Source organism: Falco cherrug, chromosome 6 (assembly GCF_023634085.1).
Source record: "Falco cherrug isolate bFalChe1 chromosome 6, bFalChe1.pri, whole genome shotgun sequence".
Classification (NCBI taxonomy): Eukaryota; Metazoa; Chordata; class Aves; order Falconiformes; family Falconidae; genus Falco; species Falco cherrug.
This window is the reverse complement of record NC_073702.1, coordinates 18,194,092-18,477,294: the sequence shown is the minus strand read 5'-3', so window position 1 is coordinate 18,477,294 and position 283,203 is coordinate 18,194,092. Positions and strand designations below refer to the sequence as shown.

At 39.0% G+C, this 283,203-nt stretch overlaps 3 protein-coding genes across 3 annotated transcripts; 2 read left to right on the top strand and 1 right to left on the bottom strand.

Moving 5' to 3' along the window:
- The first annotated feature begins 86,695 nt into the window (after positions 1 to 86,695).
- Positions 86,696 to 121,512, top strand: HCRTR2 (hypocretin receptor 2). The gene is made up of 8 exons (XM_027809155.2): positions 86,696 to 87,183; positions 102,113 to 102,291; positions 103,780 to 104,023; positions 111,259 to 111,374; positions 116,399 to 116,619; positions 118,005 to 118,126; positions 119,173 to 119,373; positions 121,029 to 121,512. The coding sequence occupies exons 1-8, from the start codon at positions 86,955 to 86,957 to the stop codon at positions 121,220 to 121,222; spliced, it is 1,506 nt and encodes a 501-aa protein (XP_027664956.2). The 5' UTR covers positions 86,696 to 86,954; the 3' UTR covers positions 121,223 to 121,512.
- A 5,232-nt stretch (positions 121,513 to 126,744) lies between these two features.
- GFRAL (GDNF family receptor alpha like) lies at positions 126,745 to 153,746 on the top strand. Its single transcript, XM_055714398.1, is given in 12 exon segments — positions 126,745 to 126,766; positions 130,123 to 130,257; positions 137,040 to 137,116; positions 137,119 to 137,194; positions 138,752 to 139,180; positions 139,892 to 139,948; positions 140,666 to 140,993; positions 143,035 to 143,294; positions 146,112 to 146,210; positions 152,606 to 152,687; positions 153,660 to 153,673; positions 153,676 to 153,746. Coding segments are annotated over 12 exon segments (1,650 nt in total).
- A 4,102-nt stretch (positions 153,747 to 157,848) lies between these two features.
- HMGCLL1 (3-hydroxymethyl-3-methylglutaryl-CoA lyase like 1) lies at positions 157,849 to 245,817 on the bottom strand. The gene is made up of 9 exons (XM_055714706.1): positions 245,572 to 245,817; positions 219,959 to 220,036; positions 218,854 to 218,961; positions 213,793 to 213,888; positions 211,846 to 211,994; positions 198,687 to 198,750; positions 194,076 to 194,264; positions 167,376 to 167,501; positions 157,849 to 163,059 (listed from the first exon to the last, which is right to left on the bottom strand). The coding sequence occupies exons 1-9, from the start codon at positions 245,686 to 245,688 to the stop codon at positions 162,946 to 162,948; spliced, it is 1,041 nt and encodes a 346-aa protein (XP_055570681.1). The 5' UTR covers positions 245,689 to 245,817; the 3' UTR covers positions 157,849 to 162,945.
- Positions 245,818 to 283,203: the final 37,386 nt, after the last annotated feature.

Below are 283,203 nucleotides of genomic sequence, written 5' to 3'. Positions count from 1 at the left end.
GTTTTAATCCCTTTAACCTCCTTGCTGAGAATGCTCCCTCCCCACACACCCCAGTCTGTATTTAAAAGCAATTCTTATATATGTAACACTTCAAAAAGTGGTCAGGTCCTATTTCTGAAAAGCCAGGGATATATAGGGGGTTACATTCCCAAATCAATTATTTTTGTATCTTGAAAATCATTAGAAGCAAACAATCATTTAAGTTGGAAAAGACTGTTAAGATCATCCAGCACTCAATGTCTTCCTTATAGTGAGGTGCCCAAAACTGAACACAGGATTTGAAGTGCGGCCTCACCAGTGCCAAGTACAGGGGGATGATCACTGCCCTTGTCCTGCTGCTGGCCACACTGTTTGTGATACAAACCAGGGTGCACTTGGCCTTCTTGGCCACCTGGGCACAGTGCTGGTTCATGCTCACCTAGCTGTTGACCAACACCCCCATGTTTTTTTCCCCCAGGCAGCTTTCCAGCCACTCTTCCCCAAGATTGTAGCGTTGCATGGGGTTGTTGTGACCCAGGTGCAAGACCTGGCACTTCTTGTTGAACCTCATACAACTGGCCTCACTCCATCAATCCAGCCAGTCCAGATGCCTCTGCAGACCCTTCCTACCCTCAAGCAGATGAACACTCCCTCTCTCCCCAACATAGTGTCATCTGCAAACTTACTGAGGGTGCACTTGATCACTTCATCCACACCACTGATAAAGATATTAAACAGAACTGGCCCCAGTACTGCACCTTGGGGAACATCACTTGTGACTGGCCAACAACTGGACTGAATTCCATTCACCAGCACTTCATGGGCTCAGCCATCCAGCCAGTGTTTTACCCAGCAAACAGTATGCCCATCCAAGCCATTAGCAGCCAGTTTCTCCAGGAGAACGCTGTGGGAAACTGTGTCAAAGGCTTTACTAAAGTCTAGGTAGGCAACATCCACAGTCTTTCCCTCATCCACTAAAGTGGGTCACCTTGAAATACAAGGAGGTCAGGTTAGTCAAGCAGGACCTGCCTTTCCTAAACCCATGCTGACTGGGCCTTATCTGCCGGTTGTCCTGTACGTGCCACATGACAGCACTCAGGATGATCTGCTCCGTAACCTTCCCCAGCACTGAGTTCAGGCCGACAGGCCTGTAGTTCCCTGGATCCCCCTTCTGGCCCCTCTTGTCAATGGACATCACGCTGGCTAACTGCCACTCAGCTGGGACCTCCCCGGTCAGCCAGGACGGCTGATGAATGATCGCAAGTGGCTCGGTGAACACGTCCGCCAGCTCCCTCGGTACCCTTGGGTGGATCCCATCCAGCCCCACGGACTTGTGTGTGTCTAAGTGGTGTAGCAGGTTTCGGACCATCTCCCCTTGGATTATGGGGGCTTCATTCTGTTCCCTGTCCCTGTCTTCCAGCTCAGGGGGCTGGGTACCTGGGGGACAACTGGTCTTGCTATTAGAGACTGAGGCAAAGAAGGCATTAAGTACCTCAACCTTTTCCTTGTCCTTTGTTTCTATGTTTCCCCTGCATCCAATAAAGGATGGAGAGTCTCCTTAGCCCTCCTGCTGTTGCCAATGTATTTCTAGAAACATTTTTTCTTGTCTTTTACAGTGGTAGCCAGATTAAATTCTAGTTGGGCTTTGGCCCTTCTAATTTTAGCCCTGCATAACCTCATGGCGTCTTTGTAGTCCTGAGTTGCCTTCACCTTCTTCCAAAGGTCATCAGCTCTCCTTTTGTCCATATATATCTTTGTGTATTTTTAAAAAATATCTGTATATTGCTGGAAGAGAATCTGGTTTACTGAAAATGACTGGACAACCCTTGAGAAGAAGCTGCTGTGAAGACTATTCATCTTTGTCCCATCACATGTGTTACTTCAACTAAATATTCACTGGATAAGGGCAAAAGGTAGCTGGAGGGAAAGGATTCATTACTGATGAAAGGCCCATGGCGTATGTTTATTTTGATAGTGTTGCTTCCGTATGTAAATACAGCTGGGAAAAAATTGCTTCTTTTCTCTCCAAAACAGACATTTATGACAGTTGAAGTAGAAATATTTCAAAGACAAAACGCCAGTGGCAATATTTTATTGTGCTTGAGAAATGAATGCAACTCATTTATTAGCATTCAAACACAGGACTCTTACATGCCTGTTGCACATCTGTTCTTGCCTCATTTAACAACCAACATGCTCAGAATTCAGACTGATTGTGTACAGCTTCCCAAGCTCTTGAACAACACTGAAACTGATCCAACAAGGCATTAAACACATGCTTAGCTTTTTAAACGAGGCAGTCCCAGGATAAAGCATAACAGCAGGCATATGTGTTTTGTTAGATTTTCGTGTAAAAATAATCTCATTGTAGTCCTAGCTCATGTACTTTGGGAAACTGTTGACTTGACAATTTCATTGTTTTCTTTGGGTCATGTCTGATTTTGACCACACCACATTTAGGCATTGTGTCTCATATGTTTCTGTCAAATGTCATACATGCTGGTGTTAATACGTCATTATCGTGGTTTCAGAGTTTAGAGCAGACTTTCTTAGTGCAGGGTCTGTGGATCCCTGGTGATCCATAAGATTTCAAAAGGGGACATGGAAGTGGAGAATTCAAAGTACTGAAAAAACAACCAAGCCAAACAAAAAAGCATTTGCACATATTTCCACATACAGCAAAGGAAGCAAGTAAAACCAGAAGATAAAGTCATAAGTGAACATTCATAATGTGCTTTTTACCAGTTGAAAGCGAAAGCTGGAACACCAGTGCTGCAGCAAAAATAATAATCAGGTGCTGTTTGATTAAAAAAAAAAAAGCTGAGAAACACTGACCTAGACAATGCAAAAGAAGCATGAGAGGTGCTACAAACACACAAGACCCAGAAGGGATATATCTGGGTAGTTTGGAGTGGCAGGGCAGGGGCTAGAATTCCATCAATTTGGTTTCAATACTGACAGATGTAAAAGACTGTGCTGGTTTCATTTAAAATTCTTACTTGATGTGTAAATCCTTTTTTTTTTTTTTTTTTTTTTTTTTTAAGACTGAGTTCCTGGCTTGCGTAGCAGCTATGTTTTGGATATACTGTGTGTGTACAGATACAAACCAAAACTGTCTTGAAATAATTTATTACTTTTATTTTTTACCAAATAAAATGTTTCTTTTAAAGCTCAGCTCACTCCTGTGTTCTTGTTTTCACTGGCTCATACTGTTATTAACATTTCTCATTTCAAAATTTAGAACACCTTTTTTCAAAATGCTGACATCAGGTATGTTGAGTGAAATGTTGTAAATTGAGGTCTCAAAGCTGCTTTGTGGCTGCATCAATGTTTGCAGAACTGCTGCACCTTCTACAGGACCAAGGATCCACTCAAACAACAGAGAAAGGACCAAAGCCAGTATCACTTGATTGTAAAATTTCTGGAATAAAATATAGGTAGAAATAAGCTGGACCAAAAATTAAACAGGGTATGGTCAGCTGTGTTAGCATCCCATGTTTTCTTTCAGAGCCTTGTATCACTTTCTTGTGCTGACATTTTGGATTTGTTTGCCTTCCTGTTAATTCTGCCTTGCTAGCTATACCAGGTTCAACAGTCTTCTCTTTTTCCTCCTTCCATCTCCAGCTTAATTTCTTATTTACATGAAACATCCTTCAGAAATCTGTTTGCCTACCTCTTGCCTTGCAACTGCTATTGAAAAATCACTTCTACCACATTGCCTATGAGAATTAACTTCAGACAACACCATGCATGAGTGCGTGCTAATACTGAATGGCTCATGAGAAATTGATTTTGAGTCCTGAATATTTGCTCAGGGCCTTTGAAAACCCAGTAGGAAACCCAGTAGTGTTTCTGAACAGCTTATGGTCTATATTTAGACTCAATGGAGGAAGGAAATGAAAAGGAAGAGAGGAAGTGAAAAGTGCAAAAGACAGAGGTTATACAGCTGTGAGGTGGTTACTCAGTTACCACATACAAAACCTTTGATGGTTGGGGTTGTGGCAGTGTGTATGCAGGCACACATGCATGTACCTGCATGCATAATACCAAGGCTCCTACTTGTACAGGAACTTTTACTTACATATTAATACATGTAAAATTAACCTTCGTTAATTGAGGTCAAGCCTTTTTGCAGTTCCCACACAGAAAAGTCATTGTAGTTCCCGTCTCTTCTCTATTCATTAGTTTTCCTCACTTAGGTCTAACCTGAACTTACCCTGCCAGCCACTCTGTCTGCAGCGTTTCAGCATCGGTAGGTAACTATTAAAAAAAAACATGGACCTTTTCATTTTCTCGTCGTTTCAGTTGGATAGAGTAGGAAGCTATACCTATAGCCAAATGAGGACAAGACTGATGACTGTATGGGTTGGGGATTTCTGAAAGTACTTCCATGCCATTCATTACTGAAAGTCAAGATGTACCACTTTTTGACAAAACATTGTTAAAAACTAAAATAATTAGAATTACGGCAGAATTACGTGAATCTCCAAGAATTCCTCATAGCTAAGCTAGACCTGTCATCCCCTTTCAGCAGATGTGAAGCCCTAGGCTCACATGCCAGAGTAGCTGTGAGTGCAGACCTCAAGGCAGTGAAACTGGACATCATTTTACCTCTGTCCAGTTCCACTGCCTTGAATTTACCAATAATATGAGTGACTTGGAGACTCCATTTCTAGGTGTGTAATCTGGGTCTTGCCAAGTACAAGCACGCCCTAACAAAAATCTTGCTTCTATTAAGTGCCTGTAAAATTGTCACTTTCAATGTTGCAGATCTTTGTATATAATAAACAGCTTTTCCCTATGTATCTGAAAAATTACCAACTTTCACGCTGTATTTGAAGCACCCAGCTATTTTTTATCCAGTAGTGGGGGGCTATATTGTGATAGATTGTCAATAAGTAGTCCACACGCAGAAAATTAACTATAATTCTGTGTAATAAACTCAGTTTCAAACCCATCAACCAAGGTCTTTACAATTGTTCTGTTCTACTCACTCCTCAAAGTAAAAAAAAAACCCTCAGTGCTTTCTAAGGTGGGACAAACAGCTGGCGCTTACAGTTTGTTGAAGGCTGGAGGTGCCTGCATCCAAGCGATGCAGAGGACTCAGTCTTTAAGTGGACAAGTCAATGAGGCAGCCGGGGCTTGGGGCCAGGATGCTCTCAGAAACTCCTCATGATGGTTTCCCTACTTAAAAGCATTACAGTGATCAATATAGGCCATAGGGAAGCAAGTTGTTGCCATATCCTTGTTCTCCATACTGATAAGCCTGTCAGCCAGAGAAGTGCTGTAAAGGTGTTGTGCACAGCTCAAGGTCCATATCCTCTGCTCCTCCTCTTCTGAGCAGCGCAAGGGTTTGGGGAAAAACACACAAGAGCTGGAGGAAAAGAAATCTAGGGAGATCAGAAGCAAATTCTGAAGCAAATTCATAATGTTGATGGGAATATTCTGGAGAAATGTCACTGTACACAATCTCTTTTCAGCCAAGTAACTCACAGCAGAGCCTCTCTGCTGTTGTCCAAGGGATCATGCCATCATACTTTGATGCTTCAAGTGATCGGGCAGAGGCAGGATCACAAACAACACATCTAAAAGAGTGTCCTCACTTGCTGGGAAGATGCAAGGTGCAAGAGAGAAGCGTGCCTCCCTCTGCAGATTTCAAGAATGAATGTCCCACAAACTAGAGTTTTTTAAACTTAATTTCCTTATACTTTTGTCATACACGGTGTGTAGACTTAGAGCAATAAAAACTGCTCAAACAATAAACTATTGAATCTGTAGAAGATTATAAACAGAATGAAATTTTTGCCTGCAGCATTTTTGTCCTTTTTTTCCCAGCCACTCCACAGACATGGCCAGAGAACAAAAACAAATGGAAATGAGAGTAATCCAGAGGGCACCTTTGACCCTCATATACATGTTCATACTTTTTCTTCTATTGGTGCTTCTGCACTACACAGTGGTTTTAGCTCTCTGCTGAAAACCTGTGGGCTCAAGTGGCACCTCTTACACTGGTCTTCAAACCCACTTTTCACAGACTAGTGTTTAACCCACTGTTTATCACATTATTACATTCACTCCTTTGCAGGATTTTTAAAAGATAATATATACTGAAATATATTTTTCCTGAGGAGTATCACTTGTTACAGTGATAGTATTTTGAAGGTTATATATATTCATATATACATACCCACACACACTTACTTTCCAGCTTGGTCAGCTCTAAAGACATCAAATATATTCAACAATGATCTACAATTCAAAAAAGATTACTTTCTCAGTAGATTAAAACATACAGTCTATAATCTTCAGGTTAATATGGAATATTTTATTCAGTTCACAAGCCAATAATTTGTTTGAATTATTTTCAGATCAATTATTTATAACAAAGTTAATCTCATAACCTTGAGAGTTTAATAGTAAATGAAGTTGATAGTTGACAGGTTGAATTCAATCAACATTTATTTCATTTGCATTTCCTTGAGCAAGCACTATTAAACCTCTCCACAAAGAGCGAGCGCTACCCTAGGATATACACTGCATGGTCTGGCACACATCTGTTTGTACTGACCTAGTAGCAACAGAAAGAAATAAACAACAGCAGATATAAACCTCTCATGCTCAGTTTTGAAGCAAAATGTTAAAAATCATGGCAGCGATTTGGAAATTGAAACCCAAGTGATAGTTTTTTTGGGGGGGAGGGGGATAAGCACTGTATCTGGACTTACTCCTTACATTTTGCAGACAAGCGTAGCTTGAAAAAACTCAAGCTCAACTCTTACAGATTTTTAAGGGACAAAGATAAATACTTTTAAAAATCTGTAAAGCCTGAAAATTACTTGTGTCATTTTGGAAAGAATGCCTTCAGTCACATACTGAGAGACCAGGGATTCACACCCAAGTCTGCACTTCAGAGGGGGCACCCTTCCAGAGAATAACTTACTGAATTTTGGTTACATGGATAAAATTTAGAGAGCTTATTTTCAAAAGAACATCAGAAATTCATTGGTATCTTTAAATGGCACATTTTAGAAAGTCTGATTAATAAACAAATTAAATAAAATAAATAAACATGTAAATTAGAACAGAAATAATGTATGTTTCTTTTTTGTAAAAAAAAAAAAAATCTTAATTTTTCATTCCCCAAGACCAAACACTTTTTATTAATTAATAAATCTTCTTCCTTTTAATTTTAAATAACTCCTTTCATTACCATGACTGCCTTGGGTTCCAAAATTATAGAAACAAAAAAGACATGACTCTGCCAATTTTAGCTACCTTAAGTCTCAAATATATCACTAAGCATACTTTAGCATGTTCCTTCACAAGTAATTGAATACTTTTTTATTCTTAGTTGTGAAGCAAGAGCCATTATGCCCTTGAACTCTTTAGAATTTTTTTTTTTTTAATGTGAGAGGAAATGTGGGTCAAAGCATTTATATTATAATGTTTGCATGCACATCTAGAAATCTCTTAATTAAATGGGAGAAAGAATCAGAGAAGAGAAAGACATATTAGTCTATCCACCTGCCCATGGCAGCCAAAATGTACATTGTCATGTTTTCATTCCCTGCCAGCAGCAAGGCAAATTTGCAGCCCTTTGGAGTGACAAACAAAATAAGGTAACAACTAAAAATATGGTGAAGCCCAGGCTAGCATTTCGGACAGAGCATCATGCTTACCTACATCTTTAATCTTTAAATGTGAATCTCAGAAAATGCCAAAAGCTACAACCCTCTGTTACTTACATGAGCAGAGAGCAGAGTGTGCCCATGCCAAGCACCACCGAGGCAAGGCAGAGGCTGTGCCAGCACGGTGCCCAGTGCGCACTGGAGGGGGGGACCTCACCTGGTGTTTTTAGTGCTTCCCAGCAACTGGATGAACCCTGGTCCAAACACTCTGTAGGTATCCCCTATCCTCCCTGTAATTGTTTCCATTTCTTATATTTTAAGTGTGGAGTTCAAATCTAGAGGTAGAAGACCTGCATCCTGTTCTAGCTCATGCATTGTCAGATGAAATAGTTAGAAAACCCAGTCCCAAAATCTTTTATCTTGATGTTGGTGAATGACCACATCAGGCCTCAGTGAGATTTCTGTTGTTGGCAAGTGGGCTGCTTGAGAAACTGAAACACCTTGCTGATGATCATAAAAAGGGGATAAGCAAATGAGTCTCCACCCACCAATATTTTTTAAGTCCCTTTTCAGGTAGGAGATCTCTTGAGGCAGGTAGAAGTGCTGAAGAGGCCAGAGAAGGAACCAGTGGCTTTGGAAAACGTGAAGCGACATAAAACATTAAGAAATAGGAATCTGACCTCATGAGCACAGTGAGTTAATAGCTTTGTCCATGTAATCATTTCTGAGAAGTCTTAAGCAGGTCTGGTCTATGGTGTTTCTCGTCTGATAAAAATTTCATGCATACAATCATGATAAAAGACCTGGTCTTCAGTTTTCCCTCATTCCCAAAAGGAATTTCTTCTCTCCCCGCACTGCTACCTATGCATTTGTGGGTACGGTGTAGCACCAGTGTCACTACTTAATGACATCTCGGAGAAATGTGCAATTTTGCAGTTATAATGAGATTGCTAAAGTATCTGAAGTGCCATAGCTCACAGCCTGCTCAGGTATTACTGTCCTTTATGGCTGGCAAAAGTACAGACACAGAAAAGATGACAAAACACATCTAAGCCATCCACAGTTTCTGAGGTTCAGTATCAGTGTATTGATTTGACAGCAGTTTTCATGTGATATGTGACTGTATCCCATGATATTTGTATATAGATAATGTTTATAGTATTAAATAAACAATACATCAATATTTAATATTTATTTGTTTGACCTGGCAAGGTAGTCAAATGCCTCAGAATAAAAGGTATAATAAACAGCCCTGGTTTTGCAGATTGTTCCTTACTGACCTTCAAAAGTAAGGACAGAGTGGTTTTTGAGGTTTGCTTTAGCTAGTAATCAATGATATGAAATGATACTTAGGAAACATATAATTAAGTTACTTTCAGTATGGTGATGGTGCAGGCATAAAAGGATGATCACCAGAAGAAAGAGTATAGAAAAGAGGATGTGACGACAGAGTTTTTCAAACATCTTTTTGGTGGTTTGTTTGGTTTTTTTTCATGTACATGATGCATATTCCCTGTATAGATTAAAAACTACAGATGAATCATAAGATAAAAGTAGTGTGAATGAATGGATTTTGCTTGCTATAAAATACAGTTAATAATGTATTCATTACTTCCAGCTAATACTAGAGCCCACAGCTGCTACATTTAAATAACACTGAGGCAATTTTCATGCTGATTTACACCCAAGAGAGGGCAGTTCCAAGTCCTGATTTTCAGGATGGGCAGTATTTTTAAATGAAGGACCGGAGTAGCACTTGGGAGATTAAGATTCAGTAGTTCATCCACAGGTTTCTTATGCAGCCAGCTAAGACTTGATTTCTAAACAAGCCACACAACTGCATTTTTGTATCTTTCATTTGTCCTCCAAGGTAAAATAAAGAAGCAGAGCTGGATGCAACAATCAAAAGGCAGGATTCCTTCTTCCCCTGATTAAATTTCTCAATCAACAGGCACCTCTTTTTTTGTCCTTATCTGTTTTGCTACCTGATTGTTCATCTTCAACAGTGGTGCTCCTACAGGAGTAATCCCGAGGAGCTGCTGGTTCTCCCTTAGCTTCATGCAAACCATCTGCATCAAACGGGGACACATGCAGACCAGGTATAGATGGACCAGCCAGGTACCTTGAATCCAATAAACGGAGGGAAGCTTAACTGAGAAACTCTAAAGGCAGAGATGTGAGAGCAATGATGATTCTCTCTCTGCCAGCAAGATCCGGACCCCTTAGGTGTGACCAAAAGCAGAATTTAAATGGTCAGAAAACCATAATACTGACAGCTGACCGGACTCCAGTGACTTCCCAGTCAGACAAAAACGAGGCTGGCTTTTGAGGCTTAAACATTTGGATTCATGTGAATAAAATGGGTGTTGTGCTGGTGGTACATCAGCTGATCTGGTTTCTCATTCATTTTGCTCTTCCCGTACATAGTCATCCCACTGCAAAAAGAAAAGAAAAAAACACCCATTTCCATTTACCTCTCTGGGCCTTGCCAGGGACAAGTTGCAATACTTCCCTGTGCCCGCTCTACAGCCTGCTGCTGCAGCCTCATTTCCTTTCTGTCTAGCCGGTAAGAAATTCTAAATTGTTCCTTAATGTATCTATTTTTTCATGTTCTCAGTAATATGCATTATAACCTTCAGGACAGAGGACTTCTCCTGCTTCATCATTTGGCTGAACTACTTCTGTAACTTATTTGAATTGGTCTAAATTTATAGGCTTGTGAAAAAGACAAGAACAACTGTGCTGTGTAAATCTCCTTTAACATCAATCACTAATTTGAAGCACTTGCAGCAGTGCAGCTCTGAATAAAGATCTTGGGGTTTTTTTTATATTTTAACTAAGAAGGTTTGTACTTACTTGTTCAGTTTCAATGATGCTCTTAGTGTATTTAATTTTCCTATAAGAAATCTACCATGGCAATAAAAGGGTAATTCTTTATTTATTTCTCTTCTTTTAAAGCAATATTGCTTAATATTTATAGGATTAATTCCACTCTGGTATTTGATTTTTTTTTCCCCTCACAGTTTTCTGCCAAGATGGGAAAATGAGCTGACAGATGCTAGAGATCCACGTGGCTGCTTCTCCTCGTGGCACTGAGAGCAAAGTAAATGCCATGCTGTAGGGAGGAGGCAGGCTGCTGGTGCTCCTTATGGAAGTGAGCAGGGTGACAGGGGCTCCTGGACAAACCACACAGAAAGTATGGTGGAAGATATACACACCTTCTACAGAAGCAGGATGGGTTTCACCATACTCATTTATCAGCCAGGTGTTCTCTTGCCAGCCACAGACAGAGGCAGATTCCTCTGTGGAATAGCTACCAGGTGGGCCAAATTCAAGGTAACCTTGTTAACAACTGATGAAGAGACTGAGATCAGAGCAGTGAGGAGGGCTGAGCTGTGCCTGGGTGCAGGTATCTCCCTGGAAGACATGGCACACGGGTTAGGGCTGGTAACTCCCCCTGGGGACCTGGCACCTCCAGCTCCTGGAAGCCACAGCTCTTCTTGCTAACGTTTGCACAAAAGATGTAAAATTAATCACCAAGACTCTGCTGGTAGTCTCAATGTTTTAAGGAGTTTTTTGTTGAGCCATGCTGGGGGAGTGGCTGCACTAATTGAACAAGTGATTGAAATACCTGCTGCAAGCCAGAGGCTAAGCTTGGCTAGGCAAGGATGTGCTGCATGCCCTTGCGAAAAGCTGAGCTGGCACCGATAAATGCAACCATCACTCTGGAGCTTATTTCAAAACCAGACACTTTGCTTTCTTTTTCCTTCTTTGTAACAAATTTCTTTTGGTTGCAGATCTGCATATTGTACCCAGGGTCACTGAAGCAGTAAAAGGCTGGGGATACATTTTAAGGCAATCGGTAAGAAATCCTTCAGAACAGAGATTTTTTTTTTAAACTGCTAAGCACCCCTCTGATTACAACAGAGGACTTTAAAGCACTTTGAACTGAGTGGCTATATGGGATCAGCAATACTCAAAAACAAACTGGTTTTGGCTTCTGTTTATCAGTTTTACTATTTGTCCATTTTTGTTGTTTATCATGCTATTAAACTATTCTGATGCACCTATATCTTTATCAATACATCATTGCATAAGTGAATCTTCTTAACTTGCATCTTGGCAATTTAAAAAAAAAAATAAAATCTAATCATTCCTTAAAGAAAACAAATATCATAACTGGACTGAATATGAACTGTCAAGACTGTAGCTAGTCAGGAATTTTTAGCTGAAAATGTTTTGGGAGGAGACACCCATACCCTGGCAATGATTTTTTTATTATTTCATTTCTCGTTTTCATTTTGCTCCTCTGGGGTTATCTATTTCTGTGAATTTCTCAGTTTGAAAAGTTTTAGAAAAATTTTCTGAAGTAGCTTGACCACTGTGTTCAGTCATCCTGGAAGTGGAGATATTCCAGACCATCAAGTTCAAAACGAACACTAGCTTTCAAATAAGACTGCATGTACAAGACAGTAAATATAAACAACAGTCAAACATCATTGACTGGAATGGCTTGGTAAGTATAATTTTGAAACTTCTTTTACTAGAAAGATTTCACCTTTTGTTTGGTTTTGAACTGAAATCTACTCCTAAATATCAAGAAAACAGAGATGGAAAACAGGTTTCCTTCCCAGCTCTGGTATCATTGTTCTGTTGAACAGATTAAAGACACAAAGTAGTTGTTAACCGTGCAGATTAATGAAGGAAGATTTAGTGCGTTACTGTCAGACCTTCCTTGTTTTTGCTTTCCAAAGGAGAATGGTGTTACTGCTTGTTAGTAGATACACAGCAACATGTGTGACCTAAGAAGGACAAAAGACAAAGGACGTAAGCTGAAATAAAAGAGGTTCAGACTAGACTTAAGGAGAAACTTTTACTCCAAGACAACAGCCCAGCTGCAGAGCAGGTTGCCCAGAGAGGTTGTGCCATCTACATCCTTGGAGGTTTTTAAGACCCACCTTAAGCCCTCAGCAACCTGGCCTGACACCATAACTGACCCTGCTTTGGGCAGGAGGTTGGACTGGGGACCTCCTGAGGTCACTTCCAGCCTGAATTATGCTGTGATCCTCGTTGGAATTCTAAAGGAGCTGCCTTTCCACATGCCTAGCAGGACTTGGGCCTGTCTTCTGTGATCCCACCTCTCTTCCACTGCACTGTGATTTTGGGCACTTTCCAACAGCTGGCTGCTGCATAGCCTGCCAGCATACTTGTGGCTCTGCTGAAGCTTGAGGAGTTGCACTTTTGAGCAGCAGCCCAGTGCGGCGTGTCCCATTCCCAGCCCTGCATACAACGCCCAGCCGCGGGCATGTCCCCAGCATGGGGCACAGGAGGCAGAACGGCATTATGCAGGTAGGAGAGGGGGAAACCTCAGTTCTCCCCTTCCGGCATGAAGCCTGAAGCTGTACCTGCTCCTGCATTTGGAGCTATCGCTATTCTTCTCACGCGACAATCTGTCTTCCTTAAAAAAGTATCCTCAAGGGATGCACAGTATTTATTTATGCTAACTTTTGGGTTTAATGTGCAAGCTGCGTTGTGCATTTTTCAACTTTGTTTTATCTTCTGCAGACTGTGTCTATGTAAGCCAACTCTGTGGCTACAAAGTTTGCTCTGAGATCTTATTTTGACAGATTTAATGTTTCCTGATTTAATTTAGCATCATTCAGCCTGTGTCTATGAACTGCTGTTGCTCCACAGAACATCAAAGGTGTTCCACAAAATTACTCCAGACCACTCCCCCACCCCCCAAAAAAACCCAAACCCTCTTATTCAGTCAGGCACAAAATCAAAATGAAGCAAAATGAGGGAAATCAAATAATAAATGAGTATTTAAAGTTTACACTGTTCTGAGTGGGAAATTAATAGCATTGTGCTGGAACTGCATGAGATAGTCCTTCCTTTTTTCTCTCCAAATAGTACATGGTCCTTTAATTAAATGTTAGTTGACACATCAGTTAAATTAAATTAATTTAGATTTAGTTTTAGATGCTCTGAAAGGCTTTTCGCACCTTATTGATATTCCAGCCACAACACAATACCAATTTGGGCAGTTAAAATTTCTAAGCATTGCTTTTTTCAAAAGTGTAGCTTGCTAATGCCGACTATGCTAATAATGAGATTTTTCATGAGTTTGTGAGGTAATGGATAAAACTTTCAAAAAGTTCCTTTAATTGTATCACTAATGTTTCTGTAATTGCTGCTGCAACACTGCAGCTGGATTAAACTTTTTTCTGAAATAGAAGGAAATGATTGCTTGCTTTCCACTCTGTATTAAGAATATTCTGTGGAATGATGTCTTAGAATAAGTTTCAGGGGGTGCAAGGGATATGTTGTGTACTTATTCCAAAGAATATTTTTGCTCTCAGCTAGAGTTATATCAGTCACGGACAATTCACAGCTATCCCCAGATGCAGTCCCTGCAGATGAGCAATTTCTCCTAAACCTGGTTCACTCTGCTACTACTCCTGAGCACCTCAGGATGCTTCCTTCACCCCTCAGAGCCGGGCAAGTCAGGGTCTGCCGTGCTCACAAGGTGGAGGTCATGAGCAGTTAAGAACATTTTTCTTTATGAAACAAACCAGCAGGCACTGACTGCCTGAAAGCAGTCAGTACTACAGTCTTGGAGGGAGACTGTTGTGTTAGTGTATGGTGTTAGCTGGGAGCAGGTCAGCTGGCCGGGTTCCTGCATGCAATCCCCAGCCCATCCATCCCTGTGTTCCAGCCTCTCCCTTTGCTTCCTCTATCTGTTTTAATCACGTCATGTCTTTGAAATCACTTCAAAGGTCTGCTGTTAAAAATTAATACCCAGTAGATGATGCAGCCTGTTGTTTTAGGCAGGGAAACTGCCACAAGTAAGGGTCCTGCTCATGTGTGGATGGTTCACTCAACAACTGGCTACATTTCCCTGCATCTCTGTGTCTCCTGTGTAGTTAATCCTTCATAACCTCTTACAAACAGCATGCAGGAAAGAAAACAACTAGTAAACACAAAGTATTTTATGATACTTAAATGTGCAGCTACTGTTCGAAGTTTGCTAGGCATTGTTTGGGAATATTGCGTATTAATGATGATCACGGTATCTGGAGGAAACTGCGTTTTCTCCCACTTGTTTTACATCTGAACAAACCCACTGACCTTCGCAGGGATATTCTTGCATTTCAGTGATATGAGATCAGACAAAAGTCTCATGTGTATTTATCCCTTTCAGAAAATTTGCTGTACCATTGTGTGAGTCAGGATCACCTGCACTGAAGTCATTACTCGCAGCCATAATCCATAAATATTCTTCTATTGCTGTTAATGTTGTTACTTTGTGTGAAGTTGTAGTTAGTTAATACCCATGACTAAAATCCTACGATTAAAATCCTACTCAGTATTTTCTAGGTATAGCTGTCAAATATGTAGTGGTGACATCATTTTATAGGACTAAAGCTGAGAAGCCTTAGGCTGTCAGCCGGTGAGTTTGACCAATATCTTCAAGGACTCAATAGGGCAAACTGTAGGCCTTAGACAGATGTTTTGTCCCAGGTAATTGGCTACAAATGGTGAAAAAAAGGATTCCCTCTGTGTCCCTTCCTCTTGTGGCATTACTTGCTTCTGTTTCAATTTGATTACCTTCTAGTATGGATGTTTGGGGAGGGAGCAAGGACCAGAGCTCCACTGAACTAGCCTTTAGTTCATATGTTCCTTTTTGATTTACAGCCAACCCAGTTACTCTCTTGTTTTCTTCTCAGTTGTGAATATTTCAACCCTGGAGAAAATACTACGCGTTGTGTGCTGTGAATCTTCGTTTTAACACTCTGGGAAATTTTATGTGCTCTGTAATGGCACCTTTTTGTTTCTGAATGCAGATTTGGTACATGCTGTTAAATTTTCAGCTTTAATCTTTTTTATAAAGTGCTGCACTGATTTGCATTGAATCACAGTACTGCTCATAAAAAACACCTGGTTCAGATCTCAACTACAAATGTCAGTAAAATCTAATCAATAACTAATTTGCAAGATAAACTGTTAAGGAAATGTGAACTATATCAAAGCAGAATTGATCAATTCTTCTCTAAAATTTCTTCTCTGAATCTATCCTGAAATGACATAGGACATGACCTATGATATTCGTGTCAGAAAGTGGGACCTGGAGCTCTGCTTAGTGCAAAAGGAGATTTTGCAGTTTAGCTCTAAGGAGGGGGAAAATTTGCTGTACAAAAGAACAAGACCATAGTAATGGCACTGACACAGCCACAGGGAAAGTTTGCTTGTACAACAACAACAAAAAAAATCATAAAAAGGGGTTTAATGGGAATTACATTTTTTATTCATCTACTCTGAAATTTCTTAGATTGGCCTCAGATGTGGTGTACCCCATATGGACTATTAAGTCTGTAAGTCAAGGCTCTTGTTTATGTGTATGGTTATCCATTTAAGGATACTCCCTGTTGACTCACCTGAAAGTGCAGCTTACAAAATATCAGAAAGGCTCATATTCATTGGAGCAATGTGAACATGCAGAATTTCTCTGGCGTGGTTGTCTTGCATGCTGCACACCTGCCTAATAACAAAGGAGTGGAAGTAATTCAGGGATGAATGCATTCAAAACCTGCATCTCCATGGAAACAGATGTAAGATTAGGGTAGCATGAAGACAGGCTTTCAATTAAGTCATCAGGTATGAAATCTGACCTAAGCTACCTCTTTGCAATGCTTCTCAGGCATGTTTATTACTGCAGAGGGAGGAAGTGCTATTCCTTGGCATATATGTGTCTCCCGCTACCTGCAGGACTGCTCTGCTAAAGAAGGGAGTTTAATTTCTGAGGTCACAGGGAAACACATATTCTGTCATGAAGATTAAAAGTTTTAGTGCCTACCAAAGATCTTGAGCTTAGCAGATGCTGTTTTCTTGACTGGTTTCATCCTGAGTTTTGCCTCAGAAAGGAATGTGCAAATATCATTCTTAATTAGAATTAACTAGCTCCCAAACTGTATTATTCATGCAGGTTGTACTCTAAGTAGTAAACAAAATCTGAGACAGATTTCCCCTGTCTGGCATGATAGCTCATTCCAGCTTTGCCAATGCAAGGAGAGAGAGAGAGAGCATACAAGAGCAAGACTTCTGAAACAATGCAGATAGAACCCAAACGGTTCTTCATTTTTATTTATTGCCATAAGCCCATAAAACTCAAACCAACATGTGTCATGAAGGCAACACAAAGAAAGCAGCCATAACAGTTCTTGTCTTACCAATAACACAATCAAATTTGACTTTTTAAGTCTCTGAAATGGTGAATACTGTGGGAGAAGGAAGACTACTTACCATTATACAACTTGTTTGTTAAGCTATTTTTCAGATAATGTAAACGAGCAAGCTAACATGAAAAAAAAATCAGCTAACATGAAAAAAAATCTTAATATATTATTCTCCTGTAATAAAATTCACTTTGTCCAGATATAAAAATTGTGGGGGTCAACAAAGGAAGGGTGGGAAGAGATGCGCAACATGTAATAACAGTCCTGCCACTCCAATGTGAGCATGTGTTTTCAGCTTTATATATCTTGTCCTTCTTTATCTGAAGCCCTTGAAAGCGAAGACTGACTCTGCTTTTCTTGTGCTAGACAACCATGATTATGACTGTGAAGAGCTGGTTTTGTGTAGCTGCTGGCAGAAAAGTTGCTGACTTTGCCTGTGCTTGACCCATGTATTTACAAAGGGGATTATTTGATACGTGATGGGGTGCCAAATGTTCTCAGCTTCTCACTTTCCAGAGACCTCTGGATTTGAATCAGTCTCTGTACCTACCTGTGAATTTGTGTGCAAAAAACTGTGGGAGGTCAGGCAATATTAGATGGAAAAAGGCTGAATCCTGGCTTATCTGGGTGTTTAAACATATCCTTTATCTCTGTGTGTCTCTTTTTGTCTATGGTCTAACTCTGACTCCCCAGATACTACCACAGTCAAAAGAGATAACTGAAGTCTTTTACAGCAAAGTCCTAAACTCTTTTTTCTTGTTTTGTTATATTATACTTGTCCCAGGTAAGCTCCTTCTTTGACCATTCTTGAATACTTCCTTTCTTCCAGAAAGATAGCTGGGAAGTGAATCAAAATGCGCTTTCAATAGAAAATAGCTAGAGTTTAATTTGATTACTACCTCAGACAAGGTCCTTTCTATAATACAGTATGCTAACAGATGCATTCAAATAGCATGCCATCAACTTTAGGAGCATTCTAGGTAAAAGCAAGTAATGCTTTTAATAGCTTTTTGTATTAGACTGATTAGATTTTTGTAGATAAAATAACACAGTTGCTAGTCCTAGGAGGTATACTTTGAAACAGAAGCCAATTCTTAGGGTACTTAATGAAGAATGAGTGCCCTTTTGCATAGCCTGTCGTAAGCAAAATGGTCAAATGCAAAAACTACTGTGAAAAAGGATGTCCTTGTCATCCTAAAATAAACTGAAGGAACTGAGTGCAAATTCAAGCTTATCGTGGACTCAGAGGCTAAGGTAAACTTGGGAAATTAATGGCCACATTGGAAAGAACTTTTCTCACATTATTGAATCATAGAACTGTATAACGGTTTTGGTTGGAAGGGACCTTTCAAAGATCATCTAGTTCAACCTCCCTGGCGTGGACAGGGACATCTTTCACTAGATCAGGTTACTCAAAGCCCTGAGCAGGTAACATGTATCAAATGCCTTTATCTGGACTTGTGTCCTTCAGTACCCTTAAGGCCATGTCTTTGCGCAAGCACCACTTTCAAACACGTCAGAAATAGTTGCCTTCCTCCTCCTGAAAAACATTTTAGGAAAAATAAAAAAATACAATTTACCGAGCATTTAGAGATTGTAGCATTTGTACTCACTGTAAAGTTCATAATCCTGGATCTCAAGTCAGTCTTTAGAGTCCTAGATCAATACCCTCAGGAGCCAAATCTTTGATCATAACAACAGCATTAACAGTTCCTAAACAATTATTCTCTTATTCTAAAAACAGTCATTAAAACTTACAATTAATCATACAGAAAAGGAGAGAAAAATCAATTAATACTTTTCAGATATGAAGTACTAATGACTTCATTTTAATTATTTCCATTTGACCAGTGCCAGAATTTTCCTAAGGAAAAGCTGCTGCCATATGATGATTTTAGAGAGTGTTGTAGATAGTTTTATATATATATACATATATATATGTGTGTGTGTGTATATCTATATCTATATGTGTGTGTATATCTATATCTATATATAATATTTTTCAGATAGATGAAAATAAATTAATTGATGTGCCCTGTAGGTGTTTTTATTGTGAACTTTTGTTCTCCAGAGTTAAAGCAAATTAATATACACAGGTAGATAGATAGATATGTGCTATTATTTGTACGATGGGCAGAAAAAAAGGAAACACCGATTCTTAACAGAAACTGAAGAGAAAAAATAGAAGATGCATTGAAATAACAAGTGCTCTTTTACTCTAGTCTGGAGATCAGTTTTCAGAATCAGAACAAGGTAACTGTCACCTGATGGGTTTGAAGGATGGTTCATGCCTTCCTGACATCAACTTCATTCCCACAAAAGAAAAGATGTGAATTCTCTTCAAACTAGTAATTTGGATTCATGTGGCAGTTTCCACAAAGACTAAAGGTCTGAAGATCTGCATTTTGCAAAGTCAGATGCTCACTGATGCAGAAAAGATACATGTTCCAAGGTGGTAAGTGGCTTACTTCATTTACCTACCTATTTTCTCTCACCAGTAATGCAGTAATGAGACGGTCCCTTTAAGTCAATACACACCAGTGAAATTCATCAAAAAATATTTTAATTCCTCTGCCATACCAGAGGAAAATTATAGCACAAAATAAAAAATAATCTCTCTTTAAAAGTATCAAGGTGTTTCATCTGTCTAGCATGTGACTACTTCTTGTGATCTGTCTTAAAGATATCTTGACGATGAGCATTTGGTTACGACACGTGCCATTTGGGTCTGTTATTGGAATGAGCATATAGTGTACTAGTTCTGTGTTGTAACACTGCCCTGTCCTATGAATTGCCTAGCAATGAAGGGCTTTTGATGTTGTTGTTGACTCCTGAATGTTTTGCTCAATTCATCTTATGTTAGGTTGGTGTTTTGTGGCCTAGAGATTGGAGATAGCTTGCAGGTCCTTTTCGTAATCATAGTGATCAAAATCATAGTGATCGCTGTAGTCTACTACTATATTTTCCATTACATATGTTCCAAAATCTAATGGCTACATTGGGCAATATATAGGAATAAGATTCTTCCTCAATAATAGATCAAAATGGGAGAATGACGTATCATCTTGTATGATAACAGAATATAATTTTTTTTGTGAAAAAATATATACATGTACTAGTTCTCTTGAATACAATTTTTTACAGTTTCCTACATGACATAGGTATGAGAAAGTCTGTCCCAGTAATTCTTGAAGAAAACATACAACTATTTTGAAAATGGAAGTTCTATTCTGAAAGCAAGTTAGGTGTCTGCTTGTGCAAGCTAGCAATGACTGAGCCCGCTCCAGAACTAGAAGAATGACAGATGCAGAAAGGCAATATGCACCAGCCTTACTGAAACATCTTTATTAGCTGGGGTGCAGTGTGGAGCAAATGTGGCTATAGTAGTTTTTGAGACGTAATTGATATATGCCTGCTGCACTACATAGCAAACACTTAGGGTTAATCTGGGATTTTTTATGTATTATATTCACTTAAACACTTATGAAAATGTTACCGCTTGAGCTGGGTCACCACTGTATTTATTGTGTAGCACTTGGTTCATCTCATATCCGTACCTCTGAAACCATTGTCTTCCATCACAATGAAGAAGATGAACTTTTGTTCACATCCATGTTTTTTTCCCATATCAGGGTCAGGTCTCAGACCTTTGTGTCCTATTTGGACTTCCTTGTGTTTTTTTCTCTGTCTGTATGTGGGCAGCATGGTTCCTGTTTTGTGTGCTGCATAGGGCATAATCACGTCAGAGGAGTCAGTGCTTGTAAAACTGAATTAAGTAAGGTGGTGTGGCTGCAGGTAGGTTCCCATCAGCCCTGTCACAGTGGCACTTCCAGCCTCTTCCTTCCTGCAATCTGTGTACCTCCCTCCAGGATCCAGTCTTTCTACATCTTTTCCTTCCTTTATCTGATTGCAGTCTGCATCATTGTCTTACTTCCTGGGGTCAAATCTAACGAGAATTAGTCACACCATGGGAACCTGAATGATGCCAATAAGCTTCATGTACCGTTCAGTATGCTGATCTACAGCATGGCTTGGACTACTGATGCTGCTAGGGAGTCCAGGGGGGTCACAAGTTGTTTTGTGATTCCTGTTTGGTACTACATCCATTTGAATATCCTGGCATGTGCTGTGACTCATCAGCTCATATGCTGAACTTCAGCACGCTACACCTTGTAAAATCTGCTGTCAATACCTTATCACAGTTCTTGCTGGTGTGATTTAGCTGTCAGAGGCTGGTAATTGTGACCATGTTGTTCTTGACCTTAAAATTGTAGGGGTTTGTCACAACCTTTTCTAAAAATGGGCTGTGATTTCTCAAGTCTGAAAAGTTTTCTGCTTTGGGTAACGAAAGCATTCTCCGCGTACTTTGCACTTTTGCCTGTATGGGCATTCATGACAAAATACATGACGATTGTCTTTTTTTTCAGGCATAATGTCTCTAGGCATGAAATATGCATCCATTAAATTTTGTCACCTTTTAAATCTGCTAGTATTAGTCTGGATCCTCTTAAAGACACACTCTTCCACCCATATTGCACTGCTTTGCTGACAGAAGAAAGTACTTCATGTGATGCTTATTTCTCAGGTTCTGGCCAGCACTAGAGTTTGAACTATTTTACCGTTTGTAGTATCCCATCTTTGTTGGGTTGCCTGAAACTGCTCATCAGAGATGGAAATACAGTGCGGTGTATTATAAGTTAGTGTCTTTCACAGTGTCTTATAAGGTACTGAAGTTAGGCCCATATTCACTTCCTTGTATTCAGCGAAGGTTACTCAAGATTTCTTCTTTTCTCTTTTAGTTGTTTGTCATGAAGTTTCTGTCATCCTTGTGAACTGATGGAACTGTCCTATTCCAAAAAGCAGTCATGAGCAGATCTTCTGTCGGAGCAGAACTCCACTCTGTGCCTGTGACAGTTAGAATATCCCTCTTTAACTAAAAATAAACACAAAACCCCCCAAAAATTGGAGGGACCAAAAAAATCAGAAAATATTTTTGAGTTCACCTAAAACTTTTATTATTATTTTCATTGGATACAATATAGTTATTTTGTCTCCTAGTCCTGGATTGTTTTCACTTTTGACCTCATGATTTTCTTCTGCATTTTACCAGCATCATAGTTTTGACCACAGTTTTAATCTTTCCCTGCTAATTCTCTTTAACATGTAAAGGCAAAGCTCACTTTTTCTCAACAAACTCTCCTAGAAGCAGGGTTAAGGTACCTCAAAAAATAACCAAGCCTCTTATTACCAAGTTTTTATTCTTGTTTTTTAATGTGAATACCAGACTGATCAATGCTGCAGCACATCTCCTCTCTCCTCATTCTTGGTTTTAGTCTTAAAAGCTAAGACAAAACAGCCACCCAATTATCTCTCTGTGGTCTCTCTCATCAATCATTTTTAGCACTGTTACAGTCTTCTGAGCATCATTCTGAAGACTGTAAAGTTATTATTTACTTTTTAAAACCTTAATTTTCTGATGTCCATCCTCCTTGGGCATATCTGTGTTCCAGAGTGATTTCTATCACATAAAATCGTGCAACTTGTTTTTCTGCAAACCCAGCATTCCCCATGGTCTCAGTCCCTGCATGCTGTCTATTTGCTTCTCATACTTGTCCAGCTTCCCCATGGATCACACTTTCTTTCTTCTTTGCAGGTCACGCTAAACTGAGTGCTACCTAACAGCTAGTCAATGGCACAGGAGGAATCCCTTTTCCTATGAAAACAAGTGTTTTATTTAGATGTCAGTTTTCCCCAGCTTCAGTTCAAGTAACAGTCATAAAGAAAAGCCTCTGAACACCTTCTTACTGAAGGCATTCCATTTCACAGAGGCTGCAGTAATCCCAAAGCCAGTCAGCTCTGTATCCATGGGCCATCATGACTGGATGGTTCCATGATCCCAGGCATCAGTTTCGTGCTTGTTCCCTTCTATCATCAATTGACATGCAAATTCTGTCAGAAAGTAATTGCAGTTTAATTAACCGTCATTTTCAGCTGTGTTCAGCTATAGATTAGACTATAGGCTTGGTTTCTCAGCTAAGCCTTCAACCTGCCTTGACACTCCCTCTTCCAAGTGCAAACTAGTTCCATGGCAGCTCTGTCAAAGCACAGGGACAAAGTCTCTCTTTACATAAATTGTTTGAATTCCAGTGAATGCTATGCGCTAGTTCCATCCTAAGCCTTCAGGCACATGTTTTTCTGTAAACATACCCAAATTAAATTAAAATAAAACATCTGGGCATACATAAGCATAGATCCTTTGAAGGACAAGTGATGTAAGCATTAGGGTACACCTCAGAAGAGTTTTTCTCAGCTCTGTCACCAGGTCTACCAGATAGTATGAACTGCATTTGCTGTGTTTGAGAAGCTGGTCGAGGCTTCAGTAGTGATTTTGCCATAGGAAGATGACAAGATATGGCCGGCGTTGATCCGCTTTAAAGGCTTATGTAATGCTTCTTATTGCAGCCTGCTTTATACTGTGTCCCATGCCAAAACACAGGCAACACAGTTACAAAGCACTAACACGTTTTATAGGGCATGGGATATTTCCATCTTTGATAAGTAACTTTTCAGAGGACTCCACAGTCCATAAACTAGAAAGCTGTTAGAGAATTTTTCTGTTAATCAGGATTGCGTGTTTGCAATACTTGGGCACGCTCGGAGGAGGAAATACATTGATATAGTGAGAGGGAGCCTGAATTTCATGTGATTCCATTTTGTGGTATAATATCACTCAGTTAGGAGGTCTGGAGTTGATGTATGACTCTTAAAGGGAAATTCTATGATTTATGGCCTCGGGTTCCAGATACCAACCCAGTCTGGATTTAAAACATATTTATTAACTTATGAAACATACCGTGTAGAGTACATTGCTTCAAATGAGCAGGCATGTCGAGGCATGTATGCCTATAGAACAAGCTGTACTGTATCAAAACAGTATCACACTGTCACTCCAACTTCACACAAGGAAATTCAAGGAGGGATTATGCCCTTAGCTAAAAATCTCATTTAATGCCTATATGAAGGTATGGACCAGATTCTAAAGGTAGTTAGGACTCAAAAAACATTAAAACAAAGTATTTTTCATTGATTTCCAGGTTCAGAGTATGATACAGGATAAATATCAATGGTAGTCCAGAATTCTATTATTTCAAACCTGTTCAGAAGATTTTATCTTGTGAAAACTTGGTATAAGCTTGTGTGTAGTAACAACATGACCATGCATGTCCATTTCTAAAGCGGGAGCATGATTTCCCAATACTTTTGTTTCCACAACATATGATTAGCATCACAACATAAATACCTGATTTTCAATATCAAGTAGTAATTTTAAAGGTTTCATTCCCCTAAGGCATATGGATTCTGTTACAGATAAGAGGAAAGAACCTGGCAGGGAAGAAGGATAGGGTAAACAAAGACCCTTGGCTTTAAAGATAATAAATAAAATAAAAAAAAGATTGCATTTGCAGTCCCACCAGGAAGTAGAGTTGCTGGTTACACAGATTTGTCTACATATTCATTTATAGATGGCTTGTCCAACATGGTCTACTCATTACCAAGTGAATATACTACATTTGCATATTCACATTAATATATTTCCACTCTGTTCTGCTGCATTAAACTGATCTCTGTAGATTAGTTCAAGTGTGTTGCAGGTTATTCCTATCACAGAGTTAAAAATCCCTACAGACTTGAATTAAAATATATTTCAGTGCATAGTTTTTATGGATAATTATTGCTTAATTCAAAGAAGTGAGGAAAGTCCACATCACATGCATAGAACACACTGTGCAGATCCATAGTGGAAAAGAAGCACACCAATAAGGAAGTCATTGTAGGATCAGTGTCATAGATTATTATATGCGGCAACATAAGGAAGCAAACATAAATTAAATAATTAAAACCCATCTCAAGCAGCAAATTAAATAATTAAAAACCATCAAAAGATATTGGATTAAATTAATGCCATTAAAATCACAAGCAATGCAGACAGGCCAGATGCCAGACATAAAGATCCAGCAGCGCCTGTTTGGGCGCACTTCAGATCTCTTGGCTTCTGTCTATGCTTTTGGACTCATGAAACACAGTAGCACAGAGGAAAGGACCTTACCTGTTCTGCAGTGCCCCTGCTTTGTCAACTTGCTGTAGCAGTTTCACTCACTGCCTTATCTTCCAGCCAGCCAGCATCTTTTTCCCAGATGCTAGTTGATGCTGGCCTGCAGCTGGTGCACTGGCCACCAGCCACTCCTTTGTCCTCTTTCTCTTCTTAAACTGTGAAAAATTCTCTTTTAGGTATGATGTTATTATGATTTTAATGTTCTTAGACCCTGATCACATTTGTTGTTTTTTGTCTTTTGGTACAGTGTGAAGAGATTTTGGTTCTTTCCTTTCCACTTTCACCCTGTGGTTGTTTTGATAGGTCTCCTCCATTTTTTAGTTCTGTCCACTCACCCCAAACCACTGGCATGCAGAGTGCACTGAATACTGATGTTTGTCACAAATGAGGCTGTGAAAATTAAATTACTTAGCAACTTAGTATACTTTTTGGTATTGAATTGCATAGACAGATAGACTTATATATGTGCTTATGTCTTAACTGAAGTTTCACCAGAACCCTGAAAGATAAATGCCCTTTTCTTAACCTTCCAAGAAACAGAAAAAAAAATAAAAATATATATATATATATATGAATGGCATTATTGCATTTGTTCTTGTGGGGGTTTTGGGTTTGGTGGTGTTTGGGGTTTTTTTGCTAGGTTTTGTTAGATTGTGGTTTTTGTTTGCAAGTAAATAAAGCTGCAAGATTTGCTTTGGTTTTGTGTCTACATTCAGCTCATAATGGTCTCTTGTTTTGTAGGTTTCATTTTCAGATTCCTCGCTTTCAACAGCGTGGTGTCTCTTCCTTTAGAACACCGAAAATGTCTCATCTAGACTATATGTTCAGTCTCTCTCCTGGGGCCAAAAGTCCTTTATCTATCGTTTATGAGGACTAGCGGGAAGAAAACTGAACATTTACCACCCAGAAAGCTGAACTGGATACCTGGCAGTGCCTGCTGAAGCATATATCTAGTGAGAAGCAGTGCCTGGCTGCAAAGAAGTAAAAAAAAGGTCTGTTAATTTTAGACTTATTTACGCTCAGAAAACATCATCCATGGAGAATGGAGACCAAACTTTTTTATTATTATTCCATAAAATGTGTTCTTAAAATGTGTCTAAAATTGCAGGTAATACTAATAATGAAATGCAAGAGAAGGCAATGATGTTTGGCATGTTACTTGCTTTCCCCCATGCCACAAGCCAAGACAGAACAGATAAGTGCTTTAGCTCCATCTAGGAGGCAGAAAGACTATTACTGCACCTGCCTAAAACCAGACTCCACAGGTTTTTCTCATTTATGAACTGCATTTTAAAGGCTCTAATGAATTAGTCTTGTTGTATCTCCCTGAGTCAGACTGCCATTTCTACCATCATTTTTGTGGATGAAATTCTTCAACGCAGGGAGCACAATTTTGCCCAGCATCACAGCAGCTAAGTTTACATAGCTACGTTAACTTGACTAGGTCAGTTAACATGAATGGACCTAATAGAAAATAATATATCATTTAGACCAAATGAATTAACCCCTGAAAAGGGGAAAATTAATTCTAATTACATTATCGAAGGGGAAAGACCCATTTTAATGGAAACTGAGAATAAAACATAAGAAGTAAATTTGGCCCTGAATGGCTCATTCAAGGTCACATGGAAAGTCAGGCAGATGGAGTGAGCCCCTGTAACACCTTCTCTCACTTTACCCAGCAGGCAGTCCTCTCCTTCCCAGTTAATAATAGTCGGTCACGCTGGAGGCTGGGATGAAGAAAAACCTAGAGCAAATTCTATCCTACAAAGAGATTATATTTTCCATTTTCATTAAGTTTATTTTAGCTCTGTAATGTCAGGATCCCAGCACACACACACAAAACCCAAGACACTTCTATTCTGACATTTGTACCAGATCAATGTTGAATTGCTATTTTATAAAGGAATGGTAGGTTTTTACCTGCCTGTTGTAGTAATCAGGTTGGAACATTAATGTCTTCTGACCATCAACATCCTGTTTTCATTCTTTGCACAGCAGTTTATCAATCTAGTCAGTGTCTCATGAAGTCATGGTTGTTGATCTCCCACTTCTATGGCAGTCTTCCTGCTTGCTTCTTCATACACAGTTTCTACCTACAGATACTGACTGCTCCTTATACAACTGACTGATTGTTCATCTTTCATCCTTTTTTTCTGCTTAGCAAAGACTTCATTTTAAAAAAGACCACAAAGCATCTCCAGTTCCTTTCACATATCGGTGAGCTAATCCAAATTACAGAATGTTTTTCTGCAAACCTGGGAACATGTCTGCAGTCTTCCGATGTCTTAATAAAATGTAATACACAACTTCTGACATTAAACTCAAAGGCAGAAAGAGGAATGTTACCACCTGCTGCCCAGTGCATTTTGTACCACAGTTCAGTTAAGCCTATCTAATTTATTATCATTCTTCATCTCTTCTCCCAGATAACAAGTGATAGGACAGGAGGGAACGGACTCAAGTTATGCCAGGGGAGGTTTAGTTCGGATATTAGAAAAAAAAAATTCACTGAAAGGGCAACCAAGCATTGGAACAGGCTGCCCAGGGAGGTGGTGGAATCGCCATCCCTGGAAGTGTTTAAAAAATACATAGATGTGGAGCTTAAGGACATCTTTACTGGAGGACTTGACTATGCTATGTTAATGGTTGGACTTGATGACCTTAAAGGTCTTTCCCAACCTAAATGATTTTAAGATTCTATGGTTCTGTGATTCAAATCATGCCTTCTGTATATACACAGTCAAAAGGTAATCCCCAATTTAAAAAGGGATTTAAGGACCTGTCTGATTTCGAGAACTGGTAGTCTTCTTGCTTTTCCTTTTCTTGTGGTTACAGTTATACTTTAAGCATCCTGTTGCCCTGATGCCACAATGTTTTGGAAGCTCTGCAGAAACTTTGCTGAACTTTCATTTGTTAGATCTTGCAGCTGCAGAGTACTTCCAGTACACCTGAGTATGCTCCTTGATAGCTTTACTCAGCTACCAATTACTTCACTGAATTTGGTGGAGATACCTATGACCAGCAAAGGTGTCAGAATCACCAGAACTGGTATCTCAATTTCTGACCTCGTCTCTGTCTCATGACCATATCAAGGCTCCACGCCATTACTTTATTTTGATAATGACTTCTTTTCACCACTATGTAGAAATAAGAACAAGTTAAATGTCTTGCATGACTAAAAGCAACATTTGGACATAAGAGATAACAACATTAATCTAAAGTAATTGCACTGATTTCCTTGAAGCTCTTCCAGATTTTACAGTGACACAGCTGAGATAACAGTACAAGCATAAATACCTCTGGGGGAGCAAAAGTACGTTGGATAATAGACCTTTAATACCATTCTTCTGTGTAGACTTCAGAAGATAAAAGAAGATTAAACAGTAGGCATCTAGGGAACAATGACTGAATATAGAAGTTCATATTCTAGAGATTGTGGTTGCTTTGAATGCAATATATGCAGGACATGGCTGATAGTCCCTATACACTGCCCGGATACAATGCACTTGGATTCCTCAGGCTTCAGCATTGTTCTTTGGAGCAGCCAAAGTGCATTCAGAAACTTCAGAGGACTCTAATCACTGAATTTATATGGAGCATGAAGGTTTAAAGATCCTGTAGGGTTTAGATCAAACATCTTTTCTAGACTCTCTGAGTGTGACTTACTCATTATTTGTTGTCTGCTGGTTAAACTCTTCAGTATAAAACATATACAAAAACATTTTAGTATCACTATTTTTTAACAAGAACTCTACAGCTTTGCAGAATGAAAGCACCCTGCTAAAATATATGGTTAAGTTGTGTTTTCATTCACAAATGTGCAGAAAACACAATATAAGCACATAGTTAAATGTCTTCTTGCTGTAACCATTAAAGTTTATCTCAATGTTTCCACAATAAGACCTCTTCACAGCAATTTATAACAAAAGCTGGAAGTACTGCTTTGGTACACTATTACAAAATATGCCATTAGAAAAGGAACATGAGGGATTTAAATAGTTTTCTTGGTTTACATGTCAAATATTTGATTTATTCACAAGAAACAGTAAGTAGGGGCCTTGATTTAAAATTATCAGCCCACCAGTATCTGGAAAATAGAAATGGTTTGTTATTAAAAATGTGACTGTATAACTTTGTTGTCTTCCCTCATTTGCTTTTTTCTTCAAGACTGGTACAAATACAAAAAGTTTTTGTTGGGTTTTGAATTACATGCTACAGAGGGTGATATTTTTACAAGTTACATTATACACTTTTAGTATCAGTATCCTTACAGGTAGACAAAAGACTAAGATGCTGTTATATTTTGAGTAAATAGCCACCTTTTTTATTCCTCAAAATTGCCATTTTACTTGTTTGTTCAGGAGATTAGATCTATCTGTATCAATACAGCTCTCATACTTTTCCACAAAGGAGAGAGTTACGGAAAATTAGTCAAGGTCAAATGACATATTCTAGCCAGATTAATCCTACAGTTAAATATGTGCAGATGTATTTAAATAGTAAAAGCCTGATAACTTTTAATTGATATTTAGTGACTTTTTTCCTTTAGGCAGAAAATCTTGCAAAATTTTACATTTCCATTTCCAAAGGATCATCCTTTGACTTGCAATGTTTGCTTTAAAAATGCATGATGTAGCCAGTAAGGATACCAAATTGATAAACAGAGATATTAAGAACGGACAAATCATAATAAAGTCAAGGGCACCGGAGACATTGCTGGGAAATAATTTTTCCAGTGATGCCATGACCTTTAAGTCATGCAGAAGGATCTTGCATCTATTTGCTCAAAACAATCCAGTTTACTGGGACAGAATTACCAAGTATAAAGATTTCTTCTGTGGGTTACGGTAATTTTAAAACCATAGTTATATCTGTTACATTTACGCAAAATCATCTTATTTTGGAACATTTGCATAAATATATCTTTTTCCATCTGGAATTTTTTTAAGGATACATTCCAATCATTGTTTGACACAGTGTGTGCTAAGATTTAGTTGTCGCCATCATACGACTCTGAAATCTTTAGTGAAAATTTTCAGCAAAATATTTGAAGAAACAGATTTCATTCAAAGTGGTTTTGAGAGCCCTAGACAGATGGTTAAATAGATAATCTTTCCCAAAAGTCAATTTTTTTCACTTAGTTGCATGCAGTCATGATTTCCATGATCTCTGTTTTCATTCCCATACAAGATCCCAGGATATTTCCCACAGGGAAAGGTAGCTGAAACTCATTTCAGTGTTTGTCAGTATTCATGCACAGAAGTGAGTTGATTTCAAGAGAACATTTCTAGTCAGAGCATTCATCTTTTTTCTTACTTTTACTGGAGAAATGCTGGGCCATATTCTGTCTCCTCTGTGACAGCTACAGTGGAAAATTAGAAGTAGGAGCTATTTGCTCTTCATCTTCTTCTAATCATTAGGGATCAGCTATCTGAGCATTAGAGAATCTGAAGCCTGTTAGCAATTTTTAAACATAAGAGGAATACAGACAGGGAGAACAGAAAGGGTGACTGCACCAGCCCATCTGTCTCTGCATCACATCATCACCAGTGGCCATCAGCAGATGCCTGGTGTACAAGGACATCAGGATGCTCTTTGAACTTCCAGCAAACTGCAGCCTCAGAGTTTCTTTATCAAGAGGTGGATGTGCATTTAATAAACCTTCACTGAATCTTTTCTTCCTTGGCCATAACTGATACCCTTTTTTTAGCTATATGAAATTCAGCATTCACATCTTTTCATCACTTTCACACAGGGACTTTCAGAGCTTACACCCACACTGATAAGAACTACATTCTTGGGGGTGGGTGGGAACGGGGGAGGGAGTGAGGGGCTTAGCCACCTTCTGGTTTTATTCAATAGCCCATATTATTCTGTTGGAAGACATGGTGAACAATTTTTAATTTTTTTTAATTTTTTTGATCTCTCATATGAGTCAGGTTCTTCGACCTAATCCTCCTTCCTCCCAGTCATCTCTGCTGGCCTCTATGGCCTGGTGTGGGTGAGCTAAAAAGCAGCTTTCAGGTGACAAAAGCAAATGCAGCGGCAATAAAGAGGTATCCATTGCTGGAGTTGGAGGAGTACAGAAACCTTTATAATGCCAGAAGAGTTAAAGGGATGGGAAACAAGTTGCAACACCTCTCTGCTCCAGTTGGTAGTTGGGGAAGGATGATAAGAAAACAGATGCTGCACCTTTTGGAGGAACAGTTTCCCATTCCACACTCATTCTGTGTTGTGGGCTGATTGTATTTGCCAGCTGTTGTTTTTATATAATAACAGTCAACTTAATTTTAAAAGATGCTATTTATTATATTATTAATATCCCTAGCTGTTATCCCCTTTTCTGTCTTTACTTTTACTCATTTACTTCAGCTAACACCCTATGAAGTCAAGAACTAATCTCCAAAATTAATGCTTATTCATATCTCATTTGGTCGTATGTTTTCTGTGCTCTGAAAATTGGCAGTTTAAAGAAACTGGTGTACTGAGTCAGTATTGCCCGCAGCAAAGTACCGTATGACTTCATGTAAACATTAACTTAAAAACCACTGATCCTAAATGGTAAATAGCAACAATATTCTACCTGGTGGGTATTCTAGATTAAATGTTAATTGCTACTCTAAGAACTAATAGTTGCTCGTTCCACACTGATCTGAACATATGTAGCTTACTTTGTAAGTGGTAACATCAGATTTAATGAACTGAAAATCTTGCAAATTATTTTAAGGATCTAAGAAAAAATTTATTTCTTATGGATTTTGACATTTTCCACACTGTGCAAAAGTTTCCCCCTCTTTTCAAAGAAAGGCTTCCCTTATTTTTTAAGGGGTTTTAGCAGAGGAGAAAAGAACATGGCCTAAAGTTTCTTATGTTTCCATGTTCCTTTGGCACCCAGCCACTAGTGAAACAGATGATGGTGATCATGCTTCTGTCTCCACAGCTGAGGTGTGAATGTGAAGTTTCCATAGTTCACAGACAGGATGTAATTTACCCTCATAAAAGAAAGGTTTCTTAACAGACCTAGCTAAGTTAGGGCCAGGAAATACAAAGGCTGGACAAGTTTCTTAATTTTTAATTAAATATTCCATCACAATGGTGTAAAGTGCCAAAACCAATTTGTTTCTCAAACTGACTGAATAACTTCTACAGTTCCTGGTTATTTGTTTATCATCCCATCTCCACAATTCATTACCTGGACATACTGGGTTTTTTCTGATGTATCTGACTATAATTTCTTGGTCCTAGGGGCTTTTTTCCCTATAATTCTCTGACCTTATAAATGAGCAAATTTAAACATGACACATATATGGTGAGATAGGAACTACCCATTCCTCTATCAGAAAACCTATTGGTAGTTGGTAAGTGTCACTGTTTTTGTTGAAAATACATCTCAAACATCTCTAATAAAACCTGCTGTTAATAGAAAATTTCTAATACACCTGCAGATGACTAAATATTCTTCATGGAAGTACTGGTAGACAAATAAAAGACGTAAATCTCTTGTTCTGGTCTTCTGAGTAGTTTGTTTGTTTTTTTGTGTTTTTTTTTCCCTAAAATAGCAGTGTTTTTTCCTTGAATAGAAGTGTCTATATTATGTAGTTATGCCAGAATAAACATTCCCATTAGAGAAGACACCACTGTAAACCCACTTACATTTCCCAGTAATGGTATAGTTCCTTCTTTGCTAAATGGGTTGCTTTAGTTGTCTCTAGAGAGAGTCCAAGACTCAGCTTGTTTTAAGTATTGTTGGTAAGGGCTTTTACTTTGTGCTTTTTTTTTTACTTTCTTCTTTCTTTCGTTCTTCTAATCCCCATTACTTTTCTGTATCTGCCATCTAATTTCTTGAGAGCAGCTGGGTGGGACACTGGGTAGTCTTAACTACGGGGCAAAGATGGAGTCAGGCCTACACTTACTGCCTGCTGTGCATGACTTCATCTGTTGTCAGGTTGTTCTCATCTTTTGTCCTGAAACAGGAGTGTAGTATCCAGACTGATTTTGTCAGTGACACTTATTGCAAAACTCCTTGCGATTTGCCATTGTCTGTGGATACGATGCCTGTTAAATCCTTTCCTTCCTCTTATTCAGCCTCTTCAGGACTGCATGCAATGCCTACACGTTTCTGAAAACTAAGCTCTAACTCACATTCTCAAAGTACGTGTGTTATATTTGGAGTTTTCACTTGGAACAGATTGCCCAAAGAGGTCGTTCAGTCTCCATCCCTGGAGATTTTCAAGACCTGACTGGAATAAGACCTTGAGCAATGTGGTCAGAACCCATAACCAACCCTGCAGGACGTGGGACTATGGACTCCTGAGATCTCTTCAGGCTGAGTGACTCTACATTGTTCTACTCCATCACCTCTATTTATTCTATAAGCTTCTGAAGCCCTCTAACACATAAAATAAAACATGGGATATATCCCACCTAAGACACATTTATCTATTTCACTTGGTCTTAATTTTTCTGCTGAAATCAGGTAACTGTATAATTCATCTAGCCATGTCAGCTAATAGCAAATAGTCTGGTGTACAGCATGGGCTTCTTATCAACTACAGAGTTTTCATAACATTTTTTGGAAGCACGACTGAGTTCAAGACTCCCATTTAGGTGTGTAAGTGTGCCATATGTGTTGAAGTTTTGATTACAGACAAAGGAGTGAGTTAGTTGACCAAGCATTATAGGCAGGATCCAGCTGCCTCTGTGCAGTCCCCTAGTGCTGGTTCGTGGGATGTGGAAGATAGCTACTGAGGGACACAGATTGCATGGGAGGGTTGCATCCTTCTGGAGAGACAACTGGAAACCAGATATTATACCACAGACCAACTGAAATGATGCTTGACATCAATGTCTAGGCAACTGAATTTCATTGTGGGTCTTTGCTGAAAGATGATCTGAATTACTTTCCCTGCACCAATATCAAGAATAGCTCCATCAACTGTAATTAGAAATGAGATACTTGATGTGCTTATAGACAACTATACTTTACCCTTTTTCTGCTCATTTAGGCATGCACTTACTCAGACATCCCAGACCTCCAGTTTCCCAGCAATTATTTTATTTATAAAGCAACTGAACTGAAATGATATTTCATTTCTTGGTTTTGATATGGCAGCATGGCCTCTATTCTTATGAAATCCCTATCAGCCTTCTGCTTCTTTTTCTTGTTTCTGAGCTTCATCTACTATTGAAAATTGGTGTATTGGCATATTACTTTACCAATTAGGCTCTTAAGCTATTTCTCATGTGGTTTATGATGTTATATTACTACACAAGCACTCACAGAATGGAAGACTAAGGCAAAAAGGACAGCTGGGTAGCACTAAAAATATGTTCACACCACATATTCCCCTTCTAATAAGCTTGCCATCCAGCATCACATCCAGAAACCCCTTCACTAGGAACCTTGACTAGCAGATTGCTAATGGAGTCAATAATGTCCCCCTAGCACAGCCACAATGTGCTGAGGGCTGGTGGAAAGCTTATGTCTGGAAAACCAGAAAACATTTATTAGTTCAGAAAAGAGGAGAGAGAACTGGATTTGGAAATTACATTTTGTGACAATAGTCTGCTCTTTAAATTATTGCTAATTATCCCCTTTTATTGTTGTCAGGTCTTAGCAATCATTAAAGTCTTAATTCTAACTCTCCCTTTCACAGCCACAGTAGGGGTATTTTCAGTTGACTGCCAACAGTCAGTGATGAGAAACTCCAGAAAGCATTTGGCTGGTGTAGAGAAGGAAAGGATGCTTGTTTTTAACGTACAGCCTGAGCGGTTACTTTTTGGACATGTATGCAGTGGGAGGTAAGTGAGAGCTTCTCAAGCTGAAAAGTCCTTTTGTCCAAAGACTAATGCAAATGACAGTGATAAAAGGAAATTCAAAACAAGCTTATAATACCCCAAAACCGAGAGTGTTCAAAACAGGCTGAAATTAGCCCCCTGCAGAGCTAGCACTAGCAGTGTGTGTAGCTAGAAGATGGCACTTGTCTTGCTCTGGTAGCTCCAGAGCAACTGGCCCATGTTGTGTTCCTGGCCAAGATCGGGGTATAGGGCATGACAGGACACATACTGAGGACTCTGACCCAGTCTGATGTGTCATGTCATTATACTGGGGCAGCTCAGCACAAAGAAACTCAAGTGTTGTCATGGGACTACACGGTGGCCTGCGCAGGCTCACTCTGAACACTGACTGCAGGATTGCTCCCAGGAGATGGATCAATGGCTGGCTTTTAAAATGAAATTCAATATCTCTGTGAGAGCTTAACATTCCCCCACCTCTTCTGATGAACTGTTCCAATGTTTAATTTTCATCCTCAGGGAAGTGGCCTGGCTTCAACTTTGAGCAGCTGTGCTATCTCATGCTCTTTTCTGTAGGACTGAAAAACGTCTCTATCTCCCACACTGGGTGAGTGCCCATTACTTGTTATGGACAAGTGACCTCCTAGCTTCTCTCTGGCTAGCTTGATAGAATGTGCTTTTCAAGCTCTACATCACAAGGCTCCCTTTTTTTTCCCTGAATCTGCCCTCTTTTAAGACTGTCCTTTGAACCTCTGGCAAGCATTGAAGTGTAAGTATATAGCAGTCACTCTGTGCTGGTCAGGCATGTGCTAAGTCTTTGTTGCTGGCCCTGAACTAGCTGTTATGTTACTTAGAAGTGATGCTCTATTTCACCCTTTTTACCATATCTAAATGTTAGAAACACGTGAGCAGTTGTCTTTCAGATTTTTTTCCCATTTTCAAAGATTAATTCCTAATGTATCAACTCATTAAATTGTATGATGTTCACAGAGCCTTCTGGCTGCTTTCATTAATGGCCGTTAGTGTAATGTGTCTGGGTTACGTGATGTCATGACCTGAAACTGTTTCATCCTTCCAGAACTTTTGCTATTCATAGAACATAAATAAATAATATTTTTTTTTCTACATATAAATGTAAAGTCTTCTATACTTCGGATGTAGCACTGTGCTACAGACTTCCTTTTCCCTTTTTTTTTAAAAGCTTCCTTTTGCCACATTACCTACTGGGATTTGTTTTCTTTAATGGGCATTCTCAACCCCTTTTTTATCTCTATATTAGTAAATGAAGTATCGTGGTAAAAGGAACAGGCATGGCAGCTCCACTGCCTAAACTATTTAGTTGTTGTAATTGTATGTGGCAGCCTCCACCAGCCAATACTGCCCCCAGCACTTCCCAAGGACAGTTTGGGATTTTGTCCAGTCCAGACCTCCTCAGAGGTCTAAAGCTTTTAACAGATGTCATGCATGTGTTGCCCTTTAAATCTCAAAACTGTTTAATTTGCTGGTTTAGAGATATGTTCCAATATGTAAACCATTTCCCATTTTTTTTGATGTGGATATTAAATGCAACATTAGAAGTGATGAATATTTTGGTAAGAACTTAACTTCTTAAAGTTAATACAGATATTACCAGTCCAATGACATGAAAAGTTCACAGGAGATGAAAAAATACCAGATAACAAATATGTGTCCGTCACACTGAGATCACCAAAGCTGTGGTCTGTTCTCTTCTATACTTCATGGAGAGAGGTGACAGTCTCATTTTAATCTTAGTATATGGGTAGTATGACTGTAACGCAACTTTACAATCACTGCAACCTCCAGATCTTTTTCAGCAGGCTGCTATACTTTCAGCTACTTCCCAACCTGTTATTATTATTATTATAGGATTATTCTTCCCCAGGAGAACTTTGCAATTCTTTTTGCTGAACATCATAAGGCTTCTCTTGGCTCAGTCCTAAAGCTTCTCAGCTTCCCTCTGGATTAAAGCCCTACAGTTCAGACCTCCACCCAGGCCCCATAATTTATCACCACCTGCTAACCTACCCACAATCATGTTGATTAAGCAAGGTTTGCAGCTAGTAAATTCAGGCTGCCTGTTCCTCATTACCTTCTTCTCTTTCAAGTAACTGGAAATGGATTGCAAGGACATGTGCTCCAAGGTCTTTCCAGGGACTGAGGTGAGGCTGATCAGGTTCCCAAAGTGTTTCCTACTTCTCATGAAATCAAGCAGAATGTTAGACTTTTTCCAGCTGACAGGGAATTCCTGCAGTTGTCATCTACTTTCTGCAGATGATAGCCCACCTCCCCACAACAGCATGCTACTTCAGCACCCTTGAATGAACCTCATGCAGCTCCATGGATGTCACTACTACCAGCTTCTCCAAGTAGCCCTTAATCTGTTGCTTCCCCCACTTCTAGTTTTGCCTCTCTGTGTCAGCGTGTTTGCAGGTGACACCAAGCTGAGTGATGTGGTTGACACACCCGAGGGATGGGATACCATCCAGAGGGGCCTGGAAAAACTCAGAAAATGGGTCCATGTGAACCTCATGAGGTTCAACAAGGCCAAGTGCAAGGTCCAGCTCCTGGGTTGGAGTAACCCCCAGTATCAATACTGACTGGAGAATGAAGGGATTGAGTGAAGCCCTGTGGAGAAGGACTTGGGGTACTGGTAGATGAAAAGCTGGACATGATCCAGTAATGTGTGCTTGCAGCCCAGAAGGCCAACTGTATCCTTGGCTGCATCAAAAGTGTGACCAGCAGGTCAAGGGAGGTGATTCTGCCCCTCGTCTCTGCTCTTCTGAGACCTCCAGTGGAGTACTGGGTCCAGCTCTGGGGTCCTCAGCACAGGAAAGACATGGACCTCTTGAAGCAGGTCCAGAGGAGGGTCACAAAAATGATCAGAGGGATGGAGCACCTCTCCTATGAAGAAAAGATGAAAAAGTGGGGTAGTTCAACCTGGAGACCTTATTGCAGCCTTTCAGTAATTAAAGGGGGATTATAAGAAAGACGGGGACAAACTTTTGTTCCTGTTGTGTTAGGGCGAAGGGTACTGGTTTTATACTAAAAGAAGGTAGATTTAGACTAAATATAAGGAAGAAGTGTTTTACAATGAGAGTGGTGAAACACTGGCACAGGCTGCCCAGGGAGGTGGTAGATGCCCCATCCCTGGAAAAATTCAAAGTCAGGTTGGATGGGGCTCTCAGCAACCTGATCTAGTTGAAAAAGTCCCTTCTCACTGCAGGGGGGATTGACCTTTAACACTTCCCTTCCAACCCAAACTATTCTATGATCTCAGGCTGTACATGAGAGGGGCTGGAAGCCCATTTTGACTGTGAAGATGGACAAAAAATGTATTGAGTATTTTAGACTTTTCTGTATCATTCATTACTAGATCTTCTTCCTCATCCAAAAAGGTGCCATATTTTCCCTGAATCTCCATTTATTACTAGCACATGTGGAATCCTTTCTTCTTATCCTTTATGTAGCTAGCTAGCTTTATATGTAATGAAGTTTGACCTTGCTTTTGTCCTTAAATGTCTTAGTTATGCTTTTATGACCCTCCTTTTATGTCTGTCCTTGTTTTCACTTCTTGTATGTCCTCTGGGGCTATATCCAGTCTGTACTCTTACTCATGAAGGGTGAAAGATGAATGTTTGGTCATCTCAGTGAAGGTTGTTGGGCCCTAGAAACAGATTAGATAGAACCATCTCTAGTAATCTCCAAATTATACATACTTTTTGTGCCTTGAACAGCTGTAGGTGAGGACAAAAGGGCTTCTTTCCATTAAGACTGGATTTGTGAAAACTAATTTCTTTGGCCCTTCTGGAATTGGTGCAGACACCCAAGAAAGCAATCAGTACAGAAGATTATGTGCCCCTTCTCTGAAGAAAGCTATCAAGAGGCTGGACATCCAGGGGAAGTATGGCATGGTAATAGAAAAATTAAGACTAGATTTCCAAAAACCTTCCAATGTAGCAGTGGTGATTGTGATATCAAATATGATCTCTTCCACCATATAATCTAATTTTGTCTATGGTTTTAACCATATCATTCCACCTGTGTGACTGACTTTCCAAATATCAGCAATTCCAGCCACGATGTTTGTTTTCTTTATCACTGAAGGCCCATATACAATTGAAACCATATTCTGTTGTCATACATTTTCTGCTTTCTTATTCACTTTAAGATTTTTGTGGCTATCTTAGTGTATTTTGTAGCTGATGTATTGTCCTGGTTTCAGTTGGGGTAGATTTATTTTTTCGTTGTAGTATTGGTGCAGTGCTGTGGTTTGGATTTGGTGTGAGAACAATGTTGATAACACACAGATGGTTTTGGTTGTTACTGGATAATATTTATACTAAGTCAATACTTCTCAGGCCCTGCCAGCAAGAAGGCTGGATGGGCACAATGAATTGAGAGGGGACAGAGCCAGGACAGCTGGCTCAAACTAGCCAAAGGGATGTGCCATACCATAGAACATTATGTTAAGTATATAAATGGGGAAAATTGGGTGGGGGCCTGCTGATTGCAGCTTGGGGACTGGCTGGGCTTTGATCAGCAGGTGGAGAGCTGTTGTATTGTGCATCACTTGGGTTTTCTTTCCCTTCCTTTTGGATTTTATTCCTCTTTCCTTCTCCCTCCTTTTAATTTCAGTTGTTGTTCTTATCATTACTATTATTGGGGTTTATGTTATTTTAATTAAATTTTTAAATTGGTCTTATCTCAACCCTCAAATTTTACCTTTTTCCCCAATTCTCCTCCCTATCCCTTGGGATGGGGATGGGGAGTGAGTCAGCAGCTGCATGGTACTTAGTTGCTGGCTGGGGTTAAATCGTGGCATGTATTTAGCAGGACCTAACAAAAAATCAGCTTCTCTGTGAGCAAATGCCATCAGATAGGAAAAGGAAAGGAATGTCAAAAAGTACATAATGTCCTGTTTTTAATACCTCTCTGAATTAGTTTGGTGGAGGAAGAACAGCAATTTCTCTACCGATTAATTTCTAGTCAATGGAAGTGGATTGCCATCAGTGCTTTCACACAAGGCCAACACAATGTTAAGTGCTATGGTGGTTGTATGTTGCAACATTGTTCATAAAAGGAAAATAGCTTTTCAGTTGACCACAGCACTCATAAGTGGAAAACAAGGTCTTCAAGCTTGTTTTCATCCTTTCTTGCCAAAACGATACCTCCCTCCTTGCCAAGGACAAAAAAAGTGGTCCACTCCCTGACCTGCTTTCAGTGGCTCAGTCCTCTGCAGGCATTTTCCAGAAAAACAAAACAAAAGGAAAGTTAAATCCACAGTGAAGGGGATAATATAATCAGTCTCCCTTTGAAGAACTACCTAATGGTCACAGAACATGTCCAATATATATGGCATCTGGATTTTACTCCTTCTCAGTGAAAGTGAACTAAACTTGCATCCTGAGCTCCCAGCAGAGTATTCTACCAGAATATGAAGTGGGTTATCCCCAGTCATCCTTTATAGCCAAGTATTTGTGGAAAAAAACCCTTCTTCAGAAGGGGAAATGAAACTCATTTGTGGAACTCTCTTCTTATGACTATTGTAATGACTACCTGAAGTAATTTCAGTAACACTTAGTGTTTCAGCACAGCCTGAAAATTAAAGGCTTCTAACAGAAGAGAGTGACAGTGATACATCCCAAAATCAAGCTTAAGGACACTTCCACAGGAATTCCTTGGGGGGAGGTAAGTTATGGTAGGTTCAAACAGACTTAAGCAGAAGAAGAAACTAAACAAAAGGTCTTCCACCTTATGAAAGAGTGTTCCAAACACTGAGCTGCTGCATTAAAGAAAACCTTACTACCTTATCCTCTGATGATTTTGTTTTCTGTATCTAGAAACAAGAACCGTATAGTACGTTCAACTCAAATTTGTAAACGCTTTCAGAATGTCTTTTTAATAACTTTAACTGTAAAATCACAGAATTATAGAATCACTGAGCTGGGAAGAAACCTCTGGAGTCATCTAGTCCTGCTCAAAGGAGGGTCAGCTAGAGCAAGTCATCAGGTCTGTATCGAGTCAGGTTTTGAGCTACCTCTCTGGGAAACCTGTGCCAGTGTTTCACCATCCTTGCAGTGAAAAAAGGTGGGGTTTTTTCTTTGTTTAAGTGGAATATCCTGTATTTAAATTTGTGCTCACTGCTTCTTGTCCTTTCACTAAATACTACTGAAAAAAGCCTGGCTCCCTCTTCTTTACACTCTCCTATCAAGTTTTTATATATCCCATCACATTGATGAGAGTCACCTTCTCACCCAGCCTTCTATTCTCCAGGCTAAATAATCCCTGCTCTCAGCCTCTCCTTGTATGTGAGATGTTCCAGTTCCTTAACCATCTTCATGGTTCTGAACTGGACCTGTTCCAATCTGCCCAAGTCTCTCTTGTTCTAGAGAGCCCAGGACTGGGCACAGTACTTCAGGTGTGGCTTCACCAGAGCTGAGTAGCGGGGCAGGATGCCCTCCCTCAACCTGCTGACAATGCTTTTCCCAATGAAGCCTGGAATACCATTGGCCTTCTTTGCCACAAGGGCATATTGTTAGGTCATGGTCAATTTATTGTCCCCCAAGACCCCCAGGGCCTTCTCTACAAAGCTACTTTCCTGACAGCTGGACTCCAGCCCTTGCTGTTTCACCAGCTTGCAGGTCTCTCCTGCCTCTGTTCCTGTGTCTTCTCTTTTACTTTGGTGTCTCTCCTGCCCTGGCATTTCTCTTGTGTTGCCTAGTAGTCACTGCCCTTTCTTAAATATGTTTTACCAGAGGCAACATAAACTAATCTGATTGGTTCTGGTTTTGGCACATGGTGAGTCTGCTTCTTCTGTTGCCCAGCTGGTTGGAACCAGCTGACTAGCACAGGGCAGTCCTTGACCTCCTCCTACACTTGCCACCCCTGGAGCCCCTCCCCACATACAAAACCCCTGCCAATTATGTTCAGTACACTCCCCAAGAGCAGGACTCAGCATATCCCCTTGTTGAAACTCATAAGGTTCCCATCAGCCCATTTCTCCAGCCTGACCAGGTCCTTCTGCGTAACAGCACAACCCTCCAGTGTATCAGCTACTCCTCCCAGTTTTCTATCGTTTGCCAACTTGATGAGGGAGCGCTCTGTCCCATCATCCAGGTCACTGATGACAGCATTGAACAATACTGGCCCTGGCATCAACTGCTAGGGTACACTACCAGCAACTGGCCTCCAGCCAGTAGTGCTGCTGATCACTGCTGACTTTAAGCCTGAGTTCATTTCATTTATGTAGCCCAAATTCCACCACTTTGTTGAGGAGGATGTTATGGGAGGCAGTGTCAAAAATCTCAAAACCAAAATAAATGACATCCACAGCTCTTCCCTCAGCTACTGAGCTAGTAGTTTCATTGTAGGTGGCTACCAGGTTTGTCAGGCATGACCTCGACGTTGTAAATCCATGCTGACTAGACTTAACCGGCTTCTTGTCCTTCATATGTTTGAAAATGCCTGCTCTGTCAGCTTCCCAAGGAACTGAGGTGAGGCGGCCCAACCTGTAGTTTCCCAGACCTTCCTTCTTGTCCTTTTTGAAGATAGGAGTGACATTTGCTTCCTTCCAGTCCTCAGGATCTTCTCCCATTTTGACCTTTCAAAGGCAATTGGGAGTGCTCTTATAATAACATTGATCAGCTTCCAAGTGCTCATGAATGCATCACATCAGGCCCCATAGGCTTCTGTATGTCCAGTTTGTTTAAATATTCCCTAACCAGATCCTCCTCCTCCATCGGTAAGTCTTCCTTGCTCCATATTTCCCTACTGGCCTGGGGTACTTGAAGGCCTGCCTTATCACTAGAGATTGATACATTCAGTAGTCTTGATCAGGTTCAGCTCACCAGTTTCATGTGTCTCCAGCCTGATTTTCTAGAGTGCTAAGAACAGGCAGCTCAAGAAGTTTTAAACTACAGTTTGAATACTTACCCATTTTCTCACTCTACAGGTAGACATCCAAAATTCAGTAATCTTTCTCAAAAGTGCTAAAATTCCTGCCTACTGTTCTCAATTAAACAACATCTCATATGCTTCCAGGACCATGGTACTTTGCATCCCATCCTGTAGTGCTCAATAGCTGTGCTGATGAACATCAGCCATCAGAGAACATCTTTACAAACACATCCTTGCTTTACTTGTCACCTAACAGCCCTTGCATATCAAAAATATACTCTACACCTGTGCATCTGTAATTACTGATAAATGATAGAATTCTATAAAGGAACAAGTAACAAAAAAGCAAACAAGATTAATATATTTATTACAAGATCAGCTCTTGACAACTGGGTGTACCAGTTCACCCTACATCAATAGGCTGCATTCACAAAAGGATACAGCTTGAAGGTGATCGTTGTATTCTGTACAGCTCCTCTCACTTGGGTGTTGAGGATTCTCTATAGAGAAAATCTAGAATGTGTCCCTAAATGAGATGCTTAAGGTTTAGTAGGATGAAAGTGGGACCTTGACTTCCATTTTTTAAGTACTATAGTATTAGGTGGCCCAGGACACTGAGAAAGGTAGCCATCCCGACAACTGGATTTATTTTTTTTCCTGGTGTGTTCTGTCTTGACAACTGGAAAAAAGTTCTCTGAAATTAAAATAGAAGTGAACAAGAAAGAGAAAACAGTATGTTTCATTGTGAACATTTAATCTATGTAATAATTTCTTGCAGCAAAATATTAATAAACCCAGAAGCAGCAGTGTATGAATCTTATAAAATCTAGGAACATTCCTTTTTCTATCCTATTTTGGTGATAATTTCTTACTATAACTCCTCAGCAGACGCTGTACTGAAGAAATATTTATTTTTTTATTAAACAGGTATTTTGGAATTTAAGTCCAACATGATGTTAATTAAAGGCTGACATTTCCATTTTCCATAAAACCTTTTTGTAATTAGATCTGTTGTAGAAATAATTACTTTTTCTTTTTACTTACGTATATGAAACTGTATAATTATTTCTAAATATAAAAATTATGTGGACTAATGTTTCTTGGAAAGGTTAAGCACTTTATTCCAAAAGTAATTCTGAATACAGGTAAGTTATAGAGTACTTTAATATTGATCCTTATTTCTCAAACTACTTCCAAAAGGGAGGGTAATTATTTCTTATGGAGTAAAAGAAGATTTAATGATCAAAAATTTGTCTTACAAAATTGACTGTGGTTATTGTTAAGGGTTGTTGGTAGTGGCCACCACCTCCAGCAGCCCTGGTCCAGGGCTTCCTCCTGCGCAACTGCTGGAGCCCAGCCTGGTGCCCCAGAGACCTGGGGTCTCTGCCCAGGCTGGTGGATGTGCCTGCCCCTTTCCCTTTTGCAGGTTCACCCAGTAGGGAAGGCGAGCACGTGTCCCAGATACACAGGACACACAGAGGACATGGGCATGGCCAACTGCGCAGAGAGGGCTGTGCCTTCAACAGCACCTACGTCTAGGGCTCACATCAGAGATAAGAACAGCGAGCCCTGTTCCCTCCTCCCCTTGCGCTGTCAGGCTCCGAAGGTCACTAGTGCGGACACACACACGTTGCTCTCCAGGCTCACAAGCACGTGCACAGTCGCAGATCCCATGAGTACCAGCACAGCCCCTCCAACCATTTGACAGTCCTGTGAGGACCCCAGACCCACTGATTCAACTCATGGGTCCCCCATTTGCCAGCTGGTCTAGCTCAGTGCTTGCTGCAAAAAGACATGCACTCACACACTTGTTGCACAGGCACCACACACCTGCCCGTCTCTGCAGACTCTCTACCTGCCTGATACTCTTGCTCTGACCCAGGGCCTTCTGTGTGCTGGCGAGTCCAGTTTGGAGTTTGCTGTGAATGACAGAAGCACGCCCCACGCATACCTGGTTTGGGGTGATACGGACACTGTCCCCCTCACCCCAGCTGGCACCAGGCACACAGGCTGCGAGCCACAGTCCTGCTCCAGCCGCCCGTGCTGAGCCGCTCACTCGCCTCCCTCACGCCAGCCCCCAGCAGCTGGCACTCAGACCTCGCAGCAGTCACACACATGGGACAGGGGGTGAGATCATGCGGAGAGCTAGTTGAGCAAAGATGTAATAAGAAGACAGGACAGACTGTGATCATCAGGTACAGGGCTCCATCAGACAAGTGTGTTGACTGGCCTTATTTCATATGCAACCAGCCCCTTTTATACTCCTTTCTGTCATTTCCCCGCTTAACTCCTCCCTGCCCCCCCTTCCCCTGCACATTCCTTCATCAGTGTGCATAGCTCCATCGACCCCCTCTCCATCATCCTCTACCCTCAGGTCTGCAATGTCTGGGTTTGCTTGCAGCTTCTTATAGCCCACTAACTACCGTGATTGATCAGGTTTGTTTCTTGTCCTTGTCTCCATTATTTTTGTCTATCAGGTTTGTGCCTTTGTATGTTCTTGTTTATGGCTTCCTTCTTTTTCTTTTTTTGCATTGAAATTGTCCTTGACCATACACTCTTAAAGTAGCAGATGCTCTGTCCTTCCACATGCCCTTGGAATTCATTCCATGGGTTAGCTGGACTACATGTCTATTCCCTGCAGGCTTCAAAAGGAAAGAGTCCAGAACACTGAGTCAGAGTTTAACTCTGCCACAAGGTATGATATTAATCATAAAAGCTAAATATGTATTTCATCTATTACTGACAAGTATTGTTGGTGCTTACAGACATGAAAGGAAGCCCTGGACTTGAAGAACATAAGGTAATTAGAAAAAATTAGAAAAAAATTTAAAAAGAATAGCTTCATTGAAGTGGGGTTAATCTTTCTAGGGACATTCTATCCCCAGTGAATGAAGAAGTGCCTCCAGAAGGCTATTCAGACTTAGACTTAGCTCCCCTAGAGGAAATCCTCTCTTTTTCTGGAGAAGGAGCTTTGTAAGATTAACCTTGTAAGAGACATTGTCAACAGTACCAGGCCAGTGTCAGTAACTTTTGGCAAAAAAAGCTGTTTATTCCTCCTCCATGCTCTCCACTAGTATGCCATGCCATACCCTGAGGGCTGCAGGTCTGCATATGAAGGGGCAAACCACAAAGAAGGTGAGAAAGAAGAAAACTGTGGGTAGAGAAAGGAAATGAAAAGGAAGTGAGACTATTCCAAGTATCAAAAGTCCAGTATTTGAAGTATCAAAACCCAGAACTAAACAGCACCATGGACCTAATCTGGGTTCTGGGAGTGCCCGTGTGGACTGATTTTGGACTGTGCATCATAACATAGCCCTAGGTAGAGCCTTCATGGACAGATACTTCCACATCCGTCAGTCTCCTTGGCCCGGTTTCTCTCCTAAGGGAGGCAGGATTATAGCACACTGATGCATGCTTCAGTTCTGATCAGCAGAGACACAACTTGAAAGTAATCTCAGGCTTCCCCATTTACACATACCCTGACTCAATCTCAGAAGGAACCTTCCTCTTCACAGGTGGGTAATTAAAGTGACTAATTTAATGTAGTTTCCCAAACTGCAGTCAGACAGCATGAAAGTTGCCCTTCATTGCCTAATTAAAAAAAAAAAAAAGCATTTCTTATTTGCCACCTTTTGAAGCAGATGATGTGTTTTAATTATGTGTTCATATTCAACAAACTCATGATTACACAGTATTTGCTCTCATTCAGTCCTGAGGTCTTGAAATAATTCACATCTCTGATGATATTTAGTGGATTAAAACACAGGTTAAAATGAACTGCTGGTTGAGCTACAGAAGTTACGCTTGGCTATATCTGTTGCTGTTAAGAAATCTTAGTGAAAAAATCAATTGTACCTCCTTCTATATTTGATGATAAAGGTTCTAATATAAAGCAAAGAAAGTTGCTTGTTTTAAAGTAATGCTTCATTTTTCATACTAGCCATTCATTCTCACAAGCAATAACTGTTATACATTTAAACTACGCACCTTTTTCGGAAGCAGCATTGAAATATATGTGTCTACAGTCAAAATTGAAGTCCAAAACATTGCTCAGAGTACCCAGACCTGATAGTGCCTGAGCTTACTAGAGCCTCTGTCACTTTGGCTATGAAATTCTCAGTGTCTAGTTTGTTTGGTTTAGGGCATGCTGTAAGTTTTGTCAATCTTAGACACTCAGTGTCATCTTTTCATGAGGATCCATCCAGAAAAAGTGAATGAAAGCTTATATCCAGTGAGGGACCCCATATGACAGACAGTTAAAGAATGCTCCTTAACACTGTCGGCAGAATCCATGTCCTCCAATAATAAATTTCCTAACATTTTCATTTAAATTTGGACTGAGGAATTGTTTTTACTCACCAAAGAATGGGGAGATCTTGCCCTCTTTAGCATGAAAGTTTCTAACGCTGAGCTTCTTCTTGCCAGGGTATTGTTCTAGAGAAGGATTTTGCTCTCCTGCACTAAAGCTGGGCCACTGTGCCAAAATAACTCAATCTGAGTGTATGAGTCAACAGATGAGCAGATGAGATAATTAGAGGAGCGTGATGATATAGCGTACTGCTTCAGGTCATGTAAGGTATGGAAACCATGCCCTTTACTCCAATAGCGGGCACCATCACCACCATCCATGCAGCCCTTTTGAAGAATGAATATGGACAACTCATCTGAAGAGAAGAGTCTAGACTCTGTGGCTCCTCAGTAGACAATGGATCAATCTGCATCGGTGCATTCATTTGTACTGAGAATGCGCATTGCAAAAGAATCTCTGAAGCTTCCTCATTGACTGTGCTTTGATTCACGTCATGCACACACAAACTGAATTTACTGTGGGTGGAACTGAACCGGGAATTGTGCTGCTGGTATGCTCCAAGCACTAGTGAGCATCCAGGCACAGGGACCAAGGCATTGTACTCCTAGGGAAAGCCCTCTGAAACATTTATCATGTGAATGTCAGATCCTCAGCACCATTTTCCTTGATTAATTTGGCTCTTAGCAGACTTCCCGTCTTGCTAATGTAGGCAAATCCAAAATTATTTCTGTCTTGATTGTCAAAATTTCAAGAGGGGTATGTTTTCATTTCCATGAGTTTCTTCTTGGGTAGCTTTAGGCACCTTGTCAATTTGAGTGTGGTTTTTGATCAGCTATCCTGAGGCCTACACATGGGGTGTTGAATTTCACGTGATGGACTTAACATGTAAGAGCTGAAGTTGACAAGGAAGTTTTGGACAAATAATAGGTCCGAGATCTCAATTCATAACCCCTTAGAATGTATTTCTCCATTTTCTAGATAGATATGAATTTCTAGATTTGTTTTTCTAGTTGAACTCAGTAGCGCTGGAGGACTCACTTAAACGTTATTCTAAATAATTTATACATCTGATGCATACATACAGAAAACTTCTGTAAATTGTAATCTGTGAGTTAATTTGCTAATAAATAAGACAACAAATCAGTTGACTGGAGACATTAACAACTCTACATAAAATTCAGTCTGTTACATTTGGGTTTTTAGTTACCATATTTGAAGAAAAGTTCATGCAAACAACAAAAGATTGAGGTTTTGATTGAATGTCAGAGTGAGTTCAGTGTATTTTTATCAGAGCCTCTGCAATGATTCATCCACCTGCTGGTTCATTGCTTTCTTGTTCATATATGCTGTCAGAGGTGTTGCTTCTCCCTTGTGTTTGTTTTGTTGTTAAACCAAAAGCGATGACCAAAATACTCATTTCTTTAATTTTCTTAGTCCTATTCTGTTAATGGGCCATGACTTCAGTAAATCTAATTCCTAAATATCCATAATTTAACATAGATTTCTTTTTAATTATTAAATATTTACAGCAAAAGCATACAAATTTTCTATGCCAATTTCCATTGATTAGTAATGGGTCAATTTTGAGTAAAAATTTAAAAGTTACCTTTTAGACAATGGGATTATTTTCTCTTTTTGTTACATAAATCTGATCTGTAAAACTCACAAATGAAATTATTGTTGTCCTCTCCTATCTGCTAGTACACTGGATCAATAAACCTTCATAAAATAAGAACTGACCCCTAAAGAATTCTCTCTGAAGGAAGTAAATTCTTTTTTTCTTTCTTTGCATGTGTTCCTTCTCTATTTTAATTATAAACTTCTATCATCAGGAAATGTCCCCACAGCTATATCTATCTATGCCTCTCTGTGTGTGTAAATATATATAAAACAAATCTGTTTATGGTGTATCACCTACACCTGCTGCGCAATTGTTTGTTTAAACACCAAGCGTCTAAAGTTTAATGTCATTTTACCACTACAAAGTCTTAACATGTGTAGATCTTTGGAATTATGCTGGATACAGACTATTGTAAAACAAATATCTTAAAAGTCAGATTTAACAGAGTTTCCAAGGTTTGGTAGCTGTAATACAATGCAGTTCTGTTCAAACAGGAGACAGACATGGGCTGGAAGGAGACTTGCAGAATTTAGCAGTGGATATTTCAGAGTTCTGCAGCCTCCTTTAAGCCACTATTAACTATCAGATCATTCTTGCTGACGGGACAAACTGCCTACAAATAGTAGGTTAATCCTCAACCCTTAAAAACTCAGTCTTTCAAGTTTTCTTTGACTAAAAATACCTCAAGTCAGTATTACTCAACTTTTCTGACTTACAGATATTTTAAACTTTTAAAAATATAAATACTTAAGTTTTCTTGAGATTTCTGATTTTAGTATTGATTCTTTTCCTTTTTCCTTATACATATCACAGCAGTAAATCTAATACAATATATTTGAAGAATAGTGTATTTTTTTAATTGATTTTTATATTAAATTAAAGTAGTGCTCAGAGTTTTGCAGTTGCTAAGCTTGTAAACATGTAAGGATGTGGTAGTTGCTTTCTACTGTTTTATGCTGTAATGCACATCTACATGTATTAAACTGAGATCTGAGTTTCAGTCTCTGAATTCATTGATTATCTAGTAATCTGTACAATCCAAATTCAATATTTTAAATGACAAATGTGTTCTTTGATTTCTCAGCATTAAAATCTGAACAGATACAGTTCTGTAATGTAGATACAAAATATAGAAAACACTGTATTACTGATGGAATTTCGACAATTTAACACACTTCTACAACTTGTAAAAAAGCAACAGTTATATTTTGTAATAAAACTGTATCACATATTCATTAGTACACAACAGCTACTGTCTAAGTTATTAGCCCATAACAGTAACTTAAAAATAGCTCTATAATGAAAGAAAAAGACCCAGAGCATTAGCCCACAGCAATGGAAGAAAACTATTTAAACACCATAATGATAGATGTTCCTAAGATGACAAATTTAAAAACTATCATACTATTAAGCTATTTAAAGTGGTGTATGAAAAAGTACAATTATTAAAGAAGGAAAGAAGAACAACAACTTGCAGTTAAACTGAATTTTGAGATTAAAAATATTTTAAAAGTCTGATAAAATCTGTCTGATAACACCAGTTGAAAGACACAAGCAAAATCTAAACTATAAAATATGCTATTCCCTGTAAGCTTCTACAATTAAACATGTTTTTCAGGTCTGCCAAAAAATCCGTTCCTGATGAATTTACTGAAATCTAGGAGCCATGTGAACAGAGGCTCAGCAAATCGCTAAGTCACCTAAGACAATGAAACCAACTCCCTGCCTGCATGATTCAGAACAAGTGAGCCCACCCCACCCCCACCCTTCTAAAATATGTTATCCCAGAGGTGTTGCCACTATTGCTGACGGGCTCAGCCTTGGGCAGTGGCAGGTCCATCTTGGAGTCAGCTGGCATTGGCTTTATTTGACACAGGGGAAGCTTCTTGCAGCTTCTCATGGAAGCCACCTCTGGTGGCCCACCCCTTGCCACCACCCCCCTACCAAAACCTTCCCACGCAAACCTTATACACACACAAAAGAAAATATGCGGTGTCATATTCTCCCAGTTTAATAGCAGTCCATACTCAGACAAAACACTTAACAGTCAGTATGTCTTGTATGGAAGTCACCTGTGAATATGGGGCAAGATCAGCCACTCATGCCTTGCAGTCACGAGAGCTGAAGTAGGTTCTTCACAGATTATAAGCTCCATAGGAAAATAACCCTTGATTTTCCATTTTTTCACTGAAGAGTCATCACATTTTAAATTGCATAGCCAAAGAAATAGAGGAAAATTTGGATGGGCAGTTGTAGAGGAATGAAGCTGGGTTAATTAGCACTGATAATATACAGCTGTGGGCTGGCTTCAGGGGCCGTGGGTTGGCCGATGTAGATAAGGTGCAGGTGTGGCTGGTTAAGTGAAGTGGTTGAGAGCCAATGAAGAGGGAGCTGCTGAGGAAGAAGTGGAGGGAGGAAGAAGCTAGAGACGAGAGAGAGTGTGCCCTGGATGAGATGAGGAGAAGGCAGCAGAGGGACTGTATGAAGAGCGTGCTGGTATGAGATGGTAAAAGACCTTGTTGCAGCTGGCTAGTTTGGGGAGTGCTGTGACAGGCATCCTGCCATGTTGTCATAACTGCAAGGACAATTCTGGACAATGAAGGCATAAGTTGCATCCATTACCCTTGGGGCAAGGAGTGTAATTCACAGCAGCACAGAATCACACTACTGCTGAGGTTGGGATGGACCTCTGGAATTCATCTAGTCCCACCCTGTGCCCAAAGCAGGGTCAGCTAGAGCAGGTCACCCAGGAACATGTCCAATCAGGCTTTTAATGTCTCTAAGAATGGAGACCTCTCTGGGCAACCTGTTCCTGCGTTTGATGATTATCACATTAAAAGGTATTAGCAAAAGCGGTTTTAATATGAGGAAAAAGTGCAACTTAAAGTTTGATGGCAAGGTTCACTCTATTACTTGCTACATGGATGAAACATACAAAGGAAAATGGAGTTAGAATTGAGCTAGCATGATTTACACAGAGACTGAAGGCACAAAAGGGTAAGGGAGACCCTCCTGTTAAGTCATGAGGTGCAAAGTGGATCCCTTGCTTTCTAAACTCCTGATGGAGCCTAGGTGCGGCTAGGTCAGCCTCAGACATCAGCAATGGATTATGACTGGAATTATCTATATTAATTTTATGATAATTAATATTGAGTATCAATTTCATTCATATTCATTCAACATGCTATCATTCACTTACTGAGGATCTGTTGCAGGTAAGGTGTTTTTCCATCTTGGGTAAGGAAAGATCTCAAACCTTGAGAGGCATCTGTGCTCAAGGAGGGAGTCGCCTGGCCTGGAGTGCTGGCCAGCTGCAATTCAGGAGGAGCTCAAATTGTACTCATCCAAAGATCTGCCATTTGTAAAAGGTCTCTCTGCCTTAAGGATCAACCTTGAGAACACTTGAGAAGTGTCCCAGCTCAAGGGAGATCACCGCCATGCTGCCTAGCAGGAGGAGCTCAAAGAAGGCTCACTTAAGCTGTCATATTTATGGAATAAAGTGGTTGTCTCATAGTCAAATTGCATACAGTGGGAAAGGTATGCATGAGACTTTTTGTACCCATGACTTTCTTTGTTCCTTGATAAATGAGTTTTGGAAAAGCCACCCTCTATTCGTGCATTAACCAACCATATGATCAGTGTTCCAAGCTTGTATGCACCGGTGCTCACTGGGTCAACTGCTCCTTTGTGGGTTTCCTAGAGGAGTTCTTAGCCTGGCTGTGGTTCAGGCCTTTACCTCCTGTGGACCCTGTACCAAATTACTGCTGGTTTGCTTAAGGGGTCGACTGCATGTGTCACACTCCAACTGGTGACTACAGTCAATCCACTTTATTGGCTCATAGAGTGGTAGTACAGCTACCTCTTGCAGATCCAAGCCCAAATAAGAGATCCAAGTCTTTTCCAAACTAAGTTCCTGCTCTTGGGAGAAAACCTGGGGTGCGACCCTCTTCCTTCTTTCAAAAGATGTGTTTTGTTCACCCTTACTTGGGAAAAGGTGGAGCCTCCTTTTTCTAACATCAGGGGAAAATCACGCAAATTTAATATGCTAAATGCATATGCAATGCTTAAATATGCTCAGTTTAAGGTTTTAATTCAAGTAGAATTTGCATTTGCTTCAGCATGGAATTAATTTTGAAGCCTGTATAGAGGAGGTACCTTGACACAGCTCATACCTTCTTGTCCACTTTTGTACCATTGACTTCAATGTATCATCTTCTGTCTTTATCGAACTCATCTTTCCCTGATATCCCATTTTCCCAAACATCTTTGTCTTTTGCCACTGCAAAAGTGAGGATATGACACTACTGGTTCCCAGTGTAAGAGACATTGAAGTCCACTAAGTACCTGTGTGGTGCAAAGTTCCAGTGCCCTGGAACCCACGAGGACAGAAATACTTCCTATAGGGTCCTAAGTCTGACTGCATTCCCAGTTCTCTGCCATAACATTTGTAGTCCTAGTGAAACAACCAATGCAAGGGCACCTCAATATTTTGTCAGGAGTTTTAAAAGGTTATACTTTCCTTTGTGGAGGAAGAAAATCCCTTACCAGGGTATTTTAAATGGGGATGTAGACATCATCGTTAAAATTCTCCAGATTAATATGGGCAAACTGGTTTAAACACTGGTGGATGCAACAAAAGAGAGGCAATTTATATTGCTTGTGCATATGGAATTCTCATCTAATTTGGAAATATTGTTCTAATTCTTAATTTAAATTGGAGAACAAGTTTTGACCGGAAGTATTTGACCAGTCCTGTCACTGAAAGACAGAGCTGTTCCACAACAGTCTAGGAATACTGAGGTGTACTAATTGATCAGTATTGTGGAACCAGTATTTTGGTCATTGTAACACAGCTAATGTGCTTTATAAAACTTTCCTGTGCCAATGATGAGCTTGAGGGGTAGGGGGTGGGAGGTGGAAGATGTTCTGAAAGCTAACAAGGGTCCCAAAGGCTTCCAAATACAGCATCCACAAATTCCTTTCTGTACCCTAGAATATGAGCTGATGTTGCCAGTGTTCAGGGTGTCTCTCATAAGGATATACATTTACTCTTCGACTCATCACAAGAATGCATGTTTACACCTCCACAGTATACATTTTCTTCAGTGTATTTTCACATTAGTCTACCAAACTGTGCTTACCTACCAAGAGACAATATGGCTAGCTTGTCAAGGAGTAGTATGGGTCTTTATTATTCTAGGGAAGCCTTGAATAAGTACAGTACATAGAAAATGTAAATATGAACATGCCTTTGTTGAAATATCAGGTCTAAAGCTGGTCTTGATGATAACTTTGTCACAAGATGACGGAGAGAGAAAGATACATGGAAAAAGTTGTGTGCTCTCTGCAGTTTTGTCAGTTATGTTATATTGGATTTTTGAACTTCATGCAATGGAAATGAACATCTTATTGTTAGTCAGTCAACAAATTGGTGAAAATACCATATTGCACTTATTTTCATTCCCTCATATTTTTTATTATATCACTGGATGAGAGGGAATTGATTGTTGCTCAGTCAAATTAAACAAGGTCTCCCAGAATGGCATTTACATGGACTGTGATCCCAAGTGTGACCTCAGTTGCTGTGGATTTAGAGTAGCAGTTTGTTAAGTGAGAGCATAAGCAAATGTCATGCAAGTGTCCCTCCACTGAACAAGTTTTGTTATCAGATGAGATGCTTTATTGTTCAGATTTTAATTACATACTTCTGATAAATTTTGTGTACAGAGAAGAACATAAAATCAGGATGTAAGGCATCCTCAGAGGCTGTCTAGTCCAATATTACTCATGATCAGTTATCTCTCACACTACTCAGATAAGATTATTAATCTAATTTGGTTTTATAAGCATTCAGAGATGAAGATTTCATAACCTATTAAAATATCTATTTCAATGCTTCTCTAGCCTTATTGTAAGAACATTTTCCTAGTATCTAAGTTTTCCATGCTGTAGCTTAAAGCCATTGTTTCTCATTCTATCCTAAGTAAGAAGAATAGATGTTTCTCTTCTTTTCTTCTCAGTAGCTTTTTGTGTAGTTTAATGTTGTTATAAAGCCTCCTCTAATCTGCTTTTCTTTGGCCAAAACAATTTATTCAGTCTTCCTTTAGAGGTCACATTTTCTAGACCTTTTAATTATGTTGTGGTTCTTCTTTGACTCTTACCAAATTGATCCATGGTTCCTTGAACTGTGATGCTCAAGGACTAGGTGCACTTCTCCAGCTGGCATCTTTCTAATAATGAATGGAACTGGTGGATTATTTTGTATATCAGTTGTGTTTTTAGAGCTAGGCTTAAATTATGCCTTTTCTCACAGTAAGGGTGGATATTCTTTTAATTTTCTTTCTTCGTAAATTTTAGGCCCTTTTTTGAAGAACCAAGGCCTAGTCAGTGTGCTGTTTGTTGCTCTTTCTGTAAGACATTTGGTTTCACTGAATCACATCCTGTTTATTTACAATTATTTCTTTATTTTGTTTTAATTATTTTGAATTTTGATCCTCATTGTCAAAGCACCTCAATCTATTCCAGTTTAGCATGACACTAACTCCCACAGGTTTGTAGGGACTCACAGTTCAATCCCAAACAGTCTGCAGGAATGGCAATTACAAGCCAAAATTATCTATGCTGGAAAATATCCATCTCCCTGGAAAAGTTTTGGAAGTTCACCAATTGATTGAAAACTGTTAAAATAAATGCAGCTTATAGTTGCATCACACAAATCAGCCTGATGTAGTATTTTAAACAGTAGACATTGAAATCAACTGAAAAATAGATCTCAACTGTTAAAACTATATATTCAGAAAACACTTTCTGTTCCAAGAACCGATGGTAAGCCTATAAATTTAATAGGTTCACAAATAGGTACTGTTAGCTATCTAAAGAATGGCTATTATTTTAAGAATAAATATACAATAAAAAATGGATGAATATATGTAGGTTTTTCAGCTGTGCTCAAATGGGAGGTTTTACAATTCATGTATGTGACCATGAGCTCTGCTGTGCATATGAACAGCCACAGATCACAAAAATGTTGTTTTCTAAAGGCAATCTGTAACTATTTATGCCAGACTTTCAAAGAGTGTAATAAATCTTGGTAGTTTGAAAAATCGTATCTCCCATAGATATGTAAGAGGTTCCATTGTAATTGTTTTATAAATTTGGGCTACTTATGTTGGAAAAGTTGGGCTTTTTTTAGCAGACATTCATTTGAAGAATTTATCCAGCTCTGATGACAGCTGACAGTAGTGACAATGAGGGTTCAACCAGCTGTAAAACAGATTGTGGGATGAATAATTTCCTGTGCTGCTGGAATCCATAAGCAGATCTTCAGGGTAAGATGGCAGCCCTGCAGACACATGGCTAAACGTTGTACATGAGAACATGCTGCTACAGCTAACACTTGCTCAAACAGACACATAAGCTGTCTGCGGAATACATGTGAGAATAAATATGAATGTTTTCATGAGATTATTTTTATAATTCCTATAATAATTTTCTGCCCATCCCTGCTGCTCCTCCAGAGTTTCTAGAGCTGGGATTAGTTCAGTAAGTGATTGTGTAGTCCACAATTTAAAAAACAGATTGCACTTGGTTGGGGAATATGAACATTTGGAATAGTACAGTTACTGCTCAGAGTGTGTAAAATGCTTATCTATTAGCCATAAATTATAATCAGTAACTGCTAAACTAAGTTTTACCTAGTTATGCTTTTACACTTTTTTTTAATAAAAGGAATGCAAGTGTCTGCATTCTTGATATTAACAATGAACTATTATCTATGAAAATCAAGGATGATCAATTGAATCAATAAATAAATCTTTTCAAAAGACTACATTTTTGTCAGGGTTGATGCAAAACTACTTTCCCAGTGTTTATCATACAATATGTGTTGCTTTAGCCTCTTAAATCCACCTAAAAGTAAGCAAAACACATTTAATGTGTTACAAGTCTTAGAACACAGTGCAAATAAAGGACTTACGACCATGTTCAGAATGTCTTTCCCAGATTCCACAGCAGGATGATTCAGAGCTTCTAAATTTAACATTATAAATCTTTACAAAGGCAATGGAAAGAGATAAATGAGGATCAGAACACTAATTCTCTAGCTGAAGGTGATTGCTCACTTTTTTGTAAGGTAGTAGAAGAGTAGAGGTAGATCCCACTGATCCAATTGCTTGGTGACTGAAATACCTTTGAAGTGAGAACCTTGCTTCCCGTTTGTGTGTCCCAAGGAACTTCAGATATACATATTTGAACACAAATCCACTCCCAGGTAATTCCTAAATAAGTTTCTGCCTACACCCTATTGAAATTGGGTTAACAAGCAGCCAAGAGCATTGCTGCTAGAATGGGTACCAAAAGAAGGAACCTGATGGTGTAACACATCAGTTAGCTGGAAGTTATGTAGGAATCTGAGCTCTTGTCCTGTTATCGTAATTTTTCTAGAGATTCTTCAATATAAAATGCACAAACAATCCTGCCAGCAAGGCCTGCAATGAGAGGTTTCTCCTTTCTTCCTCCATCTGAAGAATCTTGCTGTCTTCCTTTAGCCTCATGGGACAGCAACATCAACAGGGATGGTCTCGTAATCTGTCAAGTTTATTAGCCTACTGATCATGTCTCTCTCCTGGGAATTAAGAAATACCGATGGAAACCTCTTCAGACAGAAGGAGGCCTACAGTGCAAGTTTACCATTAAATAATTATTGAGACCATTATTTAATAAGGTTGGCTCTACTCTCACCTCCTTTTCAAAGAAGGAGTTTTTCTTTACTTAAAGGCAGCTGGAATCAGGACAAGAATTGATCTGTAAATTTCTGTTTCACTTAAACATGTACCTCAGAGCTCCAGGGAAGTAAATGACCCCAAGGGGAAACAAATTTCAGAAGCTCATCTGTTATTGCTGTAGTTGCTGGGATACAGTTCATTTTCTTCACAGTAGATACTATGGGGCTGTGTTTTGGATTTGTACTGGAAACAGGGTTGAAAACAAAGGGATGTTTTAGTTATAGCTGAGCAGGGCTTACCCAGAGTTAGGATCTTTTCTGCTCCTCACACACCCCACCAGCGAGGACACTGGGAGTGCACAAGCGGCTGGTGGAGGACACAGGTGGGACAGCTGACCCCAGCTGACCAAAGGGATATCTCATACCATATGACTTTGTGCTTAGCATATAAAGCTGGGGGAAGAAGGAAGGGGGGGATGTCCAGAGTTATGATGTTTGTCTTCCCCGGTAACCACTGCATGTGATGGAGCCCTGCTTTCCTGGAGATGGCTGAACATCTGCCTGCCAACGGGAAGTAGTGAATGATTTCTTTGTTTTGCTTTGCTTGCACATGCAGCTTTTGCTTTACCTATTAAACAGTCTTTATCGCAATTCACAGATTTTTCTCACTTTTACTCTTCCGATTCTCTCCCTCATCCCATGGGGAGCAGGGGAGTGAGCAAGCGGATGTGTGGTGTTAATTTGCCAGCTAGGATTAAACCATGACAACATCTCAACATTTTTTGTTGTGTAGCTTATGCATTACCTCTGCTCAGCTTGTGAATCTGACTCTTAGACACATAACACTTCATGGCACTTCCCATGCAATGTACAGGAGCTGAGAGTCTGCGAACCGCTCCTGGGGATACCACCACAGGCATTAAGGAAGAACAAAATTGAGTATGTGCCTTGTGGATATGTACATACATATATTCACTGTACTTAATCACTAAACAAAATTCAGCTATATGTCATCCTTTTTCAATAAAAAATAGTTAAAAAACAGAAATAAAGCAGTATTACCCACTGAGGCATCTAGTTGGAGCAAGGTTATGTAATGCTGAAAGTTACACTCAGTACTCGAATATAAGCTAGTCCTCAAAACTTCAATGTCCAGCCTTAGTCTTGCTTCATTATTTCCTGCAACCATTGCTAGTGCCTTTCCCCTAAATCAAAGATGTATCAAAGATATGGGAAGCCAAACTCCTAATCAGCTGGAAACTTTCTTTGCTCTTTGCAGTTTGTGTCAGGGAAATGCTGGAGGGATTAAAATGTTAGCAAGGAATGTAAATACATACTAGGAACACCCTGAAGCAATCCACCAAACACTATCGCAGTGAAGTCTTGTGTCTTCCTATGTACACATTGATAAAGTGTGTTGCAAAGTACCATTTTGGAAAAAAATAAGATAAAAGCAAAGATAGTTTAAATCTGTGCATTAGTAATGTGATGAACTGTAAAGGAATAAAATTAATGACATGTAGAAAGCAGAATCTCTTTGAATTAAAATCAGTCTGGAAAAGAAAAGCATATTTTACAGGAGAATGCTTGAGGTCTATTATATGATCAGTTTCAAGTGAGCATAAAACCTCTGCAGTCTTGTTAAAGAGAGAATTCCTGTAGCATTTGTACACTTTATAAAACTTTCTACTTTGAAGAATGTGGAGAACATCAGTTACTCACCATGTGACAATGTACTCATGAGAACAGATCCTCTTTCAGACATAGCTCTAGAAATCAGTGACGATCTGGTGATACACACCAGACTTAAACTGAGTAATCACAAACTGATCCAATTGAATAGAAAATAAATAAACAGAAGGCTAAAGCTAAAGCTTTTTTTTTTTCCCAAGAAAGAATCTGTAGCAAAGAGTTTAAGTCCGTGTTATGAACCTTTAAGAATTGACAAAGTGCTTTAAGTTCCATCCTTCCTTTGATTACCATCAGTCATAGCTTCCTATCCCTGGCCTCTTCACCTCCTCATGGAAGTCGGAGATACCATTACTTTTGCCTTTTAAGCTGGTAATTTACTCTGCTCTAAACTGGATCTGTAAAATGACATGATTAGAAAAAAAAGATTATCATTTTCTTGTTGTTAGAAGACTTGCTGAAGCCAGCTGGGGTCAGGTTGCTCAGAGGCTTAGCTGTAACATGGCATGTGGAATTTCTTTTAAGCTGAATATAAAACTTTATGATGCTTGCAGCTCACATCAAGACATAAACACACCAAGGCTCCATGTCTCCACAAAAGAAAGGCTATTTCATACAGAATATTAGAAATAAATAAAAACCTAAAAGAGCCAAGGAGAAAATACAGTGTAATGACAAAAGCTGAGCTACATCTTGCAAACTGCAATGAACCACAAAATATTAATTCAAAAGCCATAAAACCCAAATGAAACAGGAAAGAAGTAGAACCGGTCCTACACCAAGGGTGAGGAAGATAATTTACATATGATGCCAAAACAAATGAATATTATGGGGTTTTTTTCAGCAACACTTTTCTTAAAGTGCTGGACTGTTACTGTGAACAGAAACAGAAATACCGCATTTAAGGAAAAAACACAAGAGCATTGCATTCTGTAATCTCTCAGCCCTGAAGGAAGTGGCAAGTGAAATTGGTACTTTGATAGTTACGATTTTTAGTAAATCCTTCATTCTGGGATTTATCCTGCACGACCATAGTATAAGGCCCATTTGTTTAATGTCAGGTTTTTAGAACATTGTTTAAAGGAAAGACAGACTTCAGTGGATATAGTTCAGTTAAGCAAGTCCCTAAGCCAAAAACCTGAATACAAACAATCTAAGCTTTGCCTAATCAAGATCCTAATTAGAATTCTATGTCATGAGCCCATCTTTAATTGAAATTGATCTCAACAAGGGTTTAAGAAGAAAGGTGGCAAGTAAGGCTAGTGTGGCTAATTAAGGTGTATGAAGCAATAAATCAATAAGCACAAAACGCTTACAAAACAAAAACTGCTCAGTAGAGAAAGGAGGTAGTGTGACCACAGTGAAGATAGATGTAATCTCAGGCGCAAAGAAGTAAAAAAGAATCTTTTAAATGGGCATGGCTAAACAATATTTCAAAGCTTAAAAACATGCTGGCTATGATTAGTGTCCTCCAGGCCAACAGTTTAGAGCCCATTATGCTGTATTTTTTTTAAGTCATAAAACACTTTCTAAAACATTCTGAGTTTTTTGGTTAGTTTTTCAATATTTTAGAGTTTATGTCAGGTTCTTAGAGCTATTATGCCTTTTTCTGAACACTTTTCAACTAGGTCACAGAAGGGGTTAAAGAGATGAATAACTAGCTTTCCATCCCACCATATTTCTGAGCACATGTGGTGCCTGATTTGGATCCTGTAGGAAACTGTCTGACTGACTGGGAACATGCCTACTGAAGTTGGGAAGCTTTGAACTGTGAGATTTCTAGGTTGCTTTTTTGAGAATAGATGTCTACATTCCACATAAAAGTTGCACATCAAGGATATAAAATGTCATTTGTAGTGTTAAACAAAGAATTTTATTTTGAAATAGCAAGCATCAAATGTTCACTGTGAGCTGATCAGGATACACAGTAAAAAATCCAGAACTAGCAAATATATTCAGACAAGGAAAATGAGTAATATAAATGTTTTCAGATATTGAACACATTTCTGTCTCTGTTCAAAATTTAAACTTGTCAGGAACTCCTATAATCCCTCAAACCATTCATTTCAGCCTAGTTTGGCAACCCTTAGATGTCTGAAAGGGACTTTGAGGCAGTTACTGTATCAAGCTCTTTTTATCTAATGATAGCTGACCGTATTATGTGCTTCACAGCATAATTCAAAGCAGGTCCCTGGCAATAATGATAGTTTAAGGATGTGCTGAACTGTAATGATTTGTGTCTAACATCATGCCAGCATTGAATAGTCAAGGTTCAATGGACCCCTAAATGCTCTTCTTCTCTAGCCAAGCTTTCTTGTTAATGCAGGGAAAAAGCCTGCTACAAGTAGTCTAGTTTAAACAAAGTTAAGAGTTTTCTATGAAATTATCTGCTAGTCAAATTTCCATTTTTATCTCCTGCATATGCCATTTGTGCTAATCTTCCATCCCTTCATTTTGTAAAATAACAGACTTTTTAAAAATAAAGGCTAGTATAGCAAATACCCAAAATGGCAGCTTTTTCATTTCTTTAGGAAAAAGCATTATTTACAGACATCCTGTTTTCATATATTACAGATCACTGTTCAATGTAACGGGCTATTTCTTGGGTATTTCTTATTCCTGTTTTTATGATGTTAACACCAGTAATTTATTTCATTAAGGACATATGAGACAAGTATTAAAGAAATCGGTTGAAAATATCCAGATAATACTTTTCCACAAATTCTTAAGGTTTATCTAATGTCATCCTTTAGTAATATCTATTATTGACAGAAAGACTGTAATATATTTGGCAGACATACTGTATTTCTTCTCTAAGGAAGTACCGGCAGCCTTTCTATAAGGAAATACCGACAGGAACTTTCATAGACACGGCTTCTCTATGACCACCTACAGCTCTGTGCACACATGTGGACATCTGATAGCCATAAACAGGATATAAATAGGGCACTTACACACAATTGTTCTCAGAGTAGCTTCAAAATTTCTGTAGTTATATGGAAGAATACCATTCTACCATTCCTCTCAGAGGTAAAGTAAGAACCTCTGGTCAAAGGGATTACTCTTTTTTTTTACACTGATGAGTTTGTATGGTTTGGATGTATGCCTTGTTAAATCAAGATGGTTTTCTAGCTAGAATACTTATTTTTCCTAGTTTTGTAATTCAGGTTCATTTGAATCTTTTAGGGGCTAAGGAATGCCACTAAATGTAATCCATTTTTCTGGTCTGGAAGAACTCTTCTAGTTAGAAGTGTATTCCCTTTTTTATACTAAATATGGTAACTGCTGAAATCAACCTGATTTATTTTCATATGTATTAGTAAGTCATACGAACATAAACACAGTTATGCCATGATGTCATTACTCAGTGAGCCACAAAGCACAAATTTTGTCTTTCAGGTTATTATTGTGGCCAAGTGGCAATTGCTGAATTAAAACCAGTGTTTTGTTCATTAACTGTCCTCATGGCAAACCTAAAACAAACAGAAGGCAGCATAATTTCACAAAATAAGCAGACAAATTTTGGAAATCCTTCTTGGAGCAGGCAATGCATGTTGAAAATACACATAGGATTAAATGACAAAATTATGGAACAAAACCCAGTGTGCTATTGAATAAAAATATTCTAGCTCAAGCATCACTACAAGCTGGGAGATTATTTGTGAGAAGTATCATGATACGCTTGTTGTATTCTTATGTTCTTCCTGGGCACCTGCTGCCAGCAGCTGAGGAAGACTACCACACCTGATGGACATTTAGCTTGCCTCAGCATTGTTTTCTTCTACTGTACTGTGTACCCTAGGTGTGGCATTTAGCCACAGGTCCATAATGTAATGATATTAATGTAAGCAACTGACTGTCAAAATCCCTGTCCACAACAAGAATGCTTACTAACAGCAGCCATACATACAGCTGTGCTCGTGTGAGAGTGGGCACATAGCAATCCTTGATGGTAGCTGTGTTCAAGTTGTATGAGAAAGCCTATAGTATGTTGCACTAATGTCTACTCATGTGCAGTGAGATCAGAACCTCCTTCCTAGGCACTGTGGTGTCTGCATCTTGCTGCGGTAATGTGCTGTAATTGCGTAGTATTTATTGCCATTCTTGTCTTCTCACTTTATCACAGGCGACCCAGTAGTATGCTGGCTGCAGGAATCAGCTCTGGAATGTCACAGGATACATGAGCCTCTGTCGATCAAATTAGATATCTATCAGTGTTAGCTGTATCGGAGGAGGGACCAGCAAGGTCAGAATGCCATCCTAAAACAATATGCTACTGATAAAATTTGCTTTCACTCATGTAATTAATTCTGTTGGCTTTCCTGGGATGTCTGGATGTAAAGGAAAAGAGAATTTGATTCTTGCTTTTATTTTATGAGTCAGGTTCCACATCTGTGCTCTTTAAGGTATTATACCATAGAATACAAGCACAAGGTCCAAGTTCTACACACTGGAGAGCTATTTCAAACCACAGAAATAGATTTTACCCTAAGGAGGGCTGATGTATTACTAATGTAGACAAGATTTGCCAAGCTGCAAATGAATAAAATAAGAAGTGCTTGCATAAAAATACATTTTAAATATGAAAAAAGGCCAGGAAAATAGAAATAAAGTGTTAAACTTTCTCTTTTGGTTTCATTAGACCTACATTTAGCCATTTTGCCAATTTAAAAGATTCAAGTAGCATGATATATGTCAGAAAACATTGGTTAGTTTTTAATGAAGTTCAGATATTTACTAGCTTTGTATTATATAACATGCTTCTGAAAACACCAAAGGAGGTAAATATATACATATATACGAATATATATATATAGTTTTATAGGGTTGTTTGTTGGGGGTTTTTTTACATTATTGGTATAATTCCCTGCCAGCTACCTCTCAGTGTCACCTTTAACTCACTGTGCTAATGACACACTTTGAGGAAGTACATTCCAAAATATTGCAGTTGACACAGAACTGATTCTTTTCCCTCCTCTATGTCATTTGAACAGCAGCTGTTTCTTGATTTGAGAATTTGTATGGCTAGGCACAAAGCATCGCCTCTGCTGATAAGCCAAGCAGAAATCTAAAGAATAAAAATAATCAAAGGTTTTCAGGCATATTAGACATATTTCTAATAATTTCCCAACTGTTCATTTTGAAACTATTTTGTTTTTATTTCCTTGCACTTCATTTTTTTTTTTTAAGCAAGAGGTTTTCATTGTAAATAGTGCTTTACTTTCAGTGAACAGGCAGATTACATATCTTTTTAAATGCATTATCAGCCATGGATATGTTTAAATTTGTGCAAAGCATTAAAATTATTGACCTTTTCCTCCACCTGCTTATCTCACATATCAGGGGTAGTACAAGTTGACTACAGCTAACAAAATACATCATGAAAACCTCTCAGACATGTGGATATGCACTTCTCTTATGTATTTGACCTGAGTAATTCTGCACGTGGTGTTGCTCAGCTGCCATTTCTTTTCTTGCAATTAAATATGTTGTCTGAAATATTTGTTAAATAAAACCTAGAAAAAATATTGAGAAGAACAGTTTGCAAATTATTATCTCATTATTAAAAACAGCAGTAAACTAATCAGGAAATAACATACAACATCTTATAATCTATCAGAACAATATTTAACCTCCAGGTACTAGCAACATAAAGTCAAGGAACAAGTTACAGACTAGGAATATGCTTTATACATTATTTTACATTTTAAAGAATTAATACATATAAAATAATCACAGTCTATTAAGTCAGTATATGAATTATAAGATACATTTATCTTCTATAGCATTTTGTCTTGTAGGATAATTAAAATTGTCTGAAGTAGCAGACTTCATGCACATTTACAAAAAAGCATCTCAGTTTGAAAATATAAAAGTAAAATTAGACCCAATTCCGGAGATTAAATTTGCATTCAGTTACATTTAAGGTGCAGCTTGTAGCTCTTTAAAGCAAAGATCCAAATTTTACAAAATGCAAAACCAGACTTACATAACAGGTAAATCTTTTAAACATAGGGATGAAGAATTAACAGGAAAAAAAGGAAAATCTTGCATTGATATCTGTGAATTAAACTGAAGAGAATACATCTGTCATGCACAGAACAGAAAACCAGAAATTTCTAAAGTGGATTTAGAGGGACATTCTTTTCTGTACTTTAATAGGAAATCCACTATGTTAGTAAACTTTCCTTAACAGAGAATTGGCTTAGCAGCACTAGAAAGTTCCACCTTTATTTTTGAGAAAGATTTGAGTTATGTATGTTGAGTTTGGGTTGTGATCTAGTGATTGCTGTTCAAGAAGTTCAATATGCCAGGCACACAACAACCCTTTATGTTTACTGGGCACCCATTCAAGCCTTAAGCTACGGTAAAACCTTCTTTCTGCCTACTTTAGAGCAACTAACAAAGGCCCTTAAGTTCAAAACATAGGTTGTCTGAGCTCTTTTTGTGGTCAGAGAAGCCTCCAAACAACCATGTCTAAGATTTCGGTTCTCTGGAGACTTTTCTGCCTTGCTCTCTCTCTGCATTCTGAGCCTAGGAGGATGATGATCCTGACTTGGATGTCTCAGTTCAGCATCTAAATAATTTTGGATAAATGTGACCATTATTCCATAGATAATAAAGCGTATGCCAAGAGGAGACCATCTATTAAACAGGATCCAGCATCTGCATTCCATCTTCAGATCCATATAAGTTAAATAATTCTGCCACACACCTAATACCATTCTGTGGGTATCCTGCATTTGGTATGGAGCCAAAGGACTTGTTGACTTACTTGTCCAGAGGACCTCTTGCTAATCCTTACAAAGCTGAGACCATGTAAGCAATGAACCAGTTTTCATATTGCATTCAATTTCTGATTACTGGGAATGCTGTTACCATTAACTCCTAAGGCAGACACAAATCAGGGGAGTTTCATGACAGTGAACTCTTCCTAGTCCCCGTGCATGCTGCAGACATTGTTCTTATTCTTACTTTCTCACTGACAGATGCCTACATGGCCTTCAGGGACAGACAGGTTTCCCAGGGTTTGCCTGCTGAATGCTTGTGAAGCTAGTTCAGAGCTGATGTGGCTACCATGTGAATTACACAATTAGACCTACTCTTAATGTCTTAGGCTCCCAGGGAGAAGTCCAGTTTAGCAGATGACTTTTTAGTTGATGTCACTTGTTGAGTTACTGAGTGTATAATTCAAGCTGTCTAGAGTTGGGTCATCATCAGATCCTTTAAAAGTGGTAGTTGTGGATCCACCAGAAGAACACTCCTCAGAAGAATTTATAATGATTAGACAGTGAAAAATTGATTGAATTTAACTATCATCAAACTTGCAATGTTGGTTTTTTTTGCATGACAATTAATTATAGGAAATAATGAGAGGCACATAGATATTTCTTGTACTAGAAGGTGTTATCGTTTGCTGTGAATGGGTTTTTGGTCAACAGACAATAGCAAACTCAGTTTAAACAAAATAATGTCTAGTTCAGCCTTCTTCTATCTTAAATACATGCAACAAATACAACTCTTTCACAGACTGACAGCTATAAAAATTAAAGGCAACTCCTAAAGAACTTAGCCAAATATCAGAGCCAGGGCAGAGGTGAGGTACACTTTGTAAGAGGTTTCCTTTTGACTGGTTGAAACTGAAGAAACATGCAGATTGTTTGGAAGAATGTATACCCATAAGGAGAAAACGAGAGGATGAAAAGCAGTTGTGCACCTAGTTCTAAGAAGGGAGCTCTGTGGGTGCAAACCTGACTGAGAAGATGACTGGAGGAAACTAAAAGCAAGGTCCTGTTCCTTTTATGCTAAGGGAAAACAGGCTTTGTGTGTGGGACAAAAAGGAATCTCATTTTTATCACTCATCTCTTCTCAAAACGGAGACAGTCATGGGAGTTCCTGTCTACTAACAGCTCAAAAGAGTAATGAATAATGGAAACCACAGAACTCTCACTAGGCTGTCTAGGAAATCAGTTCAGTAAAAATGTGTGATTGTCAGTCAGTGGAGAAAGGAAATTATTTAGCGCATACTAGCAGATGTGCTACTGCTTGATTCTTCTTTTCGAAATATAATTATGCTGCAGGTGGGAAAATTATAAGGGTTGTTTTTTATCATACTTAAATGACATTAGCTTAATGATGAAGTTAGATCCCCTGAGATCAGGAGATCTTTTTTCCTCCAATACTAGCATCTTAACTATCAGCTACCTTCAATACTGTTCTCAGATGTTGCTTACATATTCACAGGGGATCTGAAAGCTAATTTTTCTGTATGTCAGTACAAATAGAAGATAAGGCCAGTTCCTGGACAGAATACTTAAAAATAAGTCTACATTAGTGGTATGCTCAAAATGTTGTCAGGTTACATCTGTGTTAGCAAAGTAACAATGTCCAGGTCCGTTTTCCAGTCCTGAGGAGAACTGGCACGGTTTGGCTATGTCTGTATTACTAAGCTGTCTCCAAGATAGGAGGACTTTGTATTCATAGACTCTTTTGAGAATATTCTCTTGTCTATGCTGCTTCCTGAACTGTTCCCAGGAATTGTTTGGCAGAGGAATTATTTAGTAAAATCAAGGTCAAGCACAATTTTAACAACTTGGTAATGTGGACATTCAAGTTCCAGTGCCTGGACTCATACATTGGCACTGAAGACAGTTTGAATAGGTTCTGTGATGGAGAGTTTAGGTGACCTCTTTCTTTGATTTTCAACAGTTAGCTGTTTTGAGCCTGTATCCTAATGTATAGAATAGCTTTTATTTTCAAATTAAATAGAGTAGTGTTGGGTCTGAAATGTGCCTTCCATCAGCATGCTGGAAACCTTTTGCATTTTCTCAAATAGAAACACTTTGTAAGGTTCCCTTGAGTTGATGGTACTTCCTTAAATCTTTGTACTGTATCTAAACATCTATAATCCAGGGAGAGATGTTATTTCCTAAAACAGAAACCCTGTGGATTGTAAATTTTTGCTGTCAGCCTAATACATAATCACTTTGGATTCCTTTCCTGTTGTGTTGTGGGTTGTTGTGGGTTTTTTTAACTTCTGTTGCCTCTTTTATAAATAATCATTCCTAAAATAAAAAGAAAAATAGAGGGTTTATTTTCCTATTCACTCCAGATAATGTGAGCCTGTCACTTGCACTCATGCAAGTATGCTCATTTTTCAGGCTCTGCAGGCTGTGGCTTTAGGGAAGGTGAGGTGAGGGGGAGTAAATCGCAGTGTGCTGAACCTAGTACATATACCCTTCTAGTGCCTAGAGCTATGTTTCATGCTGAAGATGTGACTATTAACAGAACTCTATTGTCTTTCTGGAAATGAAGAATTGGCAGGGGGGAATGTTTTTTTCATCGTTAAATAACTCTAAAATTGAGCTATTTCTTTTTCTTTGCTGATGCTTTCTTTTTTTTCTCTCTCTTTCCCTCCTCGCACCCCTCCCCCACCCCCACCCCCACCCCGCCTTAAGATATTCCCCAGCAATTTTATCACCTGAAATTTTATAGCTCAGAAGTACATGCTGGGAGAATCAGCACCATCTCCATCTGTGCCAGTGCTTGATAAGGTAGCACATTCTATGGCTGGTTTATTTAGCTCACATCTTTGTAAAAGGTAAACTGGAATCCTTCAACAAATTTGATAACAGTCCTGCATTTCCTGGGAGCAATATAAATGTAAGAAATATGTGGGTTATAGCACAGATTATAGTAGTCCTTCCTTATAGCTGAAACTACTGCCAAACTAATTGTTCCAAGTGGCTCCCTAGGAAACTTCATGCCATCTCTTCTGTCACCAAAGCAAAATTTCTGGAATGCTTGGATAGGATCCAAAACCAAGTAGCTTTAAGTAAAGACATTTAGAAGGTTGCCTGATTTGTTAAGAAGCATTTTATGGGCACTGCTGGGAGAAAAGGCAATTCTTTGTTCTTAACTAGACCCACTGCCATATTTCTGCAGTTCTAGTTTCTGGCTTTGAACAAGCCTTGAGGCTGTGAGGAAGTGGAATTGTTCATAATTGGCCCTAAGCTATCTCTTGTTCTAAGAACGTTGCTGGACTACTCTATAACTGAACTACTGGAGTTACAGTAGTCAATCTGTCTAGTTGTACTTACACATTTAAGGTAAAATTCACGTGATGCTGTGCCACATGCCTTTCTTCAAACGCAAATGATTCCTTGGGTTCCGTTAAGAATCACATCAAACTTCCAGGGACCACTAACTGACAGGAGTGGTACACGTTCAGACTATGCCTAGGCTTATACTAGTGAACTGAAATACAGTTTGGACATGGATGCCCTGATTTGAACAGTAAAAGAGTTAAGTAGTATTGATGCAACTGCTAGAGAACTGTGTCTGGAATACTTATTTATTAGTATAGATATAGCCTCACTTTCATGATAAATACCACTTATTCACTCAGATGGAAGGTTCCAGGAGGGGCTGTAAGCTGTTGGCAGTGGTAGCTGGCTGCATGCCTTGAAGCACAGCAGGTTTCTGTACCAACACTTAACTATGTGCTACATTTCACCCCTGTGAACACCTGACCCAGACGTAGCTCAGTGACTCCTCCGTGTTCCGGGGAGCCAAACTGAGCTTGGGAGAAGCCTTAATAGGTGCTGATTAAAAGCAGTGTCTATTCAAGCCTTTCCAGCAGCCTCCCTTGTCTACAACCCTCAATAGGTATCCAGTACAGGGAACAGAGTCTTTGATTAACAGCTGAAATAACAGTGCACACAGTCATAGTTCTGCTGTGATTCACTGCTTCAAGGGCAAAATATACTTTCAGACATAAAGAATATATTAAAATGCTTTGACTCGTGGATGTCTCTTTTTTTAATGAGACACGTTGCCACACTGATCATGGTCCTGTAGTTCTGAGGTGCAAAGGTCTGGTGTGTAAGATACAAGATTTGGAATCAGGAGATATGATTTTGATTTCCAGCAGTGTGAATTATTTCATGTGGCTCCTTCGCACTTCTCTGTTGTCCTGTTTGCCCTCCCACATTTTTCTTTGTCTGTTCCCACAATAAGTTCTTCAAAGATGAACAGGTTTTTTAACTGCTTTTTTATGTTTTCTATTGCTACTGTGGTTTTCTTCTAAACTCTGCATTTTGGAATAAGAACAAGGCGGTTTGTTCTAACTTTCAAGGGCTTTCATTGATTTATAACCGCTGTGATTTATTAGCTGCACTGCCTGATTTCATTTAACTAAAAACTCAGTCCAAACATAATGTGTGTGGCACTTGTCTCAGAAAACATCAAAGGCACTTCTCCTCTTCCTAGGAAAATCCATTCTAAGTAAGTAAACCAAGTGTGTTCCAGCAGGAAATAAATATTGACACAGCAAGCTGTGGTATGTGTGGCAGGACCTGCAGCTGGAACCCACAGGAGAGGTAACCAACAGATCCCTGCTTACTTTTCAGCTCCTTCAGCAAGATGTAGGCCATGGTTCAATCATTATCAGCCCAAGATCTGGGTGCCGCTGGGTCACCTGGCAATAGCAGCTGTACCCAAATGAAAAATAAGGACTTCAATGTAGTTCTGAGGATTCAAAGAGAAAATATAAGGGGTTATTTAATAAAGTTTTATGATAGCTGTGAAGAATTGATTATTCCTTACCTAACTTAAAAACTCTTGCAAAAATTATGAACACATTTGTACTAGCAGTGTTCATACTGATTAAGCCTTTCACATCAGGTGACTATGACCATTTTTATGTTGTCCAGTCATTGCCATTATGTTGAGCCAAATGAGAAGAAAATACAGAGAAGGTGAAAATGGGGATGGGCTACTTTGTGAAATACAGAGGTATTGTCTAAGCATGTAGGGGTGGCATTAGGAAAACTAGAGGTTAGCTAGAGCTGAAACTAGTGAGGTCCATGAATGAGTACAAGAGTTTCTTAATGTAAAGCAGCAGCAGAAGAAAACCTAAGAAAAATGTGGGTTTACAGCTCAATGTGCTCATCTAGTGGAAAAGAATGCATAAACAGTGAAAGTATTCCATAGCATTTTTCTCTTAGTCTTTACTGGTAAGGTCTGCTCTTAGACCTCTTGCATCTAGTAGCAGAGGGCATGAGAATGAACACTATTCATAGCAAAGGAAGATACAGTTAAGGAACTCTTAAGCAAATTCAGCTCTGTGGGATGGGATGAATCCAGTAATACAGAAGAAAGTGGCTAATTTCATCAACAGGCCTTTCTTTGTCATCTTTAAAAAGTCATGACAATTAAGGAAGATCTCTGTTGATTGTAAAAATGAAGATCACAGAATTACAGAATGGTCAGGGTTGGAAGGGACCTCTGGAGATTATCTAGTCCAACCCCCTGCTAAAGCAGGTTCACCCAGAGCAGGTCACACAGGATCACATCCAGGTGGGTTTTGAATGTCTCCAGAGAAGGAGACTCCACAGCCTCTCTGGGCAGCCTGTTCCAGTGCTCTGTCACCCTCAAAGAAAAGAAGTTTCTCCTCAAATGCAGACGGAACTTCCTGCATTGCAGTCTGCACCCATTACCCTTTGTCCTGTCACTTGGCACCACTGAAAAGAGCCTGGCCCCATCCTTTTGACACTTTCCCTTAGGATATTTGTAGACATTGGTAAGGTCCCCTCTCAGTCTTGTCTTCTCCAGGCTAAACAGGCCCAGCTCTCTCAGCCTTTCCTCATAAGAGAGATGCTCCAGTCCCCTAAGCATCTTTGTAACCGTCCACTGGACCTTCCTCAGTAGCTCCCAGTCTCTCTTGAGCTGAGGAGCCCAGCACTGGCCACAGCACCCCAGATATGGCCTCACTGGGGCAGAGTAAAGGGGGAGGATCACCTCCCTCCGCCTGCTGGCCACAGTCCTCCCAATGTACCCCAGGGACCCATTGGCCTTCTTGGCCACCAGGGCACACTGCTGGCTCACGGCCACCTTGCTGTCCACCAGAACTCCCAGGTTCTGCTCCGCAGAGCTGCCTTCCAGCAGGCCGGCCCCAGCCTGTACTGGTGCGTGGGGTTATTCCTCCCCAGGTGCAGGACCCTACAGTTGCCTTTGTTGAACTTCATGAGGTCCCTCTCCGCCCAGCTCCCCAGCTTGTCCAGGTCTCGCTGAATGGCAGCGCAGCCTGCTGGGGTCTCAGCCACTGCTCCCAGTTCTGTACCACCAGCAAACGTGCTGAGGACACACTCTTCCCTTCATACAGGGCATTGATGAGTAAACTGAACAAGACTGGACCCAGTACTGACCCCTGGGGAACACCGTGAGCTACAGGCCTCCAGTTAGAGTCTGTGCTGCTGATCACAGCCCTCTGAGCTCTGCCGTTCTGCCAGTTCTCAATGCACCTCGCTGTCCACTCATCTCACCCACACTTCCTGAGCTTACCTATAAGGGACAACAACATCCACTGCCCTCCCCTCATCTACCCAGCCAGTCCTTCCACTGTAGAAGGCTGTCATGTTGGTCAGGCATGATTTCCCCTTGATGAATCCATGTTGACTATTCCTGAGAACCTTTTCCTCTACATGCTTCAAGATGACATCTAGGAAAAGCTGTTCCATCATCTTCCCAGGGATGGAGGTGAGGCTGACTGGCCTGTATTTTCCTGGATCCTCCTTCTTGCCCTTTTTGAAGACTGGAGTGACACTGGCTTTCCTGCAGTCCTCAGGCACCTCTCCTGTCCTCTGTGACCTTTCAGAGATGATGGAGAGTGGCTTGGCAATACCATCTGGCAGCTCCCTCAGCACTTGGGGATGCATCCCATCAGGGCCCATGGATATCTTAACGTGATCCTCCTCAACCAAGGGAAAGTCATCTTTTCTCCAGACTTCCTCTCTTGCCTCCAGGGTCTGGGAAATTTGAGGGCCAGCTTTGGCAGTAAAGACTGAAGCTGAAAAGGCACGCAGTAACTCTGCCTTTTCTGTGTCCTTCATCACCCACCTCATTCAGCAGCAGGCCCACATTTTCCCCAGTCTTCCTTTACTTACTGATGTAGTTGAAGAAGCCTGTCTTGTTGTCCTTGACATCCATCATCAGATTTAGACCTTACCCTTCCTCCTTGCATCCCTGCATGTTCTGACAGTGTTTCTATATTCCTCCCAAGTGGCCTGTCCCTTTTTCCACATTCCATAAACTTCCTTGTTCTGTTTGAGTTTTGTCAGAAGCTCCTTGCTCACCCATGCAGGCCTCCTGCCCCCTTTGCTTGATTACTCACTCAGAGGGATGCATTTTTCTTGATCTTGAAGGAAGTGATGCTTGAATGTTAGCCATCTCTCCTGGACCCTGCTACCTTCTAGAGCCCTAGCCCATGGGATTCCTCTGAGAAGGTCCTTGAAGAGGCCAATTCAGCTTTCTGACAGTCCAGGGTTGCAATCCTACTCATTGCCCTGCTTCCTCCATGCAGAATCCTGAACTCCATCATCTCATGGTCACTGCAGCCAAGGCTGACCCCAGCCTTCACATTCCCAACCCGTCCTTTGTTTGTGTGTACAAGGTCCAGCGGCACACCTTGTCTTGTTGGCTTCTCCACCACCTGTGTCAAAAAGTTAGTATCAATGCTCTGTAGGAACCTCCTGGAACATGCGTGCCTAGCTGTGTTTTCTTTCTAGAAGATGTCAGGGTGGTTGAATTCCACCATGAGAACCAGGGCCTGTGATCGTGAATCTACCTCCAAGTGTCTGTAGGTCTCATTGACTTCCTCTTTCTGATTGGGTGGCCTGTAGTAAACACCCACAACAGTGTCACCGACGTTGGCCTGCCCCTTACTCTCTACTCATAAGGTCTCAAATCCTTCTGCATCCACCCCTAGGGACAGCTCAATACATTCCAGTTGCTCCCTCACAGAAAGAGCAACTCCACCACCTCTACTTGTTCATCTGCCTTTCTTAAAAAGTACATACCTGTCCATGATAGCATTCCAGTCATGTGAGCTATCCCACCATGTCTCTGTAACTGCAATGAGATCACGGCCCTGTGACCACACACAGATATCCAGTTATTCTTGTTTACTCCCCATGTTGTGTGTCAGGGAGTACAGGCATTTCAGAGAGGTAATCAAGCACGTAGGTTTCCCAGGACAGGTACAAGAGGACCCACCATAGCCACGCACACCCTTGAGGTGGCTGGCCTGGTTCTAACCTCTGGAGGTAGCTAAGGAACATATATTGCTGTTCTGGCTGTCCTGGCTTATTCCCCTGTTGAATGTCATGGCATGACCGTTGCCACTTTGGACCCCTCCCCCCGAGTCCTTCAGTTTAAAGCCCACCTGACCAAGCTGGCCAGCCTGCTGCCAAAGATTCCCTTGCCTCTTCTAGAAAGGCTACAGTGAAAGAATGCCCCATTGTTGCATCCATCTTGGATGAATGCAACAAGGATGATCCAGGGACTAACAGGCCAGCAACCCTCCTCTCATGACACCCATTGACATGGCATGGCTCATGTCAGCACAGATAAACTCTTTTCTTGGAAAATGGGTGGTGTCCTGAAAACTGTGTTGGAAATGGTTCCTGCCCTATTTTAACCTCCAAACCATACCCAGGCAGTGCTTAGGCTTTGTTTGTATAGATACAGCCAGCAGCAGCAGAGATATAATCAAGGAGGACCAAAGCTGAATGCAGAGTAGTGTTGATGTAGCTAGCCTGCGACACATTAACTTAGGACTGCAGAACAGTCTCTGGCTCTGGTTAACTAAAATTAGAGGTGTATTCATTACTTCACTTACCTGTTAAACACGAGCGTAGGCACTCTGGGGGCCAGCACATAGACAAGCAGGCTCTAAATTATTTGCTCCTGTGAAGTCAAGTTTCTCTCTAAGCAGCAGAACTTTTCTGAAACTGGTCAAAGACTGTTTAATAGAACACAAGGAGTAGAGGTGAGCAACTGGAAGGGTGGCTATGCATTGGTCTGTGGTGCAACCCTATATGTGTGATATATGTTCAGAAGCCTGTTTAGACAGCAATCTATTCTAAAAAAAATATTATTTCAGTGAAGTACTGCAGTTTTGAGTACTTTGTTAATCTTTAAGAACTCATATTTGATTTGTTTAAATATTTGTTTTATTTATTATTGCTTAATAAATGTTTGTCTTACAATAGAAATACAAACAGAAGTCCACAGAGACAATTTTAAGTTTCCAAAATTAATATAAATTCTGATACAAAGTGAAACTTCCTCAGCACTCAGGTGCGGTACTGTTGCTTAAACGTGAATAACAGCTTCCTTTCTTTAAAAAAAAATAAAAATAAAAAGCACATGCCTATGAATGAATGTCCAGCAAAATATTATTCACAGAGCACGTCTAAAATTTAGGTTCATAACTGGTCACTAGGAGAGTCATAGAATAATAATTTAGTATATAATGACAGAAGATGCTACAGCTTATAGAAAGCAAAGAAGCTGTTTCTTTGGCATGGGGAATGGCAATATTTGAAGAAAACAAATAATCAACAAACCATTTATGTAGGGAATGCACATCTTCCACTAAAGGCTGAAAGAAAAAGTATTGAAAGTCACAAGATACTACAGTATAATATTACAGCAATACAGTACAACACAAGCCAGGGTATTGCCAACATTACATTGTAATGCTGCTTGCAATGGTATTAATAGCAAAAGGAGGCATTTGGCTGCACAGAGTGGAAAAATATGATCTGACTAACCATCTTTAGTAAAGTAAGGGAATACTTTTTGGATAATGAATTAAATACAAGTTTTCTAGGAAACAGATTGATGCACAGAGGGCAGTGTCAGCCCCCTTCTCTGAAGCATTGCTTGCCATCCAGTGTGCTCTGAACCTACAATATTAAGCTCTGTTAATGGGTCTGGGAATAAGAAACCTGTTTCCATGCAAATGTCTTGAATTACTGAAGAGTCATTTAGGACAATTTCCAGGTTATTTATGCTAGCCTCTCACATTCTCTGTAGAAGGAGAACTGAGTAAGGCCCAAGTACAGACTTTAAGAATGTATGTGTTTCTAAAAATCTGTGAGATTATCTTCCCTACATACACCGCACAGGCACAGTTTTTGGGAGTTTGATCTGTTTATCTGAATTGGAATTTCGATGTCCTGAGGTGTACATTTATGCAGCTTTTGCACTGATGCTATGTGATGATGATGAAGATTAAACTTGTTTTCTTAATTATCCACAGAGAAGGTTACAATGTTATATTAAAAAAGGAATATACTCTTCTTAAATTATTTCCTTTAATTTTTTTTATTATTATTTGCAACTGATAGTGTAACTTGGAAAACATTCAGCTCAACTGTAATCATCCACCTTTGCTGTTATTTTGTGATAACAGTAGATGTATAGTTTATCTGGGGACAACTTGTTTAGTTACAGTAAGCTGGATTTATGGAGAAAAGAAATTCAGCTGTTTTTAAGGTGCAAATTATTACATTTATTGAACAGATTTCATAGTGTGTTAACCTATGAGTAACAGGAGAGCAGGTAGTTTAATTTTCCATGGGAAACTGAAATCTCACCTAATTTCTAACATAGGAAAGCTAAGACAAACCTTTCGTTATAATTAACAGTGACAAGCATGGATGTTCTTGTTCTTTATATGAATTAAGAGAAAGGTAGCTAGATTTTTTACCTTAATGAGTTCTACAGCCTATTTTTACTTTGTTGGAAGAAGAGCTGTTGGATGTGTTCTGTATTTCCCACTAGTAATTTCATTTAGTGATTCCTTCTTGTGCTATGAATTCAGAGAGAAGAGAAATATGTAGTTTGTTTTCCTCTTGCTGTTCACTTTTTGGCACACTTTTACTGATATCCTTTCTGATTTTTTTCCTGTGGTAAAACATGCCCATTTTTCAACTTCTTTTCAAAGACATTCTCATTGTCCTTATCATTCTCACCACCCTTTCACAAAGATCTTCAAAACCTGTAGTGTGGTCTTTGAATGATAGGTTGACTAGCACTTCCAACAGTATTACTGATGAGACAACACCACAGATACATTTAATGACACTATATTCTTGCATAATTCTCTAAACTATCCTTTATCCCTGCACATGCAAATTAATTAGAGACTTTCAGTGAACTTTTACAACAATGTAGCTAAGAATTTGGGATGTACTGGTAAGAGCTTTCAGTGAACTTTTACAACAATGTAGCTAAGAATTTGGGATGTACTGGTAAGAGCTCTTTATTCTGTGTAAATTCTCCATCTCATGGTCCAGCTTGCTCCTATTCTCTGGCAAGGAGAATGGAAAATGAAGAAGCAATTTATAAGTGCTAGAACAAAATGCATATATCTTTACACAGGCTATAAACCAACACTGTTTACATGTTTTCAGGTGTGAGAAGATATTATGAAGCCAGAATCATTTGTGGTTATTTTTAAATAATGAATGAATAAATGAATGATTAAGCCAATTTACTGAAAGGAGACAAAACAGCTAAAGGGTTGGACAGATTTTTCAGGTTCTGACACTCAGTTTGCACTTAGTGGACCTAGTCTGGGCTTCAGTCAGTGCATCAGTGCCAGGATTTATGCAACTGATACAAATTTAAGTGCTCAATTTACCATTCGTTGCTTCCTTCACTTATAGCACCTTGAATGTATGTTTTCACAGACATTCATGATAAGGAAGTTCTGTGAACTCAGTTTGTAAATGAGTAGCTAGAAGCTGGGGTTAAGTGGTGACAGTTTTCTTTAAGTGGTTGCAAGCAACTTACTATGATGTGTATAAACATATAGAATCCTCATGAAGTTCATGAAATATTCACTGCTTGCAGTGAAAACACTAAGAACTCAGCTGTGCTTCACAAGAAATGGCTTTTACACCTAGTGTTTTGAAATCCAGAACAAAAAGCCACTGAAGAAACAGTGAGGAACATCTAAGGAGGCTTAAGCATTTAAAGAGGCAGAAAACTTGGAAGGAAAAAAGTGAATAATGCTTTTTCAAATAATACTTTCCCAGGCTCCACTCATGCTTTATCATGAGATCTTTAGATGTTCAGTTCAACATTTTGGCTAATTGTGATCCAGCTGAACTTAAACTGAGACAAGACTGCCTATAAGCTGTTCTATAACAGTAAACTAAAAATGTGCAGCCAATAAAATTACATTTTAGAAGAGGAAAGAATGAAAAGTATCACAGAGTTAAAGTTTATAACCTGACAACCTGAAAAAAAAATGGATTATATATCTTCACAAATCACTGGAAGAATTGCACAGGCTCAGACATCCCCCCAAAGGTGTTACTGAAAGAATCTTACGGTTGCAGGTGTGCTACGGTCTCCAGGTTCATAGTCATTGCTCCATGCATATGAAGCACTGCCTCACACTTTCAACTTCATGGAAGAATAAGTGTTTGTCTTGTTCAGTGCTGGTGCCCCAAAGCGTAACAGTAATTAGTGAGACATTCTAATAATTTGTTTACACATGTGACTGACAGCTTGCAGCTTGCTTATAAACACAGGAACAAGCAAGGAAGGTTTCTGTGCTAATGTGTTTCTAGTCCATTGGTCCAAATTAGCAGTCATGTCTTCATTGACACATGTCTGAGCCTGTTCGGGGTCCTGCCAACCCCAGCGTTGTGCTGCATAATAGGTGGGGACATTTGCATATGTGTGTTTCTAGGTCTGATCCTTCCACAATTGCCTTTACTGGTAGCAGGGACAGACCTTAAATGACTTCTTCCTCCACCTCTCCACAGATACTAGGCTTATCCTGCAAAGGATAAAGATGTGCATACACATCTTTATTTTAAATCATAGATACAAAAAGATTTTATTAGTAGACAAATAAAATTATTTCATGCTCAAAAGCTGTCAAGTGGCAAAGGGAAGAAGAAGATCTATCCTTAATCCTGAGGACTGGTATTCTCAGGCATGACAACTGAAGCTAGGTTTGACTCATAAAAAGCAAGATGACTTAACTGAGATACAAAAGTATAGGTTTAATTCACTAAAAGACTAATCTAATTGGCTAATTTCTGCAGTACACAGTATTGATCTGTATCTAGGCTTTTTAACATTTCCTTTCCATTTTGGCATTTAAAAAAAAATATTTTATTATCTTTTTCTCTTTTTTCAAGTGGAGTTATTGGTTTACAGTGTTTAACAGAGTGAAGATCTGAGCCAGGCACTGTCTAATCGGACATTGGATAATGAATAGTATGGACAATATTCTTTAATGCAGAGCCAGGCAAGGTAAGGCTTTTGAAATATGCAACTGAGGTGAACACAGAATGCAATATTCAATACTCAGACAGCTGGAGAAGACCACTAAAGGTTCTAGACTTAGCGATTCTGTAGCAGAGAAAAATTATCTTATTTATTTTGTTTTGGACCAGCATCATCTTACAGCCTGGACAATCAAGGTCTTCACTGGTTTGCTAGCAATCTCCTTAGTAAATACACATTTTGCAGATGCAGTAGCAAACTGAAAAATAAAAATGAATCAGTGCAGTCGATGCTGGCACAATTATGCACTTTCACCTCATAGACTGAAAGGTTAGAAACCTGTCCAAGAGGGGTCAGATCAAAATGTATAAGAAATTCTTTGTTTTCTTCAGAAATTGTATGCCATTATATCTTCACCTTCTGATGCAGAAAGCATGGGTTTTCTATCACAAGAAGACTTAGAACAATTAAGGGAATTACTACAAAATTCTGCACGTTACAGTGTGAAGTAGTGTACAGCCATTTAAAAACTCATGTTGATTGAATGATGCAGAAAAACATGAATGCAGGAGTTCATTAAAAACAGAAGGAAAGTAAGATCTTCCCTGTTACCTAACTGAAACACTTTATAGAGCTAGAAAAAAAAAGAAAGTATGGAATAAAGTATCAAGGCAGCATTGGAGTCTTTAAATGCCACATGAAAATATGAGTGCATAAACAGAACGTGAAATCACACCTTAATAAACAAGACAGCAAAGAGTGGACAAAGACATGGATACAAACTATTTTGATGCTTTGTGAACTATTCTCATGACAAAACACTTCTGCCTCATTTTCCAATGACTTGACATAGAAATGGAAACCTCAAGAGTCATATTATAGAAGAGTAGGAACAGATGATATAAAATCTTTGAGTAAAGATGAACTGAGGAATGTTCTGAGTACCATACACAGGGCTAGAGGGAGTTCAAAGTGTCAATATGTGTCTGAGAAGTGGCATTAAGAAGAGCAGAGCCAGTTAATTAGGAACAGGGGAAACTTTAAGAAAAAATGGAACTGATACAAGGGAGGTAGTCTATCCAAGAAAAATTATATCTACTGATGAAAGTTAAAACAAAAATTGCTATGAGGAAGTTTTTAAACTAATGATCTGAAAGCCAACGTGCTGAAAAGTACACCATTTGAGATGATTCATGTGGTAGTGAAGTTACAGAACACTATACTCAAAGTATAGTATATTGGGCAAACCAAATAAAATTCAAATAAGTGACAGCAAAAAAGATTGAATGAATAAGGTCTCATTTAAACAGGTCACCAAAAATGCACACCAAAACAAGATCATATGTATGAATACTTCTATGCAAAGGCTTGAAACCTGAAACAGAAGACAGATAACCTGGAATGCTAGTTTTAAGTGAGGATGTCAGCTGGCAGGCTTTCAAAAAGAAGGAAGATACGGAGTAGGATGTAGAAGTTATGCCTACATTATAGTGGACACTAGAACAGGCTCTAGCTCTCTTTCAGAAAGAGAGTTTTCCCTGGAAGAATTCAGGGGCTTGCAAAAGCTGGGTATTGCTCTAGCAGCCAGCACATGACGATGAGAAAGGAAGGAAAAGTGTTACAAGCAGACACATAATCCAGGTCATGCCTAGCTCTTCTCATACCAAGTAGTTCCTAAGTACAAATGATACAGGAATGAGTATACTGGTATCTGCCATTTTGAGAAAACAGTCCCAAGAGTTTTCCAAGACCAAGTGATACTCACAACAAGTACTAAAGGAGTTCAAACACTAAACTGTTAGCCTAATAACTAAAATATGTAACCTCCAGTTGAAAACAATGCAGGAGAAATGAAAGGTGTGAAATACGTAGTCTTAATTTTATAGGGTCTACAGAGGGTTTTGAAACACTGGACTGGTAAGTGCATTTTGTATACTTTGCAATTTGATGTAGTAGAGGTCGTAGACATATGAATACACATAACAGAAAAGAATCATCATGTTTTTTGAACAAGGAAGGTACATATCGCATATCTATTACATTTCCCTCAAATTTTATGAAGTATACTTGTGTTTTGAAAATGTTTTCTACTGTCAGGGTCTTTGAAATACTCATTGTGAGTATTTGTCATCTGGTAGGTCCTTTTGGGGTTAACAACAGGTTCAAGGGGACAAGAAAAAGAGTGGAAATAATTATTTATGAAAATGGAAAAAGTTGCTAGCAGAAATCTATCACTAGAACCAGAGAACTACACTGGACTTGTGTTAGTCACCATATTTATGGATGATTTAGGAAAGCCCATGAATATAGAAGGTAAGAAAGTTTTCTGATGATGCTGAGTAACAAAAATAAAATGATTGCTGAAATGGAGATCCTTTCAAGAAGGACTTGACTGAGGGGAAGAGCTTCACAAGTGATATGGGAAAAGTGGAAATGGAAATACTCTATTTTTCACAGTATATGAGCAACAAACCAAACAAAATTGTCCAGCAACAGTTTTAAAGGTAGCAAAGGAGTAACACTGTAACAAATGGTGGAAATTATTGCTTCTAGTTACAGTGGAAGCAAGTTCAGGTGGGTTCAGAAAACAATTAAGCAAAATTGTTGGGGAAAATATTTAAAGACCTATTTACTAAGCAGACATAACATTCTGCCTCAGGAAGCTGCTAACTTGCAGATTGCTTAAAGATGGAAAGTTGAAGTTGTAATGATGGAAAATATCATTGCAAACTTGCCTTACCCTTATTTTCTCCTTTACATATCTATTCCTGGGCGCTGTTAGAGATGTAACACTGATTAGAGGGATCTTTGACCTCATGAAATATGACTTGTTTTTCTGAGGAATTAGAGAACGAAGTAAGAACCAGTCTGATGAAAGCAATGGGACAATACAGTACTTTTGGTCTGATCTTACGTCAGTAGGTCAGTGAACGGGAATACAGAAAATACAGGCCATAGCCTGTAATGCACATTGGTGTCATTTAACTTTCATAATACTGAAAGTGATATGTCACTTAAAACCATCTTTGTCACAGTTTTGCTTCCCATTCTGAAGCTGTCTTGTCTACTTGTACGAAGATACGAATGTACATTCTGCAGAATAGAGATTGATCCTTGCTGCATGCTGTAAAGGGTAGATCCAAAGCTCTAATTGCCATGAAAACCTTTACTATAAATACAATTTTTTGGCTAAATTAATTTGAAAGGCTTTTATTTCCTTTAAAAGAACCAAAATCTTTATTTAAAAAAAAACTTTGTGCCTCTTCCTTCTGATTCCTCAAAATACCTGATATGAAAGCATCCATCTTGCTTCAGATCGCACCAAAGATCCTATGCTGTTTCCAAATGGGTCAGGAGCAGATGCTAGGGAAATTAATTTGAATAGTTTATATTTGGAGTTACATCTTCTCTGGCTTCAGAGCTCTTGAGTGCAATATTGCATCCAAACTGCTTCATTTAAGAGCTTTGATGGACTTGTAATAAATTTGACTTGGCTTCCACAAGTTCCACTATTCACATAAACATGAAGTTAAGAAGAGCTTTTTCTTTTCTACTTATTTAAACTTGCTGAAATTGTCATTGGTTGTGCCTTGTCTTATAGAGAAAGAATAAACGGACACCCTTTTTTCAGCTTCTAGACCTCTTTGGGAAAGGTAGTTTGTAATTTGAAAATTTATTAGTTAATATATTAGTAAATAATTATGCACTGATTTTTATGGCTGTATAGATTTCCGAAACCTGGCTTTTTCTATCAGTCTTCCTCTCTTGCTCTTAGCTTGTCTTCGCTTGCTCATTTACCATATTCCCTTCTTCACTATTTAGTTGAAGACAGTCCATCTGCTGCTCAGGAACTGCTTGGTGCTGCTGCTGGGGAAGCAGCACTTCCACCCTGAAATACCATTATAGGAGGAAAGATACCAGTAAGGCTTCACAGACAAAATCTGGAACATGACTGACCAGGATTACTCAAGTAACTAAGCAGTAAGGCTGGTGGTTTTCTGTTGAACTGTCATGTAGTGTATTCCATAAAAGAGAGGGAGGGGACAGAGGAAAGCTGTTAAATGAGAAGAGTGAAATGAAGATAGGGAGGAAGGACATATACAATCCATCTCTACTACCAATACGGCAGTCTATTTCTCCAGCAGCCGTGCTTATGTGGTTTGCTTCCCAAGAATGAAAGCACCTGTTCAGCAAAGGCTGAGCAGAAACCCTCTGGCTCAGCTGCCTCTTAACCCAGGTTTGCAAAAACTTTAAAATTCATTCTGCTTTGATAAAAGGCTCCTAATTTAATATGCTATTAGACTAGTATGGAACTAATCCTCTGAATCAAATAGATTTTAAAATGAAAGGGCTAGTCTCTAAGATATGAAAAAACGCTGCCTATCTGTGCAATAAATAAAAATGTAAGCCTGCAACAGAACTATTATTATTATGGAGGGGGGAAACGTGTTTGACAAAGCAATACACTTGAAAGCTGAAGTAGGGTTGGTTTGCTCTCTATGAATTTCAGGTCCTGTGAGCTACCAGATGCAATAAAGCATAAAATTGTGTTTGATTTATATTCACATGGTCTAATATCATATAATAAGTGGCACTGAAAGCCACAAGGCATATCTTCTAGGGCTGACAATTTCATTTCAGTATCTTTGTATTAGTGAAGGAAAGTTACGGATTAGAAGAGATATCAATGTATGCGAACCTTTTAGCTAAATGAAGTATCAGATAGTGCTCTCCTGAGATGAGAAAGTTAATAGATATAACCTTGGATTTATGCTTGTTTTAAGTTCTAGGTAGCTGGTGTATTCCTTGTTTGCAGGAGTTTATAAAACCACATGTTAAACAGGTTTTGAACTAAAAAAAGTCAACAAAATATGAATTGCATACTTCTGAGCATTTACTGTTCACTTGCATATGAAAGGAACAGATTTAAACTGTTGCACTAGTCTTGATGCAAATAGTATAATTAAAAGAGAAATCAGCACTAAAATTCATCAGGTGAATGTATTTTGCTAACGCACTTTCACAAATTAGAAAGCCAGAGGGGACTACCATAATCATCTAGTCTGACCTCTTGTATACTACAGGTCATGCAACTTTTCTGAATTAATTCCTGTTTCAGTTAGCACTAATCTTTTAAAAAGGCATTTGATCTTGATTTTAAAATGTACAGCTAAAATGGCTCAATTTGGAAAGCATTTCCTCAGTAGCAGAGTTTTGTACATGGTAAATATTTTCACTTTGTCATTTTCCACCTCATACTTTTATATACCTTAATCTGTTTTCACATGTATACTTATTTAAACCATCAAGGATCACATGAATCTTTCTGGCTACAGATCTGTGATGAGACTGTGTGTTTAGGTTATTACTCCTGATCTTTGGATCACCTGTCAGCTTCTTCAAGGTCATTGAATGATAAGTGTAACAGAACCAATGGTAGAAATCACAGGCGCAGTGATGATTCTTTGTCTGCCATTTCATCCTGAGATGTGTTAGTTAGCCCGTTTTTAAGCTTTATAATGTGTGCCATAATGACTTTTTACTATCCTGCCTTCCTAATCAGAATGTGCTGTATCAATCAAAGCAAATGTCTTACAGTACTCTAGGAATACCAAATGTATGCAGTTTATTGATCTGCATAATCAGTTATTTGTCTTTATCAATCAAACTTGTAATCTTGTTGAAAAAATAATGAGCCCTAAGTTGTATTTTTTAATAAAACCATGTTGTTTCTTGGTATTTACAAGGGCATGTAGTGATAGGACAAGTGGTAATAGCTTTAAACTGAAAACAGGTAGATTTAGATTAGCTATAAGGAAGAAATTCTTCCCTGTGACAGTGGTGAGACAGTAAATAAGGTTTCCCAGAGAAGTTGTGGATGCCCCATCCCCGCAAGGGTTCAAGGCCAGGTTGGATGGAGCTTTGAATCAACCTGGTCTGGTGGAAAGTGTCCCTGCCCATGGCAGAGGGGTTGGAACTAGATCTTTAAGGTTGCTTCCAACCCAAACCATTCTGATTCTATGATTTATATCTTTTTAATTAAATTCCTTACTATTAGTGAGGGAGGAAGGAAAAAGCACTATGTAAAAAAGACATTACCTGCTTCAGACTTTATGCTACTTGGAAGTTAATATTGGAATTATAGACCAGCATTTGAACATATGAAACAAACTGGAGCATGAGTGGTATTGTCTGTTATGGATCACCAAATGGTCATGCTCCAAATATTTTCACCACTAGCAAAGACCATGACAAACTCCTTAAATATGTCTCTCTTCGTGTGTACCAAGTAGCCCTGCATTCTCAGGGGAGTTTAAATCACTTCTCAAAACTCATACCTCAACTAATATAGCCTTAGATGTTTTCATTAGTTACATAGTGTCTAATCTTTATTTATGAAACTTGCAAAGTTTCTAATTTATTTAAGATAGGTGCTGATATCCAAGTGTATCTCACTCTAATGTATTTAGCCTGTGGAATAGGAAAGGGATTTTTTCTTTAATTTGCAAGGAACTAAAGCAAAGAGAGCATGTCTAGAGGAATAAGTGCAGGCATGCCAGGTGTGGGTATACTGTATTGGACTTTGAAGGCAGTAGAGAAGGGTGCACACCAATAACAAACAAATCAGGAACCTAAAGTACTGTTTAGAGTTAAGCACTACTACAGTTTTAATAAATATCTGCCTCTCTATAATACTTGTTGAAAGTAGAGTCCCACAGTAATAGTTACTCCATTCCTATGGAGGTGCAGACCTTGCACTGGAATGCTTAACTGAGTGAGGTGTGCCATTTCAGAATGGAAGTGGTGCTTATATCAGACTCGATAAATTATTCAGCTAGGAAATGAACAGATAACCTGAATAAGGGGTGGGGTTTTTTTCAGTCAGGGCAGGACAAGTCCAGACTCACCCCTTCTCTTTTGGGAGCTGTACACTGAACAAAGTATGACAATAATTCAAGAAGCAATGACCGGAAGCCAGGAATCCTATCACTGTTTAACAAGCACTTCTGGGCTCTCTTGAGTTGCTTTCTGCCAGCTCAGCTCGATTCAGAATAGCTAAGGGGCAGCTGCTGTGCTGAGATCCCAAACTGGACGTTTGAACCCACCTCACTGCAGGCAGTTTGCACCCTAGACTCAAGCTGACGATGAGCTTTTCACGATCTTCAAATCCGGTGAAATCCCATGCTTGCCTGTTCAGCGGTCTTAGGGGTTATTCCCTCTGTTTTAGCCCCATACCCAGCCCAGCTTTCAAAGGGGCACGGAAAGGAGACAGCCTCGTTAGCCTCTGTTTTTTCATGGCTCCTTCCACCCGGTGCTTCGTTCCACAGCAGCCTTCCGCTGCCTTTAATCTACAAATACCTTTAATATATGTGGTATCTAACGTAGAAAGGTCTAAAGAGAAGTGTCTGTGCGAGAGAGGGTGGGAAACTGAAGGGAACCGGATTCGGAAGAGGGGTGGGCTAGCTGGGAGCAGGACTGGGGGAGAAGCACGGGGCTGGAGATCGGGGCGGGGGGAGGGAGGGGGTATGGATCCGAAGCGGACGTGACTTTTCCAGCGAGGGCAGGTGCAGCCCGGCATCCGAGGCACGCAACCCACCCTGGCCAGCTTTTTTCCCGGCCGGCCAGGGGAAAAAGGCTGCTCAGGGCGGGTTGGGGACGACGCGGAGCCCCAGCCTGTTCCCGCATTGGCTCCCGTAAGTTCCCGCGTCATTTTTCTCCCCACACCCCGCTTTTCGCGCTGGCAGCCACAAGCCTCGATGGACGGGCGGGAGAAAGCTCGGATGCTCTGAGAGGGTCTGGCTGTTGGGTGGGTTTTTTTCCCAGCCCCCGGACCAACCACCAGCGATGTCCGGGATTCAACCCGAGGATGGTTCCCCTCCGTGCAGGAACTGGACGACCGGGACGGAGCTAAACGAAACGCGGGAGGCTCTTTTAACCCCTTCCTCCGACTACGACGACGAAGAGTTCCTGCGGTACCTCTGGAAGGAGTATTTGCATCCCAAGGAGTACGAATGGGCGCTGATCGCCGGCTACATCGTCGTCTTCATCGTGGCGCTCATCGGGAACGTCCTGGGTGAGTCGCGCCCCCCAAACTTCCCGTTCCCCCTTGCCGAGGTGGGGTTTGCACGGATGGCGGCTGCAAACGGGGGGTGGGTTTCGCTTCTCCCGCTGGAACGGTGGGTGTCCCTAGCCGCGGGGGACAGTTAATACCGCGCGGGGCGCGGGAGGGGCCGTTGGGTACCGCTCCCCCTGCGCTGGCGAGGGGCTGCGGCGGCGGGCGCTCGCCGCTGGGTCGGGCCGGCGGAGCGGGGCCGGCGGAGCGCACCGGCGGCGGCCGGCGGCGGGGGGCCGGGCTCTGCCGGCGGCTCCCGTCCCTGTCCGCCAGGCCGGGGTGCTGAACGCGCCCCGCCGGCGCCTCCGCCTCCCAGCCCGCCCGGGGGGCTGCTGCCCGCTCTCGCAGCCCCAGCCCGCCCGGTGGAGCCCGGCGCCGCGCTGGGAGCAGCAACCGCGCGGCCCTTCCCGAGGGACGGAGATGGGGGCGCGGGCGGGGCGCGGGGTAACGGACGCGGGACGGCGCCCTCCCCGCGCGGGGCACCGGCGGCCGCTCCCCGCAGCAGCCGGCGGCGCGGGGCAGGCGCGCGGTGCGCAGCTCGCGCCTCGGCGGCGTAACGGCCGCGCTGGCGAGGCGCGCGGGGCCGGGGCCGGGGCCGGGGCCGGGGCGGCGCCCTGCCGGCTCCCATTGAGGGAGCGAGGGGAGGCGGCGCCCGGGAGCCCGCCCCCGCCCCGCTCCCATTCATCCGTGAAAGAGGCGGCGGGCGGGGGTGGGGCTGCCTGGCGGGAGCGGCGGCGGGCGACCCTCGCGCGGCGAGGGGCCGAGGGCAGGGGCGGCGGTGTGCTGGAGCGGTTACTGCAGCAGGCGGGGGCGGTGTGCGGGAGCGACGAGCGGGGTCTGGCCGCCGGGAGCCCGCCCCGCCCCGGCCCGCCCTGCCTCTCTCCCTCCCGAGGGGAGCCGCTCCCCTTCGCCCCCCGCCGAGCGCGGCCCCGCGTCCCGGGGATCGCCTCCCCGCGGTGGGAGGAGGCGCCGGGGAGCGGAGCGCGGCGGCCCGGCCCGGCCCGGCCGCTGGCTGCGGGGTGGCCGCATACGCGTGTCCACGGGGACCGCGCCCGCGGCGGCCCCTGCTCCCTCCCTCGGCCGTGCCCTTCGCGTTCGCCGGCGGCCAGGTGAGCGGAGCAGGCGCTGGTCCTCGTCAGTTGTGCGTTTATGAATGAGCACGAAGGCGGTGTGACCGCCGGCAGCCGCTTGCGCCGTGAGAACCCCCTCGGCTGGAGCCACGGCCATTTGCATTCATTCCCATCAGTGGCGTTTTCATGAACGGCGCAGCGCGGCAGCGCGCCCGGCCCCGCCATACGGGTCTTTCATTCATGTTTTTCAGAAGCGCTTATGCGCGTCAGTGCTGTCATGTGCAAGCTCTCCAGCCTCCCCGAGGCAAGATGCAAATAAGACTGCAGCCAAAGGCAAAATTTTGCAAGGTTTTTTTTATTTTTTTTTTTCTTTCAACGGACTGGTGATACTATTTTTTTTATTTTTTTTTTTTTTTCTGGAATGGTGCGCTAACTGCCTGTAAACATCCAGTATGCATGTTGGCGAAACCAGTGAATTTTCAGCCAAAGAGATTATGTTAGAGCTATTCAGAAGCCTGAGCATGTTTGCTCGGTTGAGCAGCCAGGTTGACAGGCAGTGTAAAGATAATGGGAGCTCGGGCAAAGAGGCTGTACTTTAGGAAGAAAACTGTCCTTCGTTCTGATTTTGAGCGAAGACTGTTTTAGGAAAGCTACCTGTATTTGCCTCCACCCGTTCAATAAAAAAGCTGTCCTCTCGCTTTTAAAGATTCAAGGTCAAATCTTCAGCTATAGGAACTGTCACCCTGTTTACACTTTCCCCCCCCCCCCTCCCCCCAGAAGCCAGGACGAGAAAAGCTTTCCCCTCTGTGCACTTGCAAATAGAGCTTGTATCAGTGCTGATGTGGAGCTGTTCCTCCCTGGCATTTGTGTACGTTATCTTTTTGCTTGGGATGGAAGCTGGCATTTTGCTGTCCACCCACCTTTCCTTTTATTGGGCTGCTTCTGCTCAAGCAGTTTGCTTTTTAAACTGTCTTTGTGCATTACAAGGACCTCACCCAGATCTGATGCTTCTGTGTAAGGGCAAATTGTTCGTGGGATCTGCCAGGTACAGGTGCTCGTTAGCTGAACACTGTCTCATCTTTATGCAGGAAAGCTCATACTGCACTGATGCAGGCTCACATGATTTTGAGGAGAGAAATGGATGTGGTCTAATGCTCTTTCCAAAGACATTTTTGTGAAACCTTGACTGCAAGTGAAAATCTGATACAGAACAGTGCACAGGTTGAAGTCTCTGAGAAGCTGATTTCTCCTGCTTGAAAAATGTATATTCAAGGTTAATCTGGGATTTAGTCATGCACCTTCTCGAAGCAGAGCAGAAGTGATTCTAAAGAGAGTTTAGTGGGTAATAGTGCTTTATGGTACCATCCTTAATGATGGAGTGTGTTCCTCTGCTTACGTTTGACGAGTGCTGCTGGCCTCATGTGGCATGTGAAGTCAATGCTTTTGTTCTATTTTTTCCATGTCCTATTCAAATAGTAATTAAGTAATCAGAAAAGACCCTTCCCTTCCCTATATGGTACTGAAAATTATATTTCTACCTCTTCTTTTGATTTGTGCATTCACATGGGATTAAGAGACTCATTGTGTCCCAGCAATAACATCTGTACAAGTGGAAGGCACAGCACATCCCTCAGATATTAGTAATAGACTGAAGCATTCTGACAGTTAATTAACAACCAAGGGTAGAATCAGAAGCTTGAATTTGATTGACATCTACTGGGCTCTTGAGTGAGCTGCACAGCAGGAATTCTACTTATAGTAGCACATAACAAGGTCTGCATTGCTATTTAGCTTTCAGTTTAATTAGCAGAGTTGACACACACTGTCCGAGCTGCTGCACAAACCAGTCAAAATGAAAACCATTAGCAAGCCTCTGCATTTGAATGGAAGTTTCATTATTGCATTTGAGTGCTCCATGTCAATGACTCTCATGTGTGCCCACATTAGCTGGTCACTAGAGATGCCAGTGCAAGTCACTGAGAAGAAACAGGGTTTAAGACATTTTTAGGACATATTTACATGAACAATCAGAGAATCTGAAATCTGGGTGATAACATCAGTATGCTTTGTCAGGTTTTGTTCTGCATTCAAGTTGCTATTTATCACTAGAAGCAGAATAGGTGCTGAGTGTAAGGACTCTCTGTTTTGCACCACAAGATTTCTTTACCCCTGCAGAGCAACGAAACTCTTGCAACTTTGCACACCTAGTGCAAAACAGGGCTTCTTAATGGAGAATGTATGTTGACTGTGTTTGACTTTATCTGAAAACTTTGCATTGAGAACATTGATTGAAAATAGAAAACTAGATAAAGAAGGAAAGATATTTTTAGGATGTACAGAGGTATCTGGTTACTGACTTCATCATTCCACAGTAATCAGTTGCAGCAATAAGACCACAAGGGATTAATAAGTAATGTACAACTACATACATTTAACTCTATTTATACAGGTAAAGAATGGGAATAGTCCTCATTTAAGTTATTCATTTGCATGGGTCAGAACTTTCCTAATGAAATGGTTTCCTTCAGGAAACGTGTTCATCAAAATCAAAATGTACAGCAGAGATCATTTGGTTGGATCAAAGACTGAAGGCAGAACAAGCAGGCTTCTGCTGTCCCACCGCTGGGCTCCTGGGCCTCTTGGCATCCCTCCCCAGAGCTGGCAGGAGCTGAGATACTTAGAACACACAACCTGCCAGCACCCAGCTTGAAAGTCCTCAGCACTGCTGGCTTCCAAGGCTAAGAAACCATGCAGGACATCAGTGAGATATTTTAGAAACTTTCTTTACTCATGCAACTTGGTGACACTTGCTTTTCTTTCCAACTCAGAATGAAACCAAATTTAATTGATACAGAGTTACTCCTTTCAGGATAGCTCTTCTATTTATTCTCTATTTTATAGTAACTGCTTGTCATGCTGAGATCTGTACAAAACCTAACTGTGGTCCTTTCCTCAAAGAGTTCAAAGCCTGACTCATAGAGCTCAACAGCATCATTTGATTTTTACTTGTTGTAGTTTCATTTTTTTAGGGCTGGAAAATAAAAGGTTTGTGTATAGTTCTAACTCCAGAGTTCTGGTGAATGCCTATCAATAGGCAACTGTCTCAAATGCTGCTTTATTATCATTTTTAAGGTGTCTGGTGAATACTGAGGTCTAGCCGTAGATGCATGTGTTGGTAGAATCGGATGAGGAGTCATGTATTCTCTTAAATCATGCCATCATCATCATGAATCCTATCTGATTGCCATAGATGAGGCATGTTTCATTGAATCACATTTATATCCAGATTACTTGGGGAATCTGGCACTGAAAGGGCTTTAATGTTGTAATATCAGCATGAGAACCACCATTATCTGTTGGATGAATAATAACAAGAGTGGCTTTATCATTTTTAAAAAGATACCACATAGGAAATTAAACAATATTTATGAATTTCATCTACCTAAGATATAGAATGTATGAGCTCGATTTATATAAGAAATCAAGTATCAACTGAAGTACATTAGTGCTTCCATAATATGGAGATTACTGGCAAGAGTCACGCACATCCTTGTGAGAGACATAGAAAGCAGAAAAGCATTAAAACTGAAGCTGATTTGAAATTATACCCTCTTCTTTCTACATTCTTATCTCCAGATGTGTAACTAGTTCCACTTTATATGCTTTCTGACCAGAGAGTCCAGAGAGGGGACAGCTCTACTTTCCTTTACCATTCCTTATGTCAAAAAGCAATTCTGCCCAGTGTAAATCGTGTGGTCCTGTTGAACCCAAATCTGAAAAAGGGCAATGCCCAAGACAGAAGGTGAGCTGCAAGAGAAGTTTGATGTCATGAATGCTAATACAAATTCTGTTGACTTCCATTTGAGTTCTTCTAAAAGAAAGGACAGTTGCATCTGCCTGGAGGCTGCCCTTATAGTTGAACAAAAAAGAGCATCCTTGGCTAGTATTTTTTTCAGTCAGAGTAAAATAATCAGCAGTTTGGCTACTTGTATTCTAACATCATTCCAAAGGATAATAGTTCTGCTGTGAGCTCATTTGATGGTAAAGGAGGAGGACTGGAATCTGAACAAGTGGAAAAGTGCTCGGTCTGAGGGGTCAAAACCCATTATTGAAAGAGAAAAAATATATTCCTTTCCATATGGAGTCTCATACTCTTGTTTAATTTGTAACTAGTTGTGATTGTGTTATTTTTCCTACTTCTGATACTACATGTGCATTTTGGAAACTAAGAATTTAGGACTCCTCTGCCATCCAGTTTTCTTCCTTTCTTCTGTTGATAGCACTGCTGATAAAATATCTCTCATCTGATCTATCATAAACTTTGACTTAAAGGCTGACTATTAGGCAGCTCCTGCAGAAGTACTGTCATCAGTTAGTCAGAATTCCCTTGCAATGCAGAATGTTATGGGGTGGGGGTGGGGGGCAAGGGAAAGCACACCAGTATGTATTTGATATATTATCTAGGAGCAAATAGCAAACTTTACTGTTGCTGGTTTTGGTTTTGTTTCATTTTACTTTCAAGATGTACTCCTAAACGTGAAACTTTTAAAGAAGTTATCCCATTTAATTTTATACATTATCAAAGCTGTTAGACTGATAGTTCTGAAGACCAGCTCTGCTATTTAGACCCAAAACAGGTGCATCCTTGATGGTGGCAGGATATACTGCCTAGTATTAATTTTGCATCATGAGTAGTATTTGGAAAGAATCATCTATCTATGGAAGAAGGAAAGTAACTCAGCAGAGCTATTCAGCAGCTGCACAACTCCAAGACCACTAAAAACAATAAAGCCCTGTCCACCAATAGCTGAGCAGAGACTAACACTTCTTTCCCTTAGGTCAGCGAAGTACTCTTCAGACAGTCTTTGGGGTATTACCAAATAAAATGAAAGCTGTTGTCACTTCTTGCTTTAATTCACTATCTTTCCAAAAATTGGAAGGTTTTAGAATGCTTCTTTGTTTCTAAAGTGTTGTTTATTATCTATGTTGCATGTTAAGTGAAACCTTTTTTTTTTTTTTTTCTTTTTGACATTAGCAGCTGATTTGCTTACTATACGTCTCACAAGTGGAATTTGTCAGAGAAGAGCTAGAATGGACTGTTCCCCAGGGGAAGGAGAGCCAGGAGCTGAGGGCAGCAGCAAGATTGACAAGGCATTGTACTCACCAACACAGTCCCACAGTCCCTGAGAGCATGGTAGGTCTGGTGATGTTTACCAGGGTTCAGTCACCTCCCAGCAATTGCCAGACAAGTCCATAGCGGTGAAGCAGGTCTGAGATTAAGTCAGAAAATCAAGTCAGTGAGTGAGGATTACAATCAGTATCAGCAAGGCATATGCATACTTGCAGCTTGGCCTTTGCTTGAGCTAAGTGTGAGAGCCTGAGCTTAAATGCAGCTCCCAGGCAGAGGTGACCCCAAAAAGAGGTGTCTCTCATCTTTCTCCAAAAGCTCTATTCCCAGCAGCCTGATTCCAGCTTACATGCTGCCCCATACCAGAGCTGGCCTCCAGTGCCAGCAGCTAGACCCTGGGCAGGGGACAGAAGCTGCAGAGCCTGGGGGCACACTCAGCCCTAACAGAACTGTGCTCTGTCTCCTGATTCTCAGCACAGTAAGACTGCAAGGATTTTAGCCAAATTTGGGGAATTTTATATCGGCAATGTAGATTCATTATATGGATTCAGAAGTTGTATGCTATGCAAGATATTTGCTATAGCATCTCACTAGCATAGTAAATTGTATTTTCTTTATATAGCCTAAAGAAAAGGCATTCTTACATCTACATTAGAAACAGACATGGACATGGAAAGATTTTTCCTAATGTACCTTCATTTTACACTGACTGACAGATGCTTTTTGAAGCATATTGTTTCAAAGTTGCACAGCTTTTCAGCTGTGAAACACACTTTGATTTTAATGAGTCACACAGGTTTAAATGGAGTCCTAGTGAAGTGTGAAATCTTTACTGTAGTGTCATGTGCAGTGTGACATCTGTATTTATGGTCCTTCCATCTCTAACATGACGTGTGTGTAAGGATTTTGTAGGGTTTTTTATAGAAAAAATAAGGATATTGAACATGATTATGAAATACCTGGTCATTCAGTATGGCCAGCTCTGCAGAGATAACCGGGGTTGCCAGTTAATACCTGTAATGATTTGTGTGTGTGTCTGTGGTGGGACAATTTAAAACAAATCTGTCTGTGTTAGTCAGTACAGTTACCTCAAGAAAACTGTGTGATGCTACCTTTTACTTCCTCCAGAGCTGACCACACCAGGCATTTTGGGCAGTCTGTTTTTAAAGCATAGCTGATCATCTGGTAGTAACTCCTATTGCCGTTAGATTCTTAATTGCCTAAGATTACATCATGTGACAGAGTTAGTAAATTAATCTTATGCCAATTGGATGGTTGTGCTATTATTCCCGTTGTGATTTGTAGAAATAAGCTTCCAGCAAGCAGAATTTAGTTCTTGTATTCTTCTCTAGTGCCATAATAATAAGGCAGTACATAAAATGTAGAAGTGGGCTGGAGAACATGAATAACCCCCAACCCCCATCTCATATGTCCTTTTAAAAGCCTGAGTACAATACAGCACTTGGTAGCTAGAAAACATAACAGAAAATACATTGCTGAAAGCAAACTAGTTGCTATCTGGGTTTTTTTTTATGTAGACTCTCATTGTCATTTATGAGAGACAGTTCTCCATTAGGACATTTCAATGAATCTGGATATTCAACAAAATACTTTAAGATTTCATATGCTCAATATCATTCAGCTGTATTTCTTACAGTTTCAGTATTTTTCCTAGAGTTTTACTAGAAAAAAGTGAACCTACACATACATACTTTTTTATGTGTGCTACATAGGGAGCATGACCTAACTACCTGCTCCTTTTGTCATGCTTCTGTGATTTTCTTCAAATCTGTTGACATGCCTACTGTGTCCTGTTGATGAGGAGCTTATCACCTCACTGGCAGGCTATGTAATTTGTTTGTGTGTGCAGTGCAGAATATTGTCCATCTTTGCAGCTGTTGCATCGCTATTCAAGGACAATTCTTATCTGCTGGGCATTGTTACCAGCTGCAGGATTTTTTTCAGTATTTTCTTTATAATAAGCATTGTATTAAAAGTGTCTTTTCTTTCTGTCATTCTTTCTATTACTTTTTCAACATAAACCTGGTCTTACGTTGAACTCCATTTTTTTTTCAGATAAGATTAGTTTGTAAAAAATGAAGTAACAGGTAGGTCTACAGCTTAATAGTAAGAGATGGACAGCCTAGGAAGCAGATACCATCTTCCTATTGACAGAAGGGATCACTTTGTTTTAGACCTTTTGTTGTCGCTGCTGGATTCAAAAAACCCTAATTAAATTTCCTCTGCAATTTAGTTAAAGTGCTTCTCATGCCTTAATCAAGATCATCAATAAAGTTATTGAAAGACTTATGGAAAGCCTTCCTAAAACAAATAAGCTTACTCTTAGGCACTGAATTTTTAAACTCCTAAGTTAAAGCAGAAGAATCCTCAATTGGGAATCGTTCATAATGAAAGTAGTTTCAATGACAGCATTTTTCCTTCCAACAGTATGCATTGATTCAGTCTTTCCGCAGGGAGTCTAGCTCTCCAGGATCCCATTTGGTAGCCTATCTACTCAGCCTTTCTTTCAACAGGGTTGTGTATCTCACCACCCCACCACCCAGACCTTCATTTGCAGTAGGTAATGTCATCACCACAAAAGAACAAGGGGGGAAAATGTCATATGGAGAACCAATTAATTGCCAGGTGGAAACAATTTTTTTTGTGGGGGTAGGAGGTAGAGAATAAGTAATCTGTAACTCAAATCTGTTTAACACCTCTTTTTATCACTGATTGTAAGATATTGCAAAGGAGTAGAGAGCTCTTTAGAACCTTTCTGCCTCATGTGTTTGGAAATGTTGATGACCAGTGCTTATAGTCACTACATCTCTTCCAAATGACTGCTGGTTGGACATATTATGATATTTTAGTCCATCAAGTGTGATACCAAAGCAAAATAAAATCATTGAAGTTTAGTATGAAAAATGATAATTCTTTGTTTACATCCACCTGGGATTTATTGTTCACCAGAAATGAGATAAGAGGTAGAGTCATTCATTTATATAAATAAATCTCAGGTATTGCTGGTTATGGAAATGATGTTTCAATTTTGGCCAAGAAGTTACACTAGAAGATAACCCATTGAATACGAGATTGACAAGACTTCTGGAGTGTTAGGGAAATGATTTAGGGTTGACATATAGAAAACAAATTGCCAGCTGAACCAGCAGCCCACCAGCAGAAGGACTGCAGCACAATGTTTAATATGCTCAAGACAGCATAAATCTTCCAGGAGGCAGCCAGCTGCATTTTGTACCAGCTGGAGCCTTTGTATTGTTTTCCCATTCAGCTTGAGATACAATGAGCTATGCTAATTGAATAAACGCCATTACAGTCTCTAATTAAAATGCCTCAGGACACTAAACCAACAGGGATTATATTTGTACATGAAAAGCACCAAACTCGCTATATTGTCCTATAAAAGAAGGGGGGTTTTGTCTTCAGGAATATAATGAGGTATATGAAGCTTTCTTGATAGCCTTTAGTAAGCACCTGTCTTAAATCTTACCTTTGATTTGGGTTTGTTACGTTTATTCCTTGCTGAGGGTTGCCTGGGGGACTTTTTTGGGGGTGGGAGATGGTGAACTTTTGGAGGATGGGCTCTGAAACAGGCTTCATAATCGCAGACCTGTCCTGGCTTGGGGAAAGTCTCCGGGAGTTTTCCCGAGCAGTCAGCCTGGCAATTCAAGCTGGTTTCCGAGCCTCCACTGACGCTGTGTGGCAGAGCTTGGAACAACTATCGTTTTGCTTGAAGCTCTTCTCGATTCTGGCGGAAGAAAATGCAAGCACCAGGGGTGAGATGAAGGAGTTGTGAGAGTCGGATTACTCAATAACCGTTAGAAAAATAGCTGCTTTTTGTGAAAGCGGGCCTGCATGTTTTCATTTGCAATTATTAACTGTAACTTTGAGTGGTTTTATAAAATAAAAGCAAAAATAGGGAAAATAATAAAATACACTGGGCAGGTAATTGGGTTCCAGTAGAGTTCTGGCAGCCAGGAAAACTGCACAGTAAGAGCACATCTTGGGTTACATTTCTGTCCCACCTTTTTTTTTTTGTTTTGTTTAATTTTGATTCTCTTTTCTTCAATGCCTTTGTTAATACCATTTTCTCCACTTTCTTCCTCATTCTCATTTATAGCTGGGAACATCAAAATTTGCATTAAAGATTTGCATATAATGTTAAACAGATTTTATTCAGAGTTATTTTTGCTATTTCATAGATTTTCGATGGAGGTCTGAAGAACCCAGTTTGGTGCACTACATTGTGCCCTTACTAAACTGGTATCCTGTTAACTCTGTGTTGTCTCGCAGGTTTTTTAGGAAGGCTGATGCTGGCATTATCTATTTTATGATTTTTTGGTAAAACACACTCCCGGTTAGGAATCTTTACTACCTTTCTCATTCTTTCTTCTCTTTTCCAAGCTGAGTGGAAAGCCACAGCTCTGCTCTTTTGCTCTGGGTAGGCAGATGGCATTTCCCACTCCATGTAGCTTCCTTTCTCTAGGATGTTTCTTTAGGGTTTATACGGGAGTTGAGTGCCTCCACTACTCTATAGAACTGCCGGAGGTGAAAATGTATTCGCAAGGAGAAAGAGTGGAAAGTATACAAAATTCTTGCGTTGTGAGACTTAACTAGTTATAATATATTCAGTGGCATAGTCAAACTATTTTGCATGCCTGTAAGACAATAATTTTTGAACACAGGCTAGAGCGTCTTTCTCGATCTGCTAGATCACTGGTATATCAATTAAGCTATTGTCTAAGACTACTGAATAACCTCGTACTGTAGTAGAATCAGAAAGAAACCGAGTCTGAAAAGAATACATTGAACTAACTTCCTGTCATTTATACCATTCTGCCCTATTCAAATAACTTGAAGCAAATTCTCACAGCTCAGTTTAGCGTTGCACTGGAAGAAAACGTTACCAATGCTTGTGCAGACTGAAAACACCACTGCACCCAGCAGAGGGCAATGAGCAGGGGAGAAAGCTGACTGCTTTTCAAAATACTTTCTCTTGAAAAGCTTTTTTACACAAACTCGTTTTTTGTATACATTTATGGAATAAGTTTCTGGGATACTTGATTATGATAGTATGTGCTAATTAAGATGCCCTTGTGCTGTGTGCCTTACAAAGAAGGGAAAATGGGCTATGCTGCAAGGAACAGATGAGGTCAAAAGGCAAAACACATAAGCATAAACAGAGAAATTTAAAGTAACAAATTATCTTGCCTATCTATGCTTGTAAATTATTATTTTTTCCACCTTTCAGGTGCCTCTTGCCCCATAGATTAGAATTCAAAGGAATTTAAAGCTACTTTCTGTACCTTGGTTTTCCTGCATATTGTTACTCTCTGAGTAGCAAGGGGCATAGTCTTTTACATTTCTCTAAGGAATAGAGGTACCAGAGTTCATCTAAATTCCATCTGTGTTAAGCCAGTGTGATCTGGAAGCCTTAGTGTAGAGCTGGGAATTAGGAGTCCAAGTTTCTTATTCTGTGTCTGATTTACTGTGTGGCCTTTAGCAACTTCTGTTCTGCACTTCACTTTCTTTGTGTCAAAGATGGAAATGATAATACTTTCTTAGCTCTCTGGGGTATCATGAGGTTTCATTTGCTCATACTTATAGAAAGCTTTGAACACAACATGCAAAATGCTATGAATTCATTTCTGATACAGTTTGCTGCCAATGAGATTGACCTCACATTTGTTAACTTAATGGATTTGTTTTACCAGAAATAATATTTATGTTTCCCCGGACAGGTCAGCACAGGAATAAGAATAGTCCTTGTCAAAGAGCGTACATATCTACTTAAACCTTGCACCTTTAGGCACTGATATCCTTGGCTGAAAACAATGCAGTTGTCCAAATCGTGTAGAATGTGGGACTGTTGAAACCATAGCATGATAACAAAGTAGCTAAACCCTGAACTTTTAAAACAGCATTTTATGTAACTTTGCCTATTGATAAAAGTACAGAAAAACATTCCCACTTAATATCAGCTTTAGCCTAAGTATAAGACAGGACCATACTTTGAATATGAATTGCACTCAAGACAAAGAACAAACCATAAGTAAATGGCAAAATCTTCAAATTTTTAGTGTCAAGTATTACAATTATTGAAAGCAAAATGGTGTTTACAGGTTTTTTTTCCCCAGCATTGCATTTCCAACTGTGAACAACACACCAGAGGGGCGCCAGTGTGTTATTTTCCCTGTTAAGTGCTGCCTCTGCGTTGTCAGAGTTTTAACTGTAGTAATCCCATGCACCAAGTGAGAGTAATAAAGCTCTGGATAGTTGTGTTGTAATTATCATGCAATTCTATAGAAATAATTACCTTATTAGGTAACTTAAATCATCCAAATGGGAAGAAAATACAATTAATATGATGTTTCCTTTAAGCTTTTGATTTATAAGCCTTGCCTTTCAGATATCTGCAGCCACAGCTAAGAGAACTTGAAATTCTATATTCAGGAAGAAAACAATAGAAGAAATGGATACTGTGGGAGATTTCCTCCAAAACCAGTACAGGAACAGCAAAGAGTTTTGCAGAGGGGTTTTAACTTGCATTTAGAAAAGCATGATGGATATATAACAAATATTAAATTTATATGAGGTATAGAATCTGGAACCATATCTGCAACACATTAGAAGTTATGAAGAGCATCTGTTGTGGCACAGCAGGGGTTATAGATGAAACTTGGCAGCCTATATCCTAAAAAGGTAGTTGATAAAATCACCTCCTCTTAGAGGAACTGAAGGCCACCTAGCCTTTCCCTCTTTCTTAATTACGTCCTGGCCTAGATTACCCCTAAATGTCTAAACATAGCCGTCATGAAGAAGTGCTATAATTTCAGCTTATGCTAAAGCTCTAGTAAGGTCTTGTATGAGTATCCCGCTGATTTTGGTCACAGCATTCTGACCACAAAGACGCAATCCAGCCTGAAGAGTGTCCTGAGAACAGCAACAGGGATAGTTGCAGAGGTTCTACAAATGACTGGGAGTAAAAGATAAAAGAGTTCTGAAGTTGTACAGTCTGAAAAGAAAACTGAGGAAAGGTGTAACACCAATCTTTACATATGTGAAACATTGCTGCACGGAAAAAAACTCTTCATTCCTGTGTGTGTGCAGGAAAAACAGTGATATAAATAGCAGCAAAAGAGAAGTCGATTAGACATTAGAAGATTTTTCTTTTTTTAACAGGGAAGAGAGTTAAACTGCAGCACATTTAAGAGAGGCATGATATCTTCAAATGTAACAGATTTTAGAATGTAAACTTGCCAGTGATGGCTTAGTGGTAGTCTTTCTGCGGTTGTGTTGGTCTAAAGACTTAAACGAGACAAGAATTGTGGAATGAAGTAATATATTTTATTAGATCGACTGATGCAGCTGGAAGATGGGCACAAGCTTTCAGCACACCATCCTTCTTACGATCTAAAGAAGCATCTGATCTCAAGAGCTTATGTGCCTTAAAGTCTGTGTGTTTTTTTTCCAGCTGCTTTCACTAGTTTAATAACAGAATGGCTTAACTCTAGCTGATTCCATTTTAGATTTGGACAACCTCTTGAGGACCTTTCTAACTCTATTCTTCAGCATTCTGTGATCTGTTTAATGTATCTAAATTAAGTATAGTGCTATATCCTGACAGATTAAGGAGACTTTGATTCCTCATCCAGATTTGCATGATGGATGAGTTATTGTTTACAGGAGAAGAACCTTTGATGTACAGTGATTTGTACTGTTTTCTTACAAAAAGTATGGTGGTGTTTCTGGAAAATTTTGTGCATCAGTTTTTAAAGAGCTTTTGGTGGCTGAATCTAAAACATTCAAAAGCTATTTATTGCTACAATCTCTCAGGGTTTTACTTCCAAAGTTAGTAAACCCCTTATTTTTAGGCTAGTTTCTCAGACTCAATTTTGGCATTTTTAATGTATTAGCTTATAAATTTAGTGCAACCATCTTAAAGGACTGATTTGCCTCATTTCTAAAAGCCTTTCAAATTGAAAGAGGGAAATGAAAAGATACAAAACAAACTTTAAAGGCTGATCTTGTAAAGCGTCTGCTAAATCCTGCTTTTGATCACAGTAATCACCATTAAAAATATACTACCTTTAAAACGCGTAGCACTTAATACTGCAAATATTACTTTTATTTACTTACTTCAAACCACAGTTACCCAGACAACTGTTACAGAATCTCTGCAGATGCAATAGATACTTTATGCACAGCAAAATATTTTATAAAATGATGTTGTCTTGGTACGGTTTACAAGAACACGTGTGGTAGCAATTTGAAATAAGCATGATGCTATCATACAAAAAAGGTAACCTTTTACAAATGTAGATGTGTATTGCCATAGACTAGAGCCAATGGATTAAACTAGACATGAAGAAAGTTATGTGAATAGTTAGTGAAGGTAAACTATCAGGAGAGTAAGCTGCTTTACATATCAGATTATTTCCCATGCTATGGTCTATGGAGAACTATTCTTTGTGTACTAAGATTCTCTCTACACGTACCCTCTTGTTCCCACTCTAAAAGAAAACACATGGTTCATACACTGAACTACATATTCAAATATTCTGTGCTAAACAGAGGACATGAGCATTTCCTTAATTCTGCAAAGCTGTGTGTTTTCCTGTTGAAGCATTCCCTAAGTCATTTCCATTTCAGTAACTTGTCTTTCCAAATTCAGTTTGCATTGCAGTGTGGAAGAATCATCACATGCGGACAGTTACCAACTATTTCATAGTGAATCTTTCTCTGGCTGACATTCTGGTCACAATTACTTGTCTTCCAGCAACTTTAGTAGTGGACATCACGGAAACATGGTTCTTTGGGCAGCCCCTCTGCAAAGTGATTCCCTACTTACAGGTATTATTTTACTGTGTTTGTGTACACATTACCCATGTTATGAAAAAGAGAAAGAACAATAGTATCTTCCTAATAGTGCTAATCTTACAGAAGTCTATCCCAGCTACTGAAATAGATATTTCAGGGCACATGCTGACGATTAAAGGACTATTCCACTTGTGAAAATGTTTATGCTTAATAAACATTGTTCTTGATCCATGTGCTTGTTAGACTTGGGCAATACACTTTCTGGAACATTTGTCTGATGCTCTTCACTTTTTGTGATCTTTCTTAATAATTCAGAAGGGACTTAAAGCAATAAAAATGTCTGTAAATAGAGTTGCAGTCATTTATTCTCTAGGTGCATGTGAGCCTAAGCAGCTACACAAGTGTCCAGGACAGAGAATCCAAGCTTCTGAAGAGAGTCTGGGCTTTCATATGTGTTTAGTGACATACTGTGTGTTCTTTAGTAATAATCAAAGTACCCAGGTTCACTGGGAACCAATCAGATTGCCTGCCTTAAGCAATAATTGCCACCACTCATTTACCAGTGGACTTAATTATGAGAACATTTGCATCAGAATGATTGAGAAATACCTTTTCCAAGAACACCTGGTTGGATGAACTGGCTGGGCATACTAGAATGACAACTGCTTGGCCTTTCAGTCATTATAAATCAAAAGAATTAAGCAGAACTCTGAATGTATGCAGGTGATCAGCTCTGTGCCTTCAGCACAGTTTATGTTTCCAGCAGATACCTGTAGGGCTGAAGAGCCACATTGTCAAAGGCAACAGTTCTGCAGCACGTATGTCCCCTACTCAATACAATCCAAATCAGAATTTTTTTTTCAAAGCCTCTGTTCTGGTGGAAGAAAATCTGAAGAGTAACTGAAATGATCACCTAGTATACAGAAGGAAAGAGTAAAACCAAAGTGATAGGCTATTTCCTATACTGAATGGAAGGTAAAATGACTTAATCTGCCTTAATATAATCGTTGTTAGTTTTTTTGGTTTTTTTATGAGACCTCAAATTTCCATTGTTCCTGCGAAAACTGAAAAGGCAAAATGATGGTACTGGTGTCCAAATACAACATTGAAAACAAACAAATATAATTGTTCTACAGAGAAAAAAAAAAGATCTAATTAGTTGTCTAATGTTTTCAAAGTACTTTTTCAGATAAATTTGTGCAAATTCTAAGTTGCATAAATTTGCTCTTTCAGAATCTGACCCTGCCACACCTACTCAGTTTGGGTAGCACCCTAAACTGTGAATTGTCCTGTTTCTACTGGGACTACAGGAGATAAGGATATCGGTTGTAATTCTGTATGAAGTGATTTTAAAAGAAGACTTTTTCTGGGAACAAATTCTAATTAATAATTGCAGATAAAGACCTAACTATGTTGAAAATATAAATAATTTTTAGAACTCTGGGAAAAACTTACAATAAATAATTTTTAAAGCTCTGAAAAAATGACATTTACATTTACATAATATTTCCTTTTCTTTAGACAGTTTCAGTCTCTGTGTCTGTACTAACACTCAGCTGCATTGCTTTGGATCGATGGTATGCAATTTGTCACCCTTTGATGTTTAAAAGCACGGCCAAACGAGCAAGGAACAGCATTATAATTATCTGGATTGTGTCCTGCATCATAATGATTCCTCAGGCTATTGTTATGGAGTGCAGCAGTGCGTTCCCAGGATTAGCCAATAAAACCACCTTGTTCACAGTGTGTGATGAGCATTGGGGAGGTGAGTGTGTCATTGACCATAAAGACTAAATTTGTACGGCTGTAAAGTAATAAAAATATTGGGACATATCAATATGCAGTCAAGTTATATAAACATATCACAAAATGTTCCTAATTATATAAGCTTTCTTAGAACTACCATTTTTCAAATACTGTGAAATCCTATTTTCTTTTCTATTGCTAAGCCTTAAAGTACATTTGAAACCAAGTTTAAATAAATGAGGCTGGCTTGTGTCTTGACCGTGTTAATGTTTCCCGGAGGGCAAAAATGTTCCCACCCCTTAAATACTTATGCTTATTTAAGTCTGTGATCAATGGACATTGCAGGTTTACGAAGACTTAAGTATTTAGCCTTAAGAAATAACTACACAAGAACAGAATTTCTGTTTACCTGATATATTGCTTTTGCTAGTTGCTGATATTTGATTAGTCTTTACAGATACCTCCTGCGACTTCAATGCAAATTGAATGTCATTTCAGAATTTACAGAGATGTCATCAATATGGGGTAGTGAGTTAGTCTACAGTTTGAAATTTGTCATGGACAAGATCATTTAAGTAACTTTGTAAACGTAATCAGTTACAAATTATTCTTTCCAAGAAGTGTAATTCTGCCTTTCCAGATTAACTTTGAATCTACCTTGTTCTGTATTTGAATTCAGCTGTAAGAAGTCATAAGGGTTGCCAGGGAGTAACTACTTCTCTTTTGTCTCTGTTCACAGCAAGTGGTGTTAGCCACCCACCTGAATGGTTAGGGCTCCACTCCGGTGGGCCTTGGCATAACTCCAGTGCTAACAGAGCGTGTGAGTTACATGCTGTGACTCTGACACTGGATATAATGACCATCGGTAATACCGATATTCACACACAGGAAAATAGAGCCAAGTTTGCCAAAACACATAACTAAAAGGTGCCTATTTAATAGCCTCGAGTTAGACTAAAACCCAATCAGATTCTCTCTGAGAGCTGTCTCTGTAGAAGAAGATTCCAGTTCTGTAAACAATTAAGATAAAATACAACTGAACACCTGTACTTAATTAGTGTGATAAATTAGCTTAAGCAGCTTGAACTGCTGAGGGCTCTTCCATGTGCTGTTTTGGAAGTTCCTCCTCTGCTAATGGCCTCCGCAGGGATTAATGAGAAGACATTGGCTATCACATTCCCTGTTCTTTTGCTCCTTCATGCCTGTTAGTCCTCTGGGACAAGGCAAGGGGACAGAGGTGGCTATTAGCTAGCTGGCATTCATTGCAGACACAGCTGCACTCAAAGTCTGTAAGTTAGAGGAAGCCTCTGTTAAGCTATGACTATTGTCCTTGCTGTTTCATTGGAGAGGACACATCTGCTCTTTACTTCTAGTGTTCTTTCTTCATCTGTGAACAATTTTGTATCCTCGTCTGCTGCTGGATGCTGCAGTATTTATGTGACTTTTCTTTCACAGCATACACTCCAAGTACAATTTGTGTCCACTCATTTTGGCTGCAGAACTAATTATCCACGCCTTTGTCACTTCAAGGTTAGATCTGCAGCAAAGATTCTTTTCATCAATCTAGGAAATGAAAATGGTGTAGTTTATTAATTAGGGAGTTGGGAGAGCATTTCATCGGGGAATGCAATCTCAAAATTTACAGATCTGCATTGGTCACTTTTTGATTCTTGACAGGAAAGTGTTGCTTTCAAACTACTGTGTCTGTAGTAGCCTTGGAACTATTTTAAAGAATGCCTGTTGTTCAGTGCTGCACTGAAGGAGTTGCAGCCCACAGATATGTCTGAGCTGAAGCACCCATTATACAAAAGAAAAAAAACTCCCACATGTTTGCAAGACTCTACTCTGATGAAGTGTATTTGTCCAAAATGAAATCTATTGATCTTCAGGTTATGCTGTGAGCCTTTGCTTGCATGTTTGGAGAAGTAGAAAGGGTTATAACAAAGGCAAGTACTTGCTCATAGATTTAGTTCTTTTTGTGTGTGGCTTCAGAAATGAGGTGCAAACACTCCAAAATTATTATTATTTTTTTAATTTATATTGAGCATTAAATGAAAATAATTTTACATTAAAAATACGTTAGTTTTAAAAATACGTTAGTTTTCTGAAATGGGATGCTTTTCATTTCACTGAAAGATAACAATCCTATTTTTATCCTACTGCCTTTTTAATGAATTATTCTTGTAATGATAATGCACCATTATTGCTAGTTATTCTGCTGGTGCCTTTCAGCTATCCATAAAAAATAATCCTCTCCACTTTTTAATAATAGCTTATCATAGCAACTTGACAGAAGAACCTTTCTTTGTGTTAAGTTACAAGTAGATTGCTCAAATCATGGAATTACTTTGCAAATGTAGAATTAACCATATATTATCAATGAGGATAAAATATAATAGAGAGGGAAAGAGTTAGATCTTAACAACCCTTTCAGACTATGGAGAACAGAATGTCATTAGCTACAGTTTCCATTCAATTGAAAGTGTTTAAGGACATCGAGTTGGGCCAAAGCATAGAAAACGCAGTTTTTCTACTGAAATCACAAAGGCCCCCAAAAGAAGAACAAAAGGACACAGATAACAGGGCAACAGTTTGAAAAGACTGGTGAGCCTTGAGGCCAGAAGGAGTAAAGAGCTAATGTTCTCAAAGAAAGTAGTTGCATTTTTGTTGGATTTTGTTTTCCCTTTTTTGACTAGGGGAATATTGAAAACTAGTCAAAGAAAACTAACGACGAGGAAGTTGATGGAGAAAGAAATTCATTATCCTATGAAAACTGTATTTGCAAAGAGAAAGTGGAGATGTAGATATTGCACACTCTCAAGAGATCAAGAGTGAATCCTATAGGAGAGTCAGTTTAGAGGAAAGGGTTTATATTTGGGTGTTTGCTCTTTTGTTTAGAACTGTATATAATTTATGCTGTCTAAGATTAGGGTATATCTAATGAATTCTTTGCACAGCATCGTGTACACTGTAGATCCCAAGGATGTTAAACTGTGAATTGTTAAGGTTGGGACTGCAAAAAGGGGGTGCTAAATGATACTTTCCAAAGTGTTTTGGAAGTCTGTTGTAATTTTGGGAACTCAGGGTCACTGAAACATGAGGTGCAATGGAGGACTGATGGTAAGCCATGTCCAGGAAAATGTCAGAGATGCCAAAGCAGGAGACAGCACTGTACCCTACCCAGACTTAGGTCCAGCTGCTGAAAACCATACACGTCTGGCAAGTGTCTGTAAGGAAGGTCTGATCAGCACTGTGACACTTGGGGTCCTTAATGGTGAACAAATAGTGGCCACCCTTACTAGTAAGATTTCAAGCATGCTGCTGGAGAGCTGCCAATGACTGCAAATGGAGCTCAATTTCTTTTTAATTGCTTCTGGCATTCTTGAATATAAAATTCATTGCCAACTCTAGGCCGAGGGTTTTTCATTTCGAGTACTGTCTAATAACAATATTTTATTTGGGAATGCAGAAGGCTCCAACATGTGACCTGTGCAGACTCACTTAAGGAGCCAGTGTTGGCCACAGTTCCATAATAGTCTGTAATTGCTATGAGCTGAATTTGATGATAAAGTGCCAAAATAAAAGAAACATATATTAAAATGAGTTCACCATGTGTCCAAGTAAGCTAAATGCATTTTCTTAGAGCTGTTTGCAGAACGAGTGTTAGCCAAAGTGCATTAGCCAACCCCTTTGGAAATGATAAAAAGAATATGGAGATAATCCTTTCCCAAAACTGCATGGTTGAATGGAAACAAAGGGAAGAGTTTGTGTTCCATTTCCTCTTAGACTACTCATAAAATAATACAAAACCATATTGTCTTAATTATGGGAAACAAATAGCTGGAAATTGCATTATTACAGGAAGGTTTATACATCCTGTTTATCCAAGTGTCCAGAATTTATGGAAAAACTTGTGGGACTTTTTAATGCAGAAAGAAGTAATAATATTGCTAATACTAAAGTTATGCTTGATGCTATCATAAATTGATAAGCATAATATATCAGCTTTGAAAATGTAATTTTAGTATTGGATAACTATAAATACTCTGACACAGGAACATAGTTTGGAAAGGACTGTGTTGTGTGGTCAAATTTTCTCTGCTATGGGCATCCACTTCCTAACATCCCTATTTATTAAGCTTTATTCTAAAGTATACTCTCATATCTGCATTGCTGCTTCATGTTAGTAACTCCAAAACCTCACAGGTATCTTCCTGAGACTAGACAACCTGGGAACTCTCTACTAAGGCTCAACAAACTTGATAGTCTTGTTGTTTCTCCCTATTCTTAGGGAAGCTGTCAAAAGTACCAGTTTCATTATGCACCTATGGCTTAAGGGAATTTTTCATTTGCTAGATATATCAAAACCTTTTGAGTCTGGGTTGTTTTCAGTTTGTATGTATATGTATATGTATACATGTATGTATATATGTATTTACACAAATGTAGTAAAATTCTGGCAAAAATCCAGAAGCTGGAGTTTCAGTCTTGCTTCATTGAACAACTGTCCAGGACTGGAAAACAATGCTGAGAAGGAAGCTTTAGGAAAATTTAAAATAGCCCTGCAGCAGACAGAAGGGGGCTTGTTTTAGCGTAGTGATCCTCTATCAGGTGAGTTATCATACGGTATGACTGGTGCTGAGTAGGAACATGGGTCTCACTCCAGTCCAATCCCCATGACCACCTGCTTGCTTTTCATCCCTTCTCTCTTTTCTGTAAAATAGCTGCCAGTGATGTGAGAATCATTAATTTCTTCTTAAGGGGATTGTTACTCTAGCTAAGAACGATCTCTGCCTATTCTGAAGTCCATTATGTGACCATTGAAGGCAAAGACACTTTTCTCCTCTTCTGCTTGGCAGTAAGAGGTCCAGCAGTCCCAGCCAGGCAGGTGATATATCATCAGGACCATAGACTGACTGATTTTCTCATTCAAGGAGCCTGGAACTCACTTGATAAATGAATGGTATCCCAAACCAGCCCTTCCTCCTTCTTGCTGCTGTGATTGTCAAACAACTTTAAAGCTTTTTTTTGGCTTGAGAAGCTAAACAGAGTCATGCTTCTTAGGGAAACGTTCTACAAAGGGCTTTGCCCTGGGTGGAGGAAGGGTAGGTTTCCTTTGATGTTTAGCAGCTGGCACTTTCCAGGTGGCTAAACTTCAAAGACAAGTGTTAGGATCTTCCTCCAACTTGGTCCATCAGTTCTTTGTAGATAGCTAGGCTCATTTAATGTTTCACTTTACTTGGAATGCTAATTTGGAAGCCATAAACTCCAGATGGCCTTTTAAATATGTACCGTCCTTCTACCTGAAAGGGGCCTGGTTGCCTGCAAAGTGTTGATGGGGCAGGTGGCACCTCCTTCTGAGCAGAAAGAATGTACTTTCAGCTCTGACCTCCTGTGATCCCAGTAAGTCACGTTACTCCAGTTTCTCCCTAATTTCTCCACCTATGAAGCATGCATGTTATTATTCCTGTGTTTGACAGGACTGCTGTGAGGGTGCATTTTCTGGAATGCAAAACCAAGTTTGAGATCATCAGTCAATACACAAACCCAGGTTATAAATTATAAAAGACCTGCTCCAAATGGTCTGCCTCCCCCAGGGGCATTGACAGGATCTAGTAGCTGCGGCTGCTAGTTAAGAGTTGGTAAGCTGGTTTTGCTACAGGATGTTAGAGCAAGTAAGGAGCCAAATGCTGCTTATCTGATTTTTTTTGAACCTTGATCCATCAGAGCTGTCAAATGTCAATGACAATGTCTCTGTTACCTTCGCTAGCAACAAACATGGGCTGGATTTTGCTATAAGAAGTTTCTCTTTCCCTGGTACTGAAGTTTTTCTAGCTGGTGAACCAGATGACACTATCAGGCCCAACACTGAGCATGATATGACTTGAGAGTGGGTTCGAGGGTGAGCCTGAAGCTGATGAGATGGTGTACTCTTCCCTGCTAAGAGAGTTATGGTCCAAGTCTTTGGATGTCCTTGTCTCATCAAACTCTCAGGGATTCTCCTGGTGTGCAAAGGGACTTCTTGTTTGATAAGGTCCACAATCTTAGTCACTTTGAGGCAGAAAATAGGTTTGACTTACCAATGTTTTGATCTCATGCAAATCCTTTTGCCTTTTTTTTTTTTTTTTTTTTTTTTTAATTAGAACTACAGTCAATGCAGTTTCAGTTTCAGATCTTACCATCCTGAAACATTCGAAATTCTGGAAATTATCATAAACATTTCTTCTTTACTCAAGCCAAAATGCAATACTTAGGTTTACCATGCAGTAGAACTGCTCATGGGGTGCACAGTTTCTCCTCTGCTATGTATTGTCACTCTCCTTAATGTGAATTCCTTTTCTGAGGTCATCCATAAATGTTGTCATTAATACAAACATTTGGTAATATCAAACTAAATTTGATGTAACAAAAGTGAAAGCAAGTTTTTCAGGAACCCACTGCGCTTTCTGCTAAAATCTAATAATGAAGCTTATGAGGTAACATTCTTAAAACACTATACACTCACAACACTTGTAAGATGTTTGTCTCTAAGCAAATAACATTCATAAGTTGTCTTTTGAAAAGAGATACACAGGAAACTAGGATACAGTAGTAGCAAAGTCATTATTGTTAAAGCTGAGTCAAAAATAATTTTGGAAATTTCCTAAGTTTAGAGCACTTGACCAAATTAATTCTATTTTAAAAAATGTAATCATAATAATAAATCACTGAGTCTTATCATGTTTATTCTGCCAGCAAAAAGTGATTTAAGAAAGGTCTGTCTCTCTGTCCATCAGCATCCTGTGTGCTGTAGTCTACATCCTGTTTATAGGTGAGAGACTGCAGTTTACTCAGGGATACATGGTAATCTTTGCAGAATTAAAACTGAAGACAGTTACACAACCTGTTAAATACAACAAAGATGGCCTAGGTTAGATAATTAGTCAGCTATTGTTAGGTAATGGAATTTTCTATCTTTCACTGATTTCATAAAAAGCAAAAATTCTTAAGACTTCATACCTAAAGTAATAATGTGATATGAAAGCAATACTGTGATAGAGGAGATGCTCGAGATAAAAGCATGTTTATAATAGATACAGAATTTATATTGAAGTTATTAAAAAAACAATTCTGACCATAATATTATTGGAGATATCTTCCATTATAACCTATTATGTTTGAAAAACATGCATACCTTTATAAATAATTTAGCTTAAAGTGATTTTGATGTATGTATATTTAAATGCTCTTTTCTTATTTGAATTATCTTTCCAGCTGAGGTATACCCCAAAATATATCACACGTGCTTTTTTCTGGTAACATACATGGCACCACTGTGTCTTATGGTGTTGGCCTATTTGCAAATATTTCGAAAGCTGTGGTGTCGCCAGGTAAGTCACTTAACACCAGCTCTGCTTGCTTTCTGTCGTGTTTATGTGCAGACTCCCATGTACAACCTTCTTCTCTGTTTGCCCATTCAGCACTGTTACCAGGTTCAGAGACACTGTTGGCTCACAGTGACCTTGGGTAGGCACTGAGATTCATTAAAAAATGAAGGCAGTCAGGCTGAATGTGAACCCCTTCTGCCTCATGTCTGCGAAGGGTTTGGAGGGGGAGAGGGCAAAAGGCAACAGAAAGATTGATTATAGGCAGAGGAAAGATCCCTCCCATTGTATCTGAAATGCTTACCAAAATACCTTAGGTGACCTTATACCACTAAGATCTCCTGTAGCAGTCAAAAGTGGGGATTGACCTTCTACTTTTGTAAATAGTCTGTTAAATATTTTATTTTTATGTTTCATTCTATGAAGTCTCAGGTTCATAGCAGGTCCAATCTGAACAGAAGTTAGATTAGAATGTCCAGCTATCAGAACTGTGAGACTGAAATTGCCTGATGTGAAGCTGGCTGTTGCCAGTAACATTTTATGTGAATTATTGACAAATAATTGGCATGATTTCACATGTGAATATCTGTTTTTTTCAAGCTTCAAGTTAAAAATACAGGGGGGAAAATACTAAACAAAAAACCCCAAGCAAGCAAGAACACAAAGAATGTTTGAATTGAAGTGGCAAAAATTATGTGAATTTTTTCAGGAATATTTTTTCCCCTCCAACATTTTGACGTTGTGTCAGCCTGAGAATAGTTTCCTGGGTGTGAACACTAATCTGTCATGCATCAGTCCATGGTTCTCTCTGCTGTCGTCTGCTTTGTTCAGGATTTATCTATAGTTGTGGTTCTCTCCTACCCCCTCCCTGTCATTCTGTAAAGGACAATAAACTCATCCCATTGAAGACATTATGCAAGATATTCCCTCTCCTGTTTTCTCAAATAGCTCTAACAGTGGCTGACATTTCCATCAAGATATCTGTGTGAATCATTCCAGTTTCACCATTATGTCTGATACCATCCAAATTTGAGTTAGCCTGTCCTGACCAATAATACCAGGAGCATTTTTCATGCAGTTTAAACTGATCCATCAGAGAAATCACAAGCAGATTTTAGATTTCTAAATATACATATGTTAAAAGCAAAAATAAAATCTTATACTGAGAAAACAAAGTCTCTTGCAAATAACTAAAACAGGAAAAAAAACAAATCTGGTTTAAGGCATTCTCTTATCATCAATACATCCTAATACCAATTATTTTCACTTCTAATCAGATTAGATTAAACCCCATTTGCTGTTTATCTTTAAATTATTATACTTGCTTGTAATTTCTTACAAGTTTAAATAACAAGGTAGCTTGAAGGTAAAATTTATCCTTTACAATCTGAAGGGACTGCTCCCCAGAACAAAGGTTTTGCTTGGTTAGTTTTGAAATTAAATTCAGTTTAATATATCTTTAAGATGCTCAGTATTGCTGAATAGTTATCTGTCCTGTAGTACCCAATGACCTTATCACCATATCGCTTCTTAACCCTCTCTTCTATACATTCTTTACAGTTTACTTGTTCTCTCAAACTCTCCATTAATTAAATGCAGAACAATTGTTCTTAACCTGCCTATAGCTTGAAAATGCTGGCTCAGATTCAGAGCAGAAGTTGGACGATTGGAAACCTATTTGTTTTATTGTTTTTTTTTTCCCACGATTGTATTAGCTGAGCTATTTCTTAACAATATTTCTTCTCTATGTACATCTTGCATGCTGACAAGGTTAGGATGATCCCTTTTTTTTTTTTTTCAGTGGCAAAAAGACAAATAATGCTACAGGCTTAGTGCTATCAATGATGTAAAATTACAGCTGTCTCGTTTCCTAGCATAGATGATAGCACTATGTATAAGAGGTTGCACTAAGTGAAATTAAAACCACAGCATATCTATTATCAACTGTGACTTGGCTGCAGACATCAGGCATTTTTCTAAGTGCAACAGGTGTGCCATAATCAGTCATGTAGAGCAAATGAATGCAGTGCTTTAAATGTATTATTTGATAATAGCTTCAATTAAGAAATCATGCTGTTCACCAGAACTTCAGTTAATATAGTGATCCTACTGCAAGGTGCAATAAGCCTTCCAGATGTACATGACAGAAAAAACACAGCAAATGGCAGATGCCTTCTATGCCTTAAGCTTTTAATAAAGGTTCTTTTTTAAAATTGAGTGCGTTGTACATGCAAATTTTCAGATGACTAAAGGTAAGATAGATTTACAAGCTATCCTTACCGTACTTTGGGCAATAGGCCTTAAAATTATTGATTGTGTCTTTCAAGCAGCTTTTTGAATATAAGCTTTGCAATCTTTGAACTAATGATTCAACTTTGTAAAGACAAGAACAATCATGCCACAAATACAACAGATCTTGAGTAATTTATTTTAATTATTAGCAAGGAAGTAGTGACTTAGAAGGAAGGCTATGTTCTCTTGTGGATTTAAGTAGATTAAAAATTCTGAACAAATGAATAAGACCGGATGGACTTACGATAAAACTGTTGATACATAATTTGTATTATGAAGTTCCATACCTTATGCCTCAATTTACTGATGTCCAAATGCATTGACACTGAAGCCTACTCCTATCAATAACTAGGAACCCTACCGATTTTCATTTTGGCAGGTAAAATACACCCTTCCAATCTTTGCAAGTTTTTATTATATTTTCCTCTGGTTATAAACCTCATGACAATAATTTGACGGGATAGAGCAAAGATACATAAGAAAATAACTGCAACGGTTAGTACCTGTTTGGACATACCTAGTGTCTTTTAGTAGATCATTGGAATTACACAAGTTCTCCACAATTATCTCTATAACTGATTCATTATTGAAAAGCAAATATATATTATGCTGGCATGTGTATACTTGTACATACATAATCATAGAATCATTTAGGTTGGAAAAGACCTTCAACACCATCAAGTCCAACCATTAACCTAGTACTGCCAAGTCCACCACTAAACCATGTCCCTAAGTGCCACACCTACTGTTTCAGCTATGCATCTGTGGGTATAAAGCTCTTCTGTGGTTTTCTTTCCTGATAAAAGTCTTGCTGTATTATTGCATATTGGTGTAACAGTAGCAGTACAAACTCCTTAAGTTGTAGCAATTTAATACATAGTACAGTGAGACTGTAGATAGTTCTACCTTTGATCACCTCTTGGTATTAAACACTGCTTAAATACCAGAAAAGACATCACACAAAGGTACAAACCATGCAGTCATGTCCAGCATTTCTGTAGAAATAACCGTCCACAATTTTGAGCCACAATAACGTGTCTCTTCATCTAAATTGCTCCTACCTACATGAAAGCTGGTCACAGATTTCTTTAAGTGAATACTTGACATAATCATGAGGGAGAGACGTGGCTGAATTTTTCTGCTTCTATCTCCAGTTCTTGCTACAATATGGTAACTCAATATGACTGAAAAGGAAGGAAAACTTCTGCTTCAAATATAGAGAACAGAACATCAAAGTACCCTTGATAAGCTAGAATCAGAATCTTAGACAGCATATTACCTCAGCAGTGTGTGGCAAAGACACATTGCAGTACTGCACCCTACGGCCAAGCAGGGTAAATCCCTTGCAGTAGGACAGACGTGTCCAGGTATGAAACTGATACTGCTGATTTCAGCAGAATGAGTGGGAACTCGCAGTAGGAGTAAGTACAAGGTGGGGTTGTTTTTTTTTTGCTTTAAGTCCATATGCACATTAGTAAAAAATAAATGTTATAACATAATCCTTGTTCTGCTTCATTGATTTCCTGTTCATTACAACACAACTTTGCCAAAACGTTCCAATAGTTGTAAATCAGGTTTGATGGTGCACAAAAATGCTGAATTAAGGGCTTGTCTGTGCAAAGAAGCTATTGAGAATAAAAAATAAACCAAAACCAACATAATGACTGTTCTAGAACAATTCTGAATGTGCATGCTTTTAACAGTATTCCCTTTTTAGCTTACTTTTTTTCTGAAATAAATATCCCAAAATGTCACTCTTTTCTGGTCAGTTTGTGTGGAAAAGTCCTCATTTTTTAACTGTTACAATAGACAATTTGAATTTTTAAGATACATTTAAACATGAATTATTTTACACTCATGACACTAGTCACCTCACAGATAATTGTATTACACATGAATAAAGCTATATTTCTACCCAAAAGGTTTTCACAATGTGTAACATTGAAAACATCATTAACGTCATTGTAATAAAGTTCTCTGAGAAATTCCCTGCCATCTGTAGTCTTTCACATTTGGCTGAAGGCAGGAAATAATTTTGAAGAACTGAAGCAAAATTGCTTTATTTGGCTTGGCTAATGTGAGGAAACAAAACCAGAGATTTTTCTTTTGATAGCATGGTGCTACATCTACCCATTGCAAGGTGTCTTTGGCTAACCTGATTCTTCCTGTGTCTTGGTACTCTTCCATGATTCCCCTCTGTCACTGTATATACATTCAGTTTTGAAGAGCTTTGCAGAGACATCCATACTTCGGCTGTGTTTTCTTTAGCTGCTTCATTGTCATCTAGATTGAGTATTTGGAAGTTTTATGGCACTTAAACTATGTAGACTTTAAATCTTTGTTTTCCAATGCTGAAAAGCTGTTTAGTATTTAAAATTAACAGCATGTTAATGGGATAAACTACTCTGCCATACAACAAAACATTCAATGTGCAACTTTATAACAACATAATTGCAGCAATAGGGATGGTAAGTGTGATAGTCTGAAAACACAAGGTATGTGGGAAGTAAAGAAAACATAAATATATCAATTATATTTGGATAAAACGCAAATTTTTTTGCAGTCCTTGAAGTGTGTCCAAAACTGGGTTTGTTTTTACAGCTACATCAGTTAATTTATTAAAAAACCCTACTTTTCCCTGCAAGCTTACATTGCGTACGTCAACATGTCTATTTTTTCTTGTTAAAGCTACCCGCAATGCTAATTTTTCAAAGTGCCCCTTATTTTGTCTTTCTTAGATCCCAGGAACTTCTTCTGTTGTTCAGAAAAAATGGAAGCCTCTGCAGTCCTCAGCACAGCCCCGAGTGCTAGGACAATCAACGAAGTCAAAGATTAGTGCTGTGGCAGCTGAAATAAAACAGATTCGTGCAAGAAGGAAAACAGCACGTATGCTAATGGTTGTCCTCCTGGTTTTTGCACTTTGCTATCTACCAATTAGCATCCTCAATGTATTGAAAAGGTAAACACTTGGTAGAGCTTTCTGTGTAAAAACAATCCTCTGTTATGAGTTTCCTGTGATTCTGGCAGATACTTCTGAAGGATAAGCTTACTTATTTCTCAACAAAGAAACTGAAAATAAGCATACAGTTGCAACAACAACAAAAAAATCTAATTTATCCATACTACTTAAACCAAAGACCAGATTGTGGAACCCTTTTTAACAAGCTCTTCCTCATGAAAATGGTCTAGCCTGTCTCCTCATTAAAACCTGTCATTTACATGGGATTACAGCTTGTTTTGTGTAAACGCATCCCTGGAAGTGCATTTACCTACAGCAGCAGCTGAAAGTTAGCAGGAGGGTGTAGTGTTGTGGTTTCGCCCCCAGGATTGTGAAATGCTGGGTTCAAACCCAACCCCTGTCACGTACAATTTCGACACCTTAGGCTAACTCTTCAGTTTGCCTACAAAGCTATGTTTTTCTTTTTTACCCTTTTCTCTCCAGTTCATTTGAGACATAATTGTGTATGCTTTTTCGTTTTTGTACAGTGCCTGACAGGCTAAGGCTTTGGTATAGTTATATCTCATGAGCCCTCTGGAGTACTGATAAATAATGACCTATTAGCAGAAGATTTGAACATCCTAAAATATAAGCAGCCTGTTACTGGTGCTTGAGTAATGTTTTAGTTTTAAAGGAATAGGTTCACATTGGGTATGAAGGTTTAAATAAATGCCACTCAATTCTGGAGCTTTCCTGAGGCCTAGTTTGAATACTTTTAATCCTCAAGTCCTTTGGTAGGCAATGTGAGAGGAAGAAATACTTCCAGAAGACAGTTCAGGCAACCTACAATCTGAATCACAGAGGAACTGCACAGGCTGCCTCGACTACAACAGCAGAGTAGACCCATAGTTAGATTTTCACTTAAATAGCAAAATTTAGGCATAAGGAGTCTGGGAAAAGCAGATTTCTCCAGAGGGCAGAAGCTGCTACTGTGCCCTCAGCTTTGTGGCCAGCTCAGTGACTTTTCAGTTCCAAAGCCCATGTTTATTTGAGAGTGGGCCTAGAGCAGGGAACCTCAATGATGTGAATAGGTCAAAAGCAACTTTTCCCTTCTTTCCTTGGCTTATCTGACACCAGCTGACTTTGGTTACTTAGCAGAAAAGTGATGCATCTGCACCATTGCAAAGTAAAGTGCTGATTGTCTCTTTTGTGCTAAACCACCAAGACAGGAGGCTGAGGGACAGGGAGAGGACTTCATTGCCTCAAGAAAGCCAGCACTGTTGAATCAGCTTTTCTGTGATACTGCAAATAGGTCATCAGAGATAAAATTAGTCTAGAAGTCACCAAATCTTTTTACATGTTTTCTAGTTTTGCCATCTTTCAGTTTTGTTTTTCTTTTTCTGTAGGGTTTTTGGCATGTTTAATCAAGCCGATGATAGAGAAACTGTATATGCCTGGTTCACGTTCTCACACTGGCTTGTATATGCAAACAGTGCAGCCAATCCTATTATTTATAACTTCCTCAGTGGTAAGTTACAGTTACATAGAATTTAAATTTAATGTATAGTTTGAATGTAATGAGCCATAGCAAATAAGATTAATGACTGTGTAACATCAGCCCAGCTCCTCCAGTGGGAGCTAGATCCTCTTCTTGGAACAAGCTGCCTGAAGTATTACCTTTAGGCTATCTACCTACAACTAAACTAAACAGTGCCAGGGCCTGAGTCCAAGTGCTTGAATTTGACTGTCCATGCCATTAATTTGGTAGAGAATTCCCTGGCATGGCTTTGGTCTCCCTGGATATTGCCTGGGAGGCAGCACAGGCCAGGGACTGTCCCTAGTTTGCATGTTATGTGCAGGTACTGGGGTTTGGAGGTGGTGAGTCTTTAATAGTGCTTGCATGGCTGAACTGTGCCAACTAGGTTCAAGAGCAAAGAACCAGCCAGGATGTACAGTATAGATTTATCTTAGTTTGTATTTGTCTTATTTGGCTGTGGACTACAGAATCAGCTTCAAAACCATGAATGACAGCAAAATACAGGGAGGCAAAAGTCTATTGATCCTCACTATTTCCCTGCTGCAGTTTTTTTCGGTGTATAGTGTGAGGATGATCTAAACAATTTGCTCTGAGCCCCAGAGCAGACTACTGGGTTGCCAAACACTTTAAATCTTCTTTTAAAATGTATTCAGGTTGAAATACAAGTCGGTCATGCCCTCTCATTTCACATGTCATTTAAGGCTGTGATTGCTCAATTACTTGTTTCTGTTAGATATGTTATTAATCAACAGACTTTCCGTGACATGATTTCATAAATTATTCTAGTTTGTCTGTTCTGTCTAGCCAAGGATAATTTAGGCTTCATACTACACCTCACATATCTTCTTACAAAGGTTATATTTTTTCTCTTTCTCCAGGGTGTTGAAATTGTGATTTCCTACTTCTGCGTTAGAAGAACATCTGGGTGTTTTGGGTTAATTTTGCTTTAGATAGCTGCTTTTTTTTCTAATCTATAAAGTTGATGAAACACGGTTTCTAGTACAGATTTTTTCATGAGTCTTTTTTGTGGTTGACAGGGAAATTCAGAGAAGAATTTAAAGCAGCATTTTCTTGTTGCATCTTTGGCATTCGCAGTCACCATGATGAACGGCTCACCAGAGGTCGTGCCAGTACAGAGAGTCGGAAATCGTTGACCACCCAGATCAGCAATTTTGATAATGTTTCAAAACTTTCAGAACATATTGTATTGACCAACATAAACACACTTCCAGCAAATGGTAGTGCACCTATTACCCACTGGTAGTATACTTGTCGCTATGTCTTTTGGTGCTGTGGAAGTAAAATTTAATTGTGCATACAACAATATCTGAATCTGAGCACAATGCAATGAGAGAAGTGTTCATAATTAAGAGCTGACTGTAAGAAAAGTAACTTACAAAAAATATCTTATAGAATATTCTACAACTTTGGTTATATATTGATGAAACAAAATTTAATCTAATTTATTTCAAGAGCTGAGTTGCAATTGGGGAAAGGGTAAGGTAATCATATTTTATATAAATATTTTCTTTGAACCCCTGCTTCCTTTAGACTCCTAAGTAAATAGAGAACAGGTACCTGAAAGTATGAAAATTGTTTTCCCTGGAGTTGCAGTGTCTTTATAAACAGCTGTATTCTACTCAGAGCTAATTCTCTGAAGTTGTGATATATTTAATAGCAATTATTATAACCAAAATTGGGTGTACAGGTTGAACTACCTGAACATCCTTGACAATTTCAAATTATTTGCTTACCACACATTCTGGTGTGAGTTGGCCTGATCAGATAAGAAATTCACATTAATTTATTTTCTCATATTTTCTGTTCTTTTTCATGTTGGGTGGGTGTTGTATGTGTTCAGGAACAGCTGGGAAGCTACTTCTGATTTTTCTGCAGTACAGGTTGATAAACAATTGAACACAGTCTGAAATGAAAAGCAGAAGTTCAAACTTTCCCAGTTCTGGGTAAACAGTGAAATGATTGTGCAGTTCCCTAGCTTTGTGAATAGGTAAAAAATGGCCTACATTTTTTTTTCTATTTCTTATTACATTATATGTAATATCCCAGAAGGACTTTACAAGACACTGCAAGTACAGGATTCATCCCTCCTTTCCTAGGGATGTGACTTTTTTGTTGTCCAGAAGTTCCCTCAGACACTATAGGTTAGGACTATACAAGCTGTATATTGATAACAGAGAAATTGGTATCTCCAAGAAGAGCTAATGTGTTCCTAAAATACGTATCTAAAAATAATTATATTAATTACCTCTGAAGAAGTCTGTTCTTTTCACTTACTATAGAAAGAATGTTTAGGGGTTTGCTGTCCTGCATTCAGCTTGCTCTTCTCCAGTAGTGTTGCCATTCCTATATGTATGGCATAAGCAAGGTTACAGCCGTGAAACACAGATGACACTGTGGCTGTAGATTATGTTTTACTCTACATCTGTTATTTGTCATAATTCTCTTCTCCCTGCTGTCCTGTGCTCATGGCAGAGAGGTTGGACTAGATGATCTTTAAAGTTCTCTTCCAACCCAAACTATTCTGATTCTATGATTGACTGGCTTGTACACAGGAAGCTGTAGTGCTCTGCTGGTCACAGTGGCATCTGGATAAGGAACCACAGGGCAATTTACAAAATAATAATAAGTAATGGAACACATTAAAAATGTTTAAAAGTAAGAAAACTGAGGTTTGTGCATCAGAAATCTGCTTAGACTTAAGTCAAGAAGTCTTAAATTTGACATTTAGAAGTGCAATTAGTAACATTTTCTGGCAGCCCATTTTGTTAATAGATCATTACCTGCATAGTGTTCAGAGAGTGACAATCACAGGGTGAGCCAGTCAGCTACCTGATACAAACAGTAAAATAATCTTAAAAACTCTATCTTACAGGTATCCCAGCTACACTCAGCCCATTGAAATCAGTGGAACTGCATCTCCACATACCAGGGATGAACACGACTTCAAATTTAGATGAAGCCATGAGGATTTCTGCAGAAGGCACTGGCAACACAGAGAATGCAGACTGGGACAAATTTGTCCCTAGTATAACAAAACTTACCTCGATGGAGTTACAGCAAGGATGACTTTGGCTCAGTACATGTAAGGCCACCAGAGAATGGCACATGCTTTTAGCTGTGTTACAGACTACAGCAATGGGACAAAGGGATTCCTTCAAAACAACTGCCTCTCCTATTTCTTCTCAGTCTTTACAGAAACCTACTTACCTCAGTATGAGCTAAAGAACATGTCTTTACAAGTCTTTTTAAAGACTGGATTGTATCATACTTTGTATATACTGTAGATATTTATTTTTATATATTTTAGATGCTGTGGAATGTTCTAAAATGTATCATATAAAGAACCCTAAGTATTTCAAAGAAGTCTCAAACATCATTTATTTATATCCCGTTTCTATGAATCAGTGACTTATTTACAAGGAATGCTTATGCACTAGCGATATTCTGGAATTACTTTGCACTTCTTTTTCTTGTAGTAAAAAAATTCACTTGTAGTAAATTCTACGTTCATTGTGGAACTTTCACTTCAGATTGATGTGGGGAGATTCCACATTACTTTGCTAAGCACAGACATGCTTCTAAGATGTGAATCCAAAGTGCTGCAAATCACTCATGTTTTCATAAGACTACACTAAACAGCCAAATATTTTTTTTCTTCAAACTCGAGTGCCTAAAAAATAACTACTTAAATAAAACTTATGTGATGCTCAAAGGTGCTATAAGCTCAAAATTCCTACTCAGGCCAATAGGAATAACAAATGTCAGCACCCCTGAAGAACAGAACATTTTAACTTCGGTAGCTCATTTTAGTCCATAATGCCTGCAAGTGTTGCTCTAGAAGATCTCTAAGGGTTTTTATAAGAGAAAACATTGGTTATCTTTCTTGCTTTCAAGATTTTTCTCTCAGCTGCCATTTAATACTAATGATACAAACAGTAAACTGATTTATATGCCAAGAAAATGTTGACTTTTCAATGATTAAAATACAGTGTTTCTCTCTGGGAATTATAGAGGTGATATCTCATTGGACCAGTAGATCAAGTAATCATTTATCCATTTTCCATTCATGGGATAAGCTCCATGGCCTGGAGCTTCCTACCATGCATTTTAAATTTTCTTCTTAAAGAATGAACATGGTGCATCACTGGAAACTTAGTCTATTAGGGGAATGTGGCCTGTCGGTTAGAAAGAGGCTAGTCTAAAAGAACCTGAGCTACACACTCCCTGGGGCACTATTCTTGCATTTCAGTTCAGATTTTTCAAAAGGAAAGGTAAGATGGGCAGGAGGACTTGTTTTTCAGTAAAAATCATTTGACGTAGAAAGAAGACAGTCTCAAACATTCAAATATTTCTGAAAAGCCAATTATTCATAGACAAAGTGTTATTTGCTTACCTTATGTAAATATTTTTTCTAGGTTTTACTTTGACCCAATGTCATGTGATGTACTATCATGACAGCTATAGTTTTATGAAGTGCTTAGTCACTTTATGCTTTAGCCTCCCCCAACAGCTGTTTTACTTGACATTGTTGCAATTACTTCTAGTTTACACTGGTGTAAAGTGAGAGGAAAAAAATGCATTTGTTTGTATATTAAAGTTTTCCAATAAAAGATAAAAAAGAGAATATTCTTTTTTTGTTAAAAGAAAAATAAAAAGAAGTACCTAAATGAAAACAATGTTTAAACATCAAATAAAAACATAGGAATTCCTATATTCCTATTTGTAAGCTTAATTTTTGAGTATAGCTATTATGTCATTGTTATTTCAAGAAATTATCTTTGTCTCTTCTAAGAAAAGAAAACCCAGATAACTGTGGAAATTACAGCAGGATTTGATTACATAGCTATTGCAATTCCTTTACCATTAGAAGGCTATTTTTGCTCTTCAGCCACAGGAAATGTAGTATACTTAAATGGTGTGGAACAAGATATAATTTTTCTATATCATTTGAAATTATTGGACAACCAGCTAGTGAGTTATGATATTACAGAGATGGGAGAATGGAATACAAAAAGTCTTTTTTTTTTTTTTCTGTTCATGTAAGTAAATTAGAAGTCAAAAAGTTAAAAACTAGTAATCTAATTTCAAATTAATTCTCAGTGGTCATTTAATTGTGCCATAAAATGTTGCCTCAACCCACTGATGAAAAATGTCAATTATGTCAAAATTTTGCAAACCTGTACTTTTATTTCAGGAATGTAAATATCAAGAAATTTCCTTGAAGAGAGCGCAAGAATGTAGAAAGTAAATAGTTATCTAAGAAAACTTTGTCAGTATAAAAGGGGAGTATGTATACTTTTCGAACATAACAGGCCACAATTAATGTGTAAAACTTGCCAAGATCCCTGTGAGAAGAACTGGAAGGGAAAGGGCACAGTATTTCTGACTTGGGCCAGCTAACTAGGAGCTAAAATAGTAATGTTAGCGATGCTCATTGAAAAACTGTAAGCAGCATCTTTCCAATGAGGGGTTAAATACCACCTGCCAACACAAATTGTCTTTTTGCTTCTACCTTAATGCCTGTGGGATAAATTGTGTTAGTTAATCTGTGGTGGGAACACCGCTAAATGTCATCGGCCATTTTTGGCTCCTGCAGGTCTTCTGTGACATCGTTAGAAATGGAGCTCCTGGCCTTAATTTTCTCTTTGTAAGAGAAAACTTCTGTTTTGTTCCCTTTGTTCTCTTTTCTTATTTTCACTTAGATCTCCAAAATTAAAGTATTCCAATGTTTCTAGGAATAACTTTAACTTAAGAGTAATTTTTGTGTGGAGAATATAAATAAAAGATGAGACATTCATTGACAAATGATTCTGAGTTTTTCTGTAGCCCGATTTTTGTTCAGTAAATAGCATATCTTTCAGACACAAATGATATGATCAGAGCTTATCTAAGATATAAAATTCTAAAGATAGAAAGTGTTAACTAATTCTTGATAGAGAATATGGTTATCAAACTAAAGATTCAGCTATTTTAATAAAAAGATTTTTCATTCAAAAATTTGTTTTTTTGAAATAAATATTTTTGATGCAAACATTCATATATATTTATTCTGTTAGCTTTACAAAATTTGAGAAATATCTAGACATATTCTTCTTTAGCTCAGATATGTTTTCAGGCACCATACCACCAGAAAAACTTCATAAGCATTTAAAAATCTGTTGATGACCTGTGTAAAGTAGTGGTGGGGTTTTTGTCAGTTCTAAGACCTTTTACTCCAGAAAGATCCAAGTATTTGGATACATTCAAAATATTATCCAGCTGGATTTATTTTTTAATGAAAATAATCACTGGCAGTTTTCAGTAAAGATAAACCCAATAGTGAGTAGTGATTATTCATTGGGACAGAAATGGCTGTGAGAAGACAGGTGAAGGTTTTAAGAGCAATATGGAATTTAATGCCTTTTGCATGTGGCAGAAATTAAAGCATCTTAAGGAAACTTATGGGTTTCTTATCCATCAAAAAAGGTCAGGTGAGGAATGAGCATTTCTTATCCGTTGTATAAGTATTGAAAATTATCTGAAAGCTGAGCTTTAACTGGGTTTTGTTACCTGTAGCTGTTCTGGTATTCTAATATTTCCATTAACAACTCAGGAGCACTGGAAATGGAGTTTGCATGCCATTGTTTCTGGTTGATCATAGCATCATAAGACATAGAGTTTAAATCACAACATATTTGTTCCTGCAGATAGAAATTGTTGTGCCACCATCATTCTGGCACTTAGTCTCTCAACATATTTCACAGTCTTGGAGTTCTGGTATCCTGACCTCTTTCTCCTTTCCTGTTGTCACTGTAGTGATAAGCTTGTGCCCTGGCAGTCATAATGACTGCAAGGTAACTTCTCCCCCTCTCCACCTCCAAAAAGGCGATTTTTTTCCCTTTTCTTCTGGACTGCATAGAGGGCACCATCTCATTCTCTGATATTAGCAAAATGGATGCATGTCATTAACCTGGAGACTGCTTTATAGGAAGGAGTACGCTACACATTAGCTTGTCTCAGCCCTCGCTGCAAAATGTATCACAACCTAATGCTGCATGTTACAATGGATTAATGCCAAAGCAATTTTAGCCTTCCAACCTAAAATTTTCTCTATAGCTAAAATTATATTAATCTGTCAGGCTGTTCCTTTCACCTGACAATAAGGTTTTTCTCTGACTGTTGGATATATTGGATGAAATAGTATTCTATTTTTATTGAACACACTTTCAAAAAAAAGAAAAAATATTACAAGTATTTATCAATGTTGGCATTAAGACTCTAAATAATGCAATAAGTTAACTAAGTTAAAACTTGGGTTTAAAAAAATAAGAAATTATACGCAGGATTGAATTTTTCTGAGCTAAACAAAAAATAAGCAAAATCTGGACTTGGCTTGAGTTTTGCTTTGCCAATAGGGACAAATTTCACCCACTGTATCTCTTATCTCTACTAGCTGTGCTGGAAGTTTTGTTATCTTTTTGTTTGAAGTATTCAATGATCAATTCCAATGAAAAATGTCCTGTATGTGATATGAAATTTGAGAAAACAAGATTCACAAGTAGCATGGAGAGATCAATAGGGATCTGTTGTTTCCTCCTCCTTCCAGTGCAAAAACAAAGAGGATCCAGTGAAGCCAGCAGATGTATCATTGTATGCTTGAGGGTTGATTTATTTTTTCTTAAGTACCCAAGTCAGATGCTGGTTTTTGTATGCCGAATTGGTTTTTGATGTATTTTAGTACAACTTCTGAAGTCAGATCCATAGTGAAGTATGGGTCTAGACAACGAAGTAGTTATCTGTTCCTCTGGTCTGTGGTCCAACATGCTGCATAGTTCCTCTCTCTCCTTAACAGATCATGATCCTGTTCCACATCTGAGACGAAACAAAGTTCACTACGAAAATGCATTGAAAAGTGCATACGGAGGATGATCAGACATAGCAACAGGCATTTCCTGGGGAGGCAACAGGCAGCCGCCAAAGACCTGCTCCGTTAGTTTCTGTGGAAGCCAGGCGGGAACCGAAGGCAGAAGGAGCGCCAGACCCCCGGGAAATGCCCGAGAACCGGGTCCCCTCTGGGCGCCGGCCGCTGTGGCCACGGCTTGGCTGCTGCTGCGGCAAGCGGGGCGAGGCAAGCGCGGGGGTGACGGGGGCAGCGAGGGCGGCTGGCGGGGTGGGGGCAGCTTCACCCATCGCTCCTGGCCGAAGGCGGTGGGCAGGGAGAGGGGCAGTACCTACCTCGGGGGTGGCGGGACTGGGTCCGCAGCGCGGCCGGGGGCCGGGGGGCGCCGGGAGGGGGGGGGGGGCAGGGGAGGCGGGGGGGGGCCGGGCAGGGGCTGGGCGGGGCCGAGGGTCCGGGGTCCGGGGTCCGGGGGACCGGGGGGGGCCGGGGGGCCGGGGGCCGGGGGTCCGGGGGACCGGGGGTCCGGAGGCTGGGGGGGGCCGGGGGGCCGGGGGTTTGGGGGGGGCGGGGGCCGGGGGGGCCGGGGTCCGGGGGGCCGGCCGGGCGGGGCGCTGTCCCCGCGGCGGGTGCTGAAGGGGCGGGGCCGCACCGGCACCTGCCGCCCGGCGCAACCCGCTCGGCGCGGAGCAGCAGCCGCCCGCCGCCGGCCATGGCCGCGCTCCTCGGCCTCGGTAAGTGCCGGGGGAGGCGGGGAGGGAGGCAGCCCCCAGCCTCGCCGGGACGCCGGCGGCGCCCCGCGCCTCCCGGCCTCCCCTCTCCGTGGGCCTCCCGGACAGCTGCACCCCTTGCTCCTTCCGCCGGGGCGCCTCCGGGCGGGGGCGGACAGGTACCTGCCGGGGGGTCCTACCGCGGTGCGACGCCCCCCGGGCCCTGCAGCCCGGCTGCGGGCAGCGTGTCTGCAGGGAGGTAGGGCAGGAGGTAGGGCAGGGAGGTAGGGCAGGAGGTAGGGCAGGAGGTAGGGAAGGCAGGGAGGTAAGGCAGGGAGGTAAGGCAGGGAGGTAAGGCAGGGCAGCAGGACCCCCGGCGGTGAGAAGCTGGGTCGGCGAGGAGACCCTCGGGCGGGATGCCTGGTCTAAATAAACAGCCACCTGTTTGCTAAGTGGGAAGCGGTCGGTGGCGGCAGCGCCACACCGGGGGCCATTGACATTTCCCTTCGGGTCCGAACAGAGGAAAAGGGAAAATAAACAAATGTGCTGTAGAAGGATTTCGTGGGAAAGAATACAATAAGACGAGTATATTTTAATTTCCTTTATTCTCCTTTTCCCCTCTCTACATTTTGTAGATGTGCTGCCTCGCTTTTTAACACCCCGCTACTCTAAACTCATCTCCCGCTGCAGGTAGTTCTGCCCTAGGTTTTGTTAGAACAAAGCTGTTCTTTATCACTTTTCAACTATATTCGACTACAGTTTGCCTTTCCCCTTTGGAGCTAGCTGTCTTGCTGCTCTGGCTGTTGGATAGCAACCACAGCTTCGTTTCCCATGATTCAGTATTATCTGCCAGGCAATAATTCTGAAATCTTGGGAGAGACTGCAATTTCTCTGTTCCTCAGTTTCCAATCTGCAAAATGAAGATGCTGAAATGTCCTTTGTTTCTTTCCATTTTAGACACCAAATTCTCCAGAACCGGGAATCTTACACCTACCCAGTGACTCAGTAGACACTTGCGCAAAAATACAGACTCCTGTAGAAATCTAAATTTATGTGTCTTCATGTCAAAATGGATGTCTTTAAAAGTTTTAGCTACAAACTAACTCTTCAGTGGCCTGAACTCTTCTAAGTAGAAAATAGTTGCTTAATACTCCATACACTAGAGCAAATAGCTAAAGTGAATGGCTAAAGTAGTAACGATCAGTTTAAGCAATTACAAAAGCTACAGTGCACTAGATTCTAAAATCATATAGGCCAGTTTGTTTCATGTATGCTTGTGACAGTATGCCCCCATGTCTTGCTGAGAAAACAGAAGACCCATCCATAATATGTAGATGTAGAGAAATCCTTTCTTAGATTGAATTAGCTTCAATCACAGATTATGCCACTCAGCTCTTTACTTTGCAAAAGCATATCCTCCTTTTTGTGGGCACAGTTTCCAGGTGGGTTAGAAATAAACATGCTCTGACATAATCCTTACAAAGGAGCAGGAACTGCTAATTGTCTTATCAATCGATTTACTTTATTAGTTTTCAGTCAGTGGTTCTCAATAGCTGTCTTAATGGGGGGACATACGGGAGGGGACAGGGATGGGACGACAGCACAGACTCTTAGTAGCACGGATCCTAATCAAATGTGTAAATCTTCCATTGTGTTAGTACCTACAAAACAGGTAAATGGTCATACAGCAAAATACCTTTTCTTAAAAAGATCCTGGGTTTGTAATTTTCTATATATATATACATTAATTTTCACTCATAAAGTATTTGAAAACTTTTTTTTTTTCCCTTGTCATCTGAATAAATAGTAAGCAATTTCACAGTTAGAAAGAACTTTTGGAGACAGTCTTGGGACTAAAATAATGAGCCAAAATTGTCCCTATGGATGGGCCAGCTGCACATTCCCCAATGTCAAGTGGCAGGAGCCATTTCTACTTCCAGGTCTTCCAGGCTGACCGGCAGACACGGCCTAAGGGTGTTTCAGGCTGGAAATCACTGAAATCGCAACCATCCCTGCACAGATCTGAGAACTGGCAGCAATATGTGCAAGTGGTGAAGGATTAGCACCAGCTAGAGTAAGCACATGTGGCCTCTCCTGAGTCTTGTAGGCACACTAGATGCTATTGCACCTGTCAGTTATAAAGTATTAAATGTTGCTTCACCTTTACCAACATGCATCCAGAAACTGTTCCCTATGGTAGCACTATTATATCACAGGTAAGCATGATTTCCAGAAGGGATGGCATCACCTCCAAACAGTAGTGGCTCTCTAGGATTATTAAAAGTGATATTTGATAAATAATTTCTGTTTTCTCAAAGGTATAATTTGAAACATTTCATTTCTCTAGATGGGGTCTGGAAAAGTCCTGGGGAAATATTCCATGCCTCTTGCAAATGATGTTTAAAGAATTAAGCAGTGATGGAAATTCCTCAAATGCCATATGAACTTACATGAACATAAAGGAAAAAAGGAGACTTGGCCTGGGAGATTCTGTGTCCTTCAATACCTAAAGAAAACACTCCCATCAGATGTTCAGCAGCTAGTTTGATAAGGCCTGAAATCAGTGTCTGAAACTTAATTTTATAGAAAATTAAGACACATGGTTACAAATTGGAGGCTGTGTTACCATGGGAATGCTGATGAAAAAGCTAAACCCCAAATGGTTTGTCTTAGCAGGGCAATTAAATTTTCTACTGATAAACCAGAGGTGATGCTGATTTAAAATTCCTTACTTTAAAACCTCCATATCAGTCTTCAGTTTCAGAACTTTTTTATGCAATTAACATGGCCATTAGGTTCAGTGCACTCAGGGAAGCAGGTAAAGACATAAATGTGGGGGTTGCTTTCACAAAATGATGCATCTGTGAAGCAAAACTGAAGAGGCTTAAGAGTACTGTATTAAGAAATAAAATCATATTTATTATCTAACAGTTGTGTAGCTGTCAAATATCTTTCACATGGTGTATTCCTAGGAATTCCTGTGTAGTGTCTAGCTTGATGAAATTGCAGTCCAAATAAAATGCTGTTTCCTCTGAATTTTATACTGTCTTCCTTTTTGTAATTTATTACGGATCTTAGAACTGCAGTCATTTCTATATATCTATGGACTGATGTCATATATAGCTATGGTTGATGTTATAAGACTGGGGTAAAAACAATACAAAATATGCCATACTGCAACTCTGAAAATTTAAAATTAAAATTTAATTTTCCAGTTATGAAACCGAGGAAATGTTTTATTCTGTTAAAAAGTAACTTGGTAGAAAATTTGAATCTATAGATAAACCATAGTAAATTATATTGTTATAATCTAAGTGTAAATGAAAAAGGTCAGTACAATATCTGTTGTATTAAATAGTTGTTATATTCTGTTTTTACAGTGTTGTTCATGTACTTCACAAGTATATCTACTGGCCAGACTACTGACTGTCTGCACTTGAGGGAGCAATGTATAAATGCTGCAAACGGATGTCAGAGTGTCTGGAATGTTGTTGAAGATGTCTGCAATATTTCAGGTAATTCTGTATGCTGTATGCAGCTTTATTTTGAGTGTCTGAATGTTTGCATATTCAGAATTTATCATAATATTGCTGTGGTAACTGAACTAAGTCATGGAGAGTTCAAAGAGAAAATGTTGGCAAAAGACAGTCAACTTCTGAAATCCTTGACAAGGGCCAATACTATTCTCAGTAGCAGTCACACTGTCTCTTCAGTAAGTTGATAAAAGAAATTTTTGAACTATGAACAAAGTCAGTCTGAATCAACTCAGAAGTCTGAATTCAGCAGAAATTATGTTTTTGTGGGATCCTGTTAAACAAAGACAGCATGCAGCTGGAAAGAATTTCCAACCTTGTTTTCCATAACCTAGAGGAGTTGATCTGCCCCCTACCTGGAAGTGTTCGAGGCCAGGCTGGATGGAGCTTTGAGCAACCTGGTCTAGTGGAAGGTGTCCCTGCCCATGGCAGGGGGTTTGGAACTAGATGATCTTTAATATCCCTTCCAACACAAACAATTCTATGATTCTATGATCCTATGATCTCGAATGATACCCAAAACTACGTAGTAAAAACTTAGAGTAATTTTAAAATATTGTATTAGAATAAGAAACAAATCAAATTAAGCATGCCTCAAAGAAAGCTGCATTATAGGGAGGCACACTGTATTTATTCAGTGAATAGTACCTACACGTCAGAGTGATTCACTTGCAGGGAGTGATGGTACAATAAAGTGTGGGTTATGATGTGACTAAGCCTCCTTGAATTCTCACATTCTCACATAAATGAAAGCAGGAAATCAATCTCTGTCTCTGTTTATTCCGCTTCCAATGCTTTGTGCATCATTTCCAAGTAAGGTATGTTTCAAGTGGGGGAAGACCAGATGTTGTAAGTTTTACCTGAAACTCATCCTAATCTCTGTTGTCATTCAGGTGAAAATGCTCCTTTCTCTGAAGGCCAGTTAAATTCTTGAACAAAGCTTGGGTATCGGTCACCATTTCTCTCTTTCTTTAGATCCCTCCAAGACCTTGCTGTTAATTACCGAGTTGCCAGGTGCTGTGAATATGAAAGGGAGAAGAGTGGCAGTGCAGTGGGGTGGTGTCAATAGACCAAGCTAGTAATGAATCCTTTGTTGACTGATCAATTGATCAATTGATCTGTCAAGGCTACATCAGTAGTATATAAATGGACAGACTATTTTCTGTCCCTGAGATCAACTGTCATGGGGCAGCATTAATCCATATAACTGAATTGTCTTACCTCCATGCTGGCTGCACAAAACTGCCTTTTGGGGGTGACTCCAGGCCCACGCCACCTTCACAGGCTTGGTCCAGACCACACACCATGTAAAAAATGCAGCAGTATAGACACAGTCACTTGCCATTAGCCTAGCCCATGCCTTGGTCCTGTTCATAGATGCAGCCAAGGTTATTTAGGTACATAGCTGCCATTTCTAACAACTTAATTCCATAAGGCAGGTTCTCTGTCAGTGGGAATCAGAGGTATCTATATCTCCATGGAAACCTCCCTTCTCTTTATATTGACTTCGTTTAAACAAACCCAGCCATGTCATGGTCCTGATGCCATAATCTGTTCTGAGCCTCAGCTGCAGCAGGTTGATAAAGTAAAAGTCCCTCTGCCTGTCTTGATGCCAGGACCCAGTTTGATGTTTGGTCTGTGTTGGAAGCCAGGCAGCAGAAGATACTGCCTGACTTTGTGGTCAATAACCCATTGCTAGAATGTTCACCTGCAGTGTGAACTACCTGAAGGCCTCTGTCTGATTTGTTGCAGAGATTGGAACCCAAGCATCCCAAGTCACAAGAGCAGTATTTAAAATAATTAGAGCAGAAAATTCTCTGAGGAGTCCTTCTTAGTGTGTCCTGTTCAAGATGTGTATCTGCTTTGCAGATACTTTTAAGAACTTTAAGAATACTTTTAAGAACAGACAGAGTAAATGAAAAATACATGATAACCTAATGGTTACAACTGCCCCCAAAGGAACTGGGTTTCAGCTCATGTTCTATTGCATTTTAAAATATTTATGTGAAGTGGAACAGTTTCAAAAGATATGGCTGCTGTTTGAAAAAAAGTATTTGAATATGTAATACTTTCAGGCTCAAGACAGTGACCTAAAGATGAGGTTTCTAGAACCAAACCTCCTCCCCAAATCAGAAATAGAATTTGCTTCTCTCACATCATTCACAAAGGCGTTAGCACTGAGGCTACTTGACATAAAGATCAGGATTTGTACTGTAGCCTGTTCTGCGTCACACCCTGTAGCCAGCATGATGACTTCTGTGGTCTCCCCTTTGGATTTATTGCATTGTCCCATAACATGCCATTTCCCTCGCTTATTGTCCTCTGTGGTTATTCACTGATATTAATGGTACTTGTAACTGGACCAGAGAAACCTTCAGAAAATAAATTCTTGCGATGGCTTGTTTGGTTCTGCGTCTGTATATTTCCTTAGGATGATAGCTTTTGGCAAGGACCCTCCAGCATTGCAAGGCACTCACATACTGTGTTGGGTCTAGGACAAATTATTCTAAATGTGCTGATTAGATGCTGTGACCCAGAGGCTGTAAACCCACAGTCAGACAGCTGATGGTACCTCTCAGGGAGCTCACAGAAACAGTGACAGAAAACCTAACAGCAGCATTTTTACTAAGAGTGATGTTATGCTGTCCGTCAGGAGTACTCTGCATGTGCAAGACTAAAAACTTCATAGATGAGCTGTAGGAACAGAAAGGCCCTTCAGTGCTGAGCACAAATGTGTTAGTTGAAGGCAATAGGCAATGGGAAAATATTCCTTTTGATAGTTTCTTTATTAAAAACCTGTCTACAAAATATAATTACGCTCCTACTCTGTGATGTAAGTTCAATAACTCACTCCCTTGGGCTGCAACGTCCAAGCTAAATGTGTGCGTTATCAAGACCTCCATCTTCTGTTCCTCAGAGCAGGTCTGGTAACACCCTCCAGATGACAGCCTAAGTCACTCCTTTCTCTGTCAAACTGTCCATCACTGCTCCTCTACTACTAGAGCAGCATTTTTAGAGTCCTCTGAGTCCAATCCTTCTTCCACTTCCTGTTTTGTGTCAAGATACGGCGGGGGGGGGGGGGGGGGGGGGCGGGGCGGAGGGGGGCAGGGAGGGTGGTTGAAAATATCTATGAGTTAGCTTGCAGGCCAGAATGGAAAAGACTGTTTCATTTTGATGGAATCAGAACTTTTCACTTTGAAAATGTCAAAGAAGTTTCAGCACTGCACAATGAATATTTTAAAGTTCGGGATTTTCTGGGGTTTTTTCTTCCTTTATTTCACTGAAAACAACAGAAATTTCTGAGCTCTAATTTAACTGCGAGTATATATTTTCTTAATTTTTCAGAACTAGAAACATCTGGGTTAAAAAACAAACAGACAAACAAACCCCCAACAAACAACAAAAAAACCCACCAAACCAAAAAAAACCCCTCAGATCACCTATATATTAAGAAATCATATTTTTAATTAGATTTGGAAGTTTATTTTTCTTAGAATAACAGTTTCTTTGAGGTTGGAAGGGACCTCTGGAGACCCAGTCCAATCCCCCTGCTCAGGCAGGGTAAACTGCAGGCTGTCTCCCAGGGCTGTGCCCAGTTGGATTTTGGATATATCCAATGATGGAGGCACCAAAACCCCTCTGAGCAACCTCTTCTGCTGTTAGGCCACCATCATACTAGAGAAGTTTTTTCTGGCGTTCAAGTGGAACTTCTTTTTTTCCAGTTTGTTCCTCTTGTCCTGTCACTGGGTACCACTAAGGAGCCTGTCCCTGCCTTATGCACTCCCCTCCCATCAGGCATTTATACACACGGGTTATGTGTGCTGGACCGCCCCTGAGCCTTCTCTTCTCCAGGCTAAACAACCCCAGCTCTCTCAGCCTTTCGTTGTAGAACAGATGCTCTGGCCCATTAATCACATCCGTGGCACTTTGCAGGAGCCGCTCCCCTATGTCCATGTCCCTCTCATCCTCAGGCATCCAGCACTGGACATGGGGTCTCACCAGCCCTGGAGGGGAAAACCCAGTACTTTCCTCAGCAGTCTGCAGGTGCAATTCCCTCTGAGATGACTGAAGAGCTGACTGTGCCCGAACAGAAATTATCACTCTGGAAGTGCCACTTTCTACTCTGTCATGCTTCTATCAGTGGTCTCATGTACATAAATTATAGTACATACAAATAAATCAATTTATGAATAATGGCTGCTAAGCATTAGGTCAGGGATCATTTTTTGTAAATGCCTTGGAAGCATATGTATAGGCTAAAATATATTACATATACTTAATCAATGGTAAAACAACAGTAATTGAAAACCAGCAATAAAATATTTGCTGCTGTTCATCACAGCTGAATCAACACAGTGTACAAACAGACCAATACTGATAACAGGTTGTTTCTATACAGCTTTCAAGAGGCCAGGCAAGGGAACGCCATAAATCTGATGTGCTTCCTGATTCTGTCTGTGCCTTGTGTATGTTCGTAGCCCCACAGACTGCCTCCCAGCCCCGGGCTGTCAGCCGCTGTGATTCACCGTGGAGCACGCACAGCACACAGGGCCACCCTGGGCACAGCCCCTGCTCCTGACCCCTCACCACAACTCACATAGCTGGGGATCTACATAAAATATACCGGGATTTGTGTTTCTTATTGCCCTACCTCTGCTCACCTCCACCCTTGAAGTGTCCTCAGTAACCTGAAGAAGACAGTCACAAATTTTGTAAATTAGCTAACTTTTACACAAGCCCCTCATTTCCTTTCTTGCTCTTTTTCTACCCCTGGAATTTGTCCTCCTGAAACTGTCTCCTGCAATGCTTTTATTATCCCTTACTCACTTGATAAAATATGGAGTAGAATATCCACCCACCCACCTCCATAAGCCTCCATAGTTCCCATATCATAATATATTTCCCACCCTGCTCTTATGGTCAGAGAGTGTTGTATGCCTCTGGCCTTCAGTAGATCTCCTGAACTGCTTGGCTACTGGAGAAAGAAAGAAATGTGAGGGCTAAGGGTCAGGGTCATGCGCTACTTCTAAAGGTAAGTTGAGATGGAGTTGGAGAGGTACAGGCAAGCCCAGCCACCATCACCTCCGCCTTTGCTGATACAAGAGGTGAAGTGGGAGCAGAGGCTGGGGACTGCAGCTCTTGCTGGGCTGCGACATCCCCTGTAGCAGTGCATGTTTTAATACATCCTCAAACCCTCCATAGTCAGCAACAGCAACTAGAGAAAGGGCAACACAGACACTGTTTGAAAAAGGATTTTGGGGGTGGCGGGGTAGAGATGCGCGCTCTGGAATAGCTGGTAACTCATTTCTTCAGGTACAGGCAAAATGCCCTGTTTCCTCCTACAGGTCTTCACCTGGACTGCCTTCTGCTACTATTTAAATAACATATATATAAATAACATATAAATAACATATAAATAACACTAAAACTCTAATCGCATTAAAGCTTGACACACAGCTGCTAGCTTTGCACTTTTACTACATGGTCTCTGCTGCTCCACACTAGTCACCAGGGAAGCAGCAGGGCAGGAAGCCAGACATCACCGTGGGCAGGGCAGAGACAATAGCATAAGCGCTTAGCAGATTAAAATATGATCCTCATGCTGCCTCATGACCAGCCTGGATCTTGTGAGCCACATACTCCTTATCTTATATATTGTGAGATACTTAATATCTATGAAGTGAAGAGAGGAAATGTGCTGGTTTGGGGCCCTGCATACCTGTTTTGTCAAGGCAGACCATGGCTTTCACAAAATAAAACTTTCTTAAATGGTATTAAACTGCTGCTTATGTAACTTTCTTAAGTAACTTCTAACTTTCCTAAGCAATAATACATAATGAAATACGTTGGAAATCTTTTAGTCCATAAAGTAGAGGGCTGATTGATATACCTTCGTAGATTTACAAACTAGTACGCTTTCTTTATTTTTACTACACATACAAGGAAAACACGACCTGACAGCCTGTGTGAGTGGGTCATTGAGTCCAAGTGCACATGCAAGCAACAGGCTTGAAACTGGACAGACAAACTAAGGATTCTGCATTTTACTTTAACTTCTCTTTTATTGTTATTATACAAAAACTTAAGAATCAGAATATTCTTGGACTCCTTCAGATTTGTTGTCATTGCAAAACTTAGGCAGTGAAGTTGCTCTTTAAGGTAGCAGTCCGAGGGTATATCCAAACAGCCAGACATTTGTAGGCTCGTGCAGTCCTCACATGAGGGATCTGAAGCAGAGATGACAACTCTCAGCATGGGGTTAGCATCACCATTACCATGGGGCTGTGCCTGCCCTCCTTCGTCCCTTTCTCTTACTCTGTTACATGGCAGTACCTTCACCTGGCCCACACTGTGAGTTCCTGTTCCTGTACCAGCAACCAAATTTCTACACAGGAACAAGATGAGTGTCTCAGTGCCTCAGTCCAGAATGTGCCCCTCAGCTCCTGTGCATCTTTTTAGTTTGGTCTCTGTGTCTCATCTACCTAGAATAAAAGGTAAGGGTTCAAGGGTTTGTGTACTTTGGAAATGAGAATAGACATTCTGGCAATGGGTCAGATCAAATAAAAGGCGGCAATATCGTACCCACAACTTTATTATATCACTCTAAATTTTATTTAAAATTTGTAAATTATGACAAGTTTTCAAACAAAGCTAACTTCAAACCATCTTCTCTTGGAAAAAAACCATTATTTTTGTGCTTCAAACAACCATGTTTATGTAACCATAAACATTAACAACATCATAATTTTAACGGTGAGTTCTAGGTAATAGATGCAAGGCAGAAGATGCTATTGGATGTAATAGATTTAACCAGGTCCTGGCTGATAAATACCCAGAATTTAAAAAAACTGTGTCTGCACCATGGGTGATTTTTGTAGCATCATGACTTTGCTTGGGAAACAATGCAGCATTAATAAAGGTAACAACATAAAATTTTAATTACAAAGAGCAAAAAGAAATATACATTTTTGTAACCTTCATTTTAACTGGATTCAAGTTTCTTCACACATTTCTTAGATCTAATAATTTCCCCAAAATTTAGTTTTGTCTTTTCTACGATATTCACACTCCAACATGCATACGAAAGCAATGCCACATCTGCTTTAACATAAGCAAAGACAATAAAATGCATGTGAGAAATTCAAATGGTTTCTAAAGCTCTTGCTCAGTCCAGTGGAAAGCAAGAAAGAAAACACAATGTGCATTGAGAGCTACCCATGCCCAAGGAGGTTTGAGTGCCACTGGATCTACGTTACGTGTAGAGAGGCAGATCCAGCCACCTTGTGAATGGAAGTGTGAGTGAATGGGGACACACAGTTGTGCACTTGTGTCACATTGTGTTACAGGAGTATCTTCATACATCTAGGAGAGGTTACTGAATGTGGGGAACAGTTACTACCTTCATAAAGCTGTACACAATATATAAAATGCATCCTTTTAAAAATTCTGTTGTGATCAATGGGCCCAGCTCCTTTATTATTGGGGGGGGGGGGGTGTTTATTATTCTGAGAACTCTTTTCCCTTCAGAAAGTCTATATCTGTAACTGGGAATTACTTGATGTATGAAAGGCTTGCAGTTTCTGATCCAGGGTCTCCTGGACTAATTAGCAAAGCTGACATAAGAGAGGTAAAATCAGTCAGCAAATGAGTCTGAAAAGCAAGCCCAGAGGTTGGTTCCTGGCATTGATCCATCACTCCCTGTTGGCACCAACCAGTGTGCATCGTAAAGTAGTATAATATATGGCTTTATAGCAGAGGAAATAATAACATTCTGATCTCTTACTCCATGCCCAAAATAAGAAGAGTAGGTATCTGAAGCCTGATGTTGATGTCACTGGAACAGTTGCTTTTGCTTCTAGCAAAATTAAGTAATTTTATATTTTTTTTCTGATTGAGATTACATTTCTCACCAGTATAGCAAAAAGTCTGCATGGACTTACACTAGTATAGGTTTTACCTACAGATGATATTTTATGGTGTTGGTAGATACTTTCAGGAGTAATTATCCCTGTCTAACTTAAATGCCTGGTTTAGATAATGAATGAACCATCTTCTGGAATTGCCATTCTCTCTTTACAAATTACGTATTCAATTAATACTATAATCCATGATATGTCCAATCTGTAGGTGGTTAAAACTATGTGAGATTGACCCCTTTAGATATGATTTTAGTGAGGGTTTCTTGTATTACTGTCAGCAGCTGAATTGTTAAAGTAGACTGTATTATACAGCTATCAGGACACAGTAAGCATTCATTAAGATTCACAGTAAGAATCACATTAAGAATCACAGTAAGATTCATTAGTCTGCAAGGCTCTGAAATTATGTATTTACTTACAGCTCAGAATGAAACTAGAGCTGTTTCATTCATTTTGTTGCATTAAGAAAATTGTCCTTTTCCTGAGTTTGTTTTGAGATGACCAGTGATGATACTCCATCTTCCATTTGATTTACATCTCTGTACCTATTTGTACAGAACATTTGGAAACTTCCTCAAGATCAGATACTGAGCTGAGTTTTAGGCAACACAGAAACACCAAAGACCAAAGACACCCAGAAGAATTAGAGAACGACTGCAGTATTGCAAAACAACGCTGTCGAGAGGACCCTTACTGCTTTTTAGTGTATAAGAGCTTCCAGCGAGCATGCCAGGCAGATGTGGCAAAATGCAGGCTCCCGATGGTCAACCAGGAGTGTGTGTCAGCATGGAAAGAACTGAGAAAAACTGTGCTGGGAGAGTGCAAGTGCTCAGAACCACTTCAGATGAGATGCATTAAAATATGGAAGGGAATATTTAACAACGCTTGTTTACAATACTCTCAAGAGAGCCAGGCTTCAGCAGCTAGTGAAAATGACGATGATGATGATGATGTTGATAATGAGAAAAATCAGGACACCGACACAGGTTAGTGGTATTGCAGCAGTCTGAATGCTTTCATACATAACAGTAGTGTGCGTAAGTCTGTGAAATTTTTTTTCTTAATTATTTGCAGTTTAACATTGGAAACAGGACAGTTTTAAGAGCTTATTTAGATGCAAATGAGTAATTTGATAGTAAAATCATAGCCTGAGTGCAAATATTATTGTCCTTCAATGTGTTTATTTGATACAGTCTTATCCAAATAATTTCCTTTTAGTATGCCACTATAACTAGAAACAATATAAGACCAATAACAATAATTTTCTAGTAACAAGAATTGTCTGCTTGCCTTGACTTTAGATCATGACAAGCAGTTAGTTGACCTTGAAAACTGGGTGCACTGCTGACCCCATCATTAGTTCATGCCTCTGGCCTTCATTTATTCACAAGAAATCTGATTTTATGCTGTGCTGAGCAGTTCTAAGAACTCTTCTTCAACTCACAGGATCTATAATTGTGTGGAGAATGTTATCAGCAGCCATTGATAAACTGTGCTTTCACCCCCCAAAATTATAAATATGCATAAAAATTATCTTAGAGTTTGTTAACAAGCTGACAGGTCCTATTTGGTCAAGTTAATTCATTTGATTCTTGTCCATTTCTACTACTGGCACTATGCCATCAACACAGCCAATGCTTTAAAGTTAAAAAGTAAGTCAAGACATTATTTATCACTTATGCCTTTTTTTTTTCTAGACAGTATTAGTACAGAAACAAAATTACAATGGAGTTTATCTGCTCTCTCCAAACAAGGTAAGTGTGAACTTACTTATGAATCCTAATAACTCACTTTAGTTCTGTGTTCAGATAGTGTACAATGTATCTTGAGATTAAAATGAATAGTTTTCATTCAAATTACTGAAGAGCAGTGACTCAATAGGTCCAACATATTTTCAGTGAAGCTACTGGGTAGGTAAGAATCTAAAAATGTCAGGAAACAATCCTGACCCCGTTAAATTTACAGAGGCAAATCTTATCTCATAAACATTTTAGAGTCAGAATTTCCTAGATCTTTTTGGAACGTGTATGGCATAGGCTAGAAATACCTAAACTAGCTTTAAAAGCACAGAAATGTCATTTACAGTCTCTTCTCCTTTACTTAGTACACAGCCTAGCACAAGACTGCTTGCTGGAGTTCTCAGTGGTTTCAGGTACCTGCTAGCCACTAGCTTCCAGGAACTGTTACCATGAAGAAGTTTCCATCTTGCTAGTTTTCACTTTCTTCCCCCTTATTTATCTGGCAGGGGCAGAAACTTGCAGGAGGGTTGCTTATGAGGGCCAAGCAGTGGAAGGGAGAAGTATGAAGATCACAAAATGGGCTTAAAAGGGGCAATGCTGGAAGAGCTGGACCAGAGTTTTTGGGAGTCAAACTTGTTTTTAATGGGAATGTTGCAGGCATCATCAACTAACAATCATCACTTGAGAACGGTTTTCTTCTTACTTTCTTTTAAAAACTGTTATTCTTTTTAGCATACAGAGCAAACAGAACCTGTTTGGAAATGAACAAGGAGTGTGTTGAAGATGAAGTATGTAACAAACAGTTGTCCCTGTACCTTAAAGTTTGCTCAGTAAATAAGAAATGCAACATGGAAGAATGTCAAACAGCCATGAGGTTCTTCTATCAAAACATGCCTTTTGAAGTTGCCCAAATGATGACGTTTTGTGATTGCACCCAGCCTGATGAATCCTGTCACAGAGCCAAAGAACTTCTTCATGGCAAGCCCTGTGCAGTTACTGCAGTTCCAACCCCATCGTGTCTGAATGTAATCCACATGTGTGAAGAGAATGAATTGTGCAGGTAAGTAGAAGAAAGATTTTGCCCAGTAATGTGTTTTTGAATAATGATTTGGTAAACAACGTTTACATATATGTCATATATCTCATCTACAACAAAATTATATTCTGCACTGTACTGTGTATCATCACTTGTGTTTGACTTCTTCACAGACGTCTGCATCAACTGTGGTAATGCCACAAGTAATTCCACAAGTAAACTGAAAAATTTAATTTCCAGAAAGATCTGGAATCTAGCGCAGGCTTTTCTTAGCCTGTTTCATGATGCTTAACTGCATTTCTGCTGGACAAACTATGCCATTGCGTATTTTCATTACCACTTTCTTCAGATAGCACCTGCCAGCCTGCACCTTTGCCTTCTAGCAGTTTGCACAAAATGTGCAGTGGACGAGACAAAGTTTGTTTGGTTTAAGTAATTGCTTCTTCTACTGCAGAGTCTGAACCTTTGTACCCAATGGCCATACAACCAACTTGGCCTGCCCAAATTTTTTTTTTTATCCTTTTCATCTCAAGCATACCGATATTTGAAAAAAGCTGCCCTGAAACATGCACAGATCACCAAACTCATGAGAATAATGCAGTTGTCAGATTTGACTTTATTTGTAGAAAACATGAGACAGGATTAGTCTGTGTTAGTAGTTCTACATAATTGCCACCATTTGTGGATGATCAATTGGCCCGCTTTGTTTTTCAGTGTAGTCACCAGTTCCCTTGTGGATTAGGCCTGAATCTTACCTCGAAGCTGCGCTCTAATTAACCTTCAGTCAACAAACCCAGAGGCCAAGAGACGGTTTTAGTTCTGTGCAGGCCATTCACACTGACATCAGTGGGAATTGCCCCTTTTTATGTCAAGAAGGATTGGGCTACAGATGTATATCTTTGCATGTGCATGTGTACACATGTAATATCATAATGGAGACTTGCTGAATTACCCATCATTTTGGGAACATTAATGTTTCCTGGCACTGACAGTAAGTGGATATAATTACCAAAATTAGTCTATGAATCATGACTAGCCATATCTGTAAATCAGGAGGTGAATGAAAATAATTCCATTAGCACAGAGGTGGCATCTGCTTTGAAACCTTTGATTGTATAATGAAAATATTTACAATAATGTCCTTGTCAGTGTTGTAACAGCCCATGCTTTTCCATGTGACTTGCTTGTAACAGCTACACAATATCAACGGTAAATTAATAACCTAATTTTATGATTGAGGAAAAGATGTTTTAATATATTAATGTACAATGTAAAACAGCTTACTTTTATCATTCCCTAACATTTAATGGAGGTGATAAATTGGTTTCTAATTGATATCTACAGATTTCTCAGTTAACTTTTAACAGATGTTTTCTATTATCATTCATAGTGCATTAAAGGCCAATTTTATTATATCCTAAGATTAGCAAACTGAAATAATTTGAGATTATTGAGCTGGGAAAAAAAGTTAATTCTTCTCATAACTAATCTCCGCTATCAATCTTTAAGTTCAACAGAATTACTTCTAATTTTTCCTGAGCCTTGGACATTTTGTATTGTGTTAGCACTTGGGGGGAGGAGGGATTGGCATTGGGTGTAGATTATTTTATGTAAAATAAGTGGAATATTCATTCTTCCTTCATGCTGCCCAGCAAACTGGCCCACTAGAACAGAACCTAGTGTGGTTTCGTTGTGATGACTGGTCTAATTCCTCTAGCTGCATTTCTTTTCCAAGGATCCGAGACTGTTGGTATTCACTCTGATTTTTTGCTGAACCCTGGGAAAACCTCCACAGGTGCTGGTTAGAAGTGCAGTTGCTTTTTCTCAAAAAATTTTTCAGTAAAACCAAGTTTTTCCTCAAATTACAATTTTGCAGATTTCACTCAAACCAATTCGGTGCAAATCAGAGCAGAATTTAGGCCAGATATCACTGAATATTGTGATTTTTTAAGGCTAAAGGGGTACCTTGGAAATACTCTCTTTTCATGATCATTATTAAATGTCTTTTTGTGAAAACACAGAGTTCTTAAACTGTCATGGTATACTTCTGGGTTTTTTCCACCAGGAAAAAATACACAGCTTTTTGGTCAAAGTGTTGGAGACACGTGACAAAAAAATGCTACGATGATGAAGATTGTCTTGAAACTTTAATCAAGGATGACATGCCCTGTTCTGCAAATGTTGACTGCAAAGGAGCCTACATCAGCAACTGGGGCACGATGCTGCGTGTGGAGTGTACCTGCCAGAATGTGCCTCCTGCAGAGCAATCTTTGTGCAAGCTCTTCCATCACATGCTTCACAGCAAATCCTGCTTCAGTGAGTTACGTGAGTAACACACAAAATTTTAATGAATAGAATAATCAGTTTTAAAGAGTATTAAAATGTTGACACACCAAATCCTTACTATATCTTTGCTACTGTTGATCTCAGCAAGGTTTATATCTGCGGGTTTTTAACTCAAATCAAAACACAAATTGCAAGTACAGTTTTTTCCTGTTATTTATATTAGCAGTAAATGAATAAAATTGACTACGTCTCATTACATGAATTTGCTGAAATAAAAATAAAAGATTAATTTCCAGGGTCTGTATTATTACTCAGATTAGAAGTCTTCCTATGATGAGCTAATTTTGTACTTTGGTACATTGTTTTTACAAATAATATGATAAATTATGTTGGGTTTTCTTTTCTTCTTGGGAGCTAAATATTAGTATAGCTCACACACATCTAGCAATTTAGCAAATGCCCCGTTTGCCCCCACTTATTGTGCTGTGGGTCACATCACAGGGTGGTTCCTTGAGTCCTTCAGCCTAAAACTGAACCTGAAGGTTCCTCTGCCCCCTCTACAAAGCTCCAGCTACATCTAGGCATCCAGTCCATGGACCAGACTAAAGACCACAGTATCCTCTTCTCCTCATGTCTCTGATTTACCACACCAGCTATTCTGCTATATAAATCCTCTTCACATATACTATGTGTTAGTGCATCTTACCCTACACCAGTCGTCTTCTATATGTAATTATAAAATTATTATATAATTATACTATATATTATGTTATATATTTTATATATAATATATATAAAATATATAATACATAATATATATAATTATAAAATTATAATATAAACCTAGCTTGGGAGATGTAACTGTATCTAAAGATTTTAGTGAAAAGCAATGACTATTTCATAGTTCCATCTGATGGACTGTCTTTTAAAAACGTGTATCAATTGTGTGTATGTGTTTCACTGAATGAATTAGCTAGGTTTTTAGTTTTAGTGGCCAAAATAGTGTCTGGTGGGCTGATAAGGGTGTAATTTTTTTCTTGTCACTCAGAGTCTACCCAGAAATCAAAATCAAGTTGCTGAAACACTGTCCTTAAGCTTAGTTAATCACTACTAAAATTCACTCTGAGAAAAGATTAAAAATCTTATAACTCCCCTGGAAAAGTGATACCATCACACACTTAGGTTTGAGACTACTGGCAGTGATTTTGCTGATGAATGTTATTTATTTGTTTGCTTGTTTTATGGCTGTATTTAATGGTTCAAATGAGTGATAACATCATTGTATTAGTTATTCTTTACCTACAGAGCAAAAAGATGTCCCTCATGTCATAATAATCAAATAATTGCTCATGAGCTTTTGCCATTCCCTGAAGCAGTCTCAGGATAAAATGTTTATTTTTCGTGATGGTAACTTCTGTAACCTAATTGGGATTGAAAAACAGAAGCTTGCTTGCTCCTGTGGTGCGACAAATTCCTGCTAGTTAAACAAAAACAGTTTGGGGATCCAGGGCCTTCTGCTGAGTAAAGGATTGGCACCTACTCTACAGAACATTTCCAGAGTCTTGTGAATCTTGCTTTTATTTTTTCTAGATGTCTAGTTGTAATGTAGCTAAACTGAAGAGAGAGATGGTTATGGGTTTGATTGTAAGGCACAGTGTTAAATGCCATTATCTGTATGGCAGTTCAGAGTCATGGAGTGAGTGCTCTGCTGCAGACCTCACCCAGCCCCTCCTGCTAACTCATCCATCTGGCCTAGGGGTGAACTTTGGATAACGTTCACTCTTACGCTGGTGATGATTTTTAACATTAAAGTCTTTCTAAATAGGCAAATACACAGGGCTAGGAAAATGGATCTTTGCTTCTAGAACTGGTGTGAACAGACCTACAAATGATGTCTACACCATCACCTCTTCCTACTCTTGGTACAGCACTGCCTTGCCACAAATGTTTGCTCTTGTGGCTCTACTGGCAGGTTTAAAGCTTGCTGCAGGCTCAGTCTTGCAGACAAGAACTGTGAGTAACTGCGTGCTATATGAGACAGAAGCACAGTGTGGAGCAATGCCAATGTAGGATCGGTGTCACAACAGGAATAAGCAAAAATGCCAGTGACAGAAAGTAAGAAGTTAAGTTCCTAACATCCTTTAACTCTGGGTTGTACTTTTGAATCTCACAGAAAAAAAAACCAAAACTATTACAAGGAGATTTGGTCCATTGCTATTTAGACAATGTTCCAGGCTGCAAACGTGGGCCTTTGTCATATCATTTTCATTCCCCTTCTTCATTGCACATAATGTGAGTGACCATACATAGTCTTGTATGGTTTAGCCTCTGGCTCTGTAAACTATTCTACTTAGGTAAACCTTTTACTTTTAATTTCAACAGAAGATACATATTTTCAGATACATTCCTGAAATCATGCCCACTAAGAGGACAGGCCTTTGTGGAAGAGCTGACTGAGGTCTAGCAATTCATTTGGAGAATATGCTCTGCCTTTTAGAAATGACTTCAAACTACTAACCATTTCTGATCCCTTCTATATTGGCTTGGTGGGACCAATTATTTTGGTAGGCCTATTTCTAAAACAGTTTATGTGACAAGAGAATTTAAGCTGTTTTGAGGTAAGGATATTTTTAAAGCACGCTTGTCCCCTGTGAGGCAAACTACAGGGGAGGTTTAAATGAGATGTGAAAGGAAGAACTGTCATTCACTTTGTTCATCAAGTATCAGTAAACAATATTCTTAAATAGCTGCCTTTATAAATTCTGTGACTCTTATCAAAGCACCAAACAGCAATATTCACCTAAATTATTATTTTAAAGTAATATTTTGAATGGGTATTTTCTTTCCAATATTCAGGTAAAATTTCTAATAAGAAGAAAGGTTTTCATTGGGTAAATACAGAAATGCCAGAAGGAAAGCTTTCCAGAGCACAGCTCCATTCTTCTTCAATTAATGGTGAGTCTGGACAAACCACTCCATGATTTTAAGAGAAGTACTCTTGAAATTTCCCCCATGTATGCCAGAATAAAGGTTTGATTCCTTTGGGTGGGTTCAGGCAAGTGAGCTCTACCTGTTGCTGCCCCATTCAACATAATGCAGAAAAAAATCTCCTTGTTTGGCTTTGCTTATATAACCACAAACCAAAGATAATGAGACTGAATCAACTTCTCTGACAAGTAGTTTTGAAATAGATGTCTCACAATCACTATATTATAATTGGGAAAATTAACCTATTAAGCCCACCAGAGCCTGACTCTCCATACAGTCATTAGAGAGGAGTAGCCATCATGTGTAATACAAATTATTAGCTTTGATGTCACACCTACTTCTCTCCTACCTCTCTTGACTTTTTGTGCCATAGTTGTTACAGCAATGCAATTAGGAAGCCACAGTAAGTGGTCTGAGGAGGGGCTTGTATTACAGTCCATCAGACTACCTTCTCATGCAACAGAAGGGCATGCAGTTGCAGATCATGATATCCCACGGGCTGAAGAGCGGCATCTGGTTTTATTTCCATGCATTTACAGTAAGAAATTAAGTGACATAAATTTATAGGATATTGAATTAATATACAAATTTTCCCATGGCTTAAATAATATTAATTTTATATTTCCTTTTGAAAGACCCAATTACGCAGTGAGAACACTAAATGCACAAATATCGACTCTAATGAGAATGACCTATTTTACCTTCTGTGGGGCAGATTACAATACTCCAGGCATTACTATGAATTAGTTCCCGGAACTGTTCATACTGAACACCTTTAACAGTGGAAAAATAATTCAAGCTCTGTGTGCAGTACAAAATGAAGGGACTTCTATAATCTCCACCCTTCAACTATTGCTGAAGTGGGCAACCTGGGACATATAAAAATAGATTAATGGGAATGGTATTCCTGAGACCTGTATGTGAATAATTAAGCGTTCAGCTGTAACTTTAGCATTAAAATTACTTAAGAATCATGTGTGTCATCCAAGTACTCTGTGTAGCCAGAGAAGAAAGTCAGGGACCCTCAGAAGAAGATTAATCCCACCTTTTCAGACTGTCTTTGCTGGAAGTGTTGGCTTCCCTTTGCCAGCTACAGAGGGAGCCTGAATCTCTAGCTGGAATGAGACTCCAGTGGTTAAACAATGCAAGTTATAATGCAAGAAATCCTGCTCTAAGTGAGAAAATGTAAAATGTGAGATATTTTACCCCTGTGACTAGTTCTAACTGCAGACCCTTTCTGTGGATAAAATGTATTATACATTTCCCTCAGAGATTCAGATAAATGTTTGCTAAAAGCAGCCTGCACCCAGTTAATTCTGTTCCCATTGAAGTCTGAATACTTTCCAAAAACCTGTCCTTGAACTCTTAACAGAATTTTGGATGGCCTTAGAAAAATAGTAAGAATGCTGACCAGCTTAAACCATACAATAAAATATTCCTTCTATTGGAGCTGTCAAGTACACTAGATGGGAACTCTCTAAGCTATAAATGTCTCATAGGAAGCCAGGTCAAGGAGAAGAATCTGATTCAGAATATCTACCTGATGATAAAAACCATATTGCAAATTGTTTCATAAATCCCACTGCCAAAAATCTAACTCGGTATCTTAGATTCATATGCTAGTAAATGTGCATTACTCAGGCTGCAAAGGGAGTTATCATCTTTACAAAATATTTATCTTTACTGAAATCAAATCCCAAGAAGAATCCCAGGGTGCAGAAGCAAAACAGTTACATTGTCAAATATGGCCTTTTGTGTGTGTGAAGGTATTTGAAGGTATTTGCTTCTTGGCTATTTTCTGCTTGAAAAGCAGGAGATACAGTTTGCCAATGTCTTGCCCCTACATCAAAGTCTCAGAAGAATCCTTTAGTTAGCTTGTCATTGAAAGATAAAAGGATGTCTTTCACCAGTTCAGACTAATGACCACCTATAGCTGAAGATGCCCAGAAGAAATTCCAGATTTCTTAAACTTTTTCTTGATTTTATAATTAAAAAAACACACTTACTGTTCAAAAAACAATAAAATTTCTCCATTCTATTCAGTGGCATTGCAAATCATGCAATTGGATAAGACTGGTTTTAATAGAAGCAGTCTTTCACAATAAATAACAAATTTAAACATATATCCATATATTCATATATATTAGTAAATATAACCATGTTTACTTGGAAGAACATTATTCCAGCTTTTGGTGTAAGCATATGATAACATAATTGTGTAAAAATCTTGTCTGGGTTTACTCTCAGCCACGTGCCTAGGATGGTACCAGCCAAGCCAGTCGTCTGTGGGCTGATACAACCCTGTTAGCAAGATGTGACATGGGCAGAGTCCTGACCATATAAAAGTTAACGAGACTTGCTTAAGCTTAGATGGGGCCAGAACTTTAAGTCATTTTGGAAACAACATCAAAAAGTGATAAATCAAACAAAAATTCTCCAAACTGCAAAAATGTTGTTATTGCCTACCCAGTTATGCACTTTCAGTTTGGTTTTGGCTTTATCCTATGCAAATTATCTCCGTGATTTTACAGATCTGCATAATTTAAAAGATTGCTTCCCACACTTTAATTTGAAAAATGATTGATGTGTGAAGATAAGCATTTACTTTGATCAGCATAGAGCTTTGGAGCTAAGGTATTTTTTTGGCTGGAAGAGAAAGCTAGATATACAGAACTCTTATCCTGTTCTTGTGAGATACAATAAAATTGGGCTTGACCCAAAACTATTGAAATTAATCTCATTTCATCTTAAATCGTAAAGTTATCATATATTTCCTACTGAGGAGTTTTGCCATGCTGAGGCTCTAGATAAACAAGTAATTGGCAGGGTTTATCTATAATTATACCAGCTGCTGCGGGAACTGAGATTAGTTCAACTCCAGCGACTTTAATTTGTAAGGTACGAAACACTGTCAATGTGACCGTTTTATAAATGTAGAAAAAAGCCTGTGACAAGCTGTGGGCAGCCAAGAAACCTCTGAGTACCCACTGGAATTAATCTGCCCGATGAATATTCACAGCCATTTCACTATGTATATGAAAGAGTGTAATCCCACTAATTGTTCCAGCTGCCGAGCCCACAGCAATCCTCCACCAAACCTCATGACTGGAAATGTCCGTTGTCTATGTAGACAGCTCGAGCTAGTGCTTCAGTGGTACCCGCAGCCCCAGTCATCGTGTCCCTGAGGTTGGCAGCCCATCCTAGGAAGGGCAAGACACGCATCATGGAGCCACAGTGGCCCTGCTATAGACCAGCCCCAAGGTGAGAAGGTCCACAAGCTTATGACTACAGGCCATCTCCACAGGACAGAGCAGCCCTCCCAGCACCTCAAAGCCCTTTCCCTGGCAATGGGAATAATGCTCTCCACTTGTATTGATTGGTTCATTCTCTGCAGGACAGAGCTGGAAACATCTTGTATTTTAGCCACCTCCTATTATAAGTCCTTAGACACTGTCTGCGCCTTTCTTTCTCCATGGTACCTGCAGATATTTGTATTCCTTTCTCCAACTAGTCAGAGAACCCAAACCAGGTTTGGTCTTCTGCACCTCAGCCAGTTGAAGAGAAATGCTGAAATAGGGACAGCTGTTTCTTAGAAAAGTAATGGCATAGGCACGTTACGTACACTACATTTTCTTACCACTTCTGCTAAGAATAGGAAATTATTCTAACTTTTAGTCATGCTTTTAATGCTTGTGATGGATCTATCTGCTCTCCAGAGCAGGTCGAACTCAATGATCTTAAAGGTCTTTTCCAACCTAAATGATTCTATGAATTCTATGATCCCAGTGAACTACGAATGGGCACACAACACGAAAGCTAAGGCTGTTTACTGATCTGTAACTACAAACGTGCCTAATTCCAGCTGGTGTTTTTATTGTTTGTTTAGGGCAGAGTTTTTTAAGCCTTACCTTGTTATTAGATCATGTTCAGATGGTCAATACCATGTATACAGGGATCAAAATGGGATAATACAGCCTGTTATGTAATACAGGAATTGAAATGTGGATTCTGGTGCTTTTCATGGACAAGATTTGGGATGAACAGAGCCAAGATTTGATAGCTGTATTTCTTAACTTCCCTAGCACTATTTCACATTTCAAGAACTGATTTGATATAGATTAATAGCAAAAATTTCTACAAAATAACCTTTTGATTTTTAAAGAAGAGCAGACTGCCTAGCAAGAAACTGCCTATCCCCAACAACATTTTTAAGGGAAGATGAATAAGCACATTAAATTAGTTAAACCACAAAGAATATATAAAATGAAGAATCAGCTCTTCAGCCACAAAAACGTGCCCTCTCCTCACCTTACAAATTCCCTTACTTCTCAGAAGGTAGGAGAAAATACTTGGCTTCTAGCATGATCTCATTAGCATCTCTCTTGTGTTCCCCCTGGAAGTGAAAATGTTATAATCAATGTCTCTTTTACCAGAAATTACTTCATCAAAACTGTAGCATTTTATAAGTTTTTGACAAAAAGCAGAACATTCTGATTTCATCTGATCATTTCAAAGTGTTTTGCTTTATCAAACTGAAACCCTTTTTCCAACATTTTAAAGAAAAATATTACAATTTTTTGGTGACATTATATTAGCCCATTTTTGACCATCCATGACTGTTGCTCCTAATAATTTTCCTAGTCTTGAGATAAGTGATGTACTTTGGAAACTTCTATTTGCCTTAAATTTGTACACCTCAACTTCCACTTCAAAAAAAGTAGGAAACTTTTTCCCCTACAACTGCTCCTGCAATTGCAGAAAATTTTAACAAATGACTGAGTGTACAATTAAGATTCAGAAACTTTAAAAAAAGCCTAAGATACCATCTTTTCCCAAAACTCATCGTCTTTAAGAATTGTTGCAACTTGAGAAGAGGGACAACTGCTTATCTATTTTTCATGTTAACATCATAACATGTTAGCATGTTAATGATACCAGCAGTCCTGCACTGAGACTATGATAGGCCTTGCCTCCCTTCCTTCAAAAATGCACCACATGAAGTATCTTTCAGTAGCCTGCTGCATTAAGCAGCGTGTTTATTCTGTGCAACTTGTGATAGTTCGGTCATTGCTTTCGTTTTTCTTTTATTGGAAAACTTGGCATTTAGATAGCTTTTTGAGAAAAAGTGAGCATCATCCCGCAATAAAAACCAGCAGGTCCAGCATCCTGCTCAGCTCTTTCCTATTGGTTGCTCCATCGTAGAATATATACTCAGTCTCTCTTACTGGAGCCACTCCAGTATCCATAGTGCCTGTGTTTGTAGTACACTATACATCTGCTGCTTATATGTAGTGTATACAGAAATGTCTCATTTAGGGTCTGTGCACACATATGCACGAACACATGGAACACAATAATTGATTCAAACACCAGATTTTGGCCTTCTCACAGTCCAGAGAAGTGGCTCAGTGATGGGGCTGGGACTCCATCTCTTCCCCAATGAATGTTTCACTGCCTGTGTAAGGTAGAGGAGCTTGGGAACAGCTAAGGCCCTCTGCATTTGAGTTCCTATATAAATAAAAGTTATTTAGTTGTATAAACACGACAGAATCAGTGCAACAGGAAAGTAACTGAAAGGTCTCGTTTTATGCTCATGGCTCTGGATATGACTCCTCTTGTCCAGTCATCTAACCTCTGCGCCTCTCCATCCCAGGTTTAGGGTTTATGTTACATTCTCAACTTAAACATTTCCTTTAGAATATTTGATCAAAACTGATGGATTCATTCCTCCAGGAAAAATAAGTTTCTCCTCATTTGGAAAACAGAAGTTGAAACAGCTCCCAGTTTTTCAACAGTTGGAATTTTGAGCACATAAGCTGCCTAAGTGACTTTTTGGTGAGAAGCCTAAGAGAAAGAGGAAACTTCATGGGCACGGGGCCCAGAAACACAATGTTAGATCCCATTTTACATTAATTTGATTCTAGATCAAGCTTTGCTGCGCACTGCAATTTTCATAATATGTGAAAAAGGAAAAGTCTAGCAGGTAAGAGCCAGGTCTCCTCTGATACACAGAATAAAGTTAACACCTTAAAATCAATGGGAAGAATATTCCCAAACACAAATCTGAGTAACAAGCTGTTCCCCAAGTAGAGTAAAAGGTTGTACACATGTACACACATGAAGTGCTATCAGAGCTGGTATTTACTAAAAGGAGTCTGAAGATGATTTTGCACCAACTGGTGAAGGAAGAGTTTATTCCTACCATTGGCATGCTAGGTTATTTTCCTCCTTTTAATTACTTAAGTCAGAATTGATAGCTAATTTAGCTTACATATGTATGCATTCCAATTCAGATCTCAAATCTGATTCTTATTACTGAAGAAGTAAATGTTTCATGTCTGCTTTCTGTCTTTTCCTTATAGGTGAAGCAGTCTACATTATTGCCTATTCCTCCTGCATAGTTCTTATCCTAGGAATAGTCCTGTTGACTCTCCTGAAGATCAGGTAATTTGATAGGCATTATTAATCATGGGTTCTAGGAAACTGGAAAAGCAGAAAATAAAATGTTTTGACTTAGTTAAGAGGTTGGCATTGCGATTGTCTTTAAACATGCCCCGGTGATGGAAAGAACTGACATTGCGGGTATCAGCAGGGAGGAGTGAAATACGATGCATATCTACAATGCTCTCCATTCATACCGAGATCCCAGGCTTCAGGAGGTTTCATTTCCTGTCCCATGGCAGGGGAAGGTGAAATCTGAATTCAGAAATTCTGCGAGGCTGCCTTCCTAGCCCTGTAGCAGGCAGAGGTAATGCAGAAAGGAAATGAGAATATTCAGCGTTATAACATATTTAGAAACCGAGCCGTGAATGCTGCTATTGTAGTTAATATTCTTGCCCAATGCCATTTTTGCTGATAGGATTCTGTAAACATTCACACACACACACAGAGTACGAGAAACTGCCCATACACCAATGCTTGGTAAGAAAACAGAAATGTGCATTCACTTAGTCAAATGAACATGCCCTTTTCTTAAATGATACATTTTCTTGGACCAAATTAAATGGCCAGATTTCAAGAATTACACTGTCAGATGATAGGTAACAGAACATGATGTAGCAGGAGCTATATATAGTGGGAGGGATATTGAGTCAAATTTCATTATTAAATTCAGAGGCAGATCAAAGAGGAATCATGCAGAAAAATGCAAAAGGCAAGTAAAGGATATAGGGGAACAGAGGCTTTCTCTTTAGGTTTGCAGTTACAGGAATATCAGCATATAAATAAAACTCAGATTTAAAGAATAGAGGGGATGGAAGAAAGAGCAGTACATTAATAACAGTGAAGGGAATTATTTTATACCACAGTGTTCATCATAAAAAGAGGGGAATTTTGCCACTGATTTCAATTAAGCCAGAGTTCAAACCAAAAGCTGTACAGTTTATTGTTAAATACATGCACATTCTTTGTTTTCAGAGCCTGCAGAAAAAAAATGAGTCAAGAAGTTCCTTGCCAGACCATTCTTCTGAAACATTTATGGTCCATTATAAAAGTCACAGATGAACTACTCCGTTGCTTATGCTTTTCAAGGCTATTCTTGAAAGCCAGCCCGTTGTACATATGCGATAATAAAATATATATTAGAAAAACTACTATAACTTATGGAATTTTGTAGTTGAGCATACAAAAGATCTTTATATTTATTAACTCATATTAAACTTTTCACAAGCTAAAAAGAAAGTAGAACTGTACCCTCCCTGATTTCTATAGATTCACAGATCTGTCCTGAGCTGCACATTTAGATGCACATGACTGGTCTAAACGCTGTATCAGCATAAATCTGCCCAGCAGTGGCAACCTTTGAACCCCACCCTTCTAATTTGAAGGTAGCTCGCAGAAAGGAAAAAAATCCACTCAGAAACACTTTAGAGAGCTGTTAAAAAGTACATATGTGGTAGTTTTGTACACTAGGTTCCCAGGTGCTGATGTGATATTTGTAAGGTGGCAGTCACGGGTAGCTTGTCTCTAGTGTGACGGTGGAGTGGAACACTTGCAGGGTACGAGGAGATCAGGACTCCAACCCCTTTCAGTACAATGAGGAATTAAACTGACTATCTAGGCTAATGCTTTGACCTCAGTATGCTGCTGCTGAAACTGGTTTTTCTTTCTCCTCCAATATCCCTCAAAAAGAAATGAGTGAGCCTTGCCAATCTGAATGCAGTAATTTTAGAAACCATTTTATGTTCTGACTGCCCAGTGGAGAAAGCCACTTGCCTGAGGCAGAAGTGTAGTGCCTGCTTCTCAAGAGAGAAGTTATGACCCGTCTCACCATCTGTGTTTCCTATTCATTGTCTCTAGGCAATACCCGAAGTGCCTAATTCTCCCTGTGCACTGTACTGGGAGTCATGGTCCCTAACACACCACTCTGGATTCCACTTTCTGGCTATGAGCTCTGGATTTCTCTCTGTAGCGGAGTTGTTTTGCTAGATTTAAGCTTCTATTTGCTAGCAATTAGTTGTTTTTGTTATATCTTTGTAACGATCTGGTTCTGGTCAGCACAGGACAATGGACTTGCTATGATAGCATCTGACGAATTAATTTTATTTTGAATTTGATTAATTTGAACTTTATCTGGATTCCCACTAAATGTAACTCACACAACTAACAGTATCAGGAATGTAACACTGGTTCCACTGAATTCAGCTCCAGCTTTGACCATGACTGATTCAGATCTAGGGCTAGAAATTTATGATGTGATCAGAAGAGCAAGAATCTCTACTCTTCAGTGTGACTTTTGCTTCTGGCTTTGATGGCTTGATAATCTGAGAGCAAAATCTTAGGTGTGTAATTCTACTGGGCAGAGTTTTAAAAATGTTTAACAATTCTTACAAAATGCATTTTCTCTTTCTTTAGGATCGGCATAAAACGAAAAATTCCTTCTTGTTTTGCAATCAAATGCTATGTCATTACTAATTCATCCAGCCTTTGGACAAAAAAAACAACAGAAAAGTGCAAAGTTGGTTAGTTTGTTAAACACAACAATCTCCCTTATCAATCCACTAATTTGCAGAATTAATTTATCTCCCACCACATAGGTATTTTGAAAGAAGTATATTAATATTCATTTCAAATGTGTGAAAAGGAAAAAGTTCAAACTGAAAATACTGTTGAGAATATGTTTTCATCAGTGTTGCAGAAAAAACATCTCTTTATATAGGAAGTATACATATGACGTGAACCCTGTGTGGGTTTTCAATCTGACTTCAAAAAAAAAGATGCAATGCTGAACCCCCTGTGCCACAAAATTTCAGGTAAACCTTTTATATTCAGATTTAACTAAACCCCAATCACAAAAAACATCTTTGTAACTTTCTGTCTTATAAACTTTTTGTTTTCTAATTATCTTATATTTAGATACTAGGAACTCTGCTTATATATGTGCTTAGACACGCATACACTCACACACACACACACACACACACACACACACAAGTATGTAAAACGCCTTTGAAAACAAGGGTAAATATGTGAGTTACTGTGAAAGACAGCAAGATATTTAGTGGCTATTGTATTGCTTCTGTAATTTTACAGACTCTCTTCATTAGAACTGACTGTAATGCTTAATGGAAAAGTACATTTCCTCCATTATACATGTAAAATGTATTCTTTGGATTTATCTTTCCTAGTGACACTGTATTCTGTCAATTGTATCTAGGTGTTATTAAATAAAAGAATTTCTGCTGGGATGATCTGTATTCAAGTGATCATGATTAGACTCAACTGCTTCATGAACAGTTTCATGACGGAAGAAGTAGTATCTTTGTAAGAGCTTCATCATTAAAATCTTTTCCCCTGAAGAGAGACATCTGCACCTGATTCCCAGTTGAGGAAAATGGAAGTCTCAATGATGACTTGGGATTCCCAGGACATAGGTTGTTTTGGGTAAGGATGTGGTATTCATCCCTCTTCCACTGGAGCCAGGAGAGTGAAGAAATAAAGACTGATTGCGCTAGAGGGAGAAAGCAAAAATTTTAGCTTTACAGTGTTCTCATTTGAAAGGGGGAATACTGGGCTCATTTTTTTTTCTTTCATGATTGTTTATGCAGTTTATCTAAAGATCGCTTCAAATTAAATGTGTAAAGAGTTTTTGAGACAAGTGCACAGGACTAGTTGTTCCTTACGCAGTATTGAAGCTACAAGGCTGTAAAGTTCAAGTCTCCACTTCTGTCTCGCCACAGTGGGTCTTGAATTCTTCAAAAGGCAGATTTTCCTCAGCCATCTCACCTGTTAGTGAGCTGAAAGAATGGGTTTCTAGGACAGACAGGCATGGACTCAGCCTTTTCAGGCTGTTGTGGAATTGCATCCTAGTACTCTGAGCTAGATGTAGCAGATCAAACTAGTAAGGCTAGTTTGGATAGAAACTAGATGGATAGAAGCAGCACCCACAGCATGCCAAAGGTGATGCCTTAGAAGAGTGAACACCATTCAGTTCTTTCAAAAAATACCATGGGTGTCTTTGCACCAGAGAAAAAACTAACTGTTGAGTTCATGCTAGCTGTCATGGTTTCAGCTGGAACAATTTTCTTCCTAGTAGCTGGTACAGTGATGTGTTTTGGATATAATATGAGAATAATGTTGATAACACACTGGTTTAGTTGTTGCCAAGTAGTGCTTACCCGAAGTCAGGGCTTTTCAGTTTCCCATGCTCTGTCAGTGAGGAGGTGCACAAGAAGATGGGAGGAAGCAGAGCCAGGACAGCTGACCTGGACTAGCCAAAGCAGTATTCTTACACCGAAGAACATCATGCTGAGTATATAGACTGGAGGGAGTTGGCCTGGAGGTGTCAACTGCTGCTCGGGCCCTTGCTGGGCATCGCTTAGTGGGTGCAGAGACATTGTATTGTGCATCACTCGTTTCTCTTGCACTTTATCTCTCTTTCTCTTTTTGTTCTCTAATACTGTTATTATTTATTATTATTATTCTTGTTGATGATTATTTTTTACTTTATTTTAATTATTAAGCTGTTCTTAACTCACAGGTTTTACCTTTTTCTGATTCTTCTCCCCCATCCCACGTGTCAGGGCAGGAGGGAGTGAGCAAGTGGCTGCGCGGCACCTAGTTGCAGGCTGGGGTGAAACCATGACACTGGTGCAGATAACTAACTGCAGCTTATGTTGAGGCACTTCAATGGTAGCATGGGGTAGGGAATTTTGCTGTTGACTTTTCCAAGAAAGTTCCCTGATCAACTTGCTGATGTTTCAGACCACATGCTGAAATCATTCAGTCTCCCATGAAGTGTGTAGGGGGTCTTAGACATCACTTAGAGGGCACAGATTTGCACTCTGCGGTGGAACATCTGAAGTTAGAGAATGCCTCACTGAGTTTTTCAACTCCTACCTCCATTCCTGGCTGTAGCTTTTAATGTTCAGTTAATGGAGGGAAGAAATGTTTCCCTAGTAACTTAGAAGAGATTTGTGAGCTATAAAAGCACATGGGAACAACTGATAAAAAGGTAGTCCTAAAAAAATGCACTCAAAATGGATTACGAGGTAACAAAGTCAACACAGGCGTGCAGGTCAGAGTGACAGCTTGTATTTGCTAATGTCGTATGTGTGAGCTGGTTAGTCAGAGCTGCTGATTTTGGTGTAATACATGAGCATATCAGTTTCAACAAACACTGAGATAGATTTTATTTCAGCTGTAGCACCACACATTGCAAACTCACAAATGCATTTAACCAAGAGGGTACACGACAATTCCTTAACAAACATATAATCTCTTTGACATCGGTTTCAAAGGACTAAGTTGACTTTGGCTGTAGTCCTTCTGCCTGCTGTGTTATTGCAGCAATGAAGTTCAACACTGAGTTAAAGCAGGACCATAGAGAAAAATAATCTTAAAAGATATAACAAAAGAAAAGCATTGATCAGCAACTCAAGAAGTGGAAAGTGTCTTTCATCCACTTCTCCAGACCGATTCTTCTGTTTAGTCACTTCTCTATGCATTTCACAATCAATAAAGAGAACTTAAGGCAGTCTAAGAAACAGGAAAACTCAGTGACAAAGAATACTCATTTTTAGGTATCACTTCTACAACTTAAAAATAACTCCATGAAAAAATAGGCAGATCTTATACATTCACACTAACCCTTTGGACAAGCATTTTTTCATTTCAGCAGCACTGATCCCAAACATAGGAATTTTACCTCACAGACTTGCAGTCTTCATTTGCTGACTCCTTATTAAAATAATAAAAGTTTTATGAACTCGAATGATGCTATTAGGAAAGGAAAATTAGCTAAAGCTTCTCTGGACTTATTCACAAGACCAGAATATTCACTTACTTCCATAAACTCTGGTTATACATGAAAATGAAATATTAAAGTGCTGGTCCAGAGCCAAGTTGCCTCAATACATAAAAGTTTAAACTACAAAGCAAGCTGCTGCTGGAAGACAGTAGCACTATCCACCTATGGGATCCGTGTCATTGCTGTGTTGTGAAAGGCACTGAAGAACAGTTATGTCCATTACCAACAAAACAGATCAGCTTCTGCAAAAATGCACATTAGCCATACCTTTAGAACTACATAATATCTTGAGCAGCCAAAAAAGCCAGTATTTGACTTTCTAGCTATTGCCAACAATGTAGGAAAAAGACAAGCTACTGGGAACTCCAGTTTACAAACTACCATGGCCCTGGCACACATAGGATGATCTCCATGTTCTGTGAGATCTCTGCAGTGCCTTCGGTACAGTGAGCTACAGAAGAAAGTCTCCAAATCATAGAAGTATATATCTTGGTGCATCTAATTTGTCTCTGATAAGATTCCGTGAGGACAGTCAGTAACTACTTCTTCTCTCCCTCATACCCTCAGAGGTTACACTATCCCATTCTGAGCATTTACAGAGGACCACCAGCAAAACAGACAGGGAGACGGGATGTCCCCACATTCCAACAGTGCAACCATGATATTCAGTGCTCTTGCTTTTTCTTGATCCCTTTCAACAAATGCCTATATATATAGATATAATTTTTATAATGACACAGTAACAAGAACACCTGTTCACAGAAGCCAAACACCTGGATGCAAGCCTTTGCAGCCAGAGGGTTGCTTCAGGGTGAGGTGACAGCAATGTGTTCAGTGGGGTACACTGACAGGGACTAAAAGAGCAGGGCACCATTAGCTGAATATAAACATAAAGATTTAGAAAGTCAGAAGCACTGGAGAGCAGTAGCACCATCCCAAGACTTGCCATGTTTTTGAAGGGATGTGGTCTCAACTGCTTTATTATGTGCTGCGTTCAATGCTGCCTATGTGAGTGACACGCATGGCATAGCTACTGCATTAGCCCTTGATCTTAAGGGCAATATAGGCCTATTTTGTGAAGCCAAAGATTAGGCATTAAATTGCTCCACACAGTCAAAGTGATGCCAGCCCAGGAAAGCAGATCACCAGCACTTTATGTGCCTAATAAATTTCAGTAGCGAGAACATGAGATGTCTCAGGATTCTCAGTCACACTACAAGTAAAGAGGGATTTTATGGGCACTGCTTACCTGTACCCACAGGCCTAAATTCATCCCAGGTGGTACTTTTGGCACATAAACATTGGCGTTTTTTGGAATTTGGCTCTGTTTCTTCCTCCCTTGTAACGATCCTGACAAACAACCTATTTGTCTGTGACCTCCACCCTGGATTGCTATAACTCACTACGTGGTTGAAGCTGAACGTGTGGGTAAAGAACAGGCTCCAGATGTGACTGCTCATCTTTTCCAATGCTCACATCATTACAGAATAACAGACCTGCATTTACAGCACTCCACAAGCTCCCAAGTAGTTTCGAAATCAGATCCAATAAAGAACCAAGGCATTTTAGGTTGTTTGTCCCTGTGACTTAACCGGTAACCTGTTCTAGTGCATAGGGTGAGATAAGAGCCTTAGAATTGCAAACTGGACAGCCCAGATGCTAAGAAGCCTAGGATGCACTACGCACAAAGGCATGTCTGAAAACTCTTCCACACAGTAAGGGTCTCCTTGCACCACAGTTAGAAATCCTTTGTGGTAGTTAGGAACATAGACATCTAGAACTCCCAAAGAACTAAGCAGAGCTAGCTTTTATTCTACAGTCTATGCTCTACATAGGTATTTTATTTAATGCAAAAGTTGTGGCAGTAGTGAAACCACTCACTTTTACCTAAGACGTAGTTAGTACATTTACCAAAAAAGTGGACAGCATCAGCTCGGTTCCTAACTTGGCCTACAGTTGAAGCCACCATCACCATCTTCAAGGAAAAAATCTGTTGCAGAGACATTTTTTTCTTGTGATCTTTCTGGACTCAGGAATTTTTAATTCCATGCTAACCAATGGCACATCTTCATCCAGATCCACTAGAAAGTGTGTTCTTTCTCAGTCTGTATATAGCTGGGTGGTTAGATCCATCGATTAGGATGCCAAAAAATGTGCATTTAAATCTCCCCAGGCTGAGTAGCAAGCTAATCTTGGATCAATTGTTTAGTCCAAAATTCAGGCTAACATTTAAAAGGTGGTTTGAATCACAACTACTTTTGTATTTTTAAGGGGTGACTTCCCTTCTTTGAGAAGCTCAATCTTGCTTATGCCAGTTAAACATGCTCACAGGATCTTGGGTGGAAGAAAATTCATCAGGCTTACATGAGAACTGCATACCTCAGCTCAAAATGAGCTAATCCTGTGCCTGCACAGAAGCTGAAATTTTATTGTTAAACAGAAAAGTAGTACAGTATGGTTAGTCACCTTCAAGGGTAAATGGCACCTGAATTAGTGAGTCCTTAGGATGTCAATTCTGGCAGCTTGGTTGGGCTTAACTACTAATTATTAGACTACGTACTGCTGCAGATTCCTCACTTCTTCATTGGATCTAATCCATTACAGAATTTTAAAATCTGTGAACAGTTCAAGACCTAGTTTTATTGAATTTCATATTTTGATATATGAGTCATAGTGGCTGCTAAATAACAAAGCTCCAGCTGAGAAGTTGAGAAAACAAGGACAGAGCATTTTCTGTGGTGATCCAACTATGCATCCAGAGCAGGACAAGTAAATCAGGGTGAGCACATCTTTAAGAGTACTTGAAGGTCTTCTAGATACTGTAGGAAAGGGTTAGTATTTTGGATTGATAGGCAAGATATTTCCTGCCTCACCCGAGCACATTTCTTTGCTTATTCTTTGACTCTTTCCATGAGAAGAGCGAAACAATGTAGTTTGTATTAGCCTTGATTATCACTACAGCATAAACAGGACAGAGGTTTTATATCAAATTTATAGCTTTGAGTTACCTGGCATGCAAATTTGTACTTTCTTAAGCTGTGCCAATCTTAAACTACAATACTGGCTTAAAGATCTCAGAAAAAGTTCACTTTGGAATTTCAAAGGCAAACTGAGACTCAGCTGTAACTTGGCAGAGTTGAGTCCTAGACAAAAATTACTCAGCTTTTTCCTTCTTTACATGTTTTCTTACATTTTCTTTCAGCTTAACTCTCCCCAGTCTTTCATATTTTGGAGGAAAATGGAGAATATGGAGAAAGGATTTTAGATTACCATGTTAACAGGCTATGTTCAGAAAAAATATAGCTCAAGGTTAAGTACACCGAGAATTACAGAAGGATCCTACACAAACAATAACAGTACTGATATTTCAGACTAAAAAAATTTCAGTATTTTCATGGCACTTTTGACAGTTTATAGATAGGGTAAGGTTGTTCTTTGAATTTGTCCATTTCTGATCTAAAAATGAAAATGCAGTTCACTGGCATCTCTGCTGAACTAAGACATTTAAAGAACAGTATCACTATCAGTAGATCACAAAGAAAAAATGTAAGTGGTTCCCTTTGTGTAAGCTAGTCCAGCAGAATATTATTATCCTCCAAAACTCATGACTTGTAAGTGAGAATGTAAATGCATAGACTATAGAATAAAAAATCAAATTGGTCAATGAGATCTTGGGATAAAAATTTAGCCCCTTCTACACTCTTACTACCCTGAATGATGGTTGAAAACCTTGCCAATTTTAATTGCTTTATATAATTAGGTTTTAATACAGTTGACAAAAAATCCCAACTACAACAAATATAACTTAAGTAACAAATAAGGAGATTTGCATTAGATTTGGAGAATGTGGCAGACTGCCATTCACCACAAAGTCTTGGAACAAGATAAAGTCATCCACAACTTAACAGATGTTAAACAAAACAAAAATTAAAAGTGCTATTGCTAAAAAATTCTTATAGTGAATTCAGATTTGGCTCCATGTTCTTAAAACAACTGACTTTACAAATGAAAAGATTCATATAAATAAAACACATAATAGAATGGCCACACACAGTGTGGGATCTCATAAACTACTGCAAATATTTGTACTGTTCTAGAAGTCATCTTGATTAAAACTTAACTATGTATTTGCTGTTATATGCAGTTTTCCTGAAAAGAACTAAAATTCAATCTCAAACAAGGTAAAATGTCCTGGTGTTGGTGTTTACACATTTTTATCACCTGTAGAACCACCAGGCACAGAGTTCTATACTACAGTCATCTATTTCTTACTTAGAAATCAGACAACTCTTTACAAGAAAGTACAGTACAATAACTCTTCCCATAATAAAAAATTACATATGGGTACTGGTTTTGGATCTTTGTGGAAATGGTTTTGTTGTATTTGTTTTCTTGACATAAGTATCTTCGGTCACGGTAGATGACAAATGTAATTAAGCTGCCAAAAAAATCCATTTAATTGCTAGTTCCAGTACTGAAGGAAGCTTGTGCAACCTTTGAGTTTGTTTTCTTGTTCAAAGCTGTACAGATGAAATCTCCAGCTTCCATCACTGTATAAAGGTTTACTCCCTAAAAAAGAGGTGAAAAATAGTTAATAATAATAATAAATGCATATGTTGAAAAGGCTTAAACTCCCTGTTTTTTTGCTCCAGGGTCTAATTTTTGCAAAGGGCCTGATTCATGTCGTAAGTTGGTAATGGAGATCGGTAGAGTTACAGTGAATTACACAATAGTCACAGCTTCTAGTTATTTGGAAAGTTCTACCACTTCGAAAGTGATTTCTTGTCCTAACAGCAGTGGACCAAAGACTTGAGTAATATCTTTCCAGCTCAAAAGAATCTGGAATAAAGAACTGGAATAACAACTAGAAGAAGAAAAATATAGTGTCTACAAATGTGCTGTACTTATTTATCACCCAATGCTAAGAAACCTCATGCTTAGAAATATTTCATTTGCAGCTCAGAAGAACGGAAGAAATACACTTGTACTGGCCAATAAGTTCAGCACGAAATGGGATCCCACATTCTCTTGAACAAATAGAATCTCCTTCTCAAAGAAGTTCCTTTCAATGCAAAATTAAAATTTACATTGCCAGCACAACTGGGCAAAAAATTGCAGCTGCTTGATCTGCCCATGCTAAAAAATAGTCCCTTGAGCAATCAACCTGTTTTTAACTAATATAAGATACATATCAGTACTGCTTGATTGCTAAAATGGAATCAGATCACTGATTAAAGAGGAAAAAAATACTTATTAGTCTCCTGGATTATTCACGTATAGTGCAAGTTTTAGAGTCAGAGCATGTGAGTGATAGAAATACTTGCTCCAAAGACCGGAATTTAGAAGCCAGTAAAGTACCTGTAGGAGGGATGCGAAAGGGGACTATGAACTACCAATACAATGAGTAGTCATATAAAACTGGGAGAAGTGTGTCATTCAGCATTAAAGAGCACAAAATGTACCAGAAATACACTTTCGTATCACTTAAGGATTTCTGCACTGAAGTTCAGACCAGGACCTGATTTAAATGCTTCATCCCCTACTTGGATCTAGCACTTATTTCCATGTTCTGTGGAAAAATTTGCCTTTTTCATTCTTGGAGTTGGCTAAAAATGTTAATGAGAATGAAAATTACTTCACAGAAATGTAATCAAAAACATTTTGAATTTGAAAAAAAATGCTTCAATGTTAGCAACCACCTTTAGTATTTAGCACCATCTAAAACATTGTTCAAAGACACTCTTTCATAACTGTCTCATTTTAATACAGTTATAACAAGGGTGATTTCAGCATATTCTGTTTATCTTTTATTGGCCATTATTTAGGCTTAGTTTGTAGAGTGCTATTGCACATAACGTAATCTAAAAAATTCTTAGAGCATCTGTGCTTTTTTACTAGGAAGAAATGAGAAACATACCATCATAGACATACTTGGTAGACAGACTATGGAAGATGGCAAAATAAAATCCCCAAACTATACAAAATTCACATTTTCAGGACTGTAACACTGCATAATGTGGTAAGTGTTGATAAAAAACGTATGTTCAAGGTTCACATTCATTAAATGGAACACAAGCACCTCTGCCTTTTAAATTCTTGTTATATAAGTGTTGTGGACCAAAGAGGATTACCATGAGGGCAGAAACCCCAGAATTCACAAGCATGACTCACAGATGAAGATGGGAAAAGAGCAGGGACAGGTGTTTGTAAAGTTGTTGAGTCAAAATAATATGTCTTCAGAGAGATATTAAGAAATGTACTTAAGTGTACTTGGTAAACACTCCATATATCCAGAATTATTCCTTGACACCAAGGAATGAAACTATGGAACACAACGACAAGTACTTCCAATAGTACCTATGAAGTTGGATAAGTGCCCTAAATCAGAGGAGCTTCTGCCAGAAGGCGAAGTCCTTTAACTCCCATTGACTTCAGTTAACCAGTTCTCCTTCAGCATTCATAAATACCAAGTCTATTATCTCTCTATACTTCGGTTTCGGTGTCAATAATGTGAGGCTAACAGCACTTAGTTGCTTCTCAGGAAGGTGCATTGTTTTCCAAGTGCTTTGAAGGCATCGTAAGCACAAGTACTATTACTGTAATTACACAGGAATCATATAGAAACTGTTTTTATAGAAAATGTATGTCTCCCTACAAAGTTTCCTAAGCATTAATGATCTATGACATAATTATCTATCCATCACCATGGTGCAACCAATAAATCTTTTTGTATATGGGCTCTGCTAGAAAACATTTAGCCTGCTGGAGATTCATTTCACACATCACTTTCTTGGTTATGTGTTCTGAAGAACAGTATAGAACAAGCACCAGTTACCACTTTGATGTATCTAGTCAATCTGAACTCGATAATATACACTTAAAATACTGTCCATCCTTTAGCTGACACTGTAAGTGACTTCAGTCAACAAAATGAAAGCTTTAGTGCATAGCTGAGAGAAACATGAGAAAACGCTCCTTGCAAATGGACAGTATTAATAATTACAATTTCTTTTTATGCCATTACACAAAAAAGGACATATTAATAGATTTTTGTGATAACGATTTTACAGAATTGGCCATGGTACCAAAAAACAACACTGAAAAGACCAAAGGTCATATATTAAGGTAATAATTTCAAGGTTCCATGTCTCTCAACCAGTAAACCACTATTTTCTTAACGAGCCAGAAAAGAGTCAAAAAGCAAAGCCTTGTGTTTTGCTATCGCATAATCTAACATTAAAAAACCAAAAGGAGGACTAAGTGTTTGATTGTGAGATTCTTATCTCCATGGGATTTGGTATCAGCCTTTAGGACAAGCTAGATCCCTGCTTGGACACAAGATCATTAACAGATTAATAAATCTTATCAAGAAGCCTGGAACAGGTATATTTCATTTAATCAGGGTATTTTTATTTAAATTATTCCTTTTGCTATATGTCAGTTGGAAAAGTCAGTGGGTATTTTGCCCAAGGAAAGACCACAATGAAAACCTAAGTCTAAGGTGCATAGCAATGTAAAGTGAAATGCATGATTCTTCTCCTTATTCCAAAGAACTGTGTTGTTTCTAAAGAATAAGCACATTCTCCATGAAAAAAAGCTATCCCAAAGCATGTATGAACAGTTCAAAACAGAGTCCACTTGTAAAACGGACACTTGTGATTAAATGTTTAAACCTTTTCTAAACAAGTATCTGACATCTACCCAAACTCCCTAAGAAGCACATGAAAGCAGATGAACTCCGTGAACTCTGTAAAGTACTGAATATGCTTTAACAATGCTCAGGAGATGTACAGTTCAGCAACAAGTTCCATGACCCTTTTATGGCAAAGAACTCCATTGGCATGATCGCCACACGGAACTGCAACCTACAGATTAGTGGTAAGATCTCTGGTAACTCAGATCTTCGTGTTTCAGACATCAGGCTTTTCAATTTCTTTCTGCAGCAGTTTAAATCCAAACCACACACGCTGCAGTTTTTGCAGGTCTTTATATGTTCTTCTTTGACCCTGACTCCCAAAGTCTATGTCTAAGTTAAAGGTAAAGTCACTGTATTGCTTGAGTTAGCACAAACTCATTATGCCACATTTCCAGAACAATGACGATCAACAGGAAGACCAAAGAGCACATTCTTTGGGGAAAGCAGCATCTCTTGGTTCCCAGGAATACAGAATAAATAACATGCCAGCTGAGCCAGGGATACTAAATGTGTCCTCTTGAAGTGTGGATGCTCACTGGCAAAGTTCATCAAAGTGCAGCTCAGTGCAAATAAGCTGCTTTGCCTTCTCTTCCAAGAACAAGAATGGAAATAAAAATGACCATGAAGCTTACTAGCCAGTAACAGATTTTGTACAATTTTTAAATATATTAAGTGGACACCTGAGAAATAGCAATGTCCTGTGCTTGACTTCCAAACACTAAACTTTTTTTCTACTTTGAAGCCGGAAAAATTATCAACAAATAAGCACTCTGAACCAAATCCAAAGCTCTATGAAAAGAGCTGAGGTCTGCTCAGTCTTTCCACTGTAAAGCTGATCAGACTTCCAGAGCAGTGTCTACAGTAGTGATTTTTTTGTGGTTACTGAGGCATAGCAATGACTCAAACCAGTTGCTACTGAGCTCCTCATAGGTAGGGATCTCCAGGTAGAGAGCGGGGCATTATTCAGCTTCCTGTCAAATACACAAACCGGTTCTACTCTAAATTGCCTAGTAAAGTCAACGTCACTCATGTGATCTGTCAAACCATGTTAAAGCATGAGTTTGCAAAAACGACTACTTGCTCCCAATGTTTTATTGTACAGCACAAGTAATTGTCAAGTACGTATCATATCTTTTCTAGAATAATTTGTTTTTCTTAGTGTCTTAAGTAGAAAGTAAAAATATCTTACTGTATTGACCCCCAGACCATTAAGCATGTATATCACATCTTCTGTGGCTACGTTTCCAGTAGCACCTTTTGCATAGGGACAACCACCCAGTCCTGCAACAGATGAATCCACTACAGTAACTCCCATCTGGAAGGTAACAACACAAAAATGCAACATCAGCATAGAGTATTATTTATAATAATTCATAAATAGCGTGCTAGACATATTAGTTACTATGGATAAAATACACATTTCTCCACAAATGGATGTGTTCCTCAGAAGAAATTCCTTATAATGGCCTTAGCTCTGACATCTTTATAAGGTAAGACTCTTCAAACACAGGATGTGGAACCAAGAACTAATGGTCCATTACATGCAGCAGATAAGATGATTGCTGGTTTAGAGTGAAACAGAGGTTTATGTTTTCTCTCTGTGTCTCTCTACGTGTTGTTTATAAACAGTGCATCTACTCTTGCAAAGTCTTACATGCAACCAAACACAATCAATGTGTTTATACAAATGTATAATTTTAAGCATATGTGTAAGTCTTTGCAAGTTGGAAGTCTTAATATTAGCATCTGATTCATGTGTCATCCAAAAGATTTTGGGGCATCTACCCTCTAAAATGTGTTTTGTATTAATGGCTATTCTTCCACAAAGAATTTCCTGAGCATTTTCTCTCTTCTAATTTTCTTTTCTTTCCTCTTTATTAGAGTTCATAAAGCCACCATGTAAATAACTTTTTTGTTTGTGTTTTAGAGGAACACTACACAGTATTTTCACCCAAATCAACACCAAAATGTAAGGAAGAATTAAATTTTGCCAGATCTGTTAGAGTTCATGGGTTCAAATCAACTGTAAATAAAAGCTTAAAGAATTTTATCCTGGTGAATCTGACCCATTGTTTACCATATTCACTAGTCTAGAAGAAAACACAACCCTCAAAACAGTAAATTTCATACTTTAGAAGTCCTGGAGATGCATTCAAAAGCCTAGTTTTTAAGATGCTTGGAATAACTGAACAGCTTGCATATAACAGAAGTTCTCATAGACAGAGGTTCTGAGCTTTACTTTGAATATTTTTAAGGGAATAATTGGTGCACAGTGTTAAAGCTTTCTCATTTAAATCATGACTTGAAAAAACACTCAGCTGTCATAACTTCATAATTCTCCCATTTTTATTTTCTTCCTACAGCATCCAAGTGTTTTCTCTCTCCTGATTCTCTCTCAGCATATTCATGATAAAAAATAGTAAACCAGTTACCAACTCTGCTTAAAAGATAGTATTAAATTTCCTTATGGGATAAAGCCTTCCCTGGCAGATTGGTCATGGAGGGAAAAAACTGAGCCTGTGATTTCCACTGATTTGTTTAGTGAGCTCTTGCACCCTCTTCTTTCTGTGATTTTAAAATAAAGCTGAAACTGGGAAGTATTTCTTTCTGTAATAACATATTATATATATGATCCAGGACACCGGGTCCCCCTTGTCAGAGAAAGCTCTTCAGTCTGCCTCTTGAAGAAGATCATACACCTCAGGAGGCATTCAGGCTCCAGAGATAACCAGAGACAGCAATGGCATTAAGCAGAAAGGCCATCAGGTCTTCAAAGACACCAGCTTCTCTCTACCTTAAGCACACTAGAGGGTTCCCCACCCCCTAGGGCTAATTTAGGCAGACGAGAAGTTTGGAAGGAGAAGTCGGGCAGGCAAACCAGAGTGCGATCACAGCTCAAATTCAGGACAGGCATTCCTGTGCAGAGACATGTGTTCAAAATTCCAACTTTGGCTTTGGGTCCGGAGCAATTCAGAGGTTAAACCATGCCTGTTGCTCACATTTGCAGGTCAGTAAGATCTAGAGGCCCGGCTGCATGGAGAGCTGATCTCCATTGCTGTCCTTCTGAGGGACCGAGCTGTCCCTGCAGGCTGCTCTGGGAGCCTTAGCTTCTCCTCCACAGCCAGGCGTGCACCAGCTGGCGAGGCAGGCAGAAGGCGATCTCCTCCATGTTGCAGTTGCCAAGTCCCCTTTCCAAACAGACCCATCGGTGCTGGGTTTTTTACTTCTGAAGTAAACCTCCCGAACGTTTTGTTGCATTTCCTTCTAGTTTTATCCTTTCTATAGTTTTATCATTGGCCTTACAGGCTCTTTGAAATCCCAACATTTCTGGAAGGCAATAATAGAGTACTCCAATGAAGTGTTGTCCCAGCTCCTGTTCTCAGACAAGGAATGTTACCTTGAGCTAGGTAACTGCTCAACCTGCGATAAAGACCTCAAAGGAGCTGCAGTGCATAACTGTGACAGGCACGACAGTATTGCTTAATACTGCTCACACAAAGAGGCTGTCTAAGAAGGGATATTGTATTTTAAAGCACACTAATCTGTGAATTATGAAATGAATCACCGAGTACATGTTTCACATTTCAGTCGCTTGTCACACACTTTGTTTGTGTAACCCACCGGTCAGAAAATGTGTTACACAACACATCTGTGTCCAACACACAGAGGGCATGCATTTAGGACAGCTTGCAACTGGAAATTCCGTCTCTTTTTGCACTGTCTGCTAAGATCCATACATTTACTCTGGAAGTCATTGCTTCAAGCTCCACAGTGGTAGCTTTCAAGCTTGCAAGTGTGCCTGCAGAAACACACCTAAGGACTCTTAATGGGAAGACTTAGGGTACGGTGAAGGTCTGGGGAAGAGGTAAGGGAGACTAACATGTAGATGTGCTGGTACAATACAAGCATGCATCCCACTACCATGCCTGCTCTCTCAGTCTGATTTTAAGCTTTCCATCAGAAACGACTGTTTCACAGATGAAAAGGTAGAAAAAAGTGCCTTTCATGGAGTTTTCCTATTTTCAGTTGTATGCTTCTGTCATAACAGCTAGAGCATTCTTGATGTACTTATTTTCAGTAACTTTTACTTGAGGATAAAACCTATAGGCAAATAATGTGCTGAGGTACATCACGGCTGTTAAACTCCCAGGGAATATCAGCAGACTCAGAAACAGTTTTAGAAGCGTATAAGCAGTTACTTTCTAACACCAGTGAATTATCTCATGAAATGCTTGTTCTTGTGCAAAAATGGGAAAAACGTCAACTAAACTGTATTTGGTGAAAACAGCCACAAAAGTTTGCCAGATCAAAGCTCAGTATCACGATCAGTAGCCTGCTCCAGTCCTTCACAGAGCTCTCACTGTGAAAAAAAACAAGAAACAACATGCTGCCAGCATTAAAAACATGTCTTCTAAAGGCATTAGATATATTTACATTTTAATTTCTCGATGTGCTTGTAGAAACACTTGTGATGCCCCTGTAATGCTGCATTTGCATTGCAAGTTTGTAGCACTGGGGTATATGTTTCTTATTGTTTGTTGAAAGTGTTTGCAAACACATGGAGGGGTATGGGATACCACAGCAACACGAAGGTAACATGAAATATTTATCTTTGTCCAAGCACATCCTAGTATTCTCGGGCAGTCTCGTCTGAGTTAATTCACTCTACCTCCACTGGAAACAGGAGTAAGCTCCGTCAATTTAGCCTAACGTAGATGCAAGAGCATAAAAAACAATGCCTTCTGCTGGCTAAGCAGTGGGAGCAGTAACCTCCAGATGATGGACAGTGCTAATTGTCTTTTAAACCATCAACTATTATTGCTAAACAAAAAGAAGGAAGTCTAGTCACAGCTTTACATTGGTAACATCCTCAGTGTGGTGGCTTTCATCCTGGTACAGGACATTTAAACCATTGCTTCCCAGAAGTAGTGTACCAACACATGCACATCTCTAAAATTGCATCTGCATCAGGTTGCATTTGCCATTTTAACATTCAGCCAGTTGTAGACAAGGTCTTGACACGGCATATGTAATATAGCAGCTCTGACTGACCTCCAGATCAGAATGTCTTCAAATCAGTGCTCTTAATATGCCAAGAGCGGGTGTGTCTCTGCCTTTAAGATACTGTTCTTTAACGTTCTCTTCACAATGCTTCTGATAAGATGGCTACTGCAACGTACTGCTATTTCAGCAGCAGGCTCAGCTGTATCTGTCTGCTCTTGCATGTTGTACAGGCAAATATAATGCCTTTTCTGATTCGTGTGCAAAATCACTGTAGCCCATCTCCAGTGTGGCCCCATTCAAAAAGCCCTTAAATAATCCATACTCCACGCTCCATTCTAGCAGTGCTAAAAACAGATGTTGGAAAACATCCTTCAGCAGCACTACTAATTTGGAGGTTAATATTACAGCCCAGCCTGTCCAAGCAAAGTCTGAAGTAGCACCTAATAAATAACTTCTATGCAAGTTTGAGCAGCTATGAAACTGTTTTGCTTTTGCAGCCATTAAAACCATAAGGGGCTCTAAAAGCAAAGCTAAAAACTGACATAATGTGTAAAAGGCCTCTTCCTTCATCACATGTCCACTATTTGTCAGGCTTTTACAGGAGATAATGAGTTTCAAGCCTTTCAGCAATCTGAGCTTGCAAAACATTCGCTGTCAGTATGAGATCTACAAGCCCACAGTCGTCTTCTCACTTCCTGACAGTCACTAAATTGTGCTGAGATTCATGAGAAGTTGCACGGCAGCTCTGTCGTAGGATATGTCCTAGACGAGCACTCACTGCGCTGCTTACGTATGGATGTGTGTGTGGGTGAAAAATGGCTTGGCTTCCAGGACAACTTCAGTGCTCCAATCTTTTTGACACTTGCAGAGTTTTGATAATCGCTAAACTCCTGACAGTGGTTCCTGAACACCTTCCAAACTTTAGCTTTGGCTAGCTTTAGCTTACTCTCTAGAGAAGGCAGAAGACTTTTTGCTCCTGTCCCATGCTAGCTTCCTAACTCCCCAATGAGAGAGCAAGGAATTAAATTCATCACCTTTGTCAAATAGCCAGTTTTAACAGGAAACCATTATTGCCAGTGAACAATAAATGCTTCATGTGTCTCAGCTTGCTTTACTACCTCCCCATAACTTCTTGTTGGGACATCAGTCTCCTTCCTTACTGCTCTTTAAACCTGGCTTTGTTGGACATAAGTTTAACTTTGTCCGTCTCTTAACAATGGCAAAGTCAGTGTCAGTAACTGCAGGGATGCATGAGGTATAAATCAGAAGCTATAAAACAGGTCTCACAAATAAGGATTTTTTTTTTAAACTATGAGATTTTGAAACCATAATATTGAGGAATGCAGGTATGCATCAAACAGGAGAAGATTTGTTGTCCAACATAGTTTAGGGGCCACAGCACTGTCAAGTTCAGTACTGCAGTGTCTTAAAGATAGGTGCATGTAAATGGGACAAAGAATCACTGTATTCAGCATTTGTTCAAGGAAGGGAGAAGGAAGAGAGGTAGAAGTAAAAGGAGGACCTACACACGGTAAGTCAAAGGTTGTCCACACAAAAGGCAGCACAAGACTAATACTGTTTAATCTTGCAACCCCTGTCTGTGCCTAGCTGACACTTCTGGCGTGGATGGTACTGTGTCTCTCAGGCATCAGTCTGCTACCCACCACTACTTGGTATGCCAGCCATCAGGAAAAATGCCTTCTCCTGTAGAGACAAAGGTAACTGTAGAAATACAAACAACAGCAGCGCTTTGTAAGTTGGCTGTGCCCACAGAGACCCTTCTGTGAGCTACATTAACAAGTTGTCTAAAATGAAGGCTTGACATCCCCCTTTATTTCAATAAAACAAATGTATGCAAATAAATATTATTTTAGTATTTGAGCAATCAGAAGCATAAATTTCTACATATCAGGCAATAAAATGGGACAACATCTCTCTGTGGAAAACCCTGAAAGTTAACTGCATTTCCTTCCTGCTTCTTTTTCTCTCTGCTTTTGCTAAAGATTAATGCATCACAAAAGAAAACACTACTTTTCAGAGTTAACTTCATCACTACTGACCACACGGTGTCACTGTTACATTAAAATCTATAATTTCCCAGTTCATTTAGTTAGAAAATTAGTACATTCAGTGAAGAAAAAAAATAATATCCTTTTCTCCAGAAACATATTGAGATGCAAGCAATTTGTGGGTAGACGTGCCACATAAAATAGGTTAATACAGCATTCCTTCAACTTATGGCACACATCTTTTCATATTGCTACTGACACATTTATTATAAGCAAAGCTGGCAATGACATCTAGAGTTAAAATTCCCTAACACTTTCCATCATAAGGCCCTACTTTCAGTTGTTTATTACTTTGTCAGCCTTTAACTGCTGCAGCTTATATTTTCCATGCCTTGTCTCTGCCTCAGGCTGGATTTTTTTGGAAAGTTTTAGTGAAAAATGGGGTTGGCCACTTCCGAGAACAAGTTTGGGGGAAGAAAATCACTTTGTTATGCTAATATTCAATAATTCAAACACAAGCTTCTTGGAGATATTCTTGTAGGTTTGCACTCTCAGATTTGGCACAGGAGGAATACTGATTTTAAGAGATCACACAGTCTGGACCTTAGTTACGAGCTTAGAAAAGTTCCACCTCGCCAGGAACTGGTCAGTCTGATAGCTACAATGCTTGAGTGACCAAGACAGCAGCAGCTGACCATGCTCCTTCCCTCAACCTCAGCAAAGAACTGTGACACAATTTCTCTGTAACTGAGCCAGAAAATCTGTGTCTCTGGCTGACAGTGCATCACCTGCACAAAACACCTCTCACCAATGGGCTTGAGCAGCTGAGATCTGTGTTGCAGATCCAGTTCTTCAGAGAACGTTCAAGGATGTTTAGGGGGAATTGATGCCATTAAACAAGGATGGTTTTGAGATTTTTGAAAAGCTTAGAAAGTCCTAATAAAAATCCTACGCCATAACGAAAATTACTGTGGGGAAGCAGATGTTCACAAATCACTACTAGTATTGCCTATGCAGGCTTATTTTGCTCCTTTTTTGAACATGTGAACTCTTATTTACAAGACACTGGGGCTTGCTAGTTGGGGGTTGTGCACAATTCGCGCTGCTCCCCTGCTAAGGGACACAGCACCTGCAGGGGGAGCAGGAGAAGCATTTCAAGGTCTTCTCGAAACCCATGAAGATGCTACGATCATCAGAGCGCTGAGTGACTTTCCAGTCTCCCTTCCTTCCCTCCCCAAGCAACTCAGGGCACGGCCAGATCTCCCAGTTCAGCTGCTGCTGATCTGAAGTAAGTAGTTATTGCCCCAGATGCTTTCCAGCAGAAGTTGCTGATCTCAAGTCAACCTCTCGTGGTTTAACAGTTTGTCTGCTTGCTATGATCTTGTGAAATAATCTGATCTAAAAATGCAGAAGATTAATTTTGTAGATCTAAGTTTGGATATGGTCAGAAGACCAGTTACACAGGTAGAACAGAGAAGATAATATTCTTGGGATCTGGAGGGAAAGGGGGAACTAGAGAGGAAAGGGTGAACTAGCTTCAGGGGAGGCAGAGACAGGGCCATCTAGTCCAGAGGTGCAACAACTGCGCCAGGTTGTCCATGCTCTACATGCAGCCCATTGACGACAAGGTTCTCACGTGCTACATGTCAGTGAAAATGAATAAAAATAAACCTGAGAATAAAGCGAGGGCTTTGAACGGACACAGAAGACAAAAAAGATTGCTTAACTTGATGGTAAGGTTACCGAGAGTTGCTCTGGGAGAGGACAATTTTGCTGGGACTGGAGAAAGCATGTTTGGAACTGCTGACAGCAAAGGTCCAATGAAGAAACAAAACCCACTCACTTTGCAAGGGACGGCTCACAGAGGATAAGCCAAGCAGAGACACACCCACTAAAATAAAATGGGTCAATGATCATAATGGCTGAATTATGGGACATCAGTTGAGAATGGGTTGAATGAAGGAGGAAACCCCAGGTAAAAATCAATGTGTGAGATGCAGGCTGCAGAGAGCACACTTCACTGTGAGTTACAATATTGCAAAAGGCCAGAGTGCTGCTATGGACAATCAGGGAAGGGCACTGATTTAGTATTTGAAGTGCACATGGCAAACATGGAACATGTGAATCCATCAATAAAAATGGCAAATCTGATGCCAGCATCACAGTATCTGAAAAGGCAACTTTTTACTACATTCAGGGAACATATAATCTAGTTCATTTAGGTACCCCTTTTATTGATGTCTATACCTTAGAAAGAAACTACGAATACTTCCAATCTCGTTGTTCAGTCCTGGTTAGCTCTGCCAACTCCCAACCCTCAGCATTACTCAAAGACCAGTTTCTGTTGATTCATTTGGTGGCTTAAGCTGGGTGGCCAAAACTGCTCCTGGAGGTGTAATTTCCCTCACTTCGATTAAACAGAACACTTTCAGCATGATGCACCAAGTGGCAGAGGACAGTCCTGTAGCAATGTGAGCAAAAAAAAATAGATGGGTGGCAGAAAACATCTATTCTTATAAAATAAATTTCTAGCAATGATGGCTATATATAAGAAAACTGGGAAAACAGAGCAGAACTCTTTTTATTCCATGGTAGTATTATGGTATGTCAGCACCAGGGTATCCAAAAGAACAAAATGGAAACAGCATTTAAAATCCCATCTGACTTCAATTCAGCCAGAGCTCTCACACAGCAGCACCTGACTCCCCTAGAGCCAGGAACATCACCCGCCCGCAAAACCCACTTTGTTTTGACTTTCATTCCCCGTGTTATCTCTAAAATCACACCCACCTGCCACTCAGCAAGAAAGGGGACCTCCCGCGCATCCCCAGGGCTCATCTCCAGATGTGCTGTGAGACGAGATCCCTACAGAAGTATCAGCTCCTTGTCTGGGGCTGATCAGTCATACAATGTGTGTGGTCTTCACAGTCTGAAAACCACCACTAGCTCCTTAGCGTGGAAGCTGGGGAAGCTCAGTCAACCAACATGAGGGACTCCAACATGGCATCAGGAATTCTAATGGGTTAATGTATGCTGAAGTCAGCCTCTCTGTCTTCCTCTGTGCAGCCTTCTCCAAGGAATGCTATAGCAGACTAAAGGTGAGACCGCAGTTTAAGTTGTTGGACAGTAAGACTGATGCCTGTTCTAGTAAAACGACATTTTCTTCCACAACTAATTCAGCTGCACCCAGTGCTTTCCATCTCAACTGCATAACCAGCATCCACATAGAGAGTGAAAAGATCTTTTCAGATATGAGTGACTTTCAGTATTGTTCCCACTCACACCTTGTCATCTAGACCTGCACTTGTTTCTCCTGGATGTGATGATATACAAAGGGAGGGAGCAGTCGGAAAGTGCCCTTCAGTCCAAGTCTCCCATGTCTCTGCCACATACCAGAATGCCTGCTGAACGTTTTGGCTATCCCGAACATGGTGGCAGTAACAATGTACTAAATGATCTGTTGCACATGACAGTTTAAGTAGATGACTGCTCCTCTCTCACGCTTCCAAAGATTTTCCTCTGATGTCAGTACCTATGCTTTCCAGAAAAAGTTGCTCCGGTTACTGTTACAACTATTATAGCATCTTCCCTCCCATTTTACCTATTTAATAGGGATTAAGTTAGGCTATAGTCAGACTTCCCTCCCTCCCCCCCACCCCCCCACCCCCCCAATAACCATCCCAGAAAGATTTAGCTGAAGTGGAGCAGGTTCAGCAGTGGAGCTAAATAACAACCCATGCATGTGTCCAAACACAAACACATCCAGTAGGCAAGCAGTGGTACTTGCCTACGTGGGGCCCAGGTTTTTTTTTCATCTTCCTTCTAAATACATGTCCTAACTATTGGGTAATGTGGGACACCCAGGCAATGAACCGCAAAGCTCCTGCCTATGGCTTTTTTCTCATTTGAGACCTAAACTGCACTGTGCTTCACAAACGCACAGCAACACTTAAACAGAAGATCCTGCTGAAGCTTAAGTTTTCAGCTACTTCAGAAACACCAGGAAGGTGGTGGATTCTGTGCATACCCTTGAGAAGTCTAGCCCCTCTCTTAACTTCATCTTTGCCTCTCATCTTTTCAATCAGATTTTGCTGCACTTTTAATCTCCTTATGCAACAGCAAGATAGAAAGCCCCAAGCAGCACAGTTCAACTTCTTAGAAGAGTCTGGCATTTCATACAGACACAGATCTCTTGAAACTCCTTAACTGCACAAAAGTAGATTGCACTAACTCTTGCTTTCCTGAAATTATTATTCACTGGGAGCTTGCCTGAGCCAGGGCATGGACCTCAATACTGTATCATCATCATCATTATTATTATTATTATTAGTTCTAACCTGCAGTTGGAGTTCATAGATTTGATTCCTCTTGCAGATCTCAGTAACAATCAAAAAAGTATCAGAACTCATTAGTAAGCATGCAGAGAGAAAATGACCTGATTGTATCAGAGAAGAAAAGTCTGTTTTCATCTTTTTAACTGTTGTTAATGGTTTTCATCTTTTTGGGAAAGCAACAGCTCTGTTAATTCTGAGGCTACTTATTTTGCAAAAGAAGATACTTGGAAGTTTTCTAAAGGAAGTCACACATTTCCAACAGGGTACATGTTTTACAATGATACGATTTGCTACTTAGAACTAGGAAATCACTTTAACTTTCCTCAAGTGTATATAAGTGTTATCCTTATGCACTGTTTTAGCTGTTCATATTGATTTAAAATGTACTACAAGGATGTGCAGAATTTTGAATTCTAATTTATTTTTTTCATAATCCATAGTACCTTTTGCATTTTATATTAATATACACAAGATATGCTTCCTACTTACAATACACAGTATATGCTCATAGCAGTTTTCTAACATGAGATATTCCTGGAGGTATGTCTTATAACAGAAATGAAGAATTGTGCATCCTTCTCAAGCTGAATAGGTTTACATCTCCATCACTCACCATGACTCAATATTAGATTTAAAGTCTAGGCCAAAAATAATTTGTACAGTTAATGCTGTTAAATAAAACCTGCACTTTTTATTCAGACATAACTACTATTTTGAATCTCTATTAATTCTATTTTCATAAATCCCTGAGTGAAACAATACTTTATTCTATTTTAGTATGTAGGATGTAAGGAAGTTCAGGGATTCTGCTCCCCAGTATTCATTGACCAAAGCTACTCAGCCTAAGGAAAAGCAGATTGCCACGATGTATGGTAAACTACCCCTAGAAAAAAGCTCCTGGCATTTATTACATCATCTGGATTACACAGGTGCATATCCATCTTCTCTCATATTTGGAAAACAAGAGCTGCATTCTCCATTCAAATGCTTTTAAGTTATTTACAGCTAGATCTGGAGACTTAATATTTATCATCACCAAGTATAAAGCCAAATGTCCTTTTTCTTCAGGAGCACCAAAGATTAACAGATTAGAATGTTTTCCACATGTCCATTTTACTGTCAAGAGAATATTAAAGAAGTTTTCCAGCTTCCGCAGCTCAGCCAGATGTCAATGGATCCCACAGTGAAGCAAAATTGGCAGAGTAGCCTTCTCATGACCCCGTCATTGTTTTATCAAGGATCAGTTTAAAAGTATAAAGGGCCATTTCTTGCTGAGATCTGTAATGTTTTTCAGCCCTTTTCCCCTGCAATTACACAAAAGTGCTGACTTTGTTGAACTACTGATATGCAGTAGTATTTCTTATGACTTCTCTCACACTGCGCTGTAATTGCTGTTTGTGTTGGCACAAGAAAAGTACCACATCTTGTTTCCACTGTACATTTCCGGACTCTGGTTTCAGTAACATCAGCGTAAGATATTGTACTGGGCATATGTTTTGTTGTGTAAACATTAACTGGTAATTTACCCTGTCAATCTCCACAGGATGGCCTCTAATTACCAGAGGTTGAGGGGCTTCAGATGGACATTTTATAAAATATTTACAGTAGTTAGACTGCTTCTCTTTTTTCTTTCACTGGTATCTGCATTCTGAAAATCATTCCAAGGGGAAAAAAATACAACATCAAAAATCATAAAACAAAACAGAACAACAAAACCGAATGTATTAATTCTTGCACACCTCATTCTCTAGAGGAAATAACACTAGGTTCCCAATTAGCTAAGCAAAAGTTAAGGCAATATTGCAGTAGACATTAAAGTATAATATGGCATTAGATATATCTGAATTATTCCCTTTACATCTTTTGTAACAACAAAAAAAAATAGTGTATTATTTCTATCAGTACTTTTTTTCTTAAAATTCATTTTCACTAAATATCCTCTGAACTTGCGAACACCTATGCACATACTTAATTTCATTCAAGACTCAGACAAATGTATCTAACAAATGGGACCATGAAAGTCTTGTTGGAAAATACAGCATCTACTGCAAAGATTCAGAACCAAGGAGCAACCTCCTTTAAGGGCTCTGGAATATATGTTTTCATTCACCTATATAATTTCAAGGAAGTAGAACTTTACGTTTTGTGCTAAAATACAGCATCTTGAGTAGAATTCCAGGATTGGATTAAATAGTTAATAATTAATGTGACAAAAGAAGATGCAATCAAATAGGGCATCTTTTTGGACACCACAGGCAGAGTGAATCTTTATTTCAATTAAAGTTCCCACCACAATTTTCATCATTATGCGGGAAACAAAAAAAAGAAAAAAAAAAGTGTGACAGTTTCTCAGCTTCTACTATTCTAACTGGATCAGTTTAGTAATATTAATCGCATTACAGTACCTTATCATATTACACTACCTCCAAAAGAATCTTCCCTCCCAGTATGTTGACTAATTAAGTGGTAGCATTAAGCTGGTGAGACACAAAACGTAACGTCTTGCAATTTTTTCCCCCTTCTTTTGATTGAGGTTCCTTCTTCAAAAAAGACAGTTGCAAATTGCTCATCCAACATATCTGCTAGCAGTAAAGCCAGAAGACTTATTTTGTTTCAAAAGGCATTCAATTTAGCATCTTGTCTTTTGCTACAGACGCACATTACATTGCCTTGCTAAGTCTACTTTTACTCTGTTCACTCAGTTTATTCTTTAGAGGAAAAGATACTACATCAAATTAAAAATTCTTACCTATTTTTGCAACTCTTAGCGCAAGCAAAATCTAACTGTTGTAACACAGATCAGAGAAAAAATATTTCTTTCTATAATTGTTTATTTTATGCATTTGAAAGAACTCTGTATTAAGCAAATCACATCATTTGCCTCTGACAACCTGTCACCATACAACACTTGCACTAAGCAACAATGGAGAAAAAAGTTAAATAAACAGGAAAATACTTAAGCTGGCAAAAATTATGGAGTGTATAAAACTATCATTCATTTATCTTTAAAAATGATCAAAAGGTTTTTATTTCTGAAAGCCTGGCTGTTTCAATTTGTACTGTAATATTTCAAAAGAAAAGAAAGATAAATGACAAATTATTTGACTCAGCAGACTGGTTCAGTGTTGCTTCTGCACAGCACAGAAAGAAAAGAAGATGATTGTCATACTTTAAGGACTGCATCAGCTTTGGTTTCTGTCTTAACTGAAGAGTCATCTTTGACTTATTCCGCTTACAGAAACAGTCGCTCGTTCTCGTACAGCTACAAAGGTCCACCCAACACACAGAGTAAGTTCAGGAACTTCAGACTGATCACAGTATCTCTGGATTTTCTGCAGTTTAATTTACCTTAGGAAACACCCTGAGAGCTTGTTTAAAGCCACCTGATGCCATCTCAGCGATAGGAAGTCACTCTCCCTCCCTCATTGTTTGCTGGATGATAACAAAATTGGTTCCAAGGAGCCATAAACATGCAAGAATGGCCAGAGGTTTAGTTCCACCCCCTCAGCACAGCTGTCTGTAGGGCTGCCCAAAAAGGAAGGAAGCACCATCTGTAAACACTGTGCTTCCCTACTGGAGGCACTGGGATTTGTGATTTCCCAGGCCTGTTCCTGCAATGGCAAACTCCTCTGATCCTTGCTTGGTTCCATGCAGTGCCCTCTTTTTCAGGCAGCAACTAGAATAGAGAGACCCAAAACCAGCAAAAGGTAATGAAAAGAAACAATAATTTCCAAGTGGAAAGCACTGTAGTGATCCTATCCTCATTTTACACTTGCTGTTAAACTTTAAGAAAAATACTTCAGGCTAAAAAGGGAGGGGGAGTGATTTCCATCAAGTAGAAAAATACACATGTCTAAAAGCCATTTATATTCTTCTAGCTGATGTACACAGAGTCACAGCCTGATTAAAGTGCAATATGATTACAAGGAGGATTTCTAAAAACAAGTCAAACAACTCTTACAGAAATAATTCATTTTCAAAACATCACGAAAATCAAATGAGGAATTAAATCCTGAATAAAAACCTGGGTTTAAAGGTACTTAAAATAACTGTATCCTCACCAAACTTTTGAAATTTTTCTTGCACAACTTTTAAAATTATGTTGAAATATCTTGGTTTTTCTGTCACTGTGCCACACACCACATTTTTAGTGTGCAGCACGTAAGCTTAAAACAGAAAGAAAGCAAAACGAGTAAGACTGTATCACAGTCAATCAAGAAGGAGACCAGCTGCAAACACAAAGTTAAGACACACAGCCACTGACATACTCCTAAGTTGTAGATTAGAAAGTATTTAAAACTATATATGCTAGAATTATCGTTGTAAGTACATATTAATCACAGGAATGAATAGGCGGTCTAATGAATATTATTAACTTAGTATTAATCTAGAACATGTTTTAGATTACTTTTAAAAATACAGATACTGATTTTTATGGTGCATTTAAATTAGAAATTTAATTTAAATTGGCACGTTAGCCATACCAGTTACAGACTGGCCAACATTTTCCATATTCAGATCCTACAGTAAACTGCTTAGTTTTGCCAGTCTTTTACTAATCAAGCTGATATCCTGTGGGATGGATGTCTGCCCTGAACTACAGTGCTCTGGAAAAAAACTAAAACAGTTCAGCTTTTCAGAACAACTTACATGCACACTTAAATGTGTCATGCTAGTAAGCAGTGCTGCATACCTCAAGCATGCCCCCACGCCGTGAATCAAAAGCATATAACGTGGGGAGTCCCACCTTAGCTGTAGAGATGGGTGTAGTGTAGAGATGTTTAAGGAAGACCTGCAACAGCTCTGCAGTGAGATCACCAGGGATGCCAGCAGCACACTCAGCTGAGCAGAACCTCTGAAATCTCAGGTCTGAAGACATCCTCGAATGGCTGCAAAAATCTCTCTTTTGTGCTGTTAATACACAGGAACTTGTGCTCTTTTGTGGACACATACATATATATCTGACCAATGAACTAAATGGTGTCAGGTCTGGAACTCAACTGTCTACCGTGCGTAATTCTTGCCACAGTCCCTGCCACAGCTTTGGCCTGGGCCAGGTAGTGCTCCACCAAACAACTTCTGGCACCATCTGGGAACCAGCACCATTTAGGGGTTGCTCATACTTGGCAGTCTGGAAGTGTTGACCATATTTTGGAGGGTAACAATTTAATATTATGGATTCAAGCTTTTTGTATCGATTGGTCTTAGTGCCACAGAGGCCAGGAGGTACTGAGACTGGGAACACTTTAAAGGGGTGATATAGCAACTATAGGAGTGCAAAGTCTATTCAGACATTCAGTCTCACATCTAAAATTAGTATGATGGCTGATGAGATAGAAATTGAATAAATGCATGCTGTGGGAGGAGTGTTGAGAAGGGATAGTGGGATGGGCTTGCAAGGATGGAACACTTCTGAGATGAGCCAGTTCTGTAGAACACTTATCTGTGGAAATCACATTTCATTTGTTGTGAAAGTTAGAAGGTGTGTAACAGACAAGCGCGACACCGTAAACCCAAAAGGGACAGGTAACAGCTGTTCTCTAGCTTGTCTTGCGGTGAATGAGAGAGTGCCTATGTGATGCTGCTGCAGCTGTTTTTTGTGAGGCACAAAAACAACCTTCAGGCCAATGAAAACTCTCCATTTTCCAGTCATCTTGATAATCTAGACTCTGATATTCAAGAATTGAATGAAAAACTGTTGTTAAATAACAGTAATCAGTTAAATTTCTGATTGCTACAGGCAGTCATCTCATCAAACCTACAGCCAGCCATGCAGTGCCCTAGAAACTACCCCTCCCCGAAACACTACCTCTCTTATGCATGCAATCCAGTTGAGGCACAATAGAAATATGCATGGGGAATGTGACACCAGTGTGCCCTGACCATATTTTTTATGCATGCTACAGATCAGTGACTTCAGTTTTCTAGTGTTCTATTTTCACAACTCCTAAAAGTACTAAATATTTATTTTAAATTGGGCTTAGCATTTTGAAAACTATTTTATACTAATTTGTTCTATAAACACCTGAAAACCCTTTTTGAAAAGCCTTCTTACATTTCCAGCATTTGGAAGTAATTTGTTTCTAGTCCAAAAAAATGAATGTCTGTCTCTAACAGAAAGAGCTGGATTACTGCCCAGTCCACTTCAGAACTGGATGATGCTGACTTTTAGCCATTTAAATAGTCAAGTTAAACAAGACACGGTTGGGATGATAAAAGGAGGTCTGTAAAAAGACTATTGCTCTGGCCATGTGGACTTAGAACTATCAAACAATGACTAGAAAAATAGTGAGAGAGAGGAAAAAATTAACATAAGTGCCAGGCAAAATATTAGGATTAGGTGAACGTAGGAGCACAGTATCTGTTCACATCATTCTCCCTTCTTGCCAGTGAGCTGCCAGCAGGATACTGACACTGCTTAAGCCCTGATGGAGGCAAAGAATGGCAAAAAGGCATGACAGAGGAGAACAAAGGAGAGGGGAGATAGACACTAATAGTTTGTATGGGGTACTATCCTCAAATGAGCCTATAATCTGCAGGTTTTGTATCTAAATTATATTCTGTGCTGTCTTGCGGGAGGCTTGTTTGCAAGCACAGCTTTGCAAACCTCTTATTAGCTGGCAAAAGGTGAAATAAAAAAGAACTGTCTTCTCATATTCTATCAATACTAACAACTTTCCCTTTTACAAACTATAGTTCCAGATATGACAACTAAAGAATGATGCAGCAGAACAGATCTGATGAGGACCAAAGAATCATTTAAAGTAAATTCTCTGAATCTGTTTATTTTTGCATGGGAAGAAGGCATTCATAGGAGGAGAAAAATGCATCGTAGTGAAAGCAATACTAGAATCCCTTTTAGGTACTTGTCAACCAAACCAATGTGGCCTTAATTCTTCAAGATTTAATGAAACAGGAAATGATCAATGAAGTTGCAACTGGAATGTACCACTGACACTGCAGAATGAAATGAAGAATGAAGAACGAACACCACTGACATGATGGGAAACTCAGAAAAGAAAGCATTTAAGATGTGATCAGGAAAGCTACAATAAAACAGCATTCTAAGAGAAAAGTAGAAATATGCAAGGAGGATGCAAGCACAGAAAACCAGAAAAGAGCATAGAATATTTGGGCCATATTCATTCTTTCTATAATTCTATGGCTTCAATGCTATTAGTATAGAATATCTTTGGCTTTAAGATAGAAAACTAAAACCACTTCAGATTTTATTTCTGTAGTTGCTGCAGTGAGTTCTCCAGTCATATTCCATTTAGGCCTAGGGTGATAAATCTATATGAATTTACTGAGATATAAAGACAGATGCATAGATTTGCATGAGAAATTCAAGGTTTAAAAATGTTTTAAAAGACAGCTGAGGTTTGACTGTAAGCCAAAGAGAAGTTGTGTCTACTGCTCCAAGTCAGCTCTAGTGAGGGAATTTGGAGATGAGAATAATCTATAACTGATGAAGGATCTCTTTGTCTGATTAGTATCCTGAAACAGACTTAGACTTGAGGTTTATTGGTTCAGTAACTAGGGTTGAAAGCTTCTGAAATTCAATCATCATGTTAGAGGCAGCTAGAACAATGTAGATTTCTATTATTTGTTAATCCTTTAAAATATACTAAGTTTCATGTAAGATATAAACCAAAAAACACAAAAACGTACAGGATACCTATTGATATACGTAGGTAAATAGTTCCTTTGCCTCAGGAACTCTGGCTGCTTTCCAGCGTACGGTAACAAATACATTCCCTTCCTTATCCTAAAAAGTTTAAAAAAATCAAAATCTTGTACCAAAGTCTAGTGTTTAAACTTTTTTTTTTCCCTAGTAATAGCATAATAGCTGTAATAATAGCAATGAGGAGTTTACTTGTGAACTATCAGGCTATCAAGGTTTTCTGAAGCATAGGGAGAAAGGTCAAAAATTTACAGCTCCTCAGAAATTGCATACTATGCACATCCCACAAAAAGCAGCAGAAAGCAATAAAAATAGGGTTGCTAACTTCTTTTGTACTGATCTGAGAAAAGAGCAGGAGTGGTACTGCCTGTTCATTTGCTTGCTTTCTTATTTTGCTGAAATTACAGGCAACAACATAAAACCAGAACCTATAAAAAGACACAAAAGAAAGAAAAAACCCAAACAGAATGTACTGGAAAACATCTGTCAGATTTTCAGTACGAATGCTTATGTTTTCATTTTCTTCCCATATGTAGGTCTGATTTATTCATTTGAGCAGTATGTTTTTTCACTTACAAAAGTAACTAGCCAACTGCTCATAGTAGCAATATTATTTGATAAAACGCGAGTGTTTTTCTACTTTCCTAAAGCACACACCCTCTTTTTAAGCTTTCTTCACAGAAGAAAGTTGCTGCCTTTTCACAATTCACCTGCCATTTTCCCCCTAATTTATCTGCTTTCAAATACAGTCTGACTCACCTCTGTCTTGTTAGCTTTCAATCTTAAACGATTCTGCTTACTCTTTTCTAATACGCTCCTTCAGCTCAAACATCTGGTTTTTTTTAATTGCTAGCTTTACCTAAGTGCTATGTTGTTTCTATGAGGAAAAGAGAATAAAAGGAAACAGAACTAAAAAAGCAAACATGTTTTCTAAAGAATTTTGTGTTATTGCTAACAGCTCTTTTAGTTTGACTGTATTCAAAAACATTGTTTACACTTTCAAACCCAGAAAATACTCGGTAAGTGACTATGATGAATTAGTTCCTAGAGAAATCCAAAAGTAGAAAGCTGTAGGAAGACCCTTATTTAAAGGGTCCCATTCTTACAATGGGAATCTAAAATTTGGAAAGTTTTATTTCTACAAGTTAGAAAAACTGCCCCTAACATAAGTGTTATGGTATTGCAAGTTATTCATTTAAGCAGGAAAACCTGGGACCTACAGGCCAATACTTCCACAACCCTGCTGATGGGTGCTTTCCAGCTTGAAGAAATTCCGTTTCATAACTCCACTTGTTTCCTGCCATTTAGCCAACTTTCCACCTATTACATGCCTCCACGCCTTAATATTAACTTCCAGTGCAGAACACTGTAAATTGTTTTCTGAAAAATCAAAGCATATGATGGCCACTGTATATCCTTTGTCTTCTTTGGCAGTGACTGCCTCAAAGAATTCCAGAGAAATACTGAAGCATGACCAGCCCTTCCTGAATCCCGTACAGCTATTCTAAGTCAAGCTGTGTTTTCTAATGTTTCCCTATCTGAACCTTGAAATTAGTTTCTAGAGATCTCTGTTAAGTCTTCTGCAGTTTCTTAGCATACCTTTGCAAACAGCAGAGGAAAGTAAACTTATGAGGTCTGCTGAAACCTTTCGATTTCTACGTGTTTCTTCAAATAGGAATGCAAAAGTATTAACATTTTTTCAAGATTTCAAAATATGTGCATGCTTCATACAGCAAGTCTTTCCTACCCTCACATCATGCTACATCAATTCTTCAGAGTGCCAGGCTGTGCTGGGGAAAGGAAACGGAGTGTTACAGAACTCAGATAATTTGATCAGGCATGTATGTATCTTGATCACTTGCCCACTCATATACCTTGGATTTTTTAATCTCAAAATTACCAAACTTAAAATCTATTCAGTTTCTAAACTTTGATTTCAGGAATAAATTTTACATCTAGACTTCATAAAAATGATTTGTACTTGTCTGATGCTCTTCCTCTGTAGACCTTTTTTAGTGTTTCACAACCTAAAAGTGATGAGTCTTATTCCTTGTTTTACAAATAAAAAACTGAAGAAAAGCGATGTGCAGAGTGACATGTCAAATCAGGAAAAGACAAACCAAGATGTTACTGTTCATATAGTACTTCTTATTGGCTTAAAAAACCCTGTCTGCAATACGGTGCTGAAATTTTAACTGACTTAAGTGTCATGACTATTTTTTTCTGTTAAAAATTAGTTTAGATGTAAATAATTTCATTGCCAGGCAGTGGGTACCCTGGCACACTGCTGATAATAATAAAAAAATCCTACTGGCATTTCATGTATTATTCAAGCAAGAGCTTTGGCAGTCGCTACACACAAGTTCATTTCCTCAATTACTATGTATCTCCCCCAAATCAGTATTTTTTTTAGTTTTGTAGCAACAGACAAGTATGGCTAGACTGCCTTCCTCAGCTAGAAAGTTCACGTTCACTGTTACATGAAAATTCCTGGCTCAAGTGTAGCCCAATGAGTACATGCAAGGCTTCACACTTTTTCGTAGTTGCTTATCTATCTTCTCTACCTTATACAGAAGTGTCAATTTATTCTACTACACTACAGCTCTGAATGATTGTGCTTCGCAGGTAATTAAAAAGAGAATTTTTTACATATAAAGAATGATAAGGTGTCTCTTTTTTTTTTTCTTTCTTTCTTAATATCATCTTGAACGTTCAATTTCAGGTTCCTATTGAGTTAGACAAAGAGTTGAGAGATGTAGATGCATAAGCAAATTTATGATCCTACCAGTGGTCATTAGGAAGAAGTTGTTGAATTGCCAATGATGAACGTAATGCGCAGCAGCAACGGTAGATAAAGCTGGGAGACAGGACAGAAGACTTTAAATCCTTATTCAAAGCCTGTGTATACACTTTGTTCTCTGTTTTACAGGGAGAAAGTGCAGGAATTCAGATGCTGGTCAAACCTAGCCTTTAGGCAGATAAAAAGCAGTCCTGAATTTTGAACCTCCAAAATGGTGACCATTCATACCGGCACATAAATAAATGTGCGTACCTGAATTTATGATGCTTTGAGTTAACCCTGCTTTTTTTGTTTCCTTTTAAAGATTTTGTTTTGTTTCCCAGCATGCTGTGGATTTTTTGATTGCTGTTTCATACTTAGAAAATCAGGGACCCAAGAGTTTTTAGTTTTACTGTTTAATTTTTGCTTATGTCATGTCCTTTTTGTTCTCTTCTAGTACAGCATTTTGCAGCAAAGCTCATCTAGTTTTAAAATCTCTCTTTGTATTTCTGGCCCTGTCCAAGCAACCATAAAAAAGATCACAGCCCAGCTATGGTTTTGCACTAGAATTATGGAAAACGGGGGATTTCAACATAAATCCAGGAGAAACCTGCTGGTTTTAACTTTGTATCTCTTTGGAAATGAACTCCAAAGAAGAAATCAGCACATAAAGTTCATGAAAACTAAACCCAAGGAAGTGTGCTTATGAGTTTTTACAACATAAAGTTTCATAAAATTGTACTTCTAATAAATTATCCTGTCACTTCCTTTTAAATCAAGAGATTAAACTGTGACTGTATACATGTTTGTATGTATAACTCAGCAAAAAGGTAAAAAATCACCAACAGGAACCCTAGAATAATTTATATGTGAGTAGTATACAGGTTATGTATATTAGCTTTCCTCTCGCTCGACCTCCCAGTATTGCTATCCACACCTTCATGCCATTTTACCATTATACTTTATCATCACTTCTCTATGCAACTGTAACTTGTATGGCTTCTAGCTGCACCTACTAGCTATTTGCTGGGATAAGCTTCCATGAGCCCTTCATCCTTGTAGACGTCTATTAAAATAAGCTGGACAAATCAAAGGTGAAAGAACTGGCTGCAGCGTATGAATGGTAAGTGAATTTTCTATACAGATTCGGTATTTATTTGGAAATTCATCATAACAGGTATATTCTTTTAGGTCAGTTAGTCACAGAAATACAGGTCCAAAAACTTCAGAGAGGAATGGCAATGAAAGTAGTCTGGCACCTAAGAGATGTGTAAGTTCTGTCAGACACAGACATCGATTCTTCGGACTGATTCCTGGAGTCTTTTTTTGGCCCAGCAGAGCTCCCAGTACAGAACTGTTAGGGCTTTGTGCACACCCAGACACCAAGAAGTGCTTTCTGGATTTAACTGACTAGCACTATCTTGCTTCTCTGCAAGACAAAGCCTCCAGCTGAGGTCCAAGACCAGAGCATAAGACCTGCTAACTCACAGCTGCTCCATCTCCCAGCTCAGCACCCCCTCCACTACCTGCCAGCCAGACATCCTTAAAGCTCAGGATAGCGGTGGCCAGTCCCTCTAAAGACTCGACTGTCTCCAGCAGCAGCAAGCACAGCCTGCTCCATAAAGGCAGGCCAAGAGTCACAGCTAGGCAGGCAGCGGCAGCAACCTCACCAAAAAAGAGTCGGGAGTGGAGGCTGCGATTCAACATCAGGATCGGGTCTGCAGATAGCACCCAGGATTGGTCACACATCTGCCTAAGAGCTTGAGGTTTAAAGCCATCACCAAGTGAAGGAGGAGGAGACCTCCGCTGAGGTTCCTTAGCAGCAGGCAGCTCCTGGGCATGAAATCTTAGCAGCGAGCTGGCCTCCATCCGCCAGCTGAAAGGGGTCTCGACAGCCTGTCGCTACAGGCAAGCTCAACTGCCACAAATGGCAAATCCTGTATTTGAAAACAAAGGACTAGCTAGGAGCTGGTTTTGGGGGGGAAATTAATCTCCCTTAAGGCTTCACATGTAAGCTCACATGAATCATGGAGGCAGGAATTTTAAACATAGTCTTTTTTTCAGTTGCTTAACTTCAGCTCTAGCATTTCAGGCTGCTGGCTGTTGCGAACTCGTATTCCTGTAACACAATGATCCTTCTGAATTAATAAAACACGAACTTCAGCATCTATGTTCGAACTCCTCTCCTGGTTCTGGCTCTTAAAGCTTTGCCACATCAACATTGCTTGCCTTTGTGTGAACTACATAAGTAAACTGGATGCACAAAAATATGCAGGTTGGTTAGTCTCTCCAGCATGCACCAAAAAGGCCAGAATCTATTTAGTTGTGATGAAGGGAAGCGGTCAGTAGCCAGCCACTTCTATTAGGATCTTTTTTTAAAAAAAAAAAAAAAAAAAGTTTATTTAATCTTTAAAATTCAAGGATCTTAAAGACATTAACAAAATATTATGAAATATGTTAAAGTCTCTGTAAGGGGATATATTACACTGTAATGAAATCCTGTATTCACAAATTGGGAATTTGCAGTCTGAACCTTGAACATTTAAGTAGAGGGTTGCTACATTTTGTTTCTGGTACTAAAGTGTGGATTTTATTTCAAAATTCTTGTTTTCTAGAAAAAGAAATCACTAATAAAATGTAATTTAATTTGGCAAATCATCAGTTTCACTCATCATATAGTGTCCAATAAGGTGGAAATAATTACAAAAGGTCATAAAAATTCTTGCTCCCGGTAAGTCATTAGTTTTATGCTTGTTTTCTCTAAGTTAGGACTTGATCCCAGTAGTGTAGGGATCTGTTTATATCAATGAGTTACAACAGCAATTTGAATTTGATAAAGTTCTATGGGATTACCATGTGATTGTTTCATTCATTGAGGTATCACTGCCAGCCAAAACTCCTCTTTGCATATTCTTTCTTATGTTCGGATATGTGCTATGAAAACAGACAAAGCTATTTCTGGCAACTACACAGGCTATGCAAGAAAAGAGTTCTGTATCACTTCCCTTTAAAAAATTCCCTTTTCGTACCCGCTCTGCACACACTACAGGCAGGAGCCAATTGTCAAGGTAACTCAAATCTCCTCAGATCAATGGTCTACCTTACTGGGGCCTCTCCAGCACAGAAGTTTCCTGACCCATCCTTTTACCCTTCCTTGGAGGTCTGTAACAATTTCCTATAAATGTTTTACTACTTCTTTTAGTTACATCTTGTGTTTGTCACATTAGCTAACCCTCATATGTAATTTTACTCAAAATACCATAACCTTTAACTGGATTGCCACATCACTTCTGATCTTCTGCATTTGTCTCCTTGGTAGATGGTATACTCTGATATTCTTATATTAAACCATTTAACCAAGAGTGAGTCATGTTTCTGCTTTAACTGTTTACTGTTTTGTTCTGAAGCATCACTTCACGTTCCTCAAATTTTCACACAGATGCTCTTCATGAAAGAAAGTGAAATTCCTTTCTCTAAGCAATGCTTTCTATCTATAGTATTCACTTTAACAACTTAAAAAATTACTTATCCTTTAAAAGTTGGCTGATCTCTCTCCCATCTTTCACTACCTACCCTTCTGCTAAAACAACACACATAAAACTGAATACTAAAATTACACGACTACTTCCCTGCTAATTTCTTATACAGATACAGCCTGTCAGTTGTAGATTACTTTGGATCAGCCCCAAACAAAAGAAAATATTCTGGGTAGTATAATCCTGCATGGAACAATGTGATCTGTAGAAAAAATTACTTACTGAATCACCAGCACCTCTTTCCACTCCTAGGAGATCTCCCATCGAAGCAACGCCTGAATTAGTGCAGAGTGATTTGTGGCTTTCCAGCTGTCATTCATTAATTCTTAGGAAATACAATATACAATACAACAGTGTACAGTGTGGGGTTGTAGGCTGTGATGTTTTAGGAAGAGTGTAATCTTGCCTGCTGAATGACTTCTTTTCGAACAATAACCATAGCTCATTATTTCTATAACCCCTCAAACACATTTCACTCCTGATGAAATACCGAGTCGGTCGCGCAGACCCATAAGGGAGGAAGGGTACAGAACTGTGTCTGTGGAGAGTCTGGTCTAGGAAACCAGCGGCTGAGCTGGACAAGGGGTTTCACCCCAGTACTTCGCCGTTTGTGTATCTTTTGCAGAGAGGAAGGCACAGAGAAGCCTTACCGCAGGGGCTAGAAGGCTAGAACTGAGGCACTCTGATCCACTGCCTTTGGCACTTTGCCAGCCAGCTGACCCGTGAAAGTTGTCCTGTTTTAGGAGTATTGTTTAGCTACAATTCACTGCTAGCTGCCTTGTTTCTTTGACCAGAGACAGGAGAGGATGCTGTGAGGTGTGCCCCATTGGAGGATCCAAGAGCCTGGGGACCTACCTTTAGAGCCAGCCAAGGAGCTGCTTGTGCAAAGCCAGTCAGAGAGACTGTGTAATGCCTGCTTCATCAAGGACTTTTGGCAAAATCTATGACAAGTACAGCCCAGCCAACAACACTGCACCTTTAGACATGCACTGTAGCAGAACCTGAGCACATAAGGAAGTTTTCTGGTGGGCCTCAGGCACCCCTGGCTTCCCAGAAATCTGAGAAGGCTGCACAGGGGCTTTTTTTTAGGTCTATTGCTCTCCTGAATTTACATATTAATTAGCCTGAACTGCACACTAGGTACCTAAGAGCTTCTTTCCCCCTTAACTCTCACACAGTTGATTTAAGAAGTAAAACAACAGGAGTAGGAGGTAAACATGAGACAAGAATCACAACAAATACTGGGGTTAACAAAGCATAGCCATCCTTCAGTGTTTAGTAGGCACCAGGACAGCAATTATTTTAAGGAAGGATTTGAAAAACAATGCTTCAAGTATTTTTATGGCGAACTCCTCCCATGCTCAAGGGTTTTCCTGCTTTTAGCTATTACATCTGCAACTGAAGCTAACTGTGAAATTAGTGATTTATTTATCCCATGGTACATACACACACATTTGCAACACTAGAAGTAAGTGTGAAAAAGTTAGAACCTTTTTTAACCAGATTTTGTCATTCAGTATTTAATCAAATACCTGCGGATTCCCATGTTGAAACTTTCCCTGTTCCTTCTTGTGGCTTATATCACTAACACTGTTAACACACTGCTGTTATTCCTAAACAACCTCATAGGAGCTCTGCCAAAATAACAAGTTGGACAAAGGAAAGCTGACCTTACAAACGGCTGCCTGAACTGCATGGAAGCAGAAGATGCCATTAAGTGTAAAACAGAACAATAAAGCCCTACGATTTGTAAACAGCTTTTGATTCCATAACATTTATTAAAAATAGTCTCCTTTGGAATGCATCTAAACAGTAAGATATTTTTCAAGATTCTATCTTTACAAATAGTACATCAGAACTTGTAGCCTGTTTCTTGTATTGTGTCCTATTCATAAAAATATATGAACACAAAGGGAAAAATATATCTTATTGAAATTAACTATTTTTGATTATTTAGCCACAGATTTGAGAGAAGATTAAATAGGATATAAAGATATTGCTGATCTTATTTGGAAGGTATAACTGATAAACAAAAGGCATACTTAAGACATGTTTGCAGTGATAAAGTTATCTAGACCACTCTGTGTATGCAATTATCAATAATTTTGCTTTATCTATCTTCAATCAAGATGTAATTATGCATTATTCTGTTTTATATTTAGACAACTCAGTAAAGTAGAAATTTTATTTTAGTGAATATCAAACATAGATGTTCCTAAGAAAAGTGGAATCAGAGACATCATAAAAAAATATTTTTATGTCCCTCATCCAAAATCAATGGAATATAATAATCATCACTGGGTTTTTAGTAATTTCATATGGAATTGAAGGTAATAAATAGATAAGGATTGACATTTCCTGGCAAAAGCAACAGCAGTAATACTTGTAGACAATCTGATGCATAACCAATACTTTCTGGAACTTTAGTGAGTGCCTTTTTCCTCTTCTAATGATTCTTTAAGGGTGGGATTTTAAAACACTGTGCACTTGAATTAAACTAAAGACCATTAGTAACATTTCTGTAAAACGAGATCCTGTGTTACCTGTATGGCTGTGAGGATATTGGCTAACGCCTGGCCATACGTGTCATGACAGTGAACAGCAAGAGCACTCAGAGGAATTTCTTTCATAACAGCTTCCAACATTCTTCTCATACTTCCAGGAGTCCCCACACCAATGGTATCCCCCAGAGAGATTTCATAACAGCCCATACTGTACAGTCGCTTAGATACCTGATTAGAAACAGAGAAACATGAAAAGGTCAAGATAAAAGAATATAAATTAGGGCCAAGAACATGCATTAAAAAGGACGTACTTCTGTACAGGTTTCAGGATTTGACCCCCCAAGGCAGATCTATGTATCAGAAACCCTCTATTTATTCTTCAAAACTGTCACCCAAGAAGAAAGTCCCATAGATCCTCTTATTTTAAATTTATAGTTCTGCTTCTGTACGTAGAATAACCAAGCAAGCCAAATCCATCAAAAACTTGGGTTTTGACTCTCCCACAGAATCCAAGTAAGCAAGATTTTACACTATGAATTAAGTTTCTGTCAAGCCCTTTCCCAACATTTCCCCCTCTCTGGGGGTTTCCCAGCTGTTTGGTTTTCTCTGTGTACTTTTCAGCTTACAAGTTGTGCAGGGTAAAGACCTGCCCTTCTGTTTGCTTATTAGATGGAGCCAAGCACAGGGCTGAACTAAGACAATAAATAATTAACAAGAAGCCTGATTTTGCTTTCTCTTGGCACTGAAAACATGAATGGAAAATGAAGTTTAGCATGCTGTAGTTAATATTAATTTTGCTTGCTTTCCATGAAATCAAACATTAAAATACTAACAAAGCAAAACTGTAACTTAATTAACATTCTATTCTTTAAGTTTTAATATTTTTCTTAATACCAAACAAAACCATACACCAATATTTCTTACTTATGTAAGTAGAGCTCTAAACATTTCTGGAATTACATCTTTGAATTCTTTGTATAAGTAAGAGATTTGAGGTCTGGCTCCATGTTTTTATGGAGAGAGACACACACTTGGAAGCACAAAATCATATTTGCACCAAAAATCTTTAGAAATTGAATGTAGGATCACTCCATCCTAGTTTTGCTGAATTTATTTTCAGTTTCTCAGTATGTTTGTCCCTTTTAGGATTCCTCCCTGTGTATCAGTGATCCCAGCATGCCACTCCACTGGAAGAGAATCCAATCCGTGTCTGGAAATTAACTGTTCAGAAATGAAAAAATATGACCCTTTTCCAAGACATCTTCAGTTGCACTCCACTCTGCTGTTAAAGCAATTCCAGGACTTCATCAGTGGGATTGCTGTGAATATGTCTGAGGACGCTGACAAAGTGCTGCACCAGCAGTCTCCAAAGTGCTGGATTAATATTGCTGTTCACTTAATTCAAAGAACAGCTGAAAAAGAACTTCAAGTAGTCTGAACAGTCCTGCTTAAAGCTTGAAAGTGCTATGACTATTGCAAATGTAGTAAAACTCTCTGTACTTCAAAGTCAAAGAGCCCCTGGTTTGTATCAACATAAATTCAATATACTCTTTAAGAAAGGGACATTCACCAGACTGCAAAAAGGGATTCTCACAGCATATTTTTATATCATCAACACATGGCAGGTGTTTTAACTGGACTACTGTTGTAAGAAAAAAAATCATCGTCTGCAGTTAGTGGTGGATTACCCCTAGTTAATCCCCAAACCTCAGGTTTTGTGTAAAATCAGGGTAAAGGAAGCAGACTGCATCTTTTTCTCATGTTCTTTTAAATTCATGATTCAAAGGTTTTCTAGATCAGCATTTTAGTGGCGACAAAGAGATTATATAAGCTGCTAGAAATCATACTCCGTTCACTTCCTTTGCTTGCTCAGTCCTTAGGTCTTTCAGCTTTCTGAAAATAAAAGTTCTGAAAGGTGACAGAAGAGAGGGGGAAACTCTGCTAACAAGCTGAGCATCATCACTGACTTGTCATGATCTAACCTTAAATCGACCTTTAAACAGAGGTCTCTATTTAATTTCAAGAAGAATGTGCATGCTTGGAAGTTGGGTGGGAGTTTTTGTACTAAATTTTCTATCCCACCACAGTAGGAGGCAGCCCATTAGTTACAGTTTTGTAAGTTTTTAATGTGGATTTTTGGGAGGAGGGTGGGGGAGAAGAGAACATGCTATTTTGTCAGGATGTGATTACGAGCTTGCAGCTTTGTTGGTGGAACAGGGCTCTGTTCTGCACCACCGAGCCATTTTACTATGCATGAGTCTCCTGCTACTCCCCTTGGGAACAGTGCCCTGACACCAAGCGTGGACCAAAATGGGAGCTGACAACCCAGCACTGCAACCCCATAGGCAAATGAACAATCCTGCTGTTGAAAATAATACCTAAAACTATGCTCTTAATTGAATACAAAAGGTCCAGTTACAGATTATTTTAAGCAAATAACAACAGAAAACCACACTTCGGTCCCTGTGCTGTAAGGGAAATAATCCATCAATATTCAAACACAAGTAGGTATGTTTTCTGTAGCCTGATCAGCCTGTATGCTGGATAATATTTAAATGAATTCACTGCTCTAGGTTAAAAGGAAGCTAAAGGGAGAAAGAACCAGGCAGAAAGATAAAAACTGCCAAGTGCATGACTGGAGGACAACAGATAACACAACTGCCTTCAAGGATGTTATACAGTGCTTCCAACAACTTTCAAGCCTTATTTGCCTAACGTTGAAATTCACAAACCACAGGATGATAAATGGTTAAGCAGTGATTCCATTTCAAGAAGCAGCAGAGTGATAAAAGGACTATTCAGACTATTTTAGGAGATGAGAATTCTTTGCTGTTTTGCTGGGTTTGTTTTTTTTAAATAAAGAACCATATGGATATACCTGATGAATTCTACAAGTCCGAAGGCATCTGTAGTTTGCATTCACTAGATAACTAGGTGTAAAATAGTTATGGATCTAGTATGCCAGAAACATATATGGTCTGGTTAATAATCCATCTCTCCTAATTGCTTTTGCTTCGGTAAAAAAAATCTTTGCTTAAGAAAAAAATATAAATCGTCACCATCATTGACTGCGGAGAAACAGTTTAAGTCTTCCAATCATAGCTGCTGATTGCAACGCGCAGTCAGGGGGTCAAAATGGTCCCATCCCAAGAAAGATGATGACCATGACCAGGGTGGCAGCTCTCTGAAAGGGTTTAGCAACAGCCAGTAATTTTGATAATTCTGATTCAGCAAAGGATAAGTGCATGTGTTTATGTAAAATCCATTAACAGCTCATTAGATTCTTCTATATAAACATCAGTGCATGCTGAATCAGGACCTGAATTAATAACTTCATTGAGGTAGCTTTTATTCTTAAACACATACACAGTGGCGTATTCAAGAATACACTTACTAGGACAAAGACAGAAAATAAAAGAGCTGTGTGAGTAAATGTTCGCAGGTTTGGAACACTAAATAGCACTCCCACCAGCAAACAGAAAAGAAGTCCTCCTGCACAAGGAGAGTAGTTTTAAAAAACGAGCAACACATGGAGAGTGGAGAGAAGCCTGTTAGGGAACATGATACTGCAGTAAGCAATCTACCAACAGCACAGCTGAATCTGTCATCGCTGCTCTAACTAAAAGCTGTGTCACTTCTAACTTCCACTTCATATTAAAACAAATTAATTTAGAAATACTGAGTTACCTTCCAATTTAGCTATTTTTTTCAGAGTGTGAGTCTATGTGGCTGCTGTGGGAGAAGTATTATCACAAGTTCCACCTGGAACATATACCAGAAGATCATGCAGGAGAACAGGACGTGAAAGCCACACACACATCAGACAAACGTTGACTAGCTTCTAGTGCTACAAAGAAAAAAAAAGTGGAGATTCTGCTAGATCACCAAAAATTGGTGATTAAGTGTAAGAGAGAAGGCAAGTCTTTCTCTGGGAGGAAGGCCAGCATGTTCTACCTTGTGCCTCTTGAATTCTCTCTGCACTTTCTTCCCTACTGTCTATTTAAGCTTCGATGCCCTCCTTGTCTTCCCGCAAAACTTAACACCTGTGTTTCACGCATCTCTTTCACTGCAGAAAAGAAAAGCTCTACTAAGACATCTTCCTTCTCTTTTTAGCCTAAATGGGAAAAGGTGGTGGGGAGGGAAGATGCAACTTATTCCATCATAACAGTAGAACAAGTTAAGAGATAAAGTTGGGGATGAGTTTTGGTTCATGTGTCAATCACACGACACTTGCCAGAAGCACAATGTTGGAGCAGTGGCTCCATCAGCTGACAGCACAGTATGCTTACCCCAGCATAAAATGCATTTAAAAGCAGACACGCTTTGCAAGAGGTTGTGCTGGAAACCATGAGCAACATGGTCCACTGACATATGTGCTTGAGTCTACTTCCTTGAGCATTTCCTTACCTTCTTGTTGGAGGAAATTGCATATATTTTTTTCTCACAACTGGTAACAATCAAAATATACTATTTTCCTCGGATTTGGCTGCTTATGGTTGAGTAAGGTTATGCATCAGCTATGATTTGTTTGTCTTTCTTACACTTTACCCACTAAAAATCTTTTTAGGATTAAGTACAGAACATTACTTATAGACATCTTAAAATGCATTTTTGATTCATTAAAAAGAGAAGCCAGCAGTTCATTCTTACTTCTGCCACTTTAGCCGGTACAATGTTTCCTTCGTATGGGCATCCCAATGCACATGACACATACCTATAATAAAAAGAACACACAAAGATCGTTTCATATGTTTATCGGTATCCATCCACGTTAAATATGATTTTGAATATTTAAGCCAGTCAATGTAGAATACAGATTTGAATGAAAAGTTAAAATTACATCAGATGAAAGTAGAAGGTTTATCAATTTTCTTTTTAAATCACAGAACACAGATTTATAGCTTATTTATGCTCAGTGGATGTCACAAGTTGGCAATGCAGCCAAGCTAATAGTGCTGCAGGAGACTTCAATTGTTCTTGGCATTTCCCTCTGAAGTTCTAAGAGCCAGCTCAAGTTTTGCCTTGCGTGGCCCACACAAGGTACTCAGAAGAAGATATCACCACCTTCTTGTCCTAATTACCCGAATCATAGAGAGCAACACAAGCAACTTGTAACAACATCTCACAAGTCACTAGAATTGCGGTGAATGGGGTAGCTTTCACCCTCTCTCTCTGTACTGCCATTTCCATCCCTGTGTCCCAGAAGAAATACAGCTCCATCGCAAGCTGTATTTAGGTATGCCTTGGGACAAGAAGAAATCAAGAAGCCAGAGTATTTCTCAGAAGCTATTGGTTCCATAAAGCACAAAAATTGAAAGCCACAACTGAGCCTCCACTATTCAGTCCTAATGCTGTGATACCATAGAATTTGGTTCAAATTTCCCTTTTTTAAAGGCAATTAAGAGCCATGAAATTCCAATTAAACTTCTAATTGTTTATCTTAAATTGATTAGGAATAGGATTAAACTAACCAGAAACAGTCATTCAGAATCAAAAGAAGTGTGGCTGTAAAGGGATTTACAGCAGATTCAGAGGCAGACAGAGCCCCAGCCCCAGTGGGAGGTTGTTCAGCTGCTTAATAGAAGAACAAGAGCCTTCATCGATGCCCCATCATTCCCTGTCCCTCAACACTGAAGGATATAATGCAAAATTATACACTGTATAATGTGAACTGGATTGAACATATGCCAGTTTGCATGTAGTCATGGTCCGTGGGGTAAAGGATGTATTGTTTCTTTGCAGCTGAAGGAGAAACTGACTGATAGAATTTGAAATTAGGATGAGTAACAGGCAAAAACAAATTATGAAAAAATGTCAACATTTTCATGCAAAGAATTTATTCCATTCCTTTTATGAAGGTATGGCGTTGGCACACTGGAAGTAGCAGTAAGAATGAAGCAAACCTTGAACCTAGAAAGAATTTGATTAGCCCTGACAAAGAAATTGAAATTAATTTTGTTTCCACAAAAGTGGTTGGGTCCATTACCTACCACTCATAATTTTAGTCCAGATGCCTACTAGGCATGATTTCAGTTATCTGTATGTCATTATGAAAACCAGGTTTTTGAAGCCTGACCACAGACTTCATGAAGTATCACCCCCAATTTAGATGTCACTGTTTAAGTTTCAAAATTCTTAATTTTCTTATCTACTTTAAAGATAAAAAAAGCAGCTACTGTCAACAGTTAAACACTGCCCTGCTTTTCAGTGACACATAACTCAAAAACAATTCAGGATAATTTCTTTAATTTCTTTTATGCACACACAGTATTTCAAATGAAACCAGGCATGAAAAATTTAGACCCAAAGGATGACTTTTTACACACTACTACAGTGCCTAGAGCTAGTGAATACACAGAATTTTACTGAAATTATTTTGCAACATCAGCCACAGCACTTATTATGAAGTGAGCATGAACAGTACTAAATACAAAGTAAATGCAAAACACTTAGCACATATGTGCACGTTCCCTTTAATTACATATATCTGTATATGTTCCTAATGGCTACATATGTTAGACCAAAAAGATGTGCATTTGGTAGTGATAATGTGGTATGAATGACATCTGGAATGGAGTAGCGCAAGCAAAAGTAAAAGCAGGCCAAAAGGTACCTAGAGAACAAGGGAATATTCCCTGTGGTTCACACAAGTGAGCAGAAACTCGCCTGAGCTCTCATAATTCAGCTGGGCCTGCTGGGGTATGAAAGTCTGTGGTGACCTGAAGAATCTGCCTACTGCAATGTACAAATCTGTTTGAGATTATGGACTCTCCGCATGCTTACAACATTGTGACTAGGTTGACATTTTAAACAAGGAAAATATGATAGGTATAATTGATCTGGGCATCTGAAATTCAACATTCAACTGGAGAAAATAAGGATTACTGAAAGAATTTGACCAGAGAACAAAGCCCTGTGGAAAAATGAAAGAACTGTTTTTCAGTAGAGTTCATCAAGGATGAGCTTGGCAGAATTTTATCTAACATTCTCGTTTAACGAATTAGCATTAGAAGCAGAGATGTGGTGATAACATTACATTTCTTGGTGCTGTCAATACAAAAAAAAAGCACTGGGAATTAATGGAGAAAGGACAGGAGCAATAGAAATGAGAGTCAGTTGATGGCAATGACAAAGAAAGTTAAATGCTTAAAATGAGACTGTAAAAGAGTAGAATGTGCTCCAAAGACAGATGCGAGGATAAGCATTTCTAATAGAGAACATAAAATATGAATTTCATTTGACAAAGTCTTGCTAAACTCTTACTGAAAATAAGAGACACAATTTGAGTAATTTGTAGAAAAAGTAATGCAAGCTGGAACAGATGCAGGCAAGGGCTGAGTACTGCTCACAGGGGTACAGAGAGCCTAGCATGTGAAAGGAGAAAATTATGCATGTCTATGTGAAAAAGAGAAGATACTCATGTGTCTGGTCTGAGCATTTGCCAAGACATTTAGACTTAGAGCAGTGCTGGGTGGGATGCTTTGTAATTGCATTTGTGTGGTTCCAAATTAGGTTCCAAATTAAGAAGCTTAAGTGAGAGCAAATAGGTTTCAATAGGAAGGTGCATACGTTACCTAGATATGTTTGGTTGTTACATACTCTTTTTTGTGTTTGAAATGAGCCATAAGGCATTAAAAGCACAAGAGAACCCAGACAAAGCAGAGCCCCAAGACCTCCACTCACAGCCCTGCAAAATGGGAGACAACTTTGAATAACATGCTGAAGAACTGCTTAGAAAGGAGAAAATTAACAAGACGGAGCCACAGAGAGTAACAAAAGACAGAAGTTTAAAGAAGAGTCTGGTCAACTGCAGCAAACACTACTGACAAGAAGAATGAGAATAGACTACTGTTTCTGAGATCTTGTCATCAGGGAGTTTGGTGAGAGCTGTTGCAGTTGCAAGCAAGGAACAGAAGCCAAAGTGTAGGAGTTATAGGAGGGAATCACAGAAGAGGGTCTCCAGACAGTAATTATAAACAGCGCCTTCAATGAGCTTAGGAATGAAGAAGAGATAGGCGATGAGATATGATATGAAGAACCAAGTAGGGTCAAAGGTGCAATTTTTAAGAGGCAAATGCTTGCTTATATTGCAGTGGAAAAGAGCCAGAGGACAGTGAGAGGTTAAGAAAGAGAATAAGGGAGGGGAGAAAGAAGAAGAAGAACAGAACGTGGGGTCACAGGGGCAAGTGGAAGGGGTACGGATGGAAAGTAGACAAGAAACTCCTGCTACTCTGACAGTGGAAGAGAAAGAGAAAGGATTAGGGGAGGGGAGGGAGAAGCGAGTGACAGAAGGAAGATCATACTGTATTTTTCCTTAGGAGAAAAAGCGAGATCCTATGTGAAGAAAAGCAGCAGAGGGAAAAAGAGGGAAGAGTTTGAGCAATGAGTTACAGAGGCAACTGGGATTTGATTTGGGGATTCAATTAAGTTGGAGAATACAGCTGTTTTCTAAAAAGATGGCAGGACTGAAAGAAAAAAAGACTGTAATGAAAATTACTGTCTTGGTCTCAGGATATTCACTAGAGGCTCCACAGCATGAGAGAAGTAAATATCTGGGAGTTCACCAAGCAGACTGCAATGGAAGTGTTTAATTCTAAGTATGTGCTTAAATCTTTGCTGAATCAAGGCCAGATGTTTTAGTAGCTTAAGTACGTCTTTAGCATGCAATCAAGGAAAGAGCCCATGCAACCAGAGGTGGAAAAGAAGGACCTGTAATAAGTGAACATATCTATACAGCTACTTCAGGAACACACGGTTAAAAGCTGTTTTGCTCAGGTTCTCTGAAATCAGAATTCCTCCCTTTAATAAAAAGAAGTTCTCTACTTGTTTCACCTGGCACTTTACCTAGTCTCTTGTCTGTCCTACATATTTCACTGCAGGTGAGTTATCACTTGGCCTTCTCCTAAACTGTTTTCTATGCATATAAAAACATTAAAAAAATAAACCCCAACAACTCTACTGTGTAATATTTTGGACAAAAATGCTGAACAGCCTCTGGGGATGGGGAGGGAGAAGGAAGAGGAAGAGAGTTTTCAATTTCTTCCACTAAGCCAAACCCAAATTGCAATGCTCCACAAATGGCATAGACAGTGTAAGGTCCCCACGATCAAGGTCACTAGGAATGGTGATAATCATCACACCAGCCCAAAGACTGTGAAGTGCAGGACATAAAACCACAAACAGGGTAAATGAGCAAACTTTTCATAACCAAAGTGTGTTAAAAGGAAAATGAATCCAAGCAGAAACTGAACTCCATGTTGTAATCAGCCCTTTGTCAGCTTGTTTCAGCAAGAGTTCCAGAGCCAGATCCACAGCTGCTACCACAGCTGGAAGCACGGAGCCTCCTGAGAAGCCAGTTGCAAACTCAGATGCTGCTGTTTCCTGTTTATTATTATAGTGTAAGTTCGCATATAATTTACCATGTTCACTGCAGATGTATTTATTTTTATTGGACATTCGTGCTAAAATGTATATGCCTATCATTTGGTGAATTCATAATATTAAGGTTGATATAGTCTGTCTCTTTGCAAAGGAAGCCATTTGTTAAAAACAAGCAATCTTTACTGTATGGAGAGGGGAAATACAAAAGACAAGAGGGAAATGAGATTCTTCCAGAAAAAGAATCTCCAAGCCAAGCCCAAAATATTTAAATATGGCCAGGATTTTTTTCCCACATTCAATTAAAAAAACACCAAAAAACAAACCAAAAAACCTATATCTCCATTTATCTAGTGCCCAGTTGTGAGCATATATATATATATATGCTATTCAAAGTGAATCCTGTAGTAATAGTACTTGTTATTAATTTTAGAATGCCTAGAAAACACTGTTAAATTGTGGACTCTGTTCTAGAAAATAAATTCTCTAAAACCAGAACAAAACTCTTCCTATAATGAAGGGCTTCTTAACCACTTAACTTTTAATAACTATGCCAAATATCCATGGAGCAATCAGTAACACATGGGCAAACACATTGTATTGTTACCTTATAATTTTGTACTAACATTTCAAGTCCTAATTTGCACTACCGTTTCAGAGAAAACAGGGATCCTTTTTACTTGCCACAGGTATCCAAAAAAAAACCCCAAACCCCCCCCCAGCTCTTCTGGCCTGCTAATATTTTCTATCTGCAGGCACAAAAAAACGGGTAGAAGTTGGTGTTAAGTTTTTCCTAAGGAAAATCTCTCCTCTTACATAGTGCAATCATGCAGAACGATAGTACAATGGCTCCTACATCCTTTTCTTAACCTGTCCCCAGTACAAAGAAAAGCACCAAGTCCCCACATTCCAGTCATCTCCAGCTTCTCAAACTTCTCCAGGGGACCGTGACCAGCTGGCTTAATCCTGTGTAACTGTAGATTTGTTTACCATTTGCATAATAAAATGTGCTGCCTCCAAGTCTATTAAAACGTAGGTCTACATTTTGTTGTTCCCATAACCTCAGATACAGGCTCACTTATGGTGACGTGAAGGTGTTAAAATTAGTTATATATCTAAAGAAGCGATAATGGCATAAATCATCCTATTATCAATATAATTGTGACTATGCTAAACTACAGAGTAGTCTACAAATGGGGGTTTAAAGCAATATGAAAAAAAGTGTACTCCATATACATACTCCCTATGTATTCCAGAATACGAGAAAATACCAGTTCAAAGTTTCTGTCTGTATTCATAAAACATTCACAGCTTTAAACTGTATTGATTTGTGCAAAACTGAATTGCTGGAGTTTATCTCATGGTAATTCCAATTAGGTATAGAAAATACAGTATTGTAAAGCCATCCAAATATCTTGAATTAAGGCATTTAAAATGAACTGTAATAAAAGAAAAAAAGCATTACTGAATTGCATTATAAAGACCAGACTGTCTCGATAATCAAAAGTTTCACATAATCAGGACATTTCTTTATAAACAAAACAGACTTCTTTATTGGTTTCCAGAATTAGTTGTTATGAAGTATATTAAAATAAAACTGATATATTCCACATGCATATTTTTTTTCAAAATAAATCCAAATATCACTAGCACACGATAAAGGTAACTAAAATCAGTTCTTTCTTTTTAAGTTTCAACTATTTTGTGTCTTACCTTGTGTATTATTATCAAAGTAGAACAAGAATTATTTCCTATAATCAACAAGGAATTATGTATGTTGTAACCTGTAACCTTTATTATAACATAATATAAAATAGAGTAATAATAATATTCCATACAATTGTTTGTTTTGTATCTATTTGTCATAGTAAAAAATATTGCTATATTTCAAGTATATCAACCATTATTTGAATTATATACAAACACAGATGTGAGTCCAATGCTGGTATGTTTCAATGTGCTTTTATGTATTGTGAACTTCACCATACTCATCATTCATAAAAGACAGAGGACTATAAACAAAGGAATGACATACACCAGTTTAGAATTAATGCCTGATTACATATGCTTTAATTTATGAAGAAGCAGCTTTGCAAGGAAATGCTTCTACAGTTATTTTACAGCACACATTTGCATCTGTTTTTCCAACACTGAAACACTATAAACATTTGCACACACTTTCATATTTGCACATGCAAATAGTACAAATTGCCTCAAAAGGGCTATTCACATGGATATTTTTCAGGACTGGGACATAAATACAGCTTTTACCTACGGGTCATGGAGAAATGTTTTTTAGTAGAGAAAAAAAATTACCACCTTTCAGCTCTTCCCAGTTAATTTTTATTAGGACTAAGACAGTCTTATACAGAACTGAATGTTTCAGAAGATAGTCTGACTTTATTTCACTGTCACAGGACACGAAGTTGGTAGTGAAGTACTCTTTGTGGAAAAGGGGGAAACACATATTCCTTACTTCCTTACTGTTCTATTGTACTGATTGCAATTTATTTCTGTGCCTTTTTAAATTTTGGAATACATTAACTTGGAAGAATCTAGCTTAACCAGAAGTTACCTAACATTTTCTTCATATGTACATTAAAAATCAATTAAATTAAAACACAATCCAAGTGACCACTTGCAATCACGGTTTGCCACAGTTTTTCATCAATCCTAGCTGTTAGGCTTAATTTTTAATCACTGAAAAAGATGTGATATTTTTAATACTACCTGAATTATGCATTAAAAGATGCAATTCCAAAACCAGCAGTATTTTGTGTCATTTCACATGCAAAATATGCATAGCGGTAATTAGCTGACCACACAGTTTATAACTGATTTGGCTCAGCGTCTTCACAGAATGTGTCCCAGATGTTATCATGAAGTTTTTATGCACGTTCAAAAAATAAAAATAAAAACCCCTTTATGATGCTAATAAATAGTCCAACTTCTAAGACCATACACAAGACTCCAATTCTTCATAAACATCTGAAGTAATTTAGTAAACATTTAGAAAACTGTGTACTGTGCTAGAGATTTTAAATGTGACAGCTGACAACATAAATTTCCTGGACGATGATTGAGTCAACGTTAGTGCAGCTGTAGCAACAGTAAGACATGCAAAAGCTTAAAGTTTAGTTTCAACTGTTTGAGTGCATTTTTCATAAGATTCAAGGATTGTCGATGATTTATTGTCACTACATAAATTCTAAATTGCCAGTAAAAATAGGAAATAAAATTTGAACCCCTTAAAATTATTTTTGGAAGTATTTTTTAACGGCACAAATAAGGAGTTAGGGCACAGCACTAAATTATCCATTTCCTGCAAATAAATAACACCTTAAACAATAATAATGCTTTAGAAAGGAAACAATATCTGTCTTGAAATTAATATAAATACAATTTATGCATATTAATATTTTTATTATCTAAGTAATTCCAGCAAAATATTTAGCCTACAGAATTTGTATTAGAAGCCAAAAATGTGTAGTCCTGGGAGCTTGCTTGAGCAAAGGCATATTCTTTTGCATGCATGAGCAAAGACCATGTTTCTTTAAAAGTAGCCAATCTATAAAAGGGTGATTAAAACGCCAAAATGTTGATTCTTAGTGCAGAGTAAAAATCTGTGTCCATATAGTCCACAGCTTCATTTTGTATTACCGTACATGACAAAGCCTATAAACAGATTCCTTATATCTTGTAATTTACATAAATTACAAGGTGCTAATCCTTACCCTAGGCACAAGTAGGATGGGATTTAGCTGTTCTAACTTCTGACATCAAAGGTAATAATCTACAGCCTATGCCTTAGATAGAACATCTCTAGGATGACTAACACAGGATAGCACCCAAGCTCATTTGCAGCCAAAAGGATGGATCTTCTGGAGAGCGGTTCATCTGATCCTAAGGCAGGTACTTAAAAAAGCACATACAATAAACCGTAGCCTGAAGGCTGCCTATTTCCCCTCTAGTAACTACAAGCAGATTTAGGATGACAAACTCAGACTTGTTGTGTGGTCATGCTCAGATCTGCCTCATGTTACAACAATAGTTGTAAACAATATATAATTATTTTCAGTAAATAGAAGCCACAAAACAAAATAAAACCTGAAACTAATCTTCTCCTAAATAACAACCAGTCAAACCATAAGCATCAATTCTAAATAGTGAATGTCAACTGGTGAACTATGTAACATCCCATCCTTTTGTTTCCAAAATGCTGGGTGTTGAGGCCATTCAACAGAAACTCATAAATCCTAATTTCTTAAACTGTCAGTTTCTGTCTCTGCTTGACTTGTCTATGTGATACCTATGGATCAGGATATAAAGAACAACTTGCCACAAAGCTTTGACTGTCTCAGCATGTAGAGAATTTTGCATGGAACTGGGATACAGAAATGCCATTTATTTTATCTGTGACTGGAAGCAGCTTCTTCAGTAGCAGCTAAATAGAGGATCATAAATCAAGATCATAAATATCAGGCTTTGATAGCTAATTCTTTTTTGTTTTACCTCCAGGAAAAAGCCACCTTGATTGCACTGAGTATTTCTATGAAATCTCTGTTTAAGTCTTATTTTCTAGTTACCTTTTCCACACTTTTCATTGAGGAAGAGAAGCCCAGTGTTTGCATCACTAAATACAATGTAGCACTCCACAAATCTTCTAAATGTACTACAGTATTTGGGAGCTAATGAACTACTTCCACTCCAGTTCTAATGAATTCCCTGTAGTAGTGCAGAATTTTGTTGGGTATTAGTACCAGAGAAAATTATGGTTTACTCTTCTAGCAATAAGTTGGAAATGACAATCTGCTTCCATAATCCCTCTCCTCACAACAGCTCAAATGTCATAAACAGATTTATTTACTTCCTGGATTTAGCAGTCAAAATTGATGTTTCTTCCTTATGGGTATTTTTTTTTAACTAACTAAAAGTTCTAAGTCCATTTTCTAGAGCCTTGTTCAACTGCTAAGTGATCTACCATTAAAAAAAGTCCTGAATTCTGCATTTCTGTGTTTATGCCCCTGCTATTATTTTTCTGTCTTCAGAATTCTATTCAACAAAAGACAGTACACTGGAGCTTAAAAGAAAGTTCTGATGTAGATGGACACTAAACAATCCTTTTTTATTATTATTTCTGAGCAATCATTCCATCTCAATGCTTCCTACAGATTCCCATAACTCTGCCACCCATGATGAGTGTATTTGAATGAGTATGAACGTGCAGAAACAAGATTCATTGTATCACAATACTTGGCAATTATTCTCTTCAAAACTTATTTGTCTAGACTCTGATCTGTAGTCACATTTTATTTGTCATTAATTACTATTTTGTCTCCTCAAAATCTCCCTGGCAGGGATTTTTTAAAAGTACACTTAAAGTCCAAACAGATTGTGTTAACCTGTTCTCTTTTTATCTTTTAAGTTACTAGAATGCTCAAAACTTTCTTTTCAGTATTTTCATATACTGAAATCCACGTTCAACGGATGTTTTAGATACTCAGAATTATTACCTCAGGTTGTTTTTTTTTTGTTTTGTTATGAAATAAGGGTCCATATTCTGCAGTTCAGATTCTCGGCAGATTTTTAGGAGATTAGCTACTTTATTATTGAGTTATATTAGAAACCTCTGGACAAATAGCAGACCGTCCTCTCCTGGAAATTTTGATTTGTTGAAGTGTTATATTAGTCCAGCATCTTATCTCCTGATGCCTCAACCTCTAATTTTCACTGGATAAATTAGTTCCTAAACTAACATCCTGTGATGCAGAAAGCTGTAACATAAATATAAACATAATTTCTCTTCAATTACCCTCTTTAATTGGTTTCTTTACTTGGTTGTAATTCCACAAATCAAATGATTCTGTCAATGGCTTCCTACTTCCGAATGATTCATTTTTCTTAGACCTGTAAGCCTAAGGAAGAAAGCTATAGCTGGAGAGAACTTACATAATTTTTATTCACAACTTCAAATCTGTTCACTTTGTAGCAGATCTGATATTAAGCAGTCCGCTGTTGAAGCATTCTGTAACATACTGCACCTGGCACGACAGACTCAAAAAATTGTCCTGCATGCACTGTGTGAAGTTTGCCTAGGTCTGCTTACTGAAGTGAAATTACAGATCTTTGCACTGGATGCACAAAGTAAGCACTTTTAAAACATAACCTTTTTGAATTTTCTGAGTTCAATTATCTCATTTCTCTTCAACTCTGCTGTTTTTCCTGTTTGCCTCATTACTGGTTCTTGATACTTCCCTGCATCTCCTCGCTTTGTTTTCCTTCTTTTTATTTTTAATTACTATCATATTCTTTTTTTTTTTTTATTCGTGCTCTGCTTCCATTTGACCATTTTCTGCCTCCTATTTCCTCCTCCCTGTACATGCCTTCCCATCCTGCTGCCTTCTCGTTTTTTTCTGATGTGTGCAGGAAAAAAAACCTGCTACACAGTTCATCAGTTAGCAGACAATAAATGTATGGGAATGCTGTAGAATCCTATCATGGGAACAATCATTTCCATCACTTCAGTGTATCAGTGCCAGAATAACTGCTACTGGCATATTACAAATGCTTTAGACATACAATGTGTGGGAAGAAAAAGCAGCAGGTTGCCATTTTCTTAAACGTGTGAAACTAGTGCACAGAAGGTAAGTTAACATTTTAAGCTCCAACATCAATGTAGAGTACATTACAGGGGCTTCATGACCTTAAGTTCACATTTTCTGGACCAGTTGCAAAGTCCATTTGTTGACACCCATAGCTATTCAAAACATATACAATGCACAGGCTTTGAAGATTCCCTTGATGGTTGGTTGCCTCTATTTTGCCATTTGGTTGAATTTTGTTTGTGAAATACAGGAATATGAAACAGAAAATATTGCCTCACATGCCCAGACATGTGAGAAAACCAGAAAACAAAAGTTTACAGTAAACGTGTTCACCAGTGCCTAAGGTCTGTTGCTACACACATGCTGTCTTTTCTGAATTGACTGCCTACTCCCTTACCCACACCTATATGGGTCCTAAAATTCAGACATCCCTGAGCTTAATCCTCCTTGAGAACTTAAATTGCTAGTTATGTTCTCAGCTCAGAATTGTTTCAGAAAAATGTGGCAAACAGTGGTGGCAGAGACCTTTTAAACAACTGATCTCTTGTAAGAGAAGCTGCTCAGGAAGGCAAGCCCTGACTCTACCTGACAGATTAGCAGCTAGGTAGAGTATTTAAACTTGGGTACAAGTTATTGTTTCTTAATAACGTGAAAGTCCTTATTTCTCTGTTCAGTGAATTTCCATCTGAACTATATAAACAGGCTAGGGGAAAATGACCCGAGCATTTATGAGCTATCCTTGGCTGGATGTGTGTATGTTAAAATCCTTGGGCTGGACAAGATGACCTCCAGAGGTCCCTCTCAACCTAAATCATTCTGTTATTCTGTGATCCTCTGAGGCTGAGGTATAACTACAAGTCAGATCTCCCCTTCTCAAGGCAAATGCTCAAACACCCTCAGTACTGTGCAAAAAGTGAGCAGCAGCATTACCTCATCATGACTTCTGGAGGAAAATGAGATCCCAGTACTTATTCCCAGGCAGGTTTTCAAGCACTAAGTCTCTGAGGTATCTACCTCTATTTTCAAGTCCAGGTATTTTCTGAGCATGATGTAGTTTGCATTACTAGTAATCCTCAAGGAATCTCACTGTTGAGTTTCTCCTTGAACCTATGTAAGCCTTTTTACATTTACAAGGACCTTCACAAATTATCTTAAATAAGTAGCTCTGTGTAATGCTAAAGAAATATAAAGAAAAAATAGCTAAAGAAAATGGAAATGAAAAAGAGAGACTGTTCAAAGGTGAGTATCATTCAGGATTATTTCAAGTTTAAAAGAAGGTACTCTAGAGAAAGATAAATACTGGACAATTTCAGAGTTTCATGCACTAAAGACTCAAAAAACTTCAACAAGTGGAGTTTTCAGAACAACTTATATAAAGAATTATTTTTTTCTTACGAGTAAATTTGTTATATCTCTTTTATACTTTGATTCTGCAGTGTATGACATGATATCAATTCTATAATAAAATACAAGTATGCACTGTATTTTCTAAGGTGCAGGCAACAGTGTTATGACTTCTCAGCAGCACAAAATAAGTTTTGTTCTGTCATTTGTGATGATTAAATTTGTTTAATAAAAGGGGTATGTTTATATACACAGCTTATTTTTTTAAATGTCCAGAGAAAACTAGTCACCATTAGCATTTGCAAAACACAGAGCAAAATTACTCAATATATTCAATCTTAAAAAAAAAATAAATACAATTAAGACTCATTTCAATCATCTAAAATGTAAAAAATTAGTAGTATACTCTTCTACTGGTAGAAAAAGCCCTCTGTAACAGCAAGGCAAATAACTCTGTATTACTTAAGAATCTTTATATTTACCCACGCACTGGAATATTCATATTCCTTGCAGATTTAGCAACTTCTTCAAATTTGTCTATGCTTTCTTCAATTGAACAATTAATGTTCATTTTGCTAAAAGACTCAGATGCTGCACCAAATACTGAGACTTCTGTCGCCCCTGCTGCAATCTGAAAAATACATTTCAATAAAACAGAATCATAATGCTGTATTAAAAGATTAGGTTAAGCATTTAATTCTGTGTAACATTCTAGAATTTTAAATCACATTATATCATCCATATCTAAAAATACAAGTTTCATTCCAGTTTTTTTAAAATTGATTGCATACAAACAGATTAAATCAAAATTTGAGTTCATCCATTATGGCATATTTCCTTCCCCTTCTTAGCAATTAGGTAAACATATTTTTAAAGGGATAAATGATAAAGGTATTAAGCTGTAGAAAACCACATGAACCTACTATGAAAATAACAATGATTCTTATATTCATTTTTCAGAAAAGGAAAAGATCATATAACAACTCTGAAATATCCATCCTCTGTACAAAGCCTACTCCTCATGAATGTCAGGAAGTCATTCTCATGCTTAGGAAAGCTCTGTGCCTGCACATGCCTAGAGCAGCAACAGTAACCAACAGGGATTTCCTTGTTAGAGCCAACTCTAGGATCAAGGGCTCCATTGGTCTTGGTGTCATAGTCGATACGGGTAACAAGGTAAATGTGTATGTGAGAGTCTGCTGAGAAAAAGTCTCAAGAGAAAATACCGGTCTAGAAGATGTGTAAATGTGGTGACTTCAATGAAGGGACAATTAGCCCGAGCTTGTACTCAGTACCTCAGTAATTCAGCTAACATGAGGCAAACTAGAATGCTGAAAGCCAAATGATAGAAGAAGAAAACATTTAAGCTTAGGAAAGTCACTAATTAATTAATTCTCACTCCAGTGAGAACAATACTCCTGTTGTATGAAAAAGAATAGAGCTTTTCCCTTCACTCTCTGCTTCTGCAGGATAATGTCTAAGCTTCAGCAATCCTTACGGGAACAAATAACCTTTCAAACAGTGGGAAGAAAAAAACTGGCTGCAAGAAAGAACTCAGCAATCACCCACAACTATTTCTGCGTTGTTTACCTTTCAGTGTATCACTAAATACAGTACAGAGGTACAGCAGATCTAATTCAACTCATACAAGCTACCACTGCAGACACGGTTGTGGCACTATAAAACTGACTATTGATAGTTAACTCGCCTATGTACAGGATTCTGTTTTAATGGAAATTGCATATACAGTATACAAACTGCATGACAGATTACACCACAAACACCCACCAAGCCCCAAATATGGCTTGTCCTATATCAAGCCAAAAGCACAGAAGCAAAAAACTTTTCAGAAAACAAAAACATGTAAAGACTTGACTATCAATGTGTAAGTTTTAAGATGACTGAACTGCTCCATTTTTGCAAGCCCAAGCACTTCAAGTGCTTCAAATCTATAATTTTGAATATTTATTTAGTATGAACTGAAAAAATTTGAACTTTCAAACCCTACCAAAATGAAATGCAGAATTTAAGAAATCTAATACATTCCTATAAAGCATTTTCATTTAAATGACTCTTTCCTCGTTCTTTTTAATGACTTTCCAATAAGACATTCTTCAGAAATTTCTCTAGTGCAGAAAAGTCAAAGGAGAAGGAACTGTCTGTCTTACTACACACAAGCATCATTTATAGGAACTTGCAAAGACTTTTTGATCAATATTTCCATTAAAGTATTAATATAGAGAGCTTAGTATCAGTCTATGAATTAGCCCATTTTTCACAATGAAAACTGAGAGCTTTAATTAAAAAAAACCCATAGCTTGGTTCTAACAGCACAGGTTATATGACATTAAATAGCTCATTTATGGTACTGAACTGAAAGTGGCTGAAACATGTAAGAGGTAATTGTGGACACCTATGAAGGTACTTACAGCTGAATGAAAACCTTGAAGATTAGGTGTGAGGACAGGGTATTGGACTCCAGGTTGTCGCTCAATGCCCCTCATTACTTCTTTGTGATCTGCCATCTAAAATATATAAATAATTTGTATTAATCAGCAGTTATTTTCTGATTGTATATAGCTAAGCAGAAATCGTCTTAAGACTGTGTTTTTGCCTTCATTAGGTATACAGTTCACACAAAAAATGAAACAACAAAAGAGTTAAATCAATGGTTTTCTTAACTTTTGACTATTTGAGTAGCACGCTTTCCAGCTCTATATGAATATAGAATTGGGGCTAAGATTCCTATGGTGTTTCTTTCTGTGTGTATCTGTAAAAACATATTTTGCATCATAAATTGATAGATTTGTGATCATGACGATCATCAACTGTTACTAAAACCTTAAACTTACTTCAGCGGACTCAACAGGTGGAAATCACAGAATAACTGACATTTTAAAACCATCCAAATCTTGAAAACTTCAGCACTCTTATAAATACAACTTCATAATCTTAAGCATAAGTGAACCTAAATTATTCAAAACTGCAATCAGCGTATTTGTAAAGACTAACCACAAGTCTATGCTTAAAAATACAGCAAAATCCAGTTCTCTGCATAGTGTAACATTGTAATATACTTAGAATTTTCTGCCAAAAAAGAAAATACTTCTTTATTATAGGAAAGGTCAAAAGACCATTACTGTCCTCAAGCATTTGTTCCCCTTAGTTTCCTCTCACAAAAAAACCCAAAACTAAAAACCGCCTTTTTAAGATATCCTTACACTTTTCTCACTCAAAATTAAATGTACTTCATGTACTGATCAAGAAGACATATCAAAGACTTATTCACATAATGAACTGTAGATTATTTAGAAAAGCATATTTTCTTGAAAGAACTGGAAGCAAAATTAGTTTATTTTTTAATGTTTTGCATGCCTGAATACAATGCAGTTAATAAAACATTTAATTTCTTAGATTTTGAGTTTTAACAAATGAATAATGTATTTTAAATGCTCTTAAAATCAGCTCTCATAATAGCAAACCTTCCAAGCAAACAATATTAAATTGGATTTCTGATTCTTTCCACACTGATGAAAAGTCATTTGAGGAATAGCAAGATATATGAACTACAAAGCTTTCATTACTCCTTATCTTCAAAGGATACTTTATTGATACCTTTGAAGTAACACAAATTCTAAAAACATGATATTAAATTATACCAGATTATTAAGTGACAATACTACTAGCAACCTGGAATCATTCTGTCACTATGACAGAATATGGTTTCCTACTATGAAGATGAATGGATTAAAAGTATCAGAAAAATGCATGTGCACCTCCTCAAATGTAAGCCCAACACGTATTTATAAGGAAATGGATGTATGGTATGAAAAGTGTCCTATAGCCAGACACAACTAATTTCTCATCAGGAAACAAGTGATGGCACAAAGCAACTTTTTATAATTGCTTTTACATAAATTAAAACAGTGTGACCACCTAACATATCTAATAACCTCACAAAAAAACCATTTGTTAATGCCTTAGTTTTTTAAGAACTATTTTTCATTCCTTAATTTAATATAAATAGTATCTACATTTCTCAGGGCAAGGGAGGCTGTTTGAAACCAAATGATTAATTAAATGGCAAATGCTGGAACTAATTCCACACTTTAAAATTATAGCCTGACTTAACATATACTAGAAAACCAAAATGACACTTTTTCAACTAGTATAAAGCTGCCAGATCCAAATAATATTATATATATTACATCTGTCCCGTTACTATTTTTACTGTAAGTAAAATCCCATTTTAACACATATTGCATGTTATAAGATTTTAAATTTTAATAAAATATTTCTTTTCCAAATTTCTTTAAAAATAAGCTTTCTAATGATAGGTATTTATAATTTTTGGCTGTTTAGGTTATAGGTGTGGGATCCTGTTTTACATGGCACCTTGCTACTGTGGAACTTTTCCTTTTAGTTTTTTTCAGTAAAAAAATCTTTGCCAAAAAAAACAGTGGATGGGAAGCCATAAAAGAGCTTTAAAATACTAAAAAAAGTAAGCGAATGAGTGATCTAAACATAACCATGAATTCTATTCCCATGACCTATGAAAAGAAAAAAGGAGCAAAGAAAAGACAAAGTCAAGACTGCACTCCTTATCAAAGCAACACAATCTTATTTTTTAAATAAAAAAACATTTAAACACAAATTAAGCCATTAAAATAAAATATTCAGACATGAATTTGAGATAAGAAGGGATTGTTCATTTTTTCCAAAACTGACAAACCTGTGCTAAATTTGGTACTCCTAATGGCTCACAGGAAAAGGAAATAATTACACAAGAAAAGAAGAAATCCACCCTTGCTTTAGACTCTTCCTTCTAATGTTTAAAAACCTACATTATTCTCTGTTGCTGTAACTGCCAAAGTTTGATGGCATTTGGAAAAACTTAGCTAGTCACTTTTAACGGACACAGTATCACTGCCCCTGTATTGACAAATTTGCAAAGAAATTCGGCATTGTTGCTGTTTTCTTCCCCTTTCCTATTATCCCTCCTTTAGACCCTTCCCTGGTGATCCTGAGAATACTGAAATAAAGTCCCTCCAAGTATGTACAGTTTGCTCTGCTAACTCATGAATAAGAAAAAGTATGACTGTACTATGTTTTTCGCAGAGGAAAGCCTGGAACACCGTCCAGGCCCAGGATGCATTCTCAGTTTAAAATGGACAAACTTCATATACATCTGGACAGAAGATGTGCAACAAGCAATGTTAAAAATTGAAGTATTTCATGTTTTACTCTGAAAATAACTACTGTGGTCCTTACTAAACAGACAAGTACTCAAAATGCTTCTGTGCAAACAAGTACATAGCTTCTTGAAAATCAGTTTAAATGATACAGACAAGTATTGACTTATTTCCTTACTTTGCAGGGGACAACTGAATTTGCACAAACAGGAGCTACATAGTGTACTTCAGGACTCAGCCTGAATTTGCGGTGTTAAATCACAAATGAAAACCTGGCACTCTGATGCCAATGTAGTTTTACTGCTGACTTCAGAAAGGCTAGGATTTCTGCTGAACTGTAACAAATGTAAAAACTGATTTTGGAAAAATAATAAGCAAATTATTACAATTCATCAAAACCCAGTATGACTGCTGACAGAGTGCTAGATCTGCACCTCCAAATGCGGAAAATGACATTTCATTTAAAGAAAAAGAAAAAAAGACACGCTACCTTTCTTTTTCACATGATGACTATTCTCAGAACAGTAGAAAAGAGGTAGGAACAACATTTAATTATATTAATGATGTGTGACCACTCCAAATCTTTAGTTACAACTGAATGTTTAAATAAACAAAGAGCAAAATAAAATGCAGAAGTACTTTCTTTGCATCCGTTCCACAGTACAACATTAACTGTAAAGAATTCTCTCTGTATTATTAACTGAAAAAGGTCACTGCTCCTTTGTGAGCAAATGCAAAATCAGGATAGAATCTGCAACATCTCTGCATAACTAGAATCCTTCAACATGCAAGCAAGTATTTTTCTGTGTGTGTGTGTTTGTGTTACGTGTTTGGAAAAGGAGGACTGCATGGTGGATAGATAGACAGACATGTATCAAGTGCAGCAGACATTAAAAAATGGTGTTTGGCTTCAGGGAAGTGCCAAGTTCCCATGACACTCCACACCACCACCAGGCCTGGGGAGTCTATTCCCTTGGTTTGGTGCTGGGGAGCACTCCTGAGTTTACCCAGTTTGCACCACCTCTGTGCATCTAGGTTTTCCTGCCCTGATTCTACGTCTCTGAAGTGGTGTGGCTTCCACAAGAAGTCCCCGCTACCCTGACTGCTCCCCAGAGATCAGTCCCACTGCTCTTCATCTAGTGATACCCAGTACCCTGCATCCCAACTGCTTCGTATTCTCAAATCTTTATCATGTCTACATTCATCATCCTATACCCCAGTTGCCCTTTACTCATGATGCTGATCTATCATCCCTACACCTCTTTTCCGCACTCAGCATCCTATGACCAATTCTCTCACTCCTCATTTACTGCTGTCCCTTGCACATACACACCCATACAAGCTTCTACCATCATGCTGCAAGGGGCAAACTGGGAATCTCCCATTAAATTGTTTATGTTTGGAGAGCAAGAAAAATACTAAGATTTCTCACACCCTATGCAGTAATCATGGCAAATTGTACTCCTAGTATTTCTGTTGATCAGGGCCTGGAGTTTTCCCCTCCTAAGAGTTCAGGTGGCTGCACTCAAGGCCAGCTCATTGACAAGAAGACAGCAACTTTAGAAGCCTCAATCAGCCTTGGAGCTCATCAATAAAAGCTGGAAAGCAAATCAGCAGAGGCTCCCCCCGACAGCTTTGTTAAATAGTCTTAAAGTGGCCTACCCTCCCTTTTCACTCAACTTCACAGCTTGAGCTGAGACACTTTCTCGTTTCCTCTCTGCCTGAGAAACAGTGCAGCTGCACAGCAGCAACTGAGCCCATTCTTGATCTTACTGATAGAACCTAACCATGTCTCCCAGACAACTCCTGGCTTAACCTCGCACCTGCTGCATCACTGCGGACTCACCTGAGTACGTGGACTCTTGGCTGCCCTGGTTACCCTCACTTGTTCTGCTCTGTTGGAGCAGTCCAGACTGTTGGACTGCCCTTCAGTCAACAAGGCTACAACCTCTGCTCCCCTTGTTACCATGCTTGGCTTCCTGCTCCCCTTCCCTCCTGGAACAACTTGTTCTTGCTGCTGCTGAGTTACGGACTTAACCAGCTTTCTGCACAGCTTATTGGCTTTTCTTCAATTTTGACTACTTCTTAATAATTAGCCCAGTGTCAGCTGACCTAAACAAAAGCATAGAACTTTAAAAACTGCATAAATAGTGTCTGACAACAGCACCCAATTTTACAAACAAACAACATCATTTCTGTTCCATTTGTGTCTATAATTAGGCTATACTACTGGAAAACTCCACTACATGGAATGGCATTTGAATTAAAACAGTTCTGAATGGTGATGATTTTACATACCTGAGGCACCCATTTGGATGAAACAAAACTGGTCACTTCTATTGCAGGCAGGCCTGTTTTGGAAAGCCGGTTGATTAACTCAATTTTGATATCCGTTGGGACTATCACCTATGGACATGGAGACATACTATAGTGAAGTAACTTCATGTGGTAAGAAACGTTTGTAAGTGAAATTTCTCAATACGTAATCAATAGTATTTTTTTTTTAAATAAGGAACTATACTCATACATTATAGTCTAACTATACTGTTTCCTAACAGTAGGAAGCTACTGCATAAGGAAAGCACCAAGCAGTATACGTGATCCTACTTCATTTTTTGTCTACCACAAAAGAATGAGGAAGCACTTCTGTGTAACGGGTTATAGATCTGGCCTCACTAATCGTTAGTAATCAAACAGCAACCAAGCAAAGAAGTAACAAAGGAAACAGTAACACAAGATAGCCCAACCAGAGAAAAAAGGGAGGCAAAAACCTCCATAGCTGAGACAGAGTAATTCCATTCTGTTAATACTACTAACATCTTTATGTTAGTAACAACAATATATGTAAGCTTATTCTCCTGTTTGTGGAAACAGATGACTGTTTTGATATATGTACCCCATTTTACATAGTCTCTTCCAATCTTCCATGCTTCCCTATCACCCTTCAGGCAAACAGTAATATCAAAAGAGCAACTGCTTTTTTTTCCATGCCTGTTCAGCACGAAGTATGACAAAACCTATTGTACTATTCCTACTATAGTAGCAGTTGTAGCATAAACATGTATTATCAAGATAGCCAGTGCTTCATGGTGTTAACCAGTTATGTCATGACAGAATATTATTGACTGACAAGACAAATTCCAGAAAAATAAATGGTAGTTGAGTAACAGAAAGGCTAGTTAACCAAGTATAGAAAGAAATTGTATGATTTAACATCTGGCTAAATAGTAATCTACTTCTAATACACAAAACAGTTATTAATATGAAAATAAATATATTTATAGTAACAAATGGAAGAAGCATAATCAGCAGGATGTAGTTGTTTTACACAATGAAAATAACACTGACAACCAAGTCAAAACACACACACACAAAAAAAAAAAAAAAAAGAAAGAAAAATTACCTTTTCATTTTGTAACCCATCCCTTGGCCCAACTTCCACAATCTTTATGTACTCAGGCAGTCCAGATGCTTGAGATTCCTGAAATAAAAATCAATACTGAAATACAAAACAATAAGGGTCACCAAGATCAAAAGCACAGCTTGTACTTGTCCTTTCCTATGACTCTGGGTATAAAGTCATATTGTCAGCATTAAATTTGCCCACAGCCTTTAAAAATCTGTGCGAACATGTTCCACACCTTGAATTAGGGAATAAAAGTTAAAAGCAGAAGTTATCCGCATGCATGTTCCACTGCTCCTCTGAGGCCACAAATGTTTATTATAAAAATGTACATAAAACCATAAATGAACATTGTGTTTTACAGAGTGAGAAATATTCCCATTTCAAAAAGCTTCCCAATGAACAATCCAGTCCTCCAAACTTCTAACTGAATGTTCTCAATTTAACTGAACAGTTACTTCTCTGTAAATGTTTGCAAGACTAGGCTATAAATCTGAAAAGACCAGAGCAGTCAAGAAATGTTGAAGAGATTATTAATGAAAGATGAAAGTAATTCTTCTGCCTGAAGATGAAGGTTTCAAAGAAGGATTTAAAGCAGAACAAGGAAGGCCCCTGGTAGACAAGAAGAAGAATTTTGCTGGTGTAAGAGCAGCTCTGGAAAGGCAGGAGGCTTATGGTGACAGGAGGGAAGGAAGGCAGCAGTAAGGTCAAAGGGCTAAGGAGAGCATGGGGAGTTGGAAGGAGAGGAAGGAGAAACGAGCAGAAAAGCAGGTGAAGGGAAATGAAACTTCCTTCTTTATTATTTAGCTGCTCCGTTCTTGAATCAAGTTGACAGGTGCGGCAGTTAACGTAACCTGGGCCTTTTAAGTCCTGAAACAGTTCAGAGCCGTTGCTTGGACTGACCCCCAAAAGCTGTGTGTCTTTAAAAACACATCAAATGGCCAACTTGGGGCACACTGCCTGTGCCCAGTGGAGCGGACAGGAGGGACAAAGGCAGCCTCACCAGGAGCTCTGGAGACACCCTGTTTTATGTATCACACTGAGTACAGAATGCAACCCAGTGTCTCCATGCCAGCGTTGAAAGCCCACGCTGGGGTAAGTGCGAGCTGCCTGCAGGCTGGCTGCTCCTGCTGCACCCACCATCTCCCCCCAGAATTAAATGCCTCTGGAAGGATGACAGTGCCAGCCCACGGGGACAGCTCCTGCCCGCAGCAGTCACAGCTCACCCAGAGACCAGAAGTCACTTCTGCAGCGTGTAAATACAGCCACTAATCTCACATCATCCATAACCAGATGGAAAACCCATTTTTCATGCCTCCCTGGCCAGTATCATTAGGATTGTTTCAACCAAACGGCTGCTAATTTCTCCTCACAGTAATGGAAAATGAGCATTCCTACAGCACCTTTGGTTTCTCCCCACATTCTCAGTGCCCATGGATAAAAGTAAGTTCTCTGCAGCAATAGCCAATATACAATCAACATATTTCAGAGCATTTACTGTGTATTTATCTGAGCCCAGTAAAAAGAATGGGAAACAGCTGTACAGTATCTATTTGATCACGTGGAACATCTGGTAAGTTAAAGCTCTGTCAGGCTGTGCTAAGCCCACACTCGCTGACAGTATAAACCTACTTAAATGTGAAGGTTTTACCTTCACATCTGCTGCATATTGTTTCTCTTAAGTTATTTTCACAAATATGGCACTGCTTCAGCACTACGGGCATAAATCTGGGTTCTTTCACGAATATCAGATCCTTCTTGTTAGACAAATGCCACAGCTGCATTATGAGTAAGGCTGTGACTGGAAATATAAAGGAGCTGAAATAGATTATGTGAACTGAAGCTTAATTTAGAGTATGAAAAAAAGTCTACAAAACTTTGGTGGCAAAAATGTCCAATTTCTAGGCCAAATCCTGTAAATCCTATTCAGTTCCTACTGTGATAAAACTTTTGCTGAAATCAAAGCACTGTACCTGTCTTTGCAGAACAGTTCGCACAGCTATAGCATGTGCAGTAGCCATTCGTACAGCCACTCAGTGGATGTCTGCAACCCTTGGATTTTGTAAGGGACAGAAGTTTTGAAGGGACATTGCAGAAAGGCATTCAATATTGATTTTTAATCTCTGTGATGTTACAGGCACACAATCTCTTTGAGCCATAGTGCGGGTCTCTCAGCCCCTGATCTTCTCTACAAGCCTTCCTGTCCACTGGTCAGTCCCAACTTGAATTCACTATTCTTGAACGTGATACTGAGAGCCATGTACTGGACGACTCTCACAAGGGCCACGCAGTGGAAACTCCAGGCAATACTACAGACAAATCCTTACACTCTTCGAGCTGATGAACTAATGGCTTAAAGTAAACATCTTGGCTCTGAGTCCAGAAAAGTGTTCCTTTGCCTTGAATTTCATCATTTCATCCATAGTGCATTGATTGCTCCTGTCTTCAAGGTCACTCAGGTCCTATTGTATGGCATCCAGTGTGGTACTGATGATGTATCGTGTCTTTCTATCATCATCAGATCTTACCAACTTGGTATTTTCTGGTGAAAACATTTGGATTACATTTGGATTAACATGATTACTTTATTTTAACACAAACATATACTCTCTCAAAAAAATTTGAGTTAGTGCTATAGAAGAAACAAGTTTTTTAAAAAAGACCTGAGGAACTCCACCAGCAACGCCTCTTTGTACTAATGAATCTGCTTTCAACATTCTCTCTCATTTCCTTCTCAGCCAATTTCTTACTCAGCTCACAAATTCTGTTCTGACCATCCTTATCCCCAACATAACTAGTAATTTCTCTCATGCTGCATTGCTGAAGTCCAGGTAACAAACAAGTAAAAGGAAGGCAGAATACTTAAAGTTCAGGACTCTTTGTACTATTTATGCATTTTACAGTGCATAATCACTGAATAAAATTCAGAAATAAATTAAGAGACTGTAAGAGTACACGTACCATCTTCTGCTAAGATAACTAGCATTTTTTCATTCTGTGTCCCAAGTTGAATCAGAGGACTAAAGCAGTACCTCTTCACTTTAACCTCACTTGTCCTATGAATGAATTGACAATGTTGTTGGGAAGAAAAAAAGACTCCCTGCATGCTTGGGAAGTCTTCTAGTCACAGTGTCACACTTGCAGAATATTTGGACATCACTCAAAACACAGCTGAAGAAGTCACCTGGGCCACCAGTCACATCTGCATTGACTAGACAAGCTTCAAATCCACAGAACAGAGGGAAGTCTTTAAGACCTTATGCAGAGTTTAAACACTTCTCTATTTACTATCTGGATGGCATTAGACCTTAACCAGGTCTTGGGCTTCATGAATTGAGGGATCGAGTTCCCAAACTCTAACTGGAGGATTCCAAATGTGCACCATCCTCTTAGGTAAAAGGAAAGATTTTCAGATCCAATGAGACAAACTTATGAGACTTTCGACACCTTCAAGTATGGCATTAAATGGTCTACAAGTAACAAAAAACCCCATAAATAGAAATCAATAGAAAAATGAAAAATAGTTGTTATATTTTAAGAGAATGCCAAAGAGGTGAACCTTACAGAAGGTTCTTACTTACATTAAACACTAAACATGTCAGGTAAATTGTTTCAGAAAAAATGTATTTAATAAATTGTATTATAGTAAGTATTTTTAGGTATTTAAGTATAAAAAGTAGTTATGGTAGATACTTAGAGGTGACTGCTTATTGAATTATATAGTGGCTCTGTTAAAAATAATGACTACCAAAGTACAATGTTTGAAATATCAAAAAGGAAATAGCTGACATAAAAGACTAAGAGCCTGGAAAATTTGTTTTTTCCATGTATCAAGCCTTGCCAAGGGAGAACAAAAAGCATATAAAACCACAAAAAATTACTTCCCTCAAAACAGAATGTAGCCAAAGAGTCTTTTTTAAAAAATTAGAAAAAGGAAAACCATACCATTCAGCTTGAGAGACGGAATGCCAAATTTCTGTATGGGAACATTTTCCCTGAGCTATAAATAGCTGAAAATTCAAGTTTATTATAGAAAATCCTAGCAACCTTTAATTAAAGCAGTATAATCTTCACTGCATCACTACTTTTAGTAAAGGTGCTGAGGTTCCTTCAGCCTCTGATTTTTATTCCATGCAGCTCATTCATATGGGCACTAATAGCACTGGCAAATATTACCCTGAGCTGCTCAAAAGTAACTGAAAGGACCCAAAAGTAAGAGAGAAGAATCTGGAGGTTCAGGACTTTTCAGTCTTTCTATACAAGTAAAGATGAAGCTCTGCTTTCCTTTTCCACAAGGTGGTGTTCTGGCACAGAGGACAACTGAACAAAGGTAGGTCCATCTTGTACAAGGAGGAATTACTCAGGAGAGCAGTTTTAAGCAAGGATCAGCAGGGAGGTGGCATCATAACTCTGTGTATACGTGCAGTGACATGGACAAATGTCCAAAAACTGGGAGAAGGCTCTGAGATAAACGATACAAATGAGAGAACAAATAAAACAATGGTCAATCTTCTGAACATGTAGATGTCTCTAAACTTTGTAAGACATAGAGGAAATAAACAGGAAGACATTCAAATCTTAGTACATAATCAAATAATGATTTAAGTGGTATTACAGACACTTGTTTATATGGTTCACGCTACTGAAAGGAAGATATAAAACGTACTCATCCACAAGTTAACTAGAAGGAAAATGGAGAAGCTTCACCTGTGAGATATAAATAATATATACAGATATTCGGAAAACAGATGATATATACAGATATTCGGAAAACAGAGGGCCACACCTGGTGAATAACCATCAGTAAAGATAAACTGAGTATTCATCCTAGAACTTCTGCAGTATGTAGCTGATGTGATAACTGGAAAAGCAGAAGCCAGGAACAGGCCACAACTAGCAAAAAAACTCTCTCAGCCCTCGTGAAGCTTTCATTAATTATTTTCTTATGGTATCATTGCTATTCATGTCCTGAATGATAACACAGTAATACCGGAAACAAAGCAGTTGCAAGTGCTTTAGACAGCAGGACCAGAATTCAAAATTCCACTGACACACTAGAGAAATAAATATGATGCATTTCAATAAAAGCAACTCATAACACAACACTTAGGCCTATCTCTATTGTATCTGATGCTGAATAACTAATTAAAAGATTTTTTGCATGATTTCCTTTGCAATTTATGTCTCCATTTTAGTAATTTTGACCCTCAAAAAAAGATTTTTGTAAAATAGAAGATAGATAGTACCTGACTAAACAGTTCCATAGAAAAGGACTAGGATATTAAAACAAGTAACAAATTGAACATCAGTCAATAACACTGTGCTCTCAAAAAAAAAAAAATTAAATGGCAAATCTAATCCTAGGCTATAAATAGGGATGTTATATATAAAACAGTAGCTTGCCACTTAATAAGTAGAAATATTTTATCTATTTTGACTTCCTACTTCAAAAAATAATTCAATCAACTGGAGATCATCCATAGGAGGGCAAAACATAAAATACAAGAAAACCATTATAGAATATGTCATGGTTTAAGCCCAGACGGTGACTAAGCCCCACCCAGCTGCTTGCTCACTCCCCCCAAGGTAGGATGAGGGAGAGAACTGGAAGAAGTGAGAAAACTCCTGGGTTGAGATAATGACAGTTTAATTGACAAAGCAAAAGCCACACATGCAAGCAAAGCAAAACAAGGAATTCATTCACCACTTCCCATGGGCAGGCAGGTGTTCAGCCATCCCCAGAAAAGCAGGGCTCCGTCACATGTAACTGTTACTCGGGAAGACAAATGACCTCCCTCCAAACATTCCCCCCTTCCTTCTTCCCCCAGCTTATATACTAAGCATGACATTCAATGGCACGGAATACCTCTTTGGCTAGTTCCAGTCAGCTGTGTTCCCTCCCAATTTCCCATGCCCCTCCAGCCCTCGCCCTTGCAGGGCCTGAGAAACCAAGAAGTCCTTGACTTGGTATAAACATTACCTAGGAACAACCAAAAACATCCATGCACTGTCAACATTGTTCTCCCACCAAATCCAAAACATAGCACTGCACCAGCTGAAACCAGGACAGAATGAAATTAAATGCAGAGTTAACTTATCTGGAATAAACCAAATAATCATTGAGGTCAAAAGGGACCTCTGGAGATCATCTAGTTTAACCAGGCAGCCGAGAACCATGTTCAGCTGGGTCTGGAGTATCTCCAAGGATGGAGACTCCTGGGCAACCTGTTCCACTGTTGACCACCCTCACAGTAAAAAATACTTTTCTGATCTTTGGAGTTTATGGTACTTCAGTTTGTGCCCATTGCCTCTTGTCCTATCAGTGACTTCGTCTTCTTTATTCACCCCACTAGGTATTTGTACATATTGGTAAGATCCCCCTGCGCCTTCTTTTCTCTGGGCTAAACACTCAGCTCTCTCAGCCTCTCCTCATATGACAGATGCTCCCATCCATTAATCATCTTCATGGCCTTTTGCTGGATCTGATCTGGTATGTCTACGTCTCTCATACTGGGGATTAAACCTACAGGTATTGCTTTAGTCCACCTCTTCAAATTTAATTTGAATGTGCTTAAAACTTTTATTAGAGGTCTTGTGTGAGCTCATGAAAGAGTAGTGATTTATATGTATCAGGAGGCTATCTGAACTGACTGGGAATTCACTGTAGGGATTTCTAACATTTCTACTGTAATTTCCATTAATTATTCAATTCTAATATAATCTGCTAGTACACTTACTAAATTGTTGCAGAGCCGTTTAGAACAAAACCCAAGTAATTCATATGAGAATAGAAGAAATACGATTTTTAACACAGGGGAATTCAACAAAACTATAAATGCTTAAGCTGCTGGAGTAGCCAGTTGTTTGATCTAATCCTGTCTACCAGGAAGACATTAATGGTAAAGACAAAGGTCATAAAGTACAAATAATATTAGCTAAGAAATACTATGAAAAAAATGGTATTTTTACTTAGAAATTAGAAATTAATATTTTGTAAAAAGATTTCAATCAAGTGAGCAGAATTCTGATGAACTGACAGTTCAAAAGGTAACAAATGGTATTATAGGGAATGCTCCAGAGATTATAAAAAAAATGTTGCTGTATTAAGAATAATAGTATTACACAAAACTAGAAAATTAAAGTCACATTCCTAACTACACTACTCATGGACATACAGTTATAAATTTTAAAAAAACAAAATACCATCTACGTATTACTATTCCTTTTGGAAATCCTTTAGAATAGGTCATCCAAAGCTACAGAAGATGAAGTTTAAGAGCTCAAGGTTAAGAAACCTCAGGTCATTCCTGATGTCTAAACATACGTACCTGGACTCATTCTGGATGACTTAAAGAGTTCTGGCCTCCAAGTGCTCATGCAAACCTGCTCATGGGGCAGGGGCGTGGAGTGGGGGGGATATGGAAAAAAGAGGGGGACGGGGGGGAAACAAACCAGGAAGATTCCCTTTCTGCCATTTTGATTTCCAGCTTGAGCAGACTGAGCTCTTAAACCAAGAACCCTTATTGTAGGTAATTAAGCCCACTACCCACCACAATATATACTGTTTACCACAACTGGCAGCAAATTAGTCTTTTCCAGAGGATGCAAAGCTGTCAAGTCCTTCTGAGTTCCCAAAGTCCTTCCATAGCTGATGCTCTCTAATGTGAAAGACAAAGACTTGCAGGATCTCACCTACTCTCAGGTGCTGAAAATGACACACTTGCTTCTGTTTATTCCCAGAACAATTGCTTAAAATTGAGCAACAGAAGTTGTTCGGGCTGGAAAGAGTAAGTTACAGCATTTCTTGCATTCTGGCTATCAGTAAACGCCTTTTAAATTAATCTTAAATGTGAGACTTTGTTGTTTAAAACTGCTCCCCCCCTGGCCCCAGCATGTCTACAAAAGAAAAAAAAATTGGAAACAAACAAAACAACAGAAAAAAAGAAACTAAAAACAAGCCAGCCCAAATTCTATCTTTTGACATTCCTGCAAATGTTTGTTTTTACTGATGAAAGATTTCAGGACATTTCAAACCTATCAAGATGTGTACACACTGCAGGGCATCTTAAATGGCACTAGACACATTTGCTGGGCAACTGAATGGAGCTTCTAAATAGTTCCTCCCATGCACGTGTCTAAAAGCATGGCAGATGTCTGAATTCCCATTGCAGCTGAAGGAGCTTTATATAATACGGCTGATAGAGATAAAGAATTGCTAAGCCACTAAAGATAAAGAGTTGCTAAGCTGCTCTCCATCATCTTTGAAAGGTCATGGAGGACAGAAGAAATGCGTGAGGACTGGAGGAAAGCCAATGTCACTCCAATCTTCAAAAAGGGCAAGAAGGAGGATCCAGGAAACTACAGGCTGGTCAGCCTCAGCTCCATCCCTGGAAAGGTGATGGAACAGCACATCCTGGAAGTCATCTTGCAGCATCTGGAGGAAAAGAAGGTTATCAGGAGTAGGCAACATGGATTCATCAAGGGAAAATCATGCCTGACCAACATGACAGCCTTCTACGGTGGAAGGACTGGCTGAGTAGATGAGGGGAGAGTGGGTATCGTCTACCTTGACCTCAGCAAGGCTTTTGACACTGTCTCCCATAACACCCTCATAGGTAAGCTCAGGAAGTGTGGGTGAGATGAGTGGACAGCAAGGTGCATTGAGAACCGGCAGAACGGCAGAGCTCAGAGGGCTGTGATCAGCAGCACAGACTCTAGCTGGAGGCCTGTAGCTCACGGTGTTCCCCAGGGGTCAGTACTGGGTCCAGTCTTGTTCAATCAATGCCCTGTATGAAGGGACAGAGTGTGTCCTCAGCACGTTTGCTGGTGGTACAGAACTGGGAGCAGTGGCTGAGACCCCAGCAGGCTGCGCTGCCATTCAGCGAGACCTGGACAAGCTGGGGAGCTGGGCGGAGAGGGACCTCATGAAGTTCAACAAAGGCAAGTGTAGGGTCCTGCACCTGGGCAGGAATAACCCCACGCACCAGTACAGGCTGGGGCCGGCCTGCTGGAAGGCAGCTCTGCGGAGCAGAACCTGGGAGTTCTGGTGGACAGCAAGGTGGCTGTGAGCCAGCAGTGTGCCCTGGTGGCCAAGAAGGCCAATGGGTCCCTGGGGTACATTGGGAGGACTGTGGCCAGCAGGCGGAGGGAGGTGATCCTCCCCCTTTACTCTGCCCCAGTGAGGCCATATCTGGGGTGCTGTGGCCAGTGCTGGGCTCCTCAGCTCAAGAGAGACTGGGAGCTACTGAGGAAGGTCCAGTGGAGGGTTACAAAGATGCTTAGGGGACTGGAGCATCTCTCTTATGAGGAAAGGCTGAGAGAGCTGGGCCTGTTTAGCCTGGAGAAGACAAGACTGAGAGGGGACCTTACCAATGTCTACAAATATCCTAAGGGAAAGTGTCAAAAGGATGGGGCCAGGCTCTTTTCAGTGGTGCCAAGTGACAGGACAAAGGGTAATGGGTGCAGACTGCAATGCAGGAAGTTCCATCTGCATTTGAGGAAAAACTTCTTTTCTTTGAGGGTGACAGAGCACTGGAACAGGCTGCCCAGAGGAGCTGTGGAGTCTCCTTCTCTGGAGGCATTCAAACCCCACCTGGATGTGATCCTGTGTGACCTGCTTCAGATGAACCTGCTTTAACAGGGTGTTGGACAAGATGATTCCAGAGGTCACTTCCAACCCTGACCATTCTGTAATTCTGTGAAAAATTCAGGTCATCCTAAGGTTCATCTCTAGTGGCTTGATGATCTCAGTCATCAGGTTTGTATAACTGCTTGGGGACTGAATGCCACTCCAGAAGGAAATAGGTCTGTTGTGCATTTTACAATGCACAGGACATGCCTACCCCATAAGATGTCTCATATATCCTAGGTGTTTCAAACGGCACCTAGGCACCTACGTTAAGGCAACTACGTCCTGTCCTAGGTCTGTACTGGCTATCGCAAGAACTTAGCTGCTATAGACACCTACTTATGTCTTAATTCAGATGTCCTAATCCCAAACTGGCATCTGCCTCAAATGAACTATATATAATTTAATAAGTTACCAAGAGAAATTGGAGGAACTTATTCTGAGTTCCTGTAAGAGCTAAGTAGGTGATGTATTCTTTTCATCATTCTAAATCAAGTTTTCACCCTTCCTTGCTGACACGATTCCCAATCCATCCTGCTGCTGCATCTAAACTCTTCCTTATTGCCTTCCATCTTTGCCTCTAAGCTCTTCCCCATCGAAAAACTGGAATACAGATAAATACATAGGAGAGAGGAAGAAACATTACCTTGCAGCAGATCATTTCAATCCAAAACATACCCTCAGCAACTAATACCTCACACATAAACAATTTTCCAGGTATGAAAAGTTACATGTAGCACATGGACATTTAAGCAGCATCAGTCCAATGAAGAGGATTCTAATTCTTGTTTCAGATCACGTCTTTGGAGCAACTGGCATAATTTCTATTCTTCTGTGCAAGGTATGCTTTAGAAGCAATTCAGATCAACTGAATTCTTGCCTCCTTGTTTTCCCACAACTCCTCTGTAAACAGAGCATTCACATTGATCCAGACCTTCACCCATGGACTGAGTTGCCAGTTTGACCTTGGGCCTCTCTCATCGCTGTGGACCTGCCTGATGGTCACTAGGCTGCATGGCTAGTTCTGATTACTGGACTGAATCCTGACTGTGACTCACTGCCTTGCACTCCTAGCTCTAACCTTGGACCTCTTCTATCACCACAAACTTGCCCAATGACCTGGACTCTTGCTTGAACATGACTACCACCTCTAGGCCTACCCTGCTCATCTCACTTAGCTACTATGGGACTGGGTCCTGGCAGGTGACCTGCCTGTTAACACCCTAAGCTTCCCTGCCTTAGGGAGATGCTAGCCCTTGCTGCTCCCTGACAATCAAACTGAGATAATTACTTATTCCCTAGAGTTCATTGCAATATTTGGACCTTACTCTCTCACATAAAGTTCAGATATATACACCTTGAGCAGTTCTTCACCCCAAGTCATACATGATGGGAATAGAATGCACCCTATTTCTCCTTCTCTTTGCCCCTTTCTATCAGTCATACCTAAAAAGAAAGTGTAGTAGTTAACGGCTAACACTGTTAAGTATAAGCTTTGTTGATGGAAGCCAGTAATACTGCACGCTCCAGTTTGTATCTGAAAGTGAAGTGTTTTGTGCATTAACTCTCTCTGATCCTGCTGCATCATACACTTACCCAGTAGAAGCTACAGCTATTGGATGCTATGAGAGTAATCCCAAAGGCTAATGTCTTGTTCAAGCACTAAACAAGGGTCTGACACTAAAAAATACACCAAACTCCAACTAAAGTACAAGAGCTCTGTCTGATACACAAACACAACCCTGCTCATAAAAGAGAAAACTGAGGCACGATACACAATTGTGCTAAGTCACTTAGTGCACAGAGAATCTCCAGAGGGATACTAAGCGTGCACACTGATTTCACAGCACAGTATCTCCCAGGTCTTAGCAAAATATAGCAAGATGCAGCAAATCAAGCAAGCAACTCCCTCCCATACGAAAGGACATTTCTTTCAGGCCAAACACAAAATAGCACATATCACAAAAGAGCTACAATTAATAAATAAATATAATTTCTGTCTGCAGGAGTCTAACAGGGAGTAAGAGAAGGAATTCCTCACTTCTCAGACTGCTTTCCTTTAGAGTAGATCAGAAAACATCAACTCTCACATACTTTGGGTGAAACACCTGCTGAAAATTGTTTTCTGTGATTTGCAGTATACTCTTTTGCTTATAGTGGATGTGCCTAGCCACCCAGAAACGCAAACAAAATCTGCAGCTGCCTCCATCATATAATTTGCCTTGTATAACCAATTCAAGTGAACTTGGCTTGAACTATGAATACACATAAACTGAAACCCTGGCTCTTGCCGTTTTCAGTTGAAAGGGTAGTTTGGCAGTTGAAAGTCCAAAAATCACTGTTTGGAGATGTCTACTTCCATTTCTATTTTAAAAGTGTAAGAATAAGCTCTAGTAATTTATTAATACGTTTTTAAATACATGAGAGGATGAAAGTTGCTTTCTGCTGTACTTTTCATATCACATCAAAGACTAAACTGATGTTCATTCTTAAAACTATTCCTCATTTTCTCCTTTAATGAGGAAGTGCCAAGTTCAGAAGTAATAAACAACGTTAAAGATTCCTCATTGGTTTTTTATCATGTTGTGCGTTTGGAATGCATGCTGAAACTACTACTTTTAGTCAGACAAATTACATCAGTTTCCACACTGATCTTGCAATAATACTACCCTGTATTTCTTCAGGACCTTCTCAGTTTCTTTATAAACTAGATTTTCTTCTTGATCTCTCCATTATTTGAAAAGAACACAAAATGTAACTGTATTTCTTTCAAGACTGAAATGCCACACTGAACTACTACACTGGGCATGTGTTTTTCCCAGAAGAAGAACATAACGCCACGAACTGCTAGACTATATTCTTTAGCTTCAATTCCGATTAAGTCCTTGCTTTGTAATTTTAATGTACTGCTTTCAACCTGCAAAACTGTGCAAAGCACAGATACAGTGAAATGATAGAACACAACTTAATCAGTGGTTTTATCTCAGGTACACAATATAGGCTATGCTGGTTAGGAAATTAATAAAAGCTGTATTACCCACCTTACCTAAAGGTAAAGAGCAAAATCTGTTAAAACCACCTATTCAAAATATAAACATTCATGAAGAAACATACATAGTATCATTATTACACAAAATACAATTACTAGTATGATTTCAAATATTAGAAGTTAAGTACTTAGGACAAATATAGCCCTATAAATATCAGCATTCTAGATTTATTGTTACTTCACAAATTTTGTTAGGTTTTATTTTCTTCAGACATTTTGATATCTCAATTTAAACAAAGCCACTGAAAGCATCATGGAAAATATGTGTAGAAATGATTATGATGCGAAGATAGTTACAGACACCCAGAAGCCTTTCCCTTTAGTAAGCAAAGGTGAGGACTGTGATTGCATAGTTACTCATTTTATATTGTGACCATCAAAATCCTGACAGTCCATGCTATGTTGTAACTATGTTGCCAAGAGCAACAACTTATTACATGTCAGTAGAAAGTCATGCAAACATTTCTGGTAGTCCTGGCTGAAGATTTGCCAAATGAGAGCTCCAGTGGATCAGAAAACTCCACAGGCAGACGCAGGCTACCAAAACTGCTGTTCTGACAGCCCTTCAAAAAGGACATCTCAGGAACTGGGGACTGAATGTCTAACAAAAGGAGCAGCTACTTCTAAAAGCAACTGCAAACTATGTCCAGTTGTCTGCCATGATGTTGGATGCTCTGAAAAAAAATAGTAGCATTACAGGACAAATATTCAGAAGGATAAAAGCAAGCCCAAAGACTGTTCACAGTCTGTATTTTACATAAAATCATTCATAACCTGACAGAACACAAAAATAGATCCAATCTGTCAAATAACAGTCTCCTGGATGAATCTGAACTTTTTGAATTAGCACTGACAACTTGCCATCTTTTAAAAAACATTTGTTGCTATCTTCAACAAATGTAGAGCAAGTGGAAAAGCAGAGTGTCAATTACAGCTAAAGATTCATGCAATGTAAAAGCAGACAGATGTGCTGTAGTCACAGATGGGGGTAACGTGCAAAATCATGATGAAGGGAATGTATTACTAGAGTCAGGTGGTAGCAGAGGCATAGGCAACCACAGCTAAACTTGTGTTACAATGGAATCATTAATTACAAATAGTACTAGAGGCCTCTGTTGTTAGTAAGAGGCCAAAACAGCCAGTCACTTTAGCAAAAATTAAAAATGTATTTTCAGGACATGGTGTATACATTACCTTTTTCTATTTCCCTAAATGCCTCCTTTGGCTAACAAGCAGCACTTCTCCATTAACCAAGTTGATTTGCGGCCAAGTCACTTTCATTCATATCCCTATCTTGGTCACAGCCTGGAAAAGCAATTACACTCTGCCATCTGGGCTGGATGAAAAGGATACAGAGAACTGAGATCAACAGCATACTGATGACACTGGAGCCAAAACCTCCCACACTTTCCTTTACCATTATTTATGATAATAGTATTATGGCATGTATGGCGTTTTACAGGCAAGACTGAAGACAGAATTCTAGAGGGCAGAGTGGTGTTTTTCCACACACATTGAAAAAGCAGAGGTATGATCAGCCGTACAAGACCAACATGTGAAAGTAATTTGTCCTTTATAATGCTTTGGGATATCAGTTGGGGGGGTGGGGTGGGGGCGCAGGGTGGGGGCAGGGAAAAGCATACATTGACAAGCTAGCCCATCTACCCTATCAGGCAAGTTTCTTTAAATAACTTATTGTCAATAAAAGTGAGTTATGTGTAGATCTTGAAGAACTCAAGCAAAACGCTGGAAGTAAATCAACTATTCTCAATTATTATTATCATCAAAATCACCTTCTGTGTCCAACGGCAGTGCCTAAAAGATCAAGGAAATCTTTAATTCAAGTACAGCTGGGCCACCACTATGTTTTCCATAGCTCTCTTCCCAAAAGACACTGATAAAAGTGACAGTAGTTTAATGGTTATTCATTTAGCCACTGTTGGCAACTCATCCTTCAAGAGAATTTAAAATTTATAAAAGTCTTTAGAAAAATAACATCTGCAAAGTGTTACCATAATAATTTCCCAACAGTGGGAAGGAAATTATGGTATCTTAAATGCTACACCACTTTTGATGTTATAAAAATGTTCCATTTTCACAGGGGAATCAGTCAAACATTAGCATATCTAAAGAATATCATATTCTTCTCATTTAATTGAAAATAATTAAAGCTATTGAAAATTTTCTTAGTATGAAAATTAGAAAAAAGACAGACATAATGCCTTATTTTAAAATAAACATCTAAAAATTTTTATCAGTTTTTATGAGCTTATTAAAAAGTACTTGTAATGATACATCACAGCTTCTGCTGAATTGGTTAAATTTCCAACTTATTAAATAGTAATGTATCAAAAGTTTGACATGTTATGATCATGCAAACCTTGAAACAGTGGAGTGGGCAAGCAGAATAAAATGGACTGATACTGAAGAATTTTTGACAAAGACAAAACCAAAATGGGAGTATATCACCTCAGACTATTTAAGATTAAGGGCTGTCATGGCAAAATGAATCATCAAATTTCCTAATTTTTTATTACTTCCACTTCTACACTTCGCACATTTAAGAAAGTTTTTTCAGCCTCCATATTCCAGATAGTAGTTGTAAAACAAATGAGAAATAAATACGTGTCGTTGTAAAACTGGTAGTAAGACCAGTGGGTCTGTGTTAGGCAAGTGCAAAATAAGTTAAAATTATTAAAATATTATTATCTAATATTATTACCATTAACTATACTTTCATTTTACTGTGACACATAATCTTGACCAAAGGTTTATTCTAAACTCTCATGATAGATAGTAATACTTTGGGACTAAATAGCAATCCAGCCATACCACTCACTAAACTCAAAATGTCCTGAAATGTCCTTAATGGCAGGATTCAATTGGACTTAGACATCTGAACTTAGGGTATCTACACATTTATGTCTACAGGTATGCCAGGTATCCCAGTACAGTCAATTTATATATTCACATATGAAGTCCTAATGTTCCCTAAACACAGCATGTAGGACACGGGACCTGTGCCTTCTTTGGCAGCTGGGTGTAAAGTAAGATACTATAGGGCATCTTAAATGGCATCAGCAATGAAGCATGGCCGACCGAATCAAGCCACTTCTCAGCACTGGCCAGCAATGGCCAAAAGCATATAAAACAACTCAGCTGATTAAGAAGGGCACAAGTCCAGAAGGCTAATTACACAGGCATCTAGTGCATTTGAGATTCATCAGACTTCCAGCTATCACGCCAGAGGGCATAGGTCTCCCATAAATCTTGTTCGGTATCTGCCAACCCTGTAAGCCATCTCGGCTACCTTAGGGCACCTCACATGGCACCAGACAACTGCACTTAGGCAACTGAATCAAGTCCTAAGTATCAAAAAATGGCACAGAGGCAAGAGAAAATTCTCAATTGCCAGTTGATTCCTCTCTGTGTAGCCAACAGCCAGCTGGTTTAGCAGCTTAACTTTCCATTTTCTTCACAGCATTCAGGCAAAAGTAAGCAGGGCCAAGGAACTTGCCTATCCTTTCGCTTCATGTAGGCTGTTTTGCTTTATATGAAACCAACATATAGTTCAATTTCAATTATGCTTCCAGGCTTTTAAAAATTCAACTGTGATCAGCTGTGGATTCTGTTAAATCTTTTTCCTAATCCCATTATTTCACATGATACACCTTCATCACTTACCTTGCTCCCCCATTTCTCACATACTAACACCTATATTTAATCTCATCTTAACTACTTGCATTAAAAGTAAACCCTAAAGCCACATATAGTTCCTTTCCAGATGCTGCTGTTGATTTATTTCCCTATGGGTTTCACCTAACATTCCACCAATGTCCTCTGGCGCTTCAGTCCACATATCTCATGCACTCAAAGCCTTTAAACATTTTTTTTCCAACAAACTCATAAACTAACACCTTTATTCCCATACAAAACAGCTAACATCTGCAGATAAAAAAACAGCCAAACAAAGAAGAAATGTCAACCCAGCACAGTTTTTTACCAATGCACATTTTAGCAGTTTTTGCATGTAATAAATCTGATTTTTTGTCACAAGAGTTGTTGAGAACCACTGTCATAAGTGTAATTAATACAAATAACAAATTAAATCAATTGGATTAACTTTCATTTATTTACACCAAACCATAAAATAAAATAAATCTCCATTTAACAAGAGTATTATCTAAAAATATCACCTACAGCATTCTGAAAGTACAATTTCCTTATCACCTGCAGCATCTTTTTCATCTTTTGCAACATTAGAATTTTGTCCCAAACTACAATCAAAATCTTCACCATCAATTATTATGTCTAAACTAGTAAAAGTCTGAAAAGTCATTAACTGATTACTTCCAACTCTAACACCTTAAGATTTAAAAGCAACCCTTAAAACTATCCCTGAAAGTTATTTCCCTGAAATGTAAATCACGCATTTATCAGTTTACTGATTCCTTTGGAGTGAGAGATTCATTTGAAGACCATATAGTCTGAAAAAACAAGGCCTATATCTGATTTATAATTTCATTTAATAAACCTTTTATTATTCATTACAACTTATGTCACTATCAACATATTACAAAATAGAAAAAAAAATTTATCTTCACTGCACTACTTAAGTTTTAAAGTCTGCACACCATTTTTGCATTTCTGCCCCAAAAGGGCTATACAAGTGTACATCAATAGAGCAGTAATAAAATATATCCCTCTTGCTGAAAAGCAAAAATGCTGAATTAGCTTTACTGGTATTTAGCACAGTATGAAAGCTTGATTTTGATCACGGAACTACAAGTCTCATATTACATGCTTTTATCTCAGGAATTCGAGATCAGCCAATAAAGCAACTTCTCTCAGTTTCAATATCCAGATGAGTTTTTCTGTGTGACAGAAGATGGATGGATCAGATAGCCAGAGAGAACCTTTTCCTATAAATATATCCCGACAGCTTTTTATTCCCACTCTTAAAATTAATATTTTTCTTTTCCAGTTTTTTCTGAGGTTCAGTTAATTGATGAGCCTTACTGAGTGCACAGTACTTCATTACGCTGTATGTCAAGGTCCACATAGGCATTATGATGTGTATTGGCACACATTGTAAAGTGGTACACATTCCCTGCAAGCTCACAATCTTTAATACACATTTTTCTTTCATACTTCATCTATCTTTTTAAATATACATTTGGGGAAAAAGAAGAATGCTAAAGAAAATATTTCACCTTTGTTAAATGAATGAGAGCTCTAAACAACAGACGAGAATTCAACACAGCCTGAAGTACTAAACTACTTTTCTGAAGTTCCCCCCCAGTTTCTTTAAACACAACTTCTTCCACATTTCACATATCAAAGGATCTCAATAACATTCAATTCCTAAAATTTCCAAGAATCATCACCTTCGTTAAAGGTCTTCAAATACTTATATTGTGAAAGAGCAGAGGGTGACAAGAAGTCTTTCCAACTTTATCTCTGGACTGTACATACATTGCACCAGTTTCTCATTGCAAGATATTCACATAGAAACTGAAATTCAAAAACACAGTTTCACAAACAAGTGAATCTTCCAACCCAGGTGCTGCAAGAATTGGAGCTAACAGTTTTGTCTGAAACACCAAAAAAAAGGTCCTATAATTAAAACTGCAAGAAAATAAGGGTAACTTCATTCTAGGTACCCAGCATTCCACCTTTAAGCCAAGTCTAAGTGAAAAAACCTAACTTGTGATCCAAGCCACTACAGATATGATTGTTACTAATGTTTATTAGACACCTCGTCAGACAGTTTAAAGATACGCAACTTAATTAATAAGGAGCAATAAATATTGTGCTTTATGAAAGCTTCCACATCTGACCAACTGGTAAGTCTTACAGTAGTCTAATAAGGCACTTGTGAGATTTCCTTACCCAAACTAGAAGCTGAAAATCCACAAATTGTAAATAAAATCCTTACTAAAACCTGAGACAAAGATAATATTCCCATTTATTTCAGTAGGAATTAAATTTGGATCTAGTTGACCTTAGGCAATTCACTTATCTTCACTCTCAGCCAAGGCAATGAGAAACTGAATTAAGAAGAATGATCTCAAGATGTATGAATTTTAAAATGACGATTTGACACACGGGGTGTCTGAAATTAAATCTTTTTCCTTGAGTTGGCAAGAGAGGAAATGAACATCACTGTGCCCATATGTAGGCTTTGAAGGAGGTGGAGGTGGGACAAGTCAAAAAGGGGATCTAACCAAAAAACAGATGTTGGATCAGAGTAGAAATTTCCTGTGTGTTTTTTTAATTCCCAAATTTGCAGCACAAGATCTGTAAAATCCTTTACAACATTTCCAGCTGTATTCTAAAGTTCTAAACCCACATAATAATCCCAATATAGCATAAATCTGTATCAACTAAAAAGCTCCTGTTATCTTTCCATTATTTACAATCCAATAGCACAAAAGAACCAAAAATCAGTGACTCCACTGAAGTCAAACTTACACTTTATTATCAGCCTTCTAACTTCTAACATCCTGTTTGGCACCTTTAGCAAACCAACTACTTAGCCTTTTCAGACTTTCTTCAACATCTTATCCACCAAAGTTCTTGAGCTCTTACGCTGCAGCATAAATAATACCTGGCTGAAAAAAAACTGGCATGAGTCTACTGACTGGATCTTCTAAAGGGGAAACTCCTCTTGACTTCAAAGAAAATTCTGGAAAGAGATCAGCATTGAACCCTCTCTACTCCAGCTAAACTCAGTGGGAGTGTGTTTTTATGTTTTATTTACTACCTTCAGTGTCAGCAAGTACCGAATGTTTTTTATCATCTCCAAAGTCATCAAAAAGAGGTACAGCACACTGATATTAATTTAATAGTTTATAATTTAATTCTAAATTACAGTTATAAAAATACTTTCTATTTATTAATTTACATACTTTTTCAATAACTTTGTGTGCTTTACATCTCATGAACATTAAGAAACTAAATGCTGCCTGGGAATCTGCAACAAAACAAAAAAAAGTCCCATTCTTATGATGTATTCGTCAATAAAAAGATCTGTCTACCGAGTTCTGTATTGACAAGGCCTCTACATGTAGAGGAATATGAAGGGGTGGAAATTTTGAAAGGCGACACAGAATCTAAATACCTCGGAAATTCAGGATAAATACATAATATGAGGTAAGAATGGTGGGTAAAGGTGAAAGGGAAAAAAAAAAAAGGATAAAAGATCTTAGCCCTGTGCAATTAATATACTTTCTCTATACTGGTTTCATTAAGTATCTTTAAATAACATCATCCTTTTAAAAAGTCAAGGAACAAGAATCCTGCAATATAAAGTTCAGGACATCTAGCTTCTTCTTTCTCTATTAAAAATACACTTCATATGCAATTTTCAGCTGATAAAAAAAACCCTGAATGTATATTATGATGTAATTCTTGCATATTGTATTTGTCATAATGAATCAATAGATTTGCAGCAAATTTTTATAGTACTTCTTAAACTAAATAAATTAAATTGAAAATGAAAATAGCCTAAATAGTTATTTAAGGAGAGACTCCAAATGTGAATTTGTTCCTAGAATATATAATTATGTGAAGATAAAAAGAACATGAAATACAGTATGTCTCAAATCAGTTGCTCTGAGGTACAGCTAAAAGATTCAAATAAAACAGACACGCATTCTCCTCCCAGGTAGCATAATATCATACGCCTCATTTTTAACGCTGTAATTTGAATCAACAATCAACCATCAAATACAAGTGGTTAAGACAAATACACATAATTGTCATATGGACTGAGGTTTTCATTGTTATTCTTGAGTTACTTTAAAAATAAAGTTGAGAGGTTTTGACCATATGTTTAAAACATGACAGTACATTGCAAATTCTAAACTAGCAAATTAAAACTGCAAAAATAAGACGCTTGCATCCATCTCTTGATCCAAGAGTCCAAGAGTGTCATGCAGTGAGGAGATGAGGGAATCTTAAGAGTATGTGTTTTAGGTCTGGATATTTAGGCATGTAGCATATAAATAATTGCAACCTAGGCACTGAAGCAGAAGTTAGATGTCTAAATTAGAAGACCCAAGCTTTTGTTCATTATGATACGTATTTAGCATGTAGAATTTGTGTTCCTTTCCAGTTATAAAACAGATAGTAATGTACACTGTGCTTTCCAGTGATAGTACACTGAACAACTGTAAGTAATTCTGAGTATTGCATCCCATATGACAGCCTAAATTTATGACAGAAATCCTACAAGGTAACATAGGACACATTAGCATTGTAGAGCCACACCTCCTACAGTCACAGCCACATACAGCAGAGCAAGAGACTAGAGTTTTACTTGCGACTTATTTTTGCTTTGCTTGTGGTAGACGCAGCCCTCACCAAACCATATAACTCCTAACATACTCCACGTCTTAGTATACCTAGCTAGTGGTACATTAAAACACAAGAGAATGATGCTTATTACTTAGCCATGTTTAGCCACTACCCTGTTGTAGAGTAGAGTAGGATGCACTGATTTAAAGTGGCAGAAGATGAATATTCACACCGAAGCTGACACTCTGACCTTAAATAATTATATTTTTTCCAAAGTATTGTAAGTCATGCAATGTAATTAAAAACTGGATTTTAATTGTCTCTATTTTACATCATTTAAATATCTAGTCCTCTGTAACTTATTACATAAACTTTAACATCTTTTAAAAATCCAACCATTTTCACTACTATGGAAACCACAGCACATAAGCCTTTTTCTAAACCTAAATCATATAGGTTATTACCCCTCATTGTTTTGATTAGAAAGCTATTAAATAATGTCACCACTTGATACTTAGCCTTTAAATTTCTACTGTGTATTTAATATACAGACAGGTTGTAAGCGTTCATTTGTGTATAGCAACATGTTTCTTTATTTTAAGCAGCTCTTTCCTCTTCTACCCTGCCTGTCTGCCCATCCTCCAGGTCTTAACACTAGATATCAAACAAACCAGTCATTTTACATTTCTTCTCCATTTTCCTCACCATTCCAGTGGTGTAAAGACCTAACTTGTCCCAGCTGGAATTCAATTTCTTGAACAGGACTAACCAAAACCGAACAAGCCTCAAATACAGTCTTTTGCAATGGCACTAACATTTCCCTGTTTGACTGGAAGTACTTGATCTGATGTATCTGAGGACTTAATTTGATTTTTTTAACAGCTGTACTGTATTGGCAGCTCATAGTCCTCCTATGATTTGTGAGTATTCCAAGGTTCTCTTCTTCAATCACTTGTAACTGATAATGTCAGTTTCTAGTCTGGGTTATTAGTCTCAAAGTACCTAATAATTCTGTATCCTTGAATTTCATCCCAGTCTTTTACACCACTTCTTTAACCATCCAGTTCTTCCCTGCTGTGTCCCTTAGCATATTCCTAATGCATTAAAATTCCATTTTAACCTACATGAAAACATAATATTAAGTCTGTAGGATGAGACCAATGTCAGCTGCTCTCAGACCACCTCTCCTTCCAGCCAGAAGGCTCCTGCTAAGCTCGAGGACAACCATCAGCAGCAGATGAACAGCCAGCCCTCCTCCCTGCTGCTCAGCCTGATCTTTTTATAAAACAGAACACAAAATACATGACAAATTCCAGTCAAGTGTTGTGAGTCACCATCAGTAGCAATCTCCTGATTACCTGCAGAAATCTCCCTAATACTGCAACATCTGCTGCCACCTCCATTCTAGGTAGATCCTAGCACATTTTACAGTTCTGATCTAAATCCATGTCTTTAACAAATTCTCATGTAGCTCCTATTTAGTAAAATTATTCAAACCTTTAATAGTAAATTAATCAGCCCTATTAATAAAAACAGCATACACTGGGGTAATGCCAAGAGAATGACGCAGAACTAGGATCTCCTTGTACGGAACATAAAACAGTATTTCTGAAGCAAACAAAATTAAGAAATTAAGAGAACAGAATAAAATGAAGATACTGCAAAAGGAATGTGGTGTCCCATTGATGAGTCAGGTGTTTGATAACTTTTGTACAATATACAGACTAGTATAAATAAGAGTGAAATTGATATTAATGAATTCTACTAATAGATATTAGAAAATTCTATTTACCATCTAGCCATTAGCCCAATTACCTTTTGCTTTTCACCTCTCCTTTTCCGTAACTTTCCTCCTCAAGCAGTCCTATGTTTTGAAATCAGTTGCAAAAATACAAAATTTTTGGCTAAATTAAACAGGAAAATTAAGGGAAAACAAAGACCAAGCCATCTCACTATGAAGTCTAGGACCTTTTATTTTGCCTCCAATACAGCTCCAAGTGGTTAAACCTGGACTTTTACAAATTAGACTGCACAGTATATAACCAAATTTTTATATATTTGGGATTTTTTTAGACAAAACTGAATTATTTTAGTTTTACAAGAGCCCTGGTAGCAACACTCTAACACCACCTACATTTTACTTTGTGTTTAAAGAAAAATCCTGAAAAACTCCTGAAAAGATTTCAGCACAAAAATCAACTCCTTATTTTCATCAGCCATGAAAGCACTCTATTATTTCCAGGAAACTGTTTTTTGCACTTTAAGCCCCTTCCCCTATTATATTTCCCAGTGTACCCACATAAATGTGATTACAGTGGTGTCTCCATAACTGCCTTGCACATATTGGTCAAAACAACAAAACAATAAAAAAATTTAAAAAAACAAAACCAAAACACTTTTTACAACCATCACTTGAGCTAGTATGGTTTCTAGATCACATAAAGAGGAACATGTTTTTTCTTGAACGGGATTGGTACAGTATGCATTCAAGCACAAGGAAACCCTTTATAGGTTGTTTAAGTATTCAGGTGAGAAAAATGTTAACAGATTAATGTAAAGAAAATTATTAAAATAATCTAATAAAAATCACAGCGAGGTACTGCAGAAGCAAATGTTAAAACTTTAACAGTGACCAACTCCAGACTTAATTAGTGTCAATGGTTGCAAGTAGACTGTGCAGCTTACAATCGCATCGAAGTGCATAGGGAGGATAAGCAGTAAATGATCATGTTTGATGTTTACTGAAGAACTTATATCCTTCGAGGAAGAAAAATGGTTATGAAAATGAAATAAGAGCACTGCAAAAATGAAGCAAGATTTACAGGCATCCATTACAATAAAGAAACCTTCTTGTTTTTTATAGATATGTGATTTTCTAGGAAGATATTATTGCTTGTCTTTGACTTAAAAACCTCTTTGTTGCAAAAGCCCTTGAACCTTTCAGATGCTTTTTCTGACGGGGGGCAGAAACTGACACAATCAAGTGGCATATCATGCCATTTTGATGGAACTTCTAAAAAACATTCACATCTTCTGAAAGAAAATGATGCACCAAAATATAGCAAGGGCACTTGAAAAGCTACAGTGATCTGCTTCATGTCTAATACACAAAAGTCCTTTCATTTTATTTCCTTTTACAGTAAGGAAACATTTTTCCACTTTTACAGAAACAACTGAAGGAATTACATTTGATTTTTTCATCAAAATTCAATGCTGCATAGATACTGTTCTCAGGGAACTGTGATAGCTGGAAGCTGTATGGAGCTTACCTATACAAAGCTCTATGCTCACAACAGCATTGTTTCAGGTATTCTGTATATATAGTTTTTGAAATATCAAACTCAGATCATCTGAAGCAAAACTACAACACTGCCAGCTTTCATTGCACTGAGAACATTGTATTTTTCGTGATTGCCCCACCTCTGAAGTTACATTCCTACCCAATAATTAAATTTCACTTCCAGATGGTGAAGAAAAATGGAAGATGTACGCCCGGTATATCTGAAAGGTGTAGAAAACAGAAGATGCAATCAACACAAGTGTATTCAAAAATATTAAGAACCCATGATTTTTAAACCAATTTTGTTCTAGGCTTGGCTTGTGTTTTTTAACGTTTGAAGCACTGATTGATTACTGGAGTTAGACTTGGAATGAATGACAGTTCGGACACATTAAACCCAAAAAATAAGTGCATGTAAAGACAATGTCATTCTCAGAATCATTTCTTCTTTGAGAACTTCATATTGAAATCTTCCTCCAATGTCCTTCCAGCTTGACGCAGCCTCTCCCTTAAAGCCACTGGCAGCTTTCCCTTCCCTTCCTTCCAAAGCCATGATCAGGGCAGTCGTGGCTTAGTGTCTTCACTTGGCCACCTGCCCACACGCCTCCTCACCTAACCTCCTCTCCCGCTCCCCCCCATCTCCAGCCACTCTCCAGACCTCCTCACAACTGGTGGACAGGAGGGTGAGCACCCGCCCTCAATCATCCCTCCACAGCACTCTGACGGGTACTCAGAGCACCCCAGGCCAAACGGAGGGTCCTGCTGCTCCCGAGGAGCCGTGGGCTCTGGCTCTGTGTCCCGGCCACCGTGGCTCTCCACCTGAGGGCAGGTGGACCCACCATGCTCCTTTGAAAATTACAAACTCCGGGAAGCAACGGCAATGCTGTTGCCTCGCCAAAGTGTGTGTCACCTGACAACTCCTTTCTCATTTTTCACACAGTGGATTATAACAGGTGGGGGCAAACACGGGTGAGAGGATTTCTTTTAACAGCGCCTCATCCCTGGCCGCAGCGCTAGCAGGGAAGCCCGCCTGTGTGTGCACTGCAGGGTGGGTCACTGCCAGCCGTGTTCGGACACAGCGCCCAGGCCAGGCCCAGCGGCCTGCGGGGATGACAGCGGCTCCCGCTTCTCCGTGGACGCCCTCACACCCAGCGGCGGCCGGCGGGAGGCCGGCGAGGCGGCCCGGGAGCGGGGCGAGGCCCGGGCAGCAGGGACGCAGGGTACGTGCATGAGGGGCGAGACGGCAGCGGCGGGCGGGGGGGAGCGGCCCCCAGCCGGCCCCGGCCTCCCCCTGGCGGCGGCCGCGCCTCGCAGGGCCGGCGTCATCCCATCCCTTCATCCCCGCCCGACGATACCTGCCCGGGGTGCGGAGCCGCAGGCGGCGGCGCGCCCGGCTCCCCGATCCACAGCTGCTCCTTGAGGAGGTGCTGGTAGCTGAGGCAGTGCTTCAGCGCCGACGGCACCGTGCCCATGGCGGGGCGCTCGCCCGGCAGCCAGCCGCAAGGTCGGCGCAGCCTCCCGGCCCGCGCGGACCCCGACCGCCCCGCGCCCGCCGCAGCCACTGGCTGCGGCCCGGCCCCAGCGGCGCCTGTGATTGGCGGAGCGCGCCGGCAGCCCCGCCGCGCCCCCTCCCGCGCCGCCTCGGCCCGCCGGCCTGTCAGCCGCCGCCGCGGGCCCCAGCGCTGGCGAGCCGAGGTGGGCCTCGGCCTAGCGATGGTGGCCCGAGGCGGGCCGAGGCGGCGGCGGGCCCCCGCAGCGGCGGGCCGAGGCGGTCCCCAGCGGTGGCGGGCGGCCTGCCCGGGGGTGGCTACGGGGCTGCCGCCCCGGCTGCCCTCACCTCCTCGCCTCCCCGGGCGCAGAGGGCGCCGGGCAAAGGATCCCCGGCGGTGGCCGCCCGCCTTTGGTTCGGGCGCCACCGCACCCTGCCACGGCGTGGCGGCGGTGGGGGACAAGCCCCTGAGGGGATCTGGGGGCCGTGCTGCCCTGAGCTCGGCGGGTGGGTTGGGTGGGAGCGTGGAGACAGCCAGACGTGCGGCCGCGGCCTCCCTGACAGGCCGCACACCCGGGAGAAGCGCAGCCCAGCCCGGGCTTGCGGTGCGTTTGGCAGGAGGCTTGAGGGGAAGGAGAGTAGCGAGGAGAAGGGACAGGGCTGCTTCAAGACCAAGCCCGCTTGCCCTGTTTGGGGTCCTGGGGCTGGGCAAAGGATGTGGAATAAAACCTGCCCTGCTCACTCAGCCGTTCAGGTCTCTGACAAGAGGCTTTATGCGCACGCTTGCATTTGTGCTTTTCGTTGGGGTAGCAGAAACTTAGGACACAGCAAATGGAATACTTCTCAGCTTTTAACAGCTCTCTCAGAAGCAGCAGGTTATATTTTGTCATCTCCTTCAGCATTCGGTGTGTCAGCCAAATTTCCAAACGACTCTCGAGCGAAACACTGTATGCGTTGGAAATTGTTTCTGGATCATTCCCTTTCTGGGGTATTGGGGATTTTTTGTTAAATTCACTAACCTTTCCCTTGGTCATTTTCTGCAAAAGATTATCAGGTTTACAGCCAAGTCACTCAGTTGTTTGCGGATAGACGTGATGCTCTTAAAGCATTGTCTTTTGCTGTCTTGCATTTCAAGCTTGCTGTTCTGTGCATCCAAAACCTTCCCGCTTTCTGAGTGCCGTTGTAAACCAAAACTAGATGCTGATGGATTGGCTGGGAAGTTTTTGTTTTTCAAGGACAATGACAGCTATTCAGAAATAAAATATTTAAAATATTTTAAAAAATGTATTGTAAAATATCACCGGTGGGCATCTCTGCAATTTCAGATCTGGCAACAGAAAAGGTGCCAGGAGGTTTCTCTACTGACTGTGACAGGAGGCAGTTAGCATCTCTTCTGCCTTCTTCCAGTGAAATATTTGTGAATTCAAAATTCTTGTATTTTCACAGTTCAAAATTCCACTAAGTTTCCAATAAATGCTGAGGCTGGGTACTTGCTTTGGTCTTGTTACCTGTAAAGCTAGGGATAAAATGTACAAAGGCTGGCAAAAAAATCAAGCCTTCCTCTTTCATTTCCCAGTGAGAGACAGTTCATGATGTGGTACATGTGAAGAGAAAATCATTTTACTGAGGTAAATAATCTAATTTTTCTCTTTTCTATACATTTCATAGTGGGTTGGAAATAGGGTGAAAAATGCAATTGCAAGGAAATTAGCATATGTCTGTGTATGTGTGTATACCTCTCCCACCTACCTGACCTGTTCTTGTTACTCCAGTACTGAAGTCAAATTCACATTGCCTTAATCGTCTTTCTTACAAATACCTCTGAAATTAGCTTCATTATAAGCCTCTGCAGGTAGCTTAACCATCAGACTGCCATCTTCTCCACTTTAAATCCCTTTGTTGGATCTTCGTCTGTCACTGTTATTATAAACATGACCGTGAAGTGTGCTGCCAGAATTGAATGCCATTTTTGTAGAACTTAAAGTTTCAGTGCTCTCTTCCAGCCTAAGTGCACAGTGAACATTTCCTGATGCAAACCTCCTTTAAGACTCAGAGTGCCAGTGTTGTTGGGCAGAGAAAGAAAATACACCAATGATACGTGGTTAAGTAATCCCAAATAGACCGGGTTCTCATGCAACTATCTCTCGTTTTTTTCTGTTGTACCTCCCTGAAATCAGAACATGTTTTTCACTCTTCCCAATTTAGCACTGAATTTTTCAATAGTGCTTCTAATTCCATGTAGCCAGTTGTTTCAAAATCAAGACACGTATAAATAAAACACATTTATCTGAAACTCCCATGTTTCTTGAGAGAAGCACGTGATAATTTGTCTGTCAAAAAGGCACTGTGTGTTAAAAGTTTTAGAGCTAAACCAAACTGTTATTCCTAAACAAGGGTCTCGTGGGACAGCACAGTCTGAAAGTAGCTCCAAGACGAGTGCGTCTTAGGCATAATCGTGCTGATACTGTTCTTTGCTTGCAGCGGCGACAAAACTTACTCCACCCCACTTTGGGAGTTAACATGAAGGCAGATATGGTACAATGTGCTCTTTAACCTTGTCTACTTTCAGTGGTAGCACCGGTATATTTACTGATAGAAGTGTTAGCAAAATCATGTAAAGAATAATGGAGACTTCTGGCAGATCTTTCTGTAACAACACATGGGCCTCTCATGGTCTGGATCTTTATATGCCCTGTGCTGTTCCTTATTTTGATTTTGCATATTTTTTTGTTCAACAATGGCATTTTGGAACAACTTCAGTTTACTAGAACACATGGAAGGACTCAGATGTGTTTAGTGCTACATCAGGATAGTGAATAGAAATCGCACATGACCGGCTTTTGGCTTTCCATCTGTCTCTTAAAACTATTTATCATTCTGATACTTCTCTGAATTTATCATTGTCATTGGCTCACCCTGTATTCTGGTCAAAGGTTTTAAAACGTTTGTTAAAAGGAATGCTATTCACTAGAATAAATAATCTCTCATAAATGTCATGCCACCAAGCCAACCAGATGGGAAGAACAGGCAAATTTGTGTAATATGTACAGAAACTTCAAATATTACCATGAGAGATGTTTCCGTACTCAGTATTGTTCCCATGCAATTACACAGGTAGTTGGCAGTCAGATCATTAAGAGTGGAAACATCAAGCTGTTGGATTTCCTGCAGCGTGACACAAAAACTTGGCCAAGAAAGGCATGGTAAAAATAGGTTAATCATTTACAAGCATCTAAAAGAAAATAAGAAAGTTGTTTAAAGAGTGATTTGATGACAGCAAGAAGGACAGAATCAGAAGCAAGGGAGCTATTCATACTGCTGATAATCATAAGTGCCAAACTGGCAAGCAGCCAAGGTGCCTACTAGGCAGGGATCAAAGACACATATGGTGAGTCTCAAACAACAAATAAGCCATAGAATTCTGGCAAGCATTGCAGGAATAATATGCTCCAGCCCTGACAAAGAGGATGAGGGCTAAAGAAAAAACAATGGGGCTACCAATAGTGGATCATACCTCAGGGAAAGCAAAGCTTTCATCATTTCAGTTTTATTGGAGAAAAATGCAGATAACTTCTCACATATGGTAGGTCTGGTTGATCTAAATTGATGGGAAGTGTAACACAATGTTAAAAAGGATTCTTTACAGTTGTGGCAGTAAATCAGTGTTCCATTAGCAGCGGCATCATTCAGAGACGGCATTCTTCAGAGAGCTAGTAATAGATTTACTTTGCCAAAGTAAGACTACACCCCAGGTGATAGACACCTGGCATTTGAAACAGACACAATCAAGAAGAAAGTCCAAGTTATGTCTTGCCAGATGTTGGTCCTATTCTTTTCTATTCTTTCACTAATTCAGTCAGATGGCAGGTTTTTTGCCAACTATATCACGAAGTAAAACACACAAACAAAAAATTGAAGCATTTTAGTTTTATTCTCATACTTTTTGACAGTATTAAATAGGAAAAGAAGGACATTCTGTGAGCTTAGACCTAGTTTCATAATTGCAAGTTACACACCTAAAGGCAAGGGATGTATCATAAGCTATGTTCGTTTATATTTATAAAGGGCACTGCCTTTTACATTGATAAGAATGGTACTCTGCAGCCCTTTGGGTGATCTCCAAAGTACCAGCACTACTACATAGGTACATAAAATTGTGATGAGGCATATCAAAGACAACAGAGAATTGTAGCAGAAAGTGCTTATTTATGGATAACATTTTCCTTTTGAGATATTTCCATAACTGACAGAAATGCTGATGAACCAAATGTGTCCCTTGTCTGACTCCATCATTTAGACTGTAACTTCTTTGTCTCAGTGACCTGACCTACCACTCAACATTATCAGGAGAAACTATGAGCCAATTCCTGAATGGATTTTCAAGGTGCTATTATAATATTTAAGAAAATATTTCCTGTCAGGGCAAGTATTTTGCCTACTGTTGCACAGACTATGTTTCCATCTCTGTTTTCCACATAAGTGCAGTTAGTATCTCCCTCTCCTCTTTTCTGCCAATAAATACTGATGTGATTTCTTACATGGATTATAAGGTACAATATGCAGTAACCTCTGATTTCCTTCCTTCCTTTATGCTATTGAGAGCCAACAAAATATTATTGATTGTCAGTGGGACCAGTTTTCTTGCTCTTCCAAGAAATGACTCCTTTACATCATGAAGAGACACTGTAAATGATCCTTAGGAAATATTTACTGAATAAGGAGATGCTGGGACAACTTTTATGCTACATGCAAGTCTTCTCAAGAGCATTTATCAGTATTTAGCCAAAACAGCACAAAACATCCACCTGGCAAGTGTACCTGCACCGCATTCTGGGGAAAGTCCTCTCCAAATAGGAAAAAAAGGTTAAAGACCTGCACCTTTTCTGTGTTCTTTTAGGGAGCAAATTTGTTTTATTTTATACATGTTTTTTTAATATCAAATTAACCATATTCCATTGTATGCATTTGTCTGCCTGCTTACTATAGAGTGCCTAAGGTAACTACTCAGATGTAGATAGCTGCATTGGCTACATTTACTAGAATGAGTCCCACGCCAGCTAACATTATTAAGCCCATTACGTTACCACTGCATTTGTCTCTGTACCTGATTTCTACCTGTGCAGACAAGGAAAGTCTTATACCAGTATATTTAGCAAACTTCTTGCTGGCTTCAGAGAAAAAGACACCAAGAAAGCTAAAAGTGGACTGAAAGGGAAGGTGCAAATGAAATGCAGTCTACAAATACGAGTATATAATCTCACTGTATACTGCATAACATTTGTATCTGTTAAAGGTTACGTGGTTGTCCTGGTTTTGGTTGGGATTGAGTTAATTTTCTTTTCAGTAGCTGGTACAGTGCTGTGTTTTGGGTTTAGTGTGAGAACAATGGTGATAACACATTGATGTTGATAACACACTGATGCTTTTAGTTGTTGCTAAGCAATGTTTATACTGATTCAAGGACCTTTCAGTTTCTTAGGCCCTGACAGTGAGTGGGTGGAGGGGCACAAGAAATTGGCAGGGGACACAGCCAGGACAGCTGATCTGAACTAGCCAAAGGCCTATTCCATATCAGAAACGTCATGCTCAGTATAAAAATGGAGGGGGTGGGGGGTGTGTTGGCCTGGGGATCACAGCTTGTGGACTGGTTGGGCATCAGTCAGTGGGCAGCGAGCAGTTGTATTATGCATCACGTGTTGGGTTTTTTTCCTTCTGGATTGTATTCCTCTTTCCCTCTCTCTTTTTCATTACAATTATTGTAGTTATTATTACTATTGTTATTGTTATGATTTCATTTTATTTCCATTATTAGTGTTCTTAACAAGTTTCACCTTTTTCCTGATTCTCCCCCCATCCCACCAGATGAGGGGGGGTAGTGAGTGAGCAGCTGCGTGGTGCTTAGTTACCAGCTGGGGTTAAACCATGGCAGCGGTAATAGCTTTGAGGCAGGTAGATAAAGGGATAACTAGAAAATGTGTCCCTCTAGCAGAGGAGGATGCAGCTTCATCCTTAAGGGGAGGGAAGAGGATGGAGTGGAACTGAAGTGTTTCTGGGAAGCCCAGATAGTCCAAGGGACTGTGTATTTAGGCAATGAAATAACAAGAAAAATAGAGATTACTTGCTAGCTTGCTTGTTGGTGATATTGCAAACCTTGGAATCTAATATAGTAATATCTAATATACTAATACCTAATATGTCATTTTTCTATTTCAGACTTTTCCAGCAAGTGAAAATGAATTAGGCATTGTCTAATAAAGCACAAATATATGCATTCATTATGAATCCAGAAGTTATATTTCTCTGTTGTTTTTTGTTTCATTCTTATAATTTCTACGTTAATGTACAAAAAATATTTTGTGGGCTTACCAGGAATAACTGTTTGAAACTTTTTCTAAGGATTTGCCATATAGCTGTCCTTCAAAAATGACTTGGGATACTCAGTATGTACTTGGCATTTAATTGTTCCAGAGAAATAGTACTAGTATAGTGACCTGTCTGCCACTAGAATTTTTCTGTTACTTCTGTCACCAACATTACTTACATTAGGACCAAAAATAAATGGAGAAGTCATCTTCTGGTGCAATATAAACTTGCCTAATTTGGCAACCAAAGAGTAAAAAAGGCAGAGATATTACTGAACAGAGAAAGTGAAGTTTATGTTTGTACATAAAGGGTATGCTTGCCAAGGTAGTCTGTTCATGTTTAATATGACAGTTTGATTTTTTTCTATTTACTTCATATCATTTTACCTAAACAATGCATAATTAAAATGCATATCCACAATAAATGAATGCAGTTGTTAAATTGTCAACACAACAAAAACTTTTGGAAAATATACTACTAAATAATGAAAAATAAATTGAAATAGTGTGTAATGTAGAATAAAAAATATCACATGCACCATAATCCAAAGTAATCTGAGATCATCAAGTAAATGTGTGCATCATTTATTCCTCCATTTCTGTTTGTATTTAACTTCAGAGTCAAATTGCCATTTTCAGCTGTGTGCTATGATCTAAAATCCTCTTTGGTAGCGTGCATAAGTTAGGACAAAAGATTGTGGAGTTTGGCTTTAATAGCAAAGACTGAACCCAGCAAATGAATACTGTAACTCTAGAGGAAAGGCTGACTTACAAAATACTGGAATGGTATTGACATTCAGAGATTCCCTTTTCAGCGTAATGGTGGCAACACCACAATAAAACACTTGGAAAAATTCTAGAGTTTTTACATCTTCTTTTTCTATCTTCATCACTAATACAACATGTAATCATGTAGAAATTAGTGTGCACTACTTCATGTTACAGTTGCAATAATAAACACTTTCTTGAGCCCACAGCATCTCAAACAAAAATATATCTGTAAGCTTCACTGGGGGGGGCGGGGGGGGGGGGCAAGGTGAACAATAATACCTTTACATGAAAGTACTGATGCCATGTTGTGAAGCAGAACACATTATTGTTGTTATATTTAGCGACCCACAGTGTGTCTGAAGCAATATTCTGTGAAAGAGAACAATATGCTCCTTCTTCATAACAAGAATGTAATTTGCAATATCAACCATTCCATGCTACCCTTAATGATTTCGTTCCCCAATTTTAAACATAATTCACCTCCAAAGCAGATGTTTGTATACCAGGACAAGAAGGGATTTGTTTCACATAGTAGATCTGGAAGATTAAGGTCTGTGTTTCAGCTCATAGAATTATGTGACAACACAAGAATTAGCAATTTTCTTAAGAAAACTCACAATTTTCTCATCTTTCTGATTGCAAAGAATAGATTTAAAATGTGACTGTAGTCCTAGTACAACAGGATACTGGTTTTGACTGGGCTGCAATTAATTTTTTTCATAGCCACTTGTATGGTGCTCTGGTTTGGGTTTGTGATGAAAAAAATGTTGATAACACACCCATGTTTTAGCTATTGCTGAGCAGCGTCAGAGCCTTCTCTGTTTCTCACCATGTCCCTCCAGCGAACAGGCTGGGGGTGAGCAAGAGGCTGGGAGGGGACACAATCGGGACAGCTGACCCCGACTGACCAAAGGGATATTCCAGACCATATGATGTCATGCTTATCAATAAAAGCTTGGGGAAAGGAGGAGGGAGTGGGGGAACATTCAGGGTTATGTCATTTGTCTTCCTGAGTAACCATTATGTGTGCCGGAGCCCAGCTTTCCTGGGCGTGATTGAACACCTGCCTGCCCATGGGAAGTGGTGAATGAATTCCTTGTTTTGCTTCACTTGCACGCAGACTTGGCTTTACGGGTTAACCTGTCATTATCTCAGCCCATGAGTTTTCTCACTTCTGCCCTTCTGATTCTCTCCCCCATCCCACTGTGGAGGAGTGAGTGAGCAGCTGTGTGGGGCTGAGCTGCCTACCGGGGTTAACCCACAACAGTCAGATACAGCAGTCTATCTCCATGAAACTGCAGAGGATTCAAATGGGTACGAACAGCATTAATCAAATGCTCTACATTAGGCATTTAAATTAAGCATTGCAGCATTCATGAGCCTTTAGAGAGATTTAGGCTGCCTAAGCTGCATTTTCTACAGTCAGTGGAGAACACTAGGTGTTCGCATCTCCCCTCCCTCAGGGAGTTATTTGGAACAGCTTAGCTACAGACTTGCTTCTCCACTGTAATGAAGGAAGCTCTTCTAGGCAGTGCAGTATGTCCACATGTTGAGTAGGGAGCCACTGAGGTTTGGCCAGTAGGAAACATCAAGCACAGAGAAATAGCCATGATGTTCCTGGCCTAGCGTTTGAGAAACCTTCAGAGTACTGAAGCCACACTTCCCATTTCCTAGGAGAGAATCCTAAATGCCAAACCAGATGTTGACACTGGATCACTGTACAGCCAGGAATTTGAGTAATAAGGAATTAAAAACAATACATAGAATATTTCATTAAGTTCAATAGTAATACATTAATGTACAGTTATGACTTTTCTTTGACCTTTAAGTATTGCTGGTCCAAGTGCAGAGAGATGCGTAAAGATCTCGGGTTTACCTTGAGGACAACAGGTAAACAGGCTTTTGGACTTAAAGCTATTCTTTACTATTTTTGTAGAAAGGTTTTTTCCTCTCCTGCATATACAGAACTTCCATTAAAATTTTTGAGCTGTTTCATACCATGCTAAGAAACATAATTTGACCCAATGCTTCAATGATTGTAAATCAGATTTGTAATTCAGAGCTCAAGGAGGGAAATAAAAAAGATGTGAAGTAGCATAGTGTTAATGGAGGTAGTTTGAGTTCTTATACTCTTTTAGTGGGCCTTTTGAGGAAGAGGAGAGGAGGAGAACAGGTCACCATGGGGCACCAGGAGACCCAACACAGGCAGGAGAGGCAGCGCTGTAGCCACAGAGGCAGTAGGACCGCTCCAGTGCACGACAGCCAGGAAGCGAAGCTTTAACTTTCTTTCGCAATTGGTCCCAGAGAGACTTTGGCTCTTCAGCCTCATTAAGATCCATTTCCTGCTCCTTGCCGTAGTGTTGTCACCACACATGTTCATGAGACAATCAACTTGCGTTCCCATTGTAAACACAGTGGTGTTTATCCATGGTACATCTGTGCCTGAAGTAGTGACCACTATATTTAAATTGACAAAGCTTTTCCATTACAGAAGTACATCCAACTGTTTCTAAAAGCACACACATCTCCATGTCCTGTAGCAAGAATTTGGCATTTAGCAGCAGGATAGCCTGAAGTCAGGAACATGCCCTCTGTTGTCCCAGTGAATATCTATTTAGTTTCTAAAATGTTGAGAAATGTAATTTTGTAGCTGTGTTTTGCTCCTTTATGTTTGCCAGGGGCTAACAGCTAAGCAGTTTAATATTCTGGTTGCTGTGAGTAGATTTTGCTCTTGCATGTTGCTCCAGCATGGGAAACACTGCTGAACCTACATCTGGAATGCACATAACTCAGTTCCTGCCACTGGTCCATAACAAACACTCTCAAAGAGCAAAACCTAGTGAGACACTAAAGAAGAGTTCTGGAATGAAAATAAAACTTCATGCTTTAGAGCTTCAGACAATCTCTAAGTTTTAGGGTTTAGGATGAGACCTCCTTAATGGAGAAATAATCTAACATCTGCCTACTGTAAGGGGTTTTTGCACCTTTTTGTAAAACATCTGGTGCTGGCTACCATCACAGACAGGATGCTGTGCTTCACAGATTACACATCTGATTCATATGTTTTTTATAGTATGGATAGAAAGTTCGCAGCATGCTAATTCATGGAATGCTAGTTCTAAAGGAATTCAGTTGTACCTGTGGACTATTTTTTGTCCACTAAAACAATGATTTCCAGCAAGCGATCATTCAGCTAGTGTGTATAAGGTGCTAATTACGAACACAGGAACATGTAATGATACTTGCATGTTTGCCTTGAACTGTCTGTATCCAGACATAAAATAAAACATGGTTCCTACCCCAGTTTCTCAAAAAAGACAAAAGAGAACAGAAATATGGGAGGGAAAGGTAATCAGAAAATAATCAGCTTTTACTGATAAAAATGATACAAAATAGCCAGCCTCATTTCTTTTAGATAGAAACAGATAGGAAAATGCAGTAGGCAGGGTATAAATCTCTTGCTGTTCTCTGTTTACCTGTGTCATGACTAGATTCTATGAATTAGCATATTAACTATGAAGGAGCAGATACATTGCTGAAAACCTTTGAAGAAAACCAAGAAATAATCTTTGTTTGTCTTGGTTATATATCTGAGTGGATCATTGATATGGCATTTGAGCAGCCATATGGTACAAACGGAATAAGATGAGCCCTTCTTAAATGGAAAGGAGATCAAAGTCAGGCTCTAGGAGCAGAGGAACCAGAAGGAACAAAATTTTAATGCTGGTGAAGGCTCCACCCAGAAGGGAATTCTATGGAAAAAGCAAAAATAGTTGAAGTGTCTTTTCTACTGGAAAATGTGAAGCAATCAGCTAAATTAAGGAGGCGATTCACTGCATGGATTCACCACCCTTACTCTTACTAATCCTCTAGTCTGCCCAGGCCGATTTGGGATCCTTCTGTAGAAGCATAAATGGTCTGTTAAGGGTGGTAATTATTGTATTATATTCAAAATATGGTTTATCTGGAATGTACTGTCATGAATTATTGTTCAGCTGGTAATATATACAGACTTGGAATATCAGAATTAATTGAAGCATTAAAATAATATGAAATTTTTACTGCCAGTGGGTCTTAACAGTCTTTATGAATAACACCAATGATTTGGGCTTTTCAAAGCACCAAAATGAGAGTAGATGAAGTCAATAATCAATGAGATGCACATTCAGGATTAACTGGGTACCATAAAAATAAGTGGCCTATTATTCTACATATTATGTAATCAATTCCAACAAAAATGGACACAGAAAAGAAGGTGTTAGAGAGATATCTTTATGGAAAAAAAGATATATGTCTCTTGCTTAAGTAGATTGTGTAGCTTGTCTGAGAGAAAAAGGGGAGGGGGGGATAATTGAAAACATATTTCCTAAGGAATGATATCTGAAAACAGTGATTCAGCTCTTAAAAACAAACTGCAAATTATATTCCCATACCATTAAGAAAGCAAATGATTCCTTTGATTCTTAACACATGTCATCATGACAAATCAGAAAAGTATGACTTTTTAACCAAGGTTACAATTGAGTATGTCACATTTTTCCCTTATAGCATAAAACAAGGATGAATTTCATGGTAGGTAGGACATTTCAAACTGATAAAAATATTCTTATTACAGTACATATCTAGGCAAATCTTAACTAGTAGAGATTATTATCTTTGCATAAGATATCATGGAAGCTAAGAGCTTAGCAGAACTCTAAGAAGGACTAGTGTCCACATGCATGAAAAGATAGATCTAAAAGAAAGATTAAAAAATATAACAAGTATTTACCTAGTTGACACTAGGTGGAATGAGAGAGTTTTACTTAGAAGCAGATTTAATTATTTACCACTATCTGATTTCTTATAATAACTGATGGATTGCAGATCCTGAGGCAGGTTACTTGCTAGCTAGACATTATACCTACTGTAGTTGTGTCTTAATATGTACATAAAGAGGTATCTTAATACATGCCTCTGATGTAAATAAAACACATTTTGTGCACCAATATGCAGTGTTATGTTTTTAATATGAGTACTAATCAGGTCATAATGTTAAAGGAAGACTTAATTTCTCGCTTTTATAGTGCCATAACTAAGTCCCTTCATCTCTACCACTACAAAAGATAATGCCTTATACAATAGCTGAAAAGACAGTAAACATGATAACTTGAACAACGCTTACTCAGCTGTGGTTCCACATTAGGTAGCATGTCACCTAGCAACAGCAGTATAAGGGCATGAGGGATGATGTCAGAAGGCAATAAAGTTGATGGCTATGTGGCTGTGATGAAATCAACTTTCTCCTAGAAAGGCTGCCTAACAGTAATTATGTAAAGAATATCTGGGCAACAAGGGACAACTGACTTCATACGAGATATGACCCAAGACTCTGATAGCAGTTCATCTTTTCTGGGGGGCTCTGGGATAAGTAAGCAGAACATCCCATTCCTGGTGCCACTCAGTAAGAATGGCATGACTCCCATGCTTAGCCATTACTGGTGCACTGGTCTGTACAGATGTATACCATCGAAGTCTGTTGTCCTGACTTGTGCTGCCAAAACACAACTGCAATGCAGAAGGAGTCAGCTTGGACTCAGCAGCAGAGTTAGGATTTACCCCAAGGGAAAAAAAAGCACTATTTTCCTGATACAGTAAGAAATCCTGAAATCCTGTGTAATGAGAATGTATTTGGCCTTTGTGCAGGTGTTGTGTACAGGGTCTGGAGAAAGACAAGGTGCCAGATGTTCACTTTTGCCGTTAACCTGGCCCACCCCAATACACCCTCACTGATACGTTCATAATAGATGCAAAGCTCACCTTTCTGTGAAGCCCACTGCACTGTCACCCATACTTCCTCACTTATCACTGCCTTCAGAGCAGTCATAGCATTTAACACAGGAATTTTCTACGTGAAACTTCTTCTGCCACAGAAGGCTCAAATGTATCTTACGATGATATCAGTAAAATGTGTCTACGCTGGGATTTTATACTACTGCCTATTACTGCAGTGTTTGAATGCTTTCTATATAGGATCAGTAACAACAGCAATGTCTCTGCTTTGGAAATAACTCTCTTTGGACTGGAGTTTGTTCTTGAGATGCAAGATTTTAGTTATGAATTTTTGTTTATATGGATATATTCTCAAATGCTAACACCAGAAGCATTGCTGTGACTGTCGAAGGATATGTGCGAGATTTTTGTAGGCAGATGCAATATCTTTGGTGAGATTAATCAGTCTATTTGGAAAAAAACCTAGATAATCCCATGGGCACTTTAATCCTTCCTAAGTGCATCAATTTCTTGATACAGGGAGAAGGAAGTTGACTAATGGAGAGATCTGGTGTTTTTATGAGAGAAGGACAAGTCAGGGTTATGAATATTGTTCTGTGGCAATAAAGTTTCTTCAAAGAAGGATTCTGTTAATGGAATGAGAAGTTTAATATTAGGAGGAAAAAAAAATAATCTGTTTTGTCTAGTTTTACCAGATTATCTGGTAAAACAAACACAAAACTTGGTTCATCTGGAATACGATCCTGTAGTTTTCCATGTGTTCCTGTTAATTTAATGCCTTGTATGTACTTTTACAGCTGGATTCATGAACTGAAACTGTTAAATTTAATTTCTAGCAAGCTAAATAGCTTATGGGTTAGTTTTATTATTCATATTTCTGAACCTTAAGCAATAAGACGTTGCCTGTAGGGATGTGTTAAACCAACACATGACTAATCCACCCCATGACAGCATGAATAAAGGGGGGGCCATATATCCACAGCTGATCCCCAATGACTTTTTCTCATTATTCCTGCAGACAAAATAGTATCATTTTAAAATTAGTGCAATAATAGAGAATAAAGCATGGTGACTAACCTGATGAACTGTTTAAAAGATTTAATAGAGCAAAACAAGACTGAAAGATAAAGTGGGCTGGAAGGAGTCTTCTTGGTATCATTCTTCACCTTTGACAGACTCACCTGCTGTGAAAGGAGATAAAGGACATCTCCCACTGAGATATAAACTTTTTAGACCCTGATCTACAAGTCACATAGTGTGGAAACTAGTCTGAGGTGGGCTTTACTCTCCAACTGGAATCTATTTTAAATCATTCTGGAATTTTGCAGACACATAGTATTTTGGATACCTATATTAATCTTAATGATAAAGTGTATTTTCTCAAATGAAGCACCAGCCTTCCTTTAAAGCAAGCATTCTCTTTTATATTTAAACTCTACTTACGTATTTCTCAGCAAAATACCAGTTATGCATATTTTCCTCATGAAGAATGACAGGCAAACTGCAGTTCTGTTATTTGATGTACGATTTATGCTCCAAATTACAACTGCTTTCAATTTGATCCATTTTGTTTAGGGAAAGCCTCCGTATGGATGAAACCTCCCTCACATCAGATGAGTACTTCACAGACTTGCCGCACAAGTTTGACAGAGCTCAGCACATTTGGCAGGCTTTGCTCCAGAGATGCTCAGGCCTGTAATAACCCTGGTGTGGCAGATCAGAAACAAAGTGCAATGCGAAAGCAATACCAGGGATGGTTGCTTAGCACATGTCTGCAATATATATATATATTTTTTTTTTTTTTTTTACCAAGCTGCAGCCAGTTGTGCAATATTGTAAACCGGCCTCTTACTGTGAAGCAAAAGTGACAAACCTGAAAACAGCAAACCACCGTAACATGTGAACAATGTAAAATTGATACCAAGTCTGAAAACTATATGTTTAATGTTAGCATAATGAAATGCAACTGTATGGCTGTGCTGCTTAAGGACTCTGTTTTGTGAGGTGCTGAGCACTCTTAACTTAAGGCACATAATATTTTAAAATGAGGAGCTGTACAAGGCAAAAAGAGATTATTATGTTGTCAGGTCTGATTACCCAAAATAACAGTGCTTGAGTGAACACCCTGATATCCTGTATGCCAACTTTATATGAAAGTTACTGAAACTTAAAAGCCTCGAGTCCGTAGGTACCTCAACACCTCCAGTGTCTGAGCGGATTCAGTGTTATTACCATTTTGTTCTCTAGAACAGTGCTATGCTACACTCAAAAAGCATTAGCTACCTTGTTTAATGTAAATTTAGAAATCTAAATAAATGTAGCAGTTCTTACATAGCAAGGGTGCCTATTGATCTGAATTTTATAAGCATATAAGTTGAAGAATGATGCATAATGCATATTGATAATGTATATTAAGTTGGAAGAAACAGTTCCTTCTCTATATGTGTGAAAATATACTAGATTAGGATTTCCATGACTATATTTTCTAGGGAGAAAATTTACATGTGTGCAATTGAGATGTATCTTTTATTACTAATACTGAGACATGGTCGCACAGCGTTCACGTATATTTCTACCAGTATTTAAATATTGATGTATCTACATCTACTATATCTAAATTACACACAGGTTAGTTGTTTACTTATGAAGGCAGCACCAGACATAACCAGTGAATCATCCTTTATAAATATTTGCAGTTTCCCTTAGGGCTTCTTCACAATTAGTTCATCTGGGCAGTGATTCAGGTTCATAAACATGGATGCCTGATATCTTTAAGCACTGTAGTTAATGAGACAATTGTATGAGGCAAATATGTATGAAACAAGAGATGGTACATGTTTTGTATGGGATTGGCAGACATACGGGACTGTGACCTGTGCCTTTCTAGAATGGCTGTGCATCTGCTGTAATTGCCTAACAAGTGGTTTATGGTTAACATAAAGATAAGCAGGTCCAGGGCCTCAAGCTCTGTCTCATGCCCTGTCACAACAGCTTGTTTTTATTTTCTAATGAGCAAAACCGAAAGGAAAGAAAAGCCGTACATATGTAACACCCCATGTTACTTATTCAGCTATATATTTTGCATAATGCAGCAAAGTGAAAGAGCTTTTCTCTCTTGATTTCGTGTGTTCATGTGGCAGTGGGGTGTGTCAAAATCTATAAGCACATAAAGATTTGATCTTCTTGTTTTGAGATTCATCCCAGTGCTTGTGTATAGGCAAAATTAACGATGTTGTTCTTTTGCAATTATATATTCTAGGCCTGACAACACCCATATTGTTACAGTGAGAACTGATTTTGTTGGCTCCCAGCAGTGTCAAAAAGAAACAAAAAATTAATTTTCCAAGTTTAAAAAGATAAACCATGAAAATATTAAACCTATATGTTTATATGTTTTCCTCCACTCTTTACATTTTGGAGGGGTATTTTATTTCTATTATTATCACAATGAAGTACATCTAAAATACTGAACTTATCCATAACTTCAAAAGCCCAAATTTGAATTACAGCATATACAGCAGCAGGCAGTTCAGAAAACTGGCCTTTTAAAACATTTCAGAATAACTGGAAATATCCTCTGCCAAAAGCACATGGAACACCTCTTAAACAGACGCAGATTAATATGCTACAAAGGACACTGAATTCAAGTGCCCTTTAAAGCAGTTATCCAGCTTTAAATACAAGCTGAAGTGAAAGCCAAAAGACATTCATGAGACTGAAACACCACAGCTTGGACTTCCTCAGACTGTGCAGTGAAGGAAAATCTGGATTGTAAAAAGTCATGAGCTGAGCTTCCATTGACCTTTGCTCTGCCTTCTTAACTCTGAAGAGTGCAGTGCTTCAGTACTGTAGATAACCGTAATCATGCTTCAAGAAGAGATAGTCCAGATTCAGGATACCTGCTAATGTGCATATAAGTAGCAGAGGAGGGGGGAAAAGATCAAATCCTCAAAGGTAATGTATTTCTACTGGGTAATTAACCACAACAAAGTGGTTTAGGAATAACATTTATTTCTGATAACAGAATTTTTAGTTCTTTTTTTTTTTTTTCAAACGCAGTACTATTTGCCTTTTTCAGTGGGTGTTCTGTGTTGGTTTCACTGAAAAACTACGGGAGGCTTAAAGATGGAAAATGATCCTCGTTTTGGTAGTCCAGGCTCTTTAATGTAGGTTGAGCGCACAATCTTGAAAGCAGTCTTGTTTTTCTCATTTTGGAAGGAAAAGGAATAGCGTGCTCCATTCCTAACCCCTCCTCCTTTTCCTTCCGTGTTTGCCCTTTTCCAGTTACCACTTACTTGGGTATGGCCTATCCAAGCTATATCCACTGTTGAATTATTCTATTTCCTGCTGGTTTTCAGCAGCATCAGCAGAAACAAATCTGTTATCATCATCTCAAGTGAACTACCTAAGTCATGTCTTGAACTATCTTCTGCTGTAACTAAAGATTTGCAGAAAACCAAGAAAAAGGTATCAAATACTACTTTTTTCTAGCTTTATTGTTGATACCATCTTACCAGGTGCAAGATGGAGCCTCATATATGCATATAAATGTGTCCTCCATGAAAAAGACTGCAACTTCAATGTATACAACTTAAAGTTTCACAGCTTATGCAATCGCTGCAAATAAAAAGGCAATCTAGTGACCTTTTTATTCAAAAGCATAATCTACTAATTTTTTTAAAACACCTGTCTGTCGCAGCTCAGGGAGTTAAGAGCTGGACCTGACTTCTTCCTGTAATAATCAGTTTGCAGGTGTTGAGATTTGTACCACGCTGGCATCAGTGCATCTCTGCAAAGCACTAGTGAGTAAGGTGTGGGAGCAGGGTGCTGCCTTTTCTGCTGAAAGAAGGCAGCTAAGAGGTGAGATTAGGTAACTAGTATTTCAGAAGAGCTAGGAAGTAAGAGTCACCCACTGGAGTGAACATGAGCCACAATTATGATTGTTGTATTTATTTTTCAAGGACACAGAAAAAATGTTGTGAGGTAATTCAGAGAATACGAGGAGAAAATACAAGTAACAAGTGGCTACTGGAGGATAGGGAGAGATGTTTTCTCTGCATGGGACAAGCACCTAAGTAGTGGTTAGTCTTGTGAGTTCACATCCCTTTTGAATAGCTCTGTTGAAATTAATGCCCCAGTGGCCTCATTCCAGATCCAGGGAAACCATAGACTTCAGTGGGCTTCCAGTTACCACCTGAGTGTGGGTTTCAGGGGTTGTTGTCAAGGTCGGGGGCAGTTCTTTATTTTGTAAGAAGGAAGGTCCTGAAATTTTAAGATTCTGAATTGTGGAAAGATACAGAAAGGCTCTTTCTCAAAAAGAATCCATTCATGATACGCATCTCATATCAAAGCATCAGTGAAACTGGGTTTGATCCCCTACTAAACAGGGGGAGAAGTTGTCAACACACATCAGTCAAGAATTAGAAGTATATTTTCAAATTTTCCAAACACAAGAACACACGTTAAACTATCTTTACTTTTTCCTAGAAGTGGAGTTGAGAGAGGTAACTGATGGGGGTGGGGAGTGGGAGGGGACAGTGTTTTGGTTTGTCTTAAAACTGCTACCAAGAAGATTCATGGAATCCAGAGTGTTTCCTATATATTTTCTGTAAGAATATTGCAAAGAGAAGGTGGGGATATTCCCTTCTCTGTCACCCCCTACCGCTACACTTTCCTCAAATTATGTCACTATACTTACGGAAGACTTTCTTTAAGGTTAGAGAAGGAGGATTCGAAGCAACTATAGGTGACGGTAAACTCAGTGATAACAGTGTCTGCTTTTAACATTGCTCAGCATCCTCTCTTTCCTTAAATAAATAAATAACTAAGCCCCCCCAGTACTTATTATAGCAAAGTTGTTCTCTTCCTCTAAGCTAAGTCTAAGTGTTGGATTGCTTCACCGTATTGAAGGCAAAATACATACTTTGAAGAAAGCACAGTTCATATTTTAAGGTATTTTCACTCAAGGCCACAGCTGGCCAATACCAAACAAGCAATCAAGAGACTAAGGACTGTCAACAAAGAACAGTTCTTTACATCACAGAATCAGACACATTTGCACTCAATTAACACTTTGCTTAAAAATAGACAAAGATAAGCCCTAAAGAGTGTGGTGCCCCACAACCCCATCATTATATATACAATACAAGGCATAGCAGTAGTTATCATCATGCCTTACCACTCCATTTGCTATAACAACAAAAACATCCACTATCAATTCCTTATCGTGCTTTGGATATATTTAGAGATACTATCATAAAGCTGTCTCCCTGATATAGTCAAAGGGATGATAATCTAGTTTGTTTTAAAAGTGAAATTTATATAATCTTACTCTCTTTTACTTAAATTCCTTACTTAGTGCTGATTAAATGTAAGCCTCTGTCATGTATGGGTGGCAAAGATGACTTTATGTCACTTTTAGTGTTTTTGAGGCTCAGCAGAAACTATTTTGGCTGTGGTAGAAGTTAGCGGTGCTTCAAAATTAGACAAATCTGTTCACAGACCCAAAGATACAAGGATCAGTGGAGTGCAGGAATGCTCTGGACTATCACCTCTTCAGGGAGAGCCCACTTCTTTTTCATGGCTAACAGTCAGTGGGTATGCAGCTTTTCAGTCCTTGTCCATCACCGTGACATGGGGATTCATGCATGCTGGAGAATTTAAATCTGCACAGCTCAGCTAGTCCAGCAGCTGTTTTGCAGCGCCTGAGTAGTGCAAGGCAGAGAGAATTGGGTTGAGAAGAAAACTCTTGTTATAGCAGGTCACAATTCAGTAAGCAATCAGCCTTGCCTCAAACATTGCCATCTGCAAAGCTGTATCTGGAGAAGGCATCCAGCATTCTACAGAGCACTCAACGAAAGAGTAAACTCTTTGTCATTTTCCATAGCAGCTTTCTAGTGAAGCAAAACACTTGTAGAACAACAGTAATAACTTTCCTTTTACAGAAGTATAGTTCACTAGAGATGGTTCCCACATGGAGAAGAAATGCCTCAGATTTTTTTTAGCATTTACTTGGCACTTGGGACCTATTTATTACTTCATATACTTGAATGTAATGGCAGTTAACACACAGTTATGATGGGGAAGTGATGTAGGATTCTAAAAGATACAAATTGCAGTACATATTAAACTTTAATTTGCTGCCAGTCCCAAGTCCGTCAGCTTTTTTAGGACTGCAGGGCCCCTCCATAAGCGTGGTGGACATGACCTATATTAGCTCTTAGTTAAAGCCAGTTCTGCAAGCCAGCTCACTGGGCAATAGTATCAGTACGTTCTCTTCTCTCTGCACTTCCGTGATGCTATGGAGAAGATGTGCAGAAAAAGTGTCACTTTTTGCAGAAGCCCAAGTGTACAATGCCTAGCTCCCATGGTCACCCCACAGTTAGGTGGTTTACAACATTTATATTTGTAGAAATATTTTCTCTAAACCCTTATAGCTTTACTGATTACAGTAAAAGTACAGGAAAATATCACCATTAATTAAAAGATTCCGTGCATGGTTAAGACACCTGAATGTCTGTGTTTACATGCAATTGTCTCCATGTGTTCTGGACACATGAGCTCCAGTGGCAGCCAGTGAAGACTTAGCCAATGCAGTCCGTGGAGCTGGAAAAAACATTCCCAGCTCCAGGCACAAAGTGGTTTAGATCACTCTCTAGACTGTGCTGAATAGATAACTGCTATCACAGGTGCTTGAACACCCTTATTGGGGTTCAGTTGCCTGAGCTTTACATGCCTGCTTACAAAATCCCAGTGCCATTTGATGTGACACCCTCCCCTGGCTGCCAGTCTGGAGGATTACAGGTCTTCTGCAGGCCCTGTGACGTCTGTCAGACCTGATGCAAATATCATGGACACCCCTGAGCACCTCAAATTGAAATGCTCTAAGTGGGAGATCATCTTCAGCTTCGTCCCTTCTAAAGTTTTGGAAGTTTAATTACTAATTAAAGACCTACTTCCCTCTGATGGTGGTTCACGGTTTGGAAACTGTGGGCATTTTTTTTCTTTCAAGTAAACCAAAACAACCAAGTACCTTCTGTTTAGCCAATAGTCCAGTGGTAGTTGTCCACTTTCAGCATGAGCAGAGCTTTGTATTCAACTGCAGAAGCTCCCTAGCCATCACTATAGTTTTTCCAGGGATAATACCAATCAGCAGGCCGTGGAGTTACTGACTTCATCACAGCCACTGACTAGGAAACATTTCTTCAGGCAATGAAAAACTTTAATTAACCAGAAGAACCTGACAGCTCCTATTCCCTGAAACTTCTAAAGTCTCGTGGTTTAGAAACACTGTCAGAATCAGACCCACTCAGCCAAAGGATGGAACCGAAACCACATCAGTGCTAGATGCACTTTATATTCTTGGAATTCAAAATGAGATCTCTGCTCTCTCTAAGCATTAAGACCAAGTCATCTGTGGATATGCTGAGAAATAAAATTTCTCATGTGCAATACATGTGCAACTTTGAAATCAGAAGCCTAAATACATAGGAATACTCAGCAGTTAGCTGAGCAAGGAGTCAGAAAATCTATGCTTTAGAGTTAGGCTTCTAAAGAGGTATTTAGGTATATAAATTCTGCTTTAATCTCAGTTATCCCAGCTCTTAGGTAACTAAATAATCTGGCAAGAATGTAATTGCTTGTATCAAAAAGTTGATTTAAAATGATTGAAGTTTTTAAATCTTTTAACATCAAGTTAGAACTGAATTATTACACACGTATATAAATCTGCTGTGCATTAATATTTTATTTTTCTGTTTTATACCTTAAACCATCATACTGCGTAATGAAAAAGATACATCAAACACAAAAGCAAGCATATTTTTTAGCAGTCTACTAAAACTTAAAGTAACTATTAGCTTTTTCTTCTAGAACTGAAATAAATTAATGTATCTTTTATCACAACATAACAGGATGCATTTTTATGTCTGCTAAATGCATTATTTAATACTGAAGTATAAAACTACAAGGAAATGAGTGAGAGGTTGCTAGGTTGAAGTCAACTCATCACTGCAAAAGTAAATATAGAACACAAATACAAAGGAATCTGGAAAATAACTATGACTATTTTTAGATAATGGCATCCTTCTGCTCCTTTAATGATGATACAATAACCTTCAAGCTGGGAGCATGTAAGAAACTTTCACTGCATTTTATGCAGCATATATAATCTCAAGAGAGGACAATATATGGAAACAGATCTGAAACTTTTCCTTTTGTCATTCAGCATTACCTACTGGATAATGCTATAATATTTTTTTTCCTTTTGATTCCATTTTTCTTGCCTCTCATTTCAAAATATTTATAGGTTTTTTAGAAAGATGACAGTAATCAGGACTGCACTGGCAGCCTAATGGTTATAAACCATATGTAGTCTAATAGTTGCATTTATGTTCATGAATACATTTATGCTACTGAATGGATTCTTAGTGTTCAGACAGTACCCATATTTGGTAAATTATTTAAATTTTACATACTTACACTAGAAATATTCTGTGCTGAAGTGAAAAGACAAGGATACCACTTACAGTCTGAACCGTATTGTACTCAGATTCAATTGATGAGCATTATCTTTCAGAAAGAGAAAAAAAAGGCCTGTTAGCACTCTTAGGCAAGAATGGATTAATTTTTATCTTAATCCAGTTTATAGAAAAGCATTTCCTTCTCTTTGATGTGGTATATTCTAAGTGAAAACATCATGCTTTACCCATCAGAATCACGCAAGTGGTCATTCTTTCTTTTGCACTGATGTTACAAAAGGAGATAGCCTGCATGGCTGGAAGGTATCCATGATATTAAACAGTTCATGGAGCTGTGAAGTGCTGAGAGCAATCATGCAGAGCAACAGGCCACAGGAATGCAAATCATCCACAAAGCCAAGAGTGGAGCTAGCAGGTGGCCTCTCCTATTCATCTGATGTCAACACACTGTTCAGATCAAGCCCTTTTAACATCTGGGTAGGCCCACTATTGCTTTTAATTAAATATAATACAGCCATTCAATGTTCTTGCATACAAGAAAACCGCACAGTAAAAAGCATATCTTCTAGACACTGAGGGTCACATAGTTATATAAATAAATAGTACCATTTAACTTAGATTGTAAGGTAGTTTAAATTTCATATACTTTCCATATACCGTTCAGTGTTCTATGGTTAGAGCCTCTTTGACATTTCAGTGACTGACCATATTTCCATGGAAAATGTTCTTGCTCCTTCAGAGGATTTAGAAGGGGGGAGGGGGGGGGAAGCCTTGTAATTAACTTTTTCTACCTTTGAAACATTTCCACTGTAAAAGATTTTGAACAGAAACATTTGTTCTCAAAATTAGTTTACAGAGAGAATTTAACTGTGTTAACATATAAGCCATGGAAACTGTCATAATATCTAATTAAATTATTACTGACGTTCCAATCAGTAGCAAAAAACCATCTGTAACTGTAATTCTACTACAGAGAAAGCATAATTAAATCTTTTCAGTAATGGGTAACAAGCTATTGCAAAAGTATACTGCAATGCTTTAGAAAGCTGGAATGCTTCAAATATCTTTTTCAAGTATAATAAGCCCTTTTTTTAAGTGGGAACATGAATATATGCATTCTTCTGAAGACCCTTTATTAGGATTTAATTTCAGTGCATTTATGATTACATTAGTTCTTCTGTTTGAAACAGACTGGAAAAAATAACTGCCACGATTCAGAGCCCAGGACAGGGAAGCACAGAAGTGTGTTTTCAGTCTATCTCTATGGAGAGCAAACGGTAACAACACGCTTCATTTTAATTTCAGGAGATAAGTAAAATAAAGCATACAGTGGAGTGTTTTCTTGAAGAAACATTTTCCAGAATTGGAGCCAGAAACATGTGACAATGCTGAAGCACATTGTTGTAAAATATTAGGAAAGCAGAGGCTTGGGAGGAAAGTAATGGGATGTGAAGCATTTAAACTAAGGTTGCAAGGTCAACTGTTGGTAATGGACTGAGAGTTTTAATGTAAATGATGGCAGCTCAGTAGCTCTGTGTAAAGAGAGATGTCCAGCCCCTAACGAGCAGATGTGATCATCCCACAACTCCATCACAGCTGCCTTTTTTTCTTCCTCCAGTCAGGGGAGGCTGCATCCAACTTGAATGTCAGGCTACGATGCCCTTTCCCACCCACACTGGGATAGGCCAACGTTTGGAAAGCAGCTTTGCCTAAATTTGTTTACATTGTAGTTACACACGTAACATGGATAGTTGCTCTTCCCCTCCAAAGTTGAAATTATTGCTGAAATATGTAAGAGACAGCAAAACCAGCAACACATTAAACTTCCATCTCAGCCACTCCTAAATGTAAATGTCAAAGTTGAATTATAAGCAGTAATGTTTTTCTACTTCATGAACATGCCATCCATCCACAAACTCAGTTTCATTAATTCAGATGCCCAATGGCATATATTAAAAATAAACAATGTCGATTTTTCATTCATTATTCTGATATAAAAACCCATATGTCTACTAACAGTCACACCATGTGCAAGAAAACGGCACCTCAATGGCAATTCCCAAGCGAATGTCAGGTTTCAGCTGCATAACTTCTGCTGGTCTGCAGGGGGTTGTATGCCTAACAGCCCTATTTAATGCTTTCAAAACGTATGGCTGCGTAACTTTTCCTAGTGCTACGTTAGTCTAACTGTAGGTACAAATATGCGGCCGTTGTGCAGATAAGAAGTTTACGGGCCTGCTAGAAGAAAGGAAGTTGAGAGAGCCTTGCTTCTACCGAGACCGTTGGCAAAACTTCCATCGACTCCACCATCTGCAGAGTTGGGCCTGTGGAGAGAAAAGAGATTTTCTTTCTCTTTTATGTAAATTCTACCGTGGTGTTGGGTTGGGGCTAGTTGCCTGTGTTGAAAAGAGGAGGGGAGGAGAGAAACTTTACTGCTGGCAAGAGTCTTGACATTAATGAAAAGCTTCAGGACAGGAAGGCTCACACTCAGTCAAGTCATGCCTATCCAGCTGATGGCTTTCGAAGAACAAATATGTAGTAATCATGCAAATTAATCTATTCTGATCACCTGGCAGATTATTCTGTTATTAGGCAAGAACTAACAGATTAGAAACAGCTATAAGTGATTATGCAGATAAGACACCTAGCACTGAAGCATGTTGATATTGCCTAAACAGAAAAAGGACACTATACCATTTAATTTTGGTAATTGTATAAATCTCAACAGTTTTCCATGCTGGAAAGCATCTGGTTTATATGTTATTAAATGCTTCTTTTTGGACATAAGGGAATTTATATATACACCTAATGAGACATCTTATCAGGCATCTGTCTGTTTAGCACATTTTTTTGTACCTGAATATGCTTTCCATAGTTTACAATCCCTTCAGAAAAGTAGACAGAAGCATCATCTGAAGTGTATAAATAAAAATAAGTGTCTCTAAAAGTATGGCTTTCCAAAATTTTGACATTTCAGAAAAAGAGTAGAAGTTCCAGAAGTTCCAAATTTATCTTAGGTCTTAAACCACTTTGGCAATTAAAAACCTATTTAAAAATTTTCTGTTATGTCCTGTAGTGTGATGTGGAGTTTTTGAAAATAAATCATTAGAATCATTTTCATAGACTTCAGGAATTCATTGTAAAACCCAACTAAAATACTTTTCCTACCAATCTAGGTCTTAAAAGGTCTACAGTCACATTTAAATAATTGGTATTTTGGAAGCCATGTCCTGAGTGCAAATATTCCACCTCCGCTTTGTAATAAGGTTCAGCTCTATTCTTGGAAAGATCGATCTCTCTTAGGTATTTCAATAAAATGTGCAGTGTTTCTGACTTATTTTATTGAAGCCTCTACACCTTTCTTTTATTCATTTCATTGTGGAAGTAGTTATGTTTTGGAGGTGTTATCTCTGTTAAATACTTCATGACCTATTGTACATCTGTCAAATCTATTTTTGCAAACGCGATACTCTTTGGAGGAATTGTGAGGCACTCATACAGATTTCAGCTGGATTAAGTGCTGTAATGAAAATGCTGCCCAAGTGTATTTTATACTACAGTAAGTACTTATTTCAGAATTCAGTTATACCTACAGGAATATATTCTGTGTCTGATTGTCTGTGAATGCCAAAGATACATAGGGTTTTGGCAGAATAACTTCAACTTTGCTAACTAAGTTAAAGCTTTTGAAGAGGAGATTGGGTGAAAATGTTACACACAGTCTGAATTTCCTCCTCTGGTCTACCAAACAACAGCATTTACTTGCTGGAAGTGAGAACAAGAAAGCTGCTCTCTTTGCTCCCTCTCACAGGTGCTCTTCTTAGCTTTTCCACTATAGCTACATGATTGGAAATGTAGCTGTTCGACCTTCTTAAATCACAGCTTAAGAAAAAAAGGGAAAAAAGCATTGTGGTCTGGGCTAGTGCTTAGTAAGAGCTAAGCTAAGATCCTCCCACAGTACAAACAAGAAAGAAGAAAAAAAAAGAAAGAAATTGTTAGGCAGAAGGATGGATTGCCTTAATATTTAATTCTGATTAAGTTTCGAAAAATAGGAATCTTAAATTCTTACTCTGTGTTTGATTAACATTGATTAGAAAAACAAATAACATTTCTGTTGGATTTCTTGCTGTTTACATCACTCACTCCTAAGCAGAACTGATAGTCTCTTCCACTTTTAGTTCTAGCGAGTTCTTCTGATGATGCCTTGATATGCATTCAATAGCTGGTGTCAGTTTTACTGGTTCATTTTTTACCCTCAGTCTGAACTGAAGTTTGTCATTTTGTTTAGATGGTTTTATGAGCCATTTAGGACAGATTTTGTTGGTACTTATCTTTTCTATTATCTCAAAATGTTGAATGGTTCTTGAATTATAATTTTGTTAAATAGTTTTTATCAAAATAACATTATTTTTGATATTAAATGTATTGCTTTTGTGCACATAAAGAACATAATATATGCAAAATCATTAAGACTAAGGATGTAATTACTCTAAAATATTGTTATAATTTTATTTATAATTTTGCACCTTTTAATCCTTTAGTAGCTTTAGTATGCATTTTATACTGGCCTTTTCTTTTGTCTTTATTAAAAGCAAACTAACACATTCCTTTCCCCAAATCTCCTATCTTCCTGACCTCTTGATACAGTGAAATGTTTTAAACTTTAAAAAGTTTTACAATGTGTTATATGACAGTTCCCACATAGAATTGCCCATGCCTTATCTTAAAAAGAGTATAGAAAAATTTCCATACTTAGCAGATATCCAAGAACTTACAGACATGCTTAGAAGAATAGATCTCCAACAGATTCCTTTAGGCCGTGGTTTTCAATAACGCAGGGCAAGGATTTTAGGGGGATTGTATGTGTTTATTAGATCAATGGTGTTAGAAATAACAGATATATTTTTAGGAACACAGGACTTGGATGATCTGAAGTGCAGGCAGCAAACTTCAAACTAAGCACAGACTGATTTTAACTCTTCTGGCTTCATTCTATTGCTCAGACCATTTGAATAAAGGAGGATGTCAGCAACAGGAAAACTGTTTTCTTAGTCCTTAAAGAGCCAAGAGACACATTTTCGGGAAGCATGTGCTCCAACACATTTTCAAATCTCATGCTTATACTGGAAACACCAATTTATAAGGTAATTCTCAAAACTGGGATCCCTTGGGTTTAAACATACTATTCCACATATTACAGTCTAATTACCTCCTTAGAGATAGAGTACATCTACTTTCCTAAGATTCCTCCAACACCTTGCCCAAAGCAAGCCAATGGTTATGTCAGACTTTTCTAATATATACAGGATACCAAAAGAGCAGGTGTAAAGAAAATAAAAATAGTTTGAAAAGCATTATAGCCATAGCTAAGTGCATGCAGAGATTAGTTGTTCTCCAGCTGATCCTCTGCACCCAACACTTTGAGCAGTTCACATTCCAGTATAGCATAATGTATACTTAGTGATGCCTTGCTTGGGCACACTCTGAGAAAAGCATGTTCATGTGGCTTAACTACATCTGACTTGCTAGTGCCAGTGTTAGGAAATCGTATTCATAACACTGAGTGAAGACTCTGCATTCCCTATACAATAAATTGAAAAAGTTAGCCGCCGTAAGAGGGTGTGAAAAACATCAGCCTACATGAGTAGGAGGGACGCAGCCAAAGGAGAGTGTTCAGGCTTCTGACCCTTGCACACTCTTCACCTTCTCTGTAAGATGGATTCTGATGCTGAAACTACCATCAGCACCTGAAGCATCACATTTGCTCTTCGGATACAAATGGTTATCCTGTTCTTCAGATAGGGAGTGACAGTAGTACTACCACCATTCACATAGTATTCTGCCACCAGGGTAGGCAGCCAAGGTCCCACCTTAACCTCAGGTGATTTGAATCCTTATCTTCCTCCAGAAGATGAAAGCTTTTATTTACTGCCCTGCTTAAGATGCACCACTGGGCTGTCAATAACACAAACTGTGGAACTTAAAGGAGTTCTAGTTCTTACGATAAGGGTGGTGAGACACTGGAACAGGTTGCCCAGAGAAGCTGTGGATGCCCCGTCCCTGGAAGTGTTCAAGGCTAGGTTGGATGGGGCTTTGAGCAACTTGGTATATGAAAGATGTTTCTGACTGTAGCATGGATGTTGAACTAGGTGATGTTCAAAGGTGCCTTCCAACCCAAACAATTATATGACTGTGGGAGCACTCTGTATGTAAGATCAAGAACGTGCTTGCGTTTTTCCATCTATATGCTTTACACTACATAGACAGAGTAAAGAACATATTCTTGATAGCAAAGACTGAAACAGATAGTTTATTATTAGATTATGCTGATGGATTTGGCTAGAGAAATACTTCTTAAATCAGTACTCTGGTGCTAATTAGTTCCTCCATGTGACTATGCAGTGAACTTGACATATATAACCATCATCATTTTCACTTCATGAAGGCCTGTGTCATAGCACAGATTACAGGAATCACCAAGTACACTGCAGTTAATTCTATTGACATGACTAAAACCAGAAAATGTGAGATCATGTCAGACAAAGTTTGATTCATTTTCAGATTATTAATACCTTTTGGGTTTTGACTGTCTATGCTAATTGTATGGAGAACAGTTTTCTTTAATTAACATTCTGTAAAGATTTGAATAAAAATGAGTAACTACATCAATTTGTAATACATCAAGATCAATAGATCTATAGTGTTCAGAAATTAATCTGGCAATAAAATATTATCCTTTGACTAAAGAATTCAGTGTTTGGCTTGAAGATCTTCTTAGCACTTCTCTCATCCAGGCTCCTACGAAGTCCTCAAAATATGTAGAATGATATATTATGTTCTGTTTAATCACTGAGCATGTGAGTAGATGCAAGTTTTTTAGCTAGGAAAAAGTGCTCTGAACTATACTTTTATAGTCTACATTTCCTTACTCATGTCTAAGCAAACACAGATGGGCCAAACACTATATATTTTCTTAGAGAAAGACTATTATAATCAAGCTGATATTCTTCTCATTTATATAAGGGGGGAGGGGGGAGTGTCTTGTTTTGGAATCTTCTTAACTAACGTAACCCATCTGTGACAGCTGCTGTTGATAAAAGCTCTCTAAAAGCTTCTCTGCTTGAAAACATCATGCACTGGTGGGGGTTTTTTTTGCTTTCACAACACTAAAAATTATTAGAAACAATTGATTGACTTTTCAGTCTGGTATGACTTTGTATTATGTAATTTTCTTCTTGTATCATTGAAGGAATTCTTAATTTATTGGACAAAAATTCAGGACACTTACATAAAGAAAGTGTCAAATAAAGTAAGAAAATACCAAAGTGATGATTAGCTTAATTATCCATGAATGTCAATTATAGAAAGAAGGAAGGATCAAACTGAGGATTTTTTTTAGTGGTTGATTGGAAAATATTATTAGGCAAACAACAGAGAACAAATTAAAAAAAATCCATTTCAAGAAAACTTTGTAAAATAGACACAATAATAAAAGATTACATATTAAGAAACGGAGAATAATGCACATTGTGATTAAGACTTCTGTAAAAAAAATCCAGTTGTGTTTTATACTGATGCAAACTATATAGTATTTTCTATATTTATGTGTTATAAAATCACATTTTTAGTATAAACACGAACAGCATGGAAAAGCCTTTTATTCTGGATTTTCTTAAATTCTGAATATGCTATTGGTTTACAATTCTTTTATGTGTGAGGAAGGTCTGGGTTTTTTCTTTTAAAGGAAATTTAGAAAAAAAAAAGAAAACAGAAAAGAGAACAGAAACCTTATGTAACTGCCCTTTGATCTCCCAGTACACCAGACAAAAATTCTTCCACTTCAACAAATGAAGGTAACTTGATAACACACTTAGAGTGGTTGTCTTTGTTGATTATCACTAGAAGGGATAGGTCAGGTTGTTAGGGTTTGCTGATAGAAGTGTGATAGCAGGGATGAGTGTTGGGTTCTGGCTGGCGAAGAGCAGCCTTTCCTAAGTAAGGACTTTGCTGCCTGCTGTGAAGGACCTCTTCTTGTCCTTCTAAGGACCTCTTCTTGTCCTTGGTTTTGGCCTCTTCACCAATCTGATGGAATATATAGTTACTGAACATCTGAGTTTCGCTATAAATACCCTTATTTTTTCTTCCACAGAGAATCTTTGTTCTGGAAGGATTTGCATACACCATCTGTCTGCTGTTCTGGTCAGAGATGTAGCTCTGATTGGGCTATTAAATGCTGAGAAATATCAAATAAATGTCTACTATGCATGTGCGGATCAGGTAGTGAATCCGGTATATCAGAGAGCACCAGGTCAGTATAGTAATTTTGACATATCACAAACAAAACCTTTCACATTAGGTGCAGATATATATTGCACATATTTTGGGAGCCAAGGCTGAGTGTTTGTGTCATATGGATGCAGCCAAGTCACCAGGTCTCAGAGCCAGAGGATGGTCTCTGGCCGTTTTAGACTGTGGAAAGGTGGCTACCAGCATAATCTGCAGTTAAAGGGTAAGTTTGATGAATACATGATACTCTGTAAGGCGTGTCCTAAGGACTTGTAGGATAGGTGTCAGATACGTGAGTTTTGACAGCAATACAGCCTGGAGCCCTGCCAATCAAGAGACACGAGAGAGCAGCCTACAACCAGTTCATGTTCTTTCATGTGGCTGCAGCAGGAGCAAACAAAGTTGCAGTTATGGGGCAGGTTATGATTTCTGAGGTGTTGGCTTAAATTTCAGCCAGATTTGGACACATTGTCACTGGAAGAGGACTAACAGACACCAATATGCCAGCCAAGCTGGCAGTCATGCCTGCTGCTGTGAAGGCATGAGTTCTCACCAAACAACCATGCTTTTTAACGTGGGAAAAGAAATGTACTGCTTGTAAAACAATGCATTGGTGTCCTTAACTTTCAGGAAACCACTGAAGGGGCTTGCCTGGTAACTTCAAATAAATAAATCTGAGGTGGGCTATTGATTTGAAACATTTCTGATTGAATAGTAAAATTTCGGCAACTGGAAATAAGATTATGTAATGGAAAGTGTCTGGCAACTTTACATAAACAGAGCTGCCAGCCTTGCTTGTAATAAAAATTTGGACATAGACTATGCACACACATGCAGTTCCTCAAAAACCTCATCTGTGCCCATGTGTCTGCTCCTGGACAGATCCAACAAAGCTGGCCAAACATAGAGGGGAAGAACAGTTACGAGAGCAAGCATGAACTTTCTGGAGTCAGCCAGAAAACGAGGCTCCCACTGCTGCAGATGTTGCTCATAGGTCGCAGTCATGCAGCATGTGTGAGTGATAAACTCGAAAGCTATGAGTAATTAGAGCAGCTTACAGATCATATGTGTGCAGATGTGACCAAAGGGCAACAGCACAGGCTGGACACCAGCTCTGATGATGATGACATGGTGGGTAGTGCCCTTCCTTCCACATGAGCACTATATGAGCTCCTCTGTAATATTCCTTCACTGAATGCATACCTGTCAAACAGGAAAATGTCCTTCCTAACACAGTAGTCAAGAAACACACAGAGCGTTTCATTGCACCCCTTGACATCGTTCCCGTTAGACTAGTGGCCATAAGGAGTGGATAGAAATGAGGACTGCGCTTCTTGAAGGCCGGGTGGCCTATTTAATGCCTATAGTAGTATGTGGTTATGAATGTGCCCTCTCAAAACAGAGAAAAACCACTAAAGCTGCATGTTGAGGGAGTTTAGGGGAGCTCCCATAGACTGACAGCTTCAAGGAATGCTTTATAATAAACACAGGTCCCTAAGAAACAAACCAAATAGTAATATATTATTAAAATTAAAACCACATTATTAAAAGGAGGACTTTATGATAGTGTTTGGACTATTTTTCAGGTTTCTTGGCTGACACTTTCCTCCCCACTGTTCCAGACTTTCCCACAACCATTGTCACAGCTATAGGCTTCAACAGCCCTTCATCTGCTCTTGAGGTTCTTACAGCCTTTTCTCCCCTATTAAAAACTGCACATAGAGCTCTTTACTAGTGCCAGTTTTGTTTTCTTTTAATACAAAAAAAAAAAGTTAAACTGGGCAAACTTCTTTCTTAGAAGGAGGAGCAACAGCAACAAAAGCTTACATAGAAATAGAAAATATCAAAAACATCCCTCTATTTCTGTTCTGCTTTTTTCCCCTGGCTTCCACTTATTTTGCTTATTGTGTTTCTGTTTTTACAGTAGTAGGCTCACCTTCCTCACCACGCTGGTTTTCAATGTTACTGATAGCTACATAGCAGAGGTCTACTGTGTGTTGGGGGGGTGGGGGGGTGGGGGGTGAAATTGAAATCTGGACAACAGACGGATCCATGGCTCAGAAAACAATTGTTCTCTGCTTTGAGTAGCGCAGACTTAAGGAGTGGATAAATACTTGTTTGGGCTATCTTAGGAATCTGTAGGTTCTATATGCTGGAATCAGGAATCTATTTGCTAGTACTTATATTTGACTAGATCACAATTACTCTCCAAATAACTAAGCAATAATTAGGGTGGAGATATTATTTTAAACTTGTTCTTATAATTCATAAATAGTGTGGGAGACTGTTCTAATACTCTGGGACTTTGATAAATGGGTAAAACAGGAAAAGGATTATCATGTTATAAACGATTAGATCTGTTGCAATTGGTACTGCATTTTAATATAAGTGGGCAGAGTCAAAAAGATGTACTTGTGCATATTGTGACCTAATTATAAAACAGGATGTCTTTTTTTTATGTTATTCTTTGTCTTCCAGTATCATGACAGAGTTAACTTGTTGGTCCTTTTGTAAAAGGAACTATATGGAAGCATTGTCCACTGCTCTCCTGAAACAATTTGAAACAGCAGCAAGCATCTAAATGATACTTAGGACATTGCTCTCATAAGGGTAATAGCTGTTGTCAGGTCATATCTTTCCAGAAAAGAATGAAGACATGGAGATCATGTCCCATTATTAAAATTAACCTTGTATGCCTAAATGTGTTAACACTATAATCAAAAGTTCTAGAATAACATCTTATCAACAGTTTACAATGGTAAGATCTTTTTTTCCCTTGAAAAGTTTAGTTTCAGTCACACTAAAACTATACATAAATTCTTCTTGATTCATACAATCATTTCATTTGGTTTTCTTCACGCTAAATTTTTCACAAAACTTATGGGAAGAGACTTCTTTTGCTCTGTTTATCCAGTAGCTTGAGGGTTAAGGTACTAATCTAGAAAGTAGCTAATGAATTCTCTGGGTTAAAGGATTTTAGCCCTTATCTTTAAAAAACTTGGAAGTTGAAAAGTATTCTGGGAGCAAGTCAGCAGGTTCAGCTTCTTCTGTTGAAGCTATAGTATTTTATATAAATGCATTCCCACTCAATCAGGGACTCAAACACAAGCATCTACCAGACACAGTATTTGTATTACTGAGTATCAGGTACATAAATCAGCCCTCTCCCATGCATGCTGGGTCTGGCTCCTTAGCCTCTTTCCTTCCCCAGACCAGTCACAAGACCAGTATGGATACTGCCCTTCAGAAATAGAGCTTATTAGTTTGGGCTTGGTAACTCATATTCATTGTGATCACACCTTGCCTTCCAATCTGGAAACCACTGGTCTAAGGTTTACAGCATTCATCTGGAGGAGGATGACCAAAATTTAAATTTCACTTATTCAGAGCACATGTGGTGAAAGACAGGATAGTGCTGGAGGGTCAACCCTAGCTTGTTTTGAGGTTATCTCTCTCCTGTCACTGACAGGAATACAGGAACAGGTTCTTCTCTTCTTAACCACTGGAAAATTTTCCTGTTGGTAACTTGTACCTCCCATGCTGTGGTTTCAACCTGTTGCTTCTTGACCAGTTCTTCACTGACCGAGAAATCAGATCTTTTTCTTCTTCTTTTTTTATTTCAAATCCTGCCACTAGGTGCACCTGTTTAAACTTAACACAATTCATTGATTCTTTCCAGATAGACCCTGTCCTCAAGATCTCAGATTACGCACTCTGCTCTCCTTTTTTATTTGAACTACAGTTTTTTTCCTGAAGTGTAAGGCCCAAAACTGGGCACAGAAAGGCTTGATCAGAATGGAAGCGTTATTAAATGTGCCCTGCAGTCTGTCAATCTTGCATTAGAAAAGTCCTGTCTTGATACTTTGAAAATCCTGAAAACTTCTTGCCCTACCATGAATTGAGTCCAGTTTATAGAGACCTTAGAGCCTTCTCCCCACTCCAGTCGCAGCTCCCTACAAACCATGAGGGGGCTAAATATTAATTGAACCCGGATGCTTAGGCTTTTTCCTACATCTGATAACTCATTCTGTCACAACAACCATGGAATTGAAACAAAATAAAACAATCAGTAAGAAACTAGGTTATTCTGTGGAATTGTCACTAACAAGTAAGCAGTCCTTAGGCCAGTGACTAACCCAGTCAGCTTTTTTTAGACCTCCCCTACCCAAAACACAGCATCAAACTTCTTTATTAACACAACATAATGTATCCAGGAAATTGTCACCCAAAAATTTAGTGTATGGGTAATGGGCTGTACAAGGAATTGCTTTTTCTATGTGACCACAGAACCAGAATATACCATACAATTCTTGTTTCCTCTCTCACTTATCGAAGTAACATTAATTAATTATTTCCTAGATATTTTAGGAGTTTAAACAGAAATTCACAAAGTAGCAGAGAGAACTATCACATTATATTCTACAAGAAAAACTGAAAACACTCCAAAAAAGAAGCAAGTAGGGGCTCTGAGTAGGACATCCTTTAAGCAGATATCCAAACTACATTACATCCTAATTATTGAGTGCACTGACAGCAAAACAGGGTTATGAAGGGCACTTTAAACTTGCTGTGAACCAAACTGTAGGATTTAAAGAATTTGGAAAGTTCTCATTTCAAAACTTAGTCTTTATTTTTCACTTGGTGGGAACAACTACAGAAAATTCAAGTCAAATTTGCAACTGTTTCTGAACGACCTCAAACTGTGTTTTAGAAAGGGATGGAAGGGGTAAAGATATTTGTTACTGGAAGAAAAAAAAAATTCAACTTCAGTAGTTAGTGTAAGTGAAGCACACATCTGAGTCTCAATTCAGAGCAAAACAGGGGAAAAAAGCCTGCAAATTTATCATGACAGTATAATAAAAATTTAGGGAATATAAACCACTTAAAACTACTATAAATAGTAACTTTTACTTAAACTCACATGCAGATGAATTTTTCTTAGTATGGAGGGCAGGAGATTAAAGATGTTCTGCCAAAAATACAGGATTAAAAGATAGAGTTCAAATGTATATTTAGGGCTGGGAAAGATGAGGGATGGAAGTGATTATTTTAGAGCTCCACCAAGCACCTTTGTCCAATTAGCCAAATGCTTTCTTTTTCAGAACAGCTTGGAGGAGTCCAGAGCTGCTGGCTGGCCTATGGAGCAGACTTAAGTACTGTTGCTGGAGATTGTTAATCTTTATTATCTTTAAATTTGGTGTTCCATAGAGTGAGAGACAAGTACTACCACTTATTCCAAAAAGCAGAGTTCAGCTACAAGAGCTGCCTAAGCACAAAGTGACTTTGCTTTATAAGATTTTTGAAAATGTGTTTTTCATTTCAGTTTTTTCTTCTCTCACCTAGACCCCAAGCTCGAGATTTCTTATTCAAAAAAAAAGTTTGAGTCATCTTCCTGAGGAGCCCATTTCCCTGATTACCTCAACAATCTCACCCTGGATGTATATTTTCCTTGCATTTCCTACAACTTTTTACATGAAAGTTTAAATGAACTAAAATATTTTGGTTATTCTGCAGGGATCTTCAGAATAATTATTTTAGCAAATACTTTTTATAAAGATGAGCATCTTCATATCAAAAGTATAAAAATCAGGGGGTGTGAAAAAACTCCATCCGAAGGTCAGTGCTAACATCACAGGATTATCGGAGGAAAGCTTTAAATCATTACTAGGACTGAAAAACAGCGATGGTAATAATTGGTTAAATTTTCCCCTTCCTTCTCAGCACATGTCAGACAAACTATCAGATTAAAACATGGGTAGGCCATTCTCTAACTTTCCTGTTGGTAGAAGACAGTGGTTATTTGTATATCCAAGAATGCTCAGATGGTTCCAGACTCTTGTTGCTTTTTCTTAATTACATCAACTTCAGAGTACAAAGCCCACGGCAGGGGGTGTCTCTTTAGCACTAGAATAATTAACACAATGATAGCTGGACTGCTAGAACAGTTATTAACAACATAATGAGTCATCCCAGTATTTGCCTTAACAAACAAAGGGGTTGGTTGGGTCAATACCAAATAATTAGGTAGGACCTTTTATTTAACCCTTTTTCACTTAGTTAAATTTTTAAATTAAAATCTTTTCAAATGCAGCTTTAGCTTTAAAAGTGCCAAAACAAAAATATTTTCCACTTTCAGCTGAAGCTATGCTCTGAATTCATTGACATTTGCTAGTTGTTTCAACCCTCATGAAACTCTTGTTCCAAATGAGTTTACAAAGTCAAAACTTTTCACCAGATGTACTTAAACACAGTAACCAAGTCACCACTTTGTCTTCTTGTTGATAACCTAAGCAGATCGAGGGGGTTTAGACATTTTCTCCATTTCTTAAATCATGTTGCAGCCTCTCCAATTTCTCACCATCTTATGCAAAATGGAAATACCAGAAATGTCTACAATGCCTTTTATTATCCATCTCATGGATGGATTTGGAAGGAAAAAAATCAGCTCCCTAGTATGTCAGGAGAACAGAATAAAAAAAAACATTTGAAGATAAATACAAAGTGAAAAAAAGATACTATGATCGTAGTGGAACTACTCTTTCTTTTAAGCTGAAGATGAGTATGGGTGGTAGGAAGACTATGGCTATGTCCAAGGACAAAATGAAGCAGCTTTTCTGTGAAAAAGTTCAGAGCATTCTGCGCATCTCATTGGAAGAAGTATGAAGGATTGTAGAGGTTTAACCATTTTTACAGCACTGATTTCAGAAAGGTGGTGCCTCAGTTGCAGAGAGGAGCTTAAAATGAGTAAGAAAAAGCAGTTTCTCCCAGGATTATGATGGTGAGCATCTTGGGTCTCACTGAGGAAGGAAGAGAAAGATACAGAAATAT

What these genes read in the sequence shown, in the direction of transcription:
- HCRTR2 (XM_027809155.2), top strand. Translation starts at nt 86,955, where the DNA reads ATGTCCGGGATTCAACCCGAGGATGGTTCCCCTCCGTGCAGGAACTGG. An exon ending in AAGTGATTCCCTACTTACAG is followed by an intron (nt 102,292 to 103,779) that starts GTATTATTTTAC and finishes CCTTTTCTTTAG; the next exon opens with ACAGTTTCAGTCTCTGTGTC. An exon ending in GAAAGCTGTGGTGTCGCCAG is followed by an intron (nt 111,375 to 116,398) that starts GTAAGTCACTTA and finishes TGTCTTTCTTAG; the next exon opens with ATCCCAGGAACTTCTTCTGT.
- HMGCLL1 (XM_055714706.1), bottom strand. Translation starts at nt 245,688, where the DNA reads ATGGGCACGGTGCCGTCGGCGCTGAAGCACTGCCTCAGCTACCAGCAC. An exon ending in CATCCAAATGGGTGCCTCAG is followed by an intron (nt 213,889 to 218,853) that starts GTATGTAAAATC and finishes TATATATTTTAG; the next exon opens with ATGGCAGATCACAAAGAAGT. An exon ending in TTCAAGGTTTTCATTCAGCT is followed by an intron (nt 211,995 to 213,792) that starts GTAAGTACCTTC and finishes TGTATTTTTCAG; the next exon opens with ATTGCAGCAGGGGCGACAGA.